The sequence below is a fragment of the Ranitomeya imitator genome, chromosome 1 (assembly GCF_032444005.1).
Source record: "Ranitomeya imitator isolate aRanImi1 chromosome 1, aRanImi1.pri, whole genome shotgun sequence".
NCBI classification, from domain to species: Eukaryota; Metazoa; Chordata; class Amphibia; order Anura; family Dendrobatidae; genus Ranitomeya; species Ranitomeya imitator.
In genome coordinates, this window is record NC_091282.1 from 10127466 (window position 1) to 10415823 (window position 288358).

Consider the following 288358-nt stretch of genomic DNA (forward strand, 5'->3'; position numbering starts at 1 on the left):
TCACAGAGTTTGCTTTTTAAGAAAGTCACCAGAGTCATGCTAGTGAAGTCATGAAGCCGGATTCATGTTCAGAGTGTGGGAAATATTTTACATCAAAGGTGAGACGTCCCATATAATTTTCAGAATGTGGGGAAATTACAGAAGTCGTTGTTCTTGATATAGAAGGGTTAATATTTTCTTATGTATTTTGTTAAGTATTCACTTGTCTCATAGTCTCATTATGTTTAATATTTTTCCTAATACACATATCTGGTAGCGCTGTTGTCAGAACGCCATAAATAAAGAGGTGATCAAAACATTGTATATACCCCAAAATGGTATAAATAAAAACGCCAGCTCGGCGTGCAAAAAATAATCCCTCACCCAGCTCCAGATCACGAAAAATGGAGACATTACAGGTCTCAGAAAATGGCAACAATAGTGAAATCTTTGTTTTCACAAATTTCTGTTTTTTTTCACCACTTAAATAAAAACTAGACATATTTGGTCTCTGTTAACTCGTATGAACCTGAGGAATCATACTGCTAAGTCAGTTTTACCATATATTGTACATGGTAAATAAACAACCCAAAAAAACAGTTGTGGAATTGCACTTTTTTTGCAATTTCAGCGCACTTGGATTTTTTCCTTAATTTCATGTATAATATATGGTAAAATCAATGGTTTTGTTCAAAAGTACAACTCATCCCACAAAAAACAAGCCCTCATATGGCCATACTGCTGGGAAAATGAAAAAGTTATGGCTCTTGGAAAAAGGGGAGCAAAAACAGTAAATCGCCCGCGTGTGAAGGGGTTAAAACATCAGGTTAGGTTATTCACAAAAAGTAACGAGCAAATAACATTAGGGGCTAAAGATCACAGCAACTACCGACCACTAAGGAAGCACAGCAAGGTATAAACATTGAATAATGTGACACATGGCCGACATTACTGCTATAGAGAGTATACTTATAACATGAAGGGTCAATTCATGAAACTTGCTGCAACAAGACGATCGCTCTCTGATGGGACCTTAAATTAATGAACCCCACGGCTGCAACAAGGCGACCACTCTCTGATGGGACCTTAAATTAATGAAAGCCCCAGCTGCAACAAGGCAACCGCTCTCTGATGGTACCTTAAATTTATGAACCCCCGGCTGCAACAAGGTGAGTGCTCTCTGATGAAACCTTAAATTTATGAACCCCCTGGCTGTAACAAGGTGACTGCGCTCTGATGGGACCTTAAATTCATGAAACCCCTCAGCTGCAACAAGGCGACCTCTCTCTGATGGGACCTTAGATTAATGAAACCCCCCGGCTGCAACAAGGTGACTGCTCTCTGATGGGACCTTAAATTCATGAAACCCCCTGACTGCAACAAGGCTATTGCTCTCTGATGGGACCTTAAATTCATGAACCCCCCAGCTGCAACAAGGTGACCACTCTGATGGGACCTTAAATTAATAAAACCCCCGGCTGCAACAAAGTGACCGCTCTTTGATGGGACCTTAAATTCATGAAACCCCCCGGCTGCAACAAGGTGACTGCTCTCTGATGGGACCTTAAATTCATGAAACCCCCCGGCTGCAACAAGGTGACTGCTCTCTGATGGGACCTTAAATTCATGAAACCCCCCTGCTGCAACAAAGTGACTGCTCTCTGATGGGACCTTGAATTCATAAAAACCCTTGGCTGCAACAAGGCGACTGCTCTCTGATGGGACCTTAAATTAATGAACCCCCGGCTGCATCAAGGCAACCGCTCTCTGATGGGACCTTAAATTCATGAAACCCCCGGCTGCAACAAGGTGACTACTCTCTGATGGGACATTAAATTCATGAACCCACCAGCTGCAACAAAGTGACCGCTCTCTGATGGAACCTTAAATTCATGAACCCCCTAGCTGCAACAAGGTGACCGCTCTCTGATGGGACCTTAAATTCATGAAACCCCCTGGCTGCAACAAAGTGACCGCTCTCTGATGGGACCTTAAATTAATGAAACCCCCCGGCTGCAACAAAGTGACCGCTCTCTGATGGGACCTTAAATTCATGACTCCTCGGCTGCAACAAGGCGATCGCTCTCTGATAGGACCTTAAATTAATGAAACCCCCTGGCTGCAACAAGGTGACCGCTCTCTGATGGGACCTTAAATTCATGAAACCCCTTGGCTGCAACAAGGTGACTGCTCTCTGATAGGACCTTAAATTCATTAAACCCCCCAGCTGCAACAAGGTGACCGCTCTCTGATGGGACTTTAAATTAATGAAATCCCACGGCTGCAACAAGGTGACTGCTCTCTGATGGGACCTTAAATTCATGAACCCCCGGCTGCAACAAGGTGACTGCTCTCTGATGAGACCTTAAATTCATGAAAACCCTGGCTGCAACAAGGCGACCGCTCTCTGACGGGACCTTAAATTCATGAAACCCCCGGCTACAACAAGGCGATCGCTCTCTGATGGGACCTTAAATTCATGACCCCCCGGCTGCAACAAGGTGACTGCTCTCTGATGGGACCTTAAATTCATTAAACCCCCCTGGCTGCAACAAGATGACTGCTCTCTGATGGGACCGTAAAGAAAACCTGTCACCTGAATTTGGCGGGACCGGTTTTCGGTCATATGGGCGGAGTTTTCGGGTGTTTGATTCACCCTTCCCTTACCCGCTGGCTGCATGCTGGCCGCAATATTGGATTCAAGTTCATTCTATGTCCTCCGTAGTACACGCCTGCACAAGGCAAGATTGCCAGCATGCAGACAGCGGGTAAGGAAAGGGTGAATCAAACACCCGAAAACTCCGCCCATATGACCGAAAACCGTTCCCGCCATATTCAGGTGAAAGGTTCCCTTTAAATTCATGAACCTTCCAGCTGCAACAAGGAGACCGCTGTCTTATGGAACCTTAAATTCATGAAACCCCCGAGCTGCAACAAGGCGACCGCTCTCTGATGGAACCTTAAATTCATGAACCTCCCTGCTGCAACAAGGCGACCGCTCTCTGATGGGACCTTAAATTCATGAAACCCCTCTGCTGCAGCAAGGTGACTGCTCTTTGATGGGACCTTAAATTCATGAAACCCCCCGGCTGCAACAAAGTGACCGCTCTCTGATGGCACCTTAAATTTATGACCTCCACCCCCACCCCCTTCCCCAGCTGCAACAAGGTGATCGCTCTCTGATGAGACATTAAATTCATGAACCCCCCCCCCCCCCCCTCCGGCTGCAACAAGGTGACTGCTCTCTTATGGGACCTTAAATTCATGAACCCCCCAGCTGCAACAAGGAGAACGCTCTCTGATGGGACCTTAAATTAATGAAACCCCCCGGCTGCAACAAGGAGACTGCTCTCTGATGGGACCTTAAATTAATGAAACCCCCCCAGCTGCAACAAGGTGACCGCTCTCTGATCGGACCTTAAATTCATTAAACCCCCCGGCTGCAACAAGGGGACCGCTCTCTGGGACCTTAAATTAATGAAACCCCCCCAGCTGCAACAAGGTGACTGCTCTCTGATGGGACCTTAAATTCATGAAACCCCCCGGCTGCAACAAGGTGACTGCTCTCTGATGCGACCTTAAGCCCCGAGGGTGGTTTGCACGTTAATGACCGGGCCAATTTTTACAATTCTGACCACTGTCCCTTTATGAGGTTATCACTCTGGAACGCTTCAACGGATCTTGGCGATTCTGACATTGTTTTCTCGTGACGTATTGTACTTCATGTTAGTGGTAAAATTTATTCGGTATAACTTGCGTTTATTTGTGAAAAAAACGGAAATTTGGCGAAAATTTTGAAAATTTCGCAATTTTCCAACTTTGAATTTTTATACCCTTAAATCACAGAGATATGTCATGCAAAATACTTAATAAGTAACATTTCCCACATGTCTACTTTACATCAGCACAATTTTGGAACCAAAATTTTTTTTTGTTAGGGAGTTATAAGGGTTAAAAGTTGACTAGCAATTTCTCATTTTTGCAACACCATTTTTTTTAGGGACCACATCTCATTTGAAGTCATTTTGAGGGGTCTATATGATAGAAAATACCCAAGTGTGACACCATTCTAAAAACTGCACCCCTCAAGGTGCTCAAAACCACATTCAAGAAGTTTATTAACCCTTCAGGTGTTTTACAGGAATTTTTGGAATGTTTAAATAAAAATAAACATTTAACTTTTTTTCACACAAAATTTATTTCAGCTCCAATTTGTTTTATTTTACCAAGGGTAACAGGAGAAAATGGACCCCAAAAGTTGTTGTACAATTTGTCCTGAGTATGTTGATACCCCATATGTGGGGATAAACCACTGTTTGGGCGCATGGCAGAGCTCGGAAGGAAAGGAGCGCCATTTGACTTTTCAATGCAAAATTGACTGGAATTGAGATGGGACGCCATGTTGCGTTTGGAGAGCCCCTGATGTGCCTAAACATTGAAACCCCCCACAAGTGACACCATTTTGGAAAGTAGACCCCTTAAGGAACTTATCTAGATGTGTGGTGAGCACTTTGACCCACCAAGTGCTTCATAGAATTTTATAATGCAGAGCTGTAAAAATAAAAAATCATATTATTTCACAAAAATGATCTTTTTGCCCCCAATTTTTTATTTTCCCAAGGGTAAGAGAAGAAATTAGACCACAAAAGTTGTTGTGCAATTTGTCCTGAGTATGCTGATACCCCATATGTGGGTGTAAACCATTGTTTGGGCGCATGGCAGAGCTCGGAAGGGAAGGAGCGCCATTTGACTTTTCAATGCAAAATTGACTGGAATTGAGATGGGACGCCATGTTGCGTTTGGAGAGCCCCTGATGTGCCTAAACATTGAAACCACCCAAAAGTGACACCATTTTGGAAAGTAGACCCACTAAGGAACTTATCTAGATGTGTTTTGAGAGCTTTGAGCCCCCAAGTGTTTCACTACAGTTTATAACGCAGAGCCGTAAAAATAAAAATTCTTTTTTTTTCTCACAAAAATGATTTTTTAGTCCCCAGTTTTGTATTTTCACAAGGATAACAGGATAAATTGGACCCCAAAAGTTGTTGTCCAATTTGTCCTGAGTACGCTGATACCCCATATGTGGGGGGGAAGCACTGTTTGGGCGCATGGCAGAGCTCGGAAGGGAAGGAGTGCCATTTGGAATACAGACTTAGATGGATTGGTCTGCAGGCGTCACGTTGCATTTGCAGAGCCCCTGATGTACCCAAACAGTAGAAACCCCCCACAAGTGACCCCATATTGGAAACTAGACCTCCCAAGGAACCTATCTAGATGTGTTGTGAGAACTTTGAACCCCCAAGTGTTTCACTGCAGTTTACAACGCAGAGCCGCAAAAATAAAAATCTTATTTTTCCCACAAAAATGATTTTTAGCCCCCCACATTTTTATTTTCCCAAGGATAACAAGAGAACTTGGACCCCAAAAGTTGTTGTCCAATTTGTCCTGAGTACGCTGATACCCCATATGTTGGGGTAAACCCCTGTTTGGGCGCATCGGAGAGCTCGGAAGGGAAGGAGCACTGTTTTACTTTTTCAACGCAGAATTGGCTGGAATTGAGATCGGACGCCATGTCGCGTTTGGAGAGCCCCTGATGTGCCTAAACAGTGGAAACCCCCCAATTCTACCTGAAACCCTAACCCTAACACACCCCTAACCCTAATCCCAACGGTAACCCTAATCACACCCCTAACCCTGACACACCCCTAATTCTAATCCCAACCCTAATCCCAACCGTAAATATAATCCTAACCCTAACTTTAGCCCCAACCCTAACCCTAACTTTAGCCCCAACCCTAACCCTAACTTTAGCTCCAACCCTAGCCCCAACCCTAACCCTAGCCCTAACCCCAACCCTAGCCCCAACCCTAGCCCCAACCCTAGCCCTAACCCTAGCCCTAACCTTAGCCCCAACCCTAGCCCCAACCCTAGCCCTAACCCTAGCCCCAACCCTAACCCTAGCCCTAACCCTAACCCTAGCCCTGATGGGAAAATGGAAATAAATACATTTTTTTAATTTTATTATTTTTCCCTAACTAAGGGGGTGATGAAGGGGGGTTTGATTTACTTTTATAGCGTTTTTTATATCGGATTTTTATGATTGGCAGCCGTCACACACTAAAATGCGCTTTTTTTTATAGCAAAAAAGTTTTTGCGTCTCCACATTTTGAGACATATAATTTTTCCATATTTTGGTCCACAGAGTCATGTGAGGTCTTGTTTTTTGCGGGACGAGTTGACGTTTTTATTGGTAACATTTTTGGACACGTGACAGTTTTTGATCACTTTTTATTCCGATTTTTGTGAGGCAGAATGACCAAAAACCAGCTATTCATGAATTTCTTTTGGGGGAGGCGTTTATACCGTTCCGCGTTTGGTAAAGTGGATGAAGCAGTTTTATTCGTTGGGTCAGTACGATTACAGCGATACCTCATTTATATCATTTTTTTATGTTTTGGCGCTTTTATACTATAAAAGCTATTTTATAGAAAAAATTATTATTTTGGCATCGTTTTATTCTCAGGACTATAACTTTTTTATTTTTTTGCTTATTATGCTTTGTGGCGGCTCGTTTTTTGCGGGACAAGATGACGTTTTCAGCGGTATCATGGTTATTTATATCCGTCTTTTTGATCGCGTGTTATTCCACTTTTTGTTCGGCGGTATGATAATAAAGCGTTTTTTGCCTCGTTTTTTTTTTTTTTTTCTTACGGTGTTCACTGAAGGGGTTTACTAGTGGGACAGTTTTATAGGTCGGGTCGTTACGGACGCGGCGATACTAAATATGTGTACTTTTATTTTTGTTTTTTTTTTAGATAAAGAAATGTATTTATGGGAATAATAATTTTTTTTTTATTTATTTATTTAGTAATTTTTTAATTTTTTTTTTTACACATGTGAAAATTGTTTTTTTAACTTTTTTACTTCACAGATCGACGATCTTACAGTTTGCACAGCACTCTGTAAGATCGGCGATCTCATTCATCGCTGCAGCGTTACCAAGTGCCTGCAGGCGACCCGGAAGTGCTTCCTGCAGGGCCCGGATGCAGCCCCGCTGCCATTTTGGATCCGGGGACTGCAGGGAGAAGACGCTCGGTACACGGTGAGTACATCACCGTGTACCGATCGTCTCAGGGAAGCCCGCAGGGAGCCCCCTCCCTGCGCGATGCTTCCCTGTACCGCCGGCACATCGCGATCATGTTTGATCGCGGTGTGCCGGGGGTTAATGTGCCGGGAGCGGTCCGTGACCGCTCCTGGCACATAGTGCCGGATGTCAGCTGCGATAGTCAGCTGACACCCGGCCGCGATCGGCCGCGCTCCCCCCGTGAGCGCGGCCGATCGCATATGACGTACTATCCCGTCACTGGGAATTAAGTCCCAGGTAACCTGGACGGGATAGTACGTCATATGGGATTAAGGGGTTAAATTCATGAATCTTCCACCTGCAAAAAGGCGACCGCTCTCTGATGGAACTTTAAATTCTTGAAACCCCACGGCTGCAACTAGGTGACTGCTCTCTGATGGGACCTTAAATTCAAGAAACCCCCGGCTACAACAAGGCTACTGCTCTCTGATGGGACCTTAAATTCAAGAAACCCCCGGCTACAACAAGGCTACCGCTCTCTGATGGGACCTTAAATTCATGAAACCCCCCAGCTGCAACAAGGTGACTGCTCTTTGATGAGACCTTAAATTCATGAAACCCCCGGCTACAACAAGGCTACCACTCTCTGATGGGACCTTAAATTCATGAAACTCCCCGGCTGCAACAAAGTGACCGCTCTCTGATGGGACCTTAAATTCAAGAACCCCCCCCCAGCTGCAACAAGGTGACTGCTCTCTTATGGGACCTTAACCCCTTCAAGTCGCGGCCCTTTTTCGTTTTTGCGTTTTCATTTTTCACTTCCCTTCTTCCCAGAGCCATAACTTTTTTATTTGTCCGTCAATTTGGCCATGTGAGGGCTTATTTTTTGCGGGATGAGTTGTACTTTTGAACGACACCATTGGTTTTACCATGTCTTTTACTAGAAAACGGGGGAAAAAATTCCAAGTGCGGTGAAATTGCAAAAAAAAGTGCAATCCCACACTTGTTTTTTGTTTGGCTTTTTTGCTAGGTTCATTAAATGCTAAAACTAACCTGCCATTGTGATTCTCTAGGTCATTACGAGTTCATAGACATCTAACATGTCTAGGTTCTTTTTTATCCAAGTGGTGAAAAAAAATTCAAAACTTTGCTTAAAAAAAAAAAAAAAGTGCCATTTTCCGATACCCGAAGCGTCTCCATTTTTCGTGATCTGGGGTGGGTTGAGGGCTTATTTTTTGCATGCCGAGCTGATGGTTTTAATGATACCATTTCGGTGCAGATACGTTCTTTTGATCGCCCGTTATTGCATTTTAATGCAATGTCACGGCGACCAAAAAAATGTAATTCTGGCGTTTCGGATTTTTTTCTCGCTACGCTGTTTAGCGATCAGGTTAATGCTTTTTTTTTATTGATCGGGCGATTATGAACGCGGCGATACCAAATACGTGTAGGTTTTGATTTTTTTATTGTTTTATTAAGGATTCGGCGAAAGGGGGGTGAACTAAAATTTTATATTTTTTATATTTTTTTCATATTTTTAAAAACATTTTTTTTTACTTGTGCCATGCTTCAATAGCCTCCATGGGAGGCTAGAAGCTGGCATAGCCTGATCGGCTCTGCTACATAGCAGCGATCATCAGATCGCTGCTATGTAGCTGAAATGCAGGTGTGCTGTGAGCGCCGACCACAGGAAGGCGCTCACAGCAGGCCGGCATCAGTAACCATAGAGGTCTCAAGGACCTCTATGGTTACCATCCTGATGCATCGCCGACCCCCGATCATGTGACGGGGGTCGACGATGACATCATTTCCGGCTGCCCGGCCGGAAGCGCCAGTTAAATGCCGCTGTCTGCGTTTGACAGCGGTATTTAACAGGTTAATAGCGGCGGGTAAATAGCGATTTCACCCGCCGCTATTGCGTGCACATGTCAGCTGCACAAAACAGCTGACATGTCGCGACTTTGGTGTGGGCTCACCGCCGGAGCCCAGATCAAAGGGGGTGACACGGCATGCGCCGTACTATTACTGCGCATGTCGTGAAAGGGTTAAATTCATGAACCCCCCAGCTGCAACAAAGTGACCGCTCTCTGATGGGACCTTAAATTCATGACCCCCTGGCTGCAACAAGGCGACCGCTCTCTTATAGGACCTTAAATTCATGAACCCCTGCTGTATCAAGGCGACTGCTGTCTGATGGAATCTTAAATTCATGAACCCCCTTGCTGCAACAAGGCGACCATTCTCTGATGGAACCTTAAATTAATGAAATGCAGCAAGGTGACTGCTCTCTGATGGGACCTTAAGTTTATGACCGCCCGGCTGCAACAAGGTGACTGCTCTCTGGTGGGACCTTAAATTCATGAAACCCCTTGGCTGCAACAAGGCGACCGCTCTCTGATGGGACCTTAAATTCATGAAACCCCTTGGCTGCAACAAGGCGACCGCTCTCTGATGGGACCTTAAATTCATGAAACCCCTCAGCTGCAACAAGGTGACTGCTCTCTGATGGGACCTTAAATTCATGAACCCCCGGCTGCAACAAGGTGACCGCTCACTGATGGGACCTTAAATTCATGAAACTCCTCAGCTGCAACAAGGCAACTGCTCACTGATGGGACCTTAAATTCATGAAACCCCTCAGCTACAACAAGGCGACCGCTCACTGATGGGACCTTAAATTCATGACCCCCTGGCTGCAACAAGGCGACCGCTCTCTTATAGGACCTTAAATTCATGACCCCCTGCTGCATCAAGGCGACTGCTGTCTGATGGAATCTTAAATTCATGAACCCCCCGGCTGCAACAAGGCGATCATTCTCTGATGGAACCTTAAATTAATGAAATGCAGCAAGGTGACTGCTCTCTGATGGGACCTTAAATTCATGAAACCCCTTGGCTGCAACAAGGCGACCGCTCTCTGATGGGACCTTAAATTCATGAAACCCCTTGGCTGCAACAAGGCGACCGCTCTCTGATGGGACCTTAAATTCATGAAACCCCTTGGCTGCAACAAGGCGACCGCTCTCTGATGGGACCTTAAATTCATGAAACCCCTCAGCTGCAACAAGGTGACTGCTCTCTGATGGTACCTTAAATTCATGAACCCCCGGCTGCAACAAGGCGACCGCTCACTGATGGGACCTTAAATTCATGAAACCCCTCAGCTGCAACAAGGTGACTGCTCACTGATGGGACCTTAAATTCATGAAACCCCTCAGCTGCAACAAGGCGACCGCTCACTGATGGGACCTTAAATTCATGACCCCCTGGATGCAACAAGGCGACCGCTCTCTGATGGGACCTTAAATTCATGACCCCCTATGTTATGATCTGGTGATTAGGGAGCGACATACGTCTAGCTCTGAGCAGGTGGCAACTATACTGACCACAGTCCCTAAGCTCAACACAACACTAGAAGTAGCTGTGGAATGCTCCTAACTCGGTCTAGGCATCTCGTCACAGCCTAAGAGCTAACTACCCCTAAAGATAGAAGCAGGAAAACTATCTTCCCTCAGAGAAAATCCCCAAAGGATAGATTATCCCCCACAAATAATGACTGTGAGAGGAGAAGGAAATGACATACGTAGTATGAAACAAGATTTAGCACAGGAGGCCACTTCTAGCTAAATAGAAATAGTACAGAACAGAACGCTGTGCGGTCAGTAATAAAAACTAGAAAAAGTCCACCGCAGAGAAATGCAAAAATCTCCACACCTGACTAAAGGTGTGGAGGGCAAACTCTGTTGCCCAGAGCTTCCAGCTTAACAGAATAGATCCATACTGAAAAGCTGGACAAATGAACAAAAACAAAGAAAGTGCTGAACAACAAAGTCCACAACAGGAGAACCGCAAAAGCACAAGCAAGGACTTAGCTTTGATGAACTGGTCAGAGTGTCAGGAAAGTCCTAAGAGCAATGACTCCAGGCAGGAACAATTGACAACTGGCATTGAATGAGGGATAAGGCCAGACTAATTGTTGTGAATTCTGTGGCCAAGCTCCCTCCTGTGGTCGTGAGTGCTACTTCGGCTGGTTGTCTATGAGCTTCCTTTGGTGGATGAGAGTGGTACTGCGGCTTCTGAGTTTCCTTCCTCAGGTGATGAGGTTAAGTCGTTAGGTGCTGCTCTATTTAACTCCACCTAGTGCTTTGATCCTGGCCTCCAGTCAATGTTCTAGTATTGGTCTTGCTTCCTCCTGGATCGTTCCTGTGGCCTGTCTATCCTGCATAAGCTAAGTTTTGCTTGTGTCATTTTTGTTTGCTATTTTTTCTGTCCAGCTTGCTATATTGGTTTTTCTTGCTTGCTGGAAGCTCTGGGATGCAGAGGGAGCACCTCCGTACCGTTAGTCGGTGCGGAGGGTCTTTTTGCCCCCTCTGCGTGGTTGTTTGTAGGGTTTTGTGTTGACCGCAAAGCAATCTTTCCTATCTTCGGTCTGTTCAGTAAGTTGGGCCTCACTTTGCTAAATCTATTTCATCTCTGCGTTTGTATTTTCATCTCAACTCACAGTCATTATATGTGGGGGGCTGCCTTTTCCTTTGGGGTATTTCTCTGAGGCAAGGTAGGCTTATTTTTCTTTCTTAGGGCTAGCTAGTTTCTCAGGCTGTGCTCGAGGCGCATAGGACTAGTCAGGAGCGCTCCACGGCTACCTTTAGTGTGGTTGGATAGGATTAGGGATTGCGGTCAGCAGAGTTCCCACGTCTCAGAGCTCGTCCTATGTTTTTGGTAATTGTCAGGTCACTTTGTGTGCTCTGAACTTCAAGGTCCATTGTGGTTCTGAATTACCTGTTCATAACAACTAATATAGCCGAGCCAGAAAGACGATCAGTGAAAACAGCTGCTGAAGCTAAATCCAAGAAGTAGCCATACCACTCAAAACCACAGGAGGGAGCCAAAAAGCAGAACTCACAAAAATGCTACTTGCAACCACCGAAGGGAGCCCAAGAGCGGAATTCACAACACCCCTAGCAGCAACAACGTGACTGCTCTCTGATGGGACCTTAAATTCATGACCCCCCCCAGCTGCAACAAGGCAACTGCTCTCTGATGGGACCTTAAATTCATGAAACCCCCCGGCTGCAACAAGGTGACTGCTCTCTGATGGGACATTAAATTCATGAACCCCCCGCTTCAACAAGGCGACCGCTCTCTGATGGGACCTTAAATTCATAAAACCCCCCGGCTGCAACAAGGTGACTGCTCTCTGATGAGACCTTAAATTCATGACCTCCCGACTGCAACAAGGCGACCGCTCTCTGATGGGACCTTAAATTCATGAAACCCCCTGGCTGCAACAAGGCAACTGCTCTCTGATGGGACCTTAAATTCATGAAACCCCCCCGGCTGCAACAAGGCGACCGCGCTCTGATGGGACCTTAAATTCATGAAACCCCCCCGGCTGCAACAAGGCGATCGCGCTCTGATGGGACCTTAAATTAATGAAACCCCCCCGGCTGCAACAAGGTGACTGCTCTCTGATGGAACCTTAAATTCATGAAACCCCCCCCGGCTGCAACAAGGCGACCGTGCTCTGATGGGACCTTAAATTCATGAACCCCCCGGCTGCAACAAGGCGACCGCTCTCTGATGAGACCTTAAATTTATGAAACCCCCCGGGTGCAACAAGGCGATCGCTCTCTGATGGGACCTTAAATTCATGAACCCCCCACTGCAACAAGGCAACTGCTCTCTGATGGGACCTTAAATTCATGAAACCCCCCAGCTGCAACAAGGCGACTGCTCTCTGATGGGACCTTAAATTCATGAACCCCCCGGCTGCCACAAGGCGACTGCTCTCTGATGGGACCTTAAATTCATGAAACCTCCGGCTGCAACAAGGTGACCGCTCTCTGATGGGACCTTAAATTCATGAACCCCCGGCTGCAACAAGGCGACTGCTCTCTGATGGGACCTTAAATTCATGAACCCCCCGGCTGCCACAAGGCGACTGCTCTCTGATGGGACCTTAAATTCATGAACCCCCCGGCTGCAACAAGGCGACCGCTCTCTGATGGGACCTTAAATTCATGACCCCCCCCGGCTGCAACAAAGTGACCGCTCTCTGATGGGACCTTAAATTAATGAAACCCCCCGACTGCAACAAGGCGACCGCTCTCTGATGGGACCTTAAATTAATGAAACCCCCCGACTGCAACAAGGCGACCGCTCTCTGATGGGACCTTAATTTCATGAACCCCCCGGCTGCAACAAGGCGACCGCTGTTGTGAATTCTGTGGCAGAGCTCCCTCCTGTGGTCACAAGTGGTACTTCGGCTGATTCTGTCTATGAGCTTCCGTTGGTGGATGTGAGTGGTACTGCGGCTTCTGAGTTTCCTTCCTCAGGTGATGTGGTGAAGTCGTTAGGTGCTGCTCTGTTTAACTCTACCTAGTGCTTTGCTCCTGGCCTCCAGTCAATGTTCTAGTATTGGTCTTGCTTCCTCCTGGATCGTTCCTGTGGCCTGTCTGCTCTGCATAAGCTAAGTTTTGCTTGTGTTATTTTTGTTTGCTATTTTTTCTGTCCAGCTTGCATTATTGGTTTTTCTTGCTTGCTGGAAGCTCTGGGACGCAGAGGGAGCACCTCCGTACCGTTTGTCGGTGCGGAGGGTCTTTTTGCCCCCTCTGCGTGGTTTGTAGGGTTTTGTGTTGACCGCAAAGCAATCTTTCCTATCCTCGGTCTGTTCAGTAAGTCGGGCCTCACTTTGCTAAATCTATTTCATCTCTGCGTTTGTATTTTCATCTCCACTCACAGTCATTATATGTGGGGGGCTGCCTTTTCCTTTGGGGTATCTCTCTGAGGCAAGATAGGCTTATTTTTCTATCTTCAGGGCTAGCTAGTTTCTCAGGCTGTGCTCTAGGCGCATAGGTCTGGTCAGGAGCGCTCCACGGCAACCTCTAGTGTGGTTGGATAGGATTAGGGATTGCGGTCAGCAGAGTTCCCACGTCTCAGAGCTCGTCCTATGTTTTTTGGTAATTGTCAGGTCACTTTGTGTGCTCTGAACTTCAATGTCCATTGTGGTTCTGAATTACCTGTTCATAACAGACCGCGCTCTGATGTGACCTTAAATTCATGAACCCCCCGGCTGCAACAAGGCGACCGCGCTCTGATGGGACCTTAAATTCATGACCCCCCGGCTGCAACAAAGTGACCGCTCTCTGATGGGTCCTTAAATTAATGAACCTTCCGGCTGCAACAAGGCGACTGCGCTCTGATGGGACCTTAAATTCATGAACCCCCCTCCGGCTGCAACAAGGCGACCGCTCTCTGATGGGACCTTAATTTCATGAACCCCCCGGCTGCAACAAGGCGACCGCGCTCTGATGGGACCTTAAATTCATGACCCCCCGGCTGCAACAATGTGACCGCTCTCTGATGGGACCTTAAATTAATGAAACTACCCGGCTGCAACAAAGAGACCGCTCTCTGATGGGACCTTAAATTAATGAAACCCCCGACTGCAACAAGGCAACCGCTCTCTGATGGGACCTTAAATTCATGAACCCCCCGGCTGCAACAAGGCGACCGCTCTCTGATGGGACCTTAAATTCATGACCCCCCGGCTGCAACAAGGCGAACGCGCTCTGATGGAACATTAAATTCATGACCCCCCGGCTGCAACAAGGCGACAGCTCTCTGATGGAACCTTAAAGGGAACCTGTCACCCCGAAAATCGCGGGTGAGGTAATCCCACCGGCATCAGGGGCTTATCTGCAGCATTCTGTAATGCTGTAGATAAGCCCCCGATGTTACCTGAAAAAGGAGAAAAAGACGTTATATTATACTCACCCAGGGGCGGTCCCGCTGCTGGTCAGGTCGGATGGGCGTCTCCGGTCCGCTGCGGCGCCTCCCATCTTCTTTCCGTGACGCCCTCTTCTGATCTTCAGCCACGGCTCCGGCGCAGGCATACTTTGCTCTGCCCTGTTGAGGGCAGACAAAGTACTGCAGTGCGCAGGCGCCGGTTCTCTGACTTTTCCGGCGCCTGCGCACTGCAGTACTATCCTCTGCCCTCAAGAGGGCAGAGCAAAGTACGCCTGCGCCGGAGCCGTGGCTGAAGATCAGAAGAGGACGTCATGGAAAGAAGATAGGAGGCGCCGCAGTGGACCGGAGATGCCCATCCGACCTGACCAGCAGCGGGACCGCCCCTGGGTGAGTATAATATAACGTCTTTTTCTCCTTTTTCAGGTAACATCGGGGGCTTATCTACAGCATTACAGAATGCTGTAGATAAGCCCCTGATGCCGGTGGGATTACCTCACCCGCGATTTTCGGGGTGACAGGTTCCCTTTAAATTAATGAAACTCCCTGACTGCAACAAAGTGACCGCTCTCTGATGGGACCTTAAATTCATGAACCACCCCCGACTGCAACAAAGTGACCGCGCTCTGATGGGACCTTAAATTCATGAACCCCCCGGCTGCAACAAGGCGACCGCGCTCTGATGGGACCTTAAATTCATGAACCCCCGACTGCAACAGAGAGGAGGAAGAGTCCAAGATCCCGGCGGAGAGGAGGAAGATTATAGGAAGCTTGTGAGGATTACAGGTAATTACTCCACAGGGCCTGACCAGATATCATGGAGGAGCCGACACTTCCGTCCAGCAGGTTTGGGGGTTGTGTCACATTGTGTCCTAGGAGTTTGTATGTTCTCCCCGTGTTTGCGAGGGTTTCCTCCATATATTCCTCCATATACTCCGGTTTCCTCCCACTTTCCAAAGACATACTGATAGGGAATTTAGATTGTGAGCCCCATCGGGGACAGTGATGATAATGTGTGCAAACTGTAAAGCGCTGCGGAATATGTTAGCGCTATATAAAAAATAAAGATTATTATTATAATTATTATGTATTTTTCTGTGCTGTTCCAATGCACAAAGGACATAACGGGTAAATAAAACCTGGAGGATTGTGAGAATGTTCTGGTGAAACACTGCGCCGTCTGCAGCAATCTCCAGGGAGACAATCACTTCCACCAGGACTGTGTTTAATATCCATGCACGGGTCTGTGTGATGGCTGATTGTTAAGGGGAGAATGTATGGCATACGAAGATATACTTAAATCAAACCAATATGGACGCTTTGCTTAACATTAGACTTGTGTAGCTTTAAGGTTTTCTGATTCACTGTCACAAGACTAAATTCTGTTGATCACTCTGTACCAGGATACACCTAGTATCCAGATGGACTTTAAGAAAGGCTGTGTAAATCCCCTACCCTTATCTAGAGTAAATGTATCTGCACGAAGGTGAATTGATCCCCAATAAACCAAAGATAAGTAGAATACGTGCAGAGACAGATGTCAGCTTGACCCAAGAGGCGCCATTAGGGCGATAACGGTACAGGAATAGATTAAAAGTAATAATCATTAGAATTATGGTACTATAGTAATAAAGATAATAACATAGAACATGTAAGATCAAAAGAGTTTTCTGATAAGTGTTAAGTTGGAAAAACCCATGATGTAATGTGCTGAGACTGCCCAATTTCTCCATAAAAGAGCGGTCCGACGAATAAAGAACCAGAAGTCTTTGAGAGACAATTGCTTGCATTTGTGTCCTGATTTCTCCGGCCGTAATACCTCACATCCAATTTGGCAGCAGACAACTAAGATGAGAACACACGCAACCCGTGTGCCCTAACAGAGAACAAAGCACCACCACAAAAGGTGAGAACACCTGCTGCACCGCAGAAAGACCTGTGATGACATCACCATCATGTGATCAGGGGGCGGAGGTCAGGAAATGAAATGATCATCCCCCTGCATTGATCACATGACTGTGACGTCACTACAGGTCATTCGCCTCTTATGCCCTGAGCCCCGCCCCCTGATCACATGACGGTGACGTCACCACAGGTCCTTCCGCTCTCAGTGCAGCAGCTCCGTCCTGGTTGTGTGCAGCTCGTGTTCTCTGGTGTCAGCCAGCAGCAGATTTCCCGCCATTCCGGTGAGATTACAGGAGGGTTTGGTGTCTATTCGGTGCCCTGGGTTCGGGCTCTTGTATTTGTGGTTTGAGTCTATTGTGATACAAGTAATTGTTGTTTTTGATTAAAACAATTTATAACACTATCAGCAGCCGATTTACTGAACCAGTCATAGGGGGAGGAGAGGAGTCACGGGGAGGAGAGGGGTCATGGGGAAAAGAGGGGTCACGGGGGAGGAGTCACAGGAGGAGGAGAGGAATCACTGGGGAGGAGTCACAGGAGGAGGAGAAGAGTCATGGAGTAAAGGGTCACAGGAGGAGGAGAGGAGTCACGGGGGAGTAAAGGGTCACAGGAAGAGTAGAGCAGTCACATGGGGAGGAGAGGGTCAAATGGGGAGGAGAGGGTCACATGGGGAGGAGAGGAGTCACAGGAGGAGGAGCGTAGTCACGGGGGAGGAGAGGAGTCACAGGAGGAGGAGCGTAGTCACGGGGGAGGAGAGGGGTCACATGGGGAGGAGAGGAGTCACAGGAGGAGGAGCGTAGTCACGGGGGAGGAGAGGGGTCACGGGGAGTGGAGGAGTCGCAGGGAGGAGAGCGGTCACAGGGGAGGAGATGAGTCACAGGGAGATGAGTCATGGGGGAGGAGAGAGTAGACCTGGGGTTAGAGGGGTCATGGGGGAGGAGATGAGTCACGGGGAAGGAGAGGAGTCATGGGGGGGAGAAGCGGAGTCACGGGGGAGGAGAGGAGTCACAAGGGGAAAGAGGAGTTACGGGGGAGGGGAGGAGTCACGGGGAGAAGGGTCACGGGGGAGGAGTGGACTCACGGGGGAGGAGAGGAGTCACAAGGGAGGTGTCACAGGGGAGAAGAAGGGCAAAAAACTCGGCACTCAGACTTAACTTAATCAGATAAAGTGATTTAATGGTGTCCACGGTAAGTAACAGAAGAAACGTTTCGGTCCTATAGCCGGACCTTCATCAGTCGAAATATTTGATCGTGAACGGAAGCTAGTGGACCCGAAAGATTGTGGGTTTTCATTAAGGTCATGTATATAGGTGGACACAGCCAGTGTCTCAGGGGATGGCCGAATCCGGCGGTGGATACTGCGTCCTCCACTGACCAGGACATGCAGGCTCCATTCCACAGAAGGCAGTACTGCCGGATTTGGCCATCCCCCGTATATATCAAGCTGTGCAGTTCTTGTTTAGAGGTGAATCAATCAAAGGTGCCTGGGCCACTGTGCCTCTACAGCAGGGCTGTCAAACTGCTTTCCTCAAGGGCCTCAGACCATGCGTGTTTTCAAGATTTCCTTAGCTTTGCACAAGGTGCTGGAATCATTCTCTGCAGGTGATTAAATTATCACCTGTGCAATGCAAGGAAATCCTGATAACATGACCTGTTTGCGGCCCTCGAGGAATGCAGTTTGACACCCCTGCTCTACAGGCACCTTTGATTGATTCCCCTCTAAACAAGAACTGCACAGCTTGATATATACTTTCTTCTATTAATTTTAGCATAATTTGCTGCAGGGTTGCTTAAGTCCTTACATTTATATACAGTGATGGCCAAAAGTATTGACACTCCTGCAATTCTGTCAGATAATACTCAGTTTCTTCCTGAAAATGATTGCAATCACAAATTCTTTGGTATTATTATCTTTATTTAATTTGTCTTAAATGAAAAAACACAAAAGAGAATGAAGCAAAAAGCAAAACATTGATCATTTCACACAAAACTCCAAAAATGGGCCAGACAAAAGTATTGGCACCCTCAGCCTAATACTTGGTTGCACAACCTTTAGCCAAAATAACTGCGACCAACCGCTTCCGGTATCCATCAATGAGTTTTTTACAATGCTCTGCTGGAATTTTAGACCATTCTTCTTTGGCAAACTGCTCCAGGTCCCTGATATTTGAAGGCGCCTTCTCCAAACTGCCATTTTTAGATCTCTCCACAGGTGTTCTATGGGATTCAGGTCTGGACTCATTGCTGGTCACCTTAGAAGTCTCCAGTGCTTTCTCTCAAACCATTTTCTAGTGCTTTTTGAAGTGTGTGTTTGGGTCATTGTCCTGCTGGAAGACCCATGACCTCTGAGGGAGACCCAGCTTTCTCACACTGGGCCATACATTATGCTGCTAAATTTGTTGGTAGTCTTCAGACTTCATAATGCCATGCACACGGTCAAGCAGTCCAGTGCCAGAGGCAGCAAAGCAACCCCAAAACATCAGGGAACCTCCGCCATGTTTGACTGTAGGGACCGTGTTCTTTTCTTTGAATGCCTCTTTTTTCTCCTGTAAACTCTATGTTGATGCCTTTGCCCAAAAAGCTCTACTTTTGTCTCATCTGACCAGAGAACATTCTTCCTAAACGTTTTAGGCTTTTTCAGGTAAGTTTTGGCAAACTCCAGCCTGGCTTTTTTATGTCTCGGGGTAAGAAGTGGGGTCTTCCTGGGTTTCCTACCATACAGTCCCTTTTCATTCAGACGCCGACGGATAGTATGGGTTGACACTGTTGTACCCTCGGACTGCAGGGCGGCTTGAACTTGTTTGGATGTTAGTCGAGGTTCTTTATCCAACATCTGCACAATCTTGCGTTGAAATCTCTTGTCAATTTTTCTTTTCCGTCCACATCTAGGGAGGTTAGCCACAGTGCCATGGGCTTTACACTTCTTGGTGACACTGCGCACGGTAGATACAGGAACATTCAGGTCTTTGGAGATGGACTTGTAGCCTTGAGATTGTTCATGCTTCCTCACAATTTGGTTTCTCAAGTCCTCAGACAGTTCTTTGGTCGTCTTTCTTTTCTCCATGCTCAATGTGGTGCACACAAGGACACAGGACAGAGGTTGAGTCAACTTTAATCCATGTCAACTGGCTGCAAGTGTGATTTAGTTATTGCCAACACCTGTTAGGTGCCACAGGTAAGTTACAGGTGCTGTTAATTACACAAATTAGAGAAGCATCACATGATTTTTCAAACAGTGCCAATACTTTTGTCCACCCCCTTTTTTATGTTTGGTGTGGAATTCTATCCAATTTGGCTTTAGGACAATTCTTTTTGTGTTTTTTCATTTATGACAAATTAAATGAAGATAATAATACCAAAGAATGTGTTTGCAATCATTTTCAGGAAGAAACTGAGTATTATCTGACAGAATTGCAGGGGTGTCAATACTTTTGGCCATGACTGTATTGCACAAATGTTAATCGGTACATTTTTGTTTACACTTACTGCATAATGTATAATAAATTGTAAATATGAAAAAGTTTTTTGTTCTAAAGTTGTATTCCAATAAATATATTGTATGTTCTATCTAAATGGCTTGATTATTGTATCATAATAATATTTAAAAGCCTGATGTTACCGTTTTACCACAGTAAATTTGTCACTTAAACATGAGCCATGTATGAGGGAGTCGTGGAGTCGGAGTTGGAGTCAGAGATTTAGCCTACCGACTCCACAGCCCTGGTACCTCGTACAGTGCTGAGGGCGCTGCCATCACCATGTATGGTGGTCAAGAGAAGGACATCCCTCTTGTACTTGACCACCAGCAGGTGGTCGCTACATGGGGCTCTGCTGTCACCCCTTCGGGAGGCCTCTCTGATTTTTGCGGACACCACCGCAGGCTGCGGTACCTCGCGCAGAGAGGGATTTGAAGAATGGGATGCTGGAATAAAAGTTATCAGTGTAGAGGTGATAACCTTTATCCAGCAGTGGGTGCACCTAATCCCACACAATTTTCCCACTCACTCCCAGGACAGGGGGACACTCATTCCCTTCGTATACTCTAAAGCTGTAGGTGTACCCTGAGCTACTCTCACACAGCTTATAGAGTTTGATTCCATACCTGGCCCTCTTGCTGGGCAGGTACTGACGGAATCTGAGCCTTCCCTTAAAATGAACCAAGGACTCATCCACGCAGATGTCCCTTTGGGGCACGTACACTTCAGCAAACTTTTTGTTGAAGTGTTTGGTGACCGGCCGAACTTCGAACAGACGGTCAAAGTTGGGGTCATCTCATGCGTGACGCTGTGCATTATCGTTATAATGCAGGAATTTGTGGATGGCCTCAAAACGCGCCCGGGTCATGACCATTCGGAACATTGGAATGTTGTATAAAATATCAGCACTCCAATATTGCCAAAGTTCTGGCTTCTTCAGGATCCCCATATGAAGGATCAGGCCCCAAAACTGCATCATTTAAACTGCGTCTACAGGAAACCAGTTAAAAAATGATGAACCGGGGATTTGCGCAAAGAATTGCCGAGCGTACAAATTAGTTTGCTACACCATGCGGTTAATAAAGTATATTTCTATGAGGCCGGTGGTGTCAAACTTCATTCTTGATTCTGCCACAAAATCAGGAATCAGTGGCTCGTAATTTTTGGGATGGGGGAGGTCCATATGGGGTCCGAAGAGGGGTGCACTGGTTCATCTTCAGGAGTGGGCGCTGCCTCATCTTCTGTCCTGGGATGTCTTCGTGGCAGTTCCACTGGACTCGAGGAAGAGGATGAAGAATTAGAAAAGTAAAGAAATGTGGGATCCTCTCCCTTGCTATCAGTGTCGGAAGCAAGGAAAGCATATGCCTCCTCCACTGAATAGCGCTGTTGGGATGAACATGACGGGCGGGAGATTTTTTTGTGTGAATATGGTGCTTTGTGTGTACATTATTTATAACTGTATGCGTGTGGGGGATAGTGATTGGTGCAAACTTGTCTTAAAAATAAAATTCTAAAAGAAATAAAGCAAATAGGGGTTCAAGAGAGGCCTGGATGTCTTCCTGGAGCAGAACAATATTGTATCATACAATTATTAGGTTCTGTAGAAGGACGTAGATCTGGGGGTTTATTATGATGGAATATAGGCTGAACTGGATGGACAAATGTCTTTTTTCGGCCTTACTAACTATGTTACTATGTTACTATGTAAATAGGGAGAAAAAATGCCTGTGAAAAGAAACGTCTAAGGCTATGTTCACACATAGCGTCCTGTCCCTGCAGGTTCTCCCGCAGCGGATTTGATAAATCTGCAGGGCAAACCCGCTGCGGTTATCCCTGCAGATTTATCGTGGTTTGTCCTGCGGGTTCCGCTGCAGGATTTTACCCCTACTATTGATGCTGCATATGCAGCAATATGCAGCATCAATAGTAATGTTAAAAATAATAAAATAATGATATACTCACCCTCTGACGTCCCGATCTCCTCGGCGCTGCAGGCGGTGGTCCGGTTCCAAAGATGCTGTTCGAGAAGGACCTTCGTGACGTCACGGTCATGTGACCGCGACGTCACCGCAGGTCCTGGTCGCATAGCAAACCTGAGACCGGACGGCCGCGTGCAGCGCTGAGACTTGAGAGGTGAGTATAACATTATTTTTTATTTTCATTCTTTTTTTTTTTTTTTAACACAAATATGGTTCCCAGGACCTGGAGGAGAGTCTCCTCTCCTCCACCCCGGGTACCACCCGCACATTATCCGCTTACTTCCCGCATGGTGTGCACAGCCTCATGCGGGAAGTAAGCGGATCAATGCATTTCTATGGGTGCAGAATTGCTGCGATTCTGCACAAACAAGTGACATGCTGCGGGTTGTAAACCGCTGCGTTCCCGTGCGGTTTTTCCTGCAGCATGTGCACAGCGGTTTGCGGTTTCCATAGGGTTTACAGGTTACTGTAAACGCTATGGAAACTGCTGTGGACCCGCAGCTGCAAAATCGCCGCGGTTCTGCGGTAAAAACCGCAATGTGTGAACATAGCCTAAAACAGCAGGCACGAGCTCTGATAAGTGAACTGTGTCACTTACCAAAATTCGGCGGCTGCGAGGGGGTGGCGTAAGGGGGTGAATAAAAAAAGCAAAACGGCAGGCAGGAGTTCGGCAAGGCTGCTATATGTGCTCACGGGGTGTGAAAAAAAAAAAAAAGAAAACGGCAGGCACGAGTGATCGGTCCCTTAGTTAGCCTTAGTTACAGGATCCATCGGTCGTGGTCGGTGACGTCTTGTATATGTGATCGGTCCCTTAGTTACAGGATCCATCGGTCGTGGTCGGTGATGTCTTGTAGATGTGATCGGAGCCTTAGTTACAGGATCCATCGGTCGTGATCGGTGACGTCTTGTAGATGTGATCGGAGCCTTAGTTACAGGATCTATCGGTCGTGCTCGGTGACGTCTTGTAGATGTGATCGGAGCCTTAGTTACAGGATCCATCGGTCGTGATCGGTGACGTCTTGTAGATGTGATCGGAGCCTTAGTTACAGGATCCATCGGTCTTGGTCAGTGACGTCTTGTAGATGTGATTGGAGCCTTAGTTACAGGATCCATCGGTCGTGGTCAGTGACGTCTTGTAGATGTGATTGGAGCCTTAGTTACAGGATCCATCGGTCGTGGTTGGTGACGTCTTGTAGATGTGATCGGAGCCTTAGTTACAGGATCCATCGGTCGTGGTCGGTGATGTCTTGTAGATGTGATCGGAGCCTTAGTTACAGGATCTATCGGTCGTGGTCGGTGACGTCTTGTAGATGTGATTGGAGCCTTAGTTACAGGATCCATCGGTCGTGGTCGGTGACGTCTTGTAGATGTGATCGGAGCCTTAGTTACAGGATCCATCGGTCGTGGTCGGTGATGTCTTGTAGATGTGATCGGAGCCTTAGTTACAGGATCCATCGGTTGTGGTCGGTGACGTCTTGTAGATGTGATCGGTGCTTTAGTTACAGGATCCATCGGTCGTGGTCGGTGACGTCTTGTAGATGTGATCGGAGCCTTAGTTACAGGATCCATCGGTCGTGGTCGGTGACGTCTTGTAGATGTGATCGGAGCCTTAGTTACAGGATCCATCGGTTGTGGTCGGTGACGTCTTGTAGATGTGATCGGAGCCTTAGTTACAGGATCCATCGGTCGTGGTCGGTGACGTCTTGTAGATGTGATCGGAGCCTTAGTTACAGGATCCATCGGTCGTGGTCGGTGACGTCTTGTAGATGTGATCGGAGCCTTAGTTACAGGATCCATCGGTTGTGGTCGGTGACGTCTTGTAGATGTGATCGGAGCCTTAGTTACAGGATCCATCGGTTGTGGTCGGTGATGTCTTGTAGATGTGATCGGAGCCTTAGTTACAGTATCCATCGGTCGTGGTCGGTGACGTCTTGTAGATGTGATCGGAGCCTTAGTTACAGGATCCATCGGTCGTGGTCGGTGACGTCTTGTAGATGTGATCGGAGCCTTAGTTACAGGATCCATCGGTCGTGGTCGGTGACGTCTTGTAGATGTGATCGGAGCCTTAGTTACAGGATCCATCGGTCGTGGTCGGTGACGTCTTGTAGATGTGATCGGAGCCTTAGTTACAGGATCCATCGGTCGTGGTCGGTGACGTCTTGTAGATGTGATCGGAGCCTTAGTTACAGGATCCATCGGTCGTGGTCGGTGACGTCTTGTAGATGTGATCGGAGCCTTAGTTACAGGACCCATCGGTCGTTGTTGGAGCCTTAGTTACAGCGTCGCATTCATGTTAGTAGGAACATCAAGCATTGCTACTCAGAGGTGGTACCTGCCTCTATCACTAGACATTTATAATTTAGCCTATGGCCGTGATATAAATCTGCTTTTTGGGAATCCTCATGTAATCTATGTTTTGGCGGCTCGGAGTAACTGTTTCTTTCGATGCTCACTGAGTGGAGTTCTGTATCTCACATGTAGTCTCCTGTGATTTCTTTCTTCTATATCATGAAGGTGGTGGCAGGACGAAATCCTTCCATTTGATCCCGTTTTAATCCTTTCTTCTGAATGAGATCCTGAGGATGGACGAGGACAGGGATGAGACCACCAGAAGATTATTCCACTTCGCCCTGGAGATCCTCTCCCTGCTGAGCGGAGAGGTAACTCCTCTACATTTCTATCAGCTTTATTGTGTTCTGTGACAAGTCCGACATCCAGAATAGAGAGAAGGATTCTTTACTGTAAGAGCAGTGATTGTGTGGAGCTCTCTGCCCGGAGGAGTTGTCATGGGGATTCCCTATAAGAGCTGTAGAGGGGCCGGGATGTCTGTCCAGAGGGGAATAATATTCCCGGTTATGGCCCCAGATTACTGGAGACGGTTATTGATCCCGGGATTTCTACTGATTGTCAGATCTGGAGTCGGGATGGAATCTTCTCCCTAAGTGTCTCTCTCCATACACAGGATTACACAATAGTGAGGAAGACACCGGGGGACGGAGTGACTCCCATCATCCATCTCCAGGAGTCAGGAGGGCGGAGCCCGGGCCCCATCTCAGAGCCTCCCCTGCACTCCCTGCTACATGAGAGGAACAAGAAGATCCTGGAGCTCAGCAACAAGATGATTGAGCTGCTGAGCGGAGAGGTGACTGCTGGGAGATTATACAGGACTGGAGGTTCTGGGTGATGAGCGGAGAGGTGACTGCTGGGACATTATACAGGACTGGAGGATTCTGGGTGATGAGCGGAGAGGTGACTGCTGGGACATTATACAGGACTGGAGGATTCTGGGTGATGAGCGGAGAGGTGACTGCTGGGACATTATACAGCACTGGAGGATTCTGGGTGATGGGCGGAGAGGTGACTGCTGGGACATTATACAGCACTGGAGGATTCTGGGTGATGACGGTGTGGCTGTTGTCAGGTTCCTATAAGGTGTCAGGACGTCGCTGTCTATCTCTCCATGGAGGAGTGGGAGTATCTAGAAGGTCATAAGGATCAGTACAAGGATGACATCATGGAGGAGCATCGGCCTCTTGCATCACAAGGTGAGCGGGGATAATGTTTACGGATATGTGCTAAAGATCTGGTCAAGTGTGGAAAAAATGTTTCAGAGCAAGAAGCTTCCTGTAATTGATGGGTTAATAATTTATCTTTTTGCATTTAACAAAATATAAAGTAACTTAAGAGAAGAGTAATGTAAATCCCATTAGTATTTGTCTGGTGACCGCCCGTTGTCTCCTTCATTAGTATCTGATGACTTACTTGTTGCTTCCAGCTTTAGTATTTGGCGACCGCTTGCTTGTCGCATCCGTCATTAGTATCTGGTGACTTCCCGTTGTCTCCGTCATTAGTATCTGGTGACCGCCCGTTGTCTCTGTCATTAGTATCTGGTGACCGCCCGTTGTCTCTGTCATTAGTATCTGGTGACCGCCCATTGTCTTCGTCATTAGTATCTGGTGACCGCCCGTTGTCTCTGTCATTAGTATCTGGTGACCGCCCATTGTCTTCGTCATTAGTATCTGGTGACCGCCCGTTGTCTTCGTCATTAGTATCTGGTGACTTCCCGTTGTCTCTGTCATTAGTATCTGGTGATTACCCGTTGTCTCTGTCATTAGTATCTGGTGATTACCCGTTGTCTCTGTCATTAGTATCTGGTGACCGCCCGTTGTCTCTGTCATTAGTATCTGGTGATTACCCGTTGTCTCTGTCATTAGTATCTGGTGATTACCCGTTGTCTCTGTCATTAGTATCTGGTGATTACCCGTTGTCTCTGTCATTAGTATCTGGTGATTACCCGTTGTCTCCGTCATTAGTATCTGGTGACCGCCCGTTGTCTCTGTCATTAGTATCTGGTGACCGCCCGTTGTCTCTGTCATTAGTATCTGGTGACCGCCCATTGTCTCCGTCATTAGTATCTGGTGACCGCCCGTTGTCTCTGTCATTAGTATCTGGTGACCGCCCGTTGTCTCTGTCATTAGTATCTGGTGATTACCCGTTGTCTCTGTCATTAGTATCTGGTGATTACCCGTTGTCTCTGTCATTAGTATCTGGTGATTACCCGTTGTCTCTGTCATTAGTATCTGGTGATTACCCGTTGTCTCTGTCATTAGTATCTGGTGACCGCCCGTTGTCTCTGTCATTAGTATCTGGTGACTTCCCGTTGTCTCCGTCATTAGTATCTGGTGATTACCCGTTGTCTCTGTCATTAGTATCTGGTGATTGCCCGTTGTCTCTGTCATTAGTATCTGGTGATTACCCGTTGTCTCCGTTATTAGTATCTGGTGATTGCCCGTTGTCTCCGTCATTAGTATCTGGTGATTGCCCGTTGTCTCCGTCATTAGTATCTGGTGACCGCCCGTTGTCTCTGTCATTAGTATCTGGTGACCGCCCGTTGTCTCCGTCATTAGTATCTGGTGACCGCCCGTTGTCTCTGTCATTAGTATCTGGTGACCGCCCGTTGTCTCCGTCATTAGTATCTGGTGACCGCCCGTTGTCTCCATCATAGTATCTGGTGACCGCCCGTTGTCTCTGTCATTAGTATCTGGCGACCGCTCGTTGTCTCCATCATCAGTATCTAGTGACCGCCCGTTGTCTCCGTCATTAGTATCTGGTGACCGTGCGTAGCGTCCATCATTAGTATCTAGTGACCGCCCGTCGCTTCTGTCATTAGTATCTGGCGACCACTTGTCGCGTCCATCATTAGTATCTGGTGACCGCTCGTTGCATCCGTCATTATTATCTTGTGACTGCCCGTTGTCTCCGTCATTAGTATCTGATGACCGCTTTTTGCGTCTGTCATTAGCATCTGGTGACCACCTATCTTCTCCATCATCACCATCTGATTACCGCCAGATTACGCAGGTTATGGAGGATCTCGGCAGGAGGTTGTACCAAACATCTTGGAGAACTTTCCCCACATTTTCTGTGTATGAGGCTTATTTGGATCCTTCTGTCTCTTCATGTGATCCGAGACAGACAGGATTATGTGAGATCAGGACTCCGGGGCCTGATCATCACTCCCAGGACTCCTTGCTTTCAATGACATTGGCTGGATGTTGGGAGCTGTTGTCCGTCTGCAGAATAAATGTGGAGACAGACGCCTCCCGATGGTATTACATGATCATTAAGTGTCGTAAGGTTTTGCGCAATTCGATATCCACAGAAGATCTGTGGTTCTCACTTTGCCAAACCGGACTTCCCGCTTTTCACTGATGAGGGGCGCACACCCTGATGTGCGTGTCTTCAAATGCAGCGTCTGGTTTGGCTTCTGTTGCCAAGTCTTTGTGGTTTGTTAAAGGTTCGATATTGACTTTTAGGATTGCTGTTTCTAATGGGTGACGCTAGAGGACGAGTCCTCTCATATCTCAAGGCTGTCTCCATATCAAAGATGTTTGGATCAACCTCTCTGCCGCTACTGTATATGTATGCCCATTATTGTGGCCGCAGGCTGGCACTTTTTGTGGGGTTAAAGTCTTTAGTTATCCGAGTTGCTGCTGTGTCTTTAGCCTCCCATGTACATTGTTCTAATATGGGCTCATCCCTCCGATATCTACAGGTTTGGCCGACAGTTTAATGTGTATGGGAGTGCTGGCCAACTGATGGTCAGGACGGATAGTGATCGCGCATGTCAGACTTATGATATTCCATCACATTGTTTTCTCGGAGATAAGCCGGCAGCTTATTATTATTAGCTAATTCTGATAGTGAACCTAGGAGAGCTTCTGTGAATGGGAGAGGCGGCTGAGATGATGGCCAAAGTATTGTTCTGCCGACAGCCATCTCATGTGTATGGCCAACCTTACTACCATCACTATGCGGCAAGAAATTAGGGGGCATTTTTCTCCTTTTACCCTTTTGCGCTAATTTCTCTGAGGCGCCAAAAGGGTTAACAAACTCTGGATGCGTTTTTTTTTTTTTAATACCTTGAAAGGTGCCGTTTTTATTTATTGTTTTGGGGTATTCTGACCTTTTTATGCCCCTTTAAAATAAGTTCAATTATAAAGTGATCCCTAGAAAACAAGAAGGTCCCTAAGGGACATTGCAGCTGAACTTTAAGCCTTCTGACTTCCTAATAAAAGATGAGGGGAAAAGGCAATTGATGTAGACACATGTGATGATCCCCTCTAACTCGTCTGTGTTTTCATTATCTGGTTTAAGGGTAAAAATCTTTAAAGTTTTAAAATTGTTAAAATAACATTGCGGCTGTATTGGGAGTCAAATAAAAGGAGATTTTGGGAAAAAGTAAACCAGGTTCTGGATGACGTCATTAATGGTGTCGAGTGAAATGTACGTAATTACAATAGGAAAAAAACTAAATGAGGAAATCCAGCGCAGTAATAAGTAAATCAGTAATAGCACATGTATTAACGGGATTAACTCTAATTGGATCAAAATGTGTAAAATGTATCCCACCGCAACAAGGTGCGCCAATTGGCATGGTCCTATCTCTAGTATTGACCCACTTTTTGTGTCAGCAGGACCAAAACAGGACTGTGTAACCTCCTGTCTGTGGAAGGCTTTATAGAATAAGTGGACTGCTCAAAAATGGGGAGAAAACTAAAGCAAAAGCAAAGGAATGTGCTGGAAATGTGCAGTATTAGGCACAGACCGATACATAGCAGGGATTAGGTCACCCTGTGGTTGTGTCTCCACAGATGGATCCAGGAGGATAAATCCACCAGAGAGATGTCCCCGTCCTCTGTATCCCCAGGACTGTCCGGAGGAGAATCACAACATCCCGGGGGACCATCAGGTAGATGACACTGAAGCCCCCACAACATCTGACCATGAAGTGATGGGACCTGAGCTCATCTTACATTTTACTTTTAGGGTGAAGATCTGATTGATATTAAGGTTGAGGTTATACATGGAGCACAAGAGGCGATCGCAATATGGGCCGGTCAGCAGGGTGAGGAGGGGAGACTGTCATGTCTGTGCTGTGGTCACCGACTACTGCTCCCATCATCTCATCATAACATCACACAATCTATTCCATCACTGTGTGTCTCCACAGATGGATCCAGGAGGAGAAATCCACCAGAGAGATGTCCCTGTCCTCTGTATCCCCAGGACTGTCCGGAGGAGAATCCCAACATCCCGGAGGATCATCAGGTAGACGGTGCTGAGCCCTGTACCGGATCTGTATATGGGGGGACATTTCCGGTCCTGTTGTCTTCTTATGTTGCTGTTACATTTTTCCACCTGTCTTCTGTATTGTACTGAATCTTATATTTGATGTATAAAGAATGAAGATCTGGCTAATTGTAAGGTGGAGATGGAAACAGAAGAAAAACAAAGGAAAAGGGGCCATGAAGCTTTTACAAGTGACGTTAGGGAGGAGATTCCAGTGGATCCTCCCCCAGGTATGTCATGGATTTAGAAAGTGAATTCAGAGATCTCTTTAAGATGTGATTCTGTCGATTCTTAGACAGGGCTCCTATCACGTGCAGCCTATGGATTCTCCTGAATTGTAATCTTCTCTGGTGAGCAGCCCCAAAATCCACAGCCGCGGTCCGTCTGTAACAAACCGCCGTCGGCCAAAGCTTGTTGTGCCAGAAGCTGTCGCTGTCATCATTGCTGGCGGCAGAGGTTAGGCTTAGGCGACTTTTACACATCAGGTTTTCAGTGTCAGGCTAAATTCGGCGAATGTTGGAAAAACTGGATCCGGCGCAGATTGTGAAAAACTGATGTGACGGATCCGGCTAGCCTATCTAGATTATTGGATAAAAAAAATTTGGAGCATGCTCAGTTTAAAAAACCGGATCAGGCCGCCGGATCCACCTTTTTCCGGATCCGGCACCTTCCGGCTCCCATAGGCTTCCATTCTAGCAAACAGCCGGAAGCGCCGAATCGCTTCAGGCTTTTTCGCCGGAGACAAAAAACATTGCAGTGGACGTTTTTTGAAGAAACCGGAAGCGGCAGATTTGCCGGATCCGGCAAAAACCGGACGAAACGCAATGTCATCCGGTGTAATCCGGCACTAATACAAGTCTATGGGAAAAAAAACCTGATCCGGCGGCAACATTCACCTGATCCTTTTTTTTTTTAATTTAGCCTGACGGCGAAAACCTGATGTGTGAAAGTAGTCTTAGAAGGGTGCAGCATATTGTGCTGGGCCTCAAGCACATGGTGGCGGTCTCCAGCTGTAAACGTGGCATGCCAGTGAGCGTGCACCGCTCACATCTGATACTATGGCCACAGCGTCAGAAATGGGGTTAGCGTGCCAAAGTGGCTACCAAGAAGCACCTGCGCTGTGGCTTCAATCCATGTCAGTTGGGAGTCATGGAAAGGTCGCCATTAATTCCTATGGGAAACTTTTTGCTTAAAATGCGATTTTTTTTTTAAAAAAAAACTACAAATCGACTCCAAAAATACATAGCACACCTGTCCCCCACTGAGGGCTTTGAAACACCGCCTGAACGGGGTCTCTGCATGACTGCAAAAATCAGTGACACAGTGGACACACAGACTACAATTTCTTACATACAGACTCTGCCTAGGACAGTCTGACTGTTCTTCACAAGTGTCCGGACCCCGTTCATTTCATCATTGTGGGTCCCAGCGTCCCCTTGAAGTCCTTTAGCCTGCACCCAATATTATATGATGGGGACATCACTACATCTCTCCCATTGGCTGCATATACAGCCGATCCCAGGTTGTGCCATCGCTATACACAACATTCAGATTCTAACTTTACTTTCTTACAGTCGACACCTGATACACTGCTGTAAATCTGGCAGCGCTGTGCAGGCACCATGTATTTCCTTCAGGAAATGCCCCTCTAGTTGCCCAAATCTCTTTATATAGAAAACATAATAAGACACAAGAATCCTTCCCGCGGCTGTTAGGCCTCATCCTAGACTCATTCCCTTTAATGCAGGACAGTTGCCGTCAGTCACAGTCACACATCCAGTGGTGATTATTTGACCACAGCTTTCGTGCCTTTGGACTCATAATAATATCATGTATGGCAGTAACCACATTTCCCTGAAAATAAGCCCTAGCGTGATCCTACAGGATTTTTAGAGTATGTTTGAAAGATAAGCCAAAGTCCAAAAATAAGCTCCAGTTACAGTCATTGCCGACATTGGGGGAAGAGAGGACCTGGGCAATTGTGCAGTGATCACACCTTCTTAGAAGGCCCTATTGTTTCTATTCCGAGGTTAACACTGCTTAATGACCTTTGGTTACATCATGGTCATGTGATCATGATGTCACCAAAAGCTTCTTTAAGGGTACCGTCACACAGTGGCATTTTGATCGCTACGACGGCACGATTCGTGACGTTCCAGCGATATAGTTACGATCTCGCTGTGTCTGACACGCTCCTGCGATCAGGGACCCCGCTGAGAATCGTACGTCGTAGCAGATCGTTTGAAACTTTCTTTCGTCGTCTAGTGTCCCGCTGTGGCGGCATGATCGCATGGTGTAACAAAGGTGTGCACGATATTGTATACGATGTGCGCATAGTAACCAACAGCTTCTACATCGCACATACGTCATGAAATTATCGCTCCAGCGTCGTACATTGCAAAGTGTGACCGCAGTCTACGACGCTGGAGCGATATTGTTACGATGCTGGAGCGTCACGGATCGTGTCGTCGTAGCGACCAAAGTGCCACTGTGTGACGGCACCCTAACTGCTGGAGGGTAAAGGAACTGAAGAGCCGACAGGCTGGTATGTATGTGCAGTGTGTGTGTATACATGTGTATGTGCAGTGTGTGTGTATACATGTGTATGTGCAGTGTGTGTATACATGTGTATGTGCAGTGTGTATACATGTGTATGTGCAGTGTGTGTATACATGTGTATGTGCAGTGTGTGTGTATACATGTGTATGTGCAGTGTGTACATGTGCAGTGTGTGTATACATGTGTATGAGCAGTGTGTGTATACATGTGTATGTGCAGTGTGTGTATACATGTGTATGTGTAGTGTGTGTGTGTATACATGTGTATGTGCAGTGTGTGTGTGTATACATGTGTATGTGCAGTGTGTGTGTGTGTATACATGTGTATGTGCAGTGTGTGTGTATACATGTGTATGTGCAGTGTGTGTGTATACATGTGTATGTGCAGTGTGTGTGTGTGTATACATGTGTATGTGCAGTGTGTGTGTGTATACATGTGTATGTGCAGTGTGTGTGTGTATACATGTGTATGTGCAGTGTGTGTGTGTATACATGTGTATGTGCAGTGTGTGTGTGTATACATGTGTATGTGCAGTGTGTGTATACATGTGTATGTGCAGTGTGTGTATACATGTGTATGTGCAGTGTGTGTATACATGTGTATGTGCAGTGTGTGTGTACATGTGTATGTGCAGTGTGTACATGTGCAGTGTGTGTATACATGTGTATGAGCAGTGTGTGTATACATGTGTATGTGCAGTGTGTGTATACATGTGTATGTGTAGTGTGTGTGTGTATACATGTGTATGTGTAGTGTGTGTGTGTATACATGTGTATGTGCAGTGTGTGTGTGTGTGTATACATGTGTATGTGCAGTGTGTGTGTATACATGTGTATGTGCAGTGTGTGTATACATGTGTATGTGCAGTGTGTGTGTGTGTGTGTATACATGTGTATGTGCAGTGTGTGTGTGTATACATGTGTATGTGCAGTGTGTGTGTGTATACATGTGTATGTGCAGTGTGTGTGTGTGTGTATACATGTGTAAGTGCAGTGTGTGTGTGTATACATGTGTATGTGCAGTGTGTGTGTGTATACATGTGTATGTGCAGTGTGTGTATACATGTGTATGTGCAGTGTGTGTATACATGTGTATGTGCAGTGTGTGTGTGTGTGTATACATGTGTATGTGCAGTGTGTGTGTGTGTATACATGTTTATGTGCAGTGTGTGTGTGTGTGTGTATACATGTGTATGTGCAGTGTGTGTGTATACATGTGTATGTGCAGTGTGTGTGTGTGTATACATGTGTATGTGCAGTGTGTGTGTGTGTATACATGTGTATGTGCAGTGTGTGTGTGTATACATGTGTATGTGCAGTGTGTGTGTGTGTATACATGTGTATGTGCAGTGTGTGTGTGTGTATACATGTGTATGTGCAGTGTGTGTGTGTGTATACATGTGTATGTGCAGTGTGTGTGTGTGTATACATGTGTATGTGCAGTGTGTGTGTGTATACATGTGTATGTGCAGTGTGTGTGTGTGTATACATGTGTATGTGCAGTGTGTGTGTATACATGTTTATGTGCAGTGTGTGTGTGTGTGTATACATGTGTATGTGCAGTGTGTGTGTATACATGTGTATGTGCAGTGTGTGTATACATGTGTATGTGCAGTGTGTGTGTGTATACGTGTGTATGTGCAGTGTGTGTGTGTATACGTGTGTATGTGCAGTGTGTATACATGTGTATGTGCAGTGTGTGTGTGTATACATGTGTATGTGCAGTGTGTGTGTGTATACATGTGTATGTGCAGTGTGTGTATACATGTGTATGTGCAGTGTGTGTGTGTATACATGTGTATGTGCAGTGTGTGTATACATGTGTATGTGCAGTGTGTGTGTATACATGTGTATGTGCAGTGTGTGTGTGTGTATACATGTGTATGTGCAGTGTGTGTATACATGTGTATGTGCAGTGTGTGTGTGTATACATGTGTATGTGCAGTGTGTGTGTGTATACATGTGTATGTGCAGTGTGTGTATACATGTGTATGTGCAGTGTGTGTATACGTGTGTATGTGCAGTGTGTGTGTGTATACATGTGTATGTGCAGTGTGTGTATACATGTGTATGTGCAGTGTGTGTATGCATGTGTATGTGCAGTGTGTGTGTGCACTGTGTGTATACATGTGTATGTGCAGTGTGTGTATACATGTGTATGTGCAGTGTGTGTGTGCACTGTGTGTATACATGTGTATGTGCAGTGTGTGTATATACATGTGTATGTACTCGCGTCACTTGTAAGATTCCTGATTTATTAGGCGGTGTGCGCCTTTTAATGAATTATGTGCCTCTTACTCCAGTGGCCGCGTACGTTAAGACTGAATGAATTAGGGACATTTTTCTTGTTCGCACGTTGCCCGGTGTAAACAGGAGATGTGCTGCCGATGACCTGATATGTAGAGAGAATGATTTATTAATGATAGCAGTTCTACATCAGCCGGTGTAAAGAGGCCGGTACACAAGCGCCAGACGACTTTACAGAGAACCTATCATCCGGATCAGGCATTATAAACTAAAGGTCTGGGCATGAAAGCTCTGTGCTGCTGTTCTAATTGGTCGCCGGTGTCGGTGCATTTACGCATTAACCTCCCTGCATGCTTAAGGAAAATGGTGGCGGCGCATGCGCAGATTGAAGAACTGAGATTTCAATCTGCACATGCTCCAACACTGGCGCCATTTTTATGAAGCCCGCAATCAGATCGATCTGCGCAAGCGGCGCCCACAGCTAGGTCAGCGCCATCACAGGATTTTTATCAGTATGAAGTTACTTAGAGCAGAGGCAGCTGAGGGGCCGAGACAGAGATAAAGACCCTAACCACAGGCCCGCCCCGATGCCGGAGCTGCTTATTGCACCAAATCTTCTAATGGGGATTAAAGAATAACCAGGCTGCAGATCTCAGCAGTGAAGGTACCTAATAAATCAGAGGCACAGCGCCTTCATACCCATACCTCTGGTTTATAAAGCCTGATCCTGATGACAGGTTCTCTTTAATATAGTGGATCGTCCTCATGTAAAGGTCTGAAATTGGCTACTGTAAATGCACCCTAAATGTTTGTGTGCTATTATGCAATATGTCATCAAATGGGGCCCCCTTTAACTTTTGCCCAGGGACCCACTTTGCCTAAAACTGTCTCTGGTTACAGCAGGACAGATAAAGTAGACCTTTCATTAAGCTGACACCCCAAAAGGAAGCAGACATCCCGAAAAGAATCACACTCAAAAGACCCCACAAAGTTAAGGGTTGGCTAATGCCGGGATCTCGCACACAGATCCCGTAGTCCTGCTGGCATCACTTCAGTCCCGAGCCCAAGCAATGTGGCTACTGCCGGCCACCCTGGGGGAGCAATTGCTACACTTGGCTGCATTGGAACACAGCTGGAACGGCGCACTTTTGACAGAAGTGACGCAAGTCTGGGTGTGAGTCCATGCACCATGGGCACTTGTTAACTCTAATTGTTTTGGTTCTAAGGGGGTCCGTTGAGTGATTCTTTTGGGGGTGCCCACTTTCTGAGTCCCTAGACATTTACTGTAATACAGTACCATATGTACCAGTAAGCAGAGAAAAAAGAAACATACTGTACTTTTTGACCCCTAGACAACATGAGTTCAAAAAGAAAGAGCTATTCCGTCGAGTACAAGAAAAGAATCGTGGAGGATTCCCAAGGCAAAAATATTACTGCTTTTTGCAAAGAGAAGATGTTGAATATCCGAATGGTCCGAAGATGGCGGGCAGAGTACGATAACCTCAGTCAACAGGTGTTCAAGGGAAATGCTAAGAGGCGCAAGTGTGGAGCTGGGCGGCATCCATTTTTTCCTGAGCTGGAAGACATGATCTGTGAATGGATTGCTGACAGGAGAGCCAAGGCTTTAGTTGTGCACAGGGCTGATATTCAAGAATTTGCTTTAACTATGGCGCCACAATTAGAAATATCACCAGAAGATTTCAAAGCGTCCCATCGCTGGTTGGACGGCTTCCTTCAGCGATGTGAACTGTCTCTAAGACAATCCACAGCTCTATGTAAGCTGGAAGATGCTGAAGTTATTAAACGTGCTCTTGCATTCAAGTCCTTTGTTGATGGCATTGACTTTTCTAAATACCAACTTTCCAACATGATTGTTATGGATGAAACTGCAGTATTTATGGGCCAAGGATCACAAACGACGATTGATCAGCGGGTGCCTCCTCTGTCTACGTGTTCCACTGGTCATGAAAGTGCACGTGTTACCTGTATTTTGGCAATTCGTCTGGATGGAACTAAAGTGCCACCTCTAATCATTACTAAGGGCAAGAAGGAGAAGATAAAATGTATTTCAGGTATTTATATTCTTGAAACCGTAAAAGCCTGGTGCACACAAGCAGTTATACGGAAATGGGTCGATTTAATGCTGCCGCTTGTTTTGCGAGGTGGTCAAAGAGGCCTGCTAGTCTGGGATTCAGCCAGTACACACCGTGCTAAAGACATGAAGAACTTCCTTCATGAAAGAAAAATAGATCAAATAATGATTCCCGCAGGAATGACTGCCTATCTCCAGACTCTTGATATTGCAATAAATAAGCCATTCAAGGACCATTTACGCACGGAAATGAATGACTACATTAAAAATAGAATGCAGAGAAAGCATGGAAACTTTGTGAAGCCAAGACTGCAAGAAGTTGTGACTTGGGTGAAGAATTCATGGGAGAAAATCACTGACAGTTGCGTTGCCAATGCGCTACAAGCAGGATACATGGACAAGAGGCGCTCATTTAAGGAAAGTGCTATTGCTGTACATGAGAAATTGGGGCCAATGATTCTAAAGGCAACAGAGTCACAAGAAATTCACGACTGGATTCAGGGGTTAGAGAGTTATGATGATGTTCCTGAAGATGATGACATGACTGTGCTGGAATAAATGTTGATTTTTGGTCATGAATACTGGTTAATGTATCCACTAAATAGTTCTTTCTGAAACTTGTCTCCTGGTCGGTCTGTTTTATCATGGTTTCTTTCACATACAACATTTTTAAAGGAAAAATAACACTGCAGTTTTTAATACAAAGTCTGTAATAGATTCAACCTGAGCGGAAAGCCCTTCTTTTATATTTTACTTTCTTTTTTCAATCTGCTTCAGATTTTCGATCAGAAAACTGAATCAAGAAAAAGCTTTCTATGAAACTGCTCTTGCATTTTGTGACTTTTAGCAGGTTTACTCCAGTACCGGCTAGGTCCACCAACGTTTCGAAAACTTGGCAAAGCAGGCCAGGACTGCTTTTAAAACATCACAAGTTATATTTTTTTTGCGATGTTTCAACAATTTTACTCCAGTATTCTGCTGAAAATTGCTTGATGAACCCAGGCCAATGGCTTAAACTTTTCCTTCCAGCAGGATCCATTTTTAGTTTTGGCTAACAATCCCAGCTCAGACTGCATTATAAACTGTGTGTTTTGCTAGGAATAATTTTAATGTAATATCTGCTTTGATTTGAAAAATAACTAACAAACTCCATTTTAATCTTAACAGAAAATCACATTGGGAATCCAGAGGGAAATGTTATTTTCTTACTCAATTATAAAGTAGAAGATGAAAGCATCATGCCACACTCTTCAGTAGAAAATCTCATTACTCTTAACTTAAATTCAGGATTTAACAGTACAGATCAAACTTTTATGCCTCCTAATTATGAAGACCATTCTGATAAATCTTGCAATGTTACCACAAGTACAAGTCAGAAAATGATTCAACCGTTTCGACATACGTTTGGAAAACACTTTACAAGAAGATCAAGTCTTTATGCACACAGAAAAATTCACACTGGAGCAAAACCATTTTCATGTTCAGAATGTGAGAAGACCTTTACAGATAAATCGACTCTTGTAAGACATGAAAAAAGTCATACGGGGGAGAAACCATTTTCGTGTTTAGTTTGCGGGAAGTGCTATATAAGCAAATCAAGCCTTGTTCGACATGAAATAATTCACACAGTAGAAAAGCCATTCTCATGTTCTCTGTGTGGGAAGCGTTTTACTCGTAAATTCTGTCTGGTTAGACATGTGCGAGGTCACACAGGAGAGAAGCCATACACCTGTTCAGAATGTGGGAAATGTTTCACGCAGAAATCAGGTCAAGTTAAACATCAGAGAATTCATACAGGAGAGAAACCGTATTCATGTTCAGAATGTGGGAAATGCTTTATATTTAAATCAGACCTGCTTAAACATGAAAGAATTCATACAGGAGAGAAACCTCATTCATGTTCAGAATGTGAAAAGTGCTTCATACGTAAAGCAGATCTTGTTAAACATCAGAGAATTCACATAGGAGGAAAACCTTATTTATGTAAAGAATGTAGGAAAAGTTTTACTCATTTATCAGATTTTGCAAAACATCAGAAAATTCATGCAGGGGAGACGCCATTTTCATGTTCAGAATGTAGGAAAAGTTTCATTACTAAAGCCAATCTTAGGGATCATCATCGAATTCACACAGGAGAGAAGCCATTTTCATGTTCACAATGTGGAAGATGTTTTATGGCTCAATCAAAATTTATTGCACACCAGAGAATTCACCCAGGTGAGAAGCCGTATTCATGTTTAGAATGTGGGAAATGTTTTACTCAAAAATCAGATCTTGTTACACATCAGAGAATTCACACAGGAGAGAAGCCATATTCATGTTCAGAGTGTGAGAAATGTTTTACTCAGAAATCAAATCTTGTTAAACATCAGAGAACTCACACAGGAGAGAAGCCATATTCATGTTCAGAATGTGAAAAATGTTTTACACACCAATCAGATTTTGTTAAACATAAGAGAATTCACACAGACCAGAAGCCCTATTCATGTTTAGAATGTGGAAAATGTTTTACTCATAAATCAAATCTTGTTAAACATCAGAGAATTCACACAGGAGAGAAGACGTATTCATGTTCAGAATGTAAAAAATGTTTTACACAGAAATCACATCTTGTTAAACATCAGAGAATTCACACAGTAGAAAAGCCATATTAATCTTCAGACTCTGGGAAATCAGTACTTACTAAAACCTAACTTTGGGACGATTAGAAGAATCACACAGGAGAGGAACTGTTTTGATATCTTATTTTTTTAAATATTTTATAAGTAAATCTAAATGTGAAACACATCAGAGAATTCACATAGAAACCATATTTTTGTTTGGAAATGTGAGAAATGTTACATAAAGCAAAATGGCATAGGTTATTAACTCCTTTGTCAGCCAATAAGTGTTTATTTTACATGTACAGTATAAGTAGCCTGGATCTGCAAAACATGCTAGTTATATTTATCATTGGTCATCCATGATCGAGATCCAGAGCGAAAAGCATTGCGGACATATGGAAGAACAGAAGAAAGATATTTAATTTCAATGTAATTAATCTGGTTTGTCACCTTTGAACCTTGTTTTTCATTACTGTATTTGTAACATCATCCCACTGCCTCAGAATCAGGGGGCTATATTGCAAAAAATATGAGAACTTTGTATTAAATTTTATCTTCATTCAAATAGCGCAAAAATGTTTGAAACCTAACAAAACTGACTGCTGGAGTGGCGCTTCTAATCTAAGGTCCCTGCTCTCACATTTACCCGATGTCATCATTACCGTCTATCGACGTTGCTGCTGTCAGTCTCTGCCAGGTTGTGACTTGCAGTATTGTTCCATGGAGCGAACCGGAGGTCACTCTTTAATGCAAGTGTATGAGAGCCTCCTTCTGGCTCTCAGAGATGTGGAATGAGAGTGTCACAGGGCAGAAATAGGAAAACAGGAGATGAGGAATCTGGGCCCCGGAACTGCCCCTCAGGCTAGGAGAAGCCCTGTCTTTCCTTAACGTGGGGGTACCCTTGAAGGTAGGGAGGCCCAAGTCACCGACCTGTCCCTGTCTCCTGTTAAACCCTGAACTAAACCCCCAACCCCCACCCCAGGAGGTGAACAGTGTAAACAGCACCACAAAGCAAATAAACAGGAAAAAACAATATGAGAGTGAGGGGAACACGATACCAAAAGGTGAATGCACAAACTAAAAAGTAACAAAACTCAGAACTTAGCTTGTGCACGCCGCTGCAGACTCCACAACACAGATAGTACAGCAACTGAGCTCCAAACACCAGACTTGGCTGATACCAGGGAGCTGCTACTGCGAGGTTGGTCTCCTGAAAGGAACTGTATAACCAACAGTCAGCTGATGTACCAGGTGACCTTATAAAGGATGGTGGGAGTGGTCACAAACATCAGCTGACCCAGCAGCAATGCAATAACACCAGCGGCCACCGGGGGGAGAAAACTGCATTAACCCCCAATGACCAGAAAGGAAAAAAGGTTTAAATCAGAGGGAGACCAGATCTGCCACAGATTCAAACATGGATCGTGACAGTACCCCCCTTTCAATGAGTGGCCTCTGGACACTCAACATCAGACCTCACCAGACCTACCTACGGTGAGGACGCCTCGATCCACCAGAGTTCACCTCGTCAGGCACCTGACTCTTAGGTTAATGGCAAACGCGACATGATGAAAATGCCACCAACGAAGGCGCCACAAACCTCCAGAGGGCCGACCTGGGGAATAAGTTGTGTATATGCATAACTGGGGGTAACTCCAACTGAAAAGTCCTCAGGCTGAGAATAGCTGACACCCGATATGGCCCAATCCCCCTGGAACTCCAGGTCCCAGTTGCACACTTCCTCCTGATGTTTTTGGTGGACACCCATACGAACTCATTCACACACAGGTCCGGACCTGAACATTTATTTCCATCCAAACGTTTGAAACAGGACAGAGAATTCTTTGAGGAAATGACAACAGAGGCGTCCCCCTGTGTCACTACACTCACACCCCCACAATGCTCCGAGGGAACCACCACCCTCATCTGACCCCTCCTCCTTAGAGGTCTCTGACCCACCGGGTAAATCTGTAGTGAGGGTAAAGTCTTGCCCCTAGTCCCTGGCAGCACCTCTGCTGCCCCCACTGAAGGGAAAGGGGTAGATTTTAGAAGAACGGCAGAGATCATAGCTCCCGTAGCACTGTGGCAGTGGATTTCCTATCATGTCTGGGACACTCTATTTGAACCAACTGCTCTGACCCTTGGGTCATCTGCTTCTTTTCCGGACACTGTCCTGGATTGGTACCTGGCAGTTACCTGCTGCAGAAGCTTGACCTCTCCATTAGAGCCTCCGGTGAAAACCAGGTAGCTGCTTAGTTATGCTCTTCCAGGATAAGCCGGGCCAATGACGCAGTGGGTCCACAATCCACAAGTGTTACAGTTTGCTCAAGCTATGGATCCTGCTGGCTCCAATACCCTACCGCTCTCAGAGATATACAAGGAGATGACTCCACAATGTGAGCAGCAGGATCAAATTCTGACCTACCTACGGTTGGTTAACACCCATTTAAGTGCCCTGATGCCAGCTGCTTTCTTCGTACCAGCACCAGCTCAAGTTTTTATCACCTCAGCAGCTGCCATTTACGCAGCTGGATCTCATCCTCATCTGTGCTGTGGACTGTCTGGGAAAATTAAAGATGAGTTGTCTGATCGAGATATCCCTACTCCCTTGATGACCTTATTGCCCTGGCCATCCGTATTTACATGAGGTTCCAGGAGCATGTCAGAGAAGTGGCACATGAAAGAAAACCACCCTGTCTTGCTCCTTCCTACCAGAAGCCACCCATACCCCAACTCTCTGCCCCCTGCTAGTTCTCCTGAGCCAATGCAGGTGGATTGTGTTTAGCTGGCTTAGCAACAACAGGAACTTTGTAGAGCCAAAGGGTTATGCTACTACTAACATACATAGTAACATAGTTAGTAAGGCCGAAAAAAGACATTTGTCCATCCAGTTCAGCCTATATTCCATCATAATAAATCCCCAGATCTACGTCCTTCTACAGAACCTAATTGTATGATACAATATTGTTCTGCTCCAGGAAGACATCCAGGCCTCTCTTGAACCCCTCGACTGAGTTCGCCATCACCACCTCCTCAGGCAAGCAATTCCAGATTCTCACTGCCCTAACAGTAAAGAATCCTCTTCTATGTTGGTGGAAAAACCTTCTCTCCTCCAGACGCAAAGAATGCCCCCTTGTGCCCGTCACCTTCCTTGGTATAAACAGATCCTCAGCGAGATATTTGTATTGTCCCCTTATATACTTATACATGGTTATTAGATCGCCCCTCAGTCGTCTTTTTTCTAGACTAAATAATCCTAATTTCGCTAATCTATCTGGGTATTGTAGTTCTCCCATCCCCTTTATTAATTTTGTTGCCCTCCTTTGTACTCTCTCTAGTTCCATTATATCCTTCCTGAGCACCGGTGCCCAAAACTGGACACAGTACTCCATGTGCGGTCTAACTAGGGATTTGTACAGAGGCAGTATAATGCTCTCATCATGTGCATCCAGACCTCTTTTAATGCACCCCATGATCCTGTTTGCCTTGGCAGCTGCTGCCTGGCACTGGCTGCTCCAGGTAAGTTTATCATTAACTAGGATCCCCAAGTCCTTCTCCCTGTCAGATTTACCCAGTGGTTTCCCGTTCAGTGTGTAATGGTGATATTGATTCCTTCTTCCCATGTGTATAACCTTACATTTATCATTGTTAAACCTCATCTGCCACCTTTCAGCCCAAGTTTCCAACTTATCCAGATCCATCTGTAGCAGAATACTATCTTCTCTTGTATTAACTGCTTTACATAGTTTTGTATCATCTGCAAATATCGATATTTTACTGTGTAAACCTTCTACCAGATCATTAATGAATATGTTGAAGAGAACAGTTCCCAATATTAACCCTTGCGGTACCCCACTGGTCACAGTGACCCAGTTAGAGACTATACCATTTATAACCACCCTCTGCTTTCTATCACTAAGCCAGTTACTAACCCATTTACACACATTTTCCCCCAGACCAAGCATTCTCATTTTGTGTACCAACCTCTTGTGCGGCACGGTATCAAACGCTTTGGAAAAATCGAGATATACCACGTCCAATGACTCACCGTGGTCCAGCCTATAGCTTACCTCTTCATAAAAACTGATTAGATTGGTTTGACAGGAGCGATTTCTCATAAACCCATGCTGATATGGAGTTAAACAGTTATTCTCATTGAGATAATCCAGAATAACATCCCTCAGAAACCCTTCAAATATTTTACCAACAATAGAGGTTAGACTTACTGGCCTATAATTTCCAGGTTCACTTTTAGAGCCCTTTTTGAATATTGGCACCACATTTGCTATGCGCCAATCCTGCGGAACAGACCCTGTCGCTATAGAGTCACTAAATATCAGAAATAATGGTTTATCTATTACATTACTTAGTTCTCTTAGTACTCGTGGGTGTATGCCATCCGGACCCGGAGATTTATCTATTTTAATCTTTTTTAGCCGGTTTCGCACCTCTTCTTGGGTTAGATTGGTGACCCTTAATATAGGGTTTTCATTGTTTCTTGGGATTTCACCTAGCATTTCATTTTCCACCGTGAATACCGAGGAGAAGAAGGTGTTTAATATGTTAGCTTTTTCCTCGTCATCTACAACCATTCTTTCCTCACTATTTTTTAAGGGGCCTACATTTTCAGTTTTTATTCTTTTACTATTGATATAGTTGAAGAACAGTTTGGGATTAGTTTTACTCTCCTTAGCAATGTGCTTCTCTGTTTCCTTTTTGGCAGCTTTAATTAGTTTTTTAGATAAAGTATTTTTCTCCCTATAGTTTTTTAGAGCTTCAATGGTGCCATCCTGCTTTAGTAGTGCAAATGCTTTCTTTTTACTGTTAATTGCCTGTCTAACTTCTTTGTTTAGCCACATTGGGTTTTTCCTATTTCTAGTCCTTTTATTCCCACAAGGTATAAACCGCTTACACTGCCTATTTAGGATGTTCTTAAACATTTCCCATTTATTATCTGTATTCTTATTTCTGAGGATATTGTCCCAGTCTACCAGATTAAGGGCATCTCTAAGCTGGTCAAACTTTGCCTTCCTAAAGTTCAGTGTTTTTGTGACTCCCTGACAAGTCCCCCTAGTGAAAGACAGGTGAAACTGTACAATATTGTGGTCGCTATTTCCTAGATGCCCGACCACCTGCAGATTTGTTATTCTGTCAGGTCTATTAGATAGTATTAGGTCTAAAAGTGCTGCTCCTCTGGTTGGATTCTGCACCAATTGTGAAAGATAATTTTTCTTGGTTATTAGCAGAAACCTGTTGCCTTTATGGGTTTCACAGGTTTCTGTTTCCCAGTTAATATCCGGGTAGTTAAAGTCCCCCATAACCAGGACCTCATTATGGGTTGCAGCTTCATCTATCTGCTTTAGAAGTAGACTTTCCATGGTTTCTGTTATATTTGGGGGTTTGTAACAGACCCCAATGAGAATTTTGTTACCATTTTTCCCTCCATGAATTTCGACCCATATGGACTCGACATCCTCATTTCCTTCGCTAATATCCTCCCTTAAAGTGGACTTTAGACAAAACTTTACATAGAGACAAACCCCTCCTCCTCTCCGATTTTTACGATCCTTTCTAAACAGACTGTAACCCTGTAAGTTAACTGCCCAGTCATAGCTTTCATCTAACCATGTCTCGGTTATTCCCACTATGTCAAAGTTACCTGTAGATATTTCTGCTTCTAGTTCTTCCATCTTGTTTGTCAGGCTTCTGGCGTTTGCAAGCATGCAGTTTAGAGGATTTTGTTTTGTTCCAATCTCCTCGCTGTGGATTGTGCGATAGTCCAGACCACTAGGCTTGAGCGAAACGGATCGGACAAATTCAAAAGTCGCCGACTTTTGGCAAAGTCGGGTTTCATGAAACCCGACCCTAGTGTGGGATCGGCCATGCGGTCAGCGATTTTCGCGCCAAAGTCGCGTTTCGTATGACGCGTTTGGCGCCATTTTTTTCAGCCAATGAAGGAGCGTGGGCAGAGTGATGACATAGGTCTTAGGGGCGTGGACGCCTATCGCCATCTTGTCGCTTGTGCGCTGTAGCGATTTGCAATGTGTAACACCAGCTTTTCTGTTCAGGGACGGAGGAGAGAGAGAGAAAAAAAAAAAAAGATTTCCCATTGACTTGCATTGGGTTTCGTGTTTCGGTCGATCCCTGATTTTTCGCCATAATCGGCCGATTTCACTCGACTCGACTTTTGAGATAGTCGGGTTTCGCGAAACCCGACTCAACCCTAAAAAAGAAAAAGTCGCTCAAACCTACAGACCACCTTATTTGTTCCTGTCCTGAAAAGTTAGGAAACGTCCAAGCCTAGGGACTGTTGGAGAGGCTACCCTGGGTGAAATAAATTCTCCGCCATTGACTATCTGTGTTTATGACAAGTGGAGACAGTTCTCCGTGACGACCTACCTTGACTTCAGTGCTGAACTTCAGAACCGTTCCACCATGGGCCTGTTGCATGGATTCCCATTTTATGCCTTCAGAGTCCTTTGATGGTATCATTTATCTATGAAAAAGCACTATCGGAAGTTGTTCACTTTGTCACTGAGCAAGTGGAACTTCAGATAGGCATTCAAAATTCAGAGAAGATTGCCTCTTATGTAACTTTTATATAACTCCACACATAACGATGTGGTTATATGTTCAGTCAGTCTAATTAAGAGACAAGATTTTATTAGTAATTTTCATTTTTAAATGCAGTATATACAGATATACTTTTTAAGCTTTTTACTATAATCGATAATTTTTTTCCCCTTTTAAATACTTTCCCAGTTCTTAATTCACCTGTTTATACACTTTAATTCCCAACCAACAGACAATTCAATTGAGTTCCACAGGTCAATACCTGTTGTGAATTCTGTGGCTGAATTCACTCCTGTGGTCACAAGTGGTACTGCAGCTTCTGAGCTTCATCCCTCAGGTGTTCTGGTGAGCTCGTTGGCTGCTTTGTTATTTAACTCCACCTGATTCTGTCTTCCTTGCTCCTTGTCAATGTTCCAGTGTTGGATCTGAGCTTCTGGATCTTCCTGTGGCCTGCTGCTCTGCTTAGATAAGTGCTTTTTGCTTTTGTTGCTACTTTTTCTGTCCAGCTTGTCATTTCGTTTTGCTGGAAGCTCTGAGACGCAAAGGGTGTACCGCCGTGCCGTTAGTTCGGCACGGTGGGTCTTTTTGCCCCCTTTGCGTGGTTTTTTGCTTTAGGGTTTTTTTGTAGACTGCAAAGTTCTCTTTGCTATCCTCGCTCTATCTAGAATATCGGGCCTCACTTTGCTGAATCTATTTCATCCCTACGTTTGTCTTTTCATCTTGCTAACAGTCATTATATGTGGGGGGCTGCCTTTTCCTTTGGGGTATTTCTCTGAGGCAAGTCAGGCTTGTTTTTCTATCTTCAGGCTAGTCAGCTCCTCAGGCTGTGCCGAGTTGCATAGGTAGTGTTAGGCGCAATCCACAGCTGCCTTTAGTTGTGTTAAGGTTAGGTTCAGGTATTGCGGTCTACAGAGATTCCACGTCTCAGAGCTCGTCCTATTGTTTTTGGGTTATTGTCAGATCACTGTATGTGCTCTGATTGCTGGCACACTGTGTCACTGGATTGCCTACATAACAGTACAAGGAGACGACCTAATGATTCTCAATAGAGGGAAAAAAGAAGTTCTGACATCATTTTTTTTTCTCAGCTCTGTGTTCAGTCTTTTTTTTCCCCTAGACATTTGGGTGTTTCAGGACACAGGTGTGGACATGGATATTCAGGGTCTGTGCTCTTCAATGGATAATCTCGTTACACATGTACAAAGGATTCAAGATACTATTGATCAGAAATCTATGTTAGAACCAAGAATTCCTATTCCTGATTTGTTTTTGGTGATAGAACTAAGTTTCTTAATTTCAAAAATAATTGTAAGCTATTTCTGGCCTTGAAACCTCATTCTTCTGGTAATCCTATTCAACAGGTTTTGATTATTATTTCTTTTTTGCGCGGCGATCCTCAGGACTGGGCATTTTCTCTTGCGCCAGGAGACCCTGCATTGAGTAATGTCAATGCGTTTTTCCTGGCGCTCGGATTACTTTACGATGAGCCTAATTCAGTGGATCAGGCTGAGAAAAATTTGCTGGCTTTGTGCCAGGGTCAGGATGATATAGAAGTATATTGTCAGAAATTTAGGAAGTGGTCAGTACTCACTCTGTGGAATGAATCTGCGCTGGCAGCTTTGTTCAGAAAGGGTCTCTCTGAGGCTCTTAAGGATGTCATGGTGGGTTTTCCTATGCCTGCTGGTTTGAATGAGTCTATGTCTTTGGCCATTCAGATCGGTCGACGCTTGCGCGAGCGTAAATCTGTGCACCATTTGGCGGTATTGTCTAAGATTAAATCTGAGCCTATGCAGTGCGATAGGACTATGACCAGAGTTGAACGGCAAGAACACAGACGTCTGAATGGTCTGTGTTTCTACTGTGGTGATTCCACTCATGCTATTTCTGATTGTCCTAAGCGCACTAAGCGGTTCGCTAGGTCTGCCGTCATTGGTACTGTACAATCCAAATTCCTTCTGTCCATTACCTTGATATGCTCTTTGTCATCGTATTCTGTCATGGCGTTTGTGGATTCAGGCGCTGCCCTGAATCTGATGGATTTGGATTATGCTAAACGTTGTGGGTTTTTCTTGGAGCCTTTGCGGTGTCCTATTCCGTTGAGAGGAATTGATGCTACACCTTTGGCCAAGAATAAACCTCAGTACTGGACCCAGCTGACCATGTGCATGGCTCCTGCACATCAGGAAGTTATTCGCTTTCTGGTGCTACATAATCTGCATGATGTGGTCGTGTTGGGGTTGCCATGGCTGCAAACCCATAATCCAGTATTGGATTGGAACTCTATGTCGGTATCCAGCTGGGATTGTCAGGGGGTACATGGTGATGTTCCATTTTTGTCTATTTCGTCATCCACTCCTTCTGAGGTCCCAGAGTTCTTGTCTGATTATCAGGATGTATTTGAAGAGCCCAAGTCCGATGCCCTGCCTCCGCATAGGGATTGTGATTGTGCTATCAATTTGATTCCTGGTAGTAAATTCCCTAAAGGTCGATTATTTAATTTATCCGTGCCTGAACACGCCGCTATGCGCAGTTATGTGAAGGAATCCCTGGAGAAGGGACATATTCGCCCATCGTCATCACCACTGGGAGCAGGGTTCTTTTTTGTAGCCAAGAAGGATGGTTCGCTGAGACCGTGTATTGATTACCGCCTTCTTAATAAGATCACTGTGAAATTTCAGTATCCCTTGCCATTGTTATCTGACTTGTTTGCTCGGATTAAGGGGGCTAGTTGGTTCACTAAGATAGATCTTCGTGGTGCGTATAATCTGGTGAGAATCAGGCAAGGAGATTATTATTATTATTATTATTATTATTATACATTTTTATGAATGAGATGAATGGAAAACTGCATTTAATACGCCCGAGGGTCATTTTGAGTATCTAGTGATGCCGTTCGGACTTGCCAATGCTCCATCTGTGTTTCAGTCTTTTATGCATGACATCTTCCGTGAGTATCTGGATAAATTCCTGATTGTTTACTTGGATGACATTTTGATCTTCTCTAATGATTGGGACTCTCATGTGAAGCAGGTCAGAATGGTTTTCCAGGTCCTGCGTGCTAATTCTTTGTTTGTGAAGGGATCAAAGTGTCTCTTCGGTGTGCAGAAAGTTTCATTTTTGGGGTTCATCTTTTCCCCTTCTACTATCGAGATGGATCCGGTTAAGGTCCAAGCCATCCAGGATTGGACTCAGCCGACATCTCTGAAAAGTCTGCAAAAATTCCTGGGCTTTGCTAATTTTTATCGTCGCTTCATCTGTAATTTTTCTAGCATTGCCAAACCATTGACCGATTTGACCAAGAAGGGTGCTGATTTGGTTAATTGGTCTTCTGCTGCTGTGGAAGCTTTTCAGGAGTTGAAACATCGTTTTTGTTCTGCCCCTGTGTTGTGTCAACCAGATGTTTCTCTTCCGTTCCAGGTCGAGGTTGATGCTTCTGAGATTGGAGCAGGGGCGGTTTTGTCACAAAGAGGTTCTGGTTGCTCAGTGTTGAAACCATGTGCTTTCTTTTCCAGGAAGTTTTCGGCTGCTGAGCGTAATTATGATGTGGGCAACCGAGAGTTGCTGGCTATGAAGTGGGCATTCGAGGAATGGCGTCATTGGCTTGAAGGAGCTAAGCATCGCGTGGTGGTATTGACTGATCATAAGAACCTTACTTATCTCGAGTCTGCCAAGCGCTTGAATCCTAGACAGGCCCGTTGGTCGTTATTTTTTGCCCGCTTCGATTTTGTGATTTCGTACCTTCAGGGCTCTAAAAATGTGAAGGCGGATGCTCTGTCTAGGAGTTTTGTGCCCGACTCTCCGGGTTCATCTGAGCCGGCGAGTATCCTCAAGGAAGGAGTCATTGTGTCTGCCATCTCCCCTGATTTGCGGCGAGTGTTGCAAAAATTTCAGGCGAATAAACCTGATCGTTGTCCGGCGGAGAAACTGTTCGTCCCTGATAGGTGGACTAGTAAAGTTATCTCTGAACTTCATTGTTCGGTGTTGGCTGGTCATCCTGGAATCTTTGGTACCAGAGAGTTAGTGGCTAGATCCTTCTGGTGGCCATCTCTGTCACGGGATGTGCGTTCTTTTGTGCAGTCCTGTGGGATTTGTGCTAGGGCTAAGCCCTGCTGTTCACGTGCCAGTGGGTTGCTTTTGCCCTTGCCGGTCCCAAAGAGGCCTTGGACACATATTTCGATGGATTTCATTTCTGAAATTCCCGTTTCTCAAAAGATGTCAGTCATTTGGGTGGTCTGTGATCGCTTTTCTAAAATGGTCCATCTGGTGCCCTTGGTTAAATTGCCTTCCTCCTCTGATTTGGTGCCTTTGTTCTTCCAGCATGTGGTTCGTTTGCATGGCATTCCTGAGAATATTGTTTCTGACAGAGGTTCCCAGTTTGTTTCAAGGTTTTGGCGAGCCTTTTGTGGTAGGATGGGCATTGACCTATCTTTTTCCTTGGCTTTCCATCCTCAGACTAATGGCCAGACCGAACGAACCAATCAGACCTTGGAAACATATCTGAGATGTTTTGTTTCTGCAGACCAGGATGATTGGGTGTCCTTTTTGCTGTTGGCTGAGTTCGCCCTTAATAATCGGGCCAGCTCGGCTACCTTGGTCTCTCCATTTTTCTGCAATTCTGGGTTCCATCCTCGTTTCTCTTCAGGACAGGTTGAGTCTTCGGACTGTCCTGGTGTGGATTCTGTGGTGGACAGGTTGCAGCAGATCTGGACTCAGGTAGTGGACAATTTGACCTTGTCCCAGGAGAAGGCTCAACTTTTCGCTAATCGCAGACGCCGTGTGGGTCCCCAACTTCGTGTTGGGGATCTGGTTTGGTTATCTTCTCGTCATATTCCTATGAAGGTTTCCTCTCCTAAGTTTAAACCTCGTTTTATTGGTCCGTATAGGATTTCTGAGATTCTCAATCCTGTGTCTTTTCGTCTGACCCTCCCAGACTCCTTTTCCATACATAATGTATTCCATAGGTCGTTGTTGCGGAGATACGTGGCACCTATGGTTCCATCTGTTGAGCCTCCTGCCCCGGTTTTGGTGGAGGGGGAATTGGAGTATATTGTGGAGAAAATTTTGGATTCTCGTGTTTCTAGACGGAAACTCCAGTATCTGGTTAAATGGAAGGGTTATGCTCAGGAAGATAATTCCTGGGTTTTTGCCTCTGATGTCCATGCTCCAGATCTTGTTCGTGCCTTTCATGTGGCTCATCCTGGTCGGCCTGGGGGCTCTGGTGAGGGTTCGGTGACCCCTCCTCAAGGGGGGGGGTACTGTTGTGAATTCTGTGGCTGAATTCACTCCTGTGGTCACAAGTGGTACTGCAGCTTCTGAGCTTCCTCCCTCAGGTGTTCTGGTGAGCTCGTTGGCTGCTTTGTTATTTAACTCCACCTGATTCTGTCTTCCTTGCTCCTTGTCAATGTTCCAGTGTTGGATCTGAGCTTCTGGATCTTCCTGTGGCCTGCTGCTCTGCTTAGATAAGTGCTTTTTGCTTTTGTTGCTACTTTTTCTGTCCAGCTTGTCATTTCGTTTTGCTGGAAGCTCTGAGACGCAAAGGGTGTACCGCCGTGCCGTTAGTTCGGCACGGTGGGTCTTTTTGCCCCCTTTGCGTGGTTTTTTGCTTTAGGGTTTTTTTGTAGACTGCAAAGTTCTCTTTGCTATCCTCGCTCTATCTAGAATATCGGGCCTCACTTTGCTGAATCTATTTCATCCCTACGTTTGTCTTTTCATCTTGCTAACAGTCATTATATGTGGGGGGCTGCCTTTTCCTTTGGGGTATTTCTCTGAGGCAAGTCAGGCTTGTTTTTCTATCTTCAGGCTAGTCAGCTCCTCAGGCTGTGCCGAGTTGCATAGGTAGTGTTAGGCGCAATCCACAGCTGCCTTTAGTTGTGTTAAGGTTAGGTTCAGGTATTGCGGTCTACAGAGATTCCACGTCTCAGAGCTCGTTCTATTGTTTTTGGGTTATTGTCAGATCACTGTATGTGCTCTGATTGCTGGCACACTGTGTCACTGGATTGCCTACATAACAAATACCTAATTACATATCAGCAACTTTCTGCATTGGTGCACAATCATCCGATTAAAGATACGATTCACTAATTGCTGCCAGTGCTGATTCAATTACACATAGGAGGGGAGGGCATATCCCTATAAAAGAAGCAGGAACACATGTGGTCAGCATTAACTCTGATGAAGAGGGCCAGAGCCCTTGAAATGCATTGGTTGGCTGACTAGCTATACTAGCACACCTGTCCTCGTTAGCCCCGTAGCGTGGTGACGTCACCAGTAGCTCCGCCCACCCTCTCCGACCGCTACCTCAGCGCTGCATCCGGCCGGGGCACGCGAGGTCTCGCGGTCGCACGGCTTCTGCCGCCACTCTCTCTCCTTAACCCACCGCTCTGCCATAGCGGTACACCTAGCGGTGGCTCAGACTTTCTGGAACTGCTTCCCTCCGCACTCAGCGCCGCAGTGAGTACAGCATATTTTATGTGCACATAGCAATTGTGGCATATTAGTGCTCCAACATAGTAGGGGAGCATTTCTCCTCATCTCAACATATGGGCAATCCATTCTAATCACAGTAGTCCTTGTCAGCCAGCACCTGACGGAATCCTGCGCTACTCCCACCAGCAGTAAGTTTGTGTACTGGGAAAACTGGACCACATTTATTTAATATCACCATTACCTATAAAGGTTGTACAGTTATTTAAGCAGGGGCATCTACTATAAACCTCTGAAGATTAAGCAACCGTGGTCATCACAATACCCGCATCAATTGCAGATACACAGGGATCACGTCTCTTCATTGCACATTTCCATTTAATATCTGAGTGAGTATATATTATAAATCTCTTTAGTCTCACTATATTCACCAATACAAACATTTACCCTTTTTTTTTTTCTTTTTCTCTCCTCATTCCCCTAAGATTCTGGTAGTACTTTAAAGGAGTTGTCCACTACTTTCATGTAACCCCCCAATGTATCCCCCCAGGGCCCCTAATGAATTGTGTAAATACCTTCTGTTGCCGTTTTCGCCTGTGAGCGGCGCTATGGCTGCGGCTGGGTACGGGTCACATGACCCCCGGGCTGCATCCGCCGCTTATTTCCGCCGACGTCACGTCAATTTCCAGACTCTCGAAATTGACGTGACGTCAGCAGCAGGCGTGACCAGCCCCCACAGTCAGCAGTCACTCAGCAAGAGTGACTGGGCTGTGGGCGGGGCTGGGGGCTGCCTGCAGGGCTGTGCTGGGGGCAGGCGGGGCTCTGCTGGGATGATTGTGTGGACGCTCGGCGCCGGGGTCTGTGCCCGCATGTGCCGCTCGGCGCCGGGGTCTGTGCCCGCATGTGCCGCTCGGCGCCGGGGTCTGTGCCCGCATGTGCCGCTCGGCGCCGGGGTCTGTACCCGCATGTGCCGCTCGGCGCCGGGGTCTGTGCCCGCATGTGCCGCTCGGCGCCGGGGTCTGTGTGCCGCTCGGCGCCGGGGTCTGTGCCCGCATGTGCCGCTCGGCGATGGGGTCTATGTGCCGCTCGGCGCCGGGGTCTGTGTGCCGGCATGTGCCGCTCGGCGCCGGGGTCTGCTGCGGGGGAGGGGGGGTTGTCGTGTGTGTATGGTCGTGTGTGTGTGTGTATGGTCGTGTGTGTGTGGTCGTGTGTGTGTGGTCATGTGTGTGTGTATGGTCGTGTGTGTGTGGTCATGTGTGTGTGTTGTCGTGTGTGTGTGTGTGTGCAGGCATCGTCCGATGGGACTACAAGTCCCATCGGGCTCTGCCTGCTACACTGACAGTGAGTGACACATTAGCCAATGATGGGACAGTAGTAGTCCCATCATCCGGCTAATGTGTTGAATGAAAAAAAACACACTCAGTACATACATGCACCATGCGACAACATGCACCATGCGGCGGCATGCACCATGCGACGACATGCACCATGCGGCGGCATGTGACGGCATGCGACAACATGCACCATGCGACGGCATGCACCATGCGACGACATGCTACATGCACCATGTGGCGACATGCACCATGCGACGGCATGCGGCGGCATGCGACAACATGCACCATGCAACGACATGCACCATGCGACGGCATGCACCATGCGACGGCATGCACCATGCGACGACATGCTACATGCACCATGCGACGACATGCTACATGCACCATGCGATGACATGCACCATGCGACGACATGCACCATGCAACGACATGCACCATGCAACGACATGTGACATACAGTACATACATACATACTACATACATACAGTACATATAACATAGAGTACATACTCACCATCACTTGTCACTTTGTTCCCGAAGCCAGTGTCACCTGTAAAAAATATTAAAATAATAAACAAACAATATACTCCCTGTCCGCAGAAATCCAATTAAAACGAGTGTCCCACGACGATCTCCCGTGGAGAGCAGGAGCATCAGCTGATGCAACCACTCTCCAGGGGCTCCAGGAACACAATGATGGAAGGTATCCTTCCATCATTTATTCCTCACAAGGTATTCCTACGCCCCTGTGAGAAAATAGTCCCTAGTCTCACTTTTGGCATTGCTGGGTGAGACATTTTCCCATGCAGCAATTGCCATAAAGTGAGACTTTGAACTATAGTAACCTCAGTGATGCACTGCAGGAGCCATTGTCTCCTGTCAGTGTGTCACTGAGGGTCCTATAGGGCAGTGACATCACCAGATGTCACTGTTCTATAGGGGAGATCGTCGTGGGACACTCGTTATTAATTGGACTACGGCGGACAGGTAGTATACGGTTTATTATTTTACTTTTTTTTGCAGGCGCTGAAGTATGGTAAGTATTGTTAAATGAAGAATATTAAAATACTTTTTTCCAAATGTGTGTGTGTTTTATTTACCCTTTCTTACTATTGGATTAATAATGGATAGGTGTCTTATTGACGCCTCTCCGTTATTAACCCGGCTTAATGTCACCTTACAATAGCAAGGTGACATTAACCCCTCATTACCCCATATCCCACCGCTACTCGGGAGTGGGAAGAGAGGGGCTAAGTGCCGGAATTGGCACATCTTACAGATGCGACATTTCTGGGGCGGCTGCGGACTGGTATTTGTAGCCGGGGAGGGGGGGGGCAATATCCATGGCCCCTCTCTAGGCTATGAATATCAGCCTGCAGCTGTCTGCGTAGCCTTTCTGGCTATAAAATATAGGGGAACCCCACGTCATTTTTTTCTGGGGGGGGTCCCCCTATTTTAATAGCCAGTAAAGGCTACGCAGACAGCTGCGGGCTGGTATTCGTAGCAGGCTACAGATATTAGCCCCGGCCGTCGGCTTTCTCCCTCTGGCGCAGAAAATTGCGCGGGAGCCCACGCCGTTTTTTTCCGCTTTTTTTTTTTTTTTTTTTTTTTTAAATCAACGCTCATTAAGGCCTCTTTCACTCTTGCGTCGGTACGGGTCCATCGCTATGCATCGGGCCGACGTACCGATGCACGTTGTGAAATTTGTGCATGACGTTCTTCAGAATGGGCAGCGGATGCAGTTTTTCAACGCATCTGCTGCCCATTCTGAAGTGCGGGGAGGAGGGGGCGGAGTTTCGGCCGCGCATGTGCGGTAGAAAATGGCGGGCGCGACGGCCAAAAGAACTTTAACTTGAATGTTTTTTCGTGCCGACGGTCCGCCAAAACACGACAGATCCGTAGCTAATACAAGTCTATGGGTAAAACGCATCCTCCGAGCACATTTGCAGAATCCGTTTTTTTGCACCGGATCGTTTTTTTCCGCCAGATCCTTTTTTTTCAACCGGATCCGTTTTTTTCCGCCAGATCTGTTTTTTCTCAGAGTTGTATTAGCGCCGGATTGCGAAAGCTGTTTCCGCCGGACGGAAAACACATACAGAGGAACGGTTTTTCGGTACGTCGAAAAAATGCACAGCGACGGATCTAGCAAAAAACGGATGAAACATGTGGCCATCAGACGCACTCCGGTGCTAATACAACTCTATGAGAAAAAAACGGATCTGGTGGAAAAAAACGATCAGGTGGAAAAAAACGGATACGGCGAAAAAAAAAAAAGATCCAGCGAAAAAAAAACGGATCCTGCAAATGTGCTCGCAGGATGCGTTTTGTACCCATAGACTTGTATTAGCAACAGATCCGTCGTGTTTTGGCGGACGCGACGCACAAAAAAAGTTCAATGTAACTTTTTTTGTGCAACGTGTCTGCCATTTCCGACCGCGCATGCGTGGCTGGAACTCCGCCCCCTCCTCCACGCTCATCATAATGGGCAGCGGATGCATTGTAAAACTGTATCAGCTGCCCACGTTGTGCTAAATTTAGCATAACGTCCATCGGTACGTCTGGCCGAAGGTTTGCGACGGCCTCGTACCAATGCAAGTGTGAAAGTAGCCTTACATCTGAATTTGCTGAGTATAATGCAGCCACCCCAGAGTATAATGTAACCCCCCAAATAATATAATGCAGCCCCCCATAGAGTATGATGCAATCACCCCTCATAGAATATAAATATAATACAGCCCCCCATAGAATATAATGTAGCCCCGAATAGAATAGAATAGAATGCAGCCCACCTCCCCATAGAATATAATGCAGCCCCATCAGAGTATGATGCAATCATCCCTCATAAAATCTAATACAGCCCCCCATAGAATATAATGCAACCCACTTCCCCATAATATATAATGTAGCCCCCATTGAATATAATGTAGCCCCCATAGAATATAATGCAGCCCCCCATAGTATATAAGACAGCCTCCCCCATAGAATGTAATATACCCTCCATAGTATATAAGACAACCTCCCACATAGAATAGAATATACCCCCGCAATAGTATATAACACAGCCACATAGTATATAACACGGCCTCCCCCATAGAATATAATATACCTCCCATAGTATATATCAAAGCCCGCATATAATATAGCACAACTTGCATAGTATATAGCACTGCCTGCATAATATAGGACACCCCGTGTAGTAGTATACAGCACAGCCCACGTAGTAGTATACAGCACAGCCCGTGTAGTATATACAGCACAGCCCACATAGTAGTATATACAGCACAGCCCGCGTAGTAGTATACAGCACAGCCCGTGTAGTAGTATATACAGCACAGCCCGCATAGTAGTATATACAGCACAGCCCGCGTAGTAGTATACACAGCACAGCCCCCACAGTGGTATATACACAGCACAGCCCACACAGTGATATATACACAGCACAGCCCACACAGTGGTATATACAGCACAATCCACATCTCATCCCCCCGATAATGGCTCCACAGTCCAGTAAAAAAAAAAAAAACACTCTCCTCACCTTTCCTCTTGCCTGCGCTGCTCCTGTCTCGGCGGCGGCAGTCTGCCCGGGACACAGCAGGTGTGCGATGATATGACGTCATCGCGCACCCGCAGTGTCAGAGGCAGAGCGGGGAATGATGGGAGAGGGAGCGTCAGCGGACGCTCTCTCCTCCATCATTGCATTGAACTATACCGGCGTCATAGACGCCGGTATAGTTGAATGTGGCGGCGGCACTGGCGGGAGTAGGGGGGAAAGAGTGCAGCGGCCCACTACTGGCACCGGCCCTTCTGGCATTTACCAGAAGTGCCCGATGGCCAGTCCGGCCCTGGTCACTGCCCACACACTTCCCTCCTCCTGAACTGCAGCATTTCTCGGACCCACATCCGCAACAAAACTGCAGATATTTTTTACATCTCAATGAAAGTCTAAGGCCGGAGTCACACTACAGCGAGATACGGCCGAGTCTCGCAGGTTAAATACAAGCTCTGGCACCGGCACTCCGGAGCGGAGCGTGCGGCTCCATGTATTGCTATGCGGCTGCACGCTCCGCTCCGGAGTGCCGGTGCCAGAGCTTGGTTTTAACCTGCGAGACTCGGCCGTATATCGCTGTGTGTGATCCCAGCGTAAGCGTGCAGAAACGCTGCAGTTCGGCACAAAAGAAGTGACATGCTGCGGAGAAAAAAAAAAAGCTGCGTTTCGGTGCGGCCTTTTCCGCAGCATGTGCACAACAAGTCTGCGGCTCCTATAGACTTACATTGGTTGTGCACTACACTGCGGATTTAATGCAATTCCTTACGGCAAAAAACACTGCGGATCTGCAATCAAATCCGCAACGTGTGCACACAGTCTTAGCATTTAGTGAGCCTAGCAAAAAGGCAAGCAAAAAACAAGTGTGGGATTGCACTTTTTTTGCAATTTCATCATACTTTGAATTTTTTTCACATTTTCTGTTACACGACATGGTAAAACCAATGGTGTCGTTCAAAAGTAGAACTTGTCCCGCAAAAGATAAGCCCTCACATGGCCATATTGACGGAAACATTATGGCTCTGGAAAGAAGGGGAGCGATAAATGAAAAAAGCTCCAGGGGTGAAGGGGTTTAGAAACATGGATATGGACATATCTATGGAAATAGACATAGATATATCTGTATGTATCTATCTATCCCATATCTATCTATCTATCTATCTATCTATCTATCTATCTATCTATCTATCTATCTATCTATCCCACATCTATCTATCTATCTATCTATCTATCTATCTATCCCATATCTATCATATATCTATCTATCTAGCCCCTATCTATTTATCTATCTAGTATCTATCTATCTAGTATCTATCTATTTAATATCTATCTATCTAATATCTATCTATCTAATATCTATCTATCTAATATCTATCTATGTAATATCTAGCTATCTATCTAATATCTATCTAATATCTATCTAATATCTATCTATCTATCTATCTATCTATCTATCTATCTATCTATCTATTATCTATCTATCTCTGTGTGTAATGGAGTGTGGGTTGGACAAATGTAAAAGAGGAGTTGGACAGAAATTACATCACAAATCTTTTTGAAGAGAGGGGAGGGAGGGGTTTGGGTGTTTTTGGAGGGGGTGTGGTAGGTTCGAGCTTAGTGGCAGTGCAAAGCATCATGGAACTTGTAGTATTAGGGCACAATAAGGAAGTTGTCGATTAACCCCATGAGAGCTGAATCCAGCACTGAAGATGTGCTGCTACAGCATGATAACAGCTAATATTGCTAAAATAAACACAGTAGATGTTTTCAGTGGCACATAATACCAAGATTTATGAAAAAAAACAAAAAACTTTATAGTAGTGGACAACTTCTTTAAGGACCTATTACAACATCCACTGCATAACCAATGATTCCTCATTAAGTCAGTGCTCTCTTATTCATTTATTCATCTATTTTTCATTATTGTTCGTTTTTGTAGACAGCTCAGGTGAATACCACTCTTCATTTTATATACTTTACAGGTCTACACAGAACCTGTCACAATCACCAGCAGCACTCTACATTCAGCTATTTTGTTCCCCCACTAGGAACTATCAGGAGCGCCAGTGCTTTTTACTTTCTTTTTCAGGATTTCCTATCATGTCTGGGACATGATCCCCTCTCCCGGGGATCCCTCGCCGCCCTCTCTTGGGTTTCCCCACCACCCTCTCCCAGGATCCACCGCCGCTCTCTCCCAGCTTCCCCCACCGCCCTCTCCCGGGATCCCCCCGTCGCCCTCTCTTGAGTTTTCCCGTCACCCTCTTCCGGGATCCCTCACCGTCACCCTCTCCCAGCTTCCCCCGCCGCCCTCTCTTGAGTTTCCCCTGCCGCCCTCTCCCAGGATACCCTACCGCCATTTCCTAGGATCCCCACCGCCTTCTCCCAGCTTCCCCCGCTGCCCTTTCTTTGGCTTCCCTGCCATCCTCTCCCAAGATCCCTCATCGCCCTCTTTTGGGTTTCCCCGCCGCCCTCTCCCAGGATCCCTTGCTGCCCTCTCTTGGGTTTCCCCACCGCCTTCTCCCAGCTTCCCCCGCTGCACTCTCCCAGGATCCCCCGCCGCCCTTTCTTGGGTTTCCCTGCCGCCCTCTCCCAGGATCCCCCGCCGCCCTCTCTTGGGTTTCCCCGCCGCCCTCTCCCAGGATCCCTTGCCGCCCTCTCTTGGGTTTCCCCACCGCCTTCTCCCAGCTTCCCCTGCCGCACTCTCCCAGGATCCCCACCGCCCTTTCTTGGGTTTCCCCACCGTCCTCTCCCGGGATTCCCCAGTGATAAGCCCCAGTTCCCCGGTTCTGGTCGCACTTCTATCACTGTGCGTTTGTGTGCCACACTCCCCATCAGCTGTGTGTGTGGGATGGGCCAGATGCCGCCCTCTCCCGGGATCCCCCGCCGCCACCTCCCAGCTTCCCCCGCCGCCCTCTTCCGGGGATCCCCCACAGCCGCCCTCTCTTGGGTTTCCCCGCCGCCCTCTCCAGGATCCACCGCCACCCTCTCCAAGGATCCCCCAGTGATAAGCCCCAGTTCCCCGATTCTGGTCGCACTCCCCGTCCGCTGTGTGTGTGGGATGGGCCGGACGTCACTGGATCAGACCCGGTCTCTGCTCTGCCCTCTGGCCGACGCTCTGACTCCAGATAACCGGAGAAACCACCGACCCCTGTATGACCCCGGCCAATCATAGAGGGGAACCACAACCACAGGGGCCGCTGCCACCGGCCCTCACACCGACACCTGCAGTCACCGCGGCGACTACAGTGTGGAGGTGAGGAGAGGACCGAGGGGCTGCAGCATGGAGCAGTGTGAGGAGAGGACCGGCGGGCTGCAGCATGGAGCCGTGTGAGGAGAGGACCGGGGGGCTGCACCATGGAGCCGTGTGAGGAGAGGACCGGGGGGCTGCAGCGTGGAGCAGTGTGAGGAGAGGACCGAGGGGCTGCAGCATGGAGCCGTGTGAGGAGAGGACCGAGGGGCTGCACCATGGAGCCGTGTGAGGAGAGGACCGGGGGGCTGCAGCGTGGAGCAGTGTGAGGAGAGGACCGAGGGGCTGCAGCATGGAGACGTGTGAGGAGAGGACTGAGGGGCCGCACCATGGAGCCGTGTGAGGAGAGGACCGGGGGCTGCAGCATGGAGCCGTGTGAGGAGAGGACCGGGGGCTGCAGCATGGAGCCAGTGTGAGGAGAGGACCGAGGGGCTGCAGCATGGAGCCGTGTGAGGAGAGGACCGGGGGGCTGCACCATGGAGCCGTGTGAGGAGAGGACCGGGGGGCTGCAGCGTGGAGCAGTGTGAGGAGAGGACCGGCGGGCTGCAGCATGGAGCCGTGTGAGGAGAGGACCGGGGGGCCGCACCATGGAGCCGTGTGAGGAGAGGACCGGGGGGCTGCACCATGGAGCCGTGTGAGGAGAGGACCGGGGGGCTGCAGCGTGGAGCAGTGTGAGGAGAGGACCGGCGGGCTGCAGCATGGAGCAGTGTGAGGAGAGGACCGGGGGGCTGCAGCATGGAGCAGTGTGAGGAGAGGACCGGCGGGCTGCAGCATGGAGCAGTGTGAGGAGAGGACCGGGGGGCTGCACCATGGAGCCGTGTGAGGAGAGGACTGAGGGGCCGCACCATGGAGCCGTGTGAGGAGAGGACCGGGGGCTGCAGCATGGAGCCGTGTGAGGAGAGGACCGGGGGCTGCAGCATGGAGCCAGTGTGAGGAGAGGACTGAGGGGCCGCACCATGGAGCCGTGTGAGGAGAGGACCGGGGGGCTGCAGCATGGAGCTGTGTGAGGAGAGGACCGGGGGGCTGCAGCATGGAGCCGTGTGAGGAGAGGACCGGGGGGCTGCAGCATGGAGCCATGTGAGGAGAGGACTGAGGGGCCACACCATGGAGCCGTGTGAGGAGAGGACCGGGGGCTGCAGCATGGAGCCGTGTGAGGAGAGGACCAAGGGGCTGCAGCATGGAGCCGTGTGAGGAGAGGACTGAGGGGCCGCACCATGGAGCCGTGTGAGGGGAGGACCGGGGGCTGCAGCATGGAGCCGTGTGAGGAGAGGACCGGGGGGCTGCAGCATGGAGCCGTGTGAGGAGAGGACCGAGGGGCTGCAGCATGGAGCCGTGTGAGGAGAGGACCGGGGGGCTGCAGCATGGAGCAGTGTGAGGAGAGGACCGGGGGGCTGTAGCATGGAGCCGTGTGAGGAGAGGACCGAGGAGCTGCAGCATGGAGCCAGTGTGAGGAGAGGACCGGGGGGCTGTAGCATGGAGTCAGTGTGAGGAGAGGACCGAGGGGCTGCAGCATGGAGCCAGTGTGAGGAGAGGACCGAGGGGCTGCAGCATGGAGCCAGTGTGAGGAGAGGACCGAGGGGCTGCAGCATGGAGCAGTGTGAGGAGAGGACCGGGGGGCTGCAGTGTGGAGAGGACCGAGGGGGCTGCAGGATGGAGCAGTGTGGGGAGAGGACCGGGGGGCTGCAGCGTGGAGCCAGTGTGAGGAGAGGAACGGGGGGCTGCGGCGTGGAGCTGTGTGAGAGGACCGGGGGGCTACAGTATGGAGAGGACCGGGGGGCTGCAGTGTGGAGCCGTGTGAGGAGAGGACTGGGAGGCTGCACTATGGAGCTGTGTGAGGAGAGGACCGAGGGGCTGCACTGTGGAGCCGTGTGAGGAGAGGACCGAGGGGCTGCAGCATGGAGCAGTGTGAGGAGAGGACTGAGGGGCTGCACTATGGAGCCGTGTGAGGAGAGGACCGAGGGGCTGCACTATGGAGCTGTGTGAGGAGAGGACCGAGTGGCTGCACTGTGGAGCCGTGTGAGGAGAGGACCGAGGGGCTGCACTGTGGAGCCGTGTGAGGAGAGGACCGAGGGGCTGCAGTGTGGATACATGTGAGGAGAGGACCGAGGGGCTGCAGCATGGAGCAGTGTGAGGAGAGGACGAGGGGCTGCACTATGGAGCCGTGTGAGGAGAGGACCGAGGGGCCGCATCGTGGAGCAGTGTGAGGAGAGGACCGAGGGGCTGCAACATGGAGTCAGTGTGAGGAGACGACCGAGGGGCTGCACTATGGAGCCGTGTGAGGAGAGGACCGAGGGGCCGCATCGTGGAGCAGTGTGAGGAGAGGACCGAGGGGCTGCAACATGGAGTCAGTGTGAGGAGACGACCGAGGGGCTGCAATGTGGAGCCGTGTGAGGAGAGGACTGAGGGGCCGCACCATGGAGCTGTGTGAGGAGAGGACTCGGGCGGCACCATGGAGCCTTGTACAAGGGAATGAGGATGCAGGAATCAGTGTGAGTGCTCCAAGGTTGTAATTTGCTGTGAGAAAGCATGGGGTATGTAGAGGGGCATCCAGGGGGTTGGTGTGATGGGTCTTGTAGAGGGGCATCCAGGGGGCTGTTGTGAGGAGGCATGGGGTATGTAGAGGGGGCATGGGGCATCCAGGGTGCTGTGTGGATGGTGTGAGGGGGCATAGGGTATGTAGAGAGGCATCCAGGGGGCTGGTGTGAGGGGGCATGGGGTATGTAGAGGGGCATCCAGGGGGCTGGTGTGAGGGCATGGGGTATGTAGAGGGGCATCCAGGGGGCTGGTGTGAGGGGGCATGGGGTATGTAGAGGGGCATCCAGGGTGCCTTATGGCTGTTGTGAGGAGGCATGGGGTATGTAGAGGGGCATCCAGGGGGCTGGTGTGAGGGGGCATGCATCACTGCTCCACCACCGCAACCCCCCTCAGTAATTTTTTTTTTTTTTTAGGTTCAGATTATAAGATGCACCCTGTTTTTTGCACCATTTTTTATTTTTTTTTGAGGGGGGGGGGGGGGGGTGAGTGTGCGTTAGGGTATGTGCACACGTTGCAGATCTGCCTGTGGAATTTTCTGTGCAGATTCTGCATCTCTTGGCAGAAAAATCTGTGCAGATTTGATGCTGATTTTCATGCGGCTTTGTGTGCGTTTTTGTAAGCTAAATAAAGGTCTATTCTTTAACAAAAAAGAAATATAATGTCATTTCTTGTTCACTCTTTTCCTTTATATACTCCATTGAAGAATAATGTTTACACACACATAGATAATAGATAAATCTATAGATAGATATATAGATAATACCAAGCCCGGTGTTTAGTAATGAACATAATAAAATGGTACATAGAGAAGTTAATCCGACTTGTACCAATCTGACCTGTGACGCCTATGTGGCGTCATGGCAGGATCGCGTTCCTGCAGATCGGGTGAAAGGGTTAATTGAAAATTGGTGAAATATTACAATCTAGCCATGGCCGTTGCTGCAATATCATCGGCCACGGCTGGAGACCCCGATCTGCCCCCTCCACCGTCTGACAGCGGCGATCCGCCGCCATCAGTCTTCTATCCGCCCGCGCCCTCCCGCTGTCCGATCCCACCCCCCATACTTACCAAGTCCCGGTGTCCCTCCGGGTGTCCGTCCGTCTTCTCCATGGGCGCCGCCATCTTCCAAAAGGGCAGGCACATGTGCAGTGCGCCCACCGAATCGGCCGGCAGATTCATTCCAGGTACATTTTGATCACTGTGATACAACCTATCACAGTGATCAAAAAAAAAAAAAAATTGTAAATAACCCCCCCTTTATCACCACCATAGGTAGGCAAAATGATAAAATAAAGAAAATATATTTTTATTTTTCCACTAGGGTTAGAATTAGGGTTGGGGTTAGAACTGGGCTCTGCACACGGTGCGGATTGGCCGCTGTGGATTCGTAGCAGTTTTCCATCACGTTTACAGTACCTTGTAAACCTATGGAAAACCAAATCCACTGTGCCCATGGTGCGGAAAATACCGCGCAGAAACACTGAGTTGTATGTTCCGCAGCATGTCAATTCTTTGTGCGGATTCCGCAGCGTTTTACACCTGTTCCTCAATAGGAATCTGCAGGTGAAAGGCGCACAGAAAACATTGTAAATCCACAAGTAAAATGCAGTGCGTTTTGCCTGCGGATTTTTCAAAAACTGCAGATCCGCAACGTGGGCACTTAGGGTTAGGGTTGGAACTAGAGTTAGGGTTGGAGTTAGGGTTAGGGGTGTGTTGGGGTTAGGGTTATGGTTGGTATTAGGGTTAGGGGTGTGTTAAGTTTGGGATTAGGGTTGGGTGTGTTAGGCTTGTGGTTAGGGTTATAGTTGGTATTAGGGTTAGGGGTGTGTTAGGTTTGGAATTAGGGTTACGTGTGTGTTGGGGTTAGTGTTGGAGTTAGAATTGACGGGTTTCCACTGTTTAGGCACATCAGGGGCTCACCAAACGCGACATGGCGCCACCATTGATTCCAGCCAATCTTGCATTCAAAAAGTCAAATGGTGCTCCCTCCCTTCCGAGCTCCGATGTGCGCCCAAACAGTGGTTTACCCAAACATGGGGCATAAGTTTACTCAGGAAAAATTGCACAACAACTTTGGGGGTCTAATTTCTCCTGTTACCCTTGTGGAAAAAAAAAATGTGGACTAAAATTATTTTTGTGGGGAAAAAATTGATTTTCTATTTTCACGGCTCTGCGTTATAAACTGTAGTGAAACACTTTGGGCTTCATAGTGCTCTCCACACATCTAAATAAGCTCTTTGGGGGTCTACTTTCCAAAATGGGGTCACTTGTGGGGGGTTTCTACTGTTTAGGTACATCAGGAGCTCTGCAATTCTGCATTGAAAAAGTCAAACGGCGCTCCTCTTCCAAGCGATGCCGTGCGCCCAAACAGCGGTTTACCCTCACATATAGGGTATCGACGTACTCAGGAAAAATTGCACAACCACTTTCGTTGTCTAATTTCTCCTGTTACCCTTGTGAAAATAAGAATTTGAGGGTGAAAAGATCATTTTTGTGTAAAAAATACGATTTTTTATTTCACGCCTCTGCGTTATAAACTTCTGTGAAGCACTTGGGGGCTCAAAGTGCTCACCACACATCAAGATAAGTTCCATAAGGGGTCTAGTTTCCAAAATGGTGTCACTTGGGGGTTTCCACTAGAGTTGAGCGACTTTTACTTTTTTAGGATCGAGTCGGGTTTTGCGAAACCTTACTTTGTCAAAAGTCGGGTCGGGTGAAATCGGCCTATTATTTCGAAAAGTCGGGGGCCGATCGAAACACGAAACCCAATGGAAGTCAATGGGGAATCAAAGTCGGCAGTGAGTGAAGGACAGGAAAACACCTACAGTGCCCATTTTAATGCCAAAAACATCAATTCTTATTACTGAAGCTTGTCAATCTTAATTTACTTTATAATAATATTTAGGCATTGAAAACGGGGTCATTTGGCTAAAGTTGTGGGGGTAGGGCTGGCTCAAGATTTTCGTGGGCCCAGGAAGCGCGGAATATGTCACCGCGGTGGAGCAGGGAGAGGTAAGTATTTCAACTTTGCAAGTGCTGTAATCCAGGGCAAGCAGGGGGGCCCACTAGTTGGCACTGGCACAGGGCCCCTCATAGTACGGCGGTGTGTTTGATGGTGGGCGGCGCCTCTCACTGCCAGAGACACTTTTGCATACTATGAGGGGCCAGTGCCAACAAGTATGCCCCCCACCTGATGAAGGAATCGGCACTTTCATCTGCACCTTCCTCTTTGTCCCCGTGTATGGTGGTATAGTGTCAAGGTGAAAATATATTTTCTTTATACTCTTTTGTACTTTTATATATTCTTAAGCTGTAACATAACATAGTAACATAGTAACATAGTTAGTAAGGCCGAAAAAAGACATTTGTCCATCCAGTTCAGCCTATATTCCATCATAATAAATCCCCAGATCTACGTCCTTATACAGAACCTAATTGTATGATACAATATTGTTCTGCTCCAGGAAGACATCCAGGCCTCTCTTGAACCCCTCGACTGAGTTCGCCATCACCACCTCCTCAGGCAAGCAATTCCAGATTCTCACTGCCCTAACAGTAAAGAATCCTCTTCTATGTTGGTGGAAAAACCTTCTCTCCTCCAGACGCAAAGAATGCCCCCTTGTGCCCGTCACCTTCCTTGGTATAAACAGATCCTCAGCAAGATATTTGTATTGTCCCCTTATATACTTATACATGGTTATTAGATCGCCCCTCAGTCGTCTTTTTTCTAGACTAAATAATCCTAATTTCGCTAATCTATCTGGGTATTGTAGTTCTCCCATCCCCTTTATTAATTTTGTTGCCCTCCTTTGTACTCTCTCTAGTTCCATTATATCCTTCCTGAGCACCGGTGCCCAAAACTGGACACAGTACTCCATGTGCGGTCTAACTAGGGATTTGTACAGAGGCAGTATAATGCTCTCATCATGTGTATCCAGACCTCTTTTAATGCACCCCATGATCCTGTTTGCCTTGGCAGCTGCTGCCTGGCACTGGCTGCTCCAGGTAAGTTTATCATTAACTAGGATCCCCAAGTCCTTCTCCCTGTCAGATTTACCCAGTGGTTTCCCATTCAGTGTGTAATGGTGACATTGATTCCTTCTTCCCATGTGTATAACCTTACATTTATCATTGTTAAACCTCATCTGCCACCTTTCAGCCCAAGTTTCCAACTTATCCAGATCCATCTGTAGCAGAATACTATCTTCTCTTGTATTAACTGCTTTACATAGTTTTGTATCATCTGCAAATATCGATATTTTACTATGTAAACCTTCTACCAGATCATTAATGAATATGTTGAAGAGAACAGGTCCCAATACTGACCCCTGCGGTACCCCACTGGTCACAGCGACCCAGTTAGAGACTATACCATTTATAACCACCCTCTGCTTTCTATCACTAAGCCAGTTACTAACCCATTTACACACAATTTCCCCCAGACCAAGCATTCTCATTTTGTGTACCAACCTCTTGTGCGGCACGGTATCAAACGCTTTGGAAAAATCGAGATATACCACGTCCAATGACTCACCGTGGTCCAGCCTATAGCTTACCTCTTCATAAAAACTGATTAGATTGGTTTGACAGGAGCGATTTCTCATAAACCCATGCTGATATGGAGTTAAACAGTTATTCTCATTGAGATAATCCAGAATAACATCCCTCAGAAACCCTTCAAATATTTTACCAACAATAGAGGTTAGACTTACTGGCCTATAATTTCCAGGTTCACTTTTAGAGCCCTTTTTGAATATTGGCACCACATTTGCTATGCGCCAATCCTGCGGAACAGACCCCGTCGCTATAGAGTCCCTAAAAATAAGAAATAATGGTTTATCTATTACATTACTTAGTTCTCTTAGTACTCGTGGGTGTATGCCATCCGGACCCGGAGATTTATCTATTTTAATCTTATTTAGCCGGTTTCGCACCTCTTCTTGGGTTAGATTTGTGACCCTTAATATAGGGTTTTCATTGTTTCTTGGGATTTCACCTAGCATTTCATTTTCCACCGTGAATACCGTGGAGAAGAAGGTGTTTAATATGTTAGCTTTTTCCTCGTCATCTACAACCATTCTTTCCTCACAATTTTTTAAGGGGCCTACATTTTCAGTTTTTATTCTTTTACTATTGATATAGTTGAAGAACAGTTTGGGATTAGTTTTACTCTCCTTAGCAATGTGCTTCTCTGTTTCCTTTTTGGCAGCTTTAATTAGTTTTTTAGATAAAGTATTTTTCTCCCTATAGTTTTTTAGAGCTTCAATGGTGCCATCCTGCTTTAGTAGTGCAAATGCTTTCTTTTTACTGTTAATTGCCTGTCTTACTTCTTTGTTTAGCCACATTGGGTTTTTCCTATTTCTAGTCCTTTTATTCCCACAAGGTATAAACCGCTTACACTGCCTAATTAGGATGTTCTTAAACATTTCCCATTTATTATCTGTATTCTTATTTCTGAGGATATTGTCCCAGTCTACCAGATTAAGGGCATCTCTAAGCTGGTCAAACTTTGCCTTCCTAAAGTTCAGTGTTTTTGTGACTCCCTGACAAGTCCCCCTAGTGAAAGACAGGTGAAACTGTACAATATTGTGGTCGCTATTTCCTAGATGCCCGACCACCTGCAGATTTGTTATTCTGTCAGGTCTATTAGATAGTATTAGGTCTAAAAGTGCTGCTCCTCTGGTTGGATTCTGCACCAATTGTGAAAGATAATTTTTCTTGGTTATTAGCAGAAACCTGTTGCCTTTATGGGTTTCACAGGTTTCTGTTTCCCAGTTAATATCCGGGTAGTTAAAGTCCCCCATAACCAGGACCTCATTATGGGTTGCAGCTTCATCTATCTGCTTTAGAAGTAGACTTTCCATGGTTTCTGTTATATTTGGGGGTTTGTAACAGACCCCAATGAGAATTTTGTTACCATTTTTCCCTCCATGAATTTCGACCCATATGGACTCGACATCCTCATTTCCTTCGCTAATATCCTCCCTTAAAGTGGACTTTAGACAAGACTTTACATAGACACAAACCCCTCCTCCTCTCCGATTTTTACGATCCTTTCTAAACAGACTGTAACCCTGTAAGTTAACTGCCCAGTCATAGCTTTCATCTAACCATGTCTCGGTTATTCCCACTATGTCAAAGTTACCTGTAGATATTTCTGCTTCTAGTTCTTCCATCTTGTTTGTCAGGCTTCTGGCGTTTGCGAGCATGCAGTTTAGAGGATTTTGTTTTGTTCCAATCTCCTCGCTGTGGATTGCTTTAGGAATGTTCTTACCTCCCTTCTGAGTATGTTTTCCTGGATCTTCTTTGTTCAAGTCTAATGTTTTTCTTCCCGTCCCCTCTTCTTCTAGTTTAACGCCCTCCTGATGAGTGTAGCGAGTCTTCTGGCGAATGTGTGTTTCCCAGGTTTGTTGAGGTGTAGTCCGTCTCTGGTGAGGAGTCCATCGTACAAGTAATTCACACTGTGGTCCAGGAATCCGAATCCTTGTTGTCTGCACCATCGTCTTAGCCAGTTGTTTGCATCAAGGATCCTGTTCCATCTCCTGGTGCCATGCCCGTCTACTGGAAGGATAGAAGAAAAAACTACCTGTGCATCCAGTTCCTTTACTTTCTTCCCTAACTCTTCAAAGTCTTTGCAGATTGTCGGTAGGTCCTTCCTTGCCGTGTCATTGGTGCCAACATGTATCAGAAGAAATGGGTGGACGTCCTTGGAGTTGAAGAGCTTTGGTATCCTATCGGTCACATCCTTGATCATCGCACCTGGAAGGCAGCATACTTCTCTTGCAGTTATGTCCGGTCTGCAGATGGCTGCTTCTGTGCCTCTCAGTAGTGAGTCTCCCACCACCACCACTCTTCGTTGCTTCTTGGCTGTACTTTTTGCTGTCACTTGTTGCTGTGTGCCCTTTTCTTTTTTGCTTGCTGGTATTGCTTCATCCTTAGGTGTGCCATCTTCATCCTCTACAAAGATTTGATATCGGTTCTTCAGTTGTGTGGTTGGTGATTTCTCCATGGTCTTCTTGCTTCTTTTGGTCACATGCTTCCACTCATCTGCTTTTGGAGGTTCTCTGACACTTTTTTCACCTTCTGTGACCAGTAGAGATGCTTCTGTTCTGTCTAGAAAGTCTTCATTCTCTTTGATGAGTTTCAAAGTTGCTATTCTTTCTTCCAGACCCCACACCTTTTCTTCTAAAAGGGCCACTAGTCTACACTTCTGACAAGTGAAATTTAATTCTTCTTCTGGTCGATCTGTGAACATGTAGCACATGCTGCAGCTCACCATGTAGGTTGTCACATCTGCCATGTTGCTCCTAGATCCTGCTGACTTGCTGTGTGTTTTCCTTCTTGTGTAATCTACTCAGCCAAGCTCTCTTGCATTAATGTCCTACAGGCAAAAATTCGCGCGCCATACGGCGCGCGGTTTGGTGATTCTTTCCAAGCAGCTGGTCCCGGCTGTACCCAACGATCTTCTAGCTTAGGGAGACTCTTCGCTTTTCCCAGAAGGCACCTGGAATACGCAAATTAGCCTCCTCAAGCTTGAATCCCTGGTTTGGTGATTCTTTCCAAGCAGCTGGTCCCGGCTTTACCCAACGATCTTCTAGCTTAGGGAGACTCTTCGCTTTTCCCAGAAGGCACCTGGAATACGCAAATTGGCCTCCTCAAGCTTGAATCCCTGGTTTGGTGATTCTTTCCAAGCAGCTGGTCCCGGCTGTACCCAACGATCTTCTAGCTTAGGGAGACTCTTCGCTTTTCCCAGAAGGCACCTGGAATACGCAAATTAGCCTCCTCAAGCTTGAATCCCTGGTTTGGTGATTCTTTCCAAGCAGCTGGTCCCGGCTGTACCCAACGATCTTCTAGCTTAGGGAGACTCTTCGCTTTTCCCAGAAGGCACCTGGAATACGCAAATTAGCCTCCTCAAGCTTGAATCCCTGGTTTGGTGATTCTTTCCAAGCAGCTGGTCCCGGCTGTACCCAACGATCTTCTAGCTTAGGGAGACTCTTCGCTTTTCCCAGAAGGCACCTGGAATACGCAAATTAGCCTCCTCAAGCTTGAATCCCTGGTTTGGTGATTCTTTCCAAGCAGCTGGTCCCGGCTGTACCCAACGATCTTCTAGCTTAGGGAGACTCTTCGCTTTTCCCAGAAGGCACCTGGAATACGCAAATTAGCCTCCTCAAGCTTGAATCCCTGGTTTGGTGATTCTTTCCAAGCAGCTGGTCCCGGCTGTACCCAACGATCTTCTAGCTTAGGGAGACTCTTCGCTTTTCCCAGAAGGCACCTGGAATACGCAAATTAGCCTCCTCAAGCTTGAATCCCTGGTTTGGTGATTCTTTCCAAGCAGCTGGTCCCGGCTGTACCCAACGATCTTCTAGCTTAGGGAGACTCTTCGCTTTTCCCAGAAGGCACCTGGAATACGCAAATTAGCCTCCTCAAGCTTGAATCCCTGGTTTGGTGATTCTTTCCAAGCAGCTGGTCCCGGCTGTACCCAACGATCTTCTAGCTTAGGGAGACTCTTCGCTTTTCCCAGAAGGCACCTGGAATACGCAAATTAGCCTCCTCAAGCTTGAATCCCTGGTTTGGTGATTCTTTCCAAGCAGCTGGTCCCGGCTGTACCCAACGATCTTCTAGCTTAGGGAGACTCTTCGCTTTTCCCAGAAGGCACCTGGAATACGCAAATTAGCCTCCTCAAGCTTGAATCCCTGGTTTGGTGATTCTTTCCAAGCAGCTGGTCCCGGCTGTACCCAACGATCTTCTAGCTTAGGGAGACTCTTCGCTTTTCCCAGAAGGCACCTGGAATACGCAAATTAGCCTCCTCAAGCTTGAATCCCTGGTTTGGTGATTCTTTCCAAGCAGCTGGTCCCGGCTGTACCCAACGATCTTCTAGCTTAGGGAGACTCTTCGCTTTTCCCAGAAGGCACCTGGAATACGCAAATTAGCCTCCTCAAGCTTGAATCCCTGGTTTGGTGATTCTTTCCAAGCAGCTGGTCCCGGCTGTACCCAACGATCTTCTAGCTTAGGGAGACTCTTCGCTTTTCCCAGAAGGCACCTGGAATACGCAAATTAGCCTCCTCAAGCTTGAATCCCTGGTTTGGTGATTCTTTCCAAGCAGCTGGTCCCGGCTGTACCCAACGATCTTCTAGCTTAGGGAGACTCTTCGCTTTTCCCAGAAGGCACCTGGAATACGCAAATTAGCCTCCTCAAGCTTGAATCCCTGGTTTGGTGATTCTTTCCAAGCAGCTGGTCCCGGCTGTACCCAACGATCTTCTAGCTTAGGGAGACTCTTCGCTTTTCCCAGAAGGCACCTGGAATACGCAAATTAGCCTCCTCAAGCTTGAATCCCTGGTTTGGTGATTCTTTCCAAGCAGCTGGTCCCGGCTGTACCCAACGATCTTCTAGCTTAGGGAGACTCTTCGCTTTTCCCAGAAGGCACCTGGAATACGCAAATTAGCCTCCTCAAGCTTGAATCCCTGGTTTGGTGATTCTTTCCAAGCAGCTGGTCCCGGCTGTACCCAACGATCTTCTAGCTTAGGGAGACTCTTCGCTTTTCCCAGAAGGCACCTGGAATACGCAAATTAGCCTCCTCAAGCTTGAATCCCTGGTTTGGTGATTCTTTCCAAGCAGCTGGTCCCGGCTGTACCCAACGATCTTCTAGCTTAGGGAGACTCTTCGCTTTTCCCAGAAGGCACCTGGAATACGCAAATTAGCCTCCTCAAGCTTGAATCCCTGGTTTGGTGATTCTTTCCAAGCAGCTGGTCCCGGCTGTACCCAACGATCTTCTAGCTTAGGGAGACTCTTCGCTTTTCCCAGAAGGCACCTGGAATACGCAAATTAGCCTCCTCAAGCTTGAATCCCTGGTTTGGTGATTCTTTCCAAGCAGCTGGTCCCGGCTGTACCCAACGATCTTCTAGCTTAGGGAGACTCTTCGCTTTTCCCAGAAGGCACCTGGAATACGCAAATTAGCCTCCTCAAGCTTGAATCCCTGGTTTGGTGATTCTTTCCAAGCAGCTGGTCCCGGCTGTACCCAACGATCTTCTAGCTTAGGGAGACTCTTCGCTTTTCCCAGAAGGCACCTGGAATACGCAAATTAGCCTCCTCAAGCTTGAATCCCTGGTTTGGTGATTCTTTCCAAGCAGCTGGTCCCGGCTGTACCCAACGATCTTCTAGCTTAGGGAGACTCTTCGCTTTTCCCAGAAGGCACCTGGAATACGCAAATTAGCCTCCTCAAGCTTGAATCCCTGGTTTGGTGATTCTTTCCAAGCAGCTGGTCCCGGCTGTACCCAACGATCTTCTAGCTTAGGGAGACTCTTCGCTTTTCCCAGAAGGCACCTGGAATACGCAAATTAGCCTCCTCAAGCTTGAATCCCTGGTTTGGTGATTCTTTCCAAGCAGCTGGTCCCGGCTGTACCCAACGATCTTCTAGCTTAGGGAGACTCTTCGCTTTTCCCAGAAGGCACCTGGAATACGCAAATTAGCCTCCTCAAGCTTGAATCCCTGGTTTGGTGATTCTTTCCAAGCAGCTGGTCCCGGCTGTACCCAACGATCTTCTAGCTTAGGGAGACTCTTCGCTTTTCCCAGAAGGCACCTGGAATACGCAAATTAGCCTCCTCAAGCTTGAATCCCTGGTTTGGTGATTCTTTCCAAGCAGCTGGTCCCGGCTGTACCCAACGATCTTCTAGCTTAGGGAGACTCTTCGCTTTTCCCAGAAGGCACCTGGAATACGCAAATTAGCCTCCTCAAGCTTGAATCCCTGGTTTGGTGATTCTTTCCAAGCAGCTGGTCCCGGCTGTACCCAACGATCTTCTAGCTTAGGGAGACTCTTCGCTTTTCCCAGAAGGCACCTGGAATACGCAAATTAGCCTCCTCAAGCTTGAATCCCTGGTTTGGTGATTCTTTCCAAGCAGCTGGTCCCGGCTGTACCCAACGATCTTCTAGCTTAGGGAGACTCTTCGCTTTTCCCAGAAGGCACCTGGAATACGCAAATTAGCCTCCTCAAGCTTGAATCCCTGGTTTGGTGATTCTTTCCAAGCAGCTGGTCCCGGCTGTACCCAACGATCTTCTAGCTTAGGGAGACTCTTCGCTTTTCCCAGAAGGCACCTGGAATACGCAAATTAGCCTCCTCAAGCTTGAATCCCTGGTTTGGTGATTCTTTCCAAGCAGCTGGTCCCGGCTGTACCCAACGATCTTCTAGCTTAGGGAGACTCTTCGCTTTTCCCAGAAGGCACCTGGAATACGCAAATTAGCCTCCTCAAGCTTGAATCCCTGGTTTGGTGATTCTTTCCAAGCAGCTGGTCCCGGCTGTACCCAACGATCTTCTAGCTTAGGGAGACTCTTCGCTTTTCCCAGAAGGCACCTGGAATACGCAAATTAGCCTCCTCAAGCTTGAATCCCTGGTTTGGTGATTCTTTCCAAGCAGCTGGTCCCGGCTGTACCCAACGATCTTCTAGCTTAGGGAGACTCTTCGCTTTTCCCAGAAGGCACCTGGAATACGCAAATTAGCCTCCTCAAGCTTGAATCCCTGGTTTGGTGATTCTTTCCAAGCAGCTGGTCCCGGCTGTACCCAACGATCTTCTAGCTTAGGGAGACTCTTCGCTTTTCCCAGAAGGCACCTGGAATACGCAAATTAGCCTCCTCAAGCTTGAATCCCTGGTTTGGTGATTCTTTCCAAGCAGCTGGTCCCGGCTGTACCCAACGATCTTCTAGCTTAGGGAGACTCTTCGCTTTTCCCAGAAGGCACCTGGAATACGCAAATTAGCCTCCTCAAGCTTGAATCCCTGGTTTGGTGATTCTTTCCAAGCAGCTGGTCCCGGCTGTACCCAACGATCTTCTAGCTTAGGGAGACTCTTCGCTTTTCCCAGAAGGCACCTGGAATACGCAAATTAGCCTCCTCAAGCTTGAATCCCTGGTTTGGTGATTCTTTCCAAGCAGCTGGTCCCGGCTGTACCCAACGATCTTCTAGCTTAGGGAGACTCTTCGCTTTTCCCAGAAGGCACCTGGAATACGCAAATTAGCCTCCTCAAGCTTGAATCCCTGGTTTGGTGATTCTTTCCAAGCAGCTGGTCCCGGCTGTACCCAACGATCTTCTAGCTTAGGGAGACTCTTCGCTTTTCCCAGAAGGCACCTGGAATACGCAAATTAGCCTCCTCAAGCTTGAATCCCTGGTTTGGTGATTCTTTCCAAGCAGCTGGTCCCGGCTGTACCCAACGATCTTCTAGCTTAGGGAGACTCTTCGCTTTTCCCAGAAGGCACCTGGAATACGCAAATTAGCCTCCTCAAGCTTGAATCCCTGGTTTGGTGATTCTTTCCAAGCAGCTGGTCCCGGCTGTACCCAACGATCTTCTAGCTTAGGGAGACTCTTCGCTTTTCCCAGAAGGCACCTGGAATACGCAAATTAGCCTCCTCAAGCTTGAATCCCTGGTTTGGTGATTCTTTCCAAGCAGCTGGTCCCGGCTGTACCCAACGATCTTCTAGCTTAGGGAGACTCTTCGCTTTTCCCAGAAGGCACCTGGAATACGCAAATTAGCCTCCTCAAGCTTGAATCCCTGGTTTGGTGATTCTTTCCAAGCAGCTGGTCCCGGCTGTACCCAACGATCTTCTAGCTTAGGGAGACTCTTCGCTTTTCCCAGAAGGCACCTGGAATACGCAAATTAGCCTCCTCAAGCTTGAATCCCTGGTTTGGTGATTCTTTCCAAGCAGCTGGTCCCGGCTGTACCCAACGATCTTCTAGCTTAGGGAGACTCTTCGCTTTTCCCAGAAGGCACCTGGAATACGCAAATTAGCCTCCTCAAGCTTGAATCCCTGGTTTGGTGATTCTTTCCAAGCAGCTGGTCCCGGCTGTACCCAACGATCTTCTAGCTTAGGGAGACTCTTCGCTTTTCCCAGAAGGCACCTGGAATACGCAAATTAGCCTCCTCAAGCTTGAATCCCTGGTTTGGTGATTCTTTCCAAGCAGCTGCTCCCGGCTGTACCCAACGATCTTCTAGCTTAGGGAGACTCTTCGCTTTTCCCAGAAGGCACCTGGAATACGCAAATTAGCCTCCTCAAGCTTGAATCCCTGGTTTGGTGATTCTTTCCAAGCAGCTGCTCCCGGCTGTACCCAACGATCTTCTAGCTTAGGGAGACTCTTCGCTTTTCCCAGAAGGCACCTGGAATACGCAAATTAGCCTCCTCAAGCTTGAATCCCTGGTTTGGTGATTCTTTCCAAGCAGCTGCTCCCGGCTGTACCCAACGATCTTCTAGCTTAGGGAGACTCTTCGCTTTTCCCAGAAGGCACCTGGAATACGCAAATTAGCCTCCTCAAGCTTGAATCCCTGGTTTGGTGATTCTTTCCAAGCAGCTGCTCCCGGCTGTACCCAACGATCTTCTAGCTTAGGGAGACTCTTCGCTTTTCCCAGAAGGCACCTGGAATACGCAAATTAGCCTCCTCAAGCTTGAATCCCTGGTTTGGTGATTCTTTCCAAGCAGCTGCTCCCGGCTGTACCCAACGATCTTCTAGCTTAGGGAGACTCTTCGCTTTTCCCAGAAGGCACCTGGAATACGCAAATTAGCCTCCTCAAGCTTGAATCCCTGGTTTGGTGATTCTTTCCAAGCAGCTGGTCCCGGCTGTACCCAACGATCTTCTAGCTTAGGGAGACTCTTCGCTTTTCCCAGAAGGCACCTGGAATAAGCAAATTAGCCTCCTCAAGCTTGAATCCCTGGTTTGGTGATTCTTTCCAAGCAGCTGCTCCCGGCTGTACCCAACGATCTTCTAGCTTAGGGAGACTCTTCGCTTTTCCCAGAAGGCACCTGGAATATGCAAATTAGCCTCCTCAAGCTTGAATCCCTGGTTTGGTGATTCTTTCCAAGCAGCTGCTCCCGGCTGTACCCAACGATCTTCTAGCTTAGGGAGACTCTTCGCTTTTCCCAGAAGGCACCTGGAATACGCAAATTAGCCTCCTCAAGCTTGAATCCCTGGTTTGGTGATTCTTTCCAAGCAGCTGCTCCCGGCTGTACCCAACGATCTTCTAGCTTAGGGAGACTCTTTGCTTTTCCCAGAAGGCACCTGGAATACGCAAATTAGCCTCCTCAAGCTTGAATCCCTGTGAAACAATAAGTTTTTCCCTTTATGCTTGCTAATGCATATGTAACTGTATTTAACATGGCTGCCAGTATTCACCTTTACCCTAAATTCTGATTCTGCTAAAGAAGCAAGTTACACATTCCAGAAGGACAAGTATCATTTCTCTTGAAATGATACTTAAAGCGACGTGGAGAAAGGAAGCTTCATCAGATGATGTCAGAGCCAACCAGAAAGACTGAATACTAGATACATTGCTTAAACCCTGCCTATCCCCGCCCTCTGCACACCTTCCCCCAATAGATCATGTAATGTTGTGTACAGGAAATAAACAGTTCAGTTGCTGTGACGTTCCCACTACGTGTGGAAGTACGAGCATGCAATGAGTTTGAACCAGCATTTTGTCTGACTCATTCTTATCCGGTACCAATGCTCTTAATCTGATTTGGAATGACTGGTGGATGAAGGGTATTGTCGTGACGACCCCGACAATTTGGCGCAACCAACGTGGGGCGTGGCCGGCGATCCGAGACCCCCTGGACGTCCGTGGACGACACCCGTAGTGGCTGACCTCGAGGACTGATCACCCTCCAAACACGGTAAGTGGAGATCACATACTATGTATGTGTCACACTTGCTAGTGTTTCAGCCGTTATTGGTTAGTCTGTGGTCTCCTTGGGTCCGAGGAGTGACCGGTCGAGTGGTGAGACCGAGCGCGATCCCGTGCCACGCTTAGAACCAGCAACTGAGAGACGTCGCACTTTGCGCGTCCTCGTGTACACCACACCTCCTCCACCGGTCATTGTACTCCATTCAACCACCCTACCCGTGACTATTGTCTAGTAGTGATAGAGTGAAAGATTGAAGAAGTTGTGGATTGGGGGCGGCTGAGAGAAAGGGATAGGAGACGCAGCCTCTGTGATATTGTACACATTGGTAATTAAGACGTCCCAAGTGGGGGGACCACCAGAATCACATTGCTAATTAAGACGTCCCAAGTGGGGGGACCACCAGAATCACATTGGTAATTAAGACGTCCCAAGTGGGGGGACCACCAGAATCACATTGGTAATTAAGACGTCCCAAGTGGGGGGACTGTTATGACCTGGTGGTTAGGAGCACCCGGCACGACCTAATAGTTAAACTCACACAGGACAAGCTCTGGAATGTGGGAGCTCTGCTGACCGCAGGCCCTAATCCTATCACAACAACTAGAAATAGCCGTGGAGCGTTCCTGACTCTCCCTAGACGCCTCTTCACGGCCTGAGACCTAGCTAGCCCTAGAGAATGAAAATAAAGCCTACCTTGCCTCAGAGAAATTTCCCCAAAGGAAAAGGCAGCCCCCCACAAATATTAACTGTGAGTAAAGATGAAAATCACAAACACAGAAATGAAACAGGTTATAGCAAAGGGAGGCCAGACTAACTAAATAGACAGAGGATAGGAAAGGTATCTTTGCGGTCAGCACAAAAAACTACAAAAGACCACGCAGAGTGTGCAAAAAGACCCCCGCACCGACTCACGGTGCGGAGGCGCCACCCTGCATCCCAGAGCTTCCAGCTAGCAAGACAAAATTATGAAAGCAAGCTGGACTAGAAAACCAAGAACAAAAAATAACAATCGAGGACTTAGCCTCTTGCAGGAAGAGACAGGTCTCCAGAAGATCCAAGAGCGAACTGAACCAGCACAGGAACATTGACAGCTGGCATGGAGTAACGATCTGAGAGGAGTTAAATAGAGCAGCCAACTAAAGGATAAACCACGTCACCTGTGTAAGGAACCTCAGAAGCAGCAGCTTCACTCACAGCCACCAGAGGGAGTCCATGGACAGAACTCGCCGAAGTACCATTCACGACCACAGGAGGGAGCTCGACAATAGAATTCACAACAGGGGACAACCAGAATCACATTGGTAATTAAGACGTCCCAAGTGGGGGGACCACCAGAATCACATTGGCAGTTAAGACGTCCCAAGTGGGGGGACCACCAGAATCACATTGGTAATTAAGACGTCCCAAGTGGGGGGACCACCAGAATCTCAGTGGAGGGGTCTCACTAGGAGACCGCTTCCCAACGTTTAGAATATCGTGACAGGACAGACTAATCACTGGTGTTCAGGTTAGGGACAGGATATCGAGCGCGAGGCTCTTTATTCATAGCACGTTGAACGAGAAGCTCCGTGTTTAGTGTTGTTGTCGCTGTCAGCGGCCTGCTGCAGAAGGGTGTAGTATTCTATGAGTCATGCTGTGTCTCTTGAAGCAGAAGAAGTCCGTGCCCCACAAGTTAAGTGAGGATGCTGTGGAAGTCAAGACAATAGTAGAGTCACGGGAGGGGAAGAAGGCAGTCAAGAATGTTGAGAGGTTGTACGAGCATGTAGGATTGCCCTCGACAGGGAGATTGCAGCCGTCTACATGGCACAATCTCATAGAGAGCAAAAGGGGCATATTGAAAGATAAAGGATTGTTAGAATAAGCGCAAGCTCATCTGCGAGTTGTGCGAGGCTTAAAGAACGAAGGATGGAAAGAGGTTGATGGAGAGGGAGGATGAGAGGATGCAGAGCCCGTGTTTGGCTATAAAATGTCTCAATTATTGGTTTTTCTAAGGTGTTCTGGCATATGAATTGTGTGAAGGTTTTGTAGAAATTAATTGAGTCTGAGAACTGCTGTATTCCGTTACTCTGTGTGGTTTTCCGAGACACCCGATGGGAGGGGTCAAACAGCTGCGCTGTGCCTTTCTTCTTTTGTGTTGAGGAATGCTGTAAATTCTTATCTCTGGGTTTCTGGCATGGAGGGGGTGAGTCGCTGCGTAAAAACTGGATGTTTTGTGGTACAAGAAGGAACTGAGAAAGTGACTGAGATTAATGTGTTGGGAAAGCAAACAATAAGAAATTTGGTACAGGGGGGCTCCCTGTTAGGTAATAAGGTCCCTCCCCAGGAAATTAAGTCTCTTCTCCCAACTGTAAGCCCCATGCCCCTTAACCCCAAAGCTCCAATATATCCTGGGTTGCCAAAACTTACTGCGTCCCCACCCTATGATCCTGCCGGGTGGATTTGTGATGTATGCAGAGTTACTAATTCTCAGTGGAGACAGTTCTGTTACAATTGTGAAGCAAGAAGACCTAGAGTTGTAGCCCCCACCTTTCCCTTGGTAAATGCTGACAGCATTTATTATCAGCCAGAAACATCCCCCATGGCCTTCTATAGACAAATAGCAGCGAATCGAGAGATTTATTCCACTCCGGACGATGCATTAAAAGTAGTACAAAGTTTCCAGAAGAACTTAACCCATTCTAAATCAGCAGCTGCAGCGATCTCTGCTCGCTCTCTAGCCCCCCCCCCCTGCAGCTTCAAGGACGCAGCTCGCTTCCTTATCAGTGGCCCAAGAAACAGACTCCAGCTCCAGCCCCCCTCCCTTACTCAAATCCAGTCTTATGCTCCAATATCCATTTTAACCCTATGTCTGGGACTCTTCCTTGCTATGTTAATTCTCAGACCAAGAGCTTGTTTTAATTAGAGTAGATGGCAGACCCAATTGATAGACTCTCACAAAACCCATCCCTGTGGGACCTTTCCCTGAAGTTACTGCTCAGTTCGTAATCTCTCCCTCATGTCCGGTAAATTTAATGGGGACAGATTTATTATCACAGTTCCGCTCCAGAATATAATTCCAAGATGATGGTCAGATGGTATTTACGTTATATAACCCCTATGCAGATGAATATAATGAGATGTGTATCTTACACGCCTTTTTCCAATCAGTTTGCAAAAAAAAAAAAATGGGCGAGTTTCGTTAACCCTGTCAGTTAGAATATCCCTATGTCACGCTGCTTCAGTATGTGGGTAATTTTTTCTTGTGTGCACAGACAGAGCAGGAAGCCATTGTTGCCATTGTTAGCCTCCTCAAGTATCTGGCAGATCTGAACTGTCGGGTTTCGGCCTCGAAACTTCGGTTCTGCCTTGGTCAAGTGATATTTTTGGGTCACTGTCTCCTTCAGGGTGCCAGACACCTCACAGAAGAAAGAAAAATAGCCGTCAGCTACAAAGGATGAGACTGAACTCCAGCGTTTTCTTGGACTATGTATTTATTGTTGTCAGTGGATACCGGGACGCATCCCGCATAATGCAATTTCTCTACAAGGCCCTGAAAGACTGTTCAAGATATGCTGATGATTTTGTCAGATTCCACACAGGATACGCTGTTACTACGGAAGATACTGTAGTGCACGGAGCTGCACTCCCTCCCTCACTGTCAGGACAAGAAGCAGAACTTCAGGATCTGTCTACTGCATGTGTTCTGGCCAAAGACAGGTGGGCTAGTATATACACGGACTCACAGTATGCATTTGGTATTGCTCATGATTTCGGAGCTCTATGGACCAATCGAGGGCTTGTTACTACTGCCGGGACTCAGTGAAGAATGCTGAAGCTGTTAAAACCCTCATGGACTCAATCAAATTACCTACCCTGGTGGCCATTATCAAAGTTAAGGAGCACGGTCCTAGGAACAGTCCACAGACTGGTGGTAACGCCTCTGCGGATATGCAAGCAAAATCTGCTGCTCTCCTACCCGTTGAACAGACCATACCAGCTATGGTGACCACACGCTCTCAGTGTAAACAGTTACAAGAAACACTGACTCTAGAGGAACCTGATGATCTATGCCAGACTGAAGTTTTCTGTCGGACCCCGCGAGACCGTTTAATGACGATGCAGAGAATGTCCCCAAAGGAAGAAATGAAGCAGTGGAAAGCTGATGGAGCACGTATGGACAATGGTCTCTGGAAAAAGGACCAACTTGTGTGTCTCCCTAAGCGGATGTACCCTGCTATTGCCACATGGGCACATGGGCCCACACACCGAGGAAAGAACAGGCCCTTGACCTGGTACAAAAATTCTACTGGACTCCAGGTATTTCTACAGTCCTGACAGCACTCAACCGTGCATGTAATATCTGTCAGACCTGCAATCCCGGTCAACTTCGTGTACCCCCGAAACACCTTGCTACGCCTGACTATCCTTTCCAAAAGCTCCAGGTGGACCATATCACGTTGCCTAAGTCTGGAAGGTATGAATATTGTCTGGTGGTTGTCGACATGTTCTCCAGTTGGCCAGAAGCATTCCCTGTTACCAACGTGACTGCAAAGACCACAGCAAAGAAACTGGTGATGGAAGTCAAATGCAGATATGGTGTTCCAGAAGTTGATGAAAGTGACCAAGGCCCGGCCTTTTCTTCTCGTGTATCAGGAGGTTCTGACAATGCTTGGATACACTGTAACCCTCCATACTCCGTACCATCCACAATCTAGTGGGAAAGTTAAGAGGCTGAACGACACACTGAAGGGACAATTGACCAAAATGATGCAGGAGACTACGGCTCCATGGCCAGGGCTCTTACACATTCGTACTGCCCCTATTGCAAAACATGGCCTGTCCCCATATGAGATATTGTTTGGGGCTAGGTTCTCAGTTGCAAATTTCCAGTCTCAGTAGTTGTCAGAAGAAACTGACCGTGCTGTTCAATATGTTATTCAGCTTAGTAAAAATGTTGCTAACACCCATGTTTTAGTTTCTTCTTCCCTTCCAGATTCAGCAGAAACCGATATTTGTCACTACTTGAAGTCTGGTGGTCTTATGGTCGTGAAAAGCTATGTCAGTAAAATTTGAAGGAAAGAGCACCTGGATCCACACTTCACACTGCAAAAGAGACCGGACCAGCGCCTAGTCGCAGCAGTGATTAAAGAAAAATGTTGTTGTTTTTGGTCCTAGGGCCAGGGGCTATCCTCGCCCCTACCTCTTCGGCCCCTATTGTAAATAAGAATTCCGGTGCCACTATTCTCTGGGTAAACCTAACGGCCCCGGTAAATATCTGGCGATTTGATTTCTGTGATGTAGTCAAGTGCCCCGAGACTCAGCGGGTGGTAGAGGGAATTATCCAGTTTTATATGTGTTACCAGAGAAAACAATAATAATTGTCATTATTGGTCAGATGCTGCCTGGAATACGGGGGATGATTGGGGATATAGACCTAGCGAAGCCATATCCCCTAAGGATGGGATGGGTAGGAGTCTTCGTGGGAGGATGCATCTAACAGCCCTTTTATAACCACCTAGGGGCTGTACATGGGGTAGAAACTGTCACCCCCTCCTCCTAAATCTTGAAAGCTGACCTGCAGACGTTTGTATTGGGGAGATATTTTCATAGTGTATTTAGTAGTGGATACTATGGGAATTTAGGCCATATACAGCTCCAGGATATTAGCTTCAGACCAACCAAGGCACCCATTACCAGTACAGCTAAAACACCAAGGTTACTTACTGGTAGCCGGTTTTTCCGGAGCCCATGACAGCACACATGAGAGTGGGATCCGCCCAGTCGGGACAGGAAACCTACTGAAATAAAAGGGCGGTACCTCTCCCTCGCTTCAGTTGGTTTTCAGAGCATGAGAGGCCCCTTGGTTAGTACACATGGCAATCTACCACCACATTGTAATAATAAATAACACCCACTAAAAAGTGCGCACCAAAAGGGTGAAAAGAAGGGAGGGAATATACAGGTGCTGTCATGGGCTCCGGAAAAAACGGCTACCAGTAAGTAACCTTGGTGTTTTCCCGTCTCCCATGACAGCACACATGAGAGATTTTTGGAGAAAGAACACCTTAGGGAGGGACCACCGCTTGCAGCACCCTTCTACCAAAGGTAAGGTCAGTTGAGGAGGATAGATCTAGCCGGTAGTGTCTAAAGAAGGTAGACGGTGAGGACCAGGTAGCGGCTTTACAAATTTGATCAATCGATACCTCTGCTTTTTCTGCCCAGGAAGTAGCCACGGCTCTGGTGGAGTGAGCCTTGATGCCTTCAGGAATCGGGGTACCACGAGAAGCATAGGATAAGGAAATGGCCTCCCTAATCCACCTAGCAATAGTACCCTTGGATACCCCATATCCCTTCCTGCTACCCTGGAAAGCTATAAATAGGGATTGATCCTTCCTCCACTGACTAGTTAGAGATATATACTGCAAAATAGCTCTTCTTACATTAAGTGTATGAAATTTCTCTTCCCCTGGGTTCTTAGGATTATCACAAAAGGAGGGCAACACAATTTCCTGACTCCTATGGAATTTAAGTACTACTTTCGGCAGATATGCCGGATCTGGTCTGAGTACTACTCTGTCATCGAATATTTGCGTGTAAGGAGGGGAGATAGACAGGGCTTGCAAGTCACTCACCCTACGGGCTGATGTCAACGCTACCAGAAGTACTGTCTTAAGCGTAAGTATTCTTATTGATGACTCCTGCAAGGGTTCAAACGGATCACTAGACAGAGCTTCTAACACCAGATTCAAATCCCAAGGAGGAACCCTCTGAATTACCACTGGTCTAGACCTACTACAGGATTTTATAAAGCGGGACACCCATCTATTGGAGGCCAGATTACAATTATACAAGGCTCCTAATGCCGACACTTGTACCTTGAGCGTATTAGTTGCTAACCCTAGTTGCAACCCTGCCTGTAGGAATTCTAAAATAGTACCCACAGGAGCCCTGTCCCCCAAAGGTTGCCCTGAAAATTCCAGAAACTTTTTCCATGTTCTGCCATATATCCTTGATGTAACCGGTTTTCTACTTTTCAACAGGGTGGAGACTAACCCTGGTGAGAAACCCTGCCTACTCAGTAATGCCCTCTCAAATTCCAGGCTGCAAGATGGAAGCCCTTCACTTGAGAGTGGCATATTGGACCCTGAGTAAGCAGGTCCGGAATTTCTGGCAGAATCCATGGATCGGTCACTGACATTTGTCTCAGGAGGGAGAACCAAGGTCTTTTTGGCCAAAACGGAGCAATTAAAATTACTCTCGCCTGCTCCATTCTGATTTTTCTTATCACTGTCGGAATCATCGCTATCGGTGGAAATACATACGCGAGACTGAAATTCCATTGAATTTGGAGAGCATCTACTGCGAAGGGTTTTTCTCTCGGGTTTAGTGAACAGAAGCTCTTTACCTTCCTGTTGTTTAGGGTGGCAAACAAATCTATCACAGGTAGGCCCCAAGCCTGCACTATCTGTTGAAACACCAGGGGATTCAAAGACCACTCTCCTTGCTTCAGTGTTTTGCGACTTAGGTAGTCTGCTTTTGTATTCTCGACCCCCTTTATGTGGAGAGCCGAGAGGGACAGTAGGTGGCGCTCCGCTAGTTGTAGGAGGACAGACGCTGACTTCATCAGGGAAGGGGATCTCGTCCCCCCTTGGTGGTTGATATATGCGACTACAGCGTGATTGTCTGACATGACCCTGGTATGATGACCCTGGAGGATGGGAAGGAAATGTTTTACAGCTTTTTCTACAGCCCATAACTCTCTTAGGTTTGACGCTTGTTGTGATTCTAATTGGGACCAAGATCCCTGAACCGAGAGTGTCCCCAAATGAGCTCCCCATCCTGAACCGCTTGCATCTGTGGTGATGATCTGATCTATCGGAGTTATCCACTGGACCCCTGATGTCAAATGGTCTCTTACAGCCCACCATTTTAGGGAATCTGTTACTTCTGATGAAAGGCATAGTTTCCCCTCTAAATGCCCTTTTAACCACCTCTGCGCTGACAGGACCTCCCATTGTAATTGTCTTAGATGGAACTGTGCCCATCTTACTGCCGGTATACATGATGTCAGAGAACCCAACAGCGACATTGCCCTTCTCAATGTCATTACGGGGTGATGAATTGCTGTCTCTACAAGACTTTGAATTTTGACCAGCTTGTTTTCTGGCAAAAGACAAAGCTGACGCCTGGAATCCAGGACTAAACCCAGAAAAGATTGCACTAGCTCCGGCGTCAACCTTGACTTGGCAAGATTTATTTTCCACCCCAATCGCTGTAGCGTCGATATGACTTGTTTTATTTGTGCCTGGCAATGTGTTGATGAGTTCCCTATTATGAGGAAGTCGTCCAGATACGGAACTATAACTATATTCTGAGAGCGGAGGAATGACATGACCTCTGACATTAATTTTGTAAAAATTCTCGGTGCTATTGATAGGCCGAATGGTAGGGCAGCATATTGATAATGCCTGAGACAACCTTGTACATAAACTGCCACTCTTAGAAATTTTTGGTGGTCTTGATGAATTGGGACGTGGTAATAGGCGTCCTTTAGGTCTATGGCTGCCATGAAGCAACCTGGGAACAAGAGTTTTATGGCCGTATTCACCGACTCCATTTTGAAGGAGCAGTTTACTACTGACCGATTTAGATTTTTTAAATTGACAATAGTTCTCAGGGACCCGTCTGGTTTTCGTATGAGAAAGAGAGGAGAGTAAAAACCTTTTCCCTGCTCTTCCCGCGGGACCTCCACTAGAACCCGTTTTGATACGAGATCCAGTACCTCTGCCTCCAAGGCTAGCTGCTCCTCCGGGGTTTTTCTTTGGGGCGTTAAAGCAAAAGTTTGTCGCGGTGGAAAAACAAAATCTATTCTTAGGCCGTGTTTGATGACCTTTAGAGTCCAATGACTGGGGGAGATGTCTACCCAGGCTGGGAGAAAAGATGAAAGCCTTCCCCCCACCTCCATCCTGGCGTCATTGGGAGGGCTTTTTTGTCGATGTTGAGGGACCTTTAAACATATAACCGGACGCCCTTCTGTCTCTGGAGTCCCAATTCCTTCTATCTCCCAGGGGGCGGCCCCTACTAAATTTGCCCCTCCGAAAATAAGGCCTTCTAAAGTCCACAGGAAAACGAGGGAATCCCTTTTTCCTATCTCCTGCTTTCTCTAGAATGTCTTCCAACTTTTGACCGAACAGGAAATGGCCGTCACATGGTATAGAACAAAGTCTATTTTTTGAAGGTAAATCCCCCGGGCATCCCTTCAACCAGAGAACACGTCTAGCTGCATTAGATAAACTTGCGGCCCTAGCTGCCAGTCTTACTGAGTCTGCTGAGGAATCCGCTACGAAGGCAGCTGCACCTTTAGCCAAAGTTACATTTGCTAGAATTTCATCTCTCGGGGCTTTCGACTTCAGTTGCTCCTCTATCTGCTGCAGCCAGACAATAAGGGAGCGAGAGACACAGGTTCCTGCGATTGCTGGTTTTAAGCCCCCTGCGGTTGCTTCCCAGGTGTGCCTTAGGAACCCATCTGCCTTTTTGTCTAAGGGATCCCTTAACACGCCGGAATCTTCTAAGGGAAGGGATAACTTTTTAGACGATCTAGCAACCGCACCGTCGATTTTCGGAACCTTATCCCAAGTCTCTGAATCTCTATCCTCAAAGGGGTAACGTCTTTTGGAAGCCGAGGGAAGATTACCCGACTTTTCTGGTTTCCTCCACTCTTTTTCTATCAGGGCTTTTATTCTGGAATTGACTGGAAAGGTGCGTTTCCTCTTTTCCTCTAAACCACCAAACATTATATCCTCCAGGGACTTGGCCGCTTTCTCATCCTTAAGGCCCATTGAAGCTCTAACGGCTTTTACTAGCTTGTCCGTGTTCTCAGTAAGAAAGCACGGACAGCCTCCCACGTCACTATCAGAAGAAGAGTCAGAGGACTTAGGAGAAGAGGGGCAGGGAGATAACGGTTCCTCCTGACCTTCTTCATCAGAAGGAGACACCTCAGAAACCGAAACTGGTTCAGGGTGTTTACTACCCTTTTTCTTAAGGGCTGCTTTAACAGTGTCTTGTACTTCGGCTCTAATTATTGCTCTAAGACGAGAGGCAAAGTCAGGGGTCTCTTCCTGGATAGTCTTTTGAATGCCATCTATGCAAAGACTTTTCTGCCACTGAACTGCCAATGGAACTTTACAAAGGGCACATTCTTTATTCTTTGTCTTGGAGCTAGCCTTCCTCGGCGCCTGCCAAGCAAACAGAAAATGTAGCCCATTACCACCAGGGTGACATTCACGTAGATCACTCACCACCCGCTGACCATAAAGGGTACCGGATTCCGAGGCGGACTGGGAGCACGGGGAACATTCCTCCTGGATGATGAAGAGTCCTGAGACGTCCGACTAGGATGATTGCTGCTCCTTCCACTTGAGCGGCTATTTTTCTTAGCATGATGATGAGCAGATGTATCGCCTGATAAGGGCTCTTGCTGCTGCTGCTGCTGTAATAACTGCTGCTGCTGCTCCATACCCTCCATCTCTGGAAACTGTATGGAAATGAGCAGCGATCTAGTGCAGCCACCCCCTTAATAAGGGGTCTTTCCACAGCGCTCCCCGCCTCTTCGGGTAACTATTCTTGCTCCTCTCCCCCTCCAGAATACCGCCGGAAAGTTTTCATTAGCACCGGCGTTTCAAACCATGGGCGCCGCCATCTTGGATCCGGCGCGCCTCTCTGACGTCACGCAGGCACGCCCATTCCCAGCGTGCTCTGTGCCGAACGCCAGCCGCGCACCGGAAGTCGCCCAGCAGAGGGGGAGAGGCGGCAGCCGCAGAATGGCTCCAGAGATCCGGACTGCGCTGGACCGACGCCCGCACGTGCGCAAGAGCCCGAAGGATCTGCGGACGGCGCCACCAGCATCCCGAAGACCGACATACAGGCGTCCTGCCTGTGCTTCAAGTGCCGGGACGGGAGTGGGTAAGTGGATCTTCTATCAACAAAAAATAAAAAACAAAAAAGTACCGCCGTGATTCAGCACAAGGGTTCCCATCAGGACAGGAAACCCAACTGAAGCGAGGGAGAGGTACCGCCCTTTTATTTCAGTAGGTTTCCTGTCCCGACTGGGCGGATCCCTCTCTCATGTGTGCTGTCATGGGAGACGGGAAAACAGGCCCAGGTGAACGTTTGCAAAATATAGTTAATGAAGTAATCCCCATTCCAGGTCTCAGTTGGCAAGAAGTTTTCTCCATAGAAACACAAACAGCCCCAAGGAAAAATTTATTGTTAGAATGGGTAAGATACAATGTAAGAGTCCAGAATATCTCTGTAGGATGTATTGCTTGTGCTGCAGCGAATACACATCTATACACACATGCATTGTCTTTTCCTGATAATAATACTACTGCCTGTGTTATGAATCTGTTGAAGGGTCTAAAGCCCACTGATTGCTCAGATTATGTCCCACTAATTCATGAAGCACCTAAAGGTCCCAGGAGGGATAACCGTATTAGCTGATAATCATACCTGCTATAATTCCCATGACACTACAGGTACACCAGTAGGGGTCTTCGAGACAGGTTTCTACAAAGAAAACAGTTCCCTAGATACTGACTTGCTAGCTAATCATACACAGTACATGTACGATATTTATTGGTTATGTGGAGATGGTAAGCTCCGTCCTAAGTTGCCTAATGCCTGGACAGGTCAATGCACCCTTGTTAAACTAGCTATGCAGTTCAAGATTTTACCTTGGGATCCAGAGATACCTGATGAATATACCAGAAAGAGGAGAAGTCTCGATCAGCTCCACATGAGTTATGAAGAAGATCCATTGGTATATGTCGATGGCATTGGAGTGCCCAGGGGGGTGCCTGACCAATTTAAAGCCAAGAACCAGATCTATGCTGGCTTTGCTTCCATAATCCCACAGGTGCAGATTAACAAAAATGTTGATTGGATCAATTACATATATTACAGTGAACAAAGGTTTGTCAATTTTACCTGTGATGCTTTCCAGGGTATAGTTGAGGAATTGGGCCCTAACACTAGAATGACCCTCCAAAACCGACTGGCCCTTGATATGATCTTAGCTGAGAAAGGAGGAGTCTGTGGGATGGTGGGAGAGGAATGTTGTACCTATATCCCTCAGAACTCTGTGGTAAATGGAAAGACTATGACAGCTCTTAACAAAGATAAATGGGTTAGCAGCAGAATTAAAAACTAATGCAGGAGTAGACACATCTTTCTTTTCCGGCTGGTTGGGTGGGCTCAAAGGATTCCTTCAACAAGCTTGTCTGGTACTAATTGCTCTTCTTGTAGTTGGATCAATAATTCTCTGTTGTGTTATTCCCCTGTATAAAAAGGTTATTGCGGAGGCAACTCCGACTGGCACCTTCCTCAACCAAGAAGTAGACTCACCAGAGTACGATGGCACTGATCCAGGGGAAATCCCTAAGTACGTCCCCCTTAAGAAGATAGACAATACCCACTACTCTCAGATGATGCTAAGAGATTTAGTTTAGGGACAGCGGGAGAACTCCATGTGAAGCTAGTGAAGGGTTCAGCTGCCTGGAGGCCTCTCGCAAGGGGAGAGCTTCTGAGGTGTCTGGATGAAGAAATCCACCTCCCCTTCCCCCATCAAATGGACAGTCTCGAAGGATCTTTCTTTTTAGGAAAAAACTTAGTGTTTAGGGGGATTGTCAAGGTGAAAATATATTTTCTTTATACTCTTTTGTACTTTTATATATTCTTATGCTGTGAAACAATAAGTTTTTCCCTTTATGCTTGCTAATGCATATGTAACTGTATTTAACATGGCTGCCAGTATTCACCTTTGCCCCAGATTCGCTCTGCTGAAGAAGCAAGTTACACATTCCAGAAGCCAAGTATCATTTCTCTTGAAATGATACTTAAAGCGACGTGGAGAAAGGAAGATTCATCAGATGATGTCAGAGCCAACCAGAAAGACTGAATACTAGATACATTGCTTAAACCCTGCCTATCCCCGCCCTCTGCACACCTTCCCCCAATAGATCATGTAATGTTGTGTACAGGAAATAAACAGTTCAGTTGCTGTGACGTTCCCACTACGTGTGGAAGTACGAGCATGCAATGAGTTTGAACCAGCATTTTGTCTGACTCATTCTTATCCGGTACCAATGCTCTTAATGTGATTTGGAATGACTGGTGGATGAAGGGTATTGTCGTGACGACCCCGACAATTGTATGCGGGAAGGGGAACCTGACTTTCAGCAGGGTCAGATTCTGGCTATGTAGAGTGCAAGGGGAATGTTGTGGTCTTTGTCAATGTACCAGCAGACTCATCTAGCAGTGGCTGGCCAATGGGCAGGACGAGGAGGAAACACCGATATAGGCCCAAATAAGAAAGTAGGCTAAATCCAGTTCAAAATTGGCAACAGGACTAAACAGGCGGCATTGCTTTGCTCAGCGGAGGACAACTGTAATGAGGGCCAGACACAGTTAGGCCCAAAAAAGTAAGTAGGCTAAATGCAGTTCAAAATCTGTAACAGGACTAAACAGGCGGCATTGCTTTGTTCAGCGGAGGACAACTGTAATGAGAGGCTGACACAGATAGTAGGCCCAAATAGGTAAGTAGGCTAAATTTAGTTCAAAATAGCTAAAAGGAGTAAACAGGCGGCATTGCTTTGTTCAGTGGAGGACAACTGTAATGAGGGTCAGACAGTAGGCCCAAAAAAGTAAGTAGGCTAAATGCAGTTCAAACATGGTAACAGGAGTACACAGGCGGCCTAGCTTTGTTCAGTGGAGGACAACTGTATTGACTGGCGCAGACAGACTTAGTAGGCCTAAAATAAAAAAGGCTAAATGCAGTTCAAAATTGGTTACAGGAGTGCACAGGCAGCATTGCTTTGTTCGGTGGGGGACAACTGTAAGGCTAGGTTCAGATTGCGTTAGAGCAATCCGTTTAGCGCCTAGCGCTAGCGGATTATGCTAATGCAATGTGTTTTAAGGGGTCGCGTTAAACGTCCCCGCTAGCGCAGATCTCCGAACGGCAAGAGCGGGGAACGGACCTCGGATGCTGCAAGCCGCATTTGCGGCGCGCCACAATACCGGCACATCGCTAGCGCGTGCCGAAAATGGCACGCGCTAGTGATGCGCGTTCCCATTGCTGTTAATGGGCACGCTAACGGACGCGTTGCACGGCGTTAATTTCACCGTGCAACGCTATCCGTTAGCGCTGTCCCATTAACGCAGTGGGAACTTAGCCTAAGGAGTGGCACAGACAGACACAGGTAGTAGGCCTAAAATTAAAAAGTTGGCAAAATGCAGTTCAAAAGTGGTAACAGGAGTACACAGGCGGCATAGCTTTGTTCTGTGGAGGATTGAGTGGCGCAGAAAAAGTATTCCCAAAATAAAAAAGTAGGCTAAATGCAGTTCAAAATTGGTAACAGGACTAAACAGGCGTCATAGCTAGGTACGGGGGTGGGCTCCTCTGCTGAGTAGCAGACAGTGGTAGTAGGCGCAAAGTATTAACTGGTCTAAATGGAGGCCAGGGCCCCTGTATATTTTAACTATCATCTATCATTTCAACAAATTTGTATTGGCAGTGCCATTGAAGGATTTAACAGCACAGACTACACAGTAGTGGAGCAGGGAGAGGTAAGTATTGCAAGTGGTAGAGCACTGTTCGAGCTGGGGGAACACTCCCTCGTGGGCGGCGGTACTGGCACAGGGCCCCTCATATTACGACGGTGTGTCTGACGTTGGTTGTGCACCACCACCGTCAGACACTTCATTGTACTATGAGGGACCCTGTGCCAGTGCCGTCGCCCAAGAGTGGGCGCACCCACCTGTCCAGGTAAACGGCACTCGCACGGGTGCTTGCGCTAGGTGGTGACCACAGCCCTGTGGGGGGGAGTCAGCCCATTTAGGGAGGTATAAAAATGGCTTATGGTGGACATTCAGCAGCTGCAAATGGAAGAATTGGAGCAGTCAGTAAGAGGAGGCCAAAAGCAAGACATTTTTCAGGCAAGCTACGTGTCAGCAGGAGAAGGTGGGGCAAAATAATTTGAAATCCATGATTGGCTCATTTTTATGAAGGTTAGATCATCAACATTCTGGGTAGCCAGACAAGTCCTTTTTTCGGTCAGTATTGAACCAGCAGCACTGAAGACTCTTTCTGATAGCACACTAGCAGCTGGGCAAGCGAGTTCCTGTAATGCATATTCTGCCAATTCAGGCCAGGTGTCTATTTTAGATGCCCAGTAATCAAAGGGGAAAGACCTGTGAGGGAGAACATCGATAAGGGAGGAAAAATAGTTTGTAACCATACTGGACAAATGCTGTCTCCTGTCACTTTGACTCGATGCAGCGGTACCTGTCGTGTCTGCGGTCATTGCGAAATCACTCCACAACCTGGTCATAAAACCCCTCTGTCCAACGCCACTTCTGATTTGTGCACCTCTAACACCTCTGCCATGTTGCCCCCTACAGCTCGTGTGAGAACCATCACCGCCGCTGTGTGCTGGGAATGCCTGAACCAAACGGTCTACAAGAGTTGCTTATTTGGTAGCCAATATTTGCTCAAGGTTCTCATGTGGCATGATATTTTGTAATTTCCCTTTATATCGTGGATCAGGAGGCAGGCCAACCAGTAATTGTCATCGGTCATCATTTTGATAATGCGGGGGTCCCTTTTTAGGATACGCAAGGCATAGTCAGCCATGTGGGCGAATGTTCCAGGTGTCAATTCACTGCTTGTGCTGGGTTGAGGAGCACTTTGGCTATGTTCACATTTGCATTGTTGGGCGCAGCGTCCAACCAACAACGCATGTACACAACGCAGCGTATTGTGACGCATGCGTTGTCATAAGATCCTACAGATCAGGAATTTCGGCGCAGGGAAAATGCTACAAGTAGCGTCCTCTGCGCCCTGTCTTGTGCGTCTATATGACGCGTGCGTCGTAAAATGCAGTACAACGCATACCGGTGCATGTCCATGCGCCCCCCATGTTAAAGATAGGGGCACATGACGCATGCGTCGGTATGTATCGACGACGCTGCGCCCAACAACGCAAATGTGAACGTAGCCTTTCTTGCAAATCAACATCACTTGTCTCCCGCAAAAACCCTGTACCTGACCTTGCAACACCACCAGTTTCTATTGCCCCCTGAGAAGCATCCTCCTCCCATAAATATTCATCCCCATCATCCACCTCCTCCTCTTCGTCCGTCACCTCATCCAGGAGAGTTCATTGAGCAGACAATGGCTGACTGTCATCAAGGCTTCCTTCCTCCTCGGCCGCAGACGCCTGCTCCTTAATGTGCGTCAAACTTTGCATCAGCAGACGCATTAGGGGGATGCTCATGCTTATGATGGCGTCGTCTGCACTTACCAGCCATGTGCATTCCTCAAAACACTAAAGGACTTGACAGAGGTCTTGTAGCTTTGACCACTGCACACCAGACAACTCCATGTCTGCCATCCAACTGCCTGCCCGTGTATGTGTATCCTCCCACAAATAAATGACATCACGCCTCTGTTCGCACAGCCTCTGAAGCATGTGCAGTGTGGAGTTCCACCTTGTTGCAACGTCGATTATTAGGCGGTGCTGGGGAAGCTTCAGCGATCGCTGATGGTTGAGCATACGGCTGGAGTGTACGGGCGACCGGCGGATGTGCGAGCAAAGGCTTCGCACCTTCAGGAGCAGGGCTGGTAACTCCGGATAATTTTTCAGGAAGCACTGCACCACCAGGTTCAAGGTATGAGCCAGGCAAGGAATGTGTTTCAGTTCTGAAATGGCTATGGCAGCCATAAAATTCCTTCCGTTATCACTGACTACCTTGCCTGCTTCAAGATGTACACTGCCCAGCCATGAATGAGTTTCTTGCTGCAAGTACTCGGCCAGTACTTCTGCTGTGTGTCTGTTGTTGCCCAAACACTTCATTTCCAACACAGCCTGCTGACGCTTACCACTAGCTGTTCCATAATGGGACACCTCGTGTGCAACACTGGCAGCTGTGGATGGAGTGGTCGTGTGACTGCGCTCTGTGGAGGTGCTTTCGCTTCTGGAGGAGGAGGAGGGGTGGCGAACGCCTACAGCAAACTGTTTCCTAGACCGTTGGCTAGGCCCACTATGGCTGTCCCCTGTAGACCCTTCATCCACCACATTAACCCAGTGTGCCGTGATGGACACGTAACATCCCTGGCCATGCCTACTGGTCCATGCATCTGTTCTGAGGTGCACCTTTCTACTGACTGATTGCCTGAGTGCATGGACAATGCGGTCTTTGACATGCTGGTGGAGGGCTGGGATGGCTTTTCTCGCAAAGAAGTGTCGACTGGGTAGGTCATAGCGTGGTACTGCGTAGGCCATCAGGGCTTTGAAAGCTTCGCTTTCAACCAACCGGTAGGGCATCGTCTCTAACGAGATTAGTCTAGCAATGTGGGTGTTCAAACCCTGTGTACGCGGATGAGAGGATGAGTACTTCCTTTTCCTAACGAGAATCTCTTGTAGGGTGAGCTGAACTGGAGAGCTGCATATGGTGGAACTAGCGGGGGTGGTGGTGGACATGGCAGATTGAGAGAGGGTTGGTGATGGTATTCTTGATGTTGGCCTACATACAGTGTTTCCTACTAAGAACCTTGTGATTCCCTGACTGCTTTGGCCTTGCGACGATACCTCCACATTTGCTGCTGCTGGTGGTGTCCTAAGCGGTGGGCTTCCAGTGAGGGAAGCAATGTAGCGTTGCTGACTACCTTCATTCTGAGCGGGTGTACCAACGGTACGGGACGTTTGGTAGTTAGTCCAGGCTTGCAAGTACATGCTGGTTAAATGTCTACGCATGCACGTTGTATTTAAATTTTGGACATTCTTCCCTCTGCTAAAGGTCTTTGAGCATTTCTTACAGATGACTTTGCACTGATCATTCGGATCTTGGTTAAAAAATTCCCACACTGCACTCTTCCTAATATCGAATACCTGTTCAGGCATTGCACGCTGTGCTACTTTCACCGGATGGCCACGCTGCCCTAAAGTTTTTGGTTTTGTCAAACGTTTTTGGCCAGATATACGAGCCTGCCAGATGAAAGCTGTTGCGATGTAGATGGCTGCTGCGGATCATCCTCCTCTGCTTCAGAGCTACTGCCAGCGGCACCCTGTTCCCCCAATGGCTGCCAATCTGGGTCAACAACTGGGTCATCTATCACCTCCTCTTCAATGTCATGTGCACCTTCCTCTGTGTCACCGTGTAAGGTGCTATAGCGTTCGGGACGGGGCACCATAGTCTCATCAGGGTCAGATTCTGGCTCAGTACACTGCGAGGGCAATGTAGTGATCTGAGTCAATGGAACAGCATAATAATCTAGCTGTGGCTGTGCATCTGTGCACTCCACGTCCGATTCATCTTGTAATGGGCTGTTAACAATTTCCCTTTCTAACCCAGGCACGGTATGTGTAAATAGCTCCATGGAGTAAACTGTAGTGTCGCCTGACGCATCCTTCACTTTTGCTTTGGGTGAAGGACACAAGGAAGCGACTTGTTCCTGACCGGGAGCATCCACTGTCGGCTGCTTTTATATTTCGAACTTTCTGAAGAGGAGGCGAAAGAGCTAGAGGCTGAGTCAGCTTTTATATTTCGAACTTTCTGAAGAGGAGGCGAAAGAGCTAGAGGCTGAGTCAGCAAGGAAAGCCAAAACTTTTTCCTGCTGCTCCGGCTTTAAAAGCGGTTTTCCTACTCCCAGATAAGGGAGCCTTCGAGGGCTTGTGTAGCCAGACGATGACGCTGGCTCAACACCTCGAGCCTTAGGTGCTACTTTGCTTTTCCCGCTACCACCAGATGATGCTCCACCACCACCACCACCATCATTACCAGCTGGCAACGACCGCCCACAGCCTCTTCCACCAGACTTCCTAATTTTTGGGAAAATGTAAGCAAAATAACAACCATTATATGGTACTGTACAACAAGGTAGAAGGTGTATATAAACTTGTTGAGAATTTAAATCTCCCTTTTTTGAGGGGGAGACTGCACCAAAATTCAGGCCCAGTGTATTACAATACACAATGTAAGTGGCAGAACGTGGCTGGAAGATATACGACAAACAGAACTGACATAGATCCACTTAGTGGCAATGTAAATCTCCCTTTTTTTGGGGGGGAGACTGCACCCAAAACTCAGGCCCAGTGTATTACACTACACAATGTAAGTGGCAGAACAGGGCTGGAAGATATACGACAAACAGAACTGACGTAGATCCACTTAGTGGCAATGTAAATCTCCCTTTTTTGGGGGGAAGACTGCAACAAAACTCAGGCCCAGTGTATAACACTACACAATGTAAGTGGCAGAACGTGGCTGACTGATATATGACAAACAGAACTGACGTAGATCCACTTAGTGCCAATTTAAATCTCCCTTTGAAGGGGGGGGGAGACTGCAACAAAACTCAGGCCCAGTGTATAACACTACACAATGTAAGTGGCAGAACGTGGCTGGCTGATATAAGACAAATAAAACTGACGTAGATCCACTTAGTGCCAATTTAAATCTCCCTTTTTTTTTGGTGGGGGGGGGGGGGAGACTGCAACAAAACTCAGGCCCAGTGTATAACACTACACAATGTAAGTGGTAGAACGTGGCTGGAAGATATCTCAAAAAACACAAGGACTGTAGTACAATTTCAATCTCCCTACAATGATCTCAGAGTCAGGACAAGTATGGCAGCAATAAAAAGGACTGCTGCACACAAAAGTGTGGACAAAGAAACAATAGACCTGTGCAGAAACGAGCAACAGGATTTTTGCTTTTAAAAAAAAGCAGTTGGTTTGCACAGCAGCGTACAAACAGCAATGCAGCTATCAGTGAGCCTTATAAGGCAGCCTAAAAAGCTACAGAGCTGATGCGCAAAAATATAGCCTCCACTGTCCCTGCAAAGAAAAGCTGGTGTTGGACAGTGGAAATCGCTACAGCACAAGCGGTTTGGGGGTTAACCTTCCCTCCCTAACTATATCCCTGCTTCTGATGAAGCTGCAGCAACCTCTCCCTATGCTAAGATCGGCAGAAGTAAGATGGCGGTCGACGTGCACGCCCCTTTATAGCCCCTGTGACGCCACAGAGAGCAAGCCAATCACTGTTGATATAGAAGGGTTAATAGTTTGCCTTTAAGTGCCTTTTGCCTTTAATTGTTAGAATTGCTAGAATCTGTTGACGCAGTAGTCTGATGGTATCCTTTCAAGGAGACCATACTTATCAATGTATGTTCTTAATAGTCACATGTTCTGGGTTATGGTAAATAAAGTATGACCCTGGGTGATGGTGGGGGCTACATGACTTACATTGAAATGCATTTGTTGTAAATAGTATCAAATATTGCCTCTTGCTGCATTACATCAGATAAAAGTGACTTGCTCACAGAAATATGTGTGAGGTGTCCTTTGTCTCCAAGCGCGCTTGTAAAATGACAGGCGTAATTCCACAATTTGGTCTCACTGGTGATCTGTCAGCTGACATTTGGGTCAGAACGAAAACAGCTACGACACTGTCATGCCCTTCTCTAAGATGGTGGGGACCGAGACCTATGTCATCATGCTGCCCACACTCTGCGTCCTCCTTCATTGTCTGAAAAATGGCGCTGAAAGTGTCATATGAAACGCGACTTTGGCGCGACGATCGCCAACCTCATGGCCGATCCAACACTAGGACTTTGCCGAAAATCGGCGATTTTTGAATTTGACCGATCCGTTTTGCTCAACCCTAGTTTCCACTGTTTAGGCACACTAGGGGCTCTCCAAACGAGACATGGCGTCCGATCTCAATTCTAGCCAATTCTACATTGAAAAAGTCAAATGGTGCTCCTTCTCTTCCAAGCCCTGCCGTGCGCCCAAACAGTGGTTTACCCCCACATATGGGGTATCGGCGTATTCAGGAGAAATTGCACAACAAATTTTGTGGTTCATTTTCTCTTTTTACACTTGTGAAAATAAAAAAAAATTGGTTCTGAAGTAAAATGTTTGCAAAAAAAAGTTAAATGTTCAATTTTTCCTTCCATATTGTTTCAGTTCCTGTGAGGCACGTAAAGGGTTAATAAACTTCTTGAATGTGGTTTTGAGCACCTTGAGGGGTGTAGTTTTTAGAATGGTGTTAAGTTTGGGTATTTTCTGTCATGTACACCCCTCAAAGTGACTTTAAATGTGAGATGGTTCCTAAAAATTTAACCCCTGCTCTTTCATATCCCAACAATGTTGATTACAGTAGTGCTATAACACCCTCCTCTGGATGCCTCTCCACATCCTCATCAGAAAGGTCCGACGCGTTGTCCCGATAGGCAAAATCAGGCACACAAAAAAATGGCAAAAGTCGCATGCTCCTTCAGAAGTTATCAGCCGGTCTAGCTCCACCCACTCCAGAAATGTCGGAGGTGGGACAGGTTGGAATACAGTAAAAGTCAAATTCGGCAAAACTGAACAATCAGTGCTGTGTGTAATTATTTTTTTACAAAAAGTGACAATACATACATGCATACATTTATAATTCCTATGCCACAAGATTGGAATCTAGGAGGAGCTCCTGGAATTAACTCCATTCTGGAAGTTTCAGTCATGAGCCGTCTAGATTAGATTTGATTCTATGAGGACATCACTCCAGCAACTCCATTCTAGTCATGTCAGCAATGAACTTCAACATCCCCATTGATGCTTCCACCCCAGCTGCCTCTAAACGTCTATCACTCACTGCCTCCTTTGTCCTCACTCAATGGTCCTCCGCGGCCACTGACAAAGATGCTGGACCTTATCTCCACCCGCCTCTGTTCCCTTACTAATCTCAATCTCACTAACTCACCCCTCCCCCTGTCTGTCGACAACCTACTGACATTCTCTCCTCTCCTAGTGTGCAACCCCTACTCCACAAACTCACTCACCCTCACAGAAATCTAACACCTCAATTTACAATCACTCCAAGTCCCTTCTCCCTCTAACAGACATAGCCTCCCTTCATGACACAGATACTGCTATTACTTTTTATAACACCACAATGACATCAACACTTGACTCGGCTGCCCCCTCACACATAGCAAAACTCGTACAATCAACAGGCAGCCCTGGCTGACCAGCCTGACCACAGAACTGAGGCGGGCTTCCAGGGTCACTGAGCAGAAATGGAAGCGATCCCGCTCTGCTGAGCACTTCATCGCATACAAGCAGTCCCTTGCCAGCTTTAAGTCCACGCTCACACAAACTTCTCATCTCTCATATTCTCCCTGTCACACAACCTTAAACAGCTCTTCAACACTTTCAATTCTCTACTACGTCCCCCAGCACCTCCCCCCTCTCCTCTCATTTCTGCTGAAGACTTTGCCTCTTTAAGCAGAAGATTGATACGATCAGAGAAAGCTTTGGCCCGCAGCCCCCAATACCCCTCTTAGCTGCTCAACACTGTTCCTCCAAAACCAGCTTCTCCTCCATGACAGAAGATGTGCTCTCCACCCTCCTGTCAAGATCGCATCTCAACACTTGCTCACTTGACCCGCTCCCATCCCACCTCATCCCTAACCTCGCCACAGTCTTCATCCCAATCCTAACACACCTCTTCAATCTCTCACTCAAATTCCCCTCATCCTTCAAGCATGCCTCCATCACACCCATCCCCAAAAAGCCCTCCCTTGACCCATCCTCTGTGTTTAGCTATCACCCAATATCTCTTCTCCCTTATGCCTCAAAAATACTTGAACTGCATCTCCATCTTGAACTGTCCTCCTTCCTCTCCTCCTGCTCCCTCTTTGTCCGGTTACAATCTGGCTTTCGACTGCATCACTCATCTGATACTGCCCTAACTAAAGTCACCAACGACCTACTAACTGCCAAGAGCAAGCGACACTACTCTGTCCTCCTCCTGGACCAGTGTTCTGCCTTCGATACTGTCGACCATTCCCTCCTGCTACAGATTCTTTCATCTCTTGGCATCACAAACTTGGCTCTGTCCTGGATCTCGTCATATCTAACAGACCGAACATTCAGTGTCTCCCTCTCCCACACCACCTCCTCACCTCGCCCCCTGTCTGTCAGTGTTCCCCAAGGCTCAGTCCTAGGGCCCCTGCTCTTCTCCATCTACACCTTCGGCCTGAGACAGCTCATAGAATCCCACAGTTTGCAGTATCATCTCTACGCCGATGACACGCAGATCTACCGATCTGGACCCGACCTCGCATCCTTACCAAAATCCCACGTCTGCTATTTCAGCTTTCTTTTCTGCTTGCTTTCAAAAACTGAACATGGACAAAACAGAATTCATCATCTTTCCCCATCTCAATCTGCCCCTCCTCGAGACCTATCCATCAATGTCAATGGCTGCTCACTTTCCCCAGTCCCGCATGCTCGGTGCCTCGGGGTGATCCTCGACTCTGCCCTCTCTTTCAAGCCTCATATCCAAGCCCTTGCCTCCTCCTTTTGACTTAAACTTAGTAATATTTCCCGAATCCGTGCATTTCTTGACCATGAAATCACAAAAACGCTACTGCACGCCCTTATCATCTCCTGCCTTGATTACTGCGACCTCCTACTCTCTGGCCTCCCCTCTAGGACTCTGGCACCTTTCCAATCCATCCTACACTTTGCTGCCCGACTAATCCACCTGTCTCCCCGTTATTCCCCAGCCTCTCCTGTCTGCCAAGCCCTTCACTGGCTTCCTATTGTCCAGAGGCTTCAGTTCAAAACCCTAACTATGACATACAAAGCCATCCACAACCTGTCTCCTCCATAGATCTGTGACATGGGCTCCCAGTACTTACCCACACACAACCTCCGATCCTCTCAAGATCTCCTTGTCTACTCCCCTATTATCTCTTCTTCCCACAACTGCATACAAGACTTCTCCTATGACTCCCCCTACTCTGGAACTCTCTACCCCAACACATCAGACTCTCGCCTACCACGGAAACCTTCAAAAAGAACCTGAAGACCCACCTCTTCTGACAAGCCTACAACCTGCAGTGATCCTTAGTCTGCTGAACCGCCGCATGACCAGCTCTACCCTCTCCTACTGTATCCTCACTCATCCCCTGTGGACTGTGAGCCCTTGTGGGCAGGGTCCTCCTTCTGTACTTGTGTGTGCCTTGTTTTGCTCATGCTTTTTGTGCTTGTCTATATCTGCCCCTTTCACATGTAAAGCACCGTGGAATACATGGTGTTATAAAAATTTATTATAATCTACTATATAATTGTCTAAGGGTCACTTCCGTCTTTCTGTCTGTCTGTCACGGAGAACCCAAGTCGCTGATTGGTCGCGGTCAAACAGCCACGACCAATCAGCGACGGGCACAGTCCGGCAGCGAAATGGCAGCTCCTTACTCCCCTGCAGTCAGTGCCCCCTCCATACTCCCCTCCAGTCAGCGCTCACACGGAGCGCTTAACGGAGTACATTCCACCGCGGCATAACGCGGTCCGTTAATGCTGCCATTAATCCTTTGTGACAAACTTTTTACTATTGATGCTGCCTATGCAGCATCAATAGTAAAAAGATGTAATGTTAAAAATAACTTAAAAAAAATAATCATTATATTCTCACCTTCCGATGCCTTTCCCGCTCCTTGCGACGCTCCGGTCCATGCATTGCGGTCTCGTGAGATGATGACGTAGCGGTCTCGAGACCGCTATGTCATCATCTCGCGAGACCGCAATGCATTCTTGGGACCGGAGCGTCACGAGGAGCATCGCTGAATGCCTGGGCTGTATCCGGGGGCCGTCGGAGGGTGAGTATATAATGATTTTTTATATTATTTTTTTAACAGTGATATGGTGCCCACATTGCTATATACTACGTGGGCTGTTATATACTACGTCGGCTGTGCAATATACTGCGTGGCTGTGCAATATACTACGTGGGCTGTGCAATATACCTACCTGGCTGTGCAACATACTACGTGGCTGTGCAACAAACTACGTGGGCTGTGTTATATACTACGTCGGCTGTGCAATATACTGCGTGGGCTGTGTTATATACTATGTGGCTGTGCAACAAACTACGTGGGCTGTGTTATATACTATGTGGGCTGTGTTATATACTATGTGGGCTGTGGCGGTCCTCAAAAAATCCACTACGATCAAATGTTGTAAATAACAAGGACTCTGTTGCTTCGCTCTGTTATGTTTCTCCCTGCGAAGCTCCATTCACTCTTTGAAAAACTCGATTCCAGTCACCTCAGCACCAAACTGTCACGACTGTAGGCTACAGGGAGGTCCTCAAAAAATCCACTCCGATCTAGTCACTTCAGTAGTGAGCCGTCTAGAGTGGAGTTGAAAAATTGAGGCCTCAAAAAATCAACTCCGATCTAGATGCAACCCAACCACCATGTGCCGTCCACGAGCTCCAGCTCCAGCTCCAGCAGGCTGACATGCTGCTTTCTTTGCTGCCCATGCCCCTCCCGATAGGACACGCCCCCGGAAATGACGTCACACCTGGAAGGAGCCCATACACTCTAGCATTTACTGTGCAGCTGCTCCGTCCTGGTTGTGTGCAGCTCGTGTTCTCTGGTGTCAGCCAGCAGCAGATTTCCCGCCATTCCGGTGAGATTACAGGAGGGTTTGTGGTAAATCTGTGAGAGGAGAGTGTGGGGTGAGATCAGAGCTGTTCCTGTGGAGGCTCCTGCTCCCTGTGACTGCGGCTCCTCAGTGTTGGGGACGGGCAGCATTGTATGGGGGATGTGCAGCGTCTGCTCCTCATCTCACGGCCCCGCTGGCGGTGTAGTTACCACGGTGACCGTCCTCTGCTGGCGGTGTAGTTACCACGGTGACCGTCCTCTGCTGGAGGTGTAGTTACCACGGTGACCGTCCTCTGCTGGAGGTGTAGTTACCACGGTGACCGTCCTCTGCTGGCGGTGTAGTTACCATGGTGACCGTCCTCTGCTGGAGGTGTAGTTACCACGGTGACCGTCCTCTGCTGGAGGTGTAGTTACCACGGTGACCGTCCTCTGCTGGCGGTGTAGTTACCACGGTGACCGACCTCTGCTGGTGCTGTAGTTACCACGGTGACCGTCCTCCTACGAGGCTGATAATGAGCGGTCAGATCGGCGGAGGAGGCCGCGGTGGAGTTTTGTGGCTTTTCCTCCAGATAAATGTTGATATTTGGCAGAATTTAGTGATTGTCGTTCTGTCGTCCCCGGTGATTTCCATCTTCTCCTTCATCATGAAGACGCCGGCAGGACGAGAATGACCCCGAGGATGGACGAGGACAGGGATGAGACCACCAGAAGATTATTCCACTTCGCCCTGGAGATCATCTCCCTGCTGAGCGGAGAGGTAACTCCTCTACATTTCTATCAGCTTTATTGTGTTCTGTGACAAGTCCGACATCCAGAATAGAGAGAAGGATTCTTTACTGTAAGAGCAGTGATTGTGTGGAGCTCTCTGCCCAGAGGAGTTGTCATGGGGATTCCCTATAAGAGCTGTAGAGGGGCCGGGATGTCTGTCCGGGGGGGAATAATATTCCCGGTTATGGCCCCAGATTACTGGAGACGGTTATTGATCCCGGGATTTCTACTGATTGTCAGATCTGGAGTCGGGAAGGAATCTTCTCCCTAAGTGTCTCTCTCCATACACAGGATTACACAATAGTGAGGAAGACACCGGGGGACGGTGTGACTCCCATCATCCATCTCCAGGAGTCAGGAGGGCGGAGCCCGGGCCCCATCACAGAGCCTCCCCCGCACTCCCTGCTACATGAGAGGAACAAGAAGATCCTGGAGCTCAGCAACAAGATGATTGAGCTGCTGAGCGGAGAGGTGACTGCTGGGAGATTATACAGCACTGGAGGATTCTGGGTGATGAGCGGAGAGGTGACTGCTGGGACATTATACAGCACTGGAGGATTCTGGGTGATGAGCGGAGAGGTGACTGCTGGGACATTATACAGCACTGGAGGATTCTGGGTGATGAGCGGAGAGGTGACTGCTGGGACATTATACAGGACTGGAGGATTCTGGGTGATGAGCGGAGAGGTGACTGCTGGGACATTATACAGGACTGGAGGATTCTGGGTGATAAGCGGAGAGGTGACTGCTGGGACATTATACAGCACTGGAGGATTCTGGGTGATGAGCGGAGAGGTGACTGCTGGGAGATTATACAGCACTGGAGGATTCTGGGTGATGAGCGGAGAGGTGACTGCTGGGACATTATACAGCACTGGAGGATTCTGGGTGATGAGCGGAGAGGTGACTGCTGGGACATTATACAGCACTGGAGGATTCTGGGTGATGAGCGGAGAGGTGTTTGCTGGGACATTATACAGCACTGGAGGATTCTGGGTGATGAGCTGAGAGGTGACTGCTGGGAGATTACACAGCACTGGATGATTCTGGGTGATGAGCGGAGAGGTGACTGCTGGGACATTATACAGCACTGGAGGATTCTGGGTGATGAGCGGAGAGGTGACTGCTGGGACAATATACAGGACTGGAGGATTCTGGGTGATGAGCGGAGAGGTGACTGCTGGGACATTATACAGGACGGCACTGGAGGATTCTGGGTGATGAGCGGAGAGGTGACTGCTGGGACATTATACAGCACTGGAGGATTCTGGGTGATGAGCGGAGAGGTGGCTGCTGGGACATTATACAGCACTGGAGGATTCTGGGTGATGAGCGGAGAGGTGACTGCTGGGACGTTATACAGCACTGGAGAATTCTGGGTGATGAGCGGAGAGGTGACTGCTGGGACATTATACAGCACTGGAGGATTCTGGGTGATGACGGTGTGGCTGTTGTCAGGTTCCTATAAGGTGTCAGGACGTCGCTGTCTATCTCTCCATGGAGGAGTGGGAGTATCTAGAAGGACACCAGGATCGGTACCAGGATGTGATGATGGAGGAGCTCCGGCCTCTTACACCACGAGGTGAGAGGCTCCTTGTTGGCTCCGGTGGATGTGATGACGTCTCTCCGGCGTCGTCCTATAATAGATGAGTTTTCTCCAGATTTGCTCCGGTTTTCTCTACATTTTCTCCGTCTGACAACAGCTTTCATTTCCTGATTATTTCCTTCTGATCTGTGAGTCGCGGTTTCTCCGCTGTCGTCTCGTCTTCATCAGTCTTGAGTCTTCGTCTTCTTTCAGAATCTTTCTCCTTCCTTAGAGCTTCGGTCACACTTTTGCTATTATTGTTAGTTTCTGAGAGGGCACCAGTGACAATAGATGGGTGATCGCAGCGTCGCCTGTTTATTAACCCTTTTTGTTCCAATTTGCCTATTGGTAGTTACTGGCTGATCGCCATCAAGAGTTCATTTAACCCCTTCCTGACATCTGACGTAATATTCCGCCCATGTGCTCTTGGCCTATTTGACCAGGGACAGATTATTCCATCATTGCGATCTGCACACACGGGGGGGGGGGTGCGCGGGCGATCACCGCCGGGTGTCCGCTGATTCTGACTGCAGACACCCGGCACTAATTGGCAGGAGCGGTCGCACACTGCTTCTAGCAGTTTAACTCCCTGTATGCTGCGATCCAACGAGATAGCAGCATTTTGGAAGCTGGCAGAGGGTTGACAGCCCCTCTGCCTCTGTATTGGAGACCCCGCGGCGTTACACAGGGTCCCAATCATTGCCATGGTGACCCAATATTGTCATGAAGACATCCGGGTCCCCAGACCTAGGAAACTTGCTGATCATCCCCAGTGCATGATGAGCAAGTTTCTCTGTCAGTGCAGCGCTGACAGTTTCTGCAGCATGGGGATGCTGCTGCATCTCCATGCTATACAAGCGCTCAGCCTGAAAAAAATGATTGTCCCATAGTGGGACAAAGTAAAAAAAGTAAATAAAATCAAAATATTGATTTGGTTTGTGGTGAGTGGTGTGTCCTCAGTATCTTGCACCTGAATATGTATTATGGGGCTTTTCTGTGGAATCTGACCAGACAATCTCTCCTCGCTCCCTGTGTTCATCAGTAAGCGCCCATGACTCCGGTGCCTGCTCTCTAGTTGTCCTTTCTATACATTGATGGGCAGTAACCGCTGTGTACCGGGGGCTCCTCACACCACGCTGAACGTAGAATTACCGGTTCCGATAGACGTGTCTCATATATAGACAGATACACGGCCGGTGATGTATTCAGTCTGTGTCTCCACAGATGGATCCAGGAGGAGAAATCCACCAGAGAGATGTCCCCGTCCTCTGTATCCCCAGGACTGTCCGGAGGAGAATCACAACATCCCGGAGGATCATCAGGTAGTTGACACTGAAGCCCCCACAACATCTGACCATGAAGTGATGGGACCTGAGCTCATCTTACATTTTTCTCTTTAGGGTGAAGATCTGATTGATATTCAGGTTGAGGTTATACATGGAGCACAAGAGGCGATCGCAATATGGGCCGGTCAGCAGGGTGAGGAGGGGAGACTGTCATGTCTGTTCTGTGGTCACCGACTACTACTCTCATCATAACATCACACAATCTATTCCATCACTGTTTGTCTCCACAGATGGGTCCAGCAGGAGAAATCCACCAGAGAGATGTCCCTGTCCTCTGTATCCCCAGGACTGTCCGGAGGAGAATCACAACATCCCGGAGGATCATCAGGTAGACGGTGCTGAGCCCTGTACACGATCTGTATATGGGGGGACATTGTTGTCTTCTTATGTTGCTGTTACATTTTTCCACCTGTCTTCTGTATTGTACTGAATCTTATATTTGATGTATAAAGAATGAAGATCTGGCTAATTGTAAGGTGGAGATGGAAACAGAAGAAAAACAGAGGAAAAGGGGCCATGAAGCTTTTACAAGTGACGTTGGGGAGGAGATTCCAGTGGATCCTCCCCCAGGTATGTCATGGATTTAGAAAGTGAATTCAGAGATCTCTTTAAGATGTGATTCTGTCGATTCTTAGACAGGGCTCCTATCACGTGCAGCCTATGGATTCTCCTGAATTGTAATCTTCTCTGGTGAGCAGCCCCAAAATCCACAGCCGCGGTCCGTCCGTAACAAACCGCCGTCGGCCAAAGCTTGTTGTGCCAGAAGCTGTCGCTGTCATCATTGCTGGCGGCAGAGGTTAGGCTTAGGCGACTTTCACACATCAGGTTTTCAGTGTCTGGCTAAATCCAGCGAATGTTGGAAAAACTGGATCCGGCGCAGATTGTGAAAAACTGATGTGACGGATGCGGCTAGCCTATCTAGATTATTGGATAAAAAAAATTTGGAGCATGCTCAGTTTAAAAAACCGGATTAGGCCGCCGGATCCACCTTTTTCCGGATCCGGCACCTTCCGGCTCCCATAGGCTTCCATTCTAGCAAACAGCCGGAAGCGCCGAATCGCTTCAGGCTTTTTCGCCGGAGACACAAAACATTGCAGTGGACGTTTTTTGAAGAAACCGGAAGCTGCAGATTTGCCGGATCCGGCAAAAACCGGACGAAACGCAATGTCATCCGGTGTAATCCGGCACTAATACAAGTCTATGGGAAAAAAACCTGATCCGGCGGCAACATTCACCTGATCCTTTTTTTTTTAAATTTAGCCTGACGGCGAAAACCTGATGTGTGAAAGTAGTCTTAGAAGGGTGCAGCATATTGTGCTGGGCCTCAAGCACATGGTGGCGGTCTCCAGCTGTAAACGTGGCATGCCAGTGAGCGTGCACCGCTCACATCTGATACTATGGCCACAGCGTCAGAAATGGGGTTAGCGTGCCAAAGTGGCTACCAAGAAGCACCTGCGCTGTGGCTTCAATCCATGTCAGTTGGGAGTCATGGAAAGGTCGCCATTAATTCCTATGGGAAACTTTTTGCTTAAAATGCGATTTTTTTTAAAAAAAAACTACAAATCGACTCCAAAAATACATAGCACACCTGTCCCCCACTGAGGGCTTTGAAACACCGCCTGAACGGGGTCTCTGCATGACTGCAAAAATCAGTGACACAGTGGACACACAGACTACAATTTCTTACATACAGACTCTGCCTAGCACAGTCTGACTGTTCTTCACAAGTGTCCGGACCCCGTTCATTTCATCATTGTGGGTCCCAGCGTCCCCTTGAAGTCCTTTAGCCTGCACCAAATATTATATGATGGGGACATCACTACATCTCTCCCATTGGCTGCATATACAGCCGATCCCAGGTTGTGCCATCGCTATACACAACATTCAGATTCTAACTTTACTTTCTTACAGTCGACACCTGATACACTGCTGTAAATCTGGCAGCGCTGTGCAGGCACCATGTATTTCCTTCAGGAAATGCCCCTCTAGTTGCCCAAATCTCTTTGTATAGAAAACATAATAAAACACAAGAATCCTTCCCGCGGCTGTTAGGCCTCATCCTAGACTCATTCCCTTTAATGCAGGACAGTTGCCGTCAGTCACAGTCACACATCCAGTGGTGATTATTTGACCACAGCTTTCGTGCCTTTGGACTCATAATAATATCATGTACGGCAGTAACCACATTTCCCTGAAAATAAGCCCTAGCGTGATCCTACAGGATTTTTAGAGTATGTTTGAAATATAAGCCAAAGTCCAAAAATAAGCTCCAGTTACAGTCACTGCCGACATTGGGGGAAGAGAGGACCTGGGCAATTGTGCAGTGATCACACCTTCTTAGAAGGCCCTATTGTTTCTATTCCGAGGTTAACACTGCTTAAGGACCTTTGGTTACATCATGGTCATGTGATCATGATGTCACCAAAAGCTTCTTTAAGGGTACCGTCTCACAGTGGCATTTTGATCGCTACGACGGCACAATTTGTGACGTTCCAGCGATATACTTACGATCTCGCTGTGTCTGACACGCTCCTGCGATCAGGGACCCCGCTGAGAATCGTACGTCGTAGCAGATCGTTTGAAACTTTCTTTCGTCGTCTAGTGTCCCGCTGTGGCGGCATGATCGCATGGTGTAACAAAGGTGTGCACGATATTGTATACGATGTGCGCATAGTAACCAACGGCTTCTACATCGCACATACGTCATGAAATTATCGCTCCAGCGCCGTGCATTGCAAAGTGTGACAGCAGTCTACGACGCTGGAGCGATATTGTTACGATGCTGGAGCGTCACGGATCGTGTCGTCGTAGCGACCAAAGTGCCACTGTGTGACGGCACCCTAACTGCTGGAGGGTAAAGGAACTGAAGAGCCGACAGGCTGGTATGTATGTGCAGTGTGTGTGTATACATGTGTATGTGCAGTGTGTGTATACATGTGTATGTGCAGTGTGTGTGTACATGTGTATGTGCAGTGTGTGTATACATGTGTATGTGCAGTGTGTGTGTGTATACATGTGTATGTGCAGTGTGTGTGTGTATACATGTGTATGTGCAGTGTGTGTATACATGTGTATGTGCAGTGTGTGTATACGTGTGTATGTGCAGTGTGTGTATACGTGTGTATGTGCAGTGTGTGTATACGTGTGTATGTGCAGTGTGTGTATACGTGTGTATGTGCAGTGTGTGTATACGTGTGTATGTGCAGTGTGTGTATACGTGTGTATGTGCAGTGTGTGTATACGTGTGTATGTGCAGTGTGTGTATACGTGTGTATGTGCAGTGTGTGTATACGTGTGTATGTGCAGTGTGTGTGTGTATACATGTGTATGTGCAGTGTGTGTATACATGTGTATGTGCAGTGTGTGTGTGCACTGTGTGTATACATGTGTATGTGCACTGTGTATACATGTGTATGTGCAGTGTGTGTGTGCACTGTGTGTATACATGTGTATGTGTAGTGTGTGTATGCATGTGTATGTGCAGTGTGTGTGTGCACTGTGTGTATACATGTGTATGTGCACTGTGTGTATACATGTGTATGTGCAGTGTGTGTGTGCACTGTGTGTATACATGTGTATGTGTAGTGTGTGTATATACATGTGTATGTACTCGCGTCACTTGTAAGATTCCTGATTTATTAGGCGGTGTGCGCCTTTTAATGAATTATGTGCCTCTTACTCCAGTGGCCGCGTACGTTAAGACTGAATGAATTAGGGACATTTTTCTTGTTCACACGTTGCCCAGTGTAAACAGGAGATGTGCTGCCGATGACCTGATATGTAGAGAGAATGATTTATTAATGATAGCAGTTCTACATCAGCCGGTGTAAAGAGGCCGGTACACAAGCGCCAGACGACTTTACAGAGAACCTATCATCCGGATCAGGCATTATAAACTAAAGGTCTGGGCATGAAAGCTCTGTGCTGCTGTTCTAATTGGTCGCCGGTGTCGGTGCATTTACGCATTAACCTCCCTGCATGCTTAAGGAAAATGGTGGCGGCGCATGCGCAGATTGAAGAACTGAGATTTCAATCTGCACATGCTCCAACACTGGCGCCATTTTTATGAAGCCCGCAATCAGATCGATCTGCGCAAGCGGCGCCCACAGCTAGGTCAGCGCCATCACAGGATTTTTATCAGTATGAAGTTACTTAGAGCAGAGGCAGCTGAGGGGCCGAGACAGAGATAAAGACCCTAACCACAGGCCCGCCCCGATGCCGGAGCTGCTTATTGCACCAAATCTTCTAATGGGGATTAAAGAATAACCAGGCTGCAGATCTCAGCAGTGAAGGTACCTAATAAATCAGAGGCACAGCGCCTTCATACCCATACCTCTGGTTTATAAAGCCTGATCCTGATGACAGGTTCTCTTTAATATAGTGGATCGTCCTCATGTAAAGGTCTGAAATTGGCTACTGTAAATGCACCCTAAATGTTTGTGTGCTATTATGCAATATGTCATCAAATGGGGCCCCCTTTAACTTTTGCCCAGGGATCCACTTTGCCTAAAGCTGTCTCTGGTTACAGCAGGACAGATAAAGTAGACCTTTTATTAAGCTGACACCCCAAAAGGAAGCTGACATCCCGAAAAGAATCACACTCAAAAGACCCCACAAAGTTAAGGGTTGGCTAATGCCGGGATCTCGCACACAGATCCCGTAGTCCTGCTGGCATCACTTCAGTCCCGAGCCCAAGCAATGTGGCTACTGCCGGCCACCCTGGGGGAGCAATTGCTACACTTGGCTGCATTGGAACACAGCTGGAACGGCGCACTTTTGACAGAAGTGACGCAAGTCTGGGTGTGAGTCCATGCACCATGGGCACTTGTTAACTCTAATTGTTTTGGTTCTAAGGGGGTCCGTTGAGTGATTCTTTTGGGGGTGCCCACTTTCTGAGTCCCTAGACATTTACTGTAATACAGTACCATATGTACCAGTAAGCAGAGAAAAAAGAAACATACTGTACTTTTTGACCCCTAGACAACATGAGTTCAAAACGAAAGAGCTATTCCGTCGAGTACAAGAAAAGAATCGTGGAGGATTCCCAAGGCAAAAATATTACTGCTTTTTGCAAAGAGAAGATGTTGAATGTCCGAATGGTCCGAAAATGGCGGGCAGAGTACGATAACCTCAATCAACAGGTGTTCAAGGGAAATGCTAAGAGGCGCAAGTGTGGAGCGGGGCGGCATCCATTATTTCCTGAGCTGGAAGACATGATCTGTGAATGGATTGCTGACAGGAGAGCCAAGGCTTTAGTTGTGCGCAGGGCTGATATTCAAGAATTTGCTCTAACAATGGCGCCACAATTAGAAATATCACCAGAAGATTTCAAAGCGTCCTATCGCTGGTTGGACGGCTTCCTTCAGCGATGTGAACTGTCTCTAAGACAATCCACAGCTCTATGTAAGCTGGAAGATGCTGAAGTTATTAAACGTGCTCTTGCATTCAAGTCCTTTGTTGATGGCATTGACTTTTCTAAATACCAACTTTCCAACATGATTGTTATGGATGAAACTGCAGTATTTATGGGCCAAGGATCACAAACGACGATTGATCAGCGGGTGCCTCCTCTGTCTACGTGTTCCACTGGTCATGAAAGTGCACGTGTTACCTGTATTTTGGCAATTCGTCTGGATGGAACTAAAGTGCCACCTCTAATCATTACTAAGGGTAAGAAGGAGAAGATGAAATGTATTTCAGGTATTTATATTCTTGAAACCGTAAAAGCCTGGTGCACACAAGCAGTTATACGGAAATGGGTCGATTTAATGCTGCCGCTTGTTTTGCGAGGTGGTCAAAGAGGCCTGCTAGTCTGGGATTCAGCCAGTACACACCGCGCTAAAGACATGAAGAACTTCCTTCATGAAAGAAAAATCGATCAAATAATGATTCCCGCAGGAATGACTGCCTATCTCCAGAGTCTAGATATTGCAATAAATAAGCCATTCAAGGACCATTTACGCACGGAAATGAATGACTACATTAAAAATAGAATGCAGAGAAGGCATGGAAACTTTGTGAAGCCAAGACTGCAAGAGGTTGTGACTTGGGTGAAGAATTCATGGGAGAAAATCACTGACAGTTGCGTTGCCAATGCGCTACAAGCAGGATACATGGACAAGAGGCGCTCATTTGAGGAAAGTGCTATTGCTGGACACGAGAAATTGGGGCCAATGATTCTAAAGGCAACAGAGTCACAAGAAATTCACGACTGGATTCAGGGGTTGGAGAGTTATGATGATGTTCCTGAAGATGATGACATGACTGTGTTTGAATAAATGTTGATTTTTGGTCATGAATACTGGTTAATGTATCCACTAAATAGTTCTTTCTGAAACTTGTCTCCTGGTCGGTCTGTTTTATCATGGTTTCTTTCACATACAACATTTTTAACCCCTTTACCCCCAAGGGTGGTTTGCACGTTAATGACCGGGCCAATTTTTACAATTCTGACCACTGTCCCTTTGTGAGGTTATAACTCTGGAACGCTTCAACGGATCCCAGTGATTCTGACATTGTTTTCTCGTGACATATTGTACTTCATGACAATGGTAAAAATTCTTTGATAGTACCTGCGTTTATTTGTGAAAAAAACAGAAATTTGGCGAAAATTATGAAAATTTCGCAATTTTCCAACTTTGAATTTTTATGCAATTAAATCACAGAGATATGTCACACAAAATACTTAATAAGTAACATTTCCCACATGTCTACTTTACATCAGCACAATTTTGGAACCAAAATTTTTTTTTGTTAGGGAGTTATAAGGGTTAAAAGTTGACCAGCAATTTCTCATTTCTACAACACCATTTTATTTTAGGGACCACATCTCATTTGAAGTCATTTTGAGGGGTCTATATGATAGAAAATACCCAAGTGTGACACCATTCTAAAAACTACACCCCTCAAGGTGCTCAAAACCATATTCAAGAAGTTTATTAACCCTTCTGGTGCTTCACACTTTTTTGAATGTTTAAATAAAAATGAACATTTAACTTTTTTTCACAAAAAATTTAATTCAGCTCCAATTTGTTTCATTTTACCAAGGGTAACAGGAGAAAATAGACCCCAAACATTGTTGTACAATTTGTCCTGAGCACGACAATACCCCATATGTGGGGGTAAACCACTGTTTGGGCGGATGGGAGAGCTCGGAAGGGAAGGAGCGCCGTTTGACTTTTCAATGCAAAATTGACAGGAATTGAGATGGGACGCCATGTTGCGTTTGGAGAGCCACTGATGTGCCTAAACATTGAAACCCCCCACAAGTGACACCATTTTGGAAAGTAGACCCCCTAAGGAACTTATCTAGATGTGTGGTGAGCACTTTGACCCACCAAGTGCTTCACAGAAGTTTATAATGTAGAACCGTAAAAATAAAAAATCATATTTTTTCACAAAAATTAACTTTCCGCCCCCAATTTTTTATTTTCCCAAGGGTAAGAGAAGAAATTGGACCCCAAAAGTTGTTATACAATTTGTCTTGAGTGCGATGATACACCATATGTGGGGGGAACCACTGTTTGGGCGCATGGGAGGGTTCGGAAGGGAAGGAGTGCCATTTGAATGCAGACTTAGATGGAATGGTCTGCAGGTGTCACATTGCGTTTGCAGAGCCCCTAATGTACCTAAACAGTAGAAACCCCCCACAAGTGACACCATTTTGGAAAGTAGACCCCCTAAGGAACTCATCTAGATGTGTTGTGAGAGCTTTGAACCCCAAAGTGTTTCACTACAGTTTATAACGCAGAGCCGTGAAAATTGAAAAAAAAAATCTTTCCCCCCAAAATTATTTTTTAGCCCCCAGTTTTGTATTTTCCCGAGGGTAAGAGGAGAAATTTGACCCCAAAAGTTGTTGTCCAATTTGTCTTGAGTATGCCGATACCCCATATGTTGGGGGGAACCACCGTTTGGGCGCATGGGAGGGCTCGGAAGGGAAGGAGTGCCATTTGGAATGCAGACTTAGATGGAATGGTCTGCAGGCGTCACATTGCGTTTGCAGAACCCCTAATGTACCTAAACAGTAGAAATCCCCCACAAGTGACCCCATATTGGAAACTAGACCCCCATGGAACTTATCTAGATGTGTTGTGAGAACTTTGAACCCCCAAGTGTTTCACTACAGTTTATAACGCAGAGCCGTGAAAATAAAAAATCTTTTTTTTCCCACAAAAATTATTTTTTAGCCCCCAGTTTTGTATTTTCCCAAGGGTAACAGGAGAAATTGGACCCCAAAAGTTGTTGTCCTATTTGTCCTGAGTACGCTGATACCCCATATGTTGGGGTAAACCCCTGTTTGGGCACACGGGAGAGCTCGGAAGGGAAGGAGCACTGTTTTACTTTTTCAACGCAGAATTGGCTGGAATTGAGATCGGACGCCATGTCGCGTTTGGAGAGCCCCTGATGTGCCTAAACAGTGGAAACCCCCCAATTATAACTGAAACCCTAATCCAAACACACCCCTAACCCTAATCCCAACAGTAACCCTGACCACACCTCTAACCCTGACACACACCTAACCCTAATCCCAACTGTAAATGTAATCTAAACCCTAACCGTAACTTTAGCCCCAACCCTAACTGTAGCCTTAACCCTAGCCCCAACCCTAACTTTAGCCCCAACCCTAACTGTAGCCTTAACCCTAGCCCTAACCATAGCCCTAACCCTAGCCCTAACCCTAGCCCTAATGGAAAAATGGAAATAAATACATTTTTTTTTAATTTTTCCCTAACTAAGGGGGTGATGAAGGGGGGTTTGATTTACTTTTCTCCTTCGCCTCATTGGGGGACACAGGATTGTGGGTGTATGCTTCTGCCGCCAGGAGGTTGACACTAAGTAAACGACGGACCTTTTTGAGGGTCCGATCTCCCCAAACCATCAACGGGCAAGTACGTGCGATGTTTCTCCACGTATCCTTCCCCGCGACGTGGGATTCTTCACCGGACTAGCCCTGACCACCCTGAGGTAGCTAGACTCCAGGCTGTACAGGTGCTCATAAGATGTCCGTGTGTTCCCCCCTGAATTCTACACCCCTGCGGTGTTAGCTGGGGTGGTGGACGGTCCCTCTCCTTATCCTGGGGATAATGGAGATAGGGTTCCTGCACCGTCATTGGTTCTACCCCTCGATAGTGCAGGTATGATTGGGGGGCTCCTGGCATTACCTGCGGCTGTGTCCTCCGGGAGTGCGGTGCCTTTTTTTCTGCTGAGGCCGGCGTCTTGGTATGGCGGCGCTGCGGCGTGGTCCGGCGCTCTGGCGTTGGGACGGCGGCGCTGCGGGGTGATCCGGCGCTGCTGCGTTGGGACTGCTGCGCTGCGGCGTGGTCCGGCGCTGGGGCGTTGGATCGGCGGCGCTGCAGCGTTGTCCGGCGCTGGTATGTCGGGCGACGCTGTGGCGCAGCTACGCTGCAGCATGGTCCTGCGGCGCGCGTTAGGCTCAGCGCCGCTGTCCCCCCAGAGGCTTCGGCTCTGCCTGGCCGCTTCGGGCGTGGAGCGGCTTCCTGGAGCCGGGACTTCCGGCCATCGGACTGCGCTGGGAGGCTCCGCCCCTTCCGGCGCGTCACTTCCGGTTCCAGCTTCTCCTCGCTCTAGGGGGGGAGAAATTGAGGCCCGGCTTCGGGCCTGCTCCAGGCCGCAGCATCGTTTGGCGGTCCCTCCCCCCTAAGGCCGGCTATGCATATAAAACAGCGTTTTTGGGCTCAGCATCATGCTTTCAGATCCATTTCGGTACTCGTGGGGACACAGGACTGGGGTAAGTGCTTCTCCCTCCATCTGGCTGAAGCATTCCTTTTTTCCCAGTCTCTGGCCCTGGGTATAGCATTACGGATCATTATGTCTAGAAGGGTTAAGACTCACACGGTTCTTTTTACCAGTTGTGTATCTTGTAGTGCCCTTTTTCCGCACGCCCAAAGTAATCGCCTCTGCGAGGCCTGTGACTCTGAACGCGTCCAGGAGCCCCCCCTGCCAGTTCTCCAGTAGTCTCTCCGGCTCCGGTCCCTCAAGCAGATGCTGGGGTAGCTCCACCGGAATGGGTCACGTCTTTGTCACAATCCATGGCGTCCCTTACTGAAGCGATCAAATCTCTACAGACCCCGGCGGTCGGGACCAGTAATCCGCCTGTCTTAGAGAGGGCCTCGGGGTCTCAGGAGTCTTCGGCCTGCAGGGGGCGCGCTCTCACTCGTCAGACGCATGGAAAGCGGATTCGCAATGCGTCTCCCAGGCACTCAGGTGCTTCCGCATCCTGGAGTTCCGTATCTCGCTCTCCTTCCCCTGCAGAAAGCGGTGAAGTTGAGACTGACTACGAGTCAGAAGGGTCTCTTAATTTTGATAAACCTGGGTTTCAGGAGTCAGTAGACAGCCTAATTGAAGCTGTCAATCAGTCTTTGGGGATAGAAGACGAGCTCGTCTCTTCCTCTGATCATAAGGTCTCATTTAAGCGGTCTAAACGGGCCCATAGGGTTTTTTCCTCTCATCCTGAGTTCGAGGACCTCATTCGACGCAATAGGGAGCACCCGGACAAACGCTTTTCAGGCAAAGAGCTCTGAAGGCTAGGTATCCCTTTGCTTCGGAACTTTGTAGTGATTGGGCAGAAAATCCTTCTGTAGATCCTCCAGTGTCCCGTTTAGCCTCTAACACGTTACTATCTCTCCCTAATGGCTCATCGATTAAGGATCCTACGGATCGTCTTATAGAGAGCTTGGCTCGTTCCGTCTTTGAGGCCTCAAGCTCAGCACTTTTTCCTTCTTTTGCGGCAACTTGGGTTGCCAGGGCTATGATATCTTGGTCTGACTCGTTATCTAAGGCTCTCCAGGATGGTAATGTGTCAGCAGAATTGGCTGAAATGTCATCTCAGGTAGCTATGGCCGGTAGCTATCTGATTAACGCATCTCTGGATGCGGCAGATTGTGCTTCCTCGGCTGCATCTAATGCTATTGCCATCAGAAGGGCTCTTTGGTTAAGGTCCTGGCGGGCTGATTCTACTTCTAAGAAATCTCTTACATCCCTGCCGTATCAGAGTGGTCGTTTGTTCGGAGAAAAGCTGGATCAGCTCATTTCTGACTCTACAGGAGGGAAAAGTAAGTTCCTTCCTCAGCAGAGGGCCAGACAGCCTTTTCGGCGCCATTTTCAGGCTCGCTTTAGAACCTTTCGCTATGTCAGATGGGCCCCAGCATCAGGTTCTCCTGCGCAGGGTCGGCCCAATCAGGACCGAGACGGTCGGACCCCTTATACGGCCAGCCAGGGGGGAAGAATGCGTCCCCAGTCTTCTAGATCTAGAGGATCTAGGACGCAAAGATTTTCGGCCAAGTGACTGGAGGCCTCTTCCGGGCATCTCCAGAAAGGTAGGCGGACGTCTACTTTTATTTTGCCAGGTCTGGCTTCAGGTAATCCACGACCAGTGGGTGGCAGAGCTCATATCTTCAGGTTACAAAATAGAGCTGGTCTGTCTCCCTCCTCCCCGGTTCTTCCCATCCCGTCTTCCCAAGTGCAAATCTCTTCGTCAAAGCTTGTTCAATTCCATAGAGTCTCTCCGTATCAGCGGTGTCATTTCTCCTGTTCCAAAGGAAGAAAGATTCCAGGGCTTTTATTCCAATCTTTTTGTAGTGCCCAAAAAGGATGGAGCAGTGAGGCCTATCCTAGATCTCAAACTCTTAAACAAGTTTGTCCGCGTTCGACACTTTCGTATGGAGTCTCTGCGGTCGGTCATCGCCTCTCTGGAAAAGGGAGAATTTTTGGCCTCAGTAGACATTCAGGATGCTTATCTTCATATTCCCATCTTTCCGCTCCATCAAAGATTTCTCCGGTTTGCCGTAAACAATCTACATTTCCAGTTCACGGCATTACCTTTCGGACTGGCCTCCGCTCCCAGGGTGTTCACAAAAGTCATGTCGACTGTGGTGTCCATTCTACACTCCCGAGGTATTGTCGTCTTGCCATAACTAGACGATCTGCTGATCAAGGGACCGACATTTCAGTCTTGCAAGGAAAATGTCGACATCACTCTGGACACCCTTTCCCGTCTAGGTTGGTTGGTAAATTTAAGGAAGTCATCTCTACGGCCGTCTCGAAAAATCTCTTTTTTAGGCATGATCTTCGACACCTCTCAAGCCTTAACTATCCTTCCCCAGGACAAGGTCCTAGCCCTTCGGCGGGAAGTGAGGAACCTGCTACAACCATACCCTCATACGATTCGGTCCAGGATGAGGGTGTTAGGAAAGATGGTTGCAACCATAGAAGCGGTTCCATTTGCACAGTTTCATCTTCGACCCCTCCAACGTGCTATCCTATCAGCATGGAACAGAAATCCTCTCTCTCTCAACCGCAAATTTCGGTTGTCTTTCCAGACCAAACAGGCTCTCGCTTGGTGGCTAAACAGCTCATCTCTACTCAGGGGGAAGCCCTTTTCCCCAACCAATTGGTTAGTGGTCACAACAGATGCCAGTCTCCTGGGTTGGGGAGCAGTGTTCTTCCATCACACAGCTCAGGGACGCTGGTCTCCTCGGGAATCAGAACCCCCATCAATATCTTAGAGATTCGAGCGGTCCGGCTAGCCTTGTTACGTTTTCACCATCTTCTGGCGGGTCGCCCTGTCCGGATTCAATCGGACAACGCCACAGCGGTAGCTTACCTAAATCACCAGGGGGGCACCCGCAGCAAGGCAGCCATGCAGGAGGTAAAACTGATTCTACTCTGGGCGGAGAGAAATCACTCTGTGATCTCAGCGGTCCACATTCCGGGCGAAGAAAACTGGGCGGCAGATTTCCTAAGCCGTCAGGGTCTAGCCTCCGGGGAATGGTCTCTCCACCCCAAGGTTTTTTTGCAGATATGCCATCTTTGGGGAACTCCAGACGTGGATCTAATGGCGTCCAAGGTGAATGCCAAGGTGCCCAGTTTTGTCTCTCGGTACCGAGATCCCCAGGCTATCGCCGTGGATGCGCTGGTACTGTCTTGGAACCAATTTCATCTCTCTTATCTGTTCCCTCCTCTGGCACTGCTCCCGAGAGTAATCAAGAAGATCAAATCAGAGAGAGTGCCGGCCATCCTGATCGCTCCGGATTGGCCACGACGGACCTGGTATGCAGACCTGGTACAACTTCTAGCCGGGGTTCCTTGGCAGCTCCCCGATCGGCCAGATCTTCTATCTCAAGGGCCGATCTACCACCAGAACTCAGAGGTCCTACGTTTGACGGCCTGGCCGTTGAATCTTGGGTTTTAACTCAGGCTGGTTTTTCTCAAGAAGTGGCTGATACTATGATCAGTGCACGTAAGTCCGTTTCGGCCAGGATTTATTATCACACTTGGAAGGTGTTTCTTTCCTGGTGTAGAGAACGCGGGCTGCCCCCTCTGCGTTTCTCCGTTCCTAACATTCTAGCCTTCCTTCAAGCAGGCCTGGATTCTGGGCTTGCTCCGAGTACCCTTAAAAGGCAGGTTTCGGCTTTATCAGTACTTTTTCAGCGCAGGATTGCTCCTAATCGTCAAGTCAGGACTTTTTTCCAGGGAGTCGCTCATAAGGTCCCTCCTTATAAGACTCCTTTGGAAGCTTGGGACCTTAATCTGGTCTTAAGGGCTTTACAGGACGCTCCTTTTGAGCCTCTTCAAAAGGTTTCTTTGATGTTTCTCTCTTGGAAAGTCGTATTTTTAGTGGCCATATCGTCCATAAGACGGGTATCGGAGTTGGCAGCTCTTTCTTGTCGTCCTCCTTTTTTGCAATTTCATCAGGACAAGGTGGTGCTCAGACCAGCACCGTCCTTTTTGCCGAAGGTTGTTTCATCATTTCACATTAATGAAGATATTGTTCTGCCCTCTTTTTGTCCGGCACCTACGCACCGTGTAGAAAAAGCTCTCCATACGTTGGATCTGGTGAGGGCTCTGAGGAGGTACGTTTCCCGTACGGCCCCCTTGCGCCAGACGGATGCTCTGTTTGTCCTTCCGCAGGGTCGCAGGAAGGGATGCGCGGCTTCAAAATCTACCCTGGCCAGATGGATAAGGGCGACCATTCAGGAGGCTTATCGCTCCATGGGCATGTCGGTTCCGGCCGGAATCAAGGCTCATTCGACTAGAGCAGTGGGGGCTTCCTGGGCCGTTCGGCACCAGGCCTCAGCAGAACAGGTTTGCAAGGCTGCGACCTGGTCTAGTCTGCATACGTTTGTCAAACATTATAATGTCCATTCCCAGACCTCTGCAGACGCAAGTCTGGGTAGAAGAATTCTTCAAGCGGCAGTGGCGCATTTATAGACAAACATTATCTGGCTGTCTTTTTCTGGTGAGTGATTTTTCCCACCCAGGGACTGCTTTAGGACATCCCACAGTCCTGTGTCCCCCAATGAGGCGAAGGAGAAATTGGGATTTTTGGTTACTCACCGTAAAATCCTTTTCTCCAAGACGCTCATTGGGGGACACAGCTCCCTCCCTGGTAGCCTTATGGCTGCTTTGGTTATATCTGATTACATTTGTCAGTAGGATCTTTTCTAGACATAAAGTTTCTGTATTTATGCTGTTATATTATTTTTTGTGTTTTTTGTTCTCCTACTGCTTTTTGCACCAAACTGGAGTCTCTGGTAGCCAGTGTCAGGGTGTATACGATGGAGGAGGAGCTAACTTTTCCTTTTTTTTTTTCAAGTTTACTTAGTGTCAGCCTCCTGGCGGCAGAAGCATACACCCACAGTCCTGTGTCCCCCAATGAGCGTCTTGGAGAAAAGGATTTTACGGTGAGTAACCAAAAATCCCTATTTATAGCGGGTTTTTTAGCGGATTTTTATGATTGGCAGCCGTCACACACACTGAAAGACGCTTTTTATTGCAAAAAATATTTTTTGCGTTACCACATTTTGAGAGCTATAATTTTTCCATATTTTGGTTCACAGAGTCACGTGAGGTCTTGTTTTTTGCGGGACGAGTTGACGTTTTTATTGGTAATATTTTTGGGCACGTCACATTTTTTTATCGCTTTTTATTCCGATTTTTGCGAGGCAGAATGACCAAAAACCAGCTATTCATGAATTTCTTTTGGGGGAGGCGTTTATACCGTTCCACGTTTGGTAAAATTGATAAAGCAGTTTTATTCTTCGGGTCAGTACGATTACAGCGACACCTCATTTATATCATTTTTTTATGTTTTGGCGCTTTTATACGATAAAAACTATTTCATAGAAAAAATTATTATTTTTGCATCGCTTTATTCTCAGGACTATAACTTTTTTATTTTTTTGCTGATGTTGCTGTATGGCGGCTCGTTTTTTGCGGGACAAGATGACGCTTTCAGCGGTATCATGGTTATTTATATCTGTCTTTTTGATCGCGTGTTATTCCACTTTTTGTTCGGCGGTATGATAATAAAGCGTTTTTTGCCTCGTTTTGTTTTTTTCTTTTCTTACGGTGTTTACTGAAGGGGTTAACTAGTGGGACAGTTTTATAGGTCGGGCCGTTACGGACGCGGCGATACTAAATATATGTACTTTTATTGTTTTTTTTTTTATTTAGATATAGAAATGTATTTAGGGGAATAATATATATATATATATATATATATATATATATTTTTCATTATTTAGGAATATTTTTTTTTTTTTTTTTTTACACATTTTGAAAAAATTTTTTTTTTACATTGTCCCAGGGGGGGACATCACAGATCAGTGATCTGACAGTGTGCACAGCACTCTGTCAGATCACTGATCTGACATGCAGCGCTGCAGCCTTCACAGTGCCTGCTCTGAGCAGGCTCTGTGAAGCCACCTCCCTCCCTGCAGGACCCGGATCCGCGGCCATCTTGGATCCGGGGCTGGAGGAAGCAGGGAGGGAGGTGAGACCCTCGCAGCAACGCGATCACATCGCGTTGCTGCGGGGGGCTCAGGGAAGCCCGCAGGGAGCCCCCTCCCTGCGGGAAGCTTCCCTATACCGCCGGCACATCGCGATCATCTTTGATCGCGGTGTGCCAGGGGTTAATGTGCCGGGGGCGGTCCGTGACCGCTCCTGGCACATAGTGCCGGATGTCAGCTGCGATAAACAGCTGACACCCGGCCGCGATCGCGCTGGACGTACTATCCCGTCCGTGGTCATGTCAGAAAGGGGTTAAAGGAAAAATAACACTGCAGTTTTTAATACAAAGTCTGTAATAGATTCAACCTGAGCAGAAAGCCCTTCTTTTATATTTTACTTTCCTTTTGAATCTGCTTCAGATTTTGGATCAGAAAACTGAATCAAGAACTGTGGGGTTTTGCTGAGAAAAAGCTTTATATGAAACTGCTCTTGCATTTTGTGACTTTTAGCAGGTTTACTCCAGTACCGGCTAGGTCCACCAGCGTTTCCAAAACTTGGCAAAGCAGGCCAGGACTGCTTTTAAAACATCACAAGTTATATTTTTTTGCGACATTGCAACAATTTTACTCCTGTATTCTGCTGAAAATTGCTTGATGAACCCAGGCCAATGGCTTAAACTTTTCCTTCCAGCAGGATCCATTTTTAGCTTTGGCTAACAATCCCACCTCAGACTGCACTATAAACTGTGTGTTTTGCTAGGAATAATTTTAATGTAATATCTGCTTTGATTTGAAAAATAACTAACAAACTCCATTTTAATCTTAACAGAAAATCACATTGGGAATCCAGAGGGAAATGTTATTTTCTTACTCAATTATAAAGTAGAAGATGAAAGCATCATGCCACACTCTTCAGAAGAAAATCTCAAGCGCCCATGACCCCGGTGCCTGCTCTCTAGTTGTCCTTTCTGCACATTGATCGGCACTAACCGCTGTGTACCGGGGGCTCCACACACCACGCCGAACGTAGAACTACCGGTTCTGAGAGACGTGTCTCATATATAGACAGATACACGGCAGGTGATGTATTCAGTCTGTGTCTCCACAGATGGATCCAGGAGGAGAAATCCACCAGAGAGATGTCCCCGTCCTCTGTATCCCCAGGACTGTCCGGAGGAGAATCACAACATCCCGGAGGATCATCAGGTAGACGGTGCTGAGCCCTGTACCGGATCTGTGTATGGGGGGACATTTCTGATCGAGGTCATAGAGATCACAGATTTTGGTGGTTTCTTGTATTGTGCTGATTGTTACATCTGATATATCAGGAGGAAGATCCGACTAACAATAAAGTGAAGGATGAGACAGAAGAAGAAGCGATGACGAGGGGGGATCAGCCGTGTGTGAGTGACGGGAAGGAGGAGATTCCGGGAGATGTTTCCACAGGTATTTGCTATTAACCGGCTCATGGTGATAATACTGATGATGATGATGATGACCGGTATGTAATAATGACGGCAGTACGTTTTATCGAGTGGAGTCTCCGGTGCAGTGAAGCTTTATCTGCTGTACTCCTCACAGCAGAAGTGTCCGGTGATGGCGCGGCTGCTCCTGTACAGTCCGGCGGTGCACCGATGAATAACAGGGCCACCTTCACACCTCTTCTTAATATTTAGAAAGAACAGATTTACTTTCCTTTTACCTTTGTTAATATTCCTTCCATCCTTTCCCTCCATATTTTTCTTACACAAGTCCCGTGCTGCCATATAAATGACTGAGCTTGTGTTCCAGGTTATGAATCTCCCCGTCCTATGGATGTCGGTGATGTAGCAGCCTCTGCCTGGTGCTGACGAGTGATGTCACATGTAGAGTCGTCCTACCTGTCCCCTTTGTTTGCCTCCTACACTGAGGCCGGCGTTCTGGTCTCTCTTCAGCTGGAGGCTGATGGGAAGAGTGCACAGACAGAAATCTCCCATCAGCCCAAGGGGGTGCTTTTAAATAATGTTGGTTCCCCGCTGGCCATGTAAAATGTAGGCATGTAGCCCTGGGGGAGGCATGTTTGATAAATATTAGGATAGGACCCATCAGAGGGAGGTCACCCTGCCGTGGTTGATGGGCACACATGAATTGGCCAATTTATGCTTTAAGAACCTTCATTTTTGTAAGTACATTTTATTTAGCAATAAGGCAGCTTAAATCTCATGTATTCAGTGTTTGCATGTATTTTGGCCCTTACAGAGCTCTGCTGTGCCCTTTTTCTTAAAGGGGTGTAATGTTGCTTGCTGCGGACCCGCTGCACCACAGACCGGGCTTACCCTGAAGGGGTGTGACTAAGCGTCTACCAGTATTCACTAGAGCAGTGGTGGCGAACCTATGACACGCCTGCTAGAGGGGGCATGCAGAGCCCCCCAGATGAGCATGCGAGCCATCTCCTCAGCACTAGCGCCACTGCCATCTGAACGAGCACTGTCCCAGCAGGCCGCGCGGGCTGAGGGGACGGCGCTCGTGCAGAGGAGATTGGTAGCGTCCCTAGTGCCGAGGAGTTGGTGCGCGAACTCACAGGTAGGACTGATATATTAAGAGACCAGAGCAGCGGGAGAACGAGCGGAGGTGAGTAGTTGTTTTTTTTTTTTTTTTTTAACCCCTTTCCGACATTGGGCGTAATGATACGCCCCCATTAGAGTCCCACTAAGCGCCGGAGGCCGCACCTTTCCAGGCACATGGCAGCTGATCTATACAGCTGACGTGCCCGCAACAGCCTTGGGGGGAAATTGCTATCCACCTGCGGCTGTTAACTAGTTAAATGCCCATCTCTAACAGCGGCATTTAACTCGCGCTTACCAGAAGTGCGTTGGAAATCCTGCCCATCTGTGGCCCCGTCACTTGTTCATGGGTCATCGATGGGTCGGCATGACAACCAGAGGTCTGAAGCAGACCTCTATGGTTGTCACTTCCGGATTGCTATGAGCGCTGGCCCCATGGTTGGCACTCATAGCAAGTGAGCATTTCTGCTGCACACAAGCGATCTGATCCTCGCCTGTATGTAGCAGAGGCGATCAGACAACTGCAGCTTCTATTCTCACAGGGAGACTATTGAAGCATGCCAAAAGTAAAAAAAAAACGGTTTTTAAAAGTACTAAAAATATATAAAAGTTCAAATCACCCCCCCCCCCCCCCCGTACTATTCAAAATAAAATAAAAAGGCAAACATGCACATATTTGGTGTCACCGCGTTCAGAATCATCCAATCTATCAATATAATAAGAACTAACCCGATCGCCAAAAGGTGTAACGAGAAAAAAATTCAAAACGCCAGAATTACGTTTTTTTGGTCGCCGCTACATTGCAATAAAATGTAATAACCGGAAATCAAAAGGTTATATCTACATAAAAATGGTATCAATAAAAACGTCAGCTTGGCAAGCAAAAATAAATCCCTCACCCGACCCCAGATCACAAAAAATGGATCTCGGGAAATGGCGCTTTTTTTTTTTTTTTTTTTTTTTTTTAGCAAAGTTTGGTATTTTTTTTTTCACCATTTTATATAAAAAAAGAACCTAGACATGTTTGGTGTCTGTGAACTTATAATGACCTGGAGAATCATAGTGGCAGGTCCATTTTAGCATTTAGTGAGCATGATAAAAAAAAAACAGACAAAAACAAGTGTGAAATTGCCCTATTTTTTGCATTTTCACCGCACTTGGGCCCATTACGCTGTATGGAGGACTGTGTGGGGCCCATTACGCTGTATGGAGGACTGTGTGGGGCCCATTACGCTGTATGGAGGACTGTGTGGGGCCCATTACGCTGTATGGAGGACTGTGTGGGGCCCATTACGCTGTATGGAGGACTGTGTGGGGCCCATTACGCTGTATGGAGGACTGTGTGGGGCCCATTACGCTGTATGGAGGACTGTGTGGGGCCCATTACGCTGTATGGAGGACTGTGTGGGGCCCATTACGCTGTATGGAGGACTCTGTGGGGCCCATTACGCTGTATGGAGGACTCTGTGGGGCCCATTACGCTGTATGGAGGACTCTGTGGGGCCCATTACGCTGTATGGAGGACTCTGTGGGGCCCATTACGCTGTATGGAGGACTCTGTGGGGCCCATTACGCTGTATGGAGGACTCTGTGGGGCCCATTACGCTGTATGGAGGACTCTGTGGGGCCCATTACGCTGTATGGAGGACTCTGTGGGGCCCATTACGCTGTATGGAGGACTCTGTGGGGCCCATTACGCTGTATGGAGGACTCTGTGGGGCCCATTACGCTGTATGGAGGACTCTGTGGGGCCCATTACGCTGTATGGAGGACTCTGTGGGGCCCATTACGCTGTATGGAGGACTCTGTGGGGCCCATTACGCTGTATGGAGGACTCTGTGGGGCCCATTACGCTGTATGGAGGACTCTGTGGGGCCCATTACGCTGTATGGAGGACTCTGTGGGGCCCATTACGCTGTATGGAGGACTCTGTGGGGCCCATTACGCTGTATGGAGGACTCTGTGGGGCCCATTACGCTGTATGGACAGACAGACAGACGGAAAAACCCTTAGACAATTATATATATAGATACTGTAACTGGATGGTGGCCCGATTCTAACACATCGGGTATTTTTAGAATATGTATGTAGTTTATTTATGAAGATTTAAGAATAATGCAATGAATATACAGGATTTTCCGGGTAAAATTTATACATTGTCAGTGAAGCAGTGTTTTAAATCCCGCGCCAATATCGTTGATTGGTGTCTGGCCAGACACGATCAATCAGCGAAGCGTGGTTCAAATCCTGCGCCAATTTGCGGCCGGACTGCGCCTGTCGCTGATTGGTCGCGGGCAGCTGGTGAGACCAATCAGCGATGCAGGATTTCCATTACAGACAGACAGAATTAGACGATTATATAGTAGATACCCGATGCGTTAGAATCGAGCCACCATCTAGTATTCATATAAACATTGGTGCTTGCATTTATGTTTTAACCCATTGGACACACTGCCATTGTTTTTCTCCTGTCTTTATTTTTAGAGTCAAAACTTTATTAGTCATCTATCGCTGTATGACAGCTTGTTTTCTACAGGATGACTTATAGTTTTCAAAGACACCATTTATTTTACCATATGATAAACTTAAAGGGAACCTGTCGCCCCCAAAATCGAGGGTGAGGTAAGCCCACCGGTATCAGGGGCTTATCTACAGCATTCTGTAATGCATTCATAATGCTGTAGATAAGCCCCCGATGTATCCTAAAAGATGAGAAAAAGAGGTTAGATTCTACTCGCCCAGGGGCGTTCCCGCTGCTGGTCCAGGCCGGCGCCTCCTCTCTTCATCCGATGACGTCCTCTACTAGTCTTCAGGCTCCGGCGCAGGCGCACTTTGTCTGCCTTGTTGAGGGCAGAGCAAAGTACTGCAGTGCGCAAGCGCCAGGCCTCACTGTTGTTCTCTCCCTCACACACTGTCCTCCATGTTATTCTCTCCCTCACAGACTGGCCTCCGTTATTCTCTTCCTCACAGACTGTCCTCCATGTTATTCTCTCCCTCACACACTGTCCTCCATGTTATTCTCTCCCTCACACACTGTCCTCCATGTTATTCTCTCCCTCACACACTGTCCTCCATGTTATTCTCTCCCTCACACACTGTCCTCCATGTTATTCTCTCCCTCACACACTGTCCTCCATGTTATGCTCTCCCTCACACACTGTCCTCCATGTTATTCTCTCCCTCACACACTGTCCTCCATGCTATTTTCTCCCTCACACACTGTCCTCCATGCTATTCTCTCCCTCACACACTGTCCTCCATGTTATTCTCTCCCTCACACACTGTCCTCCATGTTATTCTCTCCCTCACACACTGTCCTCCATGTTATTCTCTCCCTCACACACTGTCCTCCATGTTATTCTCTCCCTCACACACTGTCCTCCATGTTATTCTCTCCCTCACACACTGTCCTCCATGTTATTCTCTCCCTCACACACTGTCCTCCATGTTATTTTCGTTCTACTATATGTATGTAGTTTATTTATGAACGCTGATTGGTCGAGGCCAGCTGGCCTCGACCAATCAGCAACGCGGGATTTCAGTTACTGACAACCCTTAGACAATTTTTATATATATGACTAAAATATTTAACCTCTCTCTTTCTTCAGGTACCTTTCCCTCCTCATTTAAACATGCCATCATTACCCCTTTACTTAAAAAGCCATCCCTGGACCAGAACTGCACGGCTAACTACAGACCTGTCTCTAACCTTTCCTTCATCTCTAAACTCCTGGAACGCCTGGTCCACTCCCGTCTAATCCGCTATCTCTCAGATAAATCTCTTCTTGACCCCTTACAATCTGGTTTCCGCTCTTTACACTCCACTGAAACTGCCCTCACTAAAGTCTCTAATGACCTAATAACAGCTAAATCCAAAGGTCATTGCTCTCTGCTGATTCTCCTGGATCTCTCTGCTGCATTTGATACTGTGGATCACCAGCTCCTTCTCACCATGCTCCGCTCCATAGGCCTTAAGGACACAGCCCTCTCCTGGTTCTCCTCCTACCTCTCTGACCGCTCCTTCACTGTATCTTTTGCCGGCTCCTCTTCCTCTACTCATCCCCTTACTATCGGGGTTCCGCAGGGCTCAGTCCTGGGCCCCCTCCTCTTCTCCCTATACACGGCCCCTATTGGACAAACAATCAGCAGAATTTGTTCCAGTACCATCTCTATGCTGACGACACCCAATTATACACTTCTTCCCCCGACATCACCCCTACCCTAATTCAAAATACCAAGGATTGTCTGTCTGCTGTCTCTAACATCATGTTCTCCCTCTATCTGAAACTAAATCTCTCCAAAACTGAACTTCTTGTGTTTCTCCCTTCTACTAACCTCACTCTACCCAACATCGAAATTACCCTGGAGGGTTCAACCATAACTCCCCAGCAGCATGCCCACTGTCTTGGGGTCATATTCGACACCGAACTTTCCTTTACTCCCTATATCCGATCACTCACTCGCTCCTGTCACCTGCATCTTAAAAACATCTCCAGAATCCGACCTTTTCTCACCGTTGAAACTGCTAAGACTCTTACTGTCGCTCTTATTCATTCCCGTCTGGACTACTGCAACTCTCTTCTGATCGGTCTCCCTCTTACCAAACTTTCTCCTCTCCAATCCATCTTGAATGCGGCAGCCAGGGTCATATTTCTGTCCAGCCGTTTCACTGATGCCTCCATCTTGTGCCAGTCATTGCACTTGCTTTTTTGTGTCATTTTGCGAGGTTGGGTCAGTGACTTCATCATCCACCACTTCGTCTTGCACTTCAGCACCCTGGTCCTCCACCTGATTTGCTTACTTAACAACACCACTTGTTGGCAATTGTCTCATCATCATCCATCTTTTGTGACAGTAATTACATTTTCACAGTGTCGCTTTCTTGTGACAGTGGCTGCTGAAATATTTGTGCATCATTACATGCGATTGCCTCATGTCCCGCTTGAAACGATCAGGGCGAGAGGAATCTATAAATGGAAATGTGAACAGCTCTTTGAAGTGTCCAAGTGTGGGGATCACTTGTCTCCGGGGACTCTGCATGGTAGGAGGATGGATGATCAGGGTGAGGATTATGTGATCCAGAATCATGACTACTGAGACTGGACCATGTGGTAGACAGGATGGTGCTGGCAAGATGACTGGAACCATTATCTGCTATCCATCCAACAATCTTTTCACACTGGTCTGGCTTCAAGAGTGGCGTTTTGTGCCCCTACAAAGTGTGACAGAAAGCTAGATCGACTTGATGTGTGTGTTTGTTGTGCTATCTCATCAGGCACGGTTTCACCTTGCCCATAACCTCGACCTCTGCACTCCCTATAACATCCGTTTTCCCTTCGCTTACCATTCGCCTTAACCATTTTAAATTATGTATGATTTATGCCTGTTTAGAAAACATTGCAGACAGTATTACAATGCCAGGAAAATGTGCCCGCTTCAGATGGAGTTATAAATCTGTAGTATGAATATAGCAGGTTTTTTTTACAAACTATTTTTTGGGGAGGGGGCGGTTTGAGGCCCAAGTACAGCATGATAAATTCCATATAAAGTGTCACTGCAGAAAAAAATTGCAGTATTTCAATGCCGGCAAAATGTGCCCGCTTCAGATGGATGTATAAGACTGCAATATCAATATACCAATGCGATTTTTATTTTAAAATTTTTTTTACAATTTCTTTTTTTTTTGCATTTTGAGGCCGAACTGTAGCACAACACATGCTACATAAGATGTCACTGCTCAAGCCAAATTACCATATTACAGTGCCCGCAAAATTTGTCCAACTGACATGGACGTATGAGATGGCAGTATAAATATAGCAATGCGATATTTTTTTTTGTGTGTGTGTTTGTTTTAACAATTTATTTTTGAGGGTGTTTTCAGGCCCAACTGCAGCACACCAAATGCCATATAAAATTTTTCAGCTCAAAAAAAAAAAAAGCTGATATAAAGCAAGGCAAATTTGCTCACCTGAAATGGACGTATAAGACTGCAGTATAAATATAGCGATGCTACTAGGATCCAACCAAGTCGGGCTGTAGCTTTTGACGCACAACTGCCGCAGTATAAATGGTGTATTATATTTCCTGGCTCAGAACAATTTGCAGTATTAAGAGCAAAAAGAATATCAATTGCAGTATAAAGGACATAAAATTCCCCCTAACCTGTCCTACACAATCCCTTCAGCACAACCTCTCCCTAAGTGCTGCTAACAGCAGTATTACTATAGATTATTAATAGCCCTAAGAAGGGCGGTGGTTGTTGGACTTCACAACGCAGCGTCAATCCTGTCTCACTCTCACCAGCACCTCTCCCTACGCTGCCTGTGTCCGGGTACAGTGAGCATGGTGTCACGGGTCTTATATAGACCTGATGATGCTATGCGGCCAATCACAGTAGTGGAACAGCCAAGATGGCTGCGGCATTACAGTGACTGGCAGGCAATCCCTGCATCCTTATTGGCTGTCTAAAATGAACCACACATGCGGGGCGGGGACTTGAGTTCATGCTTGAGCATTAAAAAAATACACGCCGAGTAACTAGCATCCCAAACACCATAATGCTCGAGTGAGGATCAAGTAGTGATGAGCATGCTGATGATGGAGCGAGGAACGAGTAGTGACGAGCATGCTGATGATGGAGCGAGGAACGAGTAGTGACGAGCATGCTGATGATGGAGCGAGGATCAAGTAGTGATGAGCATGCTGATGATGGAGCGAGGAACGAGTAGTGATGAGCATGCTGATGATGGAGCGAGGAACGAGTAGTGACGAGCATGCTGATGATGGAACGAGTAGTGACGAGCATGCTGATGATGGAGCGAGGAACGAGTAGTGATGAGTATGCTGATGATGGAGCGAGGAACGAGTAGTGACGAGCATGCTGATGATGGAGCGAGGAACGAGTAGTGACGAGCATGCTGATGATGGAGCGAGGAACGAGTAGTGACGAGCACGCTGATGATGGAGCGAGTAGTGACGATTTTGCTGATGATGGAGCGAGGAACGAGTAGTGACGAGCATGCTGATGATGGAGCGAGGAACGAGTAGTGACGAGCATGCTGATGATGGAGCGAGGAACGAGTAGTGACGAGCATGCTGATCATGGAGCGAGGAACGAGTAGTGACAAGCATGCTGATGATGGAGCGAGGAACAAGTAGTGACGAGCATCCTGATGATGGAGCGAGGAACGAGTAGTGACGAGCATGCTGATGATGGAGCGAGGAACGAGTAGTGACAAGTAGAGATGAGCGAACAGTAAAGTTCGGCGACCATACCGAACACCTACTGTTCGGGCATGGACACCGAACACGGACTTCACCAGGAAGTTCGGGTGCAAACACCGCTTCTGATCGGCGATGAAATCAACCACACCCGTCAGGGAGCCGCGGTTCCCACGCTGTCAAAAGATAACTAGCCTGGCTAAAGCTGACAGCTGAGGGTTGCAGCCCCCCAGCTGTGAGTTTTGTCTGGCTGGTTAGCAAAAATACAGGGGAATCCATGCCCTTTTTTAAAATTATTTATTTACAGTGCAGGATTGGCTAATACAGTGTTTCTCAACTCCAGTCCTCAAGACCCACCAACAGGCCAAGTTATCAGGATTTCCATAGGTGATGGAGTTAATGCTGAAGCAGGTGATGAAATTATCACCTGTAAAATACTAAGAGATCCTGAAAACTTGACCTGTTGGTGGGTCTTGAGGACCGGAGTTGAGAAACACTGGGCTAATGTATACACCCATCTGCCGCTCCTGCTCTCATTGTAATTAGCGGCAGTGGGTGTCGGATGATGGGATCAGTAGTCCCATCAGCTGTCACCAGTGACCGGAGGTTAACTTTATACCTCTAATCACAGATGAGTGCTCACGCTCTCTTTTGACAGTGTGGGAACCGCGGCTCTCTGACCGGTGGGGATGATTTCACCGCCGATCAGAAGTGGTGTTTGCCGCGCTGTCAGCGTTTCACAGTGGCATTTAATGGGTTAACAGCCACGGGAGGATCGCGGTTTTCCCCGCGTCCATTAGCGGCACATGTCAGCTGATCAGATCAGCTGTCATGTGTCAGAAAAAGTGTGGGCTCGTCGCCAGAGCCCGCACCAAACTGGGGGAGGTGTCCAATGACTGAACATTGGTTGTTAAGAGGGCTAATGATGGGGGTGACCTTTGGCCGACACACGGAAATCACATGTGCAGGGGGCTTGTCTTAGTTATCCCACCACTGGGATGAAAACACAAACCAGGCTATGGACCTATCAATTTACCGCAGGAGCTTATTTTAGTTATCCCACTGCTGCTACAATATGTCACGAACTACAGAGATTTATGTATATCTCGCTTTCCAGTTCTGCTTCGGAACTTGCAGCTCTCCGGCGCCCCCTTTACCCTCAGGTCAGTCAGAGAACTATACCTGGGATAATTTAGTCACCGGATGGGCTGCTTCACTGTGGACTGGCTAGCAGGCGTGCTGCAGCGAGGGAATTATAAATGCTCAGGCCGCAGCCAGACAATAGGTTATAACACCCCATTCCATCACTGCCAGCTTTACCCACCTAGCCCAGAACACACTTCTCTGCCACCAGCTCAGATTCCTCAACAGAGGGGTTCGAGCCAACCCAAATTAGTAGCGTAATTAACTTCAGGCACGTGAAAATTCGCTATAGAACATGGAGAGACGACTAATAATTTTATAGTTTACTCCAAAAGGTTGGCAGTGTTTACAAAAGGTATATAAAGATTTTACAATACGAGATAATCAAAGTATGTACAAGCAATTACAAAAACACAGGGATTAAAGAAGATAAACACTCACATGTTGCTTAGATCATCCTAGCTAACCATGCTGGTGGGCAGAGCCAGACATCCCGATTCATCAGAGGGTCTTGGTGCAACAGCTTCTCAGACAAGACTGAAGGCTGGACTGACTGGCAGTAACTTATACTTGTAGGCTACCATCACTAAAGGGGCTGGTGTACATGCACCCTCCCCTAGCTGCCTGGGTGCACATTTTGGTTAAAAACTTATGAGTATTATAAGTGTGTTTGAGAAACTAGCAGAATAACGGCACACCCATCACTCATCTTGTATTGAAATTAGCTTTCTAATGAGTCTAAACTCTGGCTAGCTCTTCCACTTTGTTTAGGAGAATTCCATTTCTCGAGTTCTCTTGGTGCTAACATTTAGCAAAAGGCCCTGTAGCGACGCTCTATCAAAGCACGTTCTAAATATGTATCTGTCATATTTCTATCATACACTGGCGTCGCATTATGGCTTCTTTAATATCTCCCCCCATACAGCAAACCCATGTGTTTAGGAGACAAAGAACATTCCTGGCTGTGAGAAGGAAGAGGAGAACAGAGCCCCACACTAGAGTTTCAAGTTACACAGGGTCTTGGTCATAGGGTTTTGTGTTATGTTTGCTAATGACAGGTGTTATGAAGGCAATCCAGAAACACAGTGTGCTTAGCGATCAGAGCGCACACAGTGATCTGACAAATACCCAAAAATACAAGAACGAGCTCTGAGACGTGGAAACTCTGTAGACTGCACACCTGATCCTATCCTAAACACAACTAAAAGCGGCCGTGGATTGCGCCTAACAACTACCTAGGCAACTCGGCACAGCCTAAGAAACTAGCTAGCCTGAAGATAGAAAAATAGGCCTGACTTGCCCCAGAGAAATTCCCCAAAGGAAAAGGCAGCCCCCCACATATAATGACTGTGAGTAAGATGAAAAGACAAAACGTAGGGATGAAATAGATTCAGCAAAGTGGGGCCCGATATTCTAGGACAGAGCGAGGACAGTAAAGCGAACTTTGCAGTCTACAAAAAACCCTAAAGCAAAACCACGCAAAGGGGGCAAAAAAACCCCCACCGTGCCGAACTAACGGCACGGCGGTACACCCTTTGCGTCTCAGAGCTTCCAGCAAAACAAAAGACAAGCTGGACAGAAAAAAAGCAACAAAAAAGCAAAAAGCACTTAGCTATACAGAGCAGCAGGTCACAGGAACAATCAGGAGAAGCTCAGATCCAACACTGAAACATTGACAAGGAGCAAGGATAGCAGCATCAGGCGGAGTTATGTAATGAAGCAGTTAACGAGCTCACCAGAACACCTGAGGGAGGAAGCTCAGAAGCTGCAGTACCACTTGTGACCACAGGAGTGAATTCAGCCACAGAATTCACAACAGTACCCCCCCCCCTTGAGGAGGGGTCACCGAACCCTCACCAGAGCCCCCAGGCCGACCAGGATGAGCCGCATGAAAGGCACGAACAAGATCGGAAGCATGAACATCAGAGGCAAAAACCCAGGAATTATCTTCCTGAGCATAACCCTTCCATTTAACCAGATACTGGAGTTTCCGTCTAGAAACACGAGAATCCAAAATCTTCTCCACAATATACTCCAATTCCCCCTCCACCAAAACCGGGGCAGGAGGCTCAACAGATGGAACCATAGGTGCCACGTATCTCCGCAACAACGACCTATGGAATACATTATGTATGGAAAAGGAGTCTGGGAGGGTCAAACGAAAAGACACAGGATTGAGAACCTCAGAAATCCTATACGGACCAATAAAACGAGGTTTAAATTTAGGAGAGGAAACCTTCATAGGAATATGACGAGAAGATAACCAAACCAGATCCCCAACACGAAGTCGGGGACCCACACGGCGTCTGCGATTAGCGAAAAGTTGAGCTTTCTCCTGGGACAAGATCAAATTGTCCACTACCTGAGTCCAGATCTGCTGCAACCTATCCACCACAGAATCCACACCAGGACAGTCCGAAGACTCAACCTGTCCTGAAGAGAAACGAGGATGGAACCCAGAATTGCAAAAAATGGAGAAACCAAGGTAGCCGAGCTGGCCCGATTATTAAGGGCGAACTCAGCCAACGGCAAAAAGGACACCCAATCATCCTGGTCTGCAGAAACAAAACATCTCAGATATGTTTCCAAGGTCTGATTGGTTCGTTCGGTCTGGCCATTAGTCTGAGGATGGAAAGCCGAGGAAAAGGATAGGTCAATGCCCATCCTACCACAAAAGGCTCGCCAAAACCTTGAAACAAACTGGGAACCTCTGTCAGAAACAATATTCTCAGGAATGCCATGCAACCGAACCACATGCTGAAAGAACAAAGGTACCAAATCAGAGGAGGAAGGCAATTTAGCCAAGGGCACCAGATGGACCATTTTAGAAAAGCGATCACAGACCACCCAAATGACTGACATCTTTTGAGAAACGGGAAGGTCAGAAATGAAATCCATCGAAATATGTGTCCAAGGCCTCTTTGGGACCGGCAAGGGCAAAAGCAACCCACTGGCACGAGAACAGCAGGGCTTAGCCCTAGCACAAATCCCACAGGACTGCACAAAAGTACGTACATCCCGTGACAGAGATGGCCACCAGAAGGATCTAGCCACTAACTCTCTGGTACCAAAGATTCCAGGATGACCAGCCAACACCGAACAATGAAGTTCAGAGATAAGTTTATTAGTCCACCTATCAGGGACGAACAGTTTCTCTGCTGGACAACGATCAGGTTTATTCGCCTGAAATTTTTGCAGCACCCGCCGCAAATCAGGGGAGATGGCAGACACAATGACTCCTTCCTTGAGGATACCCGCTGGCTCCGATAAACCCGGAGAGTCGGGCACAAAACTCCTAGACAGAGCATCCGCCTTCACATTTTTAGAGCCCGGAAGGTACGAAATCACAAAGTCGAAGCGGGCAAAAAATAACGACCAACGGGCCTGTCTAGGATTCAAGCGCTTGGCAGACTCGAGATAAGTCAAGTTCTTATGATCAGTCAATACCACCACGCGATGCTTAGTTCCTTCAAGCCAATGACGCCACTCCTCGAATGCCCACTTCATGGCCAGCAACTCTCGATTGCCCACATCATAATTACGCTCAGCGGGCGAAAGCTTCCTGGAAAAGAAAGCACATGGTTTCATCACTGAGCAATCAGAACCTCTCTGTGACAAAACCGCCCCTGCTCCAATCTCAGAAGCATCAACCTCGACCTGGAACGGAAGAGAAACATCTGGCTGACACAACACAGGGGCAGAACAAAAACGACGCTTCAACTCCTGAAAAGCTTCCACAGCAGCAGAAGACCAATTAACCAAATCAGCACCCTTCTTGGTCAAATCGGTCAATGGTTTGGCAATGCTAGAAAAATTACAGATGAAGCGACGATAAAAATTAGCAAAGCCCAGGAACTTTTGCAGACTTTTCAGAGATGTCGGCTGAATCCAATCCTGGATGGCTTGGACCTTAACTGGATCCATCTCGATAGTAGAAGGGGAAAAGATGAACCCCAAAAATGAAACCTTCTGCACACCGAAGAGACACTTTGATCCCTTCACAAACAAAGAATTAGCACGCAGGACCTGGAAAACCATTCTGACCTGCTTCACATGAGACTCCCAATCATCTGAGAAGATCAAAATGTCATCCAAGTAAACAATCAGGAATTTATCCAGATACTCACGGAAGATGTCATGCATAAAAGACTGAAACACAGATGGAGCATTGGCAAGTCCGAACGGCATCACTAGATACTCAAAATGACCCTCGGGCGTATTGAATGCAGTTTTCCATTCATCTCCTTGCCTGATTCTCACCAGATTATACGCACCACGAAGATCTATCTTAGTGAACCAACTAGCCCCCTTAATCCGAGCAAACAAGTCAGATAACAATGGCAAGGGATACTGAAATTTAACAGTGATCTTATTAAGAAGGCGGTAATCAATACACGGTCTCAGCGAACCATCCTTCTTGGCTACAAAGAAGAACCCTGCTCCCAGTGGTGATGACGATGGGCGAATATGTCCCTTCTCCAGGGATTCCTTCACATAACTGCGCATAGCGGCGTGTTCGGGCACGGATAAATTAAATAATCGACCTTTAGGGAATTTACTACCAGGAATCAAATTGATAGCACAATCACAATCCCTATGCGGAGGTAGAGCATCGGACTTGGGCTCTTCAAATACATCCTGATAATCAGACAAGAACTCTGGGACCTCAGAAGGGGTGGATGACGAAATCGACAAAAATGGAACATCACCATGTACCCCCTGACAACCCCAGCTGGATACCGACATGGAATTCCAATCCAATACTGGATTATGGGTTTGTAGCCATGGCAACCCCAACACGACCACATCATGCAGATTATGCAACACCAGAAAGCGAATAACTTCCTGATGTGCAGGAGCCATGCACATGGTCAGCTGGGCCCAGTATTGAGGTTTATTCTTGGCCAAAGGTGTAGCATCAATTCCTCTCAATGGAATAGGACACCGCAAAGGCTCCAAGAAAAACCCACAACGTTTAGCATAATCCAAATCCATCAGATTCAGGGCAGCGCCCGAATCCACAAACGCCATGACAGAAAACGACGACAAAGAGCATATCAAGGTAATGGACAGAAGGAATTTGGACTGTACAGTACCAATGACGGCAGACCTAGCGGACCGCTTAGTGCGCTTAGGACAATCAGAAATAGCATGAGTGGAATCACCACAGTAGAAACACAGACCATTCAGACGTCTGTATTCCTGCCGTTCAACTCTAGTCATAGTCCTATCGCACTGCATAGGCTCAGGTTTAACCTCAGGCAGTACCGCCAAATGGTGCACAGATTTACGCTCGCGCAAGCGTCGACCGATCTGAATGGCCAAAGACAAAGACTCATTCAAACCAGCAGGCATAGGAATTCCCACCATGACATCCTTAAGAGCCTCAGAGAGACCCTTTTCTGAACAAAGCTGCCAGCGCAGATTCATTCCACTGAGTGAGTACTGACCATTTCCTAAATTTCTGACAATATACTTCTATATCATCCTGACCCTGGCACAAAGCCAGCAAATTTTTCTCAGCCTGATCCACTGAATTAGGCTCATCGTACAGCAATCCGAGCGCCAGGAAAAACGCATCGACACTACTCAATGCAGGGTCTCCTGGCGCAAGAGAAAATGCCCAGTCTTGAGGGTCGCCGCGCAAAAAAGAAATAATAATCAAAACCTGTTGAATAGGATTACCAGAAGAATGAGGTTTCAAGGCCAGAAATAGCTTACAATTATTTTTGAAACTTAGAAACTTAGTTCTATCTCCAAAAAACAAATCAGGAATAGGAATTCTTGGTTCTAACATAGATTTCTGATCAATAGTATCTTGAATTTTTTGTACATTTATAACGAGATTATCCATTGAAGAGCACAGACCCTGAATATCCATGTCCACACCTGTGTCCAGAATCACCCAAATGTCTAGGGGGGAAAAAAAAAGTGAACACAGAGCAGAAAAAAAAAAAAAAATGATGTCAGAACTTTTTCTTTCCCTCTATTGAGAATCATTAGTTTGGCTCCTTGTACTGTTATGTTTGCTAATGACAGGTGTTATGAAGGCAATCCAGAAACACAGTGTGCTTAGCGATCAGAGCGCACACAGTGATCTGACAAATACCCAAAAATACAAGAACGAGCTCTGAGACGTGGAAACTCTGTAGACTGCACACCTGATCCTATCCTAAACACAACTAAAAGCGGCTGTGGATTGCGCCTAACAACTACCTAGGCAACTCGACACAGCCTAAGAAACTAGCTAGCCTGAAGATAGAAAAATAGGCCTGACTTGCCCCAGAGAAATTCCCCAAAGGAAAAGGCAGCCCCCCACATATAATGACTGTGAGTAAGATGAAAAGACAAAACGTAGGGATGAAATAGATTCAGCAAAGTGGGGCCCGATATTCTAGGACAGAGCGAGGACAGTAAAGCGAACTTTGCAGTCTACAAAAAACCCTAAAGCAAAACCACGCAAAGGGGGCAAAAAAAACCCACCGTGCCGAACTAACGGCACGGCGGTACACCTTTTGCGTCTCAGAGCTTCCAGCAAAACAAAAGACAAGCTGGACAGAAAAAAAGCAACAAAAAAGCAAAAAGCACTTAGCTATACAGAGCAGCAGGTCACAGGAACAATCAGGAGAAGCTCAGATCCAACACTGAAACATTGACAAGGAGCAAGGATAGCAGCATCAGGCGGAGTTAAGTAATGAAGCAGTTAATGAGCTCACCAGAACACCTGAGGGAGGAAGCTCAGAAGCTGCAGTACCACTTGTGACCACAGGAGTGAATTCAGCCACAGAATTCACAACAGTTTTGTACCTATACCAGCAAATGCAGTGGGAAGGGAAAGAAGGGGGTCGGAGTAGCCCACAGCGTGTGTCTTGTAAAGCTAGGCAGATACTCAAACATGGCTTATTCACATTATCGTGTAAAGAAAAGGAGAAAAAGATCCGTGCATACAAAGCGCACACTCAAAATAACAAAGCAATATTGAAATTATGTGCAATATTTATTAGTAGACATAATAAAACCATTAAAAGACAAAACACATCACCAAAAGTCCCATATGACTATGACATATAACAATATGTCAAGGCAAAGTGCAGCATATATGTGTGTGCACACACAGGTAATTAACCCTGGAAAACAATATCAATACCAATTCCAATAAATAAATCTTGAATCACATGTAATCTCACATCGGGCGTCCCCAGGGAGACAGAGAAGAAAAAACCTTTTACAAGATCACAATAAATCTTGATATAGAAATATATACCCCTCTTAGGAGGTAGAAAAATAAGCAGTTCCCTGATTGTGTAAGGAATGGAGGAACGCTAAAGGCAATTGCAAGAGATGAGAAAAAAAGAAGAAAAAGGGGGGACGTTCAGGATGGAACAACTATCCGATTACCAGATGAATCAGTGGAATGGTCGTCAGGGCATGAAATCCAGGGGTAAATAGCCAAGAGACCGAGGCGATGTGGGGAGCCCCACACGTATCGCTGCAAGCAGCAGCTTCATCAGGGGAAGTGTGCTGGGGAAAGGGATCAACCATTTTTAAATAGTGGAGCAATCAGGTATAATATGTGGCCGATGTGTAGAAAGGAAAAAAAAAATCTTATGTTTTATGGGTTTTGTTTGTTTTTTTTGCTTGTATATATCTATTTTTCTTATTTTCTTTACTTACATTTTTTTCCTAGTGTACTGTTTAGTACCACCCAACATGGTGGATCTCATCATACGTATCCCTTTATTATTGGGGCTGCTGGCACATAGGCACTTTCAATTGATTACTTTTCCCTGGGCCCATACTTTTTTGCGCTTTCTATAGGCAGATCTTTGCAAATTATACGTTATATGGATCCCCTTATTATAGGGGCTGTTGGCACATAGACACTTTTAAATGGCCATCCTCTGTGCGGATATACATTCTTCATGTTGCGCTCTCTATTAGCTGAATTTCTTTTATGTTATAGGCGCCAACCTACTAGTAAATATGGGCCCTTTGATCAATGGTCTCTGCCCCCCTTCTCTTGATGTTGTGCGCTCTTGTTACGCTGGAGGCGGCGGGAGACAAGAGTGGCCCCACTGGACCGTGATACCGAACCTCCTCCGAACGAGCGAACCAGTTTGACCAACCCATATACAGGGATAGTTAGGAAGCAAGCTCGAAGGCCTCAAGTACCACGGATGCCATGACTAGGGATCGGCTCCAGGAAAGAAGACGGGGACGAGAAAGGAGAGCCTGAACTGGAAAGGAGCAGAAGACGTATGGAGGAGGAGACCATAGAAGAGAGTACTGGACTGAGAGACCATCGTGGAGATGGACTGGGGGGATACTAGAAGAAGCGAGCAATGGAGAGAGGGGGATGGGGAGCTGGGAAAACAAAGGGTTATGACCCAGCGAGATTGGGTCTAAGCGAGAGACCGTGAGACGGGCCCAGAAAAGAGAGCCAAACACAGAGCAGAACTCAGAGCAAAACTCAACAATCAGGCGCCTCCACAAGGGGAGGGCGGCATGAAATACTTAATGCCTGCCCCCTATTGGCCCAGCAATACTGCCGGGTCAGGTCGCAGGGCAGGATAAGGAGGAGGAGTGTGCGCGCACCCGGTCCCTAAGGTGAGGATGGGAGGAGACAGGACGCATGACAGGCAGCAGAGGAGAGGCGCCCGAACAGACATGCGCCGGGAGCCAGACCAGGAAGAAGCAAGCAGCAACGCGGGAGCGACGACCGAGGAGGAGGAAGGAGCAGCGAGCGCGGCGCCAGCAGTGACAGCCCCGGGACCGACAGTGGTAAGTGTGGTATTAACAGCTCTCTAGCAGTAGAGGTTACTTCATGGTGCAGGCGCCAGCTCACTGCCAAGTACTGGCTCTTAACCAGTTTTCTGGCTCCTTTGCGCCTGCGCACTCGGTACTTCTATATTTCTCCCACATGTAAGGGGGTTTTCTTTCTCTCTGCACATGCATCTATCCTGGCCAGAATACTCTTCATATTTCTCTTCTCTTCTTGCAATTGCCTTTAGCGTTCCTCCATTCCTTACACAATCAGGGAACTGCTTATTCTTCTACCTGCTAAGAGGGGTATATATTTCTATATCAAGATTTATTGTGGTCTTGTAAAAGGTTTTTTCTTTTTGTATTGATATTGTTTTCCAGGGTTAATTACCTATGTGTGCACACACATATATATGCTGCACTTTGCCTTGACATTATATTGTTATATGTCATGGTCATATGGGACTTTTGGTGATGTGTTTTGTCTTTTAATGGTTTTATTATGTCTACTAATAAATATTGCACATAATTTCAATATTGCTTTGTTATTTTGAGTGTGCGCTTTGTATGCACGGATCTTTTTCTCCTTTTCTTTACATGTTTAGCTTCTCCGTGCATGAGGCAGCAGCCTCATTTATATTAATCTTTATCTAGATATGCCCTATAGTAGTGCTTCCTACCTTTCTGTTTTTGTTTTTTATTCACATTATCGTGACACTACACATATTGAGTTAAATACCTTGTACATAGTCCTGAGATCCCCTGATTCTTCCGCTGTTTTCCATTTTGCTCTGCGTCACTCTATTGAAGAGATATAATGAATTGTTCCTTCTGGCGCTCACCATGTGAAATCTCTACTCTGCAGTCCAGCTGCGCTTTTTTCTGAGTCTTCTCTGGGGACATTCCCTTTCACCCATCCCAGACTCTGCTAATCACAGCTCGGCATCTGATCTAGCAGTCTGAGGCTGACAAGCTGTGATTATCAGCATATGGGAAGGCTGGAGAACACGCATGTCCCCAGAGACGTCTGAAGAACTCAGAGATTTCACATAGTGTGCATCAGGAGGAACAAATGTGAATATCTAGGCAGTGGCGTGATGCAGCACGGAGCAGAAGAATCATCACCGCTCCGGGATTTTTACAGTGTATTTAAGTCAATTTTTTGTGTTCTAGCAGGTGACTAGTCCTCTTTAAAGGGCGCCTGTACTTAGGATTTACCCCCTTAATGTACATTCAATGCTATTGCAGTCTTCTAGGGTATCCTATCATGCCATTAAGCATACTGAGGACATGATTATGGTGCCTGAAGCTCAACTGCTCCTTGATGTAGGGTCACCTTTGTGACTAGTCTATCTCATTTACATACAGTAATGAAAAATATTAAAGCTCCATTTTTAATTGCGTGGACACTTTTCTACACTAAGGGCATGATAGGAAGCTTGAGAGAGTGAAATGACACTGGTGGTACATTAAGGGGGTAAATCCTGGTGGCAGATTACCTATAAGAGCTGTCTAATCTTGGCCACCCCTGACTTGTGCCAATGTCACCAATCTATAAGTGTTCTTCACTTTACCCGTCATTGTGTTAATGTTATGGCATGTAGTTGTCTTTCTTATTACTGGTCCTTTCACTGGCGAGTCTTCATTGTGAGCTCCATAAAATAAATGTAGAAATCCCTTTTTATGTTGTTGAAAAAATTCACCAATTTATCTTTCACCTTTATAGGAAATTCTTGTGAGAAAAGCAGGTTATCACTAAATTGTAATAAAGAAGATATCAGGAAGCACTCTAATGGAGAAAGCCTCATTAATCTTCATGGACCTCCTAGACTTCACAGTACTTCACTTTCTTATAATCCTCCTAATCATGAGGAACCTTCTCCTGAGCAATCTCCTATTGTTACCACAATTCCAGATGACAAAATGGTTACAAGATTTCAGGGTGACAAGCAACTTACTAAAAACTCAGATTTTTTAACACAAAGAAAGTATAAAGGAGAAAAGCCATACTCCTGTTCAGAATGTGGGAAATACTTTACAAAGAAATCAAAATTTGTTATACATAAGCGAAGTCACAAAGGAGAAAAGCCATTTTCATGTTTAGAGTGTGAGAAGTCCTTCACAAATAAAGGAAGTCTTATCATACATCAGAGAATTCACACAGGAGATAACCTGTATTCATGTTCAGAATGTGGGAAATGCTTTACATATAAATGGAGGCTCATTAAACATCAGAGAATTCATACTGGAAAGAAGCCATATTCATGTTCAGAATGTGGGAAATGCTTTACAGATAAAGGGAATCTTATTGCACATCAGAGAATTCACACAGGAGAAAAGCCATTTTCATGTTCAGAATGCGGGAAGTCTTTTACAGACAAAGGGTATCTTAAGAAACATCAGAAAATTCACACAGGAATGAAGCCATATTCATGTTCAGACTGTGGGAAATGCTTTAAAAATAAAGGGAGTCTTATTACACATCAGAAACTTCACACTGGAGAAAAGCCATATTCATGTTCAAAATGTGAGCAATCTTTTATATGTAAATCAAGGCTTGATACGCATGAGAAAATTCATACTGCAGAGAAGCCATATTCATGTCCACTGTGTGGGAAATGTTTTAGTCAAAAAAGTAATTTTGTTTATCATCAGAGAAGTCACACTGGAGAGAAGCCGTATTCATGTTCCGAATGTGGGAAATCTTTTGCAAGTAAATCAAACCTTAATATACACGAGAAAATTCACACTGCAAAGAAGCCATATTCATGTCCACTGTGTGGGAAATGTTTTAGTCAAAAAAGTAATTTTGTTTGTCATCAGAGAAATCACACTGGAGAGAAGCCGTATTCGTGTTCCGAATGTGGGAAATCTTTTGCAAGTAAACCAAACCTTACTATACATGAGAAAATTCACACTGCAGATAAGCCATATTCATGTCCACTGTGTGAGAGACGTTTTATACAAAAATATAATCTTGTTCTACATCAGAGAATTCACACTGGAGAGAAGCCGTATTCATGTGTACACTGTGAGAAATGCTTTACACATAAATCAAGTCTTGTGACACATGAGAGAAGTCACACAGGAGAGAAGCCGTATTCATGTTCCGAATGTGGGAAATCATTTACATGTAACTCCAGTCTTGCTATGCATGAGAGAATTCACACAGGGGTAAAGCCGTATTCATGTTCTGAATGTGGGAAATCTTTTATAATTAAATCAAAGCTTGCTGCACATGAGAAAATTCACACTGGAGTGAAGCCGTACTCCTGTTCCGAATGTGGGAAATCTTTTACAAGTAAATCAAAACTTACTATACATGAGAAAATTCACACTGGAGAGAAGCCGTATTCATGTCCACTGTGTGAGAGACGTTTTATACAAAAATATTATCTTGTTCTACATCAGAGAATTCACACTGGAGAGAAGCCGTATTCATGTGTACACTGTGAGAAATGCTTTACAGATAAATCAAGTCTTGTGACACATGAGAGAAGTCACACAGGAGAGAAGCCGTATTCATGTTCAGAATGTGGGAAATCTTTTACATGTAAATCAAGTCTTGCTAAACATGAGATAATTCACACTGGAGTGAAGCCATATTCATGTTCAGAATGTGAGAAATCGTTTATAATTAAATCAAGGCTTGCTGCACATGAGAGAATTCACACTGGAGAGAAGCCGTATTCATGTTCCAAATGTGGGAAATCTTTTACAAGTAAATCAGGACTTACTACACATGTGAAAATTCACACTGAAGAGAAGCCGTATTCATGTCCACTGTGTGAGAGACATTTTATACGAAAATATAATCTTTTTCTACATAAGAGAACCCATGAAGGAAAGAAATTGTAATTATGTTGACTTTGTTTTGTAAAATGTAATAAACGGTGGAAGGCCCAGGAGTGTCGTATATGTATTTTAAGATTAGTTGAAGACATTGGACCACTTTACATTTTTGCTGAATCGATTTGGTTCCAAATCACAATGTATGGGCAAATCGATCCAAAACAATTTGGGTGAAAAAATTAAAATGATCTGGATGTTTAACCCCTTTCTGACATCAGACGTACTATTCCGTCCATGTGACCCGGGCCAATTTGACCCTGGACGGAGTAGTACGTCTGAGTGATCGGCTGGGATCAGGGGGTACGCGTCTGATTGGCGCCGGGTATCAGCTGATTCTGACAGCTGGCACCCGGCACTAGGTGCCAGGAGCGGTCACAGACAGTAAGCGCTGTTCCCCGGTGGCAGGTGCTGAACACTGATCTCATCATTCTCCCCTGCTCTGCCAGCGATCAGCGCGAGCTGGGTAGAATGAGGAGTTACATTTAAGTAATAAGAGACAGCAGCTGCTGGGACTATTACTCCCATCAGCCTACCCCTGCTGCTACTAATAAAAGTGACAGCAGGAGCGGAGAATGGGAGTATTCATCTGCCGCTCCTGCGCTGTAACTAAATACGGTAATTTAAAAAAAAAAAATGGCATGGGTTCCCCACTATTTTTGATAACCAGCCAGATGAAATTCACAGCTGGGGCTGCAGCCCTCAGTTTTCAGCTTCAGCAAGGTTGGATATCAAGAATAGAGAGGTCCCCACTAGTGATGAACAAATATACTCGTTGCTGGGGTTTTACTGAGCACGCTCGGGTGATCTCCGTGTATTTGTTAGTGTTCAGAGATTAAGTTTTCATTGCCTCAGCTGAATGATTTACAGCTACTATCCAGACTGAGTACATGTGGGGGTTGCTGGTTGCTAGGGACTCTCCACATGTAATCAAGCAGGCTAATAGCTGTAAATCATTCTGCTGCCGCGATGAAAACTTAATTTCCGAACACTAACAAATACTCAGAGGTCACCCGAGGGAAAACCCGAGCAACAAGTACACTCGCTCATCACTAGTCCCCACACAATATTTTTTTTAATTACTTAAATAATTTAAAAAAAAAAAAGGTGTGGGGTCCCACCCATTTTTAACAACCAACCTTGCTAAAGCTCACAGCTGGGGGCTGGTATTCTCAGGCTGGTAAGGGGCCATGGATTTTGACCCCCCCAGCCTAAAAATAGCTGCCCAGAAAAGGCGCATCTATGAGATGCGCCAATTCTGGTGCTTTGCCCAGCTCTTGCCCTGTAGCAGTGGCAAGTGGGGTTCATATTTGTGAGGTTGTTGCCATGGGTGACATCAAGCCCACAGCTTAGTAATGGAGAAGCGTCTATAACAGACCTGGGCAAACTGCGGCCCGCGGGCCACATCCGGCCCCCTGAGTGTTTCTGTGTGGCCTGCTGACACAGCCAGCAGGCCAGAGAGGGACTGATCTATGAGTCTGATCTTTCTCAGAAGCGATTGTTGCCCCGCCCCTGTCGTCTCATTGGTGGATGCGGGGCTGCTCAGTTCCCAGCTTGCAGAGCTGCTGAAACCTATGCAGGTCTGGAGGCAGAGCGGTCAGGACCGGAGGAGGGAAGCATGGACTACAACACACATCTGCTGCAGATAATGGGCAGGTAGCTTAAAGGTACTGTCACACTAGACGATATCGCTAGCGATCCGTGACGTTGCAGCGTCCTCGCTAGCGATATCGTCCAGTGTGACAGGCAGCAGCGATCAGGCCCCTGCTGTGCTGTCGCTGGTCGGGGAAGAAAGTCCAGAACTTTATTTCGTCGCTGGACTCCCCGCAGACATCGCTGAATCGGCGTGTGTGACACCGATTCAGCGATGTCTTCACTGGTAACCAGGGTAAACATCGGGTAACTAAGCGCAGGGCCGCGCTTAGTAACCCGATGTTTACCCTGGTTACCAGCGTAAAAAAACAAACAGTACATACTTACATTCAGCTGTCTGTCCCTTGCCGTCTGGTTCCTGCCTTGACTGCTGGCCATAAAGTGAAAGCAGAGCACAGCCACAGCGGTGAGTCACCGCTGTGTGACTCACCGCTGTGCTGTGCTTTCACTTTCACTTTGCGGCCAGCAGTCAGTGCAGGAACCAGACGGCAAGGGACAGACAGCTGAATGTAAGTATGTACTGTTTGTTTTTTTACGCTGGTAACCAGGGTAAACATCGGGTTACTAAGCGCGGCCCTGCGCTTAGTTACCCGATGTTTACCCTGGTTACCGGGGACCTCGGGATCGTTGGTCGCTGGAGAGCTGTCTGTGTGACAGCTCTCCAGCGACCAAACAGCGACGCTGCAGCGATCCGGATCGTTGTCGGTATCGCTGCAGTGTCGCTATGTGTGACGGTACCTTTAGAGGAGCCCAGATACCACCTGGGAAGTAGCATCCTGTGTCTGCTGTGCTGAGGAGGTCACAGCACCTGCATTGCCTCCTTTCACACTGTGGAATGAAAGTTGTGGGGCTGTAGTTTAGGTTCAGGGAGAGCAGCTTATTAGTAGCCATTGCGTCTCCCTGGATCTTCCTGGCAGCTGAATGGGGATAAAACACTTGGGCTGAGTATTCCCACTGAATATGGGGTCCAGCAGTGAAGTACCCCCTCACCCCCACTACATACATATTCTATGTGCTCCCCAAACTGCTCTTCTGCCCCCACCATGTATGCCTCCTCACCTCTGTATGTGAGGGTTAATCCTTACCTCCCTGTTTGCTCCCAGCTTGTACTGTTGTATGTCCTGTGCAGGAGAGGTAAGGGTTAAGTCCCCCATAGTGCTCCCCCTGTGATCTGTGGTTTATCACATCCTCTCCAGACCGTTCCCCCTGTTGAAGTTTATGGGTGTGCAAAAAATAAAAAAATTGGATCCCATATGAATCATCCATATAGCATCTGATTTTTACGAATACATTTCCATTACTAACACAGGACACTGTATTTCTTCTTTTAAATTTTATTCACTTCTGCTCTATAAAAATGGATGCCATACAGATGACAATACAGATGGAAAATCGTCTTTTTCTGGACGAAAATCCTGATTTTTTTTATATGCTCATGTAAATTTCATCACATAAGCAACTGCTTTTTAAAAAGTCATGGTTTTGGACCGCCCCTTGAAGTTCAGCCGATTGGTTCGGCCCTCCACAGCAGGGCCAGTTTCTGAGGTGGCCCCTTGGGAAAATTAATTGCCCACCCCTGGTCTATAAGATACCTGTCCATTGCTAATCCTATAGTGGTATGGTAAATAAAGACACAGCCAGAATAAAGTCCTTTATTAGAAAAAATAGACACCTCTAATAATCTTAATTAAACTATACTTACAACCTCGCCTAATTCCACCGAAGCTCTTGATCTTCAGTAATAAAAGTAAAATAAAAAAACTAACAATATACCATATCTGTCCGTCGTTGTGTCCCACACAGTAATCCATTTCTGGGCAGAGGCGTAGCTAGGGTTTTGGTTCGGGAGGCGAAGCTTCTGAGTGGGCCCCTAACCAGGTAACCTTAATTACAACTCGGTGACGCACCCTAATAGTGGATGTAGGAGAACCTCAGCAGATGACCACGCACTTACTGAAAATAATGTCTATGTAAAGACCAATATGGATATTACCGCCATATGGTCAGTGGTACCAGTCCTGCAGAACATATAATAGATCACCGCACAATTACAGATAATGACTTACCGCTGACGTTCTTTCTGATGGAATCGTTCACTTTTTCCATCTGGCCCAGACCAATATGACAACTTTTTCTAGCCTCGGCTGCAGAGATTACAAGAAAGACACATTTCATGTCTCATATTTTCAGCACTGTATCAAAGGGACTATTCCCAACCTGCACAAACTCCTCATCCTGCTGATACCCCAATACTGAGCCGTACTGCTGCAATATGTGTCCCTACTATGCACCTATTGTGCAGTTCTCTGTGCCCTGTAAATTCTAAAGTAACCCTCTATAATATAGTAATGGCAGGTGCAAGTGCCCTAGAAAACAGTGCCCACGTTTTGTCCCCGAAAAAGTAATATTGCCCTGTGTGTGCCCCTTTGACACTCCTAGTAACCTGAAGGTTCCCCTATAACAATGAGTGTCCACTTTACATTTAATAATGTCCCGAGTCTCCCCCCTTTAAAACTCCCCTCTACACAATATGATGCTCTCTTACAGTCTAATACCCCCTCCATGGCCGGACTGGGACTAAAATTCAGCCCTTGCATTTGAAGTTACACAAGCCAAATTACCATATTACAGTGCCCGCAAAATTTGTCCAACTGACATGGACGTATGAGATGGCAGTATAAATATAGCAATGCGATATTTTTTTTTGTGTGTGTTTGTTTTAACAATTTATTTTTGAGGGTGTTTTCAGGCCCAACTGCAGCACACCAAATGCCATATAAAATTTTTCAGCTCAAAAAAAAAAAAAGCTGATATAAAGCAAGGCAAATTTGCTCACCTGAAATGGACGTATAAGACTGCAGTATAAATATAGCGATGCTACTAGGATCCAACCAAGTCGGGCTGTAGCTTTTGACGCACAACTGCCGCAGTATAAATGGTGTATTATATTTCCTGGCTCAGAACAATTTGCAGTATTAAGAGCAAAAAGAATATCAGTTGCAGCATAAAGGACATAAAATTCCCCCTAACCTGTCCTACACAATCCCTTCAGCACAACCTCTCCCTAAGTGCTGCTAACAGCAGTATTACTATAGATTATTAATAGCCCTAAGAAGGGCGGTGGTTGTTGGACTTCACAACGCAGCGTCAATCCTGTCTCACTCTCACCAGCACCTCTCCCTACGCTGCCTGTGTCTGGGTACAGTGAGCATGGTGTCACGGGTCTTATATAGACCTGATGATGCTATGCGGCCAATCACAGTAGTGGAACAGCCAAGATGGCTGCGGCATTACAGTGACTGGCAGGCAATCCCTGCATCCTTATTGGCTGTCTAAAATGAACCACACATGCGGGGCGGGGACTCGAGTTCATGCTTGAGCATTAAAAAAATACACGCCGAGTAACTAGCATCCCAAACACCATAATGCTCGAGTGAGGAACAAGTAGTGATGAGCATGCTGATGATGGAACGAGGAACGAGTAGTGACGAGCATGCTGATGATGGAGCGAGGAACGAGTAGTAACGAGCATGCTGATGATGGAGCGAGGAACAAGTAGTGATGAGCATGTTGATGATGGAGCGAGGATCAAGTAGTGATGAGCATGCTGATGATGGAGCGAGGAACGAGTAGTGATGAGCATGCTGATGATGGAGCGAGGAACGAGTAGTGACGAGCATGCTGATGATGGAACGAGTAGTGACGAGCATGCTGATGATGGAGCGAGGAACGAGTAGTGATGAGCATGCTGATGATGGAGCGAGGAACGAGTAGTGACGAGCATGCTGATGATGGAGCGAGGAACGAGTAGTGACGAGCATGCTGATGATGGAGCGAGGAACGAGTAGTGACGAGCACGCTGATGATGGAGCGAGTAGTGACGAGCATGCTGATGATGGAGCGAGGAACGAGTAGTGACGAGCATGCTGATGATGGAGCGAGGAACGAGTAGTGACGAGCATGCTGATGATGGAGCGAGGAACGAGTAGTGACGAGCATGCTGATGATGGAGCGAGGAACGAGTAGTGACGAGCATCCTGATGATGGAGCGAGGAACGAGTAGTGACGAGCATGCTGATGATGGAGCGAGGAACGAGTAGTGACGAGCATGCTGATGATGGAGCGAGGAACGAGTAGTGACGAGCATCCTGATGATGGAGCGAGGAACGAGTAGTGACGAGCATGCTGATGATGGAGCGAGGAACGAGTAGTGACAAGTAGAGATGAGCGAACAGTAAAGTTCGGCGACCATACCGAACACCTACTGTTCGGGCATGGACACCGAACACGGACTTCACCAGGAAGTTCGGGTGCAAACACCGCTTCTGATCGGCGATGAAATCAACCACACCCGTCAGAGAGCCGCGGTTCCCACGCTGTCAAAAGATAACTAGCCTGGCTAAAGCTGACAGCTGAGGGTTGCAGCCCCCCAGCTGTGAGTTTTGTCTGGCTGGTTAGCAAAAATACAGGGGAATCCATGCCCTTTTTTAAAATTATTTATTTACAGTGCAGGATTGGCTAATACAGTGTTTCTCAACTCCAGTCCTCAAGACCCACCAACAGGCCAAGTTATCAGGATTTCCATAGGTGATGGAGTTAATGCTGAAGCAGGTGATGAAATTATCACCTTAACTTTATACCTCTAATCACAGATGAGTGCTTACGCTCTCTTTTGACAGCGTGGGAACCGCGGCTCTCTGACCGGCGGGGATGATTTCACCGCCGATCAGAAGTGGTGTTTGCCGCGCTGTCAGCGTTTCACAGTGGCATTTAATGGGTTAACAACCACGGGAGGATCGCGGTTTTCCCCGCGTCCATTAGCGGCACATGTCAGCTGATCAGATCAGCTGTCATGTGTCAGAAAAAGTGTGGGCTCGTCGCCAGAGCCCGCACCAAACTGGGGGAGGTGTCCAATGACTGAACATTGGTTGTTAAGAGGGCTAATGATGGGGGGTGACCTTTGGCCGACACACGGAAATCACATGTGCAGGGGGCTTGTCTTAGTTATCCCACCACTGGGATGAAAACACAAACCAGGCTATGGACCTATCAATTTACCGCAGGAGCTTATTTTAGTTATCCCACTGCTGCTACAATATGTCACGAACTACAGAGATTTATGTATATCTCGCTTTCCAGTTCTGCTTCGGAACTTGCAGCTCTCCGGCGCCCCCTTTACCCTCAGGTCAGTCAGAGAACTATACCTGGGATAATTTAGTCACCGGATGGGCTGCTTCACTGTGGACTGGCTAGCAGGCGCGCTGCAGCGAGGGAATTATAAATGCTCAGGCCGCAGCCAGACAATAGGTTATAACACCCCATTCCGTCACTGCCAGCTTTACCCACCTAGCCCAGAACACACTTCTCTGCCACCAGCTCAGATTCCTCAACAGAGGGGTTCGAGCCAACCCAAATTAGTAGCATAATTAACTTCAGGCACGTGAAAATTCGCTATAGAACATGGAGAGACGACTAGTAATTTTATAGTTTACTCCAAAAGGTTGGCAGTGTTTACAAAAGGTATATAAAGATTTTACAATACGAGATAATCAAAGTATGTACAAGCAATTACAAAAACACAGGGATTAAAGAAGATAAACACTCACATGTTGCTTAGATCATCCTAGCTAACCATGCTGGTGGGCAGAGCCAGACATCCCGATTCATCAGAGGGTCTTGGTGCAACAGCTTCTCAGACAAGACTGAAGGCTGGACTGACTGGCAGTAACTTATACTTGTAGGCTACCATCACTAAAGGGGCTGGTGTACATGCACCCTCCCCTAGCTGCCTGGGTGCACATTTTGGTTAAAAACTTATGAGTATTATAAGTGTGTTTGAGAAACTAGCAGAATAACGGCACACCCATCACTCATCTTGTATTGAAATTAGCTTTCTAATGAGTCTAAACTCTGGCTAGCTCTTCCACTTTGTTTAGGAGAATTCCATTTCTCGAGTTCTCTTGGTGCTAACATTTAGCAAAAGGCCCTGTAGCGACGCTCTATCAAAGCACGTTCTAAATATGTATCTGTCATATTTCTATCATACACTGGCGTCGCATTATGGCTTCTTTAATATCTCCCCCCATACAGCAAACCCATGTGTTTAGGAGACAAAGAACATTCCTGGCTGTGAGAAGGAAGAGGAGAACAGAGCCCCACACTAGAGTTTCAAGTTACACAGGGTCTTGGTCATAGGGTTTTGTACCTATACCAGCAAATGCAGTGGGAAGGGAAAGAAGGGGGTCGGAGTAGCCCACAGCGTGTGTCTTGTAAAGCTAGGCAGATACTCAAACATGGCTTATTCACATTATCGTGTAAAGAAAAGGAGAAAAAGATCCGTGCATACAAAGCGCACACTCAAAATAACAAAGCAATATTGAAATTATGTGCAATATTTATTAGTAGACATAATAAAACCATTAAAAGACAAAACACATCACCAAAAGTCCCATATGACTATGACATATAACAATATAATGTCAAGGCAAAGTACAGCATATATGTGTGTGCACACACAGGTAATTAACCCTGGAAAACAATATCAATACCAATTCCAATAAATAAATCTTGAATCACATGTAATCTCACATCGGGCGTCCCCAGGGAGACAGAGAAAAAAAAACCTTTTACAAGATCACAATAAATCTTGATATAGAAATATATACCCCTCTTAGGAGGTAGAAAAATAAGCAGTTCCCTGATTGTGTAAGGAATGGAGGAACGCTAAAGGCAATTGCAAGAGATGAGAAAAAAAGAAGAAAAAGGGGGGACGTTCAGGATGGAACAACCATCCGATTACCAGATGAATCAGTGGAATGGTCGTCAGGGCATGAAATCCAGGGGTAAATAGCCAAGAGACCGAGGCGATGTGGGGAGCCCCACACGTATCGCTGCAAGCAGCAGCTTCATCAGGGGAAGTGTGCTGGGGAAAGGGATCAACCAATTTTAAATAGTGGAGCAATCAGGTATAATATGTGGCCGATGTGTAGAAAGGAAAAAACAAATCTTATGTTTTATGGGTTTTGTTTGTTTTTTTTGCTTGTGACCAGTGGGGTACCGCAGGGGTCGGTATTGGGACCTGTTCTCTTCAACATATTCATTAATGATCTGGTAGAAGGTTTACACAGTAAAATATCGATATTTGCAGATGATACAAAACTATGTAAAGCAGTTAATACAAGAGAAGATAGTATTCTGCTACAGATAGATCTGGATAAGTTGGAAACTTGGGCTGAAAGGTGGCAGATGAGGTTTAACAATGATAAATGTAAGGTTATACACATGGGAAGAAGGAATCAATATCACCATTACACACTGAATGGGAAACCACTGGGTAAATCTGACAGGGAGAAGGACTTGGGGATCCTAGTTAATGATAAACTTACCTGGAGCAGCCAGTGCCAGGCAGCAGCTGCCAAGGCAAACAGGATCATGGGGTGCATTAAAAGAGGTCTGGATACACATGATGAGAGCATTATACTGCCTCTGTACAAATCCCTAGTTAGACCGCACATGGAGTACTGTGTCCAGTTTTGGGCACCGGTGCTCAGGAAGGATATAATGGAACTAGAGAGAGTACAAAGGAGGGCAACAAAATTAATAAAGGGGATGGGAGAACTACAATACCCAGATAGATTAGCGAAATTAGGATTATTTAGTCTAGAAAAAAGACGACTGAGGGGCGATGTAATAACCATGTATAAGTATATAAGGGGACAATACCAGGGATTCAAGCTTCAGGAGGCTAATTTGCATATTCCAGGTGCCTTCTGGGAGAAGCGAAGTCTCCCTAAGCTAGAAGATCGTTGGGTACAGCCGGGACCAGCTGCTTCGAAAGCATCACCAAACCAGGGATTCAAGCTTCAGGAGGCTAATTTGCATATTCCAGGTGCCTTCTGGGAGGAGCGAAGTCTCCCTAAGCTAGAAGATCGTTGGGTACAGCCGGGACCAGCTGCTTCGAAAGCATCACCAAACCAGGGATTCAAGCTTCAGGAGGCTAATTTGCATATTCCAGGTGCCTTCTGGGAGAAGCGAAGTCTCCCTAAGCTAGAAGATCGTTGGGTACAGCCGGGACCAGCTGCTTCGAAAGCATCACCAAACCAGGGATTCAAGCTTCAGGAGGCTAATTTGCATATTCCAGGTGCCTTCTGGGAGGAGCGAAGTCTCCCTAAGCTAGAAGATCGTTGGGTACAGCCGGGACCAGCTGCTTCGAAAGCATCACCAAACCAGGGATTCAAGCTTCAGGAGGCTAATTTGCATATTCCAGGTGCCTTCTGGGAGAAGCGAAGTCTCCCTAAGCTAGAAGATCGTTGGGTACAGCCGGGACCAGCTGCTTCGAAAGCATCACCAAACCAGGGATTCAAGCTTCAGGAGGCTAATTTGCATATTCCAGGTGCCTTCTGGGAGAAGCGAAGTCTCCCTAAGCTAGAAGATCGTTGGGTACAGCCGGGACCAGCTGCTTCGAAAGCATCACCAAACCAGGGATTCAAGCTTCAGGAGGCTAATTTGCATATTCCAGGTGCCTTCTGGGAGGAGCGAAGTCTCCCTAAGCTAGAAGATCGTTGGGTACAGCCGGGACCAGCTGCTTCGAAAGCATCACCAAACCAGGGATTCAAGCTTCAGGAGGCTAATTTGCATATTCCAGGTGCCTTCTGGGAGAAGCGAAGTCTCCCTAAGCTAGAAGATCGTTGGGTACAGCCGGGACCAGCTGCTTCGAAAGCATCACCAAACCAGGGATTCAAGCTTCAGGAGGCTAATTTGCATATTCCAGGTGCCTTCTGGGAGGAGCGAAGTCTCCCTAAGCTAGAAGATCGTTGGGTACAGCCGGGACCAGCTGCTTCGAAAGCATCACCAAACCAGGGATTCAAGCTTCAGGAGGCTAATTTGCATATTCCAGGTGCCTTCTGGGAGAAGCGAAGTCTCCCTAAGCTAGAAGATCGTTGGGTACAGCCGGGACCAGCTGCTTCGAAAGCATCACCAAACCAGGGATTCAAGCTTCAGGAGGCTAATTTGCATATTCCAGGTGCCTTCTGGGAGAAGCGAAGTCTCCCTAAGCTAGAAGATCGTTGGGTACAGCCGGGACCAGCTGCTTCGAAAGCATCACCAAACCAGGGATTCAAGCTTCAGGAGGCTAATTTGCATATTCCAGGTGCCTTCTGGGAGGAGCGAAGTCTCCCTAAGCTAGAAGATCGTTGGGTACAGCCGGGACCAGCTGCTTCGAAAGCATCACCAAACCAGGGATTCAAGCTTCAGGAGGCTAATTTGCATATTCCAGGTGCCTTCTGGGAGAAGCGAAGTCTCCCTAAGCTAGAAGATCGTTGGGTACAGCCGGGACCAGCTGCTTCGAAAGCATCACCAAACCAGGGATTCAAGCTTCAGGAGGCTAATTTGCATATTCCAGGTGCCTTCTGGGAGAAGCGAAGTCTCCCTAAGCTAGAAGATCGTTGGGTACAGCCGGGACCAGCTGCTTCGAAAGCATCACCAAACCAGGGATTCAAGCTTCAGGAGGCTAATTTGCATATTCCAGGTGCCTTCTGGGAGGAGCGAAGTCTCCCTAAGCTAGAAGATCGTTGGGTACAGCCGGGACCAGCTGCTTCGAAAGCATCACCAAACCAGGGATTCAAGCTTCAGGAGGCTAATTTGCATATTCCAGGTGCCTTCTGGGAGAAGCGAAGTCTCCCTAAGCTAGAAGATCGTTGGGTACAGCCGGGACCAGCTGCTTCGAAAGCATCACCAAACCAGGGATTCAAGCTTCAGGAGGCTAATTTGCATATTCCAGGTGCCTTCTGGGAGGAGCGAAGTCTCCCTAAGCTAGAAGATCGTTGGGTACAGCCGGGACCAGCTGCTTCGAAAGCATCACCAAACCAGGGATTCAAGCTTCAGGAGGCTAATTTGCATATTCCAGGTGCCTTCTGGGAGAAGCGAAGTCTCCCTAAGCTAGAAGATCGTTGGGTACAGCCGGGACCAGCTGCTTCGAAAGCATCACCAAACCAGGGATTCAAGCTTCAGGAGGCTAATTTGCATATTCCAGGTGCCTTCTGGGAGGAGCGAAGTCTCCCTAAGCTAGAAGATCGTTGGGTACAGCCGGGACCAGCTGCTTCGAAAGCATCACCAAACCAGGGATTCAAGCTTCAGGAGGCTAATTTGCATATTCCAGGTGCCTTCTGGGAGAAGCGAAGTCTCCCTAAGCTAGAAGATCGTTGGGTACAGCCGGGACCAGCTGCTTCGAAAGCATCACCAAACCAGGGATTCAAGCTTCAGGAGGCTAATTTGCATATTCCAGGTGCCTTCTGGGAGAAGCGAAGTCTCCCTAAGCTAGAAGATCGTTGGGTACAGCCGGGACCAGCTGCTTCGAAAGCATCACCAAACCAGGGATTCAAGCTTCAGGAGGCTAATTTGCATATTCCAGGTGCCTTCTGGGAGGAGCGAAGTCTCCCTAAGCTAGAAGATCGTTGGGTACAGCCGGGACCAGCTGCTTCGAAAGCATCACCAAACCAGGGATTCAAGCTTCAGGAGGCTAATTTGCATATTCCAGGTGCCTTCTGGGAGAAGCGAAGTCTCCCTAAGCTAGAAGATCGTTGGGTACAGCCGGGACCAGCTGCTTCGAAAGCATCACCAAACCAGGGATTCAAGCTTCAGGAGGCTAATTTGCATATTCCAGGTGCCTTCTGGGAGAAGCGAAGTCTCCCTAAGCTAGAAGATCGTTGGGTACAGCCGGGACCAGCTGCTTCGAAAGCATCACCAAACCAGGGATTCAAGCTTCAGGAGGCTAATTTGCATATTCCAGGTGCCTTCTGGGAGGAGCGAAGTCTCCCTAAGCTAGAAGATCGTTGGGTACAGCCGGGACCAGCTGCTTCGAAAGCATCACCAAACCAGGGATTCAAGCTTCAGGAGGCTAATTTGCATATTCCAGGTGCCTTCTGGGAGAAGCGAAGTCTCCCTAAGCTAGAAGATCGTTGGGTACAGCCGGGACCAGCTGCTTCGAAAGCATCACCAAACCAGGGATTCAAGCTTCAGGAGGCTAATTTGCATATTCCAGGTGCCTTCTGGGAGAAGCGAAGTCTCCCTAAGCTAGAAGATCGTTGGGTACAGCCGGGACCAGCTGCTTCGAAAGCATCACCAAACCAGGGATTCAAGCTTCAGGAGGCTAATTTGCATATTCCAGGTGCCTTCTGGGAGGAGCGAATTCTCCCTAAGCTAGAAGATCGTTGGGTACAGCCGGGACCAGCTGCTTCGAAAGCATCACCAAACCAGGGATTCAAGCTTCAGGAGGCTAATTTGCATATTCCAGGTGCCTTCTGGGAGAAGCGAAGTCTCCCTAAGCTAGAAGATCGTTGGGTACAGCCGGGACCAGCTGCTTCGAAAGCATCACCAAACCAGGGATTCAAGCTTCAGGAGGCTAATTTGCATATTCCAGGTGCCTTCTGGGAGGAGCGAAGTCTCCCTAAGCTAGAAGATCGTTGGGTACAGCCGGGACCAGCTGCTTCGAAAGCATCACCAAACCAGGGATTCAAGCTTCAGGAGGCTAATTTGCATATTCCAGGTGCCTTCTGGGAGAAGCGAAGTCTCCCTAAGCTAGAAGATCGTTGGGTACAGCCGGGACCAGCTGCTTCGAAAGCATCACCAAACCAGGGATTCAAGCTTCAGGAGGCTAATTTGCATATTCCAGGTGCCTTCTGGGAGGAGCGAAGTCTCCCTAAGCTAGAAGATCGTTGGGTACAGCCGGGACCAGCTGCTTCGAAAGCATCACCAAACCAGGGATTCAAGCTTCAGGAGGCTAATTTGCATATTCCAGGTGCCTTCTGGGAGAAGCGAAGTCTCCCTAAGCTAGAAGATCGTTGGGTACAGCCGGGACCAGCTGCTTCGAAAGCATCACCAAACCAGGGATTCAAGCTTCAGGAGGCTAATTTGCATATTCCAGGTGCCTTCTGGGAGGAGCGAAGTCTCCCTAAGCTAGAAGATCGTTGGGTACAGCCGGGACCAGCTGCTTCGAAAGCATCACCAAACCAGGGATTCAAGCTTCAGGAGGCTAATTTGCATATTCCAGGTGCCTTCTGGGAGAAGCGAAGTCTCCCTAAGCTAGAAGATCGTTGGGTACAGCCGGGACCAGCTGCTTCGAAAGCATCACCAAACCAGGGATTCAAGCTTCAGGAGGCTAATTTGCATATTCCAGGTGCCTTCTGGGAGGAGCGAATTCTCCCTAAGCTAGAAGATCGTTGGGTACAGCCGGGACCAGCTGCTTCGAAAGCATCACCAAACCAGGGATTCAAGCTTCAGGAGGCTAATTTGCATATTCCAGGTGCCTTCTGGGAGAAGCGAAGTCTCCCTAAGCTAGAAGATCGTTGGGTACAGCCGGGACCAGCTGCTTCGAAAGCATCACCAAACCAGGGATTCAAGCTTCAGGAGGCTAATTTGCATATTCCAGGTGCCTTCTGGGAGAAGCGAAGTCTCCCTAAGCTAGAAGATCGTTGGGTACAGCCGGGACCAGCTGCTTCGAAAGCATCACCAAACCAGGGATTCAAGCTTCAGGAGGCTAATTTGCATATTCCAGGTGCCTTCTGGGAGGAGCGAAGTCTCCCTAAGCTAGAAGATCGTTGGGTACAGCCGTGACCAGCTGCTTCGAAAGCATCACCAAACCAGGGATTCAAGCTTCAGGAGGCTAATTTGCATATTCCAGGTGCCTTCTGGGAGGAGCGAAGTCTCCCTAAGCTAGAAGATCGTTGGGTACAGCCGGGACCAGCTGCTTCGAAAGCATCACCAAACCAGGGATTCAAGCTTCAGGAGGCTAATTTGCATATTCCAGGTGCCTTCTGGGAGAAGCGAAGTCTCCCTAAGCTAGAAGATCGTTGGGTACAGCCGGGACCAGCTGCTTCGAAAGCATCACCAAACCAGGGATTCAAGCTTCAGGAGGCTAATTTGCATATTCCACGTGCCTTCTGGGAGGAGCGAAGTCTCCCTAAGCTAGAAGATCGTTGGGTACAGCCGGGACCAGCTGCTTCGAAAATATAATCTTGTTCTACATCAGAGAATTCACACTGGAGAGAAGCCGTATTCATGTGTACACTGTGAGAAATGCTTTAAACATAAATCAAGTCTTGTGACACATGAGAGAAGTCACACAGGAGAGAAACCGTATTCATGTTCCGAATGTGGGAAATCATTTACATGTAACTCCAGTCTTGCTATGCATGAGAGAATTCACACAGGGGTAAAGCCGTATTCATGTTCTGAATGTGGGAAATCTTTTATAATTAAATCAAAGCTTGCTGCACATGAGAAAATTCACACTGGAGTGAAGCCGTACTCCTGTTCCGAATGTGGGAAATCTTTTACAAGTAAATCAAAACTTACTATACATGAGAAAATTCACACTGGAGAGAAGCCGTATTCATGTCCACTGTGTGAGAGACGTTTTATACAAAAATATTATCTTGTTCTACATCAGAGAATTCACACTGGAGAGAAGCCGTATTCATGTGTACACTGTGAGAAATGCTTTACAGATAAATCAAGTCTTGTGACACATGAGAGAAGTCACACAGGAGAGAAGCCGTATTCATGTTCAGAATGTGGGAAATCTTTTACATGTAAATCAAGTCTTGCTAAACATGAGATAATTCACACTGGAGTGAAGCCATATTCATGTTCAGAATGTGAGAAATCGTTTATAATTAAATCAAGGCTTGCTGCACATGAGAGAATTCACACTGGAGAGAAGCCGTATTCATGTTCCAAATGTGGGAAATCTTTTACAAGTAAATCAGGACTTACTACACATGTGAAAATTCACACTGAAGAGAAGCCGTATTCATGTCCACTGTGTGAGAGACATTTTATACGAAAATATAATCTTTTTCTACATAAGAGAACCCATGAAGGAAAGAAATTGTAATTATGTTGACTTTGTTTTGTAAAATGTAATAAACGGTGGAAGGCCCAGGAGTGTCGTATATGTATTTTAAGATTAGTTGAAGACATTGGACCACTTTACATTTTTGCTGAATCGATTTGGTTCCAAATCACAATGTATGGGCAAATCGATCCAAAACAATTTGGGTGAAAAAATTAAAATGATCTGGATGTTTAACCCCTTTCTGACATCAGACGTACTATTCCGTCCATGTGACCCGGGCCAATTTGACCCTGGACGGAGTAGTACGTCTGAGTGATCGGCTGGGATCAGGGGGTACGCGTCTGATTGGCGCCGGGTATCAGCTGATTCTGACAGCTGGCACCCGGCACTAGGTGCCAGGAGCGGTCACAGACAGTAAGCGCTGTTCCCCGGTGGCAGGTGCTGAACACTGATCTCATCATTCTCCCCTGCTCTGCCAGCGATCAGCGCGAGCTGGGTAGAATGAGGAGTTACATTTAAGTAATAAGAGACAGCAGCTGCTGGGACTATTACTCCCATCAGCCTACCCCTGCTGCTACTAATAAAAGTGACAGCAGGAGCGGAGAATGGGAGTATTCATCTGCCGCTCCTGCGCTGTAACTAAATACGGTAATTTAAAAAAAAAAAAATGGCATGGGTTCCCCACTATTTTTGATAACCAGCCAGATGAAATTCACAGCTGGGGCTGCAGCCCTCAGTTTTCAGCTTCAGCAAGGTTGGATATCAAGAATAGAGAGGTCCCCACTAGTGATGAACAAATATACTCGTTGCTGGGGTTTTACTGAGCACGCTCGGGTGATCTCCGTGTATTTGTTAGTGTTCAGAGATTAAGTTTTCATTGCCTCAGCTGAATGATTTACAGCTACTATCCAGACTGAGTACATGTGGGGGTTGCTGGTTGCTAGGGACTCTCCACATGTAATCAAGCAGGCTAATAGCTGTAAATCATTCTGCTGCCGCGATGAAAACTTAATTTCCGAACACTAACAAATACTCAGAGGTCACCCGAGGGAAAACCCGAGCAACAAGTACACTCGCTCATCACTAGTCCCCACACAATATTTTTTTTTATTATTTAAATAATTAAAAAAAAAAAAAGGTGTGGGGTCCCACCCATTTTTAACAACCAACCTTGCTAAAGCTCACAGCTGGGGGCTGGTATTCTCAGGCTGGTAAGGGGCCATGGATTTTGACCCCCCCCAGCCTAAAAATAGCTGCCCAGAAAAGGCGCATCTATGAGATGCGCCAATTCTGGTGCTTTGCCCAGCTCTTGCCCCTTGCCCTGTAGCAGTGGCAAGTGGGGTTCATATTTGTGAGGTTGTTGCCATGGGTGACATCAAGCCCACGGCTTAGTAATGGAGAAGCGTCTATAAGATACCTGTCCATTGCTAATCCTATAGTGGTATGGTAAATACAGACACAGCCAGAATAAAGTCCTTTATTAGAAAAAATAGACACCTCTAATAATCTTAATTAAACTATACTTACAACCTCGCCTAATTCCACCGAAGCTCTTGATCTTCAGTAATAAAAGTAAAATAAAAAAACTAACAATATACCATATCTGTCCGTCGTTGTGTCCCACACAGTAATCCATTTCTGGGCAGAGGCGTAGCTAGGGTTTTGGTTCGGGAGGCGAAGCTTCTGAGTGGGCCCCTAACCAGGTAACCCTAATTACAACTCGGTGACGCACCCTAATAGTGGATGTAGGAGAACCTCAGCAGATGACCACGCACTTACTGAAAATAATGTCTATGTAAAGACCAATATGGATATTACCGCCATATGGTCAGTGGTACCAGTCCTGCAGAACATATAATAGATCACCGCACAATTACAGATAATGACTTATCGCTGACGTTCTTTCTGATGGAATCGTTCACTTTTTCCATCTGGCCCAGACCAATATGACAACTTTTTCCAGCCTCGGCTGCAGAGATTACAAGAAAGACACATTTCATGTCTCATATTTTCAGCACTGTATCAAAGGGACTATTCCCAACCTGCACAAACTCCTCATCCTGCTGATACCCCAATACTGAGCCGTACTGCTGCAATATGCGTCCCTACTATGCACCTATTGTGGAAACAGGATTACTGCAACATTTTTTCAAACTGAGTGTTTTTGGTTTTACTATTCTCTTTTGTGTCTTCAGGTTTCTTGGTGGTGTGTGAACATGATCATACAGACTTGTTCACTGTGCAAGTAGCCCATGTGTTCCTGTTTCCATAATTGTTCTCTTGTGTCTACAAGACTGGGGAGTTCCACCACTCCTCTTGGGCTATCTGCACAAAAGCTGTTCTACCCTGTATGCACACATGGATTTTTCCTCTCTGAACCCTGTTCACACAGGTTATATACAGATGATCAGGTTTTTAAATACATCAGATAGGGATTGCATACATTAGTTAGGACTGCTCTGATAAGGGTATACCGTGAAGATTGGTAGAGCAGCTTAGTATACATTTTTTGCAAAAAACGTATCAACCAAATACCCTGTTTTTTACATCTTTTACTAGCACTTGCGGATTACTGCAACATTTTTTCAAACTGAGTGTTTTTGGTTTTACTATTCTCTTTTGTGTCTTTGTGCACCTATTGTGCAGTTCTCTGTGCCCTGTAAATTCTAAAGTAACCCTCTATAATATAGTAATGGCAGGTGCAAGTGCCCTAGAAAACAGTGCCCACATTTTGTCCCCGAAAAAGTAATATTGCCCTGTGTGTGCCCCTTTGACACTCCTAGTAACCTGAAGGTTCCCCTATAACAATGAGTGTCCACTTTACATTTAATAATGTCCCGAGTCTCCCCCCTTTAAAACTCCCCTCTACACAATATGATGCTCTTTTACAGTCTAATACCCCCTCCATGGCCGGACTGGGACTAAAATTCAGCCCTGGCATTTGAAGTTACACAGGCCCACTTGTCACATGGTGACTGTATAACATCTTTGTACACTTGTAGGCCGGGGAAAGTGGGGCCCTAGGCAAAGTTGTAATGGGGCCCCAAATGCTAACATATTGCACATCAAACAAAAGCATTTCGGTTGTATTTACATGCACTGATCTCAGGCCGCTAAATGAGTTTGATCGACAATGCTGAAGTAGTTCAATGCTTGTTTTCCGGCCTCTTTCCACCAGCTGATGAATAATGATGGTACAGAACGATCACTAATAGATCACTAACAGATCACCGTACAGTATCATGTTATCAGCAGCACATCTACAGTTTACACTGGCGATGTGCTGCTGAGAACAATGATTTTTGTTCCGGCAAAAACAAAATGCAGCATTTTACTTGTTTAGTAAAATACACCCCATAGTCCTCCATATATTATAATGTGCACTACAGTGCTCCATATAGTGTGATACACTCCCTATAGTCCTCCATATATAAAAATACACTGCTCAGTTCTCCACATAGTATAATACACTCCTCATAGTCCTCCTTATAGCATAATACAATCCTTATAGTGCTCCATATAGTATAATGCACTGCCATGGTCATCCATGTAGTACAATTCACTTCCCATAGTATAATGCACCCCATAGTTCTTCATATAGCGTATTCCCCATAGTCCTCGATACAGTATAATGCAGCCCACATATAGTATAATGCAGCCACCACCCTACAGAGTAGAATGCAGCCACCCCACAGAGTACAATGTAACCCCCCATAGAATATAATGCAGCCCCCCTCATTGTTTAATGCAGCCCCCTCATAGAGTATGATGCAATCACCCCTCATAGAATATAATGTAGCCCGAATAGAATATAATACAGCCCACCTCCCCATAGAATATAATGCAGCCCCATCAAAGAGTATGATTCAATCATCCCTCATAAAATCTAATACAGCCCCCCATAGAATGTAATACAGCCCACCTCCCCATAATATATAATGTAGCCCCCATAGAACATAATGCAGCCTCCCCCGTAGAATATAATATACCCCCCATAGTATATAACACAGCCTCCCCCATAGAATATAATATACCCCCACAATAGTATATAACAGCCACATAGTATATAACACGGCCTCCCCCATAGAATATAATATACCCCCATAGTATATAGCACAGCCTGCATAATATAGCACAGCCCACGTAGTATATAACAGCCCACACAGTATACAGCACACACAGCCCACACAGTAGTATACAGCCCACACAGTAGTATACAGCACAGCCCACACAGTAGTTAACAGCACACATAGCCCACACAGTATACAGCACACACAGCCCACACAGTAGTATGCAGCACACACAGCCCACACAGTAGTATACAGCACACATAGCCCACACAGTAGTATGCAGCACACACCGTAGTATACAGCACACACAGTAGTATACAGCACAGCCCACACAGTAGTATGTACACAGCACAACCCACACAGTAGTATACAGCACAGCCCACACAGTAGTATACAGCACAGCCCACACAGTAGTATGTATACAGCACAGCCCACGTAGTAGTGTACAGCACCCCCCCCCCGGAGAATGGCCCCACAGTCCAGTTTAAAAAAAAAAAACCACACTCATCACCTCTCCTCGTGCCCGCACTGCTCCGGTCTCGGCAGCTGCCGCTGCACTGCCTGACACACAGTGAGTGCGTGATGATGTCATCGCGCACCTGCAGTGTCAGAGACAGACTGGGGAATGATGGGAGAGGGAGCATTGAGACGCTCTCTCCCCCATCATTGCATTGAACTGTACCAGCGTCATAGACACTGGTATAGTTGAATGCGGCGGCACTGGTGGGGGGTGAGTTGGCGCTGGCGCCGCTGACAACGGCACATCGTGCAGCGGCCCACTACTGGCACTGGCCCTTCTGGCATTTGCCAGAACTGCCCGATAGCAAGTCCGGTCCTGGCCCCCTCACTACATATATATACTGACCCGTTAGTATCCCCCAAACGGTTTGCTAGCTCTAACACTAATCTCCACACTGTATGATGGCCCCCTAGATAGCCTCCATATAGTATAATGCACTCCCCATAGGCAGACTCTATAGTATAAGGCAGCCCCTAATATAATGCATCCTCAGACAGCCTCAATAGTATAATGCACTTCCCATAGGCAGCCTGTATAGTATATTGCACCCCCATAGGCAGCCTTTATAGTATATTGCACCCCCATAGGCAGCCTGTATAGTATAATGCACTCCCCATAGGCAGCCTGTATAGTAAATTCCACCCCCATAGGTAGCCTGTATACTATAATACAGCCCCTAATGCACCGCCATAGGCAGCCTCAATAGTATAATACAGCCCCTAATATAATGCACCCTCATAGGCAGCCTCAATAGTTTAATGCACTTCCCATAGGCAGCCTATATAGTATATTGCACCCCATAGACAGCCTTTACAGTATAATGCATCTCCATATGCTGCCTGTATGGTATATTGCACCCCCTTTAGGCAGCCTGTATAGTCTATTGCACCCCAATCAATAGGCAGCCTGTATAGTATATTGCACCCCCATCCATAGGCAGCCTGTATAGTATAATGCACCCCCATAAAAACAATAAATACTCGCGTCTCTTCCTCCTCGTTCCTCTGCTGCTCTGAGCGCCCTCACTTCTGCGGACTGCAGGCACCGAGTAGTGATGTCATCGCAACCCCCTGTCAGTGTCGGGGTCGGTGACGTCAGACTGACAGCGTGATGATGGGAGGAGCGTATCGCTCCTTCTCCCATCAGTGCGGTCAGCTGTATTGGCTAGATGCCGATACAGCTGAACCTGCGATGATGGGCTGGCTCACTGTTGGCACCAAGGCCCCCCCCCCCCCGCCTGCTCAGGGGCCCCATAGCGACCGGGTGGCAGTGCAGGGAGATCGATTCTCCCTGCTCTGCTGCAGATAGTAACTATCAGCGCACTGTACATGCCAAAGGAGTTACAGTAGCGTAGCTCTGGGTGGGCCCAGGGCAACCACCCCCTCTGCCCCTCCAGTAGCTACGCTGCTGTGTCTGTAGAGACAATTGGTTTTCAACTTGAACGGTGCCAAGTTGCGACCATCCCAGCTGAAAACCACTGGTGAATGAGCTGTTGGGAATGCAGCGTCAGTGACCGGGGGTGACGCCAGAGTGATATTCCCCGGTCACTGAGCTCCATTCCCAGCCGGGCTGAGCTTCGATGAGATCCCCACTAGCACAGTGATCGCTCAGGGCTCGCGGTGCTAACGGAGATCTCACTGAAGTCCCCACAGCTCAGCCCGGCTGGGAATGGAGCTCAGTGACCGGAGGTAACCTCTATGACGTCACCCCTGGTCACTGATGCTGCATTCCCAGCAGCTCATTCACCAATGGTTTTCAGCCGGTACGGTCGCATCTTGGTAAAGTCCAGGTTGAAAACTAATTATCCACCAGACATGGATTACTGCGTGGGACACAATGACGGACAGGTATGGTATATTGTTGTTTTTTTATTTTACTTTTATTACAGGTGATCGAGAGCTTCGCAGGAATTAGACGTAATAATAAAAATAGAAAACTGTTTAGTGTTATTTCAAATAAAATGCTTTATTCTTACAGTGTCTTTATTTACCATACAACTCTAGGATTAGTAATGGATAGGTTCTTCTAGACACTTCTCCATTACTAAGCCGTGCCCTTAATGTGACCTGACAATATAAACGTGACATCAACCTTACACCTATTACTCCACTGCTACAGGGCAAGTGAGAAGAGCCAGGCAAAGCGCCAGAATTGGCGCATCTAATAGATGTGCCTTTTCTGGGCAGCTGCGGGCTGCTATTTTTAGGCTGGGGGGGTCAATATCCATGGCCCGTTACAAGCCTGAGAATACCAGCCCCCAGCTGTGAGCTTTAGCAAGGCTGGTTGTCAAAAATGGGGACCCCACACCATTTTTTTTTAATTATCTATTTAAATAATTAAAAAATATGGCGTTGTGACCCCTCTATTTTTGATATCCAGCCTTGCTGAAGCTGACAGCTGGGGGTTACAGCCCCAGCTGTGAGTTTTGTCTGGCTGGTTTTCAAAAATAGGTGGGGGGGGAGGCACCCATGCAGTTTTTTTTTTTTAATTACCATATCTATTTACAGCGCAGGAGCGGCAGGTGAATACTCCCATCCGCTGCTCCTGCTGTCACTGTTGTTAGCAGTAGCAGGGGTAGGCTGATGGGAGTAATAGTCCCATCAGCCGCAACCTTTTGTCTCTTTTTATTACTTAAATGTAACTCATCATTCTCCCCTGCTCGTGCCGATCGTTGGCAGAGCAGGATAGAATGAAGAGAGCCATGTTCAGCACCCAGCGACGGGGAGAGGCATTTACTGTAATGCTTCTTCCCCGGCGCCGATGCTTGTCACATGGATGACATCCATGTGTGTTATGTGTATGCACGTGTGCGGGATGTTTTACGGCCAATGCTGACATTAAAAATCGGACATGTCAGCGTGTTTTGCCCACTGACACACGGTCCGTGGAAACACATTGACGTGCACAGACCCATTCACTTGAATAGGCAAATAGCGCTCTGTTCCTCCCTAGTCTCTCCGCATGGCTAAGTAGCACTGTACAGCCACATATGGGGTATTGCCACGTTCAGTAGAAATTTGGGGACAAATTTTGTTGCCATTTTTATCCACTTCTTGTGTGAAAATGTAAAATCTTTGGCTAAAACAAAATATTGGTGGTAAAAATGTAGTTATTTTGTCCTCACTGCCCAATGGTATAAAATTCTGTGACATACCCATGGAGTCAATATGATCACTGCACCCCTAGATGAATTCATTGAGAGGTGTAGTTTGTAAAATGGGGTCACTTATGGGGGGTTCTGCTGTTTTGGCACCTCATGGGCTCTCCCAGTTGGTCATGGCACCTGGAAACCATAACAGTAAAATCTGGCGCTCCTTCCCTTCTGAGCTCTGCCATGCACCCAAACAGTGGTTTACCCCCACATATGGGGTATCAGCGTACTCAGGACAAATTGCACAATAACTTTTAGAGTCCAAGTTCTTTTGTTAGCCTTGGGATAATAAAAAATTGGGGGCGAGAAGATAATTTTTGTGAAAAAATTTATTTTTTTTATTTTTACGGCTCTATGTTATAAACTTCTGTGAAGCGCTTGGGGATTCAAAGTGCTCACTAGACATCTAGATAAGTTCTTTAGTGTGTCTAGTTTCCAAAACGGTGTCACTTGTGGGAGTTTCCACTGTTTAGGCACATCAGGGGCTCTCCAAACGCGACATGCCGTCCGATCTTCATTCCAGCCAAATTTGCGTTGAAATAGTAAAATGGTTCTCCTTCCCTTCCAAGCTCTGACCCGAAAACATTGGTTTACCCCCACATATGGGGTATCAACATATTTAGGACAAATTGCACAACTTTTGGGTCCAATTTATCCTGTTACCCTTGGGAAAATAAAAAATTGGAGGCAAAAAGATCACTTTTGTAGAAAAGCTATGATTTTTATTTTTACGGCTCTGCGTTATAAACTTCTGTGAAGCACTTAGAGGTTCCAAGTGCTCACCACACATCTAGATAAGTTCCTTGGGGGTCTAGTTTCCAAAATGGTGTCACTTGTGAGGGGTTTCCACTGTCTAGGCACATCAGGGGCTCTCCAAACGCGACAATTTTGCATTGAAAAGTCAAATGGCGCTCCTTCCCTCCGAGCTCTGCCATGCGCCCAAAAAGTAGTTTACTTGCACATGTTGGATATCAGCGTACTCATGACAAATTGCACAACTTTTGTGGTCCAGTTTCTCCTGTTACCCTTGGTGAAATTAAAAAATTTTGGACTGAATTAATTTTATTGTGAAAAAAAGTTAAATGTTCATTTTTTTTTTAAAACATTCCAAAGATTCCTGTGAAGCACCTGAAGGGTTAATAAACATTTGTTTTTTTAGCACCTTGAGGGGTGCCGTTTTTAGAATGGTGTCAGTTTTGGCTATTTTCTATCATATAGACCCATCAAAGTGACTTCAAATGTGAGGTAGTCCCTAAAAAAAATGGTGTTGTAAAAATGAGAAATTGCTGTTTAACTTTTAACCCTTATAACTTCCAAAAAAAAAAAACAAAAACATTTTATTCCAAAATTGTGCTGATTTAAAGTAGACATGTGGGAAATGTTACTTATTAAGTATTTTGTGTGATATATCTCTGTGATTTAAGGGCATGAAAATTCAAAGTTGGAAAATTGCAAAATTTTCTAAATTTTTGGCAAGTTTCTGTTTTTTTTCCCCACAAATAATCACAAGTAATATCGAGGAAAATTTACTACTAACATGAAGTACAATATGTCATGAAAATACAATGTCAGAATCACCGGGATCCGTGGAAGCTCCAGAGTTATTACCTCATAAAGGGACAGTGGTCAGAATTGTAAAAAATTGGCCCGGTCACTAACGTGCAAACCACCCTTGGGGGTAAAAGGGTTAAAGGGGATGTTCCACCAGACTGAGCATGTTAAACTGCTCACATAGTGGCTGCGGAGCTTAATAAAATGTATTTTTTTTTAGATTTTAGTTCTCTTCTACCTTGTGGATTTATTGGATTGTTAAATTTAGGTTAAACTTTATGATAAGCGCAGCTGAGTGTTATCGGAGATTTGTATCTAGGGGTGTGCACTCTTCCTCTGCATTATCTTGAGCAGTCATGATCAGGCAGCAAAACACTGGAAAAAAAAGAAAACGCTCCACAAAATAATGACCTGACAGTATGTTCTCCTCAATGATCTCTGCAGAACTGTGTGTGATTACAAAGTACCATCAGTAGAGCAGAGATGAGTGTGATTGCTCTTCAGCTTTCATTTCATGGCCGTCAGTGTGGTGGAGGGGTCCTAAAAGCAAACCCGAGAAGTCTCATTACAAATACTTTTGCAGCCCTCTTCCCACAGTGCTGTGAGCCCTGCTTTATCCCCTCCCCCAAAAACACATTTACTACCTTGAGATTAAAACTAATGTAGTTTTAGTAATCACTTAGTTCAGCTCTACTCCAAGCATTTATAGCAGACTGTTATTATGTGTCTCACATAGGAGAAAGCCTGCTCTAATCTGTTGTGGCAGCGTGTTCTTTTTTTCCCTGTATGTTTGTGCCTGCTTGTGATTGGTCAACGTCATACAAGGGAAGAAGTACATGTCCTCCAATAAGAAATTATCTGATATCGCCACATTATCATAAATTATAACCTAAACTTTACAAGCTGATATCTCCACATTGGAGGGGAAGAATTAATAGAAAAAAAGAAAAACTATATTTTCTTCAGCTGTGCAGACATTATTCCAGGGTGTGGCAGTTTAGCATGCTCATACTGGTGAAAGATCCTCTTTAAAGCCATACTAGGGGGTTTCTGCAGAAGGTTTCCAACAGAATTAAGATGAATATAGGAAAATAATGGTAAGGGTTCCGAAAAGAACCTGAGAGTGGACCCTCTGGGTCGTGGCTCTAGAGCCCCCGAGGACGAGCGGAGCAGATGGAACCACCCCCAATACAGGGAGCGTTAGGAGCAGGCCCAAGGGGGATGGAGACACAACTGCTAGAGCCAAAGGGATGACCAAGTCAGAGAGAAGGAGACTGAAGGCAGAACGAAAAGACTCGAACTGGGAAAGCTGGGTATATGATGGAACTTCAGGAGCCGGACAAAGACAGAAATGATGCTGCAAAAAAGGGGACAAAAAGTAATAAAGCCAAGAAGACAAGACTAAACGCTGGACAAGCATATGTAATGACAAAAGGCAAGAAAGACAGATTCAGGGACAGATCTGGTGGAGACACGGAGTAGGTATGTTTGAGACACAGGACTGGAAAGGTGGAGACACGGGTCACTGGCACAGGGCAGGTATGACGGAGATATGGAGCAGGTATGGCAGAGACACTGGACCGGTACGGCAGAAACATGGGCACAAGCACTGGGCAGGTATGGCGGAGACACGGGGTAAAGGTGCGGGGCTGGTATGGCGGAGACATGGAGCACTGGCACAGGGTAGGTAAGGCGGAGACTCTGGGCAAAGACACAGGACAGGGATGGTGGAGACACGGAGCACAGGGCAGGTAAGGCGGAGAGAAAGGGCAAAGGCACAGGACAGGGAAGGCGGAGACACGGAGCACAGGGCAGGTAAGGTGGAGACAGAGGGCAAAGACACAGGGCTGGTGTAGCGGAGACATGGAGGAGCCTGAAAGAGACACAGGAACGCTGACAACAAGGAACAGCAAATAACCTTGGTTCAGGTGTCTTACCTGGGAAGATGCCGGGAAGAAATACCCGATGGGCACTGCCATATTGGGGCGGAGCCATTGGGTCACGACCTCCCAGGGAGCCCTGCAGCTCACGAGGTGCGACTGCGCATGTGCGAAGAAAGGACATGCCGGGAACCAGAAAAGACAGCGGAGGAGCGGCGAGGGATGGGAGATGACAGATAAGTATGCGCAATCGTGACAATAATATTTGGCCTATAAGTTTGGCCGAATGTCTGGGCTACGTCTCCTGATTGACTTTAGTTAGTCGCATATCATGGCTCCACAGGGCCTCATGATTGGACTTTCGAGTTTGACTTATGCCAAGAAGAGGCATAGCTAGGGGTTTGGTTCAGGGAGGCGAAACTTCTGAGTGGTCCCCTAACCTGATTACAACTGGATGGCGCACCCTAATAGTGGATGTAGGAGAACCTCAGCAGATGACCGTGCTGTTACTAATAAACATCTCTATACAAAGACCAACACTGACATTACCGCCATAAGGTGATAGTGGTAGATACCAGTCCTGTAACATATAAGAACACAGTGCAGTTATTGATGGTGACTTACAGATGTCCTTTCTGATGGAATTGTTCACTTTTCCAAGTTTTTTCCCTCTGGTCCAGACCGACATGACAACTTCTCCAATCGCAGAAGTCATAACAAGAATACCTCTGACTTCTCATATTTCCTGCACCGTCCCCATCTATCCCCAACTTGCACAAACTCCCCATTCTGCTGATACCCCAATACTGAGCTGCTGATGCCGTATGTGTCCCTATTACTGCACCTGATACCCCAATACTGAGCTGCTGCTGCCGTATGTGTCCCTATTACTGCACCTGCTGTGTGGTGCTGTGCACCCTCTAATTTTCCTCTGTGAGGCAGTGACTGATGTCACAGGTAGGGGTCACTGTGTGTTCTCCCCAAGATGTGCATGAAGGCGTATGAAGGCCATAGGAGTGCATGGCAGTCACGGGTGTAGCGGTGGATGCAATGCAGGCTAGTAATAATAAAAGTGAGTGCTAGTCTTGCACATGCTAGTGTCCAAGGCAGAAGTAGAGAAAACCTGCTCTGGGATGTTGTGTTGTGAAACAGACTGCAGGATGGTAATTGTACAGTTCGTTTCATTCCAGGCCTGGGTTTTCCATGTGGCTGAAGGCCATAGGTTTCTTTGTTAAAAGCCCTGCAGGAAAGGATTTGGGTGTGTCAGTATTACGTGTTACCACTCAGCACCCAGAATATGTTGTGCAGTTGTATGTATGTATAATAGGTTCCATGTGAGATGCATGTCCCTAATGCATCAGTCCACAGGCTGCGCCCCTGGGCAGAGGGGACACGATATTCCCCTTTTGTCCGCCCCCACCTTTGTAATTCCCACAGTAAATATCGGCAGGCTCCGGCCACCTGCGGCTATTGTAAAGTATGTCTGGCCTGCCCTCTGTATCTGTGTGATATATTCTGTGTCCTGTGAGTAAAGTGTTGTCAGACTGGAAATATGTGGAGAAGCAGTGATCTTTTATTTGCGCCCATGTAACCAAGCAATTCCAGCCAGTATCCTTCATTCAGACTCCAACCAAAGCAGAGTGGACCTCTTGAAACGCGGGGTGGTACTGAAAGAGGTACCCCAGCTTGGTAGACCCCGTTACACTGGTGGCAGACAGCGGGATATGATACCTTTTCTACAGGAGGAAAGGAATGAATGGAAGACAACTACCTGAAGTTAAAGAAGACTACATTAAAAGATCTGGTGGAAGCCCAAGGGTTGATCGCCAGCAAGAAAACAAAAGCGGATTTGATAGCAGCAATCATGGAACACGACAGTGCAGCGCCCCCCAATGTGAACGTGGAGGAGACTGAATTTCAGAGGGAGGTAAAGAACAGACTGGCGTTTTATGGCCCAAACCCTGCAGTAGAGATCATACGAGAGGTGATGGCTGATGTGCGTACTGATCTGAAGGAAAAGATGGCCGAGCGGACCAGGATAGAGCTAACCAATGGAGATGGCAGAGAGGACCAAAGTTGAGCTGGCCAAGATGGAGATGGCAAAGAGGAGAGTCAGCGAGCAGGGGGAGCTCTGGCCTTCGACCAGGTACCTTCAACAGTAAGCCACAAAAAGATCCAGTATAATGCCTTCCGACAGTTGGGGGAGGCAGAGGAAAACATTGATGGCTTTCTGCAGGACTTTGAGCGGCAGTGTGCCCTTCATCAAGTGAAGCCGGAGGAGCGGGTTCAGATTCTGGCCAGCATGCTGACAGGCCGGGCAGCGGACCCCTATCGCACGGTACCTGATGAGGACTGTATGGACTATGACCGGATCAAAGAAGTGATCTTGGCCCGGTAAGCGCTGCCACCAGAGGTATACCGCCAAAAGTTCCGCGGACTTATAAAACGCGTAACCGATACCCACGCTGAATGTGCCTGTAAATTACGTCGGTAACTGGTACAGTGGGTACAAGGGAGCCAAGCAACCACTAAGGAGGACGTCCTCCAGCTCTTCTTGTTAGAATGATTCTTTAATGGACTAACCCCCGAGACACAGGAATGGCTTCAGGACAGGCGTCCAACGACTCTTGAGGAAGCCGCTCGTCTGGCCGATGAACATCATGATGCCAGGAGGCCTCAGTTGTCCGGATCAAAGATGGTCACTAGGGGTCCGCCCATGGACTTGGAGGGCCCCAAACCACCGAAGATTGTAGGGGGACCAGCTAGAAACCCGGCCTACCACAGTCCCCCTGGGGCGCGATGCCACACCTGCCGTCAGCTGGGCCACCTGCAAAGACAATGTCCCAACCGGACTCAGCATACCCAGTGGCCAAAGGCGGGAACAGCTACCTTCAGCTGGGCCGCTGTACACTGCTACCAAGGCGAAGATGACCCGGCATTGGGGGCTACAACTAACAAAGGGGTGGAAGACATGGAGGAAGTGCTGCATGAAGTAGACCCCGTGCAGGCAGCCCGGGCAGATAATCAACAGCATCGACAGGTCGTGTGGGTTAATGGGAAACGTATGCAGGGACTAAGAGATTCCGGGGCAACTTTGACCCTTGTGAAGCCTCATCTCGTCCGGGACCAAGAGAAGACGGACCGGACAGTGGCAGTCCGTGTAGCAGGGGGAGCCATACATCGACTGCCCACTGCCAGGATTCGCCTGAACTGGGGAGTTGGGGATGGCCTTGTTGAGGTCAGCTTGATGGAGGATTTGCCTGCAGACGTTTTGCTGGGAAATGACATGGGGCCCATGTTGTCTGCCTTCTCGGTTGCCCCTCTGGCTGAGACATATCCTGTGACCACCCGGAGACAAGCTCGAGCTGCAGAGGCGGAATCACACTCAGAGGAGGCCCAGGTAAGACATCCCAGCCCTACACGTATTCCCATAGCCAGACACATTTCTTGGGCCACCCCAGATGAATTTAAGAGGGAGTTACTTGAGGATCCTTCATTGGAGGGATATCGTGGGAAGGCACAGGAGGGGAGAGGGGTACTGGAAGGGGAACAGTTTGTATGGAAGCAGGGACTCCTCTACCGGATCACAGAGCAGCACCACACAGGGACGAGCCCCACTATAAAACGACAGCTGGTAGTTCCCAAGAAGTATAGACAGGAGTTACTGTGAATCTCTCATGACATACCCCTAGCCGGGCACTTCGGCGTCAGTCGCACCAGGCATCATCTGACACAAAACGTCTTTTGGCCGGGGGTAACCTATGATGTTCGTCAATAATGCCAGACCTGAGACAGTTGCCTGCGCATTGGCAAGAGGGGAGATCGATGCACGGCCAAATTACGCCCCCTCCCCATTGTGGAGGAACCATTTAGCCGAGTAGCGGTCGATCTGATAGGGCCATTAGCCAAACCCAGTCCGTCAGGGAAAAGGTATATATTGACAGTGGTAGATTATGCCACACGGTATCCAGAGGCGGTTGCGTTACCTAACATACTGCCAGAGACGGTGGCGGCCGCCCTGCTCCAGGTTTTCTCACGGGTTGGATTTCCCCGGGAGATAATCTTGGACCAGGGTACCCAGTTTACAGCAGAGGTGACCAACCAACTGTGGAAGCTGTGCGGCGTAAAGTCCATTAGAAGCGCCCCGTACCACCCGCAAACCAATGGGTTGTGTGAGCGCTTTAACGGGACGTTAAAACAACTCATTGGGACTTTTACCAGGACCTACAGGGACTGGGAGAAATTCTTGCCTCACCTCCTGTTTGCCTATCGAGAGGTGCCCCAAGAATCCACGGGGTTCTCCCCATTCGAACTGGTATACGGGAGACGGATAAGGGGACCCCTAGACTTAGTGCTAGAACACTGGGAAGGGGAGGGCATCATAGAAGGGGTACCTATTGTACCCTATGTGCTGGAATTCCGGGACCGCCTACAGGAGCTGACCCAGGCTGTAAGTGGGAACATGCAGGTGGCCCAGCGGAGCCAGCGCGTATGGTACGATCGACGGACCAGAGAGCGCACCTTGGAAATAGGGCAGAAGGTCCTGGTGTTAGAGCCCACTAGGCAGAACAAGTTCCAAGCTGCTTGGCAGGGGCCTAGCAGGTAGTGGGGAAAATAACCGACACAACCTATAATGTCGCCGATTGTGACGACCCCAGGGTTATCCGCATGTTTCACGTGAATATGCTGAAGCCCTATCGGGAGCGCCCTGAAGAGGTAGTGGCCATCTGTGCACCTGAAGCAGAGGATTTAGCCAGACTTCCCTTGCCGGATGTCTTAGGGGAGAGGACTCAGTCTAAAACATGGGACCAGGTACACTTGGGTGAAGACCTAGGCCCCCGGGAGAGACAGCAGGTGGAGTTGTTGAGACAGTGACAGAGGATGTTTTTCGGGGAGACCAGGGTACACTTGCCTGGCACAACACAAGGTTGAGACCCAGGATCAGACCCCCCTGCGACAAAACCCCTTCCGCATCCCTGAGTCTGTATGAGAGAGGATGCGACAAGAGATACAAGAGATGTTGCGTTTAGGGGTCATCGAAGAGTCAGATAATCCCTGGGCATCCCCCGTAGTGTTAGTGCCCAAGAAGGATGGGACTACACGGTTTTGTGTAGACTATCGTAAGCTCAATGAGAAAACAGTGACGGATGCATATCCCATGCCGCGTGTAGATGAGTTGTTAGACCGGCTGGTGGGGGCAAATTATTTGACCACTATCGATCTATGCAAAGGCTACTGGCAGATTCCCCTTAGTCCTGATGCTATTCCCAAGTCGGCATTTGTCACCCCGTTTGGCTTATTCCAGTTTCGAGTTATGCCATTCAGGATGAAGACTGCCCCGGCGACCTTCCAGAGGTTGGCTGACCGGCTTCTGGATGGTCTCCAGGACTATGCGTGTGCCTACCTGGATGACATCGCCATCTACAGCGCGACATGGGAAGAGCATCTAAATCACCTAGAGACAGTATTAGACAGGATCCACAAGGCCAGAATCACCCTGAACCCAAACAAGTGTCACGTGGGCAAAGCAGAGGTTCAGTATTTAGGGCATTGGGTGGGAAGTGGGAAACAGAGACCAGAACCAGCCAAGATTGAGGCCATAGCCAAATGGCCCACCCCACGCACTAAAACCCAGGTTATGGCATTTCTAGGGACAGCGGGGTATTACAGGAAATTCGTTCCCAATTGCAGCAGCGTAGCCAAGCCCCTCACTGATCTGACCCGTAAGAACCAACCCCGCCAGGTAACCTGGACCCCAGAGTGTGAGGAAGCCTTCCGCCAGCTAAAGGACGCCCTCACCAATACCCCTGTATTGGCCGCACCTGATCCAACTAAATGTTTCCTTGTTCACACAGACGCTTCTATGTTTGGATTGGGGGCAGTACTGAGCCAAGTCGGGCCGGACGGCCAAGAACACCCGGTAGCTTACCTGAGTCAGAAACTACTGCCCCGTGAAGTAAGCTATGCGGCCATCGAGAAAGAGTGCCTGGCGGTAGTATGGGCACTCAAAAAGTTGCAACCATATTTGTATGGACGACAGTTTTCCCTCCTAACGGACCATAATCCCCTAGTCTGGCTTAATCGGGTCTCCGGAGACAACGCCAGATTGCTGCGGTGGAGTTTAGCCCTACAACCTCTGGACTTCACCATCCACTACAGACACGGCAAACAAAACGGTAACGCTGATGGACTAAGTCGACAAACGGAACTTGTGCCAACCCCATAAACTTCGGTCATCCCCAAACCGATTCGTAAAGGATCAGACTGTGTATGCCGATCGCGTCGCTGAAAAGGGAGCTGTGTTTTGTGTTACGGAACCACTCAGCACCCAGAATACGTTGTGCAGTTATATGTATGTATATTAGGTTCCATGTGAGATCCATGTCCTTAATGCATCAGCCCACAGGCTGCACCCCTTGGGCAGAGGGGACACGATATTCCCCTTTGGTCCGCCCCCACCTTTTTAATTCCCACAGTAAATATCGGCAGGCTCCGGCCACCTGCGGCTATTGTAATGTATGTCTGGCCTGCTGCTTTTCTATTGGCCTGCCCTCTGTATCTGTGTAATATATTCTGTGTTCTGTGAGTAAAGTGTTGTCAGACTGGAAATACGTGGAGAAGCAGTGATCTTTTATATGCGCCCATGTAACCAAGCAATTCCAGCCAGCGTCCTTCATTCCGACTCCAGCCAATGCAGAGTGGACCTCCTGAAACATGGGATGGTACTGAAAGAGGTACCCCAGCTTGGTAGACCCCATTACACCTTGCAACTGGAGAATCCCTTTTGTCACTCCATTTCCAGTTTAGACTTGGGATTTCTACAATATCGGGAATTGTGAAGCACACCTGCCATGCATTGTGGGACTCTTTACATGGCAAATTTATACCATATCCTACAATGGAGAGTTGGCTGAAGATTGCCAAAAAATTCCAACAAATTTGTCAGTTTCCCAATTGCTTGGGTGCTGTGGACGGGAAACATATCCACGTTGAGAAACCTGCTGCATCTGGATCAGAATTTTTTAACTACAAAAAAAATTTTTCCATTGTGCTTATGGCCATCGCTGACGCTGAATACAAATTTATAGTGGTCGATATTGGGGCCTCTAGCCGCTCCAATGATTTCCAAGTCTTTAAAGGGAACCTGTCACCCCTAAAATCGAAGGTGAGCTAAGCCCTCCGGCATCAGGGGCTTATCTACAGCATTCTGTAATGCTGTAGATAAGCCCCCGATGAAAAAGATGTTAGATTATACTCACCCAGGGGCGGTCCGGTTCTGTTCTGGTCCAATGAGTGTCGCATTCCGGTCCTGGGCCTCACATCTTCTTACGATGACGTCCTCTTCTTGTCTTCACGCTGTGGCTCCGGTGCAGGGGTACTTTGTCTGCCCTGTTGAGAGCAGAGCAATGTATTGCAGTGCGCAGGCGCCGGGCCTCTCTGACCTTTAAAGTAACTGCAATGGGGCGTCATCTCTATGGAAACACATTCCAATTTCCACCACCAAGACCGCTGCCTGAAACCTCGGAGCCGCCAATGCCTTTTGTATATGTTGGAGATGAAGCCTTCCAACTCTTGGAACACCTGCTGAAGCCTTACTCAAGTAGTGGATTGACGCCAACTAAAAGAATTTTTAATTACCAACTAACACGAGCACGGAGAATGGTTGTGTCACGCCGTTAGCGGCGATAAAGGGGCAGGACGGCGTACTGGGACCCACACCTATCCCTGCCACTATAATGGGGCCCCGACTTTCCCTTATCTCAGGGGTACCTATGATGGTTAGGAGGCCTGAGCCGCCAGCGTATCCCTGTCTCCAGTGCAGGCTCTATCAATGGCCCCCTCTCCCCCCAAAGGAGGTGGACTGCACCAGTGTATAAATACCACAATTAAACAGGGTATACAGACAAGGTAACTAAAAGTCTCAAACTCACCAAATGCTCACACAACCACAGAGGTAACACATAGAAGGGAAGAGAAGGAAAAAACTAGGAAGGAAAATAGGTTTAACATGCAACCAAAACAGACACCAATCTCTGTAAATAAACCTCCAAGCTCCAAATACTACGCTCCTTCAACCTCCAAGCCAGGCAGCAGAACTGATCACTGACAATAGCTTGTAATCAAGGCTGGGTCTATATAGAGGAGGAGATTACAAAATCCACTTCAGCTGAGAGACCCAGCTCACAGCAACTCAGCAACAAGGTTAACTCCTGCACTGCTGGCACAAAGCAGCCAGGTCAGAATACAGGAGAAGAGCTTCTGTTCACTGTGTGTGAATGAGGCCCAGAGCGCTGCGGTTCTCTGGAACCTGTCGCGGTAGCCCCGTGACAGGTTGAGTGCGCTTTTGGGATTCTAACAGCCAAATGGTGAGTTCTGCTAACCGCTATCAACCTGAAGACTGACACTGTTGACGAGGTGGTTAAAACTTGTGTGATCCTTCACAATTTTGTTATATGCAAGGAACAGATTTCCATTGATGACAACTTAGAAGAAACCACCTTGCATGATTATGAGAACATTACTTATAGAAGTTCTGTGTCAGTTTCCAGAATGAGGGACAAATTTGCTGAATACTTTATTTCACCTCAAGGAAGAGAAGACTGGCAGGATGAGAGAGTGTGAAAAATTTGTCTTGGACCTTCTTTACCCAAAGTATTTGACCTTTTTTACCCAAAGTATTGTACCTGGTTGGGATTTACCCAAAGTTTTTAACATGTTTAACCCAATGTATTGTACTTGTTTGGTTGTATTGTACCTTTTTAACCCAAAGTATTGTACCTGGTTGGGTTTTACCCAAACTATTGTACCTTCTTTTACCCAAAGTATGTAACCTTATACTGTAATAAATGAAAGACAAAACATGTAAAACCAAAAAACTTTTATTTACAAGTTAACAAAAGTTTCATAAATTTAAAAACTGTGGGGTGGAGATAATACTGGAGTGGCAGTCAGTTTGGGACACTTCGACAGTGGGAGTGTGGAGAGATAATTGTGGTGGTGACGGATCAGGAGCAAAAACAAGATGAAGGGGTGGAAAAAGAAAACGTGTGGATATAAAAGCGGGAGTGGTGTTGGGATTTTGGAAGGTTTGAGGGGTGGTGTGCAGGGATTGGGAGGCAGAAGAGGTCGTGGGTGGAGAAGAGGGTTGTGTTAGGGGCATGATGGGTGTGGAAGGAGTCTAGTGGTAGTGGGCATGGAGTAGAGGTTGGGCAGGGAGTGGAGGCGCAGATGATGTGGTTGGGAACTGGTACGGGGCAGGATGCTGGTACGGGGCAGGATGCTGGTATTGTATAGGGGGGGAAGAGTGTTATGAATAGGTAATTCAGAACCACAATGGACCTTGAAGTTCATAGCACACAAGTGACCTGACAAAAACCACAAAACATAGGACGAGCTCTGAGACGTGGAAACTCTGCTGACCGCAATCCCTAAACCTATCAAACCACACTAGAGGCAGCCGTGGATTGCGCCTAACGCTCCCTATGCAACTCAGCACAGCCTGAGAAACTAGCTAGTCCTGAAGATAGAAAAATAAGCCTACCTTGCCTCAGAGAAATTCCCCAAAGGAAAAGGCAGCCCCCCACATATAATGACTGTGAGTAAGATGAAAATACAAACACAGAGATTAAATAGATTAAGCAAAGTGAGGCCCGACTTACTGAATAGACCGAGGATAGGAAAGATAGCTTTGCGGACAACACAAAAACCTACAAACAACCACGCAGAGGGGCAAAAAGACCCTCCGCACCGACTAACGGTACGGAGGTTGCTCCCTCTGCGTCTCAGAGCTTCCAGCAAGCAAGCAGAACCAAAAAAGCAAGCTGGACAGAAAATATAGCAACAAAAGGACACAAGCAGAACTTAGCTTATGCTGAGCAGACAGGCCACAGGAACGATCCAGGAGGAAGCAAGACCAATACTAGAACATTGACTGGAGGCCAGGATCAAAGCACTAGGTGGAGTTAAATAGAGCAGCACCTAACGACTTAACCTCATCACCTGAGGAAGGAAGCCGCAGTACCACTCGTGACCACAGGAGGGAGCTTGATCACAGAATTCACAACAGTACCCCCCCTTGAGGAGGGGTCACCGAACCCTCACCAGAGCCCCCAGGCCGACCAGGATGAGCCATATGAAAGGCACGAACAAGATCGGTAGCATGGACATCAGAGGCAAAGACCCAGGAATTATCTTCCTGACCATAACCCTTCCACTTAACCAGATACTGGAGTTTCCGTCTCGAAACACGAGAATCCAAAATCTTCTCCACTATATACTCCAACTCCCCCTCCACCAAAACTGGGGCAGGAGGATCAACAGATGGAACCACAGGCGCCACGTATCTCCGCAACAATGACCTATGGAATACATTATGGATGGAAAAAGAATCTGGAAGGGTCAAACGAAAAGACACAGGATTAAGAACCTCAGAAATCCTATACGGGCCAATGAAACGAGGCTTAAACTTAGGAGAGGAAACCTTCATAGGAATATAACGAGATGACAACCAAACCAAATCCCCAACACGAAGTCGGGGATCCACACAGCGTCTGCGATTAGCGAAACGTTGAGCCTTCTCCTGGGACAAGGTCAAATTGTCCACTACATGAGTCCAAATCCGCTGCAACCTGTCCACCACAGTATCCACACCAGGACAGTCCGAAGACTCAACCTGCCCTGAAGAGAAACGAGGATGGAACCCAGAATTGCAGAAAAACGGTGAAACCAAGGTAGCCGAGCTGGCCCGATTATTAAGAGCGAACTCAGCCAACGGCAAAAAGGACACCCAATCATCCTGATCAGCAGAAACAAAACATCTCAGATATGTTTCCAAGGTCTAATTGGTTCGTTCAGTCTGGCCATTTGTCTGAGGATGGAAAGCCGAGGAAAAAGACAAATCAATGCCCATCCTAGCACAAAAGGCTCGCCAAAACCTCGAAACAAACTGGGAACCTCTGTCAGAAACGATGTTCTCTGGAATGCCATGTAAACGAACCACATGCTGGAAGAACAATGGCACCAAATCAGAGGAGGAAGGTAATTTAGACAAGGGTACCAAATGGATCATCTTAGAGAAGCGATCACAAACTACCCAAATGACCGACATTTTTTGAGAGACGGGGAGATCCGAAATAAAATCCATAGAGATATGTGTCCAAGGCCTCTTCGGGATCGGCAAGGGCAAAAGCAACCCACTGGCACGAGAACAGCAGGCTTAGCCCGAGCACAAATCCCACAGGACTGCACAAAAGAACGCACATTCCGCGACAGAGACGGCCACCAAAAGGATCTAGCCACCAAATCTCTGGTACCAAAGATTCCAGGATGACCAGCCAACACCGAACAATGAACATCAGAGATAACTTTATTCGTCCACCTATCAGGGACAAACAGTTTCTCTGCTGGGCAATGATCAGGTTTATTAGCCTGAAATTTTTGCAGCACCCGCCGCAAATCAGGGGAGATGGCAGACACAATTACTCCCTCTTTGAGAATACCCGCCGGCTCAGGCAAACCCGGAGAATCGGGCACAAAACTCCTAGACAGGGCATCCGCCTTCACATTTTTAGAGCCCGGAAGGTACGAAACCACAAAGTCAAAACAGGAGAAAAACAGCGACCAACGAGCCTGTCTAGGATTCAACCGTTTGGCAGACTCGAGATAAGTCAAGTTCTTGTGATCAGTCAAGACCACCACGCGATGCTTAGCTCCTTCAAGCCAATGACGCCACTCCTCGAATGCCCACTTCATGGCCAGCAACTCTCGATTGCCAACATCATAATTTCGCTCAGCAGGCGAAAACTTCCTGGAAAAGAAGGCGCATGACTTCATCACCGAGCAATCAGCACCTCTTTGCGACAAAACAGCCCCCGCTCCAATTTCAGAAGCATCAACCTCAACCTGGAACGGAAGTGAAACATCTGGTTGACACAACACAGGGGCAGAAGAAAAACGACGCTTTAACTCTTGAAAAGCTTCCACAGCAGCAGAAGACCAATTGACCACATCAGCACCCTTCTTGGTCAAATCGGTCAATGGTTTAGCAATACTAGAAAAATTACAGATGAAGCGACGATAAAAATTAGCAAAGCCAAGGAACTTTTGCAGACTCTTCAGAGATGTCGGCTGAGTCCAATCATAAATGGCCTGGACCTTAACAGGGTCCATCTCGATGGTAGAAGGGGAAAAAATGAACCCCAAAAATGAAACCTTCTGAACACCAAAGAGACACTTTGATCCTTTCACAAACAAAGAATTAGCACGCAGGACCTGGAACACCATTCTGACCTGCTTCACATGAGACTCCCAATCATCCGAGAAGACCAAAATATCATCCAAGTATACAATCAGGAATTTATCCAGGTACTCTCGGAAGATGTCATGCATAAAGGACTGAAATACTGATGGAGCATTGGCAAGTCCGAATGGCATAACTAGGTACTCAAAATGGCCCTCGGGCGTATTAAATGCAGTTTTCCATTCATCGCCCCGTTTAATACGCACAAGACTATATGCACCACGAAGCTCTATCTTGGTGAACCAACTAGCCCCCTTAATCCGAGCAAACAAATCAGATAGCAGCGGCAAGGGGTACTGAAATTTGACCGTGATTTTATTTAGAAGGCGGTAATCAATACAAGGTCTCAGCGAACCATTCTTCTTGGCCACAAAAAAGAACCCTGCTCCCAATGGCGACGACGACGGCCGAATATGACCCTTCTCCAAGGATTCTTTTACGTAACTCCGCATAGCGGCGTGCTCAGGTACAGATAAATTAAACAGTCGACCCTTAGGAAACTTACTACCAGGAATCAACTCGATAGAACAATCACAATCCCTATGCGGAGGTAGGGCATTGGACTTGGGCTCATCGAATACATCCCGGTAATCAGACAAGAACTCTGGGACCTCAGAAGGGGTGGATGATGAGATAGACAGAAATGGAACATCACCATGTACCCCCTGACAACCCCAGCTGGACACAGACATTGATTTCCAATCTAATACTGGGTTATGGACTTGTAGCCATGGCAACCCCAACACGACAGATTTTGCAACACCAGAAAGCGAATATCCTCCTGGTGCGCAGTAGCCATGCACATGGTCAGCTGGGTCTAATACTGAGGCTTATTCTTGGCCAAAGGCGTAGCATCAATTCCTCTCAATGGAATAAGACACTGCAAGGGCTCCAAGACAAACCCACAGCGCCTAGCAAACTCCAAGTCCATCAAATTCAGGGCAGCGCCCGAATCCACAAATGCCATGACAGAATAGGAAGACAAAGAGCAGATCAAAGTAACGTACAAAAGAAATTTCGACTGTACCGTACCAATGGTGGCATACTTAGCGAACCGCTTAGTGCGCTTAGGACAATCGGAGATAGCATGAGTGGAATCACCACAGTAGAAACACAGCCCATTCTGACGTCTGTGTTCCTGCCTTTCAGCTCTGGTCAAAGTCCTATCGCACTGCATAGGCTCAGGTTTATGCTCAGATAATACCGCCAAATGGTGCACAGATTTACGCTCACGCAAGCGTCGACCGATCTGAATGGCCAAAGACATAGACTCATTCAGACCAGCAGGCATAGGAAATCCCACCATGACATCCTTAAGGGCTTCAGAGAGACCGTTTCTGAAGATTGCTGCCAAAGCACATTCATTCCATTGAGTGAGCACAGACCACTTTCTAAACTTCTGACAATAAATCTCTATCTCATCCTGACCCTGACACAGAGCCAGCAAATTTTTCTCTGCCTGATCCACTGAATTAGGTTCATCGTACAGTAATCCGAGCGCCAGAAAAAACGCATCAATATTACATAATGCAGGATCTCCTGGCGCAAGGGAAAATGCCCAGTCTTGAGGGTCGCCACGTAATAAAGAAATAATAATCTTAACTTGTTGAACTTGCGTCACCAGAGGAGCGAGGTTTCAACGCCAGAAACAGTTTGCAATTATTTTTGAAACTCAGAAATTTAGCTCTATCTCCAGAAAACAAATCAGGAATAGGAATTCTTGGTTCTAACATAGAATTCTGAGCCACAAAGTCTTGAATATTTTGTACTCTTGCAGTGAGAAGATCCACACATGAAGACAGACCTTTAATGTCCATCACTACACCTGTGTCCTGAACCACCCAAATGTCTAGGGGAAAAAAAAGGCAAAACACAGTGCCAAGAAAAAAAAATGGTCTCAGAACTTCTTTTTTCCCTCTATTGAGAAGCATAGTACTTTTGGCCTCCAGTACTGTTATGAATAGGTAATTCAGAACCACAATGGACCTTGAAGTTCAGAGCACACAAGTGACCTGACAAAAACCACAAAACATAGGACGAGCTCTGAGACGTGGAAACTCTGCTGACCGCAATCTCTAAACCTATCAAACCACACTAGAGGCAGCCGTGGATTGCGCCTAACGCTCCCTATGCAACTCGGCACAGCCTGAGAAACTAGCTAGTCCTGAAGATAGAAAAATAAGCCTACCTTGCCTCAGAGAAATTCCCCAAAGGAAAAGGCAGCCCTCACATATAATGACTGTGAGTAAGATGAAAATACAAACACAGAGATGAAATAGATTAAGCAAAGTGAGGCCCGACTTACTGAATAGACCGAGGATAGGAAAGATAGCTTTGCGGACAACACAAAAACCTACAAACAACCACGCAGAGGGGCAAAAAGACCCTCCGCACCGATTAACGGTACGGAGGTGCTCCCTCTGCGTCTCAGAGCTTCCAGCAAGCAAGCAGAACCAAAAAAGCAAGCTGGACAGAAAATATAGCAACAAAACGACACAAGCAGAACTTAGCTTATGCTGAGCAGACAGGCCACAGGAACGATCCAGGAGGAAGCAAGACCAATACTAGAACATTGACTGGAGGCCAGGATCAAAGCACTAGGTGGAGTTAAATAGAGCAGCACCTAACGACTTAACCTCATCACCTGAGGAAGGAAACTCAGAAGCCGCAGTACCACTCGTGACCACAGGAGGGAGCTTGATCACAAAATTCACAACAGAGGAGGGGCAGTGGCTGGAGGGGGGGCAAGTGGTGGAGGAACTAACGGGGCGGGTGGAGGGGCTTGGGAGGTAACATGCAGACTAGAGCAGACTGGCACGATTGCATTACTTGCATCTGCTGGTCAGGAGATAGCTTGTCCATGTGCTCGAGTACTGACTGGAAAAAGGTGTAGTTTGGAGATTTACTTGCATCTGAATGCATCCTATCCTGACGTGTATGCAACTCAAGAATACTGTTGCTGAGCAAAATAAATCCTGCAGTCATTTGCTCAGACAACAGTTTGAGACAGTTCTGGAAGGCTGCATTTAGATGCAAGAACTCAGGCGCATAGCTAGGTACCTGACCCCTCTGGCGCTGCCGCCCAGAACCCACAGGTGTTGCAGAGGTGGCAGCATTAGAAAGGTGGGGTAAAGGAAAAGCTATATCCTCACCAGCAGATTCATGTAACGCAGTCGGCCACGATGCTCCAGCGCTGGTGGATGGGACCGAGGGATTAGATGTGAAGGAAGGCTGGGAAGATGGGGGGTCGGGGTCGGGTCGGTCGAAGTGTCCCTCGGTGGCAGTCTCCTGAGGGATCGCTCCAGAAGGGTTCAAGTCTGCTGGCTCCTGAGCGCTGCAGACGGTGCTGTAGAAAAAAGAAAAAAAAGTAATTAATATATTGATATTGCTTGGCTCTGGCTAAACCCCCCCCCCCCCCAAAAAAAAAAAGTGTTAGACATCTACACATTTTTAATTGAATGGGGTGGGTAATATTTACCTCAGGGGTCCCCAACTCCAGGCTTCGAGGGCCGCCAACAGTGCAGGTTTTCAGGATTTCTTTAGTATTGCATCGGTGGTAATGTGATCATCTGCACAGGTGATGATTCCAACCCCTGTGCAATACTAAGGAAATCCTGAAAACCTGCCCTGTTGGCGGCTCTCGAGGCCTGGAGTTGGGGACCACTGATTTACCTTCTGCTCACCATCTTTGACCGGAGGAACAACAGGGCCCTTCCATATTTGTATTTGCTCCTGCGTCCTCCCGATCCACTCGGGGCCCACATCTCCTTGTTAAACTCCTTCTTGAAGCGATTCCGGATTGACTGCCACCGCTTGACAACTTTTTCGCCTGTAAAGTGAAAGCACAAATTGGTTAGTATACAACACTTTACATCCAGCAACATAACTGAACTGTGAATACTTACGCGCTTGATTCTGGGCCAGAGCATCGAGGTCCTCCAAGTTGTTCCACAAGTTGTTGGCATACTTGCTCCCAGAGCCGACGGGTAACACCAAGATCTGCGTGGCGGCAGTCCCCCATATTCCACAGCCTGGCTCTGGTGGCAGGTTCAGCTCTGGTGGCAGGTTCAGCTCTGGCTCTGGTGGCAGGTTCAGCTCTGGTGGCAGGTTCAGCTCTGGCTCTGGTGGCAGGTTCAGCTCTGGCTCTGGTGGCAGGTTCAGCTCTGGTGGCAGGTTCAGCTCTGGCTCTGGTGGCAGGTTCAGCTCTGGCTCTGGTGGCAGGTTCAGCTCTGGCTCTAGTGGCAGGTTCAGCTCTGGTGGCAGGTTCAGCTCTGGCTCTGGTGGCAGGTTCAGCTCTGGATCTGGTGGCAGGTTCAGCTCTGGATCTGGTGGCAGGTTCAGCTCTGGCTCTGGTGGCAGGATCCGCTCTGGCTCTGGTGGCCGGTTCAGCTCTGGCTCCGGTGGCTGGTCCAGCTCTGGCTCCGGTGGCAGGTTCCGCTCTGGCTCCGGTGGCAGGTTCAGCTCTGGCTCTGGTGGCAGGTTCAGCTCTGGCTCTGGTGGCAGGTTCAGCTCTGGCTCTGGTGGCAGGTTCAGCTCTGGCTCCGGTGGCAGGTTCAGCTCTGGTGGCAGGTTCCGCTCTGGCTCCGGTGGCAGGTTCAGTTCTGGCTCCGGTGGCAGGTTCAGCTCTGGCTCCGGTGGCAGGTTCAGCTCTGGTGGCAGGTTCAGCTCTGGCTCTGGTGGCAGGTTCAGCTCTGGTGGCAGGTTCAGCTCTGGCTCTGGTGGCAGGTTCAGCTCTGGCTCTGGTGGCAGGTTCAGCTCTGGCTCTGGTGGCAGGTTCAGCTCTGGCTCTGGTGGCAGGTTCAGCTCTGGCTCCGGTGGCAGGTTCAGCTCTGGTGGCAGGTTCAGCTCTGGCTCTGGTGGCAGGTTCAGCTCTGGTGGCAGGTTCAGCTCTGGCTCTGGTGGTAGGTTCAGCTCTGGCTCTGGTGGTAGGTTCAGCTCTGGCTCCGGTGGCAGGTTCAGCTCTGGTTCTGGTGGCAGGTTCAGCTCTGGCTCTGGTGGTAGGTTCAGCTCTGGCTCTGGTGGTAGGTTCAGCTCTGGCTCTGGAGGCAGGTTCAGCTCTGGCTCTGGTGGCAGGTTCAGCTCTGGCTCTGGTGGAAGGTTCAGCTCTGGCTCTGGTGGCGGGTTCAGCTCTGGCTCTGGTGGCGGGTTCAGCTCTGGCTCTGGTGGCAGGTTCAGCTCTGGCTCTGATGGCGGGTTCAGCTCTGGCTCTGATGGCAGGTTCAGCTCTGGCTCTGATGGCAGGTTCAGCTCTGGCTCCAGTGGCAGGTTCAGCTCTGGCTCCAGTGGCAGGTTCAGCTCTGGTTCTGGTGGCAGGTTCAGCTCTGGCGGCAGGTTCAGCTCTGGCTCTGGTGGCAGGTTCAGCTCTGGCTCTGGTGGTAGGTTCAGCTCTGGCTCTGGTGGCAGGTTCAGCTCTGGCTCCGGTGGCCGGTTCAGCTCTGGCGGCAGGTTCAGCTCTGGCTCTGGTGGCGGGTTCAGCTCTGGCTCTGGTGGCGGGTTCAGCTCTGGCTCTGGTGGCGGGTTCAGCTCTGGCTCTGGTGGCGGGTTCAGCTCTGGCTCTGAAGGCGGGTTCAGCTCTGGCTCTGATGGCAGGTTCAGCTCTGGCTCTGATGGCAGGTTCAGCTCTGGCTCTGGTGGCAGGTTCAGCTCTGGCTCCGGTGGCAGGTTCAGCTCTGGTTCCGGTGGCAGGTTCAGCTCTGGCTCTGGTGGCAGGTTCAGCTCTGGCTCTGGTGGCAGGTTCAGCTCTGGTGGCAGGTTCAGCTCTGGCTCTGGTGGCAGGTTCAGCTCTGGCTCTGGTGGCAGGTTCAGCTCTGGTGGCAGGTTCAGCTCTGGCTCTGGTGGCAGGTTCAGCTCTGGCTCTGGTGGCAGGTTCAGCTCTGGTTCTGGTGGAAGGTTCAGCTCTGGCTCTGGTGGCAGGTTCAGCTCTGGTTCTGGTGGCAGGTTCAGCTCTGGCTCTGGTGGCAGGTTCAGCTCTGGTGGCAGGTTCAGCTCTGGCTCTGGTGGCAGGTTCAGCTCTGGTTCTGGTGGAAGGTTCAGCTCTGGCTCTGGTGGCAGGTTCAGCTCTGGTTCTGGTGGCAGGTTCAGCTCTTGAGGCAGGTGTTCGCTATCGTCTTGCTGGCTGCAGATGGATGAGTGAGGGCCTACTTGTCTGGCTTTATATCTGTTTCCAAATTGGGGGCTGGCTAATTGTATCAGAGCATGCTCAGTAAAAAAAAACGGAATCCGACGCCCATAGGCTTCCATTGTAGTAAAAAGCTGGAAGCGTCGAATCCGGAGCTGTCCGGTTTTTCACCACAGACAAAAAAATGTAACTTTGTACGTTTTTTTCCAGATGCCGGAAAACCAATTTTTGCCGGATCCGGCGAAAGACGGACGAAACATGAGGCCATCCAGCGCTAATGCAAGTCTATGAGAAAAAAATGGATCCAGCGACAGCTTTCGCCGGACCTTTTTTTTAAAAAAAAAATAACCAGATTTAGTCTGATGGCGAAAACCTGATGTGTGAAAGAGGCCTAAGAATCCAGACACCGCACTACTGACAGCCACCACAGGTCCGTCACCTCATCACTATACTGTCCTGAGCCCCGCCCCCTAATCACATGACAGTGACGTCACCACAGGTCCTTCACCACTTCTGTCTGGAGCTTTGCCTCCTGACCACATGACATTTACATCACCATAGGCAGTCACTTCTCTCCTGAGCCCCGCCCCCTGATCACATGACGGTGACGTCACCACAGGTCCTTCCGCTCTCAGTGCAGCAGCTCCATCCTGGTTGTGTGCAGCTCGTGTTCTCTGGTGTCAGCCAGCAGCAGATTTCCCGCCATTCCGGTGAGATTACAGGAGGATTTGTGGTAAATCTGTGAGAGGAGAGTGTGGGGTGAGATCAGAGCTGTTCCTGTGGAGGCTCCTGCTCCCTGTGACTGCGGCTCCTCACTGTTGTGTGGGGGATGTAGAGCTGCACAGATGTGGAGACGTGCTGTAGATTCTCAGGCATCTTGGATATGAAATGAACATGAATTATGTGGAGATAATAGAGGAAATGACCACAGATCCCAGATCCTCTATATTCCATGTTCCTTCTCAGCTATATAATATAATATACACCGGATTATCTGGGATCTCTGCTCATTTCCTAATTATCTACATATATTTAATATAGTAACATAGTAACATAGTAACATAGTTAGTAAGGCCGAAAAAGACATTTGTCCATCCAGTTCAGCCTATATTCCATCATAATAAATACCCAGATCTACGTCCTTCTACAGAACCTAATAATTGTATGATACAATATTGCTCTGCTCCAGGAAGACATCCAGGCCTCTCTTGAACCCCTCGACTGAGTTCGCCATCACCACCTCCTCAGGCAAGCAATTCCAGATTCTCACTGCCCTAACAGTAAAGAATCCTCTTCTATGTTGGTGGAAAAACCTTCTCTCCTCCAGACGCAAAGAATGCCCCCTTGTGCCCGTCACCTTCCTTGGTATAAACAGATCCTCAGCGAGATATTTGTATTGTCCCCTTATATACTTATACATGGTTATTAGATCGCCCCTCAGTCGTCTTTTTTCTAGACTAAATAATCCTAATTTCGCTAATCTATCTGGGTATTGTAGTTCTCCCATCCCCTTTATTAATTTTGTTGCCCTCCTTTGTACTCTCTCTAGTTCCATTATATCCTTCCTGAGCACCGGTGCCCAAAACTGGACACAGTACTCCATGTGCGGTCTAACTAGGGATTTGTACAGAGGCAGTATAATGCTCTCATCATGTGTATCCAGACCTCTTTTAATGCACCCCATGATCCTGTTTGCCTTGGCAGCTGCTGCCTGGCACTGGCTGCTCCAGGTAAGTTTATCATTAACTAGGATCCCCAAGTCCTTCTCCCTGTCAGATTTACCCAGTGGTTTCCCGTTCAGTGTGTAATGGTGATATTGATTCCCTCTTCCCATGTGTATAACCTTACATTTATCATTGTTAAACCTCATCTGCCACCTTTCAGCCCAAGTTTCCAACTTATCCAGATCCATCTGTAGCAGAATACTATCTTCTCTTGTATTAACTGCTTTACATAGTTTTGTATCATCTGCAAATATCGATATTTTACTGTGTAAACCTTCTACCAGATCATTAATGAATATGTTGAAGAGAACAGGTCCCAATACTGACCCCTGCGGTACCCCACTGGTCACAGCGACCCAGTTAGAGACTATACCATTTATAACCACCCTCTGCTTTCTATCACTAAGCCAGTTACTAACCCATTTACACACATTTTCCCCCAGACCAAGCATTCTCATTTTGTGTACCAACCTCTTGTGCGGCACGGTATCAAACGCTTTGGAAAAATCGAGATATACCACGTCCAATGACTCACCGTGGTCCAGTCTATAGCTTACCTCTTCATAAAAACTGATTAGATTGGTTTGACAGGAGCGATTTCTCATAAACCCATGCTGATATGGAGTTAAACAGTTATTCTCATTGAGATAATCCAGAATAACATCCCTCAGAAACCCTTCAAATATTTTACCAACAATAGAGGTTAGACTTACTGGCCTATAATTTCCAGGTTCACTTTTAGAGCCCTTTTTGAATATTGGCACCACATTTGCTATGCGCCAGTCCTGCGGAACAGACCCTGTCGCTATAGAGTCACTAAAAATAAGAAATAATGGTTTATCTATTACATTACTTAGTTCTCTTAGTACTCGTGGGTGTATGCCATCCGGACCCGGAGATTTATCTATTTTAATCTTATTTAGCCGGTTTCGCACCTCTTCTTGGGTTAGATTGGTGACCCTTAATATAGGGTTTTCATTGTTTCTTGGGATTTCACCTAGCATTTCATTTTCCACCGTGAATACCGTGGAGAAGAAGGTGTTTAATATGTTAGCTTTTTCCTCGTCATCTACAACCATTCTTTCCTCACTATTTTTTAAGGGGCCTACATTTTCAGTTTTTATTCTTTTACTATTGATATAGTTGAAGAACAGTTTGGGATTAGTTTTACTAATGTTTACTAATGTTCATTTCATATCCAAGATGCCTGAGAATCTATAACACCTCCACATCTGTGCAGCTCTACATTATTATGTCCATTCTTTTTAGTGCGTCCCATGTGCAGCGTCTGCTCCTCATCTCACGACCCCCGCTGGGAGTGTAGTTACCACGGTGACCGTCCTCTGCTGGGAGTGTAGTTACCACGGTGACCGACCTCTGCTGGGAGTGTAGTTACCACGGTGACCGTCCTCTGCTGGGAGTGTAGCTACTACAGTAACCGTCCTCTGCTGGTGGTGTAGTTACCATGGTGACCGTCCTACTGGCGGTGTAGTTACCACGGTGACCGTCCTGGCAATGTAGTTACCACGATGACCGACCTCTGCTGGCGGTGTAGTTACCATGGTGACCGTCCTCCGCTGGAGGTGTAGTTACCATGGTGACCGTCCTCTCCTGGTGGTGTAGTTACCATGGTGACCGTCCTCCTCCTACGAGGCTGATAATGAGCGGTCAGATCGGCGGAGGAGGCCGCGGTGGAGTTTTGTGGCTTTTCCTCCAGATTCCTCCTGATAAATGTTGATATTTGGCAGAATTTAGTGATTGTCGTTCTGTCGTCCCCGGTGATTTCCATCTTCTCCTTCATCATGAAGACGCCGGCAGGACGAGATCCCTCCAGCTGATCCAGTGCTCATCCCTCCTCCTCCTGAATGACCCCGAGGATGGACGAGGACAGGGATGAGACCACCAGAAGATTATTCCACTTCGCCCTGGAGATCGTCTCCCTGCTGAGCGGAGAGGTAACTCCTCTACATTTCTATCAGCTTTATTGTGTTCTGTGACAAGTCCGACATCCAGAATAGAGAGAAGGATTCTTTACTGTAAGAGCAGTGATTGTGTGGAGCTCTCTGCCCGGAGGAGTTGTCATGGGGATTCCCTATAAGAGCAGTAGAGGGGCCGGGATGTCTGTCCGGGGGGGAATAATATTCCCGGTTATGGCCCCAGATTACTGGAGACGGTTATTGATCCCGGGATTTCTACTGATTGTCAGATCTGGAGTCGGGAAGGAATCTTCTCCCTAAGTGTCTCTCTCCATACACAGGATTACACAATAGTGAGGAAGACACCGGGGGACGGTGTGACTCCCATCATCCATCTCCAGGAGTCAGGAGGGCGGAGCCCGGGCCCCATCACAGAGCCTCCCCCGCCCTCCCTGCTACATGAGAGGAACAAGAAGATCCTGGAGCTCAGCAACAAGATGATTGAGCTGCTGAGCGGAGAGGTGACTGCTGGGAGATTATACAGGACTGGAGGATTCTGGGTGATGAGCGGAGAGGTGACTGCTGGGAGATTATACAGGACTGGAGGATTCTGGGTGATGAGCGGAGAGGTGACTGCTGGGAGATTATACAGGACTGGAGGATTCTGGGTGATGAGCGGAGAGGTGACTGCTGGGACATTATACAGGACTGGAGGATTCTGGGTGATGAGCGGAGAGGTGACTGCTGGGACATTATACAGGACTGGAGGATTCTGGGTGATGAGCGGAGAGGTGACTGCTGGGACATTATACAGGACTGGAGGATTCTGGGTGATGACCGGAGAGGTGACTGCTGGGACATTATACAGGACTGGAGGATTCTGGGTGATGACCGGAGAGGTGACTGCTGGGACATTATACAGCACTGGAGGATTCTGGGGGATGAGCGGTGAGGTGACTGCTGGGACATTATACAGCACTGGAGGATTCTGGGTGATGAGCGGAGAGGTGACTGCTGGGACATTATACAGCACTGGAGGATTCTGGGTGTTGAGCGGAGAGGTGACTGCTGGGACATTATACAGCACTGGAGAATTCTGGGTGATGAGCGGAGAGGTGACTGCTGGGACATTATACAGCACTGGAGGATTCTGGGTGATGAGCGGAGAGGTGACTGCTGGGACATTATACAGGACTGGAGGATTCTGGGTGATGAGCGGAGAGGTGACTGCTGGGACATTATACAGCACTGGAGGATTCTGGGTGATGAGCGGAGAGGTGACTGCTGGGAGATTATACAGCACTGGAGGATTCTGGGTGATGAGTGGAGAGGTGACTGCTGGGACATTATACAGCACTGGAGGATTCTGGGTAATGAGCGGAGAGGAGACTGCTGGGACATTATGCAGGACTGGAGGATTCTGGGTGATGAGCGGAGAGGTGACTGCTGGGACATTATACAGGACTGGAGGATTCTGGGTGATGAGCGGAGAGGTGACTGCTGGGACATTATACAGCACTGGAGGATTCTGGGTGATGACCGGAGAGGTGACTGCTGGGACATTATACAGCACTGGAGGATTCTGGATGATGACTGGAGAGGTGACTGCTGGGACATTATACAGCACTGGAGGATTCTGGGTGATGAGCGGAGAGGTGACTGCTGGGACATTATACAGCACTGGAGGATTCTGGGTGATGAGCGGAGAGGTGACTGCTGGGACATTATACAGCACTGGAGGATTCTGGGTGATGAGCGGAGAGGTGACTGCTGGGACATTATAGAGGACTGGAGGATTCTGGGTGATGAGCGGAGAGGTGACTGCTGGGACATTATACAGCACTGGAGGATTCTGGGTGATGAGTGGAGAGGTGACTGCTGGGACATTATACTGCACTGGAGGATTCTGGGTGATGAGCGGAGAGGTGACTGCTGGGACATTATACAGCACTGGAGGATTCTGGGTGATGAGCGTAGAGGTGACTGCTGGGACATTATACAGCTCTGGAGGATTCTGGGTGATGAGCGGAGAGGTGACTGCTGGGACACTATACAGCACTGGAGGATTCTGGGTGATGAGTGGAGAGGTGGCTGCTGGGAGATTATACAGCTCTGGAGGATTCTGGGTGATGAGCGGAGTGGTGTCTGCTGGGACATTATACAGTACTGGAGGATTCTGGGTGATGAGGGGAGAGGTGACTGCTGGGACATTATAGAGGACTGGAGGATTCTGGGTGATGAGCGGAGAGGTGACTGCTGGGACATTATACGGCACTGGGGGATTCTGGGTGATGAGCGGAGAGGTGACTGCTGGGACATTATACAGCACTGGAGGATTCTGGGTGATGAGTGGAGAGGTGACTGCTGGGACATTATACAGCACTGGAGGATTCTGGGTGATGAGCGGAGAGGTGACTGCTGGGACATTATACTGCACTGGAGGATTCTGGGTGATGAGCGGAGAGGTGACTGCTGGGACATTATACAGCACTGGAGGATTCTGGGTGATGAGCGGAGAGGTGACTGCTGGGACATTATACAGCACTGGAGGATTCTGAGTGATGACGGTGTGGCTGTTGTCAGGTTCCTATAAGGTGTCAGGACGTCGCTGTCTATCTCTCCATGGAGGAGTGGGAGTATCTAGAAGGACACCAGGATCGGTACCAGGACGTGATGATGGAGGAGCTCCGGCCTCTTACACCACGAGGTGAGAGGCTCCTTGTTGGCTCCGGTGGATGTGATGACTTGAGATGAGTGAATATTCCAATGTTTAGTTCGGATTACGATCCCAAATTTACAGAATTCACCGAACATAACCGAACGCCATTACAGTCAATGGGAGGCAAAAACAGACTCATGCACAGCATCTTATAACGGCCCCAAATTCTGCCAAAACACATTAAATTATGGGGAGAAACCAAGTGGCCTCAATTCACCCACAGTACAGATTGTAGCATGGCAGTGCGGCAATCAGCCAGGAATGAGGTATCGGGGTCGGGGACAAAATTTACAGCTTTCAATTGAACATCACAGTAAGACGAGGTGGGTGAGGGATCGGTGTAGGCCTCCTGTCCTGGGAGCCGTGATACCACATGCAACACCTCACAAATAAACGCAGGTAATATCAAATACATTTTACCACTAACATGAAGTACAATATGTCACGAGAAAACAATGTCAGAAATATCAGGATCTGTTGAAGCGTTCCAGAGTTATAACCTCATAAAGGGACAGTGGTCAGAATTGTAAAAATTGGCCCGGACATTAACATGCAAACCACCCTTGGGGGATAAGGGGTTAAGTATAAGTAAAGGGGAGGTGTCAGCCTCTAAGTGATGTCATCACAGGGGGAGTGCCTGGGTTTTGGGCTAGAATAACTTAGTGAGACAGGATTCTTGCAGTGTCTTTCTGTCGGGGTCCAGCTGCTCTATAGATGTGACATGCATCTTGATGTAACTCCTGAGGACATGGGCAAACGGGAGATGAAGAGATCTGAACGCTATGTTTCTTCAATCTTAATCCTTCTTTTATTTGTAATTGTAATGTACACCTGATCTTGTCTTCTTTATAATATCTTTTTAATACTTTGTAAACACTGCCTACCTTTTTTGGAGTAAAATATATCTAATTTGCTAGCTTGTCTCTCTCTGCTCTATAAACGAACTGTGTGTCTTCTGAGGTGAATTACGCTACTGATTTGGGTTGGCTTCGGACCCGTTAATCGGAGCTGGTGGCAGCATACCTTGTCCTGTGCAATCGGGCATCTCTGCAGCGACCAGCTACATTGATAATTATTGTTCCCACCTGTGTGGGAGTAGTTATATCGCCCTAGCTGTAGCGTGCCCAATAGCCAGTACATAGCAGGCAGCCTTTCTGGCGACTAATTACCCTAGGTGCAGTACCCTGACTGACCGGAGGGTAAGGGGGGGCACCAGAGAGCTGCAAGTTCCAAACCGGAACTGGGAAGTGGGATATAGATAAATCCCCTTCAGAAGGAACCAGGGGCATCCAAACAACCCCGGTTCGTGACAAATTGGCGTGAGTGGTGGGGACGATCAAGATATCCTCCCCGGGATCTCCGACATATTGTTGGGATCCGTGACATAGTGTTGGCAGCATGGTGTGAACCGTGACAGGCTCTCAGAAAACAATCACTGGCATATGGTAACCGTCCTTCCCCCAATCTGCATAACAGCGAATTAGGAGAGAAGAAAGCGCTGGATAGAAATATGGAGCTTTCTCCAGCTCCTCTGTAGTTCCATCTCTGGTGGAGGGAACTAGGAGAAGTTGTGTTTATTAGTGCGGCTCCTCCATCTTACTGACGAGGGTCTTCTCTGTCCCTCTCCTCAGGGTCCTCATCCTCCGAGTGCAGAGTATTAGGCTTTGGCCTCGCTGATTATCACTTCATACTTGGGGGCCACAATGTGCTGGGACCTCGGTACCGGTGGTGACGACCACAACAATGTAACTTAGTCCCTGATACATAAACCTAGAATTACCGGTTCTGAGAGACGTGTCTCATATATAGACAGATACACGGCAGGTGATGTATTCAGTCTGTGTCTCCACAGATGAATCCAGGAGGAGGAATCCACCAGAGAGATGTCCCCGTCCTCTGTATCCCCAGGACTGTCCGGAGGAGAATCACAACATCCCGGAGGATCATCAGGTAGATTGCACTGAAGCCTCCACAACATCTGACCGTAAAGGGAGCTCTTCTTATATTTTTCTTTTTAGGGTGAAGATCTGATTGATATTAAGGTTGCAATTATACATGGAGCACAAGAGGCGATCGCAATATGGGCCAGTCAGCAGGGTGAGGAGTGGAGACTGTCATGTCTGTGTCATGTGATGATCAGTTGATGGGCGTAGTAGTAGGTGACCACAGAACAATCTGTTCCATCACTGTGTCTCTCCAACAGATGGATTTGTGGAAATGAATCCACTGGAGAGATGTCCCCGTCCTCTGTATTCCCAGGACTGTCCGGAGGAGAATCACAACATCCCGGAGGATCATCAGGTAGACGGTGCTGAGCCCTGTACCGGATCTGTATATGGGGAGACATTTCTGATCGAGGTCATAGATTTTGGTGGTTTCTTGTATTGTGCTGATTGTTACATCTGATCTATCAGGAGGAAGATCCGACTAAGAATAAAGTGAAGGATGAGACTGAAGAAGAAGTGATGACGAGGGGGGATCAGCCGTGTGTGAGTGACGGGAAGGAGGAGATTCCGGGAGATGTTTCCACAGGTATGTGATATTGACCGGTGTGTGATGATGATGATGACCGGCATGTGATATCGTGTGGAGTCTCCGGTGCAGTGAAGCTTTATCCGCTGTCCACATCACAACAGAAGCGTCCGGTGATGGTGCGGCTGCTCCTGTAGAGGTCCGGCAGTGTAGGATGCTAGCAGGTGCGAAGGATGTAGTGACACACAGAAGGCAGAGCAAGGGATAACAGGTTCTTTATATCAAACAATAATAGTACAAGCAGGGGGGTAAAAGATAAGAACTTGCGGAAGTGAAAAGTCAATTGCAGCAGGTAATAGCAGATTAACTTATCAGTCTTTGGGCACTGGAGGAAGGTGGCTGTTAGATACCTCGGCGGCACCGCAGGCGGCACGATATGTCTCCGATCCGGTCCCGCAGAAGGGCGATGCACTGTCTCCTTGCTATGACGAATCCTCCGGGTCCTTTGGCACGTGACCTCCTGATATGGGCACATGGTGGGGTAGAGATTATAGTCGGCGGCACAGTGGAAGAAGCAGAAAGTTCAGTAGACAAGACCGCAGTAGAAGCACACAGTCCAGCGGACACCGCCATGGGCCAGTCCTTAGCAGGCACCGCAAGGATGGGACTAAACGGTGCCTCTGCGGTGGTGAGCGGAGCCACGGTATGCACTGTATTCTGGTCACTACCCGGTGCGGATATCTCTCTGGGCTGAGGGTTGAATGTGTCGGCAGTCTTACTAGCCAGGGATATAGGCAAAGCTAGCTGGCTTGGGTCTGTCGAGAGTCAACCGTCTCACTGCTCACAAGCTCGTTCCACACCAAGAGTTCCATCTTCCCGCTCAGACTGCTATTTATGTTGGACCCGCCCCAATCAGTCAGGTGTCCTGAACTGCTCTGGTCAGAAACCTCTTCCCCCTGAAACAATGGTGTCAGCCCTGACAGTTCCGACCCAGACACGCAAGAGAGAACGTTAGCTTGGCTCCCTCCCTACACTCCCCCACTCTTTTATCTCGCCATTCCACGGGCGAGACTCTTAGAGGAGTGTGTAACCGTCTTCTCTTCTCTTTTTGTGTGCGGATTGTTGCCAGATGAAATTTTCTTGGTCATAGCGATTGGGGGGCTTACCAGCTGTTGTTCGTTTGACGCATCTCAGATCAGGAATAGTAGTGGAGCTCTCTGGTGGGGCCGAATCCGCCTGTGGGGGAAGATCCATGGGTGAGCTTGTATCCTCTGGTTCCAACCTCTCGGAGTTTAATCGTTCTCCCCCTTCTTCGTCCTCTGCTTCTACCGGTGTATGGACAATCTCAGGAGCCTCGGGCTCTTCTGCTCGAGCAGGGTTCTTAGACAGGCAGGGTCGGAGCATATTCCGGTGAAGAGTTCGAGTGGGGGCATCTTCTTTTCCTTCAGGCTGGACTTCATAGACAGGTCCCTCTGGACTAACTCTTCTCTTCACCTGATACGAGTCATTCTCCCAACGATTTTCCAGCTTGTCTCGAGGGCGCTTCTCCCGCACTAAGACACAGTCTCCAACTCAAAACTCTGTTGCTCTGGATGGGGTCTTCTCTGCATGTTCTAGCTCCTGTAATTTGGTCTGGACCAACCGGTTTAAGGTCTGCAGGCGGTGTCGATGTTCCTGCACCCACGAGGACACCCCCGTCCGTGGGTAGTCCTCTTCTGGGTCCAATGCCAAATCGGTGATCCCCTTTCCTTCTCGGCCGAACAGAAGAGAGTAAGGTGTATATCCAGTGGTTCGATGTACGCGATTATTGTATTACCCACACCAGTTCAGAAACGTACTCTGGCCACCGGGCCTTCCGATCTTCCTCTAAGGTTCTTAGTATCTGAATCAGTGTATGGTTAAATCGTTCACAGGCACCATTATCTTGAGGATGGTACGGTGTGGTGCGGGACTTGTCAATCCGGTACAGATGGTGCAATTCATCCGTTACTCTACCCAAGAAACATGCTCCCTAATCAGAGTGAATTCTCTTTGGACACCCATAGGGTTGGATGGAGTTCTTACATACTGCGTACGCAGCGGATTCTGCAGTCTGATCCCGGGTCAGAGTCACCACAGCAAATTTTGTGAAGTGATCCACCATCATCAGGCAATATTCATAGCCCTGATGGGGTGGGCCAATGGCCAGATACTCCATTGTCAAGATTTCGAGAGGAGCTGAGGTTACAATGGACTGTACAGGAGCTTTCTGCTCTGGTGGCTTAGCCAGTTCACATGTCCGGCACTTCCTACAGGCCTCGTCCACTTTCGCCTTCAACTGGGGGGTGGAAGATGAACCGTTGTAGCCATTGGAAGGTTTTTTCTGAACCAAAGTGGGCTCCTTGCTCGTGTGCATCGACAGCAATTTCAGACAATGATGTTGTTGGAACAAGGACTTGCCAGGTCACATTCAGCTCAGTCCGCAGTTGTGTTTTCCGATATAGTAAGCCGTTCTTCAGCCATAGTTGTTCCCATTGCCGTAGGATCCTTAAAAGTACCTCTTTCTGTCGAGCTGGGGAGTCTCTGAGAAGCCACACACTGTCTCAACAAAGCCAGTTCCCTATCTTCCTGTTGAAGCTGAACCCACTCATCTCGAGTCTGTCCCAGTATACCGTCTTGGACTGAGGAATGTATCTGTCCTGCGTAGCCACCACCATCCTGGTGGACCTCCAGAAATCTAGGGACCTCATCATCTTCTAGCTCTTCGTCTCTGTCCAGCTCGGGTCTTTTACTCTTCCTCCTGGACAGGGCATCGGCGTGGGTATTTTCTGCCCTCCTTCTGTAGGCAATCTTATAGCGGAATTTACCATTCTGGCTACCGATCGCTGTTCCAGGGCCCCCAGTCTCGCATTCTCCAGGTGCACAAGCAGGTTGTTATCATTACGCACAAACACTTCGGAGCCAGACAAATATTCTGCGAATCTCTCCGTCATATCCCACACCAACGCCAGTAGCTCAAACTTGAAAGAGCTGCAGTTGGCTGGATTGCGTTCGAAAACGTGAAGGGAACGATTTTCATAAGCGATCACCCTCTCTCTTCCGTCCTGCATGTGTGACAACACAGTCCCAAGTCCCAGCAGACTCCCGTCAGTGTGGAGAATGAACGGTTGGGAGAAATCCGCGTAAGCCAGGATAGGGGCTTCGGTGAGTGCCTTTTTGAGATCTTGAAAGGCCTCTTCTTGGTACTCCTTCCAGCAGATCTTCCAGTTCTTGGCACCCGAGGGTACCTTTTTTAACAGTTCCTGTAAGGGCTTTGCTCGTCGAGCAAAGTTCTTCGCAAACCGCCTGTAATATCCAGTCAGTCCCAGGAACGCCCGCACATCCTTCATGGTGTCTGGAGTGGGCCAGTCTTGAATCACGGTGACCTTCTCTCTGGAGGGTTCTACCCCTTCAGGAGAAAGGACATGGCCCAAGTATTCAATTTGCATACTAAACAAATGGCACTTCTGGGGCTTCACTTTTAGTCCGTGTCCCTGAAGGCGGGCCAACACTTGTTCTAGGCATTGCAGATGTTCCTCGAATGAAGCCGCAAAGACTGTCGTCCAGGTAGATGAGCGTAGATTCAAAGTTCAAATCCCCCCCCAAAGTGCAAATCCACCTCTCCATGAGACGCTGAAAAGTTCTGGTTACATTGGCTAAGCCGAAAGGCATACGGTTGAACTCGTACAGGCCCAATGAAGGCAGTCTTTGCTCGATCTTGTTCAGACGTGGGGGCTTGCAACTAGCTGCTGGCGAGGTCCAGTGTAGAGAAGAACCTAGCTTTCCCCAGAGCAGACAGGGACTCTTCAATCTGAGGTAATGGGTACGAGTCCCTCACAGTACAGGCGTAGGGTTTTCGGTAATCCACACAAAAATGCAAGATGCCGTCTTTCTTCCGTACTAACACAATTGGAGCAGCCCCCGGACTCTGGCTCTCCCTAATCATGTCGGCCTGCAACATCTGATTCAACATGCTCTTCACTTCCTGATATAACTGTGGGGGAATTTGCCGGTGTCACGAAAAGGGGGTGACCTTTGATCAGCCCACGGCTATCACATGTGCAGGGGGCTTATCTTAGTTATCCCACCACTGCTACAATGTGATAAAAACACAAACCAGGCTATTGACCTATCAATTTACCGCAGCGGCTTATTTTAGTTATCCCACTGCTGCTACAATATGTCACAAACTGCAGGGATTTATGTATATCCCGCTTTCCAGTTCCACTTCCGAACTTGCAGCTCTCCGGTGCCCCTTACTCTCAGGTCAGTCAGGGAACTACACCTCGGATAATTAGTCGCCGGATGGGCCGCTTCACTGTGGACTGGCTAGCAGGCACGCTGCAGTGAGGGAATTATAAATGCTCAGGCCACAGCCAGACAATAGCTTATAAAACCTCGTTCCGTCGCTGCCAGCTGTAATAACCTAGCCCAGAACACACTTCGCTGCCACAAGCTCAGATTTCTCAACAGAGGGGTTCAAGCCAACCCAATTAAGTAGCGTAATTAACTTCAGGCACGTGAAAATTTGCATAGAACATGGAGAAGACAAAACTAATAAATTTTATATTTTACTCCGAAAAGGTAGGCAGCGTTTACAAAAGGTATATAAAGATTTTACAATATGAGACAATTGGGGTATGTGCAATTATTAAAAAAAACACGGATTAAAGAAGATGAACACTGACATGTTGCTTAGATTATCCTAGCTAACCATGCTGGTGGGAGGAGCCAGATATCCCAATTCATCAGGGGGTCTTGGTGCAGTAAGGTCCCAGGCAAAAATGAAGGCTGGGCTGACTGGCAGGGGCTGGTTTACCTGCACCCTCCCCTAGCTGCCCAGGTACACATTTTGGTACGAAAACTTATAATACTCCTAAATGTGCTTGCGAACCTAGCAGAATAACGGCACACACATTACTCATCTTATATTGAAATTAGCTTTCTAGCTATTCCCCACGGTTCAGGAGAAATCCATTTCTCTTGTTCTTTTGGAGCTAGGGTTTAGCAAAAGGCCCCGTTGCAAAGCTCAATCAAAACACGTTCCGAAAATGTATCTGTCATATTCCTATCATACACTGGCGGCGCAGTATGGATTCTTTAAATATCTCCCCCACACACAGCAAACCTCATGTGTTTGAAGACAAAGAAATTCCTACGGGAGGGGGGAAGGAGCAGTGAGGAGTTTCAAGACCCCACGCTAGAGTTTCAAGTTACACAGGGTTTGTGCCTAGGCCAGCGAAGTCAGTGGGAAGGGGAAGACGGGAGGTCAGAGCTCGCAGTGTGGACTTCCACTACTCTTCCTCACCTTTTCTGGCTCCGGGCAGCGAGACGTCACTCTTCCCCGGTGGGTGCACCCCCGTGTCCGCTCTCTCCGCAGTTGTAACAAGTGATGAGCCTCGGCCGACTAAACACTCAGGAGTCACGGCGGGGTTCCGGGCCTTCCCTGCTCTCTGAAGAATTACTGATAGCCTCTGTTTTCTTCCTTATGTCAGCCAGCTCTACTTTCACACTCTCACAAGTTCTCTCCTCATTTCTTCCACCTATTGGGGTTCAGCAATGGCGTTTACAGACACCCCACGCTCTGGACCTCCCCACCGGGACTGTCACCCCCTGCTCACAAGCTCGTTGTCCGCCAAGTGTCCCGTCTTCCCGCTCAGACTGCCATTTATGTCGGACCCACCCCCATCAGTCAGGTGTCCTGAACTGCTCCGGTCAGAAACCTTTTTCCCCTGAAACGATGGTGACAGCCCCGACAGTTCCAGCCCAGACACGCAAGAGAGACCGTTAGCTTGGCTCTCCTCCCTACAACAGTACATGACAAATGTTTAGTCCCTCCTCTGTGCCGGGGTGGAGAATTGCTTTATCATAAGGGATTACGAGCTTTTATCTACAAACAGCTGCAATGGCCACATTTAGAGTTCCCGTTATCTGACAATCATGTTGGTTTTTGAGACCTAGTTCAAATAACGTATAAACATGGAGACAAGATATTGCCCAGAGCAGGCGCCCCTTAACATACATGTATTATATCACTAGTCAGCATGTCATTTATGGTGTTGGGCTACCCGCATTAATCATTGCATTCTGGATTCTCTTTCAGGCCTTATTTTTCCCCCGTGTATAACATCCAGCCCTATTGGCCCCCAGTGTATAACATCCAGTCCTGTTGCACCACGGTATATAACATCCAGCCCTGTTGCACCTTGGTGTATAACATTCAGTGCTTTTGCCCCCTGGTGTAAAACATCCTGCCCCGTTGCCTCCCAGTGTATAGCATCCAGCCCTGTTGCACCTTGGTGTATAACATCCAGCCCTTTTGCCCCCTTGTATATAACATTCAGCCCTTTTGCCCCCTGGTGTATAACATCCTGCCCCGTTGCCCCCCAGTGTATAACATCCAGCCCTGTTGCACCTTGGTGTATAACATCCAGCCCTTTTGCCCCCTTGTATATAACATTCAGCCCTTTTGCCCCCTGGTGTATAACATCCTGCCCCGTTGCCCCCCAGTGTATAACATCCAGCCCTGTTGCACCTTGGTGTATAACATCCAGCCCTTTTGCCCCCTTGTATATAACATTCAGCCCTTTTGCCCCCTGGTGTATAACATCCTGCCCCGTTGCCCCCCCAGTGTATAACATCTAGCCCTGTTGCACCCCCGGTATATAACATCCAGCCCTGTTGCACCTTGGTATATAACATTGAGCCGTTTTGTCCCCTGGTGTATAACATCCTGCCCCATTGCCTCCCAGTGTATAACATCCATCCCTGTTGCACTCTGGTATATAACATGTGGCTCCTCACGTTTTGTTTTTGTTTTTTCAAAAAAGTAGGATGAAATTATTTTCTGACAAGAATTGTTACCAAAGAAAAACTCCTGCTCAGATCCACTGTGGATGCTCCTAGATTTCTGAATAACATAACAGGGTGTTACCATTCTCCATGCATGCGTCCCCACACTTTTTGACACTCAGCACTGATTGGACAATGTAGGGGAACGCCCTTTTGATAAAGGGAATGGTAACACCCAGTTGTCAGTATTTTCTTGCATTTATAGGTTGAATAGCAGAAGAACTGCACAGCTTAGTGAAAAATAACATTATTAGTCTGGAAATGTGAGGATGGAAAACTAAGAAAAAATAATTTAAAAATGTATCTGTAAGGCCTATAATGGGGGGAATGTTTTTCAAAAAAATCAACTCTAGTTGTACATGAAAGAAGTCACACCAGAGAGAAGCCGTACTCCTGTTCAGAATATGGAAGGGGCTCTTCACATAAATCAATCTTACAAGGCATAAAAACATTCACACAGGAGAGAAGCCAAATTCATGTTCACAACATGGGAAATGCTTTATAAACAAATTGCATCATATTAACCTCTTAAAGGGGTGTAACACTAGTGGGTGTGGACCCACTGTGCCACAGGCCAGTCTGGAATGGCGTGACGAAATGTCAAACACAAACAGAAGCAATGAAACCAGGTGCAGAATAGACACGTAACTGGTGACGCCCCGCAGACTGCGGGAGCCTAATAGGATGTGGCACTGCCCCATAGGTCACTTCACAGGAAAGGCAGGGAGGGTGGGGTAGACTTATTACTGCACTGGCCATCCTGGAAGCGGAGAGGGACCACTGATCTGAGCTGAGGGGGCAGCCGGGAGCACAGGACACCATAGAGGACTGTAAAAGGGAAATGTGTAGTGTTTGTTCAGTCCCGGGGTGGAGGGTCAGTGTAACTGTGGGCAATACAATAAATTGAGGCCAATACCAAATATATTTAGATTAGTTTTTCTTTTATGACTTTTCTACAGTAAATAAAAAAAAAAAAATTCAAATATTTTTGTGTTCCCAAACATATATTGTTACATGGTACAAGTATTTCTCATTGGTACCATATGGTATACACAACTTTTTGATCAGTCTTATTACATAATAATAAGTGTGATACAGTTCATGAATTGTTTGAATAGAAGACATGAAAATAGGAAACTTTATAGCATGTGTCACCAAAGAAATCTTCGCATTTCTTATTTTGTCTCAGAATTCTCAATTGCTGGGTAAAATCTACAGAAATTGAGTTAAATACCTTGTGCCTAGCCCTGTACTCTCCTGATTCTTCCGCTGCTGCTAATCAAAGCTCGGCATCTGATCTAGCCATCTGAGGCTGCCAAGCTGTGATTATCAGCATCTGGACAGGCTGGAGAAAGTGCATCTCACCAGAGACGACCAGAGATTTCACATAGTGCGCTCCAGGAGGAACAAATGTGAATATCTCAGCAATTGAGCGACACAGAGCACAACAGACAATCAAGAAGAATCAAGGAAGCAGAGGGCTTTTTACAAGGCTTTTAACTTAATTTTTGGAGATTTTTATCCAGGAATTGAGAATTCTGAGACAGAATAAGATAAACACAGAATCATCAGAGCTCAGGGACTTTTACAAGGTATTTAACTTACGGTAATTTTTTCTTTTCCAGCAGGTGACCGGTACTCTTTAAAGTGCACATTTAATTAGGATTTACCCCCTTAATGTATCTCCAGAGCTATTTCTGTCTTCTAACGTTTCCTATCATGCCCTTAGGTATACTGAGTAAATTATTACGGTGGCTGGAGCTCGACTGCTCCTGGATGTAGAGCCACCTTTGTGACTGTAAATAAGATTGACTATAGGGCAGTACGGTGGCTCGGTGGTTGGCACTGTAGCCTTGCAGCGCTGGAGTCCTAGGTTCAAATCCCACCAAGGACAACATCTGCAAGGAGTTTGTATGTTCTCCCCGTGTTTGCGTGGCTTTCCTCCGGGTTCTCCGGTTTCCTCCCACACTCCAAAGACATACTGATAGGGAACTTAGATTGTGAGCCCCATCAGGGACGGCGATCATAATGTGTGCAAACCGTAAAGCGCTGTGGAATATGTTAGCGCTATATAAAAATAAAGATTATTATTATATGGTAATAAAATATTAATTTTAAATTGTGTGGACTCTTTTCTACACTAAGGGCATGATATGAAGCTTGAGAGAGAAATGGCGCTGGTGGTATATTAAGGAGGTAAATCTTGATTACAGGTTCCCTTTAAGAAGTGTCTTTCTATTTGCTGTCTAATCTCTGCCACCTCTGACTTATGCCAATGTCACCAGTTTATAAGTGTTATTCATTTTACCCGTGGTTGTGTTAGTTATGGCATGTAGTTGTCTTCCTTATTACTGGTCTTTTCACTGACTGTGATCTTCATTGTGCGCTCCATAAAATAAATATAGAAATCCTTTTTGTGTTGTTGAAAAAATTAACATCCATTTTATCTTTCATCCTTATAGGAAATCCTTGTGAGAATAACGGTTTATTACTAAATTGTAAAAAAGAAGATATCAGGAAGCACTCTAATGGAGAAAACCTCTTTACCCTTCATGGACCTCCTGGACTTCCCAGCACTTCACTTTCTTATAATCCTCCTAATCATGAGGAACCCTCTCCTGAGCAAACTCACATTGTTACCACAATTCCAGGAGCCAAAGTGGATACAAGATTTCAGTGTGACAAGCAACTTACTAGAAGCTCAGATGTTTTAACACAAAGAAAGCGCACAGGAGAGAAGCCATACTCCTGTTCAGAATGTGGGAAATGCTTTACAAAGAAATCAAAATTTGTTATACATGAGAGAAGTCACACAGGAGAAAAGCCATTTTCATGTTCAGAATGTGGCAAATCTTACACAGATAAAGGGAGTCTTAATAGACATCAGAGAATTCATACAGGAGATAAGCCTTATTCATGTTCAGAATGTGGGGAACGTTTTGGAAATAAATCACATCTTATTAAACATCATAGAATTCACACAGGAGAGAAGCCGTATTCATGTTCACAGTGTGAGAAATGCTTTACAGATAAATCAAGTCTTGTGACACACGAGAGAAGTCACATAGGAAAGAAATATTCATGTTCAGAATGTGCAAAATCTTTTATGCATAAATCACGTCTTGCTACACATCAGAGAATTCACACTGCAGAGAAGCCGTATTCATGTTCACACTGTGAGAAATGCTTTACAGATAAATCAAGTCTTGTGACACATGAGAGAAGTCACATAGGAAAGAAATATTCATGTTCAGAATGTGCAAAATCTTTTATGCATAAATCAAGTCTTGCTACACATCAGAGAATTCACACTGGAGAGAAGTTGCATTCATGTTCAGAATGTGGAAAATCTTTTTTATATAAATCAAGCCTTGCTATGCATGAGAGAATTCACACTGGAGAGAAGCCGTATTCATGTTCAGAATGTGGGAAATGTTTTATACAAAAAGGAAGTTTTGTTCTTCATCAGACAATTCACACTGGAGAGAAGCCGTATTCATGTTCAGAATGTGGGAAAGGTTTTACAAAAAAATCTCGTTTTGTTAAACATCAAACTACTCACACCGGGGAGAAACTGTTTTCATGTTTACCATGTGGAAGGTGCTTTTCACATAAATCACAGCTTCTTAACCATCAGAGAATTCACACAAAAGGAAAACCGTATTCATGTTCCAAATGTGGGAACTCTTTTACATGTAAATCAAAGCTTGCTATACATGAGAAAATTCACACTGGAGAGAAGCCGTATTCATGTCCACTGTGTGAGAGACGTTTTATACAAAAATATAATCTTGTTCTACATAAGAGAACTCATGAAGGAATGAAACTGTAGTTATGTTCACTGTTTTTAGTACATTTTAATAAACTGTGGAAGACCTGAGAGTGTCATACATGTATTTTCAGGGCTTTTAAAAGCATTGAAACATTTTAATATTTTGCTGATTCAATTTGGGTCCAAATCAGCTTTTATGGGCAAATTGAATCCAAAACAAATTTGTTGACAAAAAAAAGAAATTAAAAACGAAAAAAATAAAATTATCTGGTTGTTTAAAGGGGACCTTACACCAGCTTCAGCATGTTAAACTGGTCACATCATGGAATACTGGCTGCGGAGCTGAATAAAATGTCTGTTTTTTTAGATTTTAATTCTCATGAATAGCTGGTTTTTGGTCATTCTGCCTCACAAAAATCAGAATAAAAAGCGATCAAAAACTGTCACGTGTCCAAAAATGTTACCAATAAAAACGTCAACTCGTCCCGCAAAAAACAAGACCTCACATGACTCTGTGGACCAAAATATGGAAAAATTATAGCTCTCAAAATGTGGTAACGCAAAAATATTTTTTGCAATAAAAAGCGTCTTTTAGTGTGAGATGGCTGCCAATCATAAAAATCCGCTGAAAAACCCGCTATAAAAGTAAATCAAATACCCCTTCATCACCCCCTTAGTTAGGGAAAAATTAAAAAATTTAAAAAATGTATTTATTTCCATTCTTCCATTAGGGTTAGGGCTAGGGTTAGGGTTGGGGCTAAAGTTAGGGTTTGGATTACATATACGGTTGGGAATAGGGTTGGGATTAGGGTTAGGGGTGTGTCTGGGTTAGACGTGTGGTTAGGGTTACTGTTAGGATTAGGGTTAGGGGTATGTTTGGGGGGTTTCCACTGTTTAGGCACATCAGGGGCTCTCCAAACGCGACATGGCGTCCGATCTCAATTCCAGCCAATTCTGCGTTGAAAAAGTAAAACAGTGCTCCTTCTCTTCCGAGCTCTCCCGTGTGCCCAAACGGGTTTATCCCAACATATGGGGTATCAGCGTACTCAGGACAAATTGGACAACAACTTTTGGGGTCCAATTTCTCCTGTTACCCTTGGGAAAATACAAAACTGGGGGCTAAAAAATAATTTTTGTGGGAAAAAAAAAGGATTTTTTTATTTTCACGGCTCTGCGATATAAACTGTAGTTAAACACTTGGGGGTTCAAAGTTCTCACAACACATCTAGATAAGTTCCTTGGGGGGGTCTAGTTTCCAATATGGGGTCACTTGGGGGTTTCTACTGTTTAGGTACATATGGGGCTCTGCAAACGCAATGTGACACCTGCAGACCAATCCATCTAAGTCTGCATTCCAAATGATGCTCCTTCCCTTCCGAGCTCTGCCATGCGCTCAAACGGTGGTTCCCCCCCACATATCAGGTATCAGCGTACTCAGGACAAATTGGACAACAATATTTAGGGTCCAATTTCTCCTGTTACCCTTGGGAAAATACAAAACTGGAGGCTAAAAAATAATTTTTGTGGGAAAAAAAAAGGATTTTTTATTTTCACGGCTCTGCGATATAAACTGTAGTTAAACACTTGGGGGTTCAAAGTTCTCACAACACATCTAGATGAGTTCCTTAGGGGGTCTACTTTCCAAAATGCTGTCACTTGTGGGTTTCTACTGTTTAGGTACATTAGGGGCTCTGCAAACGCAGTGTGACGCCTGCAGACCATTCCATCTAAGTCTGCATTCCAAGTGGCGCTCCTTCCCTTCCGAGCCCTCCCATGTGCCCAAACGGTGGTTCCCCCCCCCCCCCACATATGGGGAATCAGCACACTCAGGACAAATTGGACAACTTTTGGGGTCCAATTTCTCCTGTTACCCTCGGGAAAATACAAAACTGGGGCCTAAAAAATAATTTTTGTGGGAAAAAATGTTTGTTTTATTTTTACGGCTCTGCATTATAAACTTCTGTGAAGCCCTTGGTGGGTCAAAGTGCTCACCACACATCTAGATAAGTTCCTTAGTGGGTCTACTTTCCAAAATGGTGTCACTTGTGGGGGGTTTCAATGTTTAGGCACATCAGGGGCTCTCCAAACGCAACATGGCGTCCCATCTCAATTCCTGTCAATTTTGTATTGAAAAGTCAAATGGTGCTCCTTCCCTTCCGAGCTCTGCCATGCACCCAAACAGTGGTTTACCCCCACATATGGGGTATCAGCGTACTCAGGACAAATTGTACAACAACGTTTGGGGTCCATTTTCTCCTGATACCCTTGGAAAATAAAACAAGTTGGAGCTGAAGTAAATTTTTTGTGAAAAAAAGTTAAATGTTCATTTTTATTTAAACATTCTAAAAATTCCTGTGAAACACCTGAAGGGTTAATAAACTTCTTGAATGTGGTTTTGAGCACCTTAAGGGGTGCAGTTTTTAGAATGGTGTCACACTTGGGTATTTTCTATCATATAGACCCCACAAAATGACTTCAAATGAGATGTGGTCCCTAAAAAAAAATGGTGTTGTAGAAATGAGAAATTGCTGGTCAACTTTTAACCCTTATAACTCCCTAACAAAAAAAATTTTTGGTTCCAAAATTGTGTTGATGTAAAGTAGACATGTGGGAAATGTTACTTATTAAGTATTTTGTGTGACATATCTCTGTGATTTAATTGCATGAAAATTCAAAGTTGGAAAATTGCAAAATTTTCCAAATTTTCGCCAATTTTCCGTTTTTTTCACAAATAAACGCAGGTAATATCAAAGAAATTTTACCACTATAATGAAGTACAATATGTCTCGAGAAAACAATGTCAGAATCACCGGGATCTGTTGAAGCGTTCCAGAGTTATAACCTCATAAAGGGACAGTGGTCAGAATTGTAAAAATTGGGCCGGTCCATAACGTGCAAACCACCCTTGGGGGTAAAGGGGTTAAAAGGGTGTAACACTAGTGGGTGTGGACCCACTGCGCCACGGGCCAGTCTGGAATGGCGTGACGAAATGTCAAAGACAAACAGAAGCAATGAAACCAGGTACAGAATAGACACGTAACTGGTGACGCCCAGCAGACTGCGGGAGCCTAATAGGATGTGGCACTGCCCTATAGGTCACTTCACAGGAAAGGCAGGGAGGGTGGGGTAGACTTATTACTGCACTGGCCATCCTGGAAGCGGAGAGGGACCACTGATCTGAGCTGAGGGGGCAGCCGGGAGCACAGGACACCATAGAGGACTGTAATAGGGAAATGTGTAGTGTTTGTTCAGTCCCGGGGTGGAGGGTCGCTGTAACTGTGGGCAATACAATAAATTGAGGCCAATACCAAATATATTTAGATTAGTTTTTCTTTTATGACTTTTCTACAATTAATATTTTTTTTTGTTTTCAAACAATATTTTTGTGTTCCCAAACATATATTATATTGTTACATGGTACCAGTATTTCTCATTGGTACCATATGGTATACACAACTTTTTGATCAGTCTTATTACATAATAATAAGTGTGATACAATTCATGAATTGTATGAATAGAAGACATGAAAATAGGAAACTTTATAGCATATGTCACCACAGAAATCTGCGGATTTCTTTTGTCTCAGAATTCTCAATTCCTGGGTAAAATCTCCAGAAATTGAGTTACGGTAAATACCTTGTGCCTAGCCCTGTGCTCTCCTAAATCTTCCGCTGCTGCTAATCAAAGCTCGGCATCTGATCTAGCCATCTGAGGCTGCCAAGCTGTGATTATCAGCATCTGGACAGGCTGGAGAAAGTGCATCTCACCAGAGACGACCAGAGATTTCACATAGTGCGCTCCAGGAGGAACAAATGTGAATATCTCAGCAATTGAGCGACACAGAGCACAACAGACAATCAAGAAGAATCAAGGAAGCAGAGGGCTTTTTACAAGGCATTTAACTTAATTTTTGGAGATTTTTATCCAGGAATTGAGAATTCTGAGACGGAATAAGATAAACACAGAATCATCAGAGCTCAGGGACTTTTACAAGGTATTTAACTTATGGTAATTTTTTCTTTTCCAGCAGGTGACCGGTACTCTTTAAAGTGCGCATTTAATTAGGATTTACCCCCTTAATGTATCTCCAGAGCTATTTCTGTCTTCTAACGTTTCCTATCATGCCCTTATGTATAAGGAGTAAATGATTACGGTGGCTGGAGCTCGACTGCTCCTGGATGTAGAGCCACTTTTGTGACTAGTCAATCTTATTTACATAGGGCAGTACGGTCGCTCGGTGGTTAGCACTGCAGCCTTGCAGCGCTGGAGTCCTAGGTTCAAATCCCACCAAGGACAACATCTGCAAAGAGTTTGTATGTTCTCCCCATGTTTGCGTGGTTTTCCTCTGGGTTCTCCGGTTTCCTCCCACACTCCAAAGACATACTGATAGGGAACTTAGATTGTGAGCCCCATCGGGGACAGCGATCATAATGTTTTCAAACCGTAAAGCGCTGTGGAATATGTTAGCGCTATATAAAAATAAAGATTATTATTATATGGTAATTAAATATTAATTTTAAATTGTGTGGACTCTTTTCTACACTAAGGGCATGATATGAAGCTTGAGAGAGAAATGGCGCTGGTGGTATATTAAGGAGGTAAATCTTGATTACAGGTTCCCTTTAAGAAGTGTCTTTCTATTTGCTGTCTAATCTCTGCCACCTCTGACTTATGCCAATGTCACCAGTTTATAAGTGTTATTCATTTTACCCGTGGTTGTGTTAATGTTATGGCATGTAGTTGTCTTCCTTATTACCGGTCTTTTCACTGACTGTGATCTTCATTGTGCGCTCCATAAAATAAATATAGAAATCCTTTTTGTGTTGTTGAAAAAATTAACATCCATTTTATCTTTCATCCTTATAGGAAATCCTTGTGAGAATAACGGTTTATTACTAAATTGTAAAAAAGAAGATATCAGGAAGCACTCTAATGGAGAAAACCTCTTTACCCTTCATGGACCTCCTGGACTTCCCAGCACTTCACTTTCTTATAATCCTCCTAATCATGAGGAACCCTCTCCTGAGCAAACTCACATTGTTACCACAATTCCAGGAGCCAAAGTGGATACAAGATTTCAGTGTGACAAGCAACTTACTAGAAGCTCAGATGTTTTAACACAAAGAAAGCGCACAGGAGAGAAGCCATACTCCTGTTCAGAATGTGGGAAATGCTTTACAAAGAAATCAAAATTTGTTATACATGAGAGAAGTCACACAGGAGAAAAGCCATTTTCATGTTCAGAATGTGGCAAATCTTACACAGATAAAGGGAGTCTTAATAGACATCAGAGAATTCATACAGGAGATAAGCCTTATTCATGTTCAGAATGTGGGGAACGTTTTGGAAATAAATCACATCTTATTAAACATCATAGAATTCACACAGGAGAGAAGCCGTATTCATGTTCACAGTGTGAGAAATGCTTTACAGATAAATCAAGTCTTGTGACACACGAGAGAAGTCACATAGGAAAGAAATATTCATGTTCAGAATCTTTTTTATATAAATCAAGCCTTGCTATGCATGAGAGAATTCACACTGGAGAGAAGCCATATTCATGTTCAGAATGTGGGAAATGTTTTATACAAAAAGGAAGTTTTGTTTTTCATCAGACAATTCACACTGGAGAGAAGCCATATTCATGTTCAGAATGTGGGAAAGGTTTTACAAAAAAATCTCGTTTTGTTAAACATCAAACTACTCACACCGGGGAGAAACTGTTTTCATGTTTACCATGTTTCCATTGTAATTTATCTTTTAGAATAATATTTTTATCCAAAATGAGCTGGATTGTAATAGGAGGAGACTAAAATGTTTTTATTTCTGTTTTGGGGTTTTTAAGCTTATGGGAAGTTTTAACTTCAATGAAGTTACTTGCTGTGAAAGACTGTATATTGGAATTCCAAATTTTAAGAGATGGTATGGAATCTTTTCACATAAATCACAGCTTCTTAACCATCAGAGAATTCACACAAAAGGAAAACCGTATTCATGTTCCAAATGTGGGAACTCTTTTACATGTAAATCAAAGCTTGCTATACATGAGAAAATTCACACTGGAGAGAAGCCGTATTCATGTCCACTGTGTTTTATACAAAAATATAATCTTGTTCTACATAAGAGAACTCATGAAGGAATGAAACTGTAGTTATGTTCACTGTTTTTAGTACATTTTAATAAACTGTGGAAGACCTGAGAGTGTCATACATGTATTTTCAGGGCTTTTAAAAGCATTGAAACATTTTAATATTTTGCTGATTCAATTTGGTTCCAAATCAGCTTTTGTGGGCAAATTGAATCCAAAACAAATTTGTTGACAAAAAAAGAAATTAAAAACGAAAAAAAAATAAAATTATCTGGTTGTTTAAAGGGGACCTTCCACCAGCTTCAGCATGTTAAACTGGTCACATCATGGAATACTGGCTGCGGAGCTGAATAAAATGTCTGTTTTTTTAGATTTTAATTCTCTGCTCTGTTGTGGGTGTAATAGCTCGTAAAGTTTAGGATAAACTTTGTGATAAGAACAACCAGGGGCGCACCTATGGGTATCGTCACACTAAGCGACGCTGCAGCGATACCGACAACGATGTCGATCGCTGCAGCATCGCTGTTTGGTCGCTGGAGAGCTGTCACACAGACAGCTCTCCAGCGACCAACGATCCCGAGGTCCCTGGTAACCAGGGTAAACATCGGGTTACTAAGCGCAGGGCCGCGCTTAGTAACCCGATGTTTACCCTGGTTACCAGCGTAAACGTTAAAAAAACAAACACTACATACTTACCTTCAGCTGTCTGTCCCCGGCGCTCTGCTTCTCTGCACTCCTCCTGCATCCTGTGTCAGCGCCGGTTAGCCGGAAAGCAGAGCGGTGACGTCACTGGAGGGAGGAGGCTGCGTAGTTACACTTTCAATACAGCAGCAATTGACTCTGCATCCGCCCTCTGCAGCCAGGGAGTGTGAATGATTGGTCCATCCGTGAGTCATTCTACCTCTCTGCATCAAGTGACTGTGTCTGTGTTCATCAGACTCCAGGTGCTGTATATGGGGGGTGCTGTGCTGTAAATGGGGGTGCTGTGCTGTATATGGAGGGTGCTTTATTGTATATAGGTGTGCTGTGCTGTATATGGCGGTGGTGTGCTGTTTTGTATATGGGGGTGCTGTGCTGTATATGGCAGTGCTGTATATAGGGTGCTGTGCTGTAAGTGGGGAGTGCTGTATATGAGGGGTGCTGTGCTATATATGGGGGTGCTGTATATGGCGTTGCTGTGCTGTATATGAGGGGTGTCGTGCTTTATATGAGGGGCGCTGTGCTGTATATAGGGGTTCTATGCTGTATATTGGAGGTGCTGTATTGTATATAGGGGTGCTGTGCTGTATATGGGGGTGTTGTGCTGTATATGGGGGTGATATCCCCTGTAGACTGTGAGCCCTCGCGGGCAGGGTCCTCTCTCCTCCTGTACTTGTGTGTGCCTTGTTTTACTTATGTTTATTGTACTTGTCTATATTTGCCCCATTCACATGTAAAGCGCCATGGAATAAATGGCGCTATAAAAATGAATAATAATAATAATAATAATAATATTTGATGGCGGTGCTGTGCTGTATATGGCGGTGCTATATTGTATATGGGAGTACTCTGCTGTATATGGGGGTGCTGTGCTGTATGTGGGGGTGCTGTGCTTTATATGTGGGGTGCTGTATTGAATATAGGGGTGCAGTATATGGGGATGCTGTGCTGTATGTGGGGGTGCTGTGCTGTATATGGGGATGCTGTGCTGTATATGTGGGGTGCTGTATTGAATATAGGGGTGCAGTATATGGGGATGCTGTGCTGTATGTGGGGGTGCTGTGTTGTATATGTAGGGTGCTGTATTGAATATAGGGGTGCTGTATGTGGGGGTGCTGTGCTGTATATGGGGATGCTGTGCTGTATATGTGGGGTGCTGTATTGAATATAGGGGTGCAGTATATGGGGATGCTGTGCTGTATGTGGGGGTGCTGTGCTGTATATGGGGATGCTGTGCTGTATATGTAGGGTGCTGTATTGAATATAGGGGTGCAGTATATGGGGATGCTGTTCTGTATATAGGGGTGATGTGCTGTAGATGGGGATGCTGTGCTTTATATGTGGGGTGCTGTATTGAATATAGGGGTGCAGTATATGGGGATGCTGTTCTGTATATAGGGGTGATGTGCTGTAGATGGAGGTGCTGTGCTGTATTGTATATAGGGATGCTGTGCTGTATATGGGGGTGGTGCTGTATAGTATATGGAGGGCTATGGGGATGCATTATAGTATTTGGAGGGCTATAGATGGTGCATTATAATATATGGAGGACTCTGGGGTTGCCTTATATATGGAGTATTATGGGGTGCTTTATACTATATCGAGGGCTATGGGGGTACATTATAATGTATGGAGAATTATAGGATGCATTTTCTATGGGGGTGAATTATACTATATGGAGGGCTATGGGGGTGCATTATAATATATGGAGCCATGAGTTCCATGAGTAGAACAGAGATGAGTGAGATTACTGTTGAGATTACTGTTCTTCAGGTTTCATTTCTTGGCTGTCAGTATCCATGAGGGGCCAAAAAGCAAACCTGAGATTTGTCCATTACAAACATCTCTGCAGCTCTCTTCCCACCGTGCTATCAGCTCTGCTGTATCCCCTCCCCCCACACTAACTGCCTTGAGATTAAAGCTGACTAAGGGTACCGTCACACTATAACATTTCGATCGCTACGACGGTACGATTCGTGACGTTCCAGTGATATCGTTACGATATCGCTGTGTCTGACACGCAGCAGCGATCAGGGATCCTGCTGAGAATCGTACGTCGTAGCAGATCGTTTAGAACTTTCTTTCATCGCTGGATCTCCCGCTGTCATCGCTAGATCGGTGTGTGTGACACCGATCTAGCGATCTAGCGATGCGATCCAGCGATGCGTTCGCTTGTAACCAGGGTAAACATCGGGTAACTAAGCGCAGGACCGCGCTTAGTTACCCGATGTTTACCCTGGTTACAAGCGTTAAACTAAAAAAAAACAAACAGCACATACTTACATCTGGTGTCCGTCAGGTCCCTTGCAGTCTCTGCTTCCCGCACTGTGACTGCCGGCCGTAAAGTGAAAGCAGAGCACAGCGGCTGTGCTTTCACTTTCACTTTACGGCCGGCAGTCACTGAGCTGAGTGCGGGAACCAGACTGCAAGGGACCTGACGGACACCAGAATGTAAGTATGTGCTGTTTGTTTTTTTTTAGTTTAACGCTTGTAACCAGGGTAAACATCGGTTAACTAAGCGCGGTCCTGCGCTTAGTTACCCGATGTTTACCCTGGTTACCCAGGGACCTCGGCATCGTTGGTCGCTGGAGAGCTGTCTGTGTGACAGCTCCCCAGCGAACACACTACGATTTACCTACGATCACGGCCAGGTCATATCGCTGGTCGTGATCGTAGGTAAATCGTATAGTGTGACGGTACCCTAAGTGTTAATAATTACACCTTGTTCAGCTCTACTACATGTATTTATCATCACTGTGCAGTGAGACCTGTCAGGAGAGCAGACTGTCTGTCATGACATGTCTCACATAGACCTGCTCTAAGTAGTGATGACCGAAAGTGCTCTTTACTCGAATTTGCAACGGGTGCTTGGGTACGCACCAAATATCGCAGGTGCTCAAGCTACATGCCCGTCCCATTAGACAGCCTAAAAGCATGCGGGATTGACCGTGTATAGAAGGCAATTCCCACATGTTTTTTTCTGGCTACCAGTCTCGAAACATGCGGGGCGGCGACTCGAGCATGTAGCTCCAGCACCCGCGGTACTTGTTGCGTACCCATCCACCAATGCAAACTCGAGTAACGAGCACTTTCGCGCATCGCTTTCTCTTTTAGTTGTTGTGGCAGTGTGTTGTTTTTGTTTTTTTTCCCCTGTATGTTGGTGCCTGTTTATGATTGGTCAACATCATGCAAGGGAAGAAGTACACATCCTCCAAGCAACATTTCTCTGCTAACGCCACATTATCATAAACTATAACCTAAACTTTACAAGCTGATGTCTCCACATCAGAGAGGAGGAATTAAAAAAAAAAAATAGAAACTATAATTTATTCAGAAAGACCTATGAAGAAAGAAGGTCCTCCAAACAGCAGCATGCAATATCAATATCCAATTTTATAGACAAAAAAAAAAATACAAAACAGTTAAAAAGGCCATATAAGCAAAAAAAAACCATACTAACACTGACCAAACGTGTATCAACATGATTTCTCTCTCTCTCTATATATATAGTCTGAAATTTTACACTGCGAGGAAAAATGACTGTAGAATTACAGATGAAGTGTTTGTCAAAAAATCAATGAATACACAAATGGAATAACATCGTGAGAAATTCATTCTCAGTAAAGTGCGAAGTGCACACAAACAGCCCATGGGCTGTGTATTCAAACAGAGAAAATGAGGCTGCAAGGTGCTGGGGCTTATATCTGCTGTCTCCTGCGGAGGTGTGTGATCAACCATCAATAATAGGTAATACCATGATCAAAAAATTAACATTAATAGCATATAGTACACTGTATACAATCAGACAAATAGATTGTATCATACAGAAAATGAGGAGACCGCTAGACCGGCCTTGTAATCCTTGCTGACCGATAGGTGTTCAGGCCTAATTACCAGAGCTCAAGTGCGGCAGTTCTTCTTCAGAAGAGGTGCGGTTCTGAGGAAGAACTGCCGAAACTCCCGTTAAGGGGATACACTTAAGCACTGGAAACTTGATAATTATGCCCAGTCTTTTCTTTTTCTTGTATGGTCTGTTAACATCTCCATAATTTTAATTGTTTTGCATTCCTTGTGTCAATAAAATTGGATATTTCTATTATATACTGCTGCTGTTTGGAGGCCCTTCTTTCTTCATAGGTTTTTCCGTAGTCCTGATCCTCCGTGTTATTATGGAGGGCACCATAGCCTCCTACTGTATGTTTTCTTCAGCTTTCAGCCATTATTCCAGGGTGTGGCAGTTTAGCATGCTCATACTGAGGAAAGATCCTCTTCAAAGCCGTACTGGGGGGATTCCTGCAGATGGTTTCCAACAGAATTAGGATGAATATGGGAAATTAATGTTTGTCCTATAAGTGACTCGTAATGGGTTAAAAGATAAAATATATCAAATAACCAGTTCTAGGGAATAACCTGGTAAATAAGAAGTGGAGATTAAAGGCTGTATAAAACGTAACAATTTTATTGAATCACATATTCCAGTCCATCCCTCCGGACAGGACAACATGAGGTAGCCCTTCCTTTCTTCCATACTCCCCACCCACCTCCACCCTCCAGAGTTTTTCCTGTCCTCACAGGGAATTGCCGCATGAGAGGTTGCTCCTAGAGGGAAGGTATCTTCTCCTTTGGAGCTCCAGAGTACGGACTCGGAAGGATCGAGGGGTTTCAGCCTTCGCTTTTCCCGTGAAGCACTCCGGGGCTCAACACCTCTCTGGGTAGAGGTCACTTAGCCATCAGTTGCTGTATCAGAATACAGATTCAAGGGGATCTGGGGGTCTCAGCCTTCCCTTCTCATTGTCACAGAGTCCAGGCCGACACCTCTCTGGGTAGAGGTCCTTAGCCAACAGCCAGTCTCTGCACCATCTGCAATAATGTAGCATTCCTGGATGTGACACCGTTTTCCATGGTGGGCTCTCATGGTGCCTTATAGTACCTCTGTATCTCATAGTGCCTCTGGTTCTCGTAGTGCCTTTATAGCACCTCTGTGCCTTATTGTGCCTATGGTCCTCAGTGACTCATTGCACTTCTGCATCTTATGGTGCATCATAGTGCCTTGATAGTGCCTCTGTGCCTTTTGGTCCTCAGTGTCTTGTGCTGCCTCATTGTACTTTTGAGCCTCCTAGTGCATCTGTGCCTCATGGTGCCACTGTGCACCTCGTGGCTTTGTGCCTTGCAGCTTTGGGCCTCTGGCTTCATGCCTTGTGCCTCTGGCTTAGTGCCTTGTGCCTCTTGCTTCGTGCCTTTAGCTTCGTGCCTTGTGCCTCTTGCTTCGTGCCTTTAGCATCGTGCCTGGTGCTTCTGACTTCGGGTCTCGTACCTTGTACCTCGTGTCTCTCGACCTAGATGCAGCTTCCTTTTCTTCATTCTTTGCAACTTCGCTTAGCCAAAGCAGCAGCTCTGCTCGGATTGGCCCGAGAATTTCTATGTTTCGGAACAGAAGACTCATTTCAGCTACTGTCCCTGCTTTGTCTGGTCAGAAGTTTTCAGATTTCGCCCTTTAGTGCTAAAGTCAGGACTGTTTCATAGTTCTAGATGAAGGGAGACATAAATCTATTGAGTGCGTCCTATAACACTACACACTACTGACCGGGAGTAAGGAATTAAATCCCAGGAGGTAGATGATAATTTCCTCATGTTGGGGGGAAAGGATCCTTCCCATCTCCGCAATCGAACTAGTTTCTTTGATCAACATCCTGTCAGCAGATTCCAGATTCCTAATTGTGAAGACGCCTAGTGCGGCTACCGAATATATACTGTACCTGGAAAACTGGAACAATCAAATGAACGCCAGGGGCGGCCTATTGGTGATGCCGCACAGCGGGTCTTATCATGCACCAGTTGCGATGAGCAAACACCTTCTACCAAACATTGCGGATACATTTAAAAACTTCTATTCCTTCCTGTACTTTGTGGAATTGAGTGATCCAGTAACACAAACTGCGGACATCAGGCTTTGCATCTAAGGCTAAGTGCACACGTTGCAGAATTGTCGCAGAAATTTCCGCGGCAATTCCGCAACTCCTGCCGTGGGTATATCGCATGCGCAATTGGCATGCGTATTCCCGCTAAACACTAGCGTTTTACAAGCGTAATTAGCTTGCAGAATGCTAGCGTTTTCCAAGCGATCTGTAGCATCGCTTGGAAAACTGATTGACAGGTTGGTCACACTTGTCAAACATAGTGTTTGACAAGTGTGACCAACTTTTTACTATTGATGCGGCCTATGCAGTATCAATAGTAAAAAGATCTAATGTTAAAAATAATTTTAAAAAATGGCTATTCTCACCTTCCGGCGGCCCCCGATCTCCTCAGCGGTGCACGCGGCAGCTTCCGTTCTCATGGATGCTGGGTGCGAAGGACCTAAGATGATGTCACGGTTATGGTTAATAAGGAAAAAACCTTATTAAAATCTAACCTTTAATGCGTATAATAAAATAGAAACACAAAATCTAGATACCCCCTCAATAGAAATGTCTCAATACAATGGGCTGAAAAATGCTAGAGAGAAACAACCATACACCTACTCTAGTCTCTTTATTTCGCTAGTATAATGTAAATCTAGCTAATAACCACCTCTGCTTATAAGATAAATGCAGGGATGAGCCCATTCTTATACCTCACAATAAAGAAAAATAGCACCAAAATCAGTTACTCTAAAATGGACAAAAAGTGATAAAATTGTGCTTACATATAGCAACAGTCTCACTCAACCGGTGGATAGAAATGAGTGATCTGCCCCTAGATACCAATCTGCCTGGATGTCTACCTAGGTGCGGAGTTTGGCATCCTAAGAAAAGTGAGAATGGCGCCCCCACTCGTCCGACAGCTGTCCCTTATCTCCTAATTCACCAGCCATAACTATGTCATCATCCCCAAACCATCCTAACAGACAGGGATTATATGGCGCTAACATAGGACAACAAGCTCTCACAATAATAAGTAGATATTTCAACAGATATAATTGCACGCCAGGACACCACATACAGTGCCTTGCGAAAGTATTCGGCCCCCTGGAACTTTTCAACCTTTTCCCACATATCATACTTCAAACATAAAGATACCAAATGTAAATTTTTGGTGAAGAATCAACAACACGTGGAACACAATTGTGAAGTTGAACGAAATTTATTGGTTATTTTACATTTTTGGGAAAATTCAAAACCTGAAAAGTGGGGCGTGCAATATTATTCGGCCCCTTTACTTTCAGTGCAGAAGTTCATTGTGGATCTCTGAATGATCCAATGTCGTCCTAAATGCCTAATGATGATAAATATAATCCACCTGTGTGTGATCAAGTCTCCGTATAAATGCACCTGCTCTGTGATAGTCTCAGGGTTCTGTTTGGAGCACAGAGATCATCATGAAGACCAAGGAACACAACAGGCAGGTCCGTGATACTGTTGTGGAGAAGTTTAAAGCCGGATTTGGATACAAAATGAATTCCAAAACTTTAAACATCCCAAGGAGCACTGTGCAAGCGATCATATTGAAATGGAAGGAGTATCATACCACTGCGAATCTACCAAGACCCGGCCGTCCCTCTAAACTTTCATCTCAAACAAGGAGAAGACTGATCAGAGATGCAGCCAAGAGGCCCATGATCTCTCTGGATGAACTGCAGAGATCTACAGCTGAGGTGGGACAGTCTGTCCATAGGACAGGAATCAGTCGTACACTGCACAAATCTGCCCTTTATGGAAGAGTGGCAAGAAGAAAGCCATTTCTCAAAGATATCAATAATAAGTGTCGTTTAAAGTTTGCAACAAGCCACCTGGGCACCACTAAACAATTCAACATGGGTTCTCCATAAGCATGTAACTTACACTAGAACAACCAAGGAAAAAAGGCCATGCCCACAAGAATATAGCCAATGTGTGTGGTATGCATTGTGCTTGAGAATCTGTATGATTGTCTTCTTCCGAGCATTTCGAGCCCCATCTATCTGTTGCGCTTGCATAATTTGATATTTTCGGGCTTGCGTCTTAGACGATTCCGGCTCTGCAGAGCCAGTGCGCATGCAAGCCTGACTTTTTTTGGACATGCGCTTTAAGGGGTACTAACGCCATCCAGCGATTACGCACGTGCGATTCTATATGTTGGGCGCATGCGCAGACTGACTCTCAACTGACTTTATCGACTGGTCATCACAGACGTACAATAACAAGATGGCGGCAACCACGTGCGCTCCTTCGTCCCCGAGCTGGCCGGCTTGCTTACCTTTCAGGTGATCGGTTTTAACTAATCTTGTTTACTGTATATATATATTCCACGCTTATAGGACACAGGACATCACTTTCCCTGAGGAAGCCACATTTATTGTGGCTATATGCGTGGGTTTCATCCCACATTATTTTCCTCTTAGCATTCATTTCTCCATTTAGGACTTGAGGACTCTTGCAACTCTCGGTTTGGGCTATTGGGCCCTCGCACTTTGTTTCTCCTCTATTTCAAGAAAAAAATCGGGTAACTTTTCAAAATTTGTGCCATATAGAATATGTTATTCTGAGCTTGATTTGGTACCTCAACAAGTTATTTGGCTTGTCACCCCGTCCATGTATCTATATTTGTATATTTGTCTATACATGCTAGGTTCTCGGGCCTTCATGGTTGCCATTTGGCTCATATACATGAGTATGATCCCAGACACATTCATCTAACTATGCTGTGTACTTCGACAATCATATGGTTGTTATTGAATTTATTTGTTTTTGAGCCATACTGAATTCACTTCTTATGCTTTGTCCATTATTGTGTGGGCAGCCATTGCCTCTATATTAATGCATGGCTAGGCAAAGCACTATTTGCAGTTTTTAATTGTTTTTATCTGTTGTTGTGTCCGGTATAAGGCTGTGTGCACACGATGCAGATTTGGTGCAGAAAAATCTGCTGCAGTTCTGCACTAAATCTGCATCTCCTGGCAGAATCCGCAGGTGCGTTTTTTTATGCGTTTTTGGTGCGTTTTTGATGCGTTTTTGATGCGTTTTTTGTGCACAAATCTGCACAAAAAAACGCATAAAAATGCATAAAAAACGCACCAAAAACGCATAAAAAACGCACCTGCAGATTTCTATTATGGAGGGGTGCAGAAACGCTGCAGAACGGCACAAAAGAAGTGACATGCACTTCTTTGAAATCTGCAGCGTTTCTGCGCAGATTTTTCTGCACCATGTGCACAGCTTTTTTTTTTTCACATTGATTTACATTGTACTGTAAATCACAGTGCAGTTCTGCAGCGTTTCTGCTGCAGAAAAATCTGCTGCAGTTCTGCACTAAATCTGCATCGTGTGCACATACCCTTAAGGTACCGTCACACTAAGCGACGCTGCAGCGATACCGACAACGATGTCGATCGCTGCAGCGTCGCTGTTTGGTCGCTGGAGAGCTGTCACACAGACGGCTCTCCAGCGACCAACGATCCCGAAGTCCCCTGGTAACCAGGGTAAACATCGGGTTACTAAGCGCAGGGCAGCGCCTAGTAACCCGATGTTTACCCTGGTTACCAGCGTAAACGTAAAAAAAACAAACACTACATACTTACCTTCCGCTGTCTGTCCCCGGCGCTGTGCTTTCCTGCACTGACTGTGAGCACAGCGGCCGGAAAGCAGAGCAGTGATGTCACCGCTCTGCTTTCCGGCTGGCCGGCGCTCACAGCCAGTGCAGAGAAGGGCCGCGCTTAGTAACCCGATGTTTACCCTGGTTACCAGTGAAGACATCGCTGGATCGGTGTCACACACGCCGATCCAGCGATGTCAGCGGAAGATCCAGCGACAAAATAAAGTTCTGGACTTTCCTCAGCGACCAACGATCTCCCAGCAGGGGCCTGATCGTTGGTCGCTGTCACACTGAACGATTTCCTTAACGATATCGTTACTACGTCACAAAAAGCAACGATATCGTTAACGATATTGTTATGTGTGACGGTACCTTAAGTGTCATCTTTTTTAAAATAAATCATATGTAATTTATAACATGTGGGTGTTCCCAGTCTTGTGGGCATGGCCTTTTTTCCTTCTTGGTTGTTCTAGTGTAAACATACTGACCATTTGGACATTAAACCAAATGAAATCAAGAAGTGTCTTTTATTTTTTAATTAAAAAAAAAACAACCTTTATTTACATATGTTAAAATACACACAACAATGAAATAGTGCCTCTAAGCCAGTGACTAATAACTCTTAAAGGTCAGCTGAAACATGTGCATGCAAATATCAAAAAACACGATTTGGGAAGAAAAAATTCTTTGCTGCTCATATAATCATTATATACTGCTTGCTAACAATATAAAGGACATTTATGTTTCACCTAGTATTAAACATAGGTTGTTTATGGAAAGATCTATTGTCCTAAGAATAACTACTTGAAATAAACTGTCTATTCAGACATACTAAGGAGGAGCACAAGGAGAAACAATAATGAAAAGCGTATATACGGATTATGACTATCTGCAAAAGTCTCTATAACAATGCCCCGCAGAGGATTATCAAGGATGGCTGAGGCTAATTCAACAACACCAAGAGACCGAGAGGGCCAAGCGGCAGGCCCAAGCCCAGCGAGAGGCTGAGAGAGCCGAGCGAGAGGCCCAAGTTCGGAGAGCCCATGAGCTGCATATGGCCCAACTCAGGATAGCACAATCTACCCCACAGAACTATGAGTCCAATAGTTCAACAACCTTCTTTAAACCCCGGCCAGAGCACTTTCCAGTGATGGAAAAGTATGGGGACCTGGACATATTTCTCCGGGGCTTTGAAAAAGCCTGCAGACAGTACCAGCTGCCTGAGGACCAATGGGCCCGATATTTAACTCCAGGGCTCAGAGGAAAAGCTCTGAAGGCATTTGCTTCTCTCCCGCGAAACCAAGATGGAGACTATGAGGCCATCATGCAGGCCCTTATAAAAAGTAACAGCTGACTTCTGAGGTCTACCGTAAAAAGTTCCGGAACCTCCAATGTGGACCACACGACAGCTACAGGACTGTCAGTGACCACCTTTGAGCAGCTAAAAGACCTGATGGTGAAAGACCAGTTCCTACATGTTTGTCCAGCTGAGGTGCGACAGTTCATTATGGACCGGAAGCCAAAAGAGGCAAATAAAGCAGCGTACATTGCCGACACATACGAGGCCAATTGTAAACTGGAGGTGCAGAATCCGGTCATCGCCAGCTGGAAAGAGGGTACTCCATCGATCACCATCCCTGCCCCTGCCAGCTGACCCTCCAGAGGCATTGTCCCCTTTTCCAACGCCAGGCCTACATCTGATCCCCGCAAGTGTTATTTCTGCAGTCGGACTGGACACCTCAGCGCCACTTGTCCAGAGAAGCAGAAGAAGAACCATCCATCCAAGGCCCCCAGTTCTTTTTGTGGATTGGTCGGTTGGGTTGACCTGTGAAAATTTGGAGTCTGTCACTGTGGAGGGCACTGTCTCTGTAGCAGCAATAGCGGTTGGATACTAATAAAACTTAGCTTTTATTCAATACTAGAATGTAAAAAATGGGCTAATACAAATGATAAACAAAAGGGACCAGGGACCAGTGATAAGTAGTGCCCTTCACCAAAACACAGAAGGGGAGAAACAAATAAACGTGGACATACAATAATTAAAAATTGACTGTACTGATAGTCACCATATAGTCAATGGAGACTTAGACAAAGGTAGCTAATGATACAAAAAAGTAGGGATGCAAATGCTAGGCGTAGCTCTCAGTAAACTAATCCTATGAAAACGTGGTGTCCCACATAGTCATTTGGGACCATGTCTACGTATAGAAATACCACAGGCGACACCATGGACAGAGAGTCTAGCCTTTATGGACCTCTATTGTGGAGCAAGTATAGCTACAAAGCGCACAAAAACGCCATCACCCGTTACTGAAACCAATGTATACCGGGTGCTAGTACAAGTCAATGAACCAGCAGCACGTCACTGATGCCTCAAAGAAAGATGTAAATACATGGAACACTTGACCACATAAAAAACGGAACCATGCAACCTCACAGTATACTAATGAGCGTTCCAAAAATGGCCTATGTATTCCTTATGCCTTATTGTGTGTGAGCGGCATCCTCTCTGGGTGCTCCCTTAGTTGCAAAATACATGCAAAATGCACAACCAGGTGCCGCCTACTACTACAGGCAAAGTACACCACACGTACAGCCCACTGTTGTGGGTAGATCTCACCAGAGTCTGACGGTATGCTCTATCATGGCGGAGACATACCCTGCTACTCCCCTGATGATTCCGGTAGGATGAAACACGTCGGGAGACGCTGCTTCACGTCACGGCCTCACCAGTACCCCACCACACTGAATGTCTCTGCCATGATAGAGCATACCGTCAGACTCTGGTGAGATCTACCCACAACAGTGGGCTGTACGTGTGGTGTACTTTGCCTGTAGTAGTAGGCGGCACCTGGTTGTGCATTTTGCATGTATTTTGCAACTAAGGGAGCACCCAGAGAGGATGCCGCTCACACACAATAAGGCATAAGGAATACATAGGCCATTTTTGGAACGCTCATTAGTATACTGTGAGGTTGCATGGTTCCGTTTTTTATGTGGTCAAGTGTTCCATGTATTTACATCTTTCTTTGAGGCATCAGTGACGTGCTGCTGGTTCATTGACTTGTACTAGCACCCGGTATACATTGGTTTCAGTAACGGGTGATGGCGTTTTTGTGCGCTTTGTAGCTATACTTGCTCCACAATAGAGGTCCATAAAGGCTAGACTCTCTGTCCATGGTGTCGCCTGTGGTATTTCTATACGTGGACATGGTCCCCAATGACTATGTGGGACACCACGTTTTCACAGGATTAGTTTACTGAGAGCTACGCCTATCATTTGCATCCCTACTTTTTTGTATCATTAGCTACCTTTGTCTAAGTCTCCATTGACTATATGGTGACTATCAGTACAGTCAATTTTTAATTATTGTATGTCCACGTTTATTTGTTTCTCCCCTTCTGTGTTTTGGTGAAGGGCACTACTTATCACTGGTCCCTGGTCCCTTTTGTTTATCATTTGTATTAGCCCATTTTTTACATTCTAGTATTGAATAAAAGCTAAGTTTTATTAGTATCCAACCGCTATTGCTGCTGCATATTCTATTTTGGACTACTACCCAGCTAATTTATATTTATACACTGTCTCTGTAGGCCTCAAGGATGCTGGGACAGAACGAACCCTCATCTGACCTAAACTGGTATTCCCTGAAGGAATAAACCCAGGGAAAACCCTGAATGTCACCGGGATTGGGGGCGTCTGCTGTCCCCTGCCAATGGCCCGGGTTTTTATACATTAGGGTGCAAGGAGTGGGGTGAAGGAACTGGGAGTGTCCAAAAACGTACCCACAAATGTTTTGTTGGGGACTGATTTGGGGAGGATGCTTGCTTATTATGTCCCCGACACCCCTCCCCGATCTGATACTGATGGTAATGTTAAGGGTACCGTCACACTATACGATTTACCTACGATCACGACCAGCGATATGACCTGGCCGTGATCGTAGGTAAATCGTAGTGTGGTCGCTGGGGAGCTGTCACACAGACAGCTCTCCAGCGACCAAGATGCCGAGGTCCCTGGGTAACCAGGGTAAACATCGGGTAACTAAGCGCAGGACCGCGCTTAGTTACCCGATGTTTACCCTGGTTACAAGCGTTAAACTAAAAAAAAAAAAACAGCACATACTTACATTCTGGTGTCCGTCAGGTCCCTTGCCGTCTGCTTCCCGCACTCAGTGACTGCCGGCCGTAAAGTGAAAGTGAAAGCACAGCCGCTGTGCTCTGCTTTCACTTTACGGCCGGCAGTCACAGTGCGGGAAGCAGACTGCAAGGGACCTGACGGACACCAGAATGTAAGTATGTGCTGTTTGTTTTTTTTTAGTTTAACGCTTGTAACCAGGGTAAACATCGGGTAACTAAGCGCGGTCCTGCGCTTAGTTACCCGATGTTTACCCTGGTTACAAGCGAACGCATCGCTGGATCGCATCGCTAGATCGCTAGATCGGTGTCACACACACCGATCTAGCGATGACAGCGGGAGATCCAGCGATGAAAGAAAGTTCTAAACGATCTGCTACGACGTACGATTCTCAGCAGGATCCCTGATCGCTGCTGCGTGTCAGACACAGCGATATCGTAACGATATCGCTGGAACGTCACGAATCGTACCGTCGTAGCGATCGAAATGTTATAGTGTGACGGTACCCTAATTCTAATGATGTAAATGCTTTACCTGATAAGGATGTATCTGGAGGTACAGGAGGGCTCAGCCATGTCATGCAGCGGGGTGATATTGCTGAGGATCCCCTAACAGGAGCAAGCACCAGTGCTAAGGGGGATGGGGAGAGGCACGGGAACCATGAAGCAGGTGATGCCGTGCAGCAGACCATGGTCATAACAGAAGGTGACCTGGCTGATGGTACTTAGCACTGCTCCTGAGGTAATACAGGAGGATGGGGAGGTAGTACCCATAGCCAAGCAGGTTGATGGAACTGTTATTCCTCAGGGAGACAGCCTATATAGCTATATAGCCGCTGTCACCCGCAGAGTGGCCAGAACGCAAGTATCACCCTGCCTTCTGGACCCTCCTCAGCCAGAGGAATAACTGAACCAGTTACGGACCCAGAGCAGGACTCAGAGGGTCCCCACGAGGACAGGACCTTAACGTCACTTCTGGCTGCCCCCAGCCAGGAGATCCAGGCAGCTGTGCACTCAGATGCTAGCCTGGAGATGTTGAGGAACCTCACTGAAAAGCCCACCTCCGAGACTGATAAGGAGAGGGTATTCTGGAAGCAAGGGAGGTTGTACCAGGAGACAGTTGCTCGTGAACACCAACAGAAATGGTTGAGGGAGAGACAGCTGGTCGTACCCTACCAGTTTAGGGATGAGTTGTTATGGATCGCCAATAAGATACCACTCGCTGGACACTTGGGGGTCAGCAAAATGAAGGCCCGGCTGTCTCAACACTTCTATTGGCCCAAAATGGGGACAGATGTGACAAACTACTGTCGCTCCTGTATCACATGTCAAAGATTGGGAGAGTTAGGGCCTGCTCCCAAAGCTCGCTGCCAGTGATAGAGGAGCCTTTCCAGAGGATTGCTGTGGACATTGTGGGACCACTGGCCATACCCTAACAGTCATATTTAACAGACCGAACATTCAGTGTCTCTCTCTCCCACACCACCTCCTCACGGTACCCCCGGTGTGTCGGTGTTCCCCAAGGCTCAGTCCTAGGGCCCCTGCTCTACTCCATCTACACCTTCGGCATTGGACAGCTCATAGAATTCCATGGTTTTCAGTATCATCTCTACGCCGATTACACACAGATCTACCTATCTGGACCCGACCTCACCTTCTTACTGACCAAAATCCCACAATGTCTATTATGTCTATTATAATATTATGTCTATGTGCTATTTCAGGTTTCTTTTCTGCTCGCTTTCTAAAACTGAACATGGACAAAACAGAATTCATCATCTTTCCCCATCTTACTCTACCCCTCCACGAGACCCATCCATCAATGTCAATGGCTGCTCACTTTCCCCAGTCCCACACGCTCAGTGCCTGTTGTGAATTCTGTTGTAAAGCTCCCTCCTGTGGTCATGAATGGTACTTCGGCTGGTTCTGTCCATGGGCTTCCTCTGGTGGTTGTGAGTGGGGCTGCGGCTTCTGAGTTTCCTTCCACAGGTGACGAGGTTAATTCGTTAGCTGGCTGCTCTATTTAACTCCACTTAGATCATTGCTCCATGCCACCTGTCAATGTTCTAGTATTGGTCTAGTTCGCTCCTGGATCGTTCCGGTGACCTGTTTTCTCCAGCAGAAGCTAAGTTTCCTGCTTGTTTTTCTTTTGTTTGCTATTTTTCTGTCCAGCTTGCCATTTTGATTTTTGTCTTGCCTGCTGGAAGCTCTGGGAGGCAAAGGGGGCGCCTCCGCACCGTGAGTCGGTGTGGAGGGTCTTTGCGCACTCTGCGTGGTTTTTTGTAGTTTTTGTGCTGACCGCAAAGTTACCTTTCCTATCCTCTGTCTGTTCAGTAAGTCGGGCCTCTCTTTGCTAAAATCTATTTCATCTCTGTGTTTGTGATTTTCATCTTAACTCACAGTCATTATATGTGGGGGGCTGCCTTTTCCTTTGGGGAATTTCTCTGAGGCAAGGTAGGCTTTATATTTCTATCTTTAGGGCTAGCTAGTTCTTAGGCTGTGACGAGTTGCATAGGGAGCGTTAGGAGCAATCCACGGCTATTTCTAGTGTGTGTGATAGGATTAGGGATTGTGGTCAGCAGAGTTCCCACGTCCCAGAGCTTGTCCTGTATTATTGTAACTATCAGGTCTTTCCGTGTGCTCTTAACCACCAGGTCCATTATTGTCCTAACCACCAGGTCATAACAGTGCCTCGGGGTTGATCCTCGACTCTGCCCTCTCTTTCAAGCCACATATCCAAGCCCTTGCCTCCTCCTGCCAACTCAAACTCAAAAATATTCCCCGGATCCATGCATTCCTTGACCATGAAACCACGAAAATGCTAGAGCACCCCCTTATCATCTCCCGCCTCGACTACTTTAACCTCCTACTCTCTGGCCTCCCCTCTAGCACCCTGGCACCACTCCAATCCATCCTACACTCTGCTGCCCAACTAATCCCCCTGTCTCAGCAGGTGATGTCCTTCTTGGGCACTGCAGGGTACTATAGGTGCTTTGTACAACACTATAGTAGCCTTGCGAAGCCCTTGACAGACCTCACCAAGAGGAAGTCTACTTCTAAAGCAGATAGATGAAGCTGCAACCCATAATGAGGTCCTGGTTATGGGGGACTTTAACTACCCGGATATTAACTGGGAAACAGAAACCTGTGAAACCCATAAAGGCAACAGGTTTCTGCTAATAACCAAGAAAAATTATCTTTCACAATTGGTGCAGAATCCAACCAGAGGAGCAGCACTTTTAGACCTAATACTATCTAATAGACCTGACAGAATAACAAATCTGCAGGTGGTTGGGCATTTAGGAAATAGCGACCACAATATTGTGCAGTTTCACCTGTCTTTCACTAGGGGGACTTGTCAGGGAGTCACAAAAACATTGAACTTTAGGAAGGCAAAGTTTGAACAGCTTAGAGATGCCCTTAATCTGGTAGACTGGGACAATATCCTCAGAAATGAGAATACAGATAATAAATGGGAAATGTTTAAGAACATCCTAAATAGGCAGTGTAAGCGGTTTATACCTTGTGGGAATAAAAGGACTAGAAATAGGAAAAACCCAATGTGGCTAAACAAAGAAGTAAGACAGGCAATTAACAGTAAAAAGAAAGCATTTGCACTACTAAAGCAGGATGGCACCATTGAAGCTCTAAAAAACTATAGGGAGAAAAATACTTTATCTAAAAAACTAATTAAAGCTGCCAAAAAGGAAACAGAGAAGCACATTGCTAAGGAGAGTAAAACTAATCCCAAACTGTTCTTCAACTATATCAATAGTAAAAGAATAAAAACTGAAAATGTAGGCCCCTTAAAAAATAGTGAGGAAAGAATGGTTGTAGATGACGAGGAAAAAGCTAACATATTAAACACCTTCTTCTCCACGGTATTCACGGTGGAAAATGAAATGCTAGGTGAAATCCCAAGAAACAATGAAAACCCTATATTAAGGGTCACCAATCTAACCCAAGAAGAGGTGCGAAACCGGCTAAATAAGATTAAAATAGATAAATCTCCGGGTCCGGATGGCATACACCCACGAGTACTAAGAGAACTAAGTAATGTAATAGATAAACCATTATTTCTTATTTTTAGTGACTCTATAGCGACAGGGTCTGTTCCGCAGGACTGGCGCATAGCAAATGTGGTGCCAATATTCAAAAAGGGCTCTAAAAGTGAACCTGGAAATTATAGGCCAGTAAGTCTAACCTCTATTGTTGGTAAAATATTTGAAGGGTTTCTGAGGGATGTTATTCTGGATTATCTCAATGAGAATAACTGTTTAACTCCATATCAGCATGGGTTTATGAGAAATCGCTCCTGTCAAACCAATCTAATCAGTTTTTATGAAGAGGTAAGCTATAGGCTGGACCACGGTGAGTCATTGGACGTGGTATATCTCGATTTTTCCAAAGCGTTTGATACCGTGCCGCACAAGAGGTTGGTACACAAAATGAGAATGCTTGGTCTGGGGGAAAATGTGTGTAAATGGGTTAGTAACTGGCTTAGTGATAGAAAGCAGAGGGTGGTTATAAATGGTATAGTCTCTAACTGGGTCGCTGTGACCAGTGGGGTACCGCAGGGGTCAGTATTGGGACCTGTTCTCTTCAACATATTCATTAATGATCTGGTAGAAGGTTTACACAGTAAAATATCGATATTTGCAGATGATACAAAACTATGTAAAGCAGTTAATACAAGAGAAGATAGTATTCTGCTACAGATGGATCTGGATAAGTTGGAAACTTGGGCTGAAAGGTGGCAGATGAGGTTTAACAATGATAAATGTAAGGTTATACACATGGGAAGAGGGAATCAATATCACCATTACACACTGAACGGGAAACCACTGGGTAAATCTGACAGGGAGAAGGACTTGGGGATCCTAGTTAATGATAAACTTACCTGGAGCAGCCAGTGCCAGGCAGCAGCTGCCAAGGCAAACAGGATCATGGGGTGCATTAAAAGAGGTCTGGATACACATGATGAGAGCATTATACTGCCTCTGTACAAATCCCTAGTTAGACCGCACATGGAGTACTGTGTCCAGTTTTGGGCACCGGTGCTCAGGAAGGATATAATGGAACTAGAGAGAGTACAAAGGAGGGCAACAAAATTAATAAAGGGGATGGGAGAACTACAATACCCAGATAGATTAGCGAAATTAGGATTATTTAGTCTAGAAAAAAGACGACTGAGGGGCGATCTAATAACCATGTATAAGTATATAAGGGGACAATACAAATATCTCGCTGAGGATCTGTTTATACCAAGGAAGGTGACGGGCACAAGGGGGCATTCTTTGCGTCTGGAGGAGAGAAGGTTTTTCCACCAACATAGAAGAGGATTCTTTACTGTTAGGGCAGTGAGAATCTGGAATTGCTTGCCTGAGGAGGTGGTGATGGCGAACTCAGTCGAGGGGTTCAAGAGAGGCCTGGATGTCTTCCTGGAGCAGAACAATATTGTATCATACAATTATTAGGTTCTGTAGAAGGACGTAGATCTGGGTATTTATTATAATAGAATATAGGCTGAACTGGATGGACAAATGTCTTTTTTCGGCCTTACTAACTATCTTACTAACTTACTAACTATGAAGTTACCCAGTACAGTTGATTGAACAAATGACTGTGAGGTGGCCTTTTGGACTTTGAAGACTTCCCTGAGCACCTCCCCTGTGCTAAGGGCGATCAACTGCAGTCAGCCATTCTTAGTACATACCGACGCCAGTGAATTTGGCCTCGGTGCTGTGCTTAGCCAGGTCGACTCGGGGAACCAAGAGCATCCTGTGTTGTACCGAAGCCGGAAGCTCCAGCTGAGGGAAGTGGACTATTCCACTATAGAAGAGTGCCTGGCCATTGTATAGGGCCTCCAACGCTTGCAGCCAGCGTCGGACTGGAGCACCTTGGGCCCACCAGAGAAAATCATTCTTGGGGCCCACTATGTAGCTACATAGAAATAAATACAAGACCACCAATTGTGCGATAAAACACGCTAATATCAGGGTATAATATAAGGTAGTACCAGGGCCGGCGTCAGCACCCGGCACAGCGGGCAAATGCCGGGGCCCTGGGGAGAGGGGGGGGCCCACGGAGAGCAGAGCAGGAGATAACATGCTCTATCCCCCCACAAAGTCACACTGGCTGCTGCGTTCTCTTAAAGGGAACCTGTCACCCCCGTTTTTTGAGATTGAGCTATAAATACTGTTAAATAGGGCCTGCGCTGTGTGTTCCTATAGTGTATGTAGTGTACCCCGATTCCCCATGTATGCTGAGAAATAACTTACCAAAGTCGCCGTTTTCGCCTGTCAATCAGGCTGGTCAGGTCGGGAGGGCGTGGTGACATCGCTGGTTCTTCCTCAGCTTTACGTTGGTGGCGTAGTGGCGTAGTGGTGAAGACACAGCGCGCGATCTGCGCTGTCATCCCTTTCGTCGGTGGGGGCGGCCATCTTCCTGGGGCTGCGCGTGCGCAGATCGAGTGCTCTGCTGCACGGGGCTTCAGGAAAATGGCCGCGGGATGCCGCGCGTGCGCATTAGAGATCGCGGCGGCCATTTTCCCAAAGCCGAGTTTGCATCTCGGCTTTGGGAAAATGGCCGCCGCGATCTCTAATGCGCACGCGCGGCATCCCGCGGCCATTTTCCTGAAGCCCCGTGCAGCAGAGCACTCGATCTGCGCACGCGCGGCCCCAGGAAGATGGCCGCCCCCACCGACGAAAGGGATGACAGCGCAGATCGCGCGCTGTGTCTTCACCACTACGCCACCAACGTAAAGCTGAGGAAGAACCAGCGATGTCACCACGCCCTCCCGACCTGACCAGCCTGATTGACAGGCGAAAACGGCGACTTTGGTAAGTTATTTCTCAGCATACATGGGGAATCGGGGTACACTACATACACTATAGGAACACACAGCGCAGGCCCTATTTAACAGTATTTATAGCTCAATCTCAAAAAACGGGGTGACAGGTTCCCTTTAACCCCTATGTGCCAGCTCTGACACAAGCATCTTCTCACTCAGTCAGTGCAGCCAGGCAGGCACACATAGGGGTTAACAGAAGGCAGCCAGTGTGACATTGTGGGCGGAGAGAGCACATTCTCTGCTCTCCCCCCTGGGTGGCTGCAGACAGTGCTGAAGTTTATCAGGCAGATTCCGGAGGAGCTCCGTCCTAGCAGTGCTTGAGTGAGTGCTATGGTATCCAGCAGTGGTTGCAGTTGTGGCTCAGTCTGCTGCTGTCTGTCTCTTCTGCCTAAAAATGTGGGTGATGTCTGGAGGAGCAGCTGGTGGGGTGCAGCCTGTAGCCGCCCAGCTCACCCAGAATACATGCATGCTGCACCAAACCTGCACCAGTGGGGTAGGAAGAAGCTTAACCCCTTCCCATCTGTATGAAGGTTATTGCTGAACCTTAAAGATAACAATCCGACCCGCATAAATGGGGTTAACCAGATGCCAGGAGGAAGGGGAGCTGCTGCCATGGATAACACTGAGCTGTGGGCTGTAGGTTGGGGCCCCGTGGCCCCAGGCTGGTGACTGGAGGGACTCTGCCCAGTGCTGGCATGTGGGTGATTTCTGCTCCGGAGTCTCAGCTTCTCTCCTCCAGGTCACACTGTGCAGTCACAGCAACATTGGTTGTGTCTGTCCAGGTCCCAGCAGCTGCCACTGCTCCCACCAAGGACATGGCATCACTTAACCCTTCCCCTGCAGCCACCGGCAACAAATCCACATTATTCCTTGATTAAATCAGGTTCCAACCCAATAGAGGAGCAGACATTTCCTGCTGCCATTAGGGTCCGGGAGGGGGTGACATTGGCTGCCCTGCTACTCTGTAGTGGGGGGTGACAAGTGTAACATGGGGTAACGATGACGGAGAAATGCACAGGATAATAGTGAGAGCGACAGAGGGCAGTGTATGGTATGGAGCAGTCAGGGGGTGGGCTGCAGAATCCCCCCATACTGTACATGACTGCTCAGGACAGGGAGGCGTTTAATGAGCTTCTAATGACGGGGCACTAATTGGGTCATTAGGGTTTGTGGAAAGGATTCAGCATCAGGTCCCTCATTAATGCCCGAGCCGCCTGTTACTTTGTAGCACAGATCTGTTGGGGCCGCAAAACCAAACAAAGTTGTTTATGTAGAAAAGTCTTTGTTTCATAGAAAAACTCAAAACAGAAAAGCACCTCTCCTGTATATATACACTGCACAGCACCTTTCCTCCTGTATATATACACTGCACAGCACCTCTCCTGTATATATACACTGCACAGAGCCTTTCCTCCTGTATATATACACTGCAGAATCTACAATAGCTGTCACTCATGTAAGAAGTGAAATCTGGCATTGTACTATACATTTCTCTGCCGTATCTGGGCATCATAAATCGGGGTATGTGTTAATGGGGGGGGCCCACTGAGACTCTTTCGCCTGGGGCCCTCGAAAACCTGGAGCCGGCCCTGGGTAGTACACATCTTAATTATGTAGCAGGGGTTGGGGTAGCCCCCTCAAACAAAATAAAGTAGCCCCCTCATAGGCTACAATGTATCCCCCTCACAGAATATAATGCAGCCCACTATAGAATGTAATGTACCCCCCCCCCTAGAATATAATGCAACCAGCCTCAGAGTATAATGCAGCCCCCATAGGGTATAATGTACCCCGTTAGAGTATAGTGCAACCCCCCTCATAAGGTATAATGCAGCCCCTTCATGGAATATAATGTAGCCCCCTCACAGGGTATCACGCTGCCCCCTCTCATAGGGTATCATGCAGCTTCCCCCATAGGGCATCATGCAGCTCACTCCCCCCATAGGGCATCATGCAGCTCACCCTCCCCATAGGGTATCAGGCAGCTCACCCACCCCATAGGGTATGAGGCAGCTCACCTTCCCCATAGGGCATCATGCAGCTCACTCCCCCCATAGGGCATTATGCAGCTCACTCCCCCCATAAGGCATCATGCAGTTCATTCCCCCATAGGGCATCATGCAGCTCACTCCCCCCATAGGGCATTATGCAGCTCACTCCCCCCATAGGGCATCATGCCACTCACCCTCCCCATAGGGCATCATGCAGCTCACTCCCCCCATAAGGCATTATGCAGCTCACCCCCCTCCTTGCCCACTGGGAAGGAGCACCCCAATGATTGCCCCCCTGAAGCGTGGTGCCGATGTGGCACTTGGGGGCCTTATAAAGGCTCTCTGCTCTGCCATCTATATACTCCTACTAGGCATTGCCGGAATCTGGGCACACAGAAGTAATGGAGTTTTAGAGAAGAGATCAAAATGATGAAAAAAAAGTTTAAAAAGTTTTATTACATAAAATGGAAATTGCTGCATCCGTTACGTTACGACACAAGAATAATGCATTAAAAGGAGCGTCCCTACAAAAAAAAAAGCCAAAATATCCCAGAGAAAGACTCTAAATGGAATTTTACAGATTCCACCAATTTCGTTCTCACCTATTGGGCTATGCTAGGGGTGAGGAGTGCAGTTTTAGGTCATATCACAGAGTATAAAAGCCTCAGTTTTAGTGGGAATCCGCCATGAAGTGAGGTCAGCGAGTCCAGAGGGGATGCAGGGACAAGGCACTCTGGTGGGGTCTCACAGACAGTAGAGTCGCTAGGGGGGATCCTATGTTTTCCCCCTATAGAAGTGACGATGGCAGTCTTTCCCGGCCATTTCCTGCCGGGTGTCCTCTCCATCCTAATGTCACCCCGTACAGACCTCTCTCACACTACCCCGCTCTCCCAGATCCCCATCCTCTACCTCTGCTCTCATCACCTCCCTCTTCTCCTTTCTTCTGCCAGGCCCGTGGGAAGTGAGTCCTACCGCTCACCCACGTTATGTAGACTCGCCAGCTACTGAAATTATTAAAAATCCTCCCCACCAGGAAATCCCTTAACACTTTAAACGACTTTTCCTCAGAGAGATGAGCAATAAAAATGAGCAAAAAAAATAAAAAATTCTGAACGAAATTCTCCAGCGCTGACGTTACGCCATTTATCCCTATAAAACCCGAAATGCGGATAAACGAACACCATGTAAACTAAACAAACAGCCCGGTCCCACAGAAGAAGAAGTAGGGGTCTCGCTACGGGTCGCCATGGAGATGTGGTTCGCAGTATTCTGAGGCCTAGCGGCTGGAAAGTGCGGCCTATGTTTACATTTTCGTCGCTGTGAACGTGCGCGTACAAACCGCGGGCTAATCCGTCTACTGTTTGTGAATGGGAAGGTATACTGAGGAGGGCGGCCATTTTTTTATTTATTTATGTTTTTTTAAGAGACCCCCTTTTTTTTGGTCCCAGAAGGAATTCTCTCACACATCTCGCTTTCTCTCTTGTCAAACATTCAGGAAGAGATTTATCTCTGGAAATATCTCATGTATAGTGGGGGCCGTGAGAGAGGGGAGGGAAAAAGAAACGAGAACATGGATGTCTGAGGGAATAACACAGGTCGAGCCACGTGAGAGGGACGAAAACAAACTGTGAGAAGAGGAGAATGACATAACTAAAAGAAAAAAAAATGATGTCTCCTCTCAGTTTTTTTATTCAAGGGTTGTCCCACAGAACGTTCTCTGTGCTATAAAATATTATAAAATATATTATATTCCATTTCTCCACTGCAAACAGAGCATGAAGCAATCAACCATAGCAACCAATCAGACTCCAGCTCACATTTTTTCATAGTATATTTGAAAATGATAGAAGCAATCTGATTGGTTGCTACATGAAACTACCCCAATTTCTGCCTGCAGTTGTTTTCGTAGACCAGGGCCTATATGTACACCTTAGTTTTGTATATTTGTCCTCTGCTGAGAGTCCACCACCCCAGACACGTCACACATACAACCAGCCAGGACTGGTCAATAATAAAGAAAACACAAAAAAAAGCACAATACTCACCTCTCCTGCTCGCTCCCACGCTGACTCTAGCAGCGGCTCTGCTCCGATGTCAGGAGCTGCGGCCTCACACACAGCAGGTGCGCGATGAAGTGACGTCATTGCGCACCTGCTGTGTGTCAGCGGCGAGGGGAATCATGGGAGAGGGAGCGTCATCTGACGCTCTCTCCCCATTAATGAGCGCTGGGGGGCGGCGTTGGCACCGGGACCCCTGGCTTACGGCCCCATAGCGGCCGTGTGAGCAGGGGGCCCCTGAGGGAGCAGCGGGGGGGCCCTGGTCTGCGGGCACTAATAGCGAGCAGTGTTTAGTTGCAATTTGCGGCAAACGCTGCCCGCTATTATAGTGAAATGAATTCACTCCTCTCCACGCCCATGGGGGCGTGGGGAAGCGTGAATATTCATTTCACTTTAGCAGCGGGGACAGGCTTAGGATACCTGTCACCCGCTGCTTCTCCGCTGGTACCGGGGACCCCATAGCAGCTGCATGGTGTGCGCTATTAGCGACACCCCACTTGCTGGGGGCCCCTGGAGCAGCGGGGGCCCTAAGCTGCTGCTGGCACTGTATGCCAGCAGGTGTCAGGGCCTGGGCCTACTGGAGAATCCTCCGGTTCTCCGGTGGGCCAGTCTGACCCTCCATGCAGGTAGATCTTCAGAGTCCACAATTAGTCCAACAGAACAGGTTCGGGGGCACCTCCCGATAATCCTTGTGCCAGGTACTAAAGCAATAGTCCACAATTAGTCCAATGGATCCCAAAACAATCTCACGAACGACGAGATATGTCCTCAGCTCAAGTCTCGCCCGTTTGCTTCCGCAGTCCCAGATGGGTGTGGGGTCTTGCCTCAGCTAAGAATCCCCACTCCTTCTCCTTCAAGGATCAACTCACATCTGATCTCAAAATAAGAATGGATTGTCTGAGCTCCTGGGATCCGCCCATGAAGGGGTAGGGGTCACACCTTCTATTCAATGCTTGGGTCCACCAGAAGATTCTAGACTGGTGGGCTCCAGGCAGTCTATGTAATATGTACATTTGACTAGCCACCTGCTGTGAGGAAGAATGGCTATTCTTTCCCTAGTGGTGTGGACAAAGCTTAATTACATTATAGCTCAGGGCTGCAAGTATTGGGGGAATATATATCATTAGAAGAAGGAGTCACGAAACTGTCATGTAATCTGTAAACATTAACAAAATTTATTAAACAATATACCAATAAAATATATACATAAAATCCAAAATTGTAAATCATGATACAGTAACGCTGTGAATGGTGGAACAAGGTAACACCTATATGCCACACTAACACACCAAAGGGTTAACGACCAGAGATCACAGATTCAGGAAGCATAAGTAAATAATTCCAATGTGGAATCCCACTAGGGGCTATCTAGCATGCAAAACCAGAGGATCAGATATATGACTGGATCTCACCCATTGTGGTCGCGGTGTGTGTGTGGCACAGCCAGCCCCTACGTGCGTTTCGCGTGGGCTTCTTCAGGGGGCCGTGCTGTGTGTGTCCAGTGTTGGACACTTTTGTTGCTCTGTTCTGATGATTTAAGTATTGGGGGAAGGAGACATTGTTACAGGTGAACTCCCAGCCAAGAAAATACATAAATTACAGCTAATAGAAACCAGAGAACAGTTACATACATCAAATGGCATATTATTAAAATACAGGACAGGGCAAAAGTACATATCATGACAGGGAGGAGACACAGATTCGATATTAGAAAAAACCTTTTTGACACGGTGATCAATGAGTGGAACAGGCTGCCACGAGAGGTGGTCAGTTCTCCTTCCATGGAAGTCTTCACACAGAGGCCGGACAGACATCTGTCTGGGATGATTTCGTGAATCCTGCTTTGAGCGGGGGGGGCGGTTGGACCAGATGACCCAGGAGGTCCCTACCAACTCTACCATTCTATGCTTCTATGATTCTTGCTCTATGAGCGATCAGCCACGTACTCCGTGCAAATTCACTCTATCAAACGGGTGTCCGATCCACCTATAAGAGGTCTGTGCTGGCAGCATAGTTTTCGCATTTATGTTGTATTGGAGACTTGATGGTGACTGGATCGAGGTACATACAGCTGTGGCAAAAATTAAGAGACCACTGCTAAATTTTCAATGTGTTTGATTTTTCTCTTTATATTTTTGAGTAAAATGTAAATTGTTCTTGTATTCTATAAACTACTGACAACATGTCTTCGAATTTCCAAACAATAAATTTTGAATTTATTTTCAGAAAATGAGAAATTGTAAAAAGAACAAAAAAATGCATTGCTTGCAGACCTCAAATGATGCTAAGAAAATAAGTTCATGATCATTTAGAAACAACAATACTAATGTTTTAACTCAGGAAGAGTTCAGAAATCAATATTTTGGGGAATAACCATGATTTTTGTTCACAGCTTTCATGCGTCTTGGCAGCTTTCCACCAGTCTTTCACTCTGCTTTTGGGTGGCCTTAGGCCACTCCTGGTACAGAAATGTCAGCAGTTCTTCTTTGTTTGATGGCTTGTGACTATCCATCTTTCTCTTGATTACATTCCAGAGGTTTTCAATGAGCTTCAGGTCTGGAAATTGGGCTGGCCATGACAGGGATTTGATGTGGTGGTCCTTCATCCACACCTTGATTTACCTTACCTGTGTGGCATGGCGCATTGTCCTGCTGGAAAAAACAGTCCTCAGAGTTGGGGAACATTGCCCGAGCTGAAGGAATCAACTGTTTTTCCAGGATAACCTTGTATGCGGCTTGATTCGTACGTCCTTCGCAAAGATTAACCTGCCCAATTCCAGCCTTGCTGAAGCATCCGCAGATGATCACTGATCCTCCACCAAATTTCACAGTGGGTGCAAGTCACTGTGGCTTGTACGCCTCTCCAGGTCTCCATCTAACCATTAGATGACCAGGTGTTGGGCAAAGCTGCAAATTAGACTCATCAGAGAAGATTAATAATAATCTTTATTTATATAGCGCCAACATATTCCGCAGCGCTTTACAGTTTAACAGTTTCAAACACAAAAGTCATAAGTAACAACGTTAACAATACAATAATTAAAGCAAAATAAGACGACCCTGCTCGTGAGAGCTTACAATCTACAATGAGGTGGGGGAGATACAAAGTACAGGTGTGTATTTACAATGATGTATTTACAATCATGGTCCAGCCATCTTCAGGGGTTGGGGAATAGATGGGGATAGTGAATGGGCTACACACACACAAACATAACATAACTTTGATTAGTGAACGTGATAGGCCGCTCTGAACAAATGTGTTTTGAGCGAGCGCCTAAAACTATGCAAATTATGGATGGTCCTAATATCTTGGGGTAGAGCATTCCAGAGGATTGGCGCAGCACGGGAGAAGTCTTGGAGTCGGGAGTGGGAGGTACGGATTAGTGCAGAGGTTAGTCGAAAGTCATTTGCAGAGCGCAGTGGTCTGATAGACAGAAATGAGGGAGGAGATGTAAGGGGGTGCCGCACTGTGGAGAGCTTTGTGGGTGAGAACAAGTACTTTGAATTGTATCCTGTAATGAATGGGCAGCCAGTGTAACGACTGGCGAAGAGCGGACGCGTCCGAGTAACGATTAGCCAGATGGACGACCCTGGCTGCTGCATTAAGGATGGACTGGAGAGGGGAAAGTCGAGTGAGGGGGAGGCCAATTAATAGAGCGTTACAGTAGTCCAGGCGGGAGTGGATCAGGGCGACCGTGAGGGTTTTAGCTGTCTCCATGGTGAGAAAAGGGCGGATTCTAGAGATGTTCTTTAGGTGTAAGCGGCACGAGCGGGCAAGAGATTGTATATGGGAGGTGAAGGAGAGATCGGAGTCAAACATAACACCCAGACAGCGCGCCTGCTGCCGGGGTGTTATTATGGTTTACCTTACTCCAGTCCTCTATGGTCCAATCCTTATGGTCTTTGGTAAACTTCAGCCTGGCTCTCCTTTGCTTCTCATTGATGAAAGGCTTTTTTCTAGCTTTACATGACTTGAGTCATGTAGGAGCCTGTAACGAACTGTTCTTGCCGTGCACTTCACCCCACCTGCCATTTGCCATTCCTTTTGTAGGTCACTTGATGTCATCCTGCGGTTGCTGAGTGACATTCAAATAAGATGACGGTCATCCCGTTCAGTGGAGAGACGTTTTCGCCCTCTGGCGGTCTGTAGCTTTGTTGTCCTCAATGTCTGCTGCTTGACCTCGTTGTAATGGACTTACGTCTTAAAAATTTTAAGGATGGAGGCAACATAACTCTCACTGTGTCCCTCTGCTAGTAAAGCCAGAATTGAGCCCTTCTTTTCCTCACTCAAGACTTTTCTTTTCAACTCCTTTGGCATGGTTAAAAGTTATTTTTTCATTCCAATTACATTTGGGCTATTTCTAGCACTTGTTTTGCCATCCAGCTTGTCCTATTGCAGGAGGATTGTGAACACCACAGCAGGGTTTTTTATACTTTCCTTCGTTAAATAAGATTTGGTTCAGGTGATCACCTAATCAGAAGCACATTAAGTAGAATGAGGTGTACTCTGGTTGGAATTCAACTGACCCTGGAATGGAATGGCTATCAGATATGTAGAGAAGCGGATTTTTATAAAACTGTGCAGTGGTCTCTTCATTTTTGCCAGAGCTGTATATATTCATTCCTAACAGGAACCAGTGGTATATATACATCCTGTCACATCATGTGCCGCAATATTCAACATAAATTACAGCAGCTGCGCCCTTTTTCTTTTCCTCTGTCAATACCCTTATAGGCCAGCAGGGTAGAGGGCGCCAGAGAGCTGCAAGCTCATGACTAAAAGTGAAGTTTTGATGACACTTCCCAATTGCAGACACACTTCTCCCATTCCTTCCCAGTGTTCCACTATATCACATGCAGGGACGAGGGCGGCGCCTCTGAGGTTACTGATTCCTAGAGTCACCAGTCCTCAGGACTGCAGTTATCAGAAGAACTGACTTGGCTCACACAGTCCTGACCGCAGAAGACTCCACTCGTCTCCAGTATCAATTTACTCACAAGAGATGGAAAAGGAAGTAACGTCAGGAACCGGCACTGTATACCCGAACTACAACGACACAACCGACAAGTAAGGCTATTTTCACATTTCCGTCTTTCCGCTGCCGTCGCAATACATCGATTTTTGAAAATGCAGAATCCTGCATTTTCCCATAGACTTGTATTAGCGACGTATGTGCTCACGTTTTGTCCGCCGGGCACTGGATCCTGCGAAATGTGACGGCCCGTCTTTTGCAAAAAACTTCAAGGGAACGTTTTTCTGTACATTGTAGCCAGTGCTTATGTCTGCGCATGTCCGGCAGGAAATCTCCTCTCTTTCCTCCCCGGGATTAAAGACGGAAATGTGAAAGAAGCCGAACAACCCAGACACCGCACTACGGACAGTCACCACAGGTCCTGAGCCCCGCCCCCCGATCACATGACGGTGACGTCACCACAGGTCCTTCCGCTCTCAGTGCAGCAGCTCCGTCCTGGTTGTGTGCAGCTCGTGTTCTCTGGTGTCAGCCAGCAGCAGATTTCCCGCCATTCCGGTGAGATTACAGGAGGGTTTGTGGTAAATCTGTGAGAGGAGAGTGTGGGGTGAGATCAGAGCTGTTCCTGTGGAGGCTCCTGCTCCCTGTGACTGCGGCTCCTCACTGTTGGGGACGGGCAGCATTGTATGGGGGATGTGCAGCGTCTGCTCCTCATCTCACGGCCCCCGCTGGAGGTGTAGTTACCACGGTGACCGTCCTCTGCTGGAGGTGTAGTTACCACGGTGACCATCCTCTGCTGGAGGTGTAGTTACCACGGTGACCGTTCTCCTCCTACGAGGCTGATAATGAGCGGTCAGATCGGTGGAGGAGGCCGCGGTGGAGTTTTGTGGCTTTTCCTCCAGATTCCTCCTGATAAATGTTGATATTTGGCAGAATTTAGTGATTGTCGTTCTGTCGTCCCCGGTGATTTCCATCTTCTCCTTCATCATGAAGACGCCGGCAGGACGAGATCCCTCCAGCTGATCCAGTGCTCATCCCTCCTCCTCCTGAATGACCCCGAGGATGGACGAGGACAGGGATGAGACCACCAGAAGATTATTCCACTTCGCCCTGGAGATCATCTCCCTGCTGAGCGGAGAGGTAACTCCTCTACATTTCTATCAGCTTTATTGTGTTCTGTGACAAGTCCGACATCCAGAATAGAGAGAAGGATTCTTTACTGTAAGAGCAGTGATTGTGTGGAGCTCTCTGCCCGGAGGAGTTGTCATGGGGATTCCCTATAAGAGCTGTAGAGGGGCCGGGATGTCTGTCCGGAGGGGAATAATATTCCCGGTTATGGCCCCAGATTACTGGAGACAGTTATTGATCCCGGGATTTCTACTGATTGTCAGATCTGGAGTCGGGAAGGAATCTTCTCCCTAAGTGTCTCTCTCCATACACAGGATTACACCATAGTGAGGAAGACACCGGGGGACGGTGTGACTCCCATCATCCATCTCCAGGAGTCAGGGGGGCGGAGCCCGGGCCCCATCACAGAGCCTCCCCCGCACTCCCTGCTACATGAGAGGAACAAGAAGATCCTGGAGCTCAGCAACAAGATGATTGAGCTGCTGAACGGAGAGGTGACTGCTGGGAGATTATACAGGACTGGAGGATTCTGGGTGATGAGCGGAGAGGTGACTGCTGGGACATTATACAGGACTGGAGGATTCTGGGTGATGAGCGGAGAGGTGACTGCTGGGACATTATACAGCACTGGAGGATTCTGGGTGATGAGCGGAGAGGTGACTGGCTGGGACATTATACAGGACTGGAGGATTCTGGGTGATGAGCGGAGAGGTGACTGCTGGGAGATTATACAGCACTGGAGGATTCTGGGTGATGAGCGGAGAGGTGACTGCTGGGATATTATACAGCACTGGAGGATTCTGGGTGATGAGCGGAGAGGTTACTGCTGGGACATTATACAGGACTGGAGGATTCTGGGTGATGAGCGGAGAGGTGACTGCTGGGACATTATACAGCACTGGAGGATTCTGGGTGATGAGCGGAGAGGTGACTGCTGGGACATTATACAGGACTGGAGGATTCTGGGTGATGAGTGGACAGGTGACTGCTGGGACATTATACAGGACTGGAGGATTCTGGGTGATGAGCGGAGAGGTGACTGCTGGGACATTATACAGGACTGGAGGTTTCTGGGTGATGAGCGGAGAGGTGACTGCTGGGACATTATACAGCACTGGAGGATTCTGGGTGATGAGCAGAGAGGTGACTGCTGGGACATTATACGGGACTGGAGGATTCTGGGTGATGAGCGGAGAGGTGACTGCTGGGACATTATACAGGACTGGAGGTTTCTGGGTGATGAGCGGAGAGGAGACTGCTGGGACATTATACAGCACTGGAGGATTCTGGGTGATGAGCAGAGAGGTGACTGCTGGGACATTATACAGCACTGGAGGATTCTGAGTGATGAGCGGAGAGGTGACTGCTGGGACATTATACAGGACTGGAGGATTCTGGGTGATGAGCGGAGAGGTGACTGCTGGGAGATTATACAGGACTGGAGGATTCTGGGTGATGAGCGGAGAGGTGACTGCTGGGAGATTATACAGGACTGGAGGATTTCTGGGTGATGAGCGGAGAGGTGACTGCTGGGACATTATACAGGACTGGAGGATTCTGGGTGATGAGCGGAGAGGTGACTGCTGGGAGATTATACAGGACTGGAGGATTCTGGGTGATGAGCGGAGAGGTGACTGCTGGGAGATTATACAGGACTGGAGGATTTCTGGGTGATGAGCGGAGAGGTGACTGCTGGGACATTATACAGGACTGGAGGATTCTGGGTGATGAGCGGAGAGGTGACTGCTGGGAGATTATACAGGACTGGAGGATTCTGGGTGATGAGCGGAGAGGTGACTGCTGGGATATTATACAGGACTGGAGGATTCTGGGTGATGAGCGGAGAGGTGACTGCTGGGACATTATACAGCACTGGAGGATTCTGGGTGATGAGCGGAGAGGTGACTGCTGGGAGATTATACAGGACTGGAGGATTCTGGGTGATGAGCGGAGAGGTGACTGCTGGGAGATTATACAGGACTGGAGGATTCTGGGTGATGAGCGGAGAGGTGACTGCTGGGAGATTATACAGGACTGGAGGATTCTGGGTGATGAGCGGAGAGGTGACTGCTGGGACATTATACAGCACTGGAGGATTCTGGGTGATGAGCGGAGAGGTGACTGCTGGGAGATTATACAGGACTGGAGGATTCTGGGTGATGAGCGGAGAGGTGACTGCTGGGAGATTATACAGGACTGGAGGATTTCTGGGTGATGAGCGGAGAGGTGACTGCTGGGACATTATACAGGACTGGAGGATTCTGGGTGATGAGCGGAGAGGTGACTGCTGGGAGATTATACAGGACTGGAGGATTCTGGGTGATGAGCGGAGAGGTGACTGCTGGGATATTATACAGGACTGGAGGATTCTGGGTGATGAGCGGAGAGGTGACTGCTGGGACATTATACAGCACTGGAGGATTCTGGGTGATGAGCGGAGAGGTGACTGCTGGGACATTATACAGGACTGGAGGATTTCTGGGTGATGAGCGGAGAGGTGACTGCTGGGACATTATACAGCTCTGGAGGATTCTGGGTGATGAGCGGAGAGGTGACTGCTGGGACATTATACAGCACTGGAGGATTCTGAGTGATGAGCGGAGAGGTGACTGCTGGGACATTATACAGCACTGGAGGATTCTGGGTGATGAGCGGAGAGGTGACTGCTGGGACATACAGCACTGGAGGATTCTGGGTGATGAGCGGAGAGGTGACTGCTGGGACATTATACAGGACTGGAGGATTCTGGGTGATGAGTGGACAGGTGACTGCTGGGACATTATACAGGACTGGAGGATTCTGGGTGATGAGCGGAGAGGTGACTGCTGGGACATTATACAGCACTGGAGGATTCTGGGTGATGAGCGGAGAGGTGACTGCTGGGACATTATACAGGACTGGAGGTTTCTGGGTGATGAGCGGAGAGGTGACTGCTGGGACATTATACAGCACTGGAGGATTCTGGGTGATGAGCGGAGAGGTGACTGCTGGGACATTATACAGGACTGGAGGTTTCTGGGTGATGAGCGGAGAGGAGACTGCTGGGACATTATACAGCACTGGAGGATTCTGGGTGATGAGCGGAGAGGTGACTGCTGGGACATTATACAGGACTGGAGGATTCTGGGTGATGAGCGGAGAGGTGACTGCTGGGAGATTATACAGGACTGGAGGATTCTGGGTGATGAGCGGAGAGGTGACTGCTGGGAGATTATACAGGACTGGAGGATTTCTGGGTGATGAGCGGAGAGGTGACTGCTGGGACATTATACAGGACTGGAGGATTCTGGGTGATGAGCGGAGAGGTGACTGCTGGGAGATTATACAGGACTGGAGGATTCTGGGTGATGAGCGGAGAGGTGACTGCTGGGAGATTATACAGGACTGGAGGATTTCTGGGTGATGAGCGGAGAGGTGACTGCTGGGACATTATACAGGACTGGAGGATTCTGGGTGATGAGCGGAGAGGTGACTGCTGGGAGATTATACAGGACTGGAGGATTCTGGGTGATGAGCGGAGAGGTGACTGCTGGGATATTATACAGGACTGGAGGATTCTGGGTGATGAGCGGAGAGGTGACTGCTGGGATATTATACAGGACTGGAGGATTCTGGGTGATGAGCGGAGAGGTGACTGCTGGGACATTATACAGCACTGGAGGATTCTGGGTGATGAGCGGAGAGGTGACTGCTGGGAGATTATACAGGACTGGAGGATTCTGGGTGATGAGCGGAGAGGTGACTGCTGGGAGATTATACAGGACTGGAGGATTCTGGGTGATGAGCGGAGAGGTGACTGCTGGGACATTATACAGCACTGGAGGATTCTGGGTGATGAGCGGAGAGGTGACTGCTGGGAGATTATACAGGACTGGAGGATTCTGGGTGATGAGCGGAGAGGTGACTGCTGGGAGATTATACAGGACTGGAGGATTCTGGGTGATGAGCGGAGAGGTGACTGCTGGGATATTATACAGGACTGGAGGATTCTGGGTGATGAGCGGAGAGGTGACTGCTGGGACATTATACAGCACTGGAGGATTCTGGGTGATGAGCGGAGAGGTGACTGCTGGGACATTATACAGGACTGGAGGATTTCTGGGTGATGAGCGGAGAGGTGACTGCTGGGACATTATACAGCACTGGAGGATTCTGGGTGATGAGCGGAGAGGTGACTGCTGGGACATTATACAGCACTGGAGGATTCTGAGTGATGAGCGGAGAGGTGACTGCTGGGACATTATACAGCACTGGAGGATTCTGGGTGATGAGCGGAGAGGTGACTGCTGGGACATACAGCACTGGAGGATTCTGGGTGATGAGCGGAGAGGTGACTGCTGGGACATTATACAGCACTGGAGGATTCTGAGTGATGAGCGGAGAGGTGACTGCTGGGACATTATACAGGACTGGAGGATTCTGGGTGATGAGCGGAGAGGTGACTGCTGGGACATTATACAGCACTGGAGGATTCTGGGTGATGAGCGGAGAGGTGACTGCTGGGAGATTATACAGCACTGGAGGATTCTGGGTGATGAGCGGAGAGGTGACTGCTGGGACATTATACAGGAGTGGAGGATTCTGGGTGATGAGCGGAGAGGTGACTGCTGGGACATTATACAGGAGTGGAGGATTCTGGGTGATGAGCGGAGAGGTGACTGCTGGGAGATTATACAGGACTGGAGGATTCTGGGTGATGAGCGGAGAGGTGACTGCTGGGACATTATACAGCACTGGAGGATTCTGGGTGATGAGCGGAGAGGTGACTGCTGGGAGATTATACAGCACTGGAGGATTCTGGGTGATGAGTGGAGAGGTGACTGCTGGGAGATTATACAGGACTGGAGGATTCTGGGTGATGAGCGGAGAGGTGACTGCTGGGACATTGTACAGCACTGGAGGATTCTGGGTGATGAGCGGAGAGGTGACTGCTGGGACATTATACAGGACCGCACTGGAGGATTCTGGGTGATGAGCGGAGAGGTGACTGCTGGGACATTATACAGCACTGGAGGATTCTGGGTGATGAGCGGAGAGGTGACTGCTGGGACATTATACAGCACTGGAGGATTCTGGGTGATGAGCGGAGAGGTGACTGCTGGGACATTATACAGCACTGGAGGATTCTGGGTGATGAGTGGAGAGGTGACTGCTGGGACATTATAAAGGACTGGAGGATTCTGGGTGATGAGCGGAGAGGTGACTGCTGGGACATTATACAGGACTGGAGGATTCTGGGTGATGAGCGGAGAGGTGACTGCTGGGACATTATACAGCACTGGAGGATTCTGGGTGATGAGCGGAGAGGTGACTGCTGGGACATTATACAGGACTGGAGGATTCTGGGTGATGAGCGGACAGGTGACTGCTGGGACATTATACAGGACTGGAGGATTCTGGGTGATGAGCGGAGAGGTGACTGCTGGGACATTATACAGCACTGGAGGATTCTGGGTGATGAGCGGAGAGGTGACTGCTGGGACATTATACAGGACTGGAGGTTTCTGGGTGATGAGCGGAGAGGTGACTGCTGGGACATTATACAGCACTGGAGGATTCTGGGTGATGAGCGGAGAGGTGACTGCTGGGACATTATACAGGACTGGAGGTTTCTGGGTGATGAGCGGAGAGGAGACTGCTGGGACATTATACAGCACTGGAGGATTCTGGGTGATGAGCGGAGAGGTGACTGCTGGGACATTATACAGCACTGGAGGATTCTGGGTGATGAGCGGAGAGGTGACTGCTGGGACATTATACAGGACTGGAGGATTCTGGGTGATGAGCGGAGAGGTGACTGCTGGGACATTATACAGCACTGGAGGATTCTGGGTGATGAGCGGAGAGGTGACTGCTGGGAGATTATACAGGACTGGAGGATTCTGGGTGATGAGCGGAGAGGTGACTGCTGGGAGATTATACAGGACTGGAGGATTTCTGGGTGATGAGCGGAGAGGTGACTGCTGGGACATTATACAGGACTGGAGGATTCTGGGTGATGAGCGGAGAGGTGACTGCTGGGACATTATACAGCACTGGAGGATTCTGGGTGATGAGCGGAGAGGTGACTGCTGGGACATTATACAGCACTGGAGGATTCTGAGTGATGAGCGGAGAGGTGACTGCTGGGACATTATACAGGACTGGAGGATTCTGGGTGATGAGCGGAGAGGTGACTGCTGGGACATTATACAGCACTGGAGGATTCTGGGTGATGAGCGGAGAGGTGACTGCTGGGACATTTTACAGCACTGGAGGATTCTGGGTGATGAGCGGAGAGGTGACTGCTGGGACATTATACAGGACTGGAGGATTCTGGGTGATGAGCGGAGAGGTGACTGCTGGGACATTTTACAGCACTGGAGGATTCTGGGTGATGAGCGGAGAGGTGACTGCTGGGACATTATACAGGACTGGAGGATTCTGGGTGATGAGCGGAGAGGTGACTGCTGGGACATTATACAGCACTGGAGGATTCTGGGTGATGAGCGGAGAGGTGACTGCTGGGAGATTATACAGCACTGGAGGATTCTGGGTGATGAGCGGAGAGGTGACTGCTGGGACATTATACAGCACTGGAGGATTCTGAGTGATGAGCGGAGAGGTGACTGCTGGGACATTATACAGCACTGGAGGATTCTGGGTGATGAGCGGAGAGGTGACTGCTGGGACATACAGCACTGGAGGATTCTGGGTGATGAGCGGAGAGGTGACTGCTGGGACATTATACAGCACTGGAGGATTCTGAGTGATGAGCGGAGAGGTGACTGCTGGGACATTATACAGGACTGGAGGATTCTGGGTGATGAGCGGAGAGGTGACTGCTGGGACATTATACAGCACTGGAGGATTCTGGGTGATGAGCGGAGAGGTGACTGCTGGGACATTATACAGGAGTGGAGGATTCTGGGTGATGAGCGGAGAGGTGACTGCTGGGACATTATACAGGAGTGGAGGATTCTGGGTGATGAGCGGAGAGGTGACTGCTGGGACATTATACAGGAGTGGAGGATTCTGGGTGATGAGCGGAGAGGTGACTGCTGGGAGATTATACAGGACTGGAGGATTCTGGGTGATGAGCGGAGAGGTGACTGCTGGGACATTATACAGCACTGGAGGATTCTGGGTGATGAGCGGAGAGGTGACTGCTGGGACATTATACAGCACTGGAGGATTCTGGGTGATGAGCGGAGAGGTGACTGCTGGGACATTATACAGCACAGGAGGATTCTGGGTGATGAGCGGAGAGGTGACTGCTGGGACATTATACAGCACTGGAGGATTCTGGGTGATGAGCGGAGAGGTGACTGCTGGGAGATTATACAGGACTGGAGGATTCTGGGTGATGAGCGGAGAGGTGACTGCTGGGAGATTATACAGGACTGGAGGATTCTGGGTGATGAGCGGAGAGGTGACTGCTGGGACATTGTACAGCACTGGAGGATTCTGGGTGATGAGCGGAGAGGTGACTGCTGGGACATTATACAGGACCGCACTGGAGGATTCTGGGTGATGAGCGGAGAGGTGACTGCTGGGACATTATACAGCACTGGAGGATTCTGGGTGATGAGCGGAGAGGTGACTGCTGGGACATTATACAGCACTGGAGGATTCTGGGTGATGAGCGGAGAGGTGACTGCTGGGACATTATACAGCACTGGAGGATTCTGGGTGATGAGTGGAGAGGTGACTGCTGGGACATTATAAAGGACTGGAGGATTCTGGGTGATGACGGTGTGGCTGTTGTCAGGTTCCTATACGGTGTCAGGACGTCGCTGTCTATCTCTCCATGGAGGAGTGGGAGTATCTAGAAGGACACCAGGATCGGTACCAGGACGTGATGATGGAGGAGCTCCGGCCTCTTACACCACGAGGTGAGAGGCTCCTTGTTGGCTTCGGTGGATGTGATGACTTGAGATGAGTGAATATTTCAATGTTTAGTTCGGATTACGATCGCCAATTTACAGAATTCACCGAACATAACCGAACGCCATAACAGTCAATGGGAGGCAAAAACAAACGCATGCACAACACTTTATAACGACCCCAAATTCTGCCAAAACACATTAAATTATGGGGAGAAACCAAGTGGCCTCAATTCACCCACAGTACAGATTGTAGCATGGCAGTGCGGCAATCAGCCAGGAATGAGGTATCGGGGTCGGGGACAAAATTTACAGTTTTCAGTTGAACATCACAGTACGATGAGGTGGGTGATGGATCGGTGTAGGCCTCCTGTCCTGGGAGCTCTGATATAACATGTAACACCTCTACCTGCTTCCATGCTGAGCCACACTCAGGGGGCACAAATGTGATATAAATTTCGTAGACTAACATCGTCATAAAAAGGTAAGGATAGTAACACGGGTAGTTGATTGCAAGGAAGTGGAGACGTGACGGTCTCGGAGGCCTACAGCTACAGGCAACACGCAGGGCCGGTTTTAGGCAAAATGGGGCCCCAAATGCTAACATATTGCACAACACACAGAAACATTTTGGTTGTACTTACATGCGCTGAGTCAGGCTGCTAAACGGGTGTGATCAACAATGTTGAAGTCATTCGCCGCTTGTTTCCCAGCCTCTTTCCACCGGCTGAGGAGTAATGATGAGGACAGAATGATTACTAGTAGATCAATCTGTCCATACGCAGTATCATCTTAGCAGCATATTTGCAGTTTTCACCGGGTGATGTGCTGATGAGAACAATGGTTTTTGTACCGGCATAACCAATCCAATCACTTGACGAATATCCTGCATTTTGCACTCCCCCTAGTCCTCCATACAGTATATTATACACCCCCTAGTCCTCCATATAGTATAATACACCCCCTAGTCCTCCATAGAGTATAATACACTTCCCATAGTCCTCCAAAGAGTATGATACACTCTCCATAGTCCTCCAAAGAGTATGATACACTCAATACACTCCCCATAGTCCTCCATATAGTATAATACACTCTCCATAGTCCCCCATATAGTATAATATACCCACCTAGTCCTCCATATAGTATAATACACCCCCATAGTTCTCCATATAGTATAATACACCCCCATAGTTCTCCATATAGTATAATATACTCCTCCTAGTACTCCATATAGTATAATAAACTCACCATAGTCCTCCAACTAGTATACTAGACTCTCCATAGTCCTCCATCTAGTATAATAGACTCCCCCTAGTCCTCTATATAGTATAATACACTCTCCATAGTCCTCCATATAGTATAATATACCCCCATAGTCCTCCATATAGTATAATATACTCCCCCTAGTCCTCCATAGAGTATAATACACTCTCCATAGTCCTCCATAGAGTATAATGCATAATTCTGACCTCATATAGTATAATGCAACCCCCACATAGAATATAATGCAGTCGCCCATAGAATATAATGCAGTCCTACAGTATTATGGCCACCACGTGCTCACTTGCTCACTGATATATACCGTATTCATGGGCGTGGAAAGCAGTGAAGATTCATTCCCTTTAGTAAAGGGCACATGTGATTGCCCAGCAGCAGAAAGCCTGCATCTGCGGCTACTGTGCCCGCTCTTAAGGTACCTTCACACATAACGATATCGTTAACGATATCGTTGCTTTTTGTGACGTAGCAACGATATCGTTAAGGAAATCGTTCTGTGTGACAGCGACCAACGATCAGGCCCCTGCTGGGAGATCGTTGGTCGCTGAGGAAAGTCCAGAACTTTATTTCGTCGCTGGACTCCCTGCAGACATCGCTGGATCGGCGTGTGTGACACCGATCCAGCGATGTCTTCACTGGTAACCAGGGTAAACATCGGGTTACTAAGCGCAGGGCCGCGCTTAGTAACCCGATGTTTACCCTGGTTACCAGCGTAACAGTTAAAAAAACAAACACTACATACTTACATTCCACTGTCTGTCCCCGGCGCTCTGCTTCTCTGCACTCCTCCTTCACTGGCTGTGAGCGTTGGTCAGCCGGAAAGCAGAGCTGTGACGTCACCACTCTGCTTTCCGGCCGCTGTGCTCACATTCAGTGCAGGAGGAGTGCAGAGAAGCTGAGCGCCGGGGACAGACAGCGGAATGTAAGTATGTAGTGTTTGTTTTTTTAACTTTTACGCTGGTAACCAGGGTAAACATCGGGTTACTAAGCGCAGCCCTGCGCTTAGTAACCCGATGTTTACCCTGGTTACCCGGGGACCTTGGGATCGTTGGTCGCTGGAGAGCTGTCTGTGTGACAGCTCTCCAGCGACCAAACAGCGACGCTGCAGCGATCGACATCGTTGTCGGTATCGCTGCAGCGTCGCTGAGTGTGAAGGTACCTTTAAAGTGAAATTCATATTCACTGCTCTCCACTCCCATAGTCCCTCTCATCTCTCGGCACCAGCTTCAGTGCATAGCGGTGGGAGGGACTATGGGCATGGGGAGCAGTAAATATGAATTTCTCTTTAACAGTGGGCACAGGCTTTAGCCACAGCAGTCGGCTCTTGCCTCCTGTCACCCGCTGCTCTGCTGCTTCACTGGCACCGGGCGGGCCCCTGACTCACAGGCCCCATAGCAGCTGCATGGTGTGCCGCTATTAGCGACATGCCACTGGCTGGGGGCAGGGGCGGACACTAATAGCTTGGGGCCATTGTTCAAGAAATGTGTTTGGGCTCCCCCTCCCTGCCCGGTACGCTGCTTATGAAGATGGCAATCTGGCAATGGGACCCTGCAGTCAGATTGCCCTCATTATTACTTCCCTGCAAGCAGGGGCCTACATAGCAATCACAGGGCCCCCACAGCTCTAAAAAATATATATATTATATTTTTTCACTGAGATGGAGACGTGATCAGCCCATGTGATAGGTACCTCGCCTGTGGGTGTGGTTATAGTCTGTGTAATGGATTTTTTTTTTTTTGGCACGTGTTCTGTGTGAGGAGCTAGGCTGCAGTGAGCCTGAATTGGTTTTGTCGGTTTACATATACTACCAAGACTGATAGCAACCCTGGGAATGGCACCTGGCGGACGCCGCTGACCAGGCAGCCACTTAGTTAAGCCCGTCCCATGCAAGGGTGAGTCTGAGACCAGTGGTTCTCCAAGCTGAAATATGTTTGTGTTTTTCTCTTACTTTCTGCCATTGACTGTTTAAAGTGTTAATAAACCACTGAAGTTTGGACCGAAAGCCTGTGTGTTGCCTCATTACTGCGGCCCTGCCACTGTCTACAAGACCAAATTCCTACATTTTGGTGGCTTGAACGCGGGCATACGCAGTAAGGCCAGGAAGTTTTTGCTTATTTTTACTCTGGACTCCAGCTTATGTCCTGGGTGAAAGGAGTGGAGCAGAAATGGAGGCCACAATAAAAGTGCTTATGGAGGCCATGCGACAGCAGCAGCAGCAGCAGGCTACTCAGCTGTAGCAGGATGCCATGCGACAGCAGCAGCAGGCTACGCAGCAGCAGCAGGATGCCATGCGACAGCAGCAGCAGGCTACTCAGCTGCAGCAGGATGCCATGCGACAGCAGCAGCAGGCTACTCAGCTGCAGCAGGATGCCATGCGACAGCAGCATCAGGCTACGCAGCAGCAGCAGGATGTCATGCAACAGCAGCATCAGGCTACGCAGCAGCAGCAGGATGCCATGTGACAGCAGCAGCAAGAGGTTATGCAGTAGCAGCGGATATTTAATCAACAGCAGCTGGAAACCAGCCAGCTGTTGATACAGCACATCACGGCGTCACAGACAACAGGAGCTTCACGGGGGAATCCATGATGTCCGGAAAGCGGTTCGTACAGCGATCCCCAAAATGGAGAAATCTGATGATGTTGAGACGTACCTGGAGATGTTCGAGGGAGTGTCTGAGAGGGAGAGACTACCCTGGGACCAGTGGGCAGAAGTCATTGCTCCGTTTCTGGCCCCAGGACCTATGAAAGCCTATCAATACCTACCTCTTGAGCAGAGGGAGGACTACACGATCGTCACGGGTAAGATACTGGCACGTCTTGGGGTAAATGTGTTAGTCTGGGCCCAGCGGGTACACCAGTGGGAGTTTAACCCTTCCAAGCCGGCACGGTCCCAGTATTATGACCTGTTGCACTTATTCCAAAACTTGGTTGCAGCCTGAGGTACTGTCTCACACGGCTGTGCTGGACCGCATAGTGACATAGTGATAGTAAATTTTGGAGGGCTTTGCCCCACTCCCTGCAATCATGGGTCGGGCAAGCATCCCCTCCTAATGCGCTCCAGATGATGGACCTGATAGAACGATATGGGGCTACCAAAGAGCTCCAGGGAGGGACTCCCCGGAAGGTGACCGAAAGGATCCCTAAGTCTCCACCCTTGGCTCGGTGAGCAGAGCCCATGAAGGCCGCTGAAGACTTGTCTGGGGGAGAAAGGGGCCCCATAGTCTGCTGGCGGTGCCAGGAGCCTGGCCATATGAGAACTGATTGCCCCCACAGGCTGAGTCCATGGACACAAACTTTGGGTATCGCCAATCCCATTATGCCGAACTGATTTGCGCATGCGGCACCCCAAAGGGATCCAATATGGGACATTTGTGTAAAGTTGATGTGGAGGGCATCTCAGCTGTGGCCCTACTGGACTCAGGGAGTCTCGTGACCCTGGTACGAGCCAGCCTGGTGCAAATCAGTGAATATACTTGTCGGAAAATTGGAGTGTTGTGTATACAATGGGGACTTAAAAGACTATCCTACCGCACTAGTGGTGATAAACATGCCAGCGGGGAGGTGGTGCCATGAGGTGGGGGTTGTGATTAACTTACATTATAAATTGATTTTCCTTTATTTTCTGTACTTTGGCCAACAGTTGCCTCACCCACTGGACAACTGCTGACACCGGTGGCAACCAGGTTACATTCTCCAGAAGTGGAACATGAACCTGGTGGCCCAGAGGAAGAAGTATTGGCTCCCCTTTGGTGGAGGAGGGGGAAATTCTCCCATAGAAGTGATGGCCAGGGATGAGGAAGACTTGCCGCAAGGACCTGAATTGTCAGACTTAAATGAATTGGGCGATAATTTTGGTACAGTGCAACTCCAAGACCCTACTTTGACTCGAGCCAGGGAAAATGTACTGTTTATTAACGGGGAACCCCAGCAACCTGGGGCAGCCACAGTGTTGCCATGCTTTGAGCTAAACTGAGACCTGTTGTATCGAGTTAAGAAAATATGTGGGGAAATGGTAGAGCAGTTAATGGTACCCCAGATATAACATAGGCTGGTAATGGACCTAGCGCATGCGCATGTACTCGGTGGGCATTTGGGCCAAAAGAAAACCCTAGACCAAATTTTGCAGAGGATTTACTGGCTAGAGGTCCATGAAGAAGTTAAACGGTATTGTAATTCCTGTGCAGTGTGCCAGGTAACCATTCCCCAGCCACACTTTCGAAGTCCTTTGATGCCTCTACTTATTATAGATGTACCTTTCGAAAGAGTGGCAATGGATCTGGTCAGTCCTGTCAATAAGTCCGCAAGGGGGCACCAACACATCCTAGTTGATCTAGATTATGCCACCCGGTATTCTGAGGCCGTTCCGCTTCGCTACACATCAGCTAAGCTCATAGCAAAAGAACTCATGGGTATGTTTTCCCAGGTGGGGATTCCGCAAGAGATTTTATCAGACCAAGGAACCTCTTTATGTCAAAAATTATGACAGAACTCTGCCGCATGTTAAATGTCAAACAGTTGCGCACATCAGTTTATCATCCCCAAACAGATGGTCTGGTAGAAAGATTCAATAAGACGCTAAATAGCATGCTAAAAAAGCCGTTTCTAAGGATGGGAAGGATTGGGATCTCTTACTACCATATTTGTTGTTTGTAGTGCGGGAGGTGCCCCAGGCATCTATTGTAGGGAGATTAGAATAGAGGGGGCATCATAGAGGTAAGGAATAGAATAGGATAGGAGTGATAGTAAGGTGCAGGCAGCATGGGGTTACTCAGTGAGGAAGGGGGGGTAGAGCAGGGCAGAGCATCAGGGATATAGGAGAAGTACTTCCTGATTAGGCAGCAGAGCCAAAGCAGCCTTGCCCAGGGCGAGGTGTGAGAGCAGTGAAGCAGAAAGTTCACAGACCATGGGGATAAAGCTGCTACAGCAGGTAGGGGCCCCAGGCAAGCCAGGAAGTCAGTAACAGTCAGGAGCAGATAAGCCAAAAGACAGAAGCAAGTCAAAACCAGGGAGTCAACACACTGAACGGAAACACTGAGTCAAGACGGGAATAGGGGAAAACAGGGACACAGGTTCAGACAGCAAACGCAGCAGGACAAATCAGAGCAATCAGTGTCAGCTACAGCAGCACTAGGCAAAAACTATAACTGACATCGCCTGCAGGAAGCAGCAGCGATAAATAGCCAAGCTGAGACCAGACTGAGGCTGAGAAAGGTTAACTCTTGACATGACCAGACCGGGAAAAAGGGAAAACAGGACTCAAAACGCGGTCTGGATCATGACACCTGTGCTGCCAGTGTGTTGAATGCCCTGCTGAATAGTAAAGTTAAACTGTTGGAAAAGAACTGTGACTCTGAGATGTTTTGTGGAGCTTGGGAACGAGGAACACGAGTGACAGAACCTGAGAGGAACCTGGCCGTGACTGTAAGTGTACTGCTGTGCACGCTGCACATGCAGCCGAAGGGACACTGTATTATATCTGTGGGGCGCCAGGGTGTGGGAACAGAACAGCCAGCTACCACAATTACCACCCTGGCTGCCTTACATATACACGGCCTTCCCTTTATGCAGGTTCAGCTGAGACAGCCATTGATCAAACTCAGCCTGGAGAGCTGTTGAAAACTCATCAGCTGTTTGACTGCGATCTCCAAGGCATATCAATTTTAACACTGCCTGATTGTGGTGAGCACTGGCTGCACAGTACGAAGGTGGTGGGGATTCGCTCTGCACTGTTGGAACACGTGTCTCAATAAAGCAGAAGTTTAGGGTGCAGGTGGAGGCCCTAGAGGAGGAGGCAGAAGCAGTGGAGGAAGTGTAAGTGTAAGGAAGTGTAGAGGTTTGTCCTGCAAGCCTTGGGGATTCCAAGACTTGTGGAGCAGCGTCTACCCCCACAGCCACCAGAGTAACCCAGTGCCCAGTCAGCGAGATGTAACGCCCTTGGCCATGCTTACTTGTCCAAGTGTCTGTGGCATAATGCACCCTGGTAGACAGAGATTTAGTCAAGAAACAGGTGATGTTGTCTGCGACATGCTGGTGTAGCGCAGGCACAGCTTTCTTCAAAAAATAATGGCGACTGGGTAATTGGTACTGGGGGACGTGATGGCCATCAGCTTTTGGAAACTGTCTGTACCAGGCGGAAAGGCAGTATTTCCGTGGCCAACACATTAGAGATAGTAGGAGGAAACAATCTTTTACGTGACCACAACTGCGGTACCATGGGCTGGCTGCAGTGCTGAGAGAGGGATGATTACGGGGAACCGGACAAACTGATGGACCGTGAGAGAGTTGCAGGAGGAGATATTACAGGGGATTGCAAAAGATGTGGTGTGCTCGTTCTCTGAGATGGGCCTAAAACAGCAGGCACGTCCGCATCCGTTACAGCTAATGGTAGGCTTTCAGTCAACGTGACTGGATCGGGGAAAAAACCTGAGGTTCTGAGGTTGAAGACCTGCGTCCCAATAGTTGGCATGGTAACAGAGGAGGAGGAAGGAGCAGCAGATGCGATTGATGGGGCCGGCTAATGGTTGTTGAGGTCCGCTGGTCCGCATTGTTGCGCAGTGGGTTTCCCAGAGTAATGCATGTTGATTGCTTATCTGAAGGTTCATACATGTAGTAGTCACATTATTGCACTTTTTAACTCTAAAAAAACACCAGTACACAGGCAAAGGTGCTTACGTGTCCAGGCCTCTAAACAAATGCACTATCAAGGTGCAGCGGACCCAAGTTAAGATGGCGACTACACAGGTGCAGTAATACCATTGAGGCAGCCAGCCTACAATTAGGGATTGGTACAACAGTGCAAACAAATAATCTGTATGTGCCGATGTTCACACAGAAATGCAGAGCATATGGCTCAAAGCCTATTAATGACGCCATATGGTGGGCTAACCAGTGCTGACTATAATGCATCCCGTGTGAACAGAGGCCACAGTTTACAGAACCATCTGGGCCCAGCTGCACCCTGAAAAATATATAAAGTGCACAAAAACATAACAATGTATGTAAGGTATTGGTTGATATTATGGCCACAACACTTAAACTGGCAACCCACGTCAAGGGTCCTTACATTTGCCAGTCCTAGTCTAACAACAAAAAACACCATAAGAGGAAAAACCTCCGCTAAACACGATTTGGCTACGTGCCTCAGTTAAGTAGTAATCCACTACTTTGATTCTGCTGGTACGGGAAATTAGGAAACGCATTGGTGTGGAGCTCTATTGTTGCACATCTCAAATATGTAACTTTCACACCTATACCACTACTTGGGGGTCGAGTTATTCCATCTTGAATAACTCTCATACACAAATGGAAGCACATGGCTGCAAACAAAGAACTGGTTTCTGCTAGCCAACACATTCTTGAGGGAGGGGGGATGAGTGATTTAGAATTACACAGAGTGAGAAGGGGATCCAAGAAGTATCGTTTCTCCTTGCGGAGAGTGACATGATAAGCATGTCGAGGTGAGGAGACTTAAAGCTGCAATGCTCCTCTGGGAATTATGCAAATTGTCTCTTCAGACAGGAAGAGGACTAGAACTCTAGTGCCACCTATTGGAAGTACCAATCCTAACAGTCAATGTTGACCCTTTAACGAGCTTTGTCACATGACTTAGGATAATAGCTAAACCAGAATCTCCATTTGCAGACACTGTGTTTCGGGGTACTGCCCCTCATCAGTGCAAAGTGGAGATCTGGTTTGGCTGATTGAGAGGCGTCTGACCGGGATCCAAGAAGTATCGTTTCTCCTTGCGGAGAGTGACATGATAAGCATGTCGAGGTGAGGAGACTTAAAGCCGCAATGCTCCTCTGGGAAATATACAAATTGTCTCTTCAGAGAGGAAGAGGACTAGAACTCTAGTGCCACCTATTGGAAGTAGCAATCCTAACAGTCAATGTCAACACTTTAATGAGCCTTGTCACATGACTTAGGATAATAGCCAAACCAGAATCTCAATTTGCAGACACTGTGTTTCGGGGTACTGCCCCTCGTCAGTGCAAAGTGCCTGCAAATTGAGATTCTGGTTTGGCTATTATCCTAAGTCATGTGACAAGGCTCGTTAATTTGGGAAACAATCAAATATAATGGGGACTTGAACCTACGATCCTATAAATACTGGGCTTCATAGGAAAACCTTGGTGGCAAGGACAGGGGTCTTCGACAGGCCCCCGGCAGCCATTGCAACCCATTTTCAAGTGACTGATTGGCAGCACCCAACCGCTTACCTGGTACTGTCAGGGTGTCAGCGCCAGTGAAATGGTTATACGGCAGCCATCAGAGCTCGCCCCACAGACCCGCATCTGACCTCCTCCATGCATGACACCAGATATCAGGAAGGGGTTAAAGAGCCTTATCACATGACGTCAGAATGCACGGGGTGGGGAGTCCTTGCCTCAATGAACACAAAATGTCAGGAGCTCCGCTCTTCCTCTTCATGGGGTCTGATCACAACGATATAATTGGGATGGTGATGTAGGTGTTGGCCCTGCAGAGACATCGGGCAGCACAAGCTGGGGGGGAGGAGGACTAATAATAAGTTTTTCACTCTCCCTTAACCCCATCACGACATGGGCTGTACATGTGTCGGCCACCACGCTGAATCGCACGGTGACCAGTTAAAGATGAAAGGTTGTTTCTTTTTTAATAAAAAACCTGTACATGTTTGGTATCTGTGTACTCATACTGGCCTGGAGAATCCTATTGCCAGGTCAGCTTCACTGTATAGTGAACATGATAAATAAAAAAACCTCAAAAAAACAATTGTGAAATTGCACTTTTCTTGCAACTGTCCTGTAAAAAGCAAGCCCTCGTACTGCTATGGGGATGAAAAATAAACTGCTATGGCTATATCGAAGCAGATGTTGAAATGTATCTCTATTAAAAGAGAAATAAATATGCAGTAACTCGTCTATTAATAGGAGGACGGCAGGTTCTCTCTTCTTAGAGATCACTGGTAAATGGTAACCGTCCTTCCCCCCAATCTCCATAACGGTGAATTAGGAGAGAAGAGACTGCTGGATAGAAATGTGGAGCTTTCTCCAGCTCCTCTGTGGTTCCATTCCTGGTGGAGGGAAACTTGGAGAAGTTGTGTTTCTTAGTGCGGCTCCTCCATCTGACTGACGAGGGTCTTCTCTGTCCCTCTCCTCAGGGTCCTCATCCTCCGAGTGCAGAGCAGAGAGCATTAGGCTTTGACCTCGCTGATTATCACTTCATACTTGGGGTCCACAATGTGCTGGGACCTCGGTACCGGTGGAGAGGAACACAAAAATGTAATTTAGTCCCTGATACATAAACCTAGAATTACCGGTTCTGAGACGTGTCTCATATATAGACAGATACACGGCCAGTGATGTATTCAGTCTGTGTCTCCACAGGTGGATCCAGGAGGAGAAATCCACCAGAGAGATGTCCCCGTCCTCTGTGTCCCCAGGACTGTCCGGAGGAGAATCACAACATCCCGGAGGATCATCAGGTAGATGACACTGAAGCCCCCACAACATCTGACCATGAAGTGATGGGACCTGAGCTCATCTTACATTTTTCTTTTTAGGGTGAAGATCTGATTGGTATTAAGGTTGAGGTTATACATGGAGCACAAGAGGCGATCGCAATATGGGCCGATCAGCAGGGTGAGGAGGGGAGACTGTCATGTCTGTTCTGTGGTCACCTACTACTACTCCCATCATCTCATCATCACATAACACAATCTATTCCATCACTGTGTGTCTTCTACAGATGGATCCAGGAGGAGAAATCCACCAGAGAGATGTCCCCGTCCTCTGTGTCCCCAGGACTGTCCGGAGGAGAATCACAACATCCCGGAGGATCATCAGGTAGACGGTGCTGAGCCCTGTACCGGATCTGTATATGGGGGGACATTTCTGATCGAGGTCATAGAGGTCACAGATTTTGGTGGTTTCTTGTATTGTGCTGATTGTTACATCTGATATATCAGGAGGAAGATCCGACTAAGAATAAAGTGAAGGAAGAGACAGAAGAAGAAGTGATGACGAGGGGGGATCAGCCGTGTGTGAGTGACGGGAAGGAGGAGATTCCAGGAGATGTTTCCACAGGTATGTGATAATGACCGGCACGTGATGATGATGATTATGACCGGCGTGTGATAACGATGACCGGCATGTGACATCGTGTGGAGTCTCCGATGCAGTGAAGATTTATCTACTGTCCACATCACAGCAGAATCATCCGGTGATGGCGCAGCTGCTCCTGCAGAGTCCTGCGGTGCACTGATGAATAACGGCGCTGCCTTCACACCTTAATGATTGAGGAAGCACAGATTTAGTTTTCCTTTACATTTGTGAATATTTCTTCCATCATTTCTGTCCATATTTGTCTTCCACAAGTCCCGTGCTCCTATATAAATGACTGAGCTTGTGTTACAGGTTATGAATCTCCCCGTCCTATGGATCTCGGTGATGTAGCAGCCTCTGCCTGGTGCTGACGAGTGATGACACATGTCACATGTAGAGTCGTCCTACCTGTCCCCTCTGTTTGCCTCCCACTGCCTTTTACACTGAGGCCGACGTTCTGGTCCCTCTACATCCAGGCGGCCGCCCGGTGGCATGAAGTGCCCTGTGGTAAGTCAGGAAGTGCCGTGCTATGGAGGTGTGGGTCAGACATACGGCTGTCATCCCTCTGCCACTATGGAGGCCATCTTGGATGTAGAATGACCAGAACACCAGTCTCAGTCGGAGGACAGCGGAGGACACCAGGTAGTTGACAGTACATGACAAATGTTTAGTCCCTCCTCTGTACCAGTGCGGAGAATTGCTTTATCATAAAAGTGATTATGAGCTTGTATCTACAAACAGCTGCGATGGCCACATTTAGAGTTCTCGTTATCTGACTGTCATGTTGGTTTTTGAGACCTGGATCAATCAACGTATAAACATGGAGACAAGATATTGCCCCGAGTGGGCGCCCCTTACGATACACGGATTATATCCCCTGTCAGCATGTCATTTATGGCTGATATTGTAATATGGATATATTCACTATATGGGGAAAAGTATTGGGCCACCCGCATCAGTCATCAGTCATTGCATTCTGGCTTCTCCTTCAGTCCCTTTTGCCCTCTGGTATATAACATTCAGCCCTTTTGCTCCCCAGTGTATAACATCCAGCCCCGTTTTCACCCCCTGGTGTATAACATCCATGTAACGCTCACACCCAGACTGGTTGGTGCAGGCGTGTGGAGGTGTGGCCCCACTGGACCACTGACCAGACTACCCTGGAAGGGGCGTAACTAAGTAGCTTCCTTGGTGTTCGCTGGAGCCTCTGATGGTAAGGTCAGACTTGTGCGGCAGGTAGCTACCAGGTAGCACTCCAGGGTGGTGTCTGGCTGTGGCTGCTGATCCCACTGGAGGAGCAAACACAGGCAGACAGGCACCATGGCTCTGGCACTGACAGGCGGATGGGTACTGCAGAGACACTGGCGGGCAAACGGGCACGGCTGAGACCCTGGCAGGCGGGCACGGCTGAGATACTGGCAGGCAGGTGGGCACGGCTGTCAGGACAGGGCTGATACTCTGGCAGGACAGGTAGGAACCAGTATACAACCAGTATACAAACGGGTATATGGAACTGGTATGAACCTGTTCAGACAAGTGGGTATATGGGAACAGGTAGGGACATGTTCGGACTGGAGGATATAAGGAAACAGGTAGGGACCTGTTCGGCAAGTTGCAGAATGGACGTACAGCAAGACCACAAGAGAGGATGCAAAAACAGAACCACAGGAGGTGGAGCCAAGAGCAGAAACGTAGAAAGCTAAGAGGAGAGGAGGGGGAGGAGCTAAGTGCAGAGAAGGAGGAGGCAGAGCTAAGAGCAGAACCTCTGGAGGTGGAGCCAAGAGCAGAACCTTTGGAGGTGGAGCCAAGGGCAGAACCCGCTGGAGGTGGAGCCAAGAACAGAACCCCTGGAGGCAGAGCCAAGAGCAGAACCGCTGGAGGTGGAGCCAAGAGTCAGAAGGCGCAGAGCCACAGGTTTGTGGCAAGCAGAGCAGAGAAGCGCAGAACCACAGGTTGTGGCGAGCAGAGAGGCGCAGAACCACAGGTTGTGGCAAGCTGAGTAAAGAAGAGCAGAGCCACAGGTTGTGGCAAGGAGAGCAGAGAGGTGTAGAGTCACTGGTTGTGGTGAGCAGAGCGGTGCAGAGCCATTGGTTGTGGCGAGCAGAGCAAAGGGGCAGAGCCACTGGTTGTGGTAAGCAGAGAGAGAGAACACAGAGGTACACACAGCAGAGTGGGAATTGCAAACAAGCAAAGAACGGACATAGACGAGAGTTCAGACAGGGACAGACTCGGATACACGAACAGGACGTGGATATAGGCCTGCGAATTGCAGCCCTCAGAGACAGAACAGGACTTGGCAGCTCAGTAGCAAATACTAACTGAGGGAAATAGTTTGCTCAGGCGTCCTCCAATGGGTGAGGACGCCTTAAGTATCAGAGGCCTCTAGGCAATTATCCGGGGACACCTTAGGAAGGTGCACACAGTCTCATTAAGAATCTGGAATTGCCAGCGCTGACCCCTATGCACACAGCTAGGAGGCGTGCTCGGAGCAGACAGACATGAGGCACACTGCATGGCCCGGGGTGAGTAAGTTCATGTATCAGGCAGGTGGGGGATGGAAGGCCATGCAGTGATGCCGGCGGGGTTGTTAAAATCCAGCCCTGTTGCCCCCCAGTGTATAACATCCTGCCACGTTTTCACCCCCCCCCCCCCCCTCCGGTTTATAACATTATTATTATTATTTATTTATATAGCACCATTAATTCCATGGTGCTGTACATAAGAAAGGGGTTACATACAGCGTTATAGATAGCATTTACAGTAAACAAATTTACAATACCAGACTGGTACAGAGGGGAGACTTGCGCACTTACATTCTATGGATATATATAACATCCTGCCCCGTTTTCACCCCCCCTGGTGTATAACATCCTGCCACGTTTTAACCCCCCTTTGGTGTATAACATCCAGCCCTGTTTTCACCCCCCCTGGTGTATAACATCCTGCCCTGTTGCCCCCCAGTGTATAACAGCTGGCCCTGTTGCACCCTGGCATATAACATGAGGCTCCACACCTTTTTTTTTTAACCAGTAAATAGGATGAAATTATTTTCTGACAAGAATTGTTTTACCAAAGAAAGAAACTCCTGCCCAGATCCACTGTGATTCCTCCTAGATTTGTGAATAACATGATAACAGGGTGTTACCATTCTCCATGCATGCGTCCCAACACTTTCTGACACTAGGCACTGATTGGACAATGTAGCGGATCGCCCTTTTGATAAAGGGAATGGTAACACCGAGTTGTCAGTATTTTCTTGCATTTATAAGTTGAATATCAGAATAACTTCAAAGCTTAGTGAAAAATAGCATTGTTACTCCAGGAATGTGAGGATGGGAAAACTAAGAGAAAAATATTCAAAAATTAATTACAAAATTGATCTGTAAAGCCTATAATGGGGGGAATGTTTTTCAAAAAAATCATCTCTAGTTGTACATGAAAGAAGTCACACCAGAGAGAAGCCGTACTCCTGTTCAGAATATGGAAGGGGCTTTCCACATAAATCAATCTTGCGAGGCATGAAAACATTCACACAGAGCTGTGATTATCAGCATCTGGACAGGCTAGAGAAAGCGCATCTCACCAGAGACGACCAGAGATTTCACATAGTGCGCTCAAGGAGGAACAAATGTGAATATCTCAGCAGTGGAGGGACACAGAGCACAACAGACAATCAAGAAGAATCAAGGGAGCAGAGGGCTTTTTGCAAGGTATTTAACTCCACAGGATCCGTCCTTTCCTCAACCCCCAATCTACTAAAATGCTTGTGCACGCCCTCATCATTTCCCGCCTTGACTACTGCAACATCATTTTATGTGGCCTCCCTGCTAACACCCTTGCACCTCTCCAGTCCATCCTTAACTCTGCTGCCCGACTAATCCATCTCTCTCCTCGCTACTCCTCCACTTCCCCCCTCTGCAAATCTCTTCACTGGCTCCCATTCCCTCAGCGTATCCAGTTCACATTGCTAATACTGACCTACAAAGCCATCCACAACCTGTCTCCTCCATATATCTCTGAACTAATCTCTCGATATCTTCCCTCACGTGACCTCCGGTCCTCCCAAGACCTCCTTCTCTCCTCCACACTTATTCGCTCCTCATCCAATCGCCTCCAAGACTTCTCCCGAATATCCCCCATCCTCTGGAACTCTCTGCCCCAACACGTCCGACTATCAACCACAGTCGGATCCTTCAGACGGAACCTGAAAACTCATCTCTTCAGGAAAGCCTACAGCCTGCACTGACACCGCTGCTGCCTCATCACTATCGAAGCTACCGCCTCACCAACACCGGAGCTACCGCCTCACCAACACCGGAGCTACCGCCTCACCAACACCGGAGCTCCTGCAACCCTCAACCTACTGTCTCCTTCCCCATAATCCTGTAGAATGTAAGCCCGCAAGGGCAGGGTCCTCACCCCTCTGTATCAGTCCGTCATTGTTAGTTTGTTTACTGTATGTGATATTTGTAACTTGCATGTAACCCCTTCTCATGTACAGCACCATGGAATCAATGGTGCTATATAAATAAATAATAATAATAATAACTCAATTTTTGGAGATTTTACCCAGGAATTGAGATTTCTGAGACGGAATAAGAAATACATAGAATCATCAGAGCTCAGGGGTTTTTGCAAGGTATTTAACTTAATTTTTTCTTTTCTTGCAAGTGAGTAGTCCTCTTTAAAGTGCGCCTGTAATTAAGATTTACCCCCTCCAGAGCTATTTCTGTCTTCTAACTTTTCTTATCATGCCCTCAGACATACTGAGTACATGATTATGGTGGCTGGAGCACAACTGCTCCTGGATGTAGAGCCACCTTTGTGACTAGTCAATCACAGTGATTAGCACTGCAGCCTTGCAGCGCTGGAGTCCTGGGTTCAAATCCCACCAAGGACAACATCTACAAGGAGTTTGTATGTTCTCCCCGTGTTTGCGTGGGTTTCCTTCCGGTTCCTCCCACATTCCAAAGACTGATAGGGAATTTAGATTGTGAGCCCCATCAGGGACAGTGATGATAATGTGTGCAATCTGTAAAGCGCTGCAGAATATGTTAGCGCTATATAAAAATAAAGATTATTATTATATGATAATGAAAAATTAAAACTCCATTTTAAATTGTGTGGACTCTTTTCTACACTAAGGGCATGATATGAAGCTTGAGAGAGAAATAGCACTGGTGGTATATTAAGGAGGTAAATCCCGGTGACAGGTTCCCTTTAAGAAGTACCTTTCTATTTGCTGTCTAATCTCTGCCACCCCTGACTTGTGCCAATGTCACCAGTTTAAAAGTGTTCTTCAATTTACCCATCGTTGTGTTAATGTTATGGCATGCAGTTGTCTTCCTTATTACTGGTACTTTCACTGTCGAGGTTCTTCATTGTGAGCTCCATAAAATAAATATAGAAATTCCTTTTGTGTTGTAGAAAAAATTAAAATCCAATCTACCTTTCATCCCTATAGGAAATCCTTGTGAGAATAACGGTTTATCACTAAATTGTAAAAAAGAAGATATCGGGAAGCACTCTAATGGAGAAAACCTCATTACCCTTCATGGACCTCCTGGACTTCACAGTACTTCACTTTCTTATAATTCTACTACTCATGAGGAACCCTCTCCTGAGCAATCTCACATTGTTACCACAATTCCAGGTCACAAAGTGGATACAAGATTTCAGTGTGACAAGCAACTTACTAGAAGCTCAGATGTTTTAACACAAAGAAAGCACAAAGGAAAAAAGCCATACTCCTGTTCAGAATGTGGGAAATGCTTTACAAAGAAATCACAATTTGTTATTCATGAGAGAATTCACACAGGAGAAAAGCCATTTTCATGTTTGGAATGTGAGAAATCCTACACAGATAAAGGGAGTCTTAATAGACATCAGAGAATTCATACAGGAAAGAAGCTGTATTCATGTTCAGAATGTGGGAAATGTTTTACATATAAATCTAAATTTGTTATACATGAGAGAATTCACACAGCAGAAAAGCCATTTTCATGTTTGGAATGTGCGAAGTCGTTCGCAGCTAAAGCGAGTCTTAATAGACATCATAGAATTCACACAGGAGAGAAACCGTATTCATGTTCAGAATGTGGGAAATGTTTTGGAAATAATTCACATCTTATTAAACATCACAGAATTCACACAGGAGAGAAGCCGTTTTCATGTTCTCACTGTGAGAAATGCTTTACAGATAAATCAAGTCTTGTGACACACGAGAAAAGTCACACAGGAGAGAAGTATTCATGTTCAGAATGTGGGAAATCTTTTATATATAAATCAAGTCTTGCTGCACATCACAGAATTCACACTGGAGAGAAGTTACATTCATGTTCAGAATGTGGAAAATCTTTTTTATGTAAATCAAGCCTTGCTATGCATGAGAGAATTCATACTGGAGAGAAGCCGTATTCATGTTCACTGTGTGGGAAATGTTTTACACAAAAAGTAAGTTTTGTTTTTCATCAGAGAAGTCACACTGGAGAGAAGCCGTATTCATGTTCAGAATGTGGGAAATGTTTTACAAAAAAATCTCATTTTGTTAGACATCAAACAACTCACACCAGGAAGAAACCGTTTTCATGTTTACAATGTGAAATGTGCTTTTCACATAAATCACAACTTCTTAACCATCAGAGAATTCACACAAAAGGAAAGCCTTATTGATGTTCAGAATGTGGGAAATCTTTTACATGTAAATCAAGTCTCACTATACATGAGAAAATTCGCTCTGGAGAGAAGCCGTATTCATGTTCACTGTGTGAGTGACGTTTTATATGAAAATATAATGTTGTTCTACATAAGAGAACTCATGAAGGAAGAAACTGTAGTTATGTTCACTGTGTTTCGTACATTTTAATAAACAGTGGAAGACCTGAGAGTCTCGTACATGTATTTTCAGGGCAGTTAAAATCATTGAAACACTTTAACATTTTGCTGAATCAATTTGGTTCCAAATCAACTTTTATGGGCAAATTGAATCCAGAACAAATTTGTTAAAAAACTAAAAAATAAATAAATAAAATTATCTGGATGTTTAAAGGGTACCTTCCACCAGCTTCAGCATGTTAAACTGGTCACATCATGGAATAGTGGCTGCGGAGCTGAATAAAATGTCTGTTTTTTTAGATTTTAATTCTCATCTCTGTTGTGGAGGTAATAGCTTGTTAAGTTTGGGTTAAACTTTGTGATAAGCATAACTGAATGTTATCGGAGATTTGTCTCTAGGGGTGTGTACTTCATCCTCTCCTTGATCTTGAGCAGTCATAAGCAGGAAGCAAAACATAGTAAAAAAGAACACACCCCACAAAATAATGACCTGACAGTATGTTCTCACTAATCCTAAGGACTGTGTATGATTACAAAGCTCCATGAGTAGAACAGAGATGAGTGTGATTACTGTTAAAATTACTGTTCTTCAGGTTTCATTTCATGGCAGTTAGGGTGGTGGAGGAGGCCAGGACAATGGCCTCCGGTGGCCATTTTCCTGGAGACCACAGCATTACAGCAATGGAAGTGTGGGGGCTCCGGACTTTCACAAAATGTCATTGGAGCCCGCGCACCACCGAACATCTACAAAACTGCCACACACCAGCCTGGTATGAGACTCCTGGTAAGTACATTCTGACTATATGACGCATCTCCATTTTCCTCAAAAAATTTTTTGGAAAAAAGTGTGTCTTATAGTCCGAAAAATACGGTAATACGGTATAGTGTGTCTGAAATTTTACACTGTGAGGAAAAATGACTAGAATTACAAATCACGTTTTTGTCATCACAAATTTCCGTAACCTCTCTAACCTTATACCCATCGGCCCAGCCCCCGCTTCCCCAGTCCCACTAACAGGAGCTCTGTGGAACGCTCGCTCTATCCGCAACAAGCTTTACTACATCCATGATCTTTTTGTTACTACCAAACTTTCCTTCCTCGCCATCATGAAACCTGGCTCACCCCTTCTGACACTGCCTCTCCTGCTGCACTTTTGTATGGAGGCTTCCACCTTTCTCACACACCCCGGCCCAGCAGCAAGCATGGCGGAGTAGTTGGTTTTATCCTGTCAGATAACTGCTCCTTCACCCCAATCCCACTGCCACCCTCTGTTACTCTCCCTTCCTTTGAGGTGCACTCTGTGAGCATCTACTCCCCCTCCAACTGGCTGTCATTTACCGCCATCCAGAGCCTACCACCACCTTCTTTGACCACTTCACCACCTGGCTACTTCATTTCCTTTCAGCAGACATCCCCACTATCATCATGGGTGACTTTAACATCCCCATTTACACTTCCCTCTCAGCTGCCACTAAACTTCTATCTCTCACTTCCTCCTTCGGCCTCACTCACTTCAGCCACTCACAAAGATGGTCACACACTGGATCTCATCTTCACCCGCCTCTGCTCCCTATCTAACCTCTCTAACTCACCTCTTCCTCTTTCTGACCACAATCTACTCACATTCTCTTCCCTCTCCATTCCTCGTCTACAATCCGCACCCCACAAACTTGCACACCCTCGCAGAAATCTTAAACACTTTGATCTACACTCACTCTCTGAGTCCCTCGCACAGACATAAGTTCCCTACACAATGTGGATGACGCTGCCGCTCTATATAACATCACAATAGCTGTAGCTTTCGAATCTCTTGCCCCTCTCACACATACCAAAGCTCGCAAAATCAACAGACAGCCCTGGCACACCAGCCTGACCAAAGAACTGAGGCGAGCTTCCAAGGCTGGTGAGAGGAGATGGAAAAGACCCCACTCAAACGAGCACTTCATCGCATTCAAACAGTCTCTCACTACTTTCAAGACCACACTCGCCACAGCAAAACAAACCTAATTCTCATCTCATATCCTCCCTGTCTCACAACCCTAAAGAGTTATTCAACACCTTCAATTCTCTCCTCCGTCCCCTAGCACCTCCTCCTTCCCCAATCATCTCAGCTGAAGACTTTGCCTCATTTTTCAAGCAGAAGATTGATAACATCAGAGACAGTTTTAGTGGATAACCCCCAGAGCTCTTCCTCCCAACTGCCCAGCACTCCCACCTCCAAAACCAACTTCTCCACCATTACAGATCAACTCTCCACTCTACTCTCAAGATCACATCTCACCACCTGTGAGACCCGATCCCATCCCACTTCATCCCAAACCTCGCCACAGTCTTCATCCCAACCGTAACCCATCTCTTCAACCTATCACTAACAACTGGTGTTTTCCCCTCAAGCTTTAAACATGCCTCAATCACCCCTATCCTCAAAAAGCCCTCTTGACCCCTCCTCTGTATCTAGCTATCGCCCTATATCACTTTTCACCTATGCCTCAAAACTACTGGCACAACACGTCCATCTTGAACTGTCCTCCCATCTATCTTTCTGCTCCCTCTTCGACCGCTTACAATCAGGCTTCCGGTCACACCACTCCACTGAAACTGCCCTAACTAAGGTCACCAATGACCAATTAACCGCCAAGAGCAATCAACACTATTCTAGCCTCCTCCTGGACCTGTCCTCTGCCTTTGACACAGTGGACCATTCCCTGTTGCTGCAGACCCTCTCATCCCTTGGCATCACAGACTTGGCCCTATCCTGGATCTCGTCATACCTAACTGAGTGGACATTCAGCGTCTCACACACCACCTTCTCACCTCGCCCCTTGTCTGTCTGTCGGAGTCCCACAAGGTTCAGTTCTAGGGCCCCTGCTCTTCTCAATTTACACTTTTGGCCTGGGACAGCTCATAAAATCACGGTTTTCAGTATCATTTCTATGCTGAAAACACACAGATCTACATCTCTGGACCAGATATTACCACCCTACTAAACAGAATCCCTCAATGTCTGTATTTCATCCTCCGCTAGATTTCTAAAACTTAACATGGACAAAGCAGAATTCATAGTCTTTCCCCCATCTCACGCGACCCTCCCAATGAACCTATCCATTACAGTAAACGGCTGCCCACTCTCCCCAGTCCCACAAGCTCAGTCTCGGGGTAATCCTTGACACTGATCTCTCATTCAAACCACATATCCAAGCCATTTTCACTTCCTGCCGCCTTCAACTCAAAAATTTTTCATGGATCCGTACATTCCTAAACCAAGAATCTGGAAAAACCCTAGTCCATGCCCACATCATCTCCCGCCTCGACTACTGTAACCTCCTGATCTGTGGCCTCCCCTCTAACACTCTCGCACCACATCCAATCTATTCTAAACTCTGCTGCCCGACTAATCCACCTGTCCCCCTGCTATTCCCCGGCCTCTCCCCTCTGTCAATCCCTTCACTGGCTCCCCATTACCCAGAGACTCCAGTATAAAAGCCTAACCATGACATACAAAGCCATCTACAACCTGTCTCCTCCATACATCTGTGACCTCGTCTCTCGGTACTTTCCTGCACGCAACCTCCGATCCGCACAAGATCTCCTCTACTCCCCTCTTATCTCCTCTTCCCATAATCGCATACAAGATTTCTCTCACACATCACCCCTACTCTGGAACTCTCTACCACAACATATCAGACTCTCGCCTACCGTCGAAACCTTCAAAAAGAACCTGATGACCCACCTCTTCCGACAAGCCTACAACCTGCAGTAACCACCGATCAACCAAACCGCTGCATGACCAGCTCTATCCTCACCTACTGTATCCTCACCCATCCCTTGTAGATTGTGAGCCCTCGCGGGCAAGGTCCTCTCTCCTCCTGTACCAGTTGTGACTTGTAATACTCAAGATTATTGTACTTGTTTTTATTTTGTATACCCCTCCTCACATGTAAAGCGCCATGGAATAAATGGCGCTATAATAATAAATATAATAATTGTTAAAAAATCAATGAATACACAGAGTTGAAATAACATCATGAGTAATTAGTTAATTAGTTCTCAGTAAAGTGCGAAGTGCAGACAAACGGCTCATGGGCTGTGTAAACAGACACCGAGAAAATTATGCTGGAAGGTGCTTGGATTTATCTCTGATGTCTCCTGAGGAGATATATGATCAATCATTAATAATAGGTAATACCATGATCAAAAAATTGAATATCCCACAGGAGGATTCAGAAATAACAACATAAATAGAATATACAGTGGGTACGGAAAGTATTCAGACCCCTTTAAGTTTTTCACTCTTGAAGCTCTATGGGTATTGCACCCTTCCCAGGCTATAAACATCGGCCCCCATCTGTCGACTTTCCCTCTGCTGGTTACAAAAATTGCGCAGGAGCCCTCGCCATTCTTTATGAAAAATAATCTTTTATTAATTAAATACATGTACAGTAAGCTCCACACACACTACACTAATTGTGTTTGTCACATACATCTATATAGCTATCCTATGTGTATTTAGTGTATGTAATACATCGCTTCTATCCTGTCGGTTCCTGCTGTGATTTTACAGTACACGGCAGATGAATTGCCAGTTTTTCTTCTATCTACGTAATATATACAGTACAGACCAAAGCTCTTCAAGAGAATGCCAAAAGTGTGCAAAGCAGTCATCAAAGCAAAAGATGACTACTTTGAAGAACCTAGAACATAAGACATATTTTCAGTTGTTTCACACTATTTTGTTAAGTATATAATTCCACATGTGTTAATTCATAGTTTTAATGCATTCAGTGTCAATTTACAATTTTCATAGTCATGAAAATACAGAAAAATCTTTAAATGAGAAGGTGTGTCAAAACTTTTGGTCTGTACTGTACGTGTCTCCAGAAGCACGGGCTGGGCATAATGTCCTGGTGACTACAACGTACTGGTCACTACAGCGGCAGTTTGCAATTTTCACTCTGTAACATCCACTGCTGCTTGTTTCTGGAAATTAACTATGGAGTCAAAATCATTACTATACCTGTAGATACCGTAAATTCCCAAAGGGGTATAATTTCCAAAGTGGGGTCACTTGAGGGGGGATTCTGGTCTTCTAACAATTAGGGGCTCTGTATATGGAGTCCGCAAACTGTTCTAGGAAAATCTGCTCCAGGAGGCAAATAGCGCTCCGTTCCTCCCGAGTCTCTCCGCATGGCTAAGTAGCATTGTTCAGCGACATATGGAGTATTGCCACATTCAGTAGGAATTGTGGGACAAATTTTGGTGCCATTTTTACCCACTTGAGTAAAAATGTAAAATCTTTGGCTAAAGCAAAAATTTTGTTGGTAAAATGTAGTTATTTTATCTTCACTGCCCAATGGTATAAAATTATGTGACTCACCCATGGTGTCAATATGATCACTGCACCACTAGATGAATTCATTGAGAGGTGTAGTTTGTAAAATGGGGTCAGTAATGGGGAGGTGGGTGGGTTCTGCTGTTCTGGCACCTCATGGGCTCTCCCAGTGGGTCATGGCACCTGCAAACCATAACAGTAAAATCTGGCACTCCTTCCCTTTTGAGCTTTCCTTGGTGCATGAAAAATAAATATTTCCCGATTACATGTAGGGTATTGGCACACTCAGGAAAAATGGACCTCAGTTTGTTGTAAAATAATTTCCTAATAGCCCTAGAAAAATTAAAAACTTGAGACTAAAACAAGATTGTAGTGGTAAAAATGTAATTTATTCTTTACCGTTCAATGAAATGTGGAAACCACAAGTACGATCCAATATATATGCACAAAAGGTCTTTTATTGCATATATGGCAGAAAAAATGGGGCTCATGGGGAACATGTGCGAAAAACAAACAGAAAGTGCAATCGTGCAAAAAACGACGTTTGGACCAGGACAAACCACATTTAGTATTTGTATTTACCGTGTATCATATATTTTAGATTCAATAATTGGCAAGATACTATTAAAAATGAGGTTAAATACCCTACCAATAGGGAGTGGATTATAAGCCAGCAGAATGTCATAATAGTATACACTTCAACGAATGAGTAACAAGATATTCTAATTTTGGTATCCCATGTTTAAAATTAAACTGCCTGGGAGGGGCATTGCCCAATTTTTTAATTACTTGTACCACTAACCTGGTCATATGACCATTATGCTCATGTCCACTATATAAAAAATGCCCCTATAGTCACATCACTGAAGGTGTGTCTCTTTAGGGGGTCCTTCTTCCTGCAGCTCCAGGGGAGCAGCCTTTGCGCACTCCTATGCTAACCTGTTCCTGGGGCTGTGGGAAAGGGACTTCCTATTGTCTGACCAACAGTCGTCTATGGAGCGCGTCCTACTCTGGACGCGTTACATAGATGACATTTTTTTGGTCTGGCAGGGCAATCAGAAGTCTCTTGAGGAATTCGTTGTGGGGTTGAATTAAAATAGTCGGAACATATATCTGACTGCTACGTTTAACAAAGACAAAATCGAATTTCTGGATATGACACTGACTAGAGATATGGAGGGTACTATCCAGACGACAATTTTCAGGAAACCCACATCAACAACCATGTTGCTTCATGCGTCCTCCTCTCATTCGGCCCACATGGTTCGGTCGGTCCCAGTTGGCCAATTTTTACGCCTCCGACGTATACGTTCAACAGACGAGGATTTCGAGACACAAGCTAGGGATCTCAAGAGCCGTTTCAGGTAACGAGGATATAGCCACCGCATGATTAAAGGGACACTGTCACCTGAATTTGGAGGGAACAATCTTCAGCCATGGAGGCGGGGTTTTGGGGTTTTTGATTCACCCTTTCCTTACCCGCTGGCTGCATGCTGGCTGCAATATTGGATTGAAGTTCATTCTCTGTCCTTCATAGTACACGCCTGGGCAAGGCAATCGGGGGCTGTGAGATGAGGAGCAGATGCTGCCCGTCCCCAACACTGAGGAGCCGCAGTCACATGGAGCAGGAGCCTCCACAGGAACAGCTCTGATCTCACCCCACACTCTCCTCTCACAGATTTACCACAAACCCTCCTGTAATCTCACCGGAATGGCGGGAAATCTGCTGCTGGCTGACACCAGAGAACATGAGCTGCACACAACCAGGACGGATCTGCTGCACTGAGAGCTGAAGGACCTGTGGTGACGTCACTGTCATGTGATCAGGGGGCGGGGCTCAGGAAAGAAGTGGCGAAGGACCTGTGGGGTGACGTCACTGTCATGTGATCAGGGGGCGGGGCTCAGTACAGAAGTGAAGGACCTGTGGTGACGTCACCGTCATGTGATCTGCGCATATTGCAGGTCCTTCTCCTTTTCTTCTCATTCATTACTTTTCTCCACTGCTTAGCTCCGCCCCCTCCGACACTGATCACATGACGGTGACATCACCGCCGGTCCTCCTATCACAGTGCAGTATCGCTGTTCTGGGGAGTTGTTGTTCTCTGTTATCAGCCAGTCCCTGCCCAGTGCTGTCTCTTCTCCTCACATTGGTCTTTCCTGCCTCCTCTCAGCCATCACATGCGACCACAGGCCGGTGCCCATGATCAGGAATGACTATTGAGGCGACTCCTCTGATCACTGCACTGTGTGGATTCACATTGTACTGTGACATTTCTCTCCACAAGAGATGGACGTGCTGTGGTCTGGAGAGACGTCTGTGTCCGCGGGGGAGCGCCGATGTCTCTGCACACTGTGGACACCGGGTTTCTTGAAATCATCCACTATACTGTAACATCGGGAGGCTGCGGATGTACTCAGCATCCAACCCACAGTGATTACCGACCGGGGGCACCTACCCCAATAGCATACCTCCCAACTTTCGAGGAAGGGAAAGAGGGACAAAGTTAGGGGTGCGGGCAGCGCACCGCGGCAAATTTTAGCCATACCTCTGACCACACCCATTTCACAACTAGTCATGCCCCAACCACACCCATTTAGCACTTCTGATCACAATGTTTTGTAAACAATAATTATAAACAAAAAAATATGGCCATGCAGTGCTCCATATTGTATAATGGCCACACAGTGCTCCATACTGTATAATGGCCACACTGTGCTCCATACTGTATAATGGCCACACATGATGCTCCATACTGTATAATGACCCCACATGATGCTCCATACTGTATAATGGCCACACTGTGCTCCATACTGTATAATGGCCACACATGATGCTCCATACTGTATAATGGCCACACATGATGTTCCATACTGTATAATGGCCCCACATGATGCTCCATACTGTATAATGGCCCCACATGATGCTCGATATTGTATAATGGCCACACAGTGCTCCATACTGTATAATGGCCACACTGTGCTCCATACTGTATAATGGCCACACATGATGCTCCATACTGTATAATGGCCCCACATGATGCTCCATACTGTATAATGGCCCCACATGATGCTCCATATTGTATAATGGCCACACAGTGCTCCATACTGTATAATGGCCACACTGTGCTCCATACTGTATAATGGCCACACATGATGCTCCATACTGTATAATGACCCCACATGATGCTCCATACTGTATAATGGCCACACTGTGCTCCATACTGTATAATGGCCACACATGATGCTCCATACTGTATAATGGCCACACATGATGCTCCATACTGTATAATGACCCCACATGATGCTCCATACTGTATAATGGCGACACTGTGCTCCATACTGTATAATGGCCACACATGATGCTCCATACTGTATAATGACCCCACATGATGCTCCATATTGTATAATGGCCACACAGTGCTCCATACTGTATAATGGCCACACATGATGCTCCATACTGTATAATGGCCACACATGATGCGCCATACTGTATAATGGCCCCACATGATGCTCCATACGGTATAATGGCCCCAAATGATGCTGCGTACAGTGCACTGGCCCCACGTGATGCTCCATGCAGTATAATGGGCTCACATGATGCTCCATACTGTATAATGGCCCCAAATGATGCTGCATACGGTGTACTGGCCCCACGTGATGCTCCAAACAGTATAATGGGCCCACATGATGCTCCATACTGTATAACAGCCTCAAATGATGCTGCGTACAGTGTACTGGCCCCACGTGATGCTCCATACAGTATAATGGGCCCACATGATGCTGCATACTGTATAATGGCCACACATGATGCTCCATACTGTATAATGGCCACATGATGCTCCATACTGTATAATGGCTACGCATGATGCTCCATACTGTATAATGGCCACATTATGCTCCATATTGTATAATAGCCCCACATGATGCTTCGTACTGTATAATGGCCACACATGATGCTGTGTACTGTATAATGGCCACACATGATGCTCCATACTGTATAATGGCCACATATGATGCTCCTTACTGTATAAGGGCTCCACATGATGCTCCATACTGTATAATGGCCACACATAATGCTCCATATTGTATTAATGGCCACATTATGCTCCATACTGTATAATGGCCCCACATGATGCTGCGTACAGTATACTTGCCCCACGTGATGGTCCATACAGTATAATGGCACCACACAATGCTGGGTGCCTTCTCCATCACTACACACACACACCTTTCACCGCGCACCCTCGCAGCAGCCGGCAGCTTCCACTCCCACGGCGCTGAAGGTGTCATCCAGCTGCACCGCTGACTGCTCACGTCGCTGCAGCTGTGATACGCCACTGATAAAGACCTCTCCGTGTCTCCTGTGCCAGTCAGTGTCAGAGCGAGGAGCAATATCTGTTCCGATCCGACTCAGCCACCGTCCGCTCCGTACACCTCGTAGACATGCGACTCCGCTCCATACACCTCGTACACACACGACTCTGCTCCATACACCTTGCACACGCGGCTCCTCCCCATACACCTGATACACACATGGCTCCTCCCCATACACCTCGTACTCACACGGCTCCGCTCCATACACATTGCACACGCTGTGCCCGCTCCATACACACCTTGCACATGCGGCTCCACTCCGTACATCTAGTACACACATGGCTCCTCTCCATACATCTCGTACACACACGGCTTCACTCCGTACACACACGGCTCCGCTCCATACACCTTGCACATGTGGCTCCGCTCCATACACATTGCACACACGGCTCAGCTCCATACACCTTGCACATGCTGCTCCGCTCCGTACATCTCGTACACACATGGCTCCGCTCCATACATCTCGTACACACGTGGCTCCGCTCCGTACACCACGTACACACACGGCTCCGCTCCATACACATTGCACACGCTGCTCCGCTCCATATACCTTGCACACACATGGCTCTGCTCCGTACACCTTGTACACAAGGCTCCGTACACCTCTTACACACACAACTCCGCTCCATACACCTTTCACACGCTGCTCCGATCCATACACCTCGTACACACACGGCTCCACTCCGTACACCTCATACACACACGGCTCCTCTCCATACATCTCGTACACATACGGCTCCGCTCCATACACCTCATACACACACGGCTCCGCTCCATATACATTGCACACACGGCTCCGCTCCATACACCTCGTACACACACGGCTCCACTCCATACACCTTTCACACGCTGCTCCGATCCATACACCTCGTACACACATGGCTCCACTCCGTACACTTCGTACACACACGACTCTGCTCCATACACCTTTCACATGCTGCTCCGCTCTGTACACCTCATACACACGCGGCTGTGCTCTGTACACCTTGTACACAAGGCTCCGTACACCTCGGACACACACGGCTCTGCTACATCCACACTGTAAACACCTCCTGACCTCACACATACCCCTACCCTCGTCCGGCGCCATGACAACTAGCAGAGTCCTGTACACGGAGGTCCTCCCGATCATGTGACCCCCTGACTCCTCCCATCCTGTGACTTCATCACAGGTCCTGTGCGCACAGAGCAGCCAATATGTCGTGTGCTGCTCTGCGGGTGCAGGGACTCAGGGAGCTAACCGACTGATATTGCAGCATACCTCCCAACCAGTGCGGGACAACTAATGTCCCGCCCGGGATCACGGGGCTGACTGTCAAAATCAGGACAGTCCTGCTGGGTCCGGGACGGTTGGGAGGTGTGAATAGGAGTGACTGCACGATGCAGCAATGCAGCGCTCCCCCTCCTGCAGAGCCGCTCTGCTCCTGGGAGTCACGCACATTGAGACATGCACACACTTTGTGATAAGCAGACACCATGATACGCGCGCACTGTGACACACAGATCATGAGACACATACACTGTGAGACACAAACACTGTGGGACATGCACACACCATGAGATGCGCACACACTGTGAGACACGCACACTGTGAGACACATACACTGTGAGACACAAACACTGTGAGACATGCACACACCATGAGACACGCACACACACCACGAGACACGCACACACTGTGAGACACACACACCGTGAGACACGCACACTGTGAGACACATACACTGAGACACACACACACCGTGAGACATACACTGTGAGACACAAACACTGTGAGACACATACACTGTGAGACACATACACTGTGAGACACAAACACTGTGGGACATGCACACACCATGAGACGCGCACACACTGTGAGACACGCACACTGTGAGACACGCACACTGTGAGACATGCACACACCATGAGACACGCACACACACCATGAGACACGCACACACTGTGAGACACACACACCATGAGACACGCACACTGTGAGACACATACACTGAGACACACACACACTGTGAGACATACACTGTGAGACACAAACACTGTGAGACACATACACTGTGAGACACAAACACTGTGAGACATGCACACACCATGAAACGCGCACACACTGTGAGACACATACACTGTGAGACACATACACTGTGAGACACAAACACTGTGAGACATGCACACACCATGAGACGCGCACACACACCATGGGACACGCACACACTGTGAGACACACACACCATGAGACACGCACACTGTGAGACACATACACTGAGACACACACACACACCGTGAGAGGCACACACTGTGAGACGCGCACACTTTGTGAGACAGAGGTAAATGACTGTTCTTTCATTGATCACTCCTGTCTGTTGATCACCTTGTGAAGTTGCTCGGCATTTTCCTTCCTTCCCCCCTAGAGGCTTCTATGTCTCAGTTTGCCCCTTACTCTGATGACCACGATGTTGTGCCTGTTGAAGCCATCTTGTGTCCTGACTTCACAATCTATGGAGTGGAGTGTAGAGTCCAGCCTTGTGCTTGTGAAGCGCTGACATTCTGCTCTGTTCTCCTGAAAGCTTCTCTTTAATTTTAGAAAGTCATTACAGAGAGCAGCTACTTTAACCCCTTCACGAATGATAACATATATTTACATCATCGGCAGTGTCGCTTCCTTTGGTGCAGGCTCACACGCTGAACCCGCATCTTTCCCCGCACTTGATGGTTAAAGTAATCATTCATCACGTGCCTCTAACAGCTGCAGGTGATTCTGAGGTCCACCCGTATCTGATAACTAGTTAAATGCTGCTTTCAATCACTGGCCGGACAGAATCACATCATAAGCCGGCCCATTGGCACACCCGTCTTGTGACCGCGGAGCGCCGATGGGTTGTCATGACAAACAGGGGTCTGTTGTGAGTTCTGTTTTCGGGCTCCCTCCTGTGGTCGTGGGTGGTACTTCGGCGGGTTCTGTCCGTGGACTCCCTCTGGTGGCTGTGAGTGGAGCTGCTGGTTCTGAGATTCCTTCCACAGGTGACCTAGTTTATTCTTAGGCTGGCTGCTCTATTTAACTCCACTCAGATCGTTACTCCATGCCAGCTGCAATGTTCTAGTACTGGTTCGGTTCGTTCTTGGATCTTTCTGGTGACCTGTCTACTCCAGCATAAGCTAAGTCCCTGCTAGTTTATTTGTTGTTCATAGTTTTCTTGTCCAGCTTGCTATCATGATTTTGCCTTGCTAGCTGGAAGCTCTGGGATGCAGAGTGGCACCTCCGCACCTTGAGTCGGTGCGAGGGTCTTTTTGCACACTCTGCGTGGTCTTTTTGTAGTTTTTTGTGCTGACCGCAAAGATACCTTTTCTATCCTCAGTCTGTTTAGTAAGTCTGGCCTCCTTTGCTGAAACCTGTTTCATTTCTGTGTTTGTGACTTTCATCTTAACTCACAGTCAATATTTGTGGGGGGCTGCCTTTTCCTTTGGGGAATTTCTCTGAGGCAAGGTAGGCTTTATTTCCTATCTCTAGGGGTAGCTAGCTCTTAGGCTGTGAAGAGGCGTCTAGGCAAAGTTAGGTACGCTCCACGGCTATTTCTAGTGTGTGTGATAGGATTAGGGGTTGCGGTCAGCAGAGTTCCCACTTCCCAGAGCTTGTCCTGTGTTAGTTTAACCATCAGGTCTTTCCGGGTGCTCCTAACCACCAGGTCCATAACAGTACAGCTGGCCCAAGTGTTAATGCATCTCAATAGAGGGATAAGAGAAGTTCTGAGACCATTTTTTTTTCTCTGCAATGTGTTTTGTCTTTCTTTTCCCCTTAACCTCTGGGTGGTTCAGGACACAGGTGTAGATATGGACATTCAAGGTCTGTCCTCTTCTGTGGATCATCTCACTGCAAGGGTACAAAGCATTCAAGATTTTGTAGTTCAGAATCCGATGTTAGAACCTAGAATTCCAATTCCTGATTTGTTTTCTGGGGATAGATCTAAGTTCCTGAATTTCAAAAATAATTGTAAACTGTTTCTTGCTTTGAAACCCCGCTCCTCTGGTGACCCCGTTCAACAGGTAAAAATCATTATTTCTTTGTTGCGTGGTGATCCTCAAGACTGGGCATTTCCCCTTGCGCCAGGAGATCCTGCATTGCGTGATGTAGATGCGTTTTTTCTGGCGCTTGGATTGCTTTATGATGAACCAAATTCAGTGGATCAGGCAGAGAAAATCTTGCTGGCTTTGTGTCAGGGTCAGGATGAAGCGGAGGTATATTGTCAGAAGTTTAGAAAGTGGTCTGTGATTACTCAGTGGAATGAGTGTGCCCTGGCGGCAATTTTCAGAAAGGGTCTTTCTGAAGCCCTTAAGGATGCTATGGTGGGATTTCCCACGCCTGCTGGTCTGAATGAGTCTATGTCCTTTGCCATTCAGATCGATCGGCGCTTGCGTGAGCGCAAAGCTGTGCACCATTTGGCGGTATTCTCTAAGCATAGGCCTGAGCCTATGCAAAGTGATAGGACTTTGACCAGAGCTGAA

General features: G+C 47.2%; 6 protein-coding genes across 7 annotated transcripts; all 6 read left to right on the plus strand.

The window, feature by feature from the left end:
- The first annotated feature begins 16893 nt into the window (after positions 1–16893).
- Positions 16894–39879, plus strand: LOC138657423 (zinc finger protein 271-like). Its single transcript, XM_069745205.1, has 9 exons — positions 16894–16995; positions 24684–24829; positions 25132–25311; positions 25591–25714; positions 29324–29421; positions 29499–29577; positions 29683–29780; positions 29914–30031; positions 37866–39879. The coding sequence occupies exons 2-9, from the start codon at positions 24752–24754 to the stop codon at positions 39350–39352; spliced, it is 2262 nt and encodes a 753-aa protein (XP_069601306.1). The 5' UTR covers positions 16894–16995; positions 24684–24751; the 3' UTR covers positions 39353–39879.
- LOC138657405 (zinc finger protein 585A-like) lies at positions 16922–146114 on the plus strand. 2 transcript variants are annotated; one of them, XM_069745170.1, is made up of 11 exons: positions 16922–16995; positions 103744–103850; positions 104153–104332; positions 105320–105443; positions 106671–106768; positions 106847–106925; positions 107023–107120; positions 107245–107362; positions 123650–123747; positions 123870–123987; positions 143938–146114. In XM_069745170.1, the coding sequence occupies exons 2-11, from the start codon at positions 103761–103763 to the stop codon at positions 146067–146069; spliced, it is 3135 nt and encodes a 1044-aa protein (XP_069601271.1). In that variant the 5' UTR covers positions 16922–16995; positions 103744–103760; the 3' UTR covers positions 146070–146114. The 2 variants fall into 2 exon arrangements, with proteins under 2 accessions (XP_069601271.1, XP_069601270.1); XM_069745169.1 differs by lacking the exon at positions 16922–16995 and adding an exon at positions 102989–103118.
- Positions 146115–151821: 5707 nt separating this feature from the next.
- Positions 151822–161649, plus strand: LOC138658133 (zinc finger protein 300-like). The gene is made up of 2 exons (XM_069745671.1): positions 151822–151883; positions 160695–161649. Exons 1-2 carry the CDS (start codon positions 151822–151824, stop codon positions 161602–161604), a joined length of 972 nt encoding a protein of 323 aa, XP_069601772.1. The 3' UTR covers positions 161605–161649.
- A 30102-nt stretch (positions 161650–191751) lies between these two features.
- LOC138657434 (zinc finger protein 271-like) lies at positions 191752–211067 on the plus strand. The gene is made up of 9 exons (XM_069745224.1): positions 191752–191863; positions 194686–194832; positions 195135–195314; positions 197377–197500; positions 199365–199462; positions 199531–199609; positions 199716–199813; positions 199927–200044; positions 209317–211067. The coding sequence occupies exons 2-9, from the start codon at positions 194743–194745 to the stop codon at positions 210684–210686; spliced, it is 2157 nt and encodes a 718-aa protein (XP_069601325.1). The 5' UTR covers positions 191752–191863; positions 194686–194742; the 3' UTR covers positions 210687–211067.
- Positions 211068–213637: 2570 nt separating this feature from the next.
- Positions 213638–216825, plus strand: LOC138658141 (zinc finger protein OZF-like). Its single transcript, XM_069745678.1, has 2 exons — positions 213638–213647; positions 215493–216825. The coding sequence occupies exons 1-2, from the start codon at positions 213638–213640 to the stop codon at positions 216437–216439; spliced, it is 957 nt and encodes a 318-aa protein (XP_069601779.1). The 3' UTR covers positions 216440–216825.
- A 30582-nt stretch (positions 216826–247407) lies between these two features.
- On the plus strand, positions 247408–274207 carry LOC138657441 (oocyte zinc finger protein XlCOF22-like). The gene is made up of 9 exons (XM_069745234.1): positions 247408–247527; positions 247963–248109; positions 248412–248591; positions 255848–255971; positions 266610–266707; positions 266786–266864; positions 266971–267068; positions 267191–267308; positions 272791–274207. The coding sequence occupies exons 2-9, from the start codon at positions 248020–248022 to the stop codon at positions 273996–273998; spliced, it is 1995 nt and encodes a 664-aa protein (XP_069601335.1). The 5' UTR covers positions 247408–247527; positions 247963–248019; the 3' UTR covers positions 273999–274207.
- The last annotated feature ends 14151 nt before the right edge of the window (positions 274208–288358 follow it).

Coding starts and splice junctions, on each gene's coding strand:
- LOC138658133 (XM_069745671.1), top strand. CDS start 151,822: ATGCTGATGATGGAGCGAGGAACGAGTAGTGACGAGCATCCTGATGAT. Junction 151,884..160,694: donor GATGATGGAGCGAGGAACGA/GTAGTGACGAGC, acceptor CGTTGGGTACAG/CCGGGACCAGCTGCTTCGAA.
- LOC138657423 (XM_069745205.1), top strand. CDS start 24,752: ATGGACGAGGACAGGGATGAGACCACCAGAAGATTATTCCACTTCGCC. Junction 29,422..29,498: donor ACATCCCGGGGGACCATCAG/GTAGATGACACT, acceptor TTTTACTTTTAG/GGTGAAGATCTGATTGATAT. Junction 29,781..29,913: donor ACATCCCGGAGGATCATCAG/GTAGACGGTGCT, acceptor TGATGTATAAAG/AATGAAGATCTGGCTAATTG.
- LOC138657405 (XM_069745170.1), top strand. CDS start 103,761: ATGACCCCGAGGATGGACGAGGACAGGGATGAGACCACCAGAAGATTA. Junction 105,444..106,670: donor CCGGCCTCTTACACCACGAG/GTGAGAGGCTCC, acceptor GTGTCTCCACAG/ATGGATCCAGGAGGAGAAAT. Junction 106,926..107,022: donor AATATGGGCCGGTCAGCAGG/GTGAGGAGGGGA, acceptor TTGTCTCCACAG/ATGGGTCCAGCAGGAGAAAT.
- LOC138657441 (XM_069745234.1), top strand. CDS start 248,020: ATGACCCCGAGGATGGACGAGGACAGGGATGAGACCACCAGAAGATTA. Junction 248,592..255,847: donor TTGAGCTGCTGAACGGAGAG/GTGACTGCTGGG, acceptor GGCTGTTGTCAG/GTTCCTATACGGTGTCAGGA. Junction 267,069..267,190: donor ACATCCCGGAGGATCATCAG/GTAGACGGTGCT, acceptor CTGATATATCAG/GAGGAAGATCCGACTAAGAA.
- LOC138657434 (XM_069745224.1), top strand. CDS start 194,743: ATGACCCCGAGGATGGACGAGGACAGGGATGAGACCACCAGAAGATTA. Junction 197,501..199,364: donor CCGGCCTCTTACACCACGAG/GTGAGAGGCTCC, acceptor GTGTCTCCACAG/ATGAATCCAGGAGGAGGAAT. Junction 200,045..209,316: donor TCCGGGAGATGTTTCCACAG/GTATGTGATATT, acceptor TCATCCTTATAG/GAAATCCTTGTGAGAATAAC.